Source organism: Arvicanthis niloticus, chromosome 2 (assembly GCF_011762505.2).
Source record: "Arvicanthis niloticus isolate mArvNil1 chromosome 2, mArvNil1.pat.X, whole genome shotgun sequence".
Lineage (NCBI taxonomy): Eukaryota > Metazoa > Chordata > Mammalia > Rodentia > Muridae > Arvicanthis > Arvicanthis niloticus.
The window spans coordinates 85955870-86244227 of NC_047659.1; the positions used below are offsets into that span (position 1 = coordinate 85955870).

The window sequence follows — 288358 nt, forward strand, 5'->3', positions numbered from 1 at the left end:
CAAAACAGTTTGCACTATTGATATTGCCCTTGGTTGCCACATAGAACGTGAACATAAGACCCACTTGCTTAAGACACCACATAATTTGGACATAGGACTTAGAAGAACATGGCTGGAAGTGACTTGCAAACCTCTTTCCTGAGGGCTGTCACTCAGTTGTAAAGCCTATGAATAATAACAATAACTGGACTGATAAGATGTCATTAGTGTTGGAACAGTGGCCCTTTTGTGTACCAACAGCTGTCTTGAGGTCCACACAATTAGGGGAAATGCATGCTTGATACTGTAAATGTAGTCAGCTACCAGTTGCTAGAGATATCATAGAGATGCTGTAGATCCAGTGAAGATTCTACTAGTGCCAGTTTTTTCTAAACCAAACGGAACTTCTGACTGTATTTTAAATGTTCATCCTGATACAAACAAATAAGTGTAGCTCTCACCCCTAATCAACCCTTTTTATTTTTTCAAATTGTATAGAAACTATAGAGGTCTATAAATTGTCAAGATGCAGAGTAAGTGAAGATGAGGTGCCTAACCTCAACTGATAATCTGCAATGTAACTTCTTCATCTGAAGCTCAGGTGAATTCATGGTAGAGGGGTCAGAAAGATTCTAAGAGCCAGAAATCCATAATGCCTGTTTGCTAGAAGATGTCTTCTAGGCATGACAGGAAAAATATACCCATAAACTCCCAACAATATAGTTGCCCCAATAAGATCAGTATATGCAAAAATTGTCAAGGAAAATGCCGTGGGGCCCAACAAATAGATGAAGAGGTATGGGTAATCAACAAAGGGGGAGAATTAGTTTCTTCCAGGGATGCGTTTCCATTCAAGATATATACTTTCAAGTGGTGGTCAGTCCTGAACACATGTACATTTTTTTTGAATAATAATCTATGGATTCGAGTGTGTGTGTGTGTGTGTGTGTGTGTGTGTGTGCTTGCATATGTATGTATACTAAATTGATTCAGTAGGCATACTGGCTGTTTTTGTGTCATCTTGACACAAGATGGAGTTATCACAGAGAAAGGAGCTTCAGTTGAGGAAATGCCTCCATGAGATCCAGCTGTAGGCATTTTTTCAATTAGTGATCAAGGTGGGAGGGCCCATTGTGGATGGTGCCATCCCTGGGCTAGTAGGCTTGAGTTTTACAAGAAAGAAAGCTGAGCAAGCCAGGGGAAGCAAGCCAGTAAGTAACATCCCTCCATGGCCTCTGCATCAGCTCCTGCTTCCTGACCTGCTTGAGTTTCAGTTCTGACTTCCTTTGGTGATCAACAGCAATGTGGAAGTGTAAGCTGAATAAACCCTTTCCTCCCCAACTTGCTTATGATGTTTGTGCAGGAATAGAAACCCTGATTCAGACGGTAACACACACACACACACACACACACACACACATACACACACACACACACACACACATGTGTGTTATGTTAAACATGCTACAATAGTAATCAAAGATGATAATTAGTATGGAAAAAAGGAACAGTATAGAAATTTGAGAGGGAGGGACAACTGAGAGTGATACAAAGACAGAGGGACAAAGTGCTGAGAACATTCTACTAAATTAATGCACTGGTTATCAAAATTTCAATTATATTTTTCAAGGAAAAAATTCTAAAATTCATACAGAATCAGCAAAAGACCCCAAATCCTCGGCAAAAGACCCAATGCTTTGGAACTACTAGAGGAAAATATAAAGAGAAATATATCAATAGATGCAGGTGATAATTTTCTAAATAGGACTCTAATATTTTCTTGAATCAGAAGAGTTGGGATTGCATGGAATTAAAATGCTTTTGCACAGCAAAGAAGAAAACCACCTGAGTGAAGTGACAACCTATAGACTGAGACAAAAATCTTTAATAGACATTAATAGAATAAAAAGAATAATCCAAGTTAATGGTACAATCATCTCAACTTTTTATTTTATTTATTTATATTCCAAATGTTGCCCCCTTCCTGTTCCCCTCCATGAGTTCTTTCCCCTTTTGCTTCTGAGACGGTGCCCCCCCCACTCACCCACTCCCATTTCACCACCTACTATTCCCCTTCTCTGGGGCATCACATGTCTACAGGATTAAGTGTATCCTTTTCCACTGAGGCCAGACGAGGCAGCCCTCTGCTACATATGTGCCACCATGGACCAGCTCATTTATGCTTTTTAGTTGAAGGTTTAGCCTCTGGGAACTCTGAGGGGTCCGAGTTAGTTGATACTGTTGTTCTTCCGATGGGGTTGCAATCCCCTTTAGCTCCTTCAGTCCTTCCCCTAACTTTTTTATAGGGGTCCCTGACTTTTGTCCAATGTTTGGCTGTAAGTATCAGCATCCATCTCAGTCAGCTGTTGGTAGAGCCCCTCAGAGGACTGCCGTGCTAGGCTCCTGTCTGCAAGCACAACTTGGCATTTTTTCAATGGAAGGATAAACGAGTAATAAGGGCTTTAAAAGTTGTCCATCAGTGCAATTCAAGTCAAATCTAAATTGAGATTCCTTATTGCCTCATTCACAAGGTCATAGTTCATCAAGGAAACAATAAGACCAGAAAAGCTGATAAAGAAGTGGTGGGAAAGGAACTCTTATTTACTGTTGTTGACAGTATGTGATGGTGCAAGTGCTGTGGAAAAGGAGGTTTCTCAAAAGCTGAAAGCTGTTCAGCCAAATGGTGCAGGTACACTACTCCTGAGTCAGTGCTCCAAGGACTCTATTTCAGCAAACAATAGAGGTGATTCCAGATGCACATTTACTGCAGGGATGTTCACAAAGGCCAAGCTATGGACTCAGCCTAGGTTCCCATCAATGGATGAAGAGACAAAAAAAAAAAAAAAAAAATGTATGAACAACAGTTTTAGTCACAAAGCAGGACAAGGTCATGTGATATGTAGGGAAAATGGCTGGAACTAGATCATTCTGTTAAATCACATATTGCCTTGCTTGTTCTTTGTCTATCTGTGGTTATTGTCTTGAATGTTCCTTGGGTATTTGCATCTATTGTATTGCTAGTTCCTCAATCTAGAACTGACCTTAATACTTGCATGCAATTAAAATGGTATAAAAGGAGATTGGGAAAAAAAAGACACACCTATGAAGATAAATGTTACAGTTTTCCTTCTACATGATGTTCTAGTTTAAAATTAGAAAAAAACCCATCAAGTGCAGTAATGTAGAAGTAATACATTTTAGAAAGAGTAAGGGATCAGCAGAAGGGTAAGTGGAGACAGGAAAGTGACATGGTGTGAAAACAATCACACTGCATTTGAAATGTATGGAGAACATCATTGCAAAGCTCCTTGCTGTGAAGGAGCATCAAGGAGTATATGAGAGAACTCAAAGGGAGGAAAGGGAAAGGAGAAATATTGAATTATATTATAATCTTAATTTTAAAAGCAATAGAAAACATAGTACTTCACCATTTTACATTTAGGATATCTTATAGTTACAATAACAAGAAGCTATGTTCCACTTACCACAATGTTAAAAGAAAAGATAATAATAATATATAGTTTGAATTAAGTTTCTGTGGGTGAGGGAAAATTAAATGCTTATACACATTTTAATATTATACAAAACTGGTTTAATCTTTTTGAGGGAGAAATTTTTAAGGAAATTTTCACAGTTCATATTTAGGATTAAAAAAAAAAACAAAAACAAAAAAGAACCCCGAGACAATATAGAAGATAGTATGGCTTCATACCCTTGATCTAAAGAAAGGTTTTGCTTAAATTGAATGTGGAAAGTATTAACTTTAAAAGACAAATGATGCAATAACTTATCAAAAATTATTAAAGAGAGAAATGGAAACCACTGTATAGATATCATTATAAGACACATATCTGACAGCACGTTCACACTTAAAATAGTACTGATTTTATTGGTATTATAAGTAAATCAAGTCTTAATTAAATTAGTATGTATTCAATATTAATTATAATAGCTTTAATTAATAATAAACTCTTACCAATCATCTAAAAACAATGGCACACAATTATATAAATGCTTGTATAAGAATCTTGAGAATGCAGTTTTTTACAGAGAATTCTCAATAATCAAAAAAATTGTGTGTTCACAGAACTACAGATAAAATATTAAGATAACTTGGCTCACACTCGCTTGTGACTGGAAGAACAGCTCAGCAGAGGGTAGGCACCTACTACTAAGCCTGTCTACTTGAGTTTGACCTTGGAACTTGCATGGAAGAGGAAGAAAACTGATTCTTGCAAATTGTTCTCCCATCCCCACATGAGCTTGTACGTTATGAGTGCCTACACCCTCTCTCTCATACACAAACCCATGGCAGATTCTTTCAATAGCAGTAGTAACATGGCAAACATTAACAATTAGACAATACAATATGTTAGTGAATGAACGGGGCAGCAGGACCTCTAAGCTACTGTGCTAATAGTGTAAGTTGTTTAAACATTTTTACAATGGTCAATAATTCTAAACTGAAAAAAATGCGTACTCCATTGTCTGAAAGATCTGAGTTTAACATTCACTGTGACATTTTAAATGTTATTCTCAGGAAAAATAATGAAAAATGAATATTCATATAACAACATAAATGAGTACACAACTACAAGCAAAACTCGGAGTAAGAAGATTTGCAAGGATATGAACTACGTTGTGAATCTAGAATAAAACCCAATGAAACTGTGAAGTCCGTGCTTCTATTTATCTGGAGAATGGGAAGCATGGTAAACAGCAAGGGTGCAATGCAGGTGTAGAGTTACACAGTCTTGATGCTTTCTCTCCCCCGGAAGCTGTTAACGTGTTAACTGTCAACAGAGTTTGTCAGGGGAGGGGGCTCATGAGTCCCTTTCATTTCCATGCTAGACTGTTTTAGTGGCTTTATCTTAGGAAAGTTTTGTACAGACAACCACAGTGGCTATAAGAATCATACCTTTTAAAAACAAATCGAGTATTCTTCTATTTTCAAAAATTGTATCAACAGTACTTAGTTGGTATCACCTTTTTATTTGGAAGTAGGAAATGCTGCATCTTTCCTATCTTTCAGATTTACTCTCAGGCTATACATCTGATCAATATTCTTTGATACACCTTGGGTTCATATGAAATTATCTGAGTCTCTCCACTCTTCCTTACAGTTCGAGCTCTATCATATGGCCTCGAGACAGCAAAATCATAAGCACCTTTGCAATCTTAGATCATACCTACCTGATGGCAGGTTTACAAACACATCTTAAAATTACAGATTTCAGGATGAGTTTATCAATGTTTTTGAACCATTTGACTGCTTACTAAATTTTAACTGGTTTTAGTCAAATACTGCACATTTAAACAAGTGAAAAACAAAATCAAAATAATAAATGCAATGTTCCTGGATAAGTTTGAGAAGGATTTGAAATATTCCCTTCTCAAGTACCTAACTTTTTTTTTTTTTTAACGATGAATGTCAAGTCCTGAAGTCTGCATTTTAAAGTCTATTGAATGACAGCCACAGTGTCCTATGAGAGGCTGTGGACATACCATTTCCCGAAAATGGTGTTGAAGCAGATTCCTTTGAAGAGGATCTTAGTTTTAGGTCTGTCTTTAAGCACATTTTTGGTTTTGTTTCAAAGAAACATATTTGTGGGATGGTAGCCAAGAGAATGCTCCACTTAGGAAAGGAGGGGGACTGTTTTGTTTCCGTTTTTGTTCTGAGGCTATTCTTGCTTAGAAAGAGCACAGGATGTTATCAGATGTCCATGTCTGAACAGTAGAGATGTCTTTGACAGCATCATTTTGCTCCCAAAATCAGTAGTTTTCCAACAGCACAGCTGCCAGTGACCTCCTTAGTTACTGCCCTATTTAGATGCTTTAATAGAAGGCTATGGTTCACCCAAAGCTATATCATCTTATCTTTGTGAATTGCCCTCCAAAGGTGAATTTACTTACAACTAAGGATTAACGTTCTAAAGATACTCCATCATCAAAATGTTTTAACATCGTTGGGGAAGTCTTTTTAGTTTCTTATAAACTGAACGCAGAATCAGAATCCAGACAAAGATCCTGATGAGTGGCGGTACTGAGAAACTACTGTTATCAAAATTATATTGGATCTTTTTTTTTTTTTTTGGTAAGTTTATTACTTAACACTTCATAGCTATGGTGCATGAAAAAGGCCTGTGCAACCTCACTCCACCCTTCAGCATCAACCTGAGGGGCTGTTCCCTTGCTGTTGATAAGGTAGTTCATCTCTCAGAAGTCATAGCACCAGTAGTGGAGCCAGTATTTGCTCTAGTTATGGACCTGCAGCCTTGCCAACTTTCATGCGCCCCAGTTTTATCCTCCATAAAAGGGGCAGGAACATAATACATAACATGTTGGTAAAGTTAAATGAGTTAAAAGGATGCCTGCCATGTACACATGAGACAGATTTAGCCAGTGTGTCTCCCTTTATTGTGAGATTACAGAGGCTGTCCAAAAATGAGAAATTAGTGTAGATACTTGTATATTGTATAAATTATGAGGCACCTTTTAGAAGAGCTATAAATGTGGTAATTGTTTTTAAACTATAGGAGGGGGAAGAATAGGAGTGATGGTAGATCCAGTTTTCCCAAATCAGAGAAAAATAGTAATAATAATAAAGATAAGCATTTCAGTTATTAATGTCATTTTTCTTCACGTTTTCCATAAAAATGAAACAAGGAATGTAATAATTCGTATGTAGTATATAGCAAGAGCATGAGTTAGAAGTTTCCAAATTATCTATATTCTAGATGATATTTCTAAGTAGTTTACAAATTTAATGTTTTCCTCACACAAATTTCTCCTCTTTGGTTGAAACTGAAATATTAATTGTAAAATTTTCTTAGAAACAGAAAGAGTTAAAATGAACCAAGGTACTTTTGAAGAACAAAGCTGGATGATTATTTTGCTGAATATCAAAACCTATATAAAAGCTATGGCAATTCAAATACTGTAGTACTGGACTAAATATCAACTAACAGAACAGATCAAACTGTAGAAATCGTCACAGTTTTGCAATATAAAATGTATGAGAGAAATAACTGTAGAATACTGGAATTCTGAAGAATACTTTTCATAAAAGGTTGACTTTAGTAGTATGTCCACATGAAAACATAAAGCCTGAAATATAAAGAAAATCTTCTAAAAGATTTAACGTTGCTTTCTGGATTAGGCCTAGAAATGGTTTAAGTAGGACACTGACATCAGTAAGCATAAACATGGGGTAAGTTGTACCTCAATAAATTCATAAATTCCATTCTTAAAACATATCATTAGTAGCGTGACAGAAAAATAGGTCATGGAATAGGATAGGTTTTTGCAATATATCTTTGGCAATGTTTCTTATCTAGATTTTATTAATCAATTAAAAACTCAAGTAACATAAGAGAAAAATAGTCAACATTTAAATAGTAATTTTTTTACCAAAAATATTACTAATAAACTCATGGAAAAATATTACCTTGCATTAGTTACTAGAGAAATGTAACTTGGAGTCAAAGTGAGACACCAGAGCAACCAGTTGGAATAAAAAAATTAAAACAAAAGCCATTACCAAGTGTCAGCATGGACACAGAGCTCACGTACTCCCCGCTCCTGCCTGCAAACATACAAATCCACACTACCTTTCAGCCTTGCTTTTTATTGTCTACCCTTCTGAGATAGTAAATCTTTTTTATGTTGATATATAAAATTATGACAAAAGAATATATTTAGGCTTTTAATTGAGATATTTATTTATTCTAAGCATGTTATTATTTTCCTTGGGAATAATTATATATAGCTGCTATTTGTCAGATATAAACTATAACCATTTATCAAAGTTACTCAGCATTTGCAAATTTTGCAGAAAGTTACAGAAATAACTTTCTAGGCATTCCTTTTTAATTTTCATTGACACTGGCAAACTGCGCTACAAATGTATTTGTGGGTTGTTTTTTTTTTTTTTTTTTTTTTTTGGGTAGAACTCAGCACTTCAATGAGTCCCTTCAGTATGGGAGTGGGAGACTCTTTCATGTCACCTCCACACCCCTCAAATATCTACATTTTAGTTAAGGGGTAAAGAAAATGAACCAATAAATACCAGTAAAATATGCCCCATGTTCAATAGCCATGGAAGCTAAATAAATATTGCAAGGAAGAAAAGGAAGAACCGACATCAGTGTGTGGATTTCATGGGTACTGTGGCCAGAGGAGAACTCCTCAGCTAGGAAACAGCTCAGGTGGGGGCAAGAAGAGAGACATGCTGTTGAGAGAATATTACAAGTAGTAAAACTACAGCAAGGATACTAAACTAGGTCTGAAAACTTCATATGAGTGGGCCAGTTGTCTTACTACCTTAAAATTCATTCAGGCCTTGGTTCTCTCTCAGCAGTAAAGCCTTTGCATTTCCATTCTAGAATCTGTCCTGAGCTCAGCAATTAAACACCAGAAGGTAAAAGCTATGTGTAATTGACTTTCTGAAATAATATAATCTTGTTCTTCAGAAGCACAGGTTGGGATGAGTGGAGAAGCTTCTGCAAACAACGTTGAGAGTCAAAGAACGGGTTCTCGATTCATCTATGTGTCCATCACATTTACTGTGAGGCACTGATCTCTAACGTTGTCAGACCTTGAATTTCCTATACTGGAGATGGGACAGATGGGTTGACTCAAGGGTCCTCAGTTCATGCTTCTTTGGCAAACAGGGTATTTCAGTAACTTTAGACAGAGCCTTTACTCCTCTACTCTCTGATTATCCCTAGTTTGGCTCACCAAAATCTGTCTGCTTCTAGTGGGACTATTGCCCTCCTTACTTATCTTCTCAACTCCTGGTGAAATGAACTCTGAAGGATTCACAGTCCTGCAGCACAAAGCTGTGGCCATGCCCTGTCTAGTTAAATTCTCTTCCATTTAAAGAGGCTGCTCTCCACTCCCTTCCCGTCCCTTGTCCTGGAAAGCATCATGGCCTTCATGTACTTAGATGAAGTCAGGCAAACATACATGAAAAGCAGTAATGCATTTCAAATTTTCTCAGTGTCCAAAAGTAGAGGCTATTACATCTGGGTTTAAACATACACGGAACAACGCATTTGTCTTTTTGTAAGCATTTGCCTTTTTGATCGATAGCCAAGGCAGGTAACATGGCTGAGAGATCTCATGGAGTCAAAATATAGTTCCCAGAGCTTATTATTTTTTTTCTCTAACCATAATCTAGTTCAGTCCTTAAACACAAATTTCAGGCACATTTGCCAGTAGATTTCAAGTTCTCTGGGGGTGTACCCCGTTCTTCAGTCATTTCATTAGCCTAGTAGCAGAACATTGAGGCAAAATGAGCTCAGTGCTTCCTTGTAGGTTGACTTACATAACTGATTTTCTGCCTTCATTTTTTCTCTCAAGTCACTTGTGTTATCATACTATTCAGTGTTTAGGCCTTACAATGGCATTTATTGTCTCTGACCACTTATTATCAGATAGGTATTATTTCTCTCCTCGTTTCTACCATCTTTAACTAACTACATGACACTTGTAATCAAGTCCAGCATGCACCCTTCTCTTTGTCCACTCTCAGTCAGTCTGGATGTGAACTTTTCCACATCTTACCTACTTATTATAATTATATACCTTTATCCCACTAGACTCTAAATCACGTGAGTGCAAAAAGATTAAGAATATTTTAGTTACTAAAACTAACATGTAGCTTGTAGGGTGGGACACAGAGTAGGCAGCCAAAAGATTGCTACATGTGTGTCATGAAAAGGGGGTAGCCCAAGGTATGGGTAGCCAAGGAATAAAAGGTGATGAGACAAATATAAAAACAAAACCAAAAAATGAACCAAATGCTTAAACATATTATTCAAGAAGATAATTTGCAGTAAACTGTTAAAACCTAGATCTAAGTTAGAGTGAGAAAGTGTAAGAAGTAAACATAAACCATCCTTAGGGACCCCAGGCCTTAAGACTAAGATTGTTATTCCTATGGTGTGTTATGAATTGGTTGAAAAATAATGTAACTAACAACAACAACAAAACACTCATGGTTTAGTAAAAACAATTAGATAATTTAAACTGGTGCTTACTGAGGAATATCTAAGTACTGTAGACAAAGGTCTATCATGGGTGCAGTGCTTACATATTACCACAAATATTCAAACTGTGGTATTTGCTGGGATGTACAAACGCTGCCAGGAAGTATGTATAGAATATAAAAATACAGAGGTAAAAGTGATGAGATTAGCGCCCGTTCTCCAGAAGTCAGTGAAAGACAAGTGCAACACCACACCCTGTTTACATTATGAAGAAACCTGGTGTTAGTTTTATTTAAGCTCAGTTATGAACTTCTAAATTCATAAATTTAGACTCCTAAGTCCCTGTGGCAAAACATATCTTCCTTGGGGGTTATTAAATCCATTAACCTTGCAAAGGGAAGGTTAAAAGGACATGTGCATGCTATATTCTCACAGCATGAAAGAGAACAGGCAGCAGCCTGTGTGAACTGCTGGTAGGGTTCAGTGAAAGGCTTGTACGAGCAGATGATCAGCTCTGGTCTTGCTAAAATTTGGCAAAGAAATATATTGTGGTTTCTTCAGATGACAGCACCATAATTCATTTAGCTCCCCCCACCTTTTTACAAAAAGGCCAAAACCCCACAGGAAATGTGAGCACTGACATTTTCTACCAAGGATCAAAACGTGACTATTCTGCCAGAAATTGAAAACAATATACCTAAAACAGTAAATACACAGTAATGCGTTGAAAGAAACAGGCTGTTGGACTGGCCAGTGACACAATCAATCATTTCTATTTTAACTTCTGATGGATAGAAAGGTAAAAAAAAAATATGTGTTTGGATTGGCACACATCCATGCAAATATAATGAAAACCAAATGAATGTGAAAGAAGCCCTTTGCATTAATTTGCAGATTATGTCCCAAAGATTTATGGTGCACACTGTGCCTTTAATGGCAAGTTTGATTATACATTTCTAGCTGATTTCCAGGCAGTTAAAAGCTAGCTTAAGGGCCATCTAGAAGGCATGATTTCTTTGCTTTCTACAAAATGCTAAGACTTCTTTATCATTCTGTATTCAGTCATGAACTCAGCTGCACAAGCCTAACGTAAAGATTTTATGGGCCAATCTATCATGTGAATTCGTGAACAAGAATACAAGCCTACTCATGCAGACACTAAGGGTGATTTCCATTTTTATGAATGAAAAAGAACCCTGCATAAACATTCTTTATTTAAAGTTTTAAACGAAGAGAGATGCAAAGCAAAATGGGAGCATTTTGTTTTATATGTCAATATCTTGTAAGAGGGGCAAAGCAAGGAATCTGGCTCCACAGTTCCCAAGGCAGCTGTATCTCCTTTGCATTAAGTACATAAATGAGATTTATGGCTACTGACCTAATCTTAGATGCCACAATGTACAGCAGGAACAGCTTTCTGGAAAACTTAATTTAAAATTATGGTGTTAACAAAAGCACTTTAGGACGCAGACATTCACACATGCATCCAAGAGGCCTGACCATAGAAAGGAGCCATGGCGATTTGCATGAAGCTATAGAATACATTGCAGAGAAAATTCAAACCTGTAATATTTTTCCCTCTATAACCTTCATGTTTATGAGTTTTCAAATAAACACATCACCAGACAGTCTATTTTAATCATTAAAGGTCATTTTATACCAAATATTCATCAATTTAGGTTTGGTGGATGATAAAATGTATTTGAACCTGTTAACTTTCTCTCTCTCTCTCTCTCTCTCTCTCTCTCTCTCTCTCTCTCTCTCTCTCTCTCTCTGTCTCTCTCTCTCTCTCTCTTTTTGTATTCTAAAAGTTTCTTCCTCCCTAAACATGAAGCACATTAGAGAGAATGAAAGTGTTAGGAAGTTATTGTCTTCATTCAATAGGAGAAGAGGGTTGTGGCTCTGCTAATCTACTAGAAATCACTAGATGCTTTTCCTGAACATTATATATATTTTTAAACCTTGAAACAAAAATCAAATATTAAAATCAATTAAATGAAATTTATAATGATGTGAATCAAATCAATGATTTTATTATTCAGCCCTACTATAGTCTGATACCCAAATAAAATAAAAACCCTGCAGTGGAGGGGGTGTACCTACCAAAACATGGATTTAAAAAGTACACTGTGTATATGTAGAGGTGATAATTATACAATAGCAAATGTTTATAAGTTTCATCTAAAATATAGATTTGAACACTGAAATAATCATATAAAGTAAACATAAACCTATCGTTTCCTGAGGCAGATGAGTAATACTATTATTATGTAACATGTACATGGGTTGAATGAGTTTCTTTGGATCTCTGAAATTAAAATGCAACATCCAAAAGGACTGCAATCTCTCTAAGGTAACTGAAGATTCTCTTCTAAATTTCTGTCTTGGTTTGGGTTTTTCCAGAGTACCCCAAACTAGATCCTGGACATGGGTGATTATTTCTTTGGGAGATAACCCCAGGGCAGTGCACTGAGGAACCATAGGGTGTGAGATAGAGAAGAAAAATGCTTATAAAAAACCCTACAAAATGATTATGGGGGACTTACCAACTATGCACTTCAAACACTCATCAAAAGGATACTACAATGGAAAGAAAGATATGTTAATTCCAAATTTCTGTTCCATCTCCCATTGTTGAGGATGAATGAAGGTATTAGTAATTTCCCCACTTCCCCAACATAGGGAGAAGCTGAGTAGTTTCTCTGGCTACAGAGAAAGGCCTGGGGCAGAGGAAAAGAGGAAAGAATAGCTTAAATCTACAGCAGGAAACTATTACTTGGCAAAGAACTGGGGTCCAAGATGGGTAACAGCATCAGATGACACACAGAATTTTGTGCTCAGATGCCAAGGTAGTTTTGAAAACTTTGACTGTCCTTCTTGAAATAAGTCCCTAGGATGGAGACTAATTGAACTCTTCATGAAACTAATGTTTTAAATGTCCTAAAATACTTAGAAAATGATCACATTTGTAACAATAACAATAATTCACATATCTGTATAGATCAATCTGATATTTTGCAATCAATATATTTTGGTAATTTCAGAAGAAATGAATGTTAGAGCCGAGAAAACAGGGTGAGAAGTGGAGCTGGGTCCCCAGCATCTACACAGATAACTGGGTGGTGGGAAGACTAACTGCCATCCAAGGACAGGGTAGGCAAGGACTGGAGACCTCCAGAGCAAGATGGCTAGAGGGAAAGCTCTGGGTTAAAGGGAGAGATTCTGCCTTGATATATAAAGGTGTAGACCGATGGAGAAAAACAGACAACGTCAAATCCTGGCCTCTACATGAAATTACATCACATGCACTTGCACAAACACATGCTACATACACAGCACACACATATATATACTAAGGGCACATGAATGTATACATGCAAAACAAGAAATTAAATACTAGACAGCATGACAAATAAGACAAGTTTAAAGATACAAAGGAGTCAATGGATGGTCTAGCCTGGAATACTTGCATAAATCTCAGCTGCATTATTGTCATGAATGCATTATCTTGTTTTCTACATAACTTTTTTCATACCCATATTTTGATAATATTCTTTCATTTCCCAAACTCCTCCTAGATCCTTCCTACATCCCTACCCATCAAATTTTATGTTTTATCTTCCCTACTGTCTCAAACAAAATCCCTCTGAAATCAAAAGAAACACAAAGAAACAAAACTACCATAAAAATGAACAGAACCACAAAACAAATCAAAACCCCAATTTAAGCAAAAATTAAAAACCATGAAATCCATTTTGGTTTGGTCAAATACTCCTGATTGTAGGGCAAATGGAGTATAGTTGATACACCCAGTGTCAGTCCATTGGAGAACACTTAGTTTTCCTCTCTTAGTAGGTACCAAATGTAAATAGCTTCTTGTTTAGGGGCATTGTGCTTGCTTCCTCTTTCCATGCTGGGATTGTGTCTGCTTTGAACTTGTGCAGATCTTGTGCATTCTGTCATCATCTCTTTGAGTTCATATGTGCACAGGCCTATTTTGTTTCTCTGAAGTCACACCACTTCTGGTCTTAGAGTCTATTTCCTCTCCTACAGAGATCCCTGAACCCCAAGGATGAGGAGTTTGATAAAGACATCCCATTTAGGGTCAAGTGCTCCAAAATCTCTCACTCTCTGCACATTGGTGAGTTGTGAGTCTCTGTTAATTATAATGTACAGTCTGAGGATACACGAGTGATATACTGATCTAAGGTATAGCAGCACATCCTTTGTACTCATTCTACTGTGTTCTCTAGGGCAGTGCTTTACAACCTTCCAAATGCCATGACCTTTAATACAGTTCCTCATGTTGTGATGACCCTAATCCATCACATGATTTTTGTTGCTACTTCACAACTGTAATTTTGCTACTTTTATGAATTGTAATGTAAATATTTGATATGTGGTATATCTGCTGTGTGACCCCTGTACAAGGGGTGGGGACCCAAGGTTGAGAACCACTGCTTGAGCAGAAAAAGAATAGTAGGTTTTTCCCCTTGGCCCATTACCTATCTGGTTTCCAGTTCTTGGCAATTTTAGCAGTGTCAGGTATTGGTTACATTTCATTGAGTGAACCTATATTACAACTAAAAATATGTTTTTTTTTTTTTTTTACTCCCATAAGGTCTTCCCTTAACTATTGTACCAGGGTATCTAGCAGGAAAGTCACTTGTGTAGGTTATTGGTCTTGAAGTTGTGTGATACTGCTGCCTATTTTTCTCATACAGTAGTATGACTAGTTCCTTCTAGCAACAGGAATGCTATTCAGTTCAAATTGGGTCCATAATCACACTATCTTGATGTATCTTTTAAAAGTACATTCCCAGGGCCAGCAAGATGTCTCAGTGAGTAAAAGGGCTCGCTTCCAGGCTTGATGACTTGAGTTCAATTCATGGAATAAAAAAAAAAATACTCTGTTGGGTGGTCCTCTGACTTCTTCCACATGCATGGCCACACATACATTCACACAATCAAATAAATAACTGGAAAAAAGTGAAAAGCCCATATAGCACAATGATTAAAACTCTTCAGCTCTAGGTCTCATGCTTGTGTTTGAGTTCCCAGTTTACATCATATAAGGTGTGTAAAACAGTGATTATGGCAGTGCTTAATAATATATTCAAAATCTTACATTTAAGATTGAAATATCTAGTGCATCTGAATTCCTCAGACAACTGTGTATTTCATAGTAAATGCTGAGCATTGTTAGTCATGATGATCCTGACTGTCAATGTTCTGCAAGAGTTAGGAAGTAAAAACAGCAATTTTAACATAATATTGTAGCATAAAGAGATAAATAAAATAAAAGGGGGGCAGAGATGGCTCAAAGTTACCCTGGTTGTTCATTCAGAGGAACAGGATTTGATTTCTAGAACCCACATGGAGACTAACAACTATATGTAACCCAAGTTCCAGTGTAACTGATGCCTTTTTTGGGGGGGGGGTCACTGGGGGCACCAGGCATGCTCATGGTTCACAGACCTGTAAGCAAAACACTCATACACATAATAAATATGTAAGTAAAATATTATTTTTTCAAAGGCAGTCCATAATTTCCATATCAAAGGTTACAATTTCTTTGTGGTGCTCTTTCTCTATTAAATGTGTTGTTCTCAATACAGTTCACTTCATCTGAGCAGTTCCTCATGGACGGCTTGTGTGAGTATGCTAAGAACCAAGAAAAAGCTAGTGAGCATGAAAACAAATGATGAATTAGGAAACGTAAGGAACCTGACAGGTAAGGGCGATTTGCATCCACTCAAAGTAAAACGTAGAGCGGAAGTGAGAGGTTTATCTGCTCGTAGTAAAATGCAATATCCGATAATGGCAAAGAAGTAAATACTGACAATGCAAATAAGTGGTCAATGACCGATGTGAATGGTAGAAGTCACACTGTAGTCACACACACTCTCAGCATGTTGTTGTCATGCAAAGATCAAAAGCGTACTCTAACAGCAAGGACTTACACTCTACCTAACTCAAAGAAGAGGAGGAGATATCATAGCTATTAAAGGCATAAGAGACAAACAGCAAGCACATCAGTTAAATAATTCCATAGGAAAAATGTTGATCATGCAGATGTGGCTCACCATATGGCAGACGTGGTGGAGCACGCAATACGATCACAGCACTTAGGGGACTAAGGCAGGGAGGTGGGTTATGGATTTGTGGACAATTTATGCTACAGAGTTGGTCCAGTGTCAGTTTGAGGTACACAGTGAGACCTTGAGGTAAAATTATTATGAGGTAAAATTATTATTAATAAATGAGTCTAACTGTATAAATTAACTAATATATACACTAATCAGATTGTCAGTTGTAGGTAAATAAAAGACAAATGAACAAACTTAAAGCACATCTTAAGAAATTAAGTTCAATCATTATAAATTGGCAGTTGCATATCAATACAGTAGATAGTAGGATAACATTAGGATCAAATAGGCACCAAAAAGTTAAGACATATCAATTTTTAATACATTAGATTAATTTTATATTTAAAAGTGAAATGGGGTATATCGATACATACCTTTCTTTTAACTCCAGCACTGTGACTAATTTTTAAAAGAAAACTAGTTTGCCTTATAGAGCAACTTTCTCAATTACTCTAACAGACTCTTCCTTTTCCATTAAAACATTATATGCATGTTGCCATGAAGGTACGTTTATGAGCACATATGCACAAGGGAGGCCACAGACGCCAGAAGGCTGCATTGCACGCTCTGGAACTGGAGTCTGACCCATTTGTGAGCTGCTTTGTGGATAAGAATGGAACTCTAGTCCTGTCTGTAAGAGCAGTAAGGCCCCTTCTCTTAATCAGTGAGCCATGGTTCCAGACCCCTAAACTTCAAACACAGTTGGGTTTCAAATAGTTTTGAAAATAAGTATTGTATAACTGTTAAACAAAGTAGAATTTCTCCATCATTAAAAGAAATTTCTAAGTAAACTTTAACCTGAATTTTTTTCTATAAAAATAATATTTTTATTATATAAGTTTTCATAACATGAATGTCAGTGAAAATGTTAATCATTTTCTATAAAACTAGTTGATAATTTAGAGATTTTAGAAAAGTCAAGATTAATTCATCAGGATTTCCTCTGTCATTTTAAGTTGAATTAAGTAATTTATTAAACACTTGAATTTTTTTTTCATACCTGGGCACAGATGAATGTGAATTGCCCTCAGTATACCCTTGTTGCCAGCTATCTGTACTCTCGCCCATTCCTTTATTCATGCAGTAACTTGCACAGATGGAAATCCAAGACTCCTGGAAATCCAAGACTTCCTAGTAACCATCTGCATTCATATCAATAAGAAAAGATGGAGAACTCCATTTTGTTCTTTTTATATAAAACCTGAAGACTAGTATCATACCTAAAATATTTATTAAATGTTAATGTCAAAATGGAGTGCAATGCAATATGTAAGGCATACTGGTCACCTGCCAAATTCAAATACTCAGCAAAATCCTAGCTCATCTGTATGTGTGCCTTAATGCTTAAGATATGTTTAGTAATTGTTTGAATGTTTTTTCCATTATAATCAGATAAATTCAGTAAACGAAACCAAAATAACCTAGTAAATAGGGGAAAGACACTTAGTTTCTATTTAGAAATCAGAAGAATTTTGATATTATGATTTTATATTTACAAATGAACTAGCTGTATTGGATTCTTTGCTTTCTGTGAATAACCACCATTTGCCTGTATTTATGCACTCATGTACATCTACAAAATGGAATATTATTCAACTATTAAAAACAAAGACACGATGAATTCTTCAGCCAAATAGCTGGAACTTGAGAATATCATACTGAGTGAGATCACCCTGTGCCAAAAAGACACATATGGTATGTTCTCACTTATAAGTGGACATTAGCTATAAAATACAGGATAACCATGCTGCAATCTACAGACCAAAAATAACTAGGTAATAAGGAGGTCTAAAGGGAGGATGCACTAATCTCACTCAGAAGGGAAACCTAAATAGACTTCGGAGGTGGATGAGGAGAGGGAACTGGGTAGGAGAGGACATGAGGAGGGGAACTGTAATGGCAGTCCGGGGGTGACCCTAGGTGAGACTCCTACTAGAGGGGTATATAGAGATTGAATTGACCACAGATCCTGGGCTACCAACCAGAGAGTGTGCAGGAGCTGGACTTCGACCTCTGTCACATTTGTAGCAAATGTGTAGTTAGGTGTTCATGTGGCCCCCTAACAAGTAGCTGTCTCAGTCTGTTCCCTGCCATTGGAACCCTTCTCTCTACCTGGACTGCTTGGTTGAGCCCCAGTGGGAGAGGATGTGCATAGTCCTGCTGGGACTAGATATCTAAAGATGGTAGTTAGTACCCAAGGGGAGGATCCTCTTTTCTGAGGTAAAGAGAGGGGGCAAAGTGGGAAGAGATTTGTAAGGGTGGGACTGGGAGGAGAGGAAGGAAGGGTGTTGTGATCAGGATGTAAAGTGAATAAAAAAATTTTAAAAATAGAAAAAAAAGAAAAGAAAAGAAAAGAAAAGAAAAGAAAAGAAAAGAAAAGAAAAGAGAAAAGTTGATGCTGGCTTTGGCTCTAAGTACACCACACACAAGTCTATGGTATCTTTCTAGTAAACATGACTGCCTCACTTTTTATTATGTTGTTCTGCTAACTACTCATCTATGGTAGTGATGAATGGGTAGAATGCTAAACTACTTTCAGGGACGGATCATAGATAAATCATTTATCCTTTGACAAACTTAAAGGCTAAGTCAATTCAACTTAATATAGTAAACCTCTATTGACTGCCTACTAAATGCTCAATTCTGTAATGACATATATACTGTTGACATCAGCAGTCAATAAGAAAAATAATCTCTGTTTATCAAGCTTTTAACTTAGTCTGATAGGAGAACTCCAAGAATATGCCAAGACTAGATACACATAAATACAATTCTAAAATTTTAAAAATGTTTAATATAAAAATATGTAACTTTCATTTCACATGTGAAAAATATGATTTTTCTTAGATAAGAAATAGGGAATGGCAGAGTCAATTAAATAACACCAGTGGAATGAAATTCATGAACCTAGCTTTTTTCCTGGATAGGCAATCATTACTCTTCATCTTTAAAAAAGTTAACTGTATTTAAGGAAGGTTAAACAACTTAATTTGATAACCTGGTGTAGTAGATTAAGTGTGAAGTATCAAGTCTCCCGTTGAATTATGAGATTGGTTAGATTACGAGACTCTTCTGATTAATTGGGCCAAGAGAATTTCAATCTCGTTTATCTTCTCAGGTAAAAAACATCACTTCTTTGAGATTCACTGATTCTTTGCTTGCATTGTTTTATTTTTAATTAATTTCTGCTTTGATTTTTCTTATTTATTACTGCCTATTAAATTTGGGTTTGATTTGGCCTTGTTTTTACAAATTTTTAAGTTGCATTTTTAAGTTGTTTATTTGTGTTCTGATTTATTTTCCCTCCTAAGTGTAGTCACCTAGGGCTATAAATTCCCTCCTATATATGTTTTTTATATTTCCCAGGTATTGTGTTCTGTTTTCAGGAAGTTTGCTTGCTTGCTTCCTTCCTTTCTTCCTTCTTATCTTTTCTTTAAATTTTATTTAAACTTTTATTTTTCACTCCAGATTTTATCCCCCTCCTGGTTTACCTTCTGACTGTTCCGCATCTCATACCTCCTCCTTCTCCATGAGGATGTCCCCAGCTCTACCTCCCCATCCTCCACCCTACCAGACCTTTCCACTTCAAGGGGCCTCTAGTCTCTCAAGGGTTAGGTCCATCTTCTTTGACTGAACCTAGACTCAAGACCTCTTCTGTATATGTGTTGGGGGCCTCATATCAGCTTGGTGTATGCTCCCTGGTTGGAGATCCAGTGTCTGAGAGATCTCGGGGTCCAGGTTAATTGAGATTGCTGTTCCTCCTAAAGGGTCGCCCTCTTCCTCAGCTTCTTCCAGCTTTTCCCTAATTCAACCACAGGGGTCAGCAGCTTCTGTCTATTTGTTGGGTGGGGAGGGACCTTAGATGAAATGCCCTACAATGGGGAGAGGGTACTTGTAGAGCCCATCTCCAGCAGAAAGACAGGGCATCAAATGAGAGATGGATGGGGTTGCCATCCCAGAGTCAAAAACTGACCCATAATTGTTCCTTTCTGTAAGAACTGCAGGGACAAAACTGGAGAAGAGCCTGAGGAAAAGAAGGTCTAGCGACAGGCCCAAAGTGGGGTCCAGCTCAAGGGGAGGCCCCAAGGCCTGACATTATTACTGGGGCTATGGAGTGCTCACAAAAAAGGACTTATCAAGACTCCTTCAAAAGACCCAACAAGCAGCTGAAAGTCAGATGCTTTTTCTTTCTTGATTTCTTCTTTGACCCATTCATTATCAGCTAGTAATAATCAGCTGTGTAATTTTCATGAGGTGGCGAACTCATCACAGATTTGCTTGCTAATGATTTTAAGTTTTATTGCATAATGATCAGATGGGGTGCATACATGGAACTATTTTAATTTTTCTGCATTTGTTAAAGTTTGTTTTGTGGTGTAGGATATGGATGTGTTCATTTTTAGAAGCTTCTAGGGACTGTTGAATAGATACTGGGTAGGGTATCTACAGTTTCTATTGTTGTAAAGAGACACCATGACCCCAGCAAACTCTAATAAAGGAAAATATTTAATTGGGGATGCCTTACAGTTTCAGAAGTTTAGTACATTGCCATCATGGTGGGAAGCATGGTGGCATGAAGGCAGACATGGTGCTGGAGAGGTAACTGAGAGCTACATCTGGATCTGCAGACAACAGGAAGAGACGGAGACACTATTAGGCCTGGCTTCAGCTTCTGCGATCTCATAGGCAGCACCCAATGACTCATTTCCTCCAATAAGGCCACACCTCCTCATAGTGATACTCCATATGGGCTTATGGAGACCATTTTTATTCAAACCGCCACATCTATGGATGTTGTCTCTTTTCCCCAGCAGGTTTTATAGTGATAAACCTTGGTCACATTAATCAAAACATATTTTATTCTTCGGAATGCTCCTGGAAATCAGTGTTCTCTGCTCCTTTTCATTTTAGATTATGCATTGTTGATGCACAGCAATACAGGAGGTTTTCATGTGTTGTTTTTGTATCCTGGGACTCTGCTAAGTAGTCTACAATGTGTGTCTGTGTCTGTATGTGCATGTGGAGACAGAGGACAATCTTGGGTGTCAGTTTTCAGTTTTTTGAAGTTTTTCACCTTGTATTTTGAAACAGCAGCCTGAAACTCATCAAAGGGATCTGCCTGTCATGCTTCCCCAGGGCTGGGATTATAAGTGTGTGAGGTCACAACTGGCCTTTTGATGGAGAACCTGGGACTGACCCAATATGAAGACTGATATTTATGTTTCTCACCCTCGTTTAAATCTGGTACCATAACCAGCTTAGGATCCTCAGATCATGTTCACTTCCTCTAATGATCATCACACCCATTCTGTCTGTAATCACTGGACACATTGCTTTGAGTCTCAGAAGCTCAAGCTAGGCCTAATTGTGTCTTAGTCTCTTCCTAAGGGTAAATTCTGTAGCATCACACCCAACTCATATACTTGAATTAATTGCCTCGTTTATTTCAAAGAATTCAAGGTCCCTGAAGGCAATAACTTTTGGCTGTTTAATTCTGTACTGTATTTCCAACTTTTAAAAAGTGTCTGGGATTGTCTAGGTATTCAATATATACATAAGAATGGTTTAAGTAGTATCCTGCTTCTCATTGATGAGAAGACATAGAATTGAAACTTGAAAAAGATATCAATAAGAAGCCAATTTCTTAAAAATAACAAAGTAATATGTAATAGCATAGCCAGGGTAAAGAAAAAAGAAAAAAAAAAAAGGAAGGACAACAGAAAAAAAAACCAACCCTTTCCCTTTCTTATTTCCCTTCCTTGGTTAGAAACCTTCCATATACCCAGGGCATAAGAAATGTTTATGAGCTTTCTAGCCTTTCTAACTCTGGTATTTCATGGCTCTTCACTGATTGGGGACATAATGTGTGAAGCAGCTCCATGCCTGGGAGACTTCAATGCCTGAGTGATCAACTCCAACAAGCAAGTTGGTTCATTTAGTTTTATAAGTTCAGGTTTTAAGTACTCTAACTAAGTACCTTGCTCAACTGATACCTTAATATTCAGCCTGAGCTGACACTGGGAGAAACTGTCCCTCTGTGAAAGGCATCTTTGATAGTATATTGGTTTCTGTGAGTGGCAAAAAGAAATTCCATTGCAATCAAGAGGCCTCTTATCCCCAGATGTTCATCATCTTTTTTATGTGACAATTTCTCCCCAGAAGTTTCTCCTTAGACTCTACTTCAGAGTCAGTGAGATTTCAACTCTACTGGGGACTGTTTTCACTCGAGTTCTGGTTAAAGTTTAAAGTGTGTATTATGAAGTAGAATATACTATGCTACTTTATTCCCAGGTAATTTTCTTAACTCTACTCCAATTGCTATTTTAAAAAAATCCACAATTTAAATGTTACTCTTCTTCTTGAAACATCAGTATACCAAGGCCATGTTTGTTCAGATTAACAAATCTAGTAGTGCCATTCATTTTAATGAGCAATGGGTATAATAATTACAGACAGTAACTTCAATAGAATATTAGGCTAAAATTAGTTTGTAATTTGACCATATTCACAGTAATTGTCATACAGACATAATAATTTTGCATAGCAATAGATGTATGTTAAGAAAAATTAAAGCAGAGGCGGTCTAATGTTATTTTGAGATATATATGATATAGTTGATCTAATGCCAAACATTAAAATGAAAACAGACAAACAAACAAAATTAGGCTGAGAATAATGATGTTTTTAAAAGTTACAAGTTGTTGGAATAGCTCTTAAAACAAATCATTTCCATGAGAACTTTTCAGCAAAAGATAAAGCTAAGCATTAAGGGACAACATATGTATTAGTACTAAAAGGCTATTTTCAAAGAAAGCAAAATGAAGGATGAGCTGCTGTGTGGGGAACTAATGAAACTGGATTAAATTTCTGTGACCACTTAAAATTCTATCAATTTAAGTGTATGAGTATTTTCCTTGAATGCATGTTTGTATACCAGGTGTATGCACAGTACTAGTAGAGGCCAGAAGAGGGCGTCAGATCCTCTGGAACTGAACATAAATGATGGTTGTGAGCTGCCATGTAAGTGCTGGGAACTGAACCCAGGCCTTCTGGAAGACAAGTGCTCTTAACTGCTAAACCATGTCTCCAGCCCCCAATCCTTTTTATTTTTTTGTTTAAAGTACATTTTTTTTTTTCCAAAAATGAATTTGGATACTGTTTTCCATTAAGCTGAAATGGCGAGATGGGTGTTTGAATAGTTACAAGTAAGAGCCTGATACTTCTGTTAAATTTTAGGCATTTTGATGTGATCTTTTAGTTGATTTATGTTAGGCTTTGTACTTTTCATTTTCTCAAGCTTGTCATTGTGTGATGTATGGCACATTTTACCATCAAATTTGCCATAAGCAATAAAGATTGGAACCCAAAGAAACTTTAATACTGATTTCCCAAATTTTAACCCAGGTCTTTCAATTATTCAGATTTAATTGTTTGAGACTTCATATCTAATTGGTATTATTTTAATATTTAAATCAATAACTTATGATATAACAATATAAAATTTGAGAAAATTGTTTAAATTTATCATTTTATAAGTTGAGTATCTAAATGATATCTTTAAAATGTCCATTACCAATCTCTATAGTTTGTATTTTGCACTAAAGTTTTCTTACACATTTTTGTACAATAATAACAGAAGAAAGTGATGTAAACTTGTTTGCAATATGTAATGGAAAAACATCTTTAAAACTCTTCATGAAGAAAAAAATGAGGTTTGAAAAACGACAGTTCATTTAAAAAGTTATTTTTAAAGTTTTATCTGGTATTTTTAGATCTCATAGTGACTAAGATGAAAAAGGACTGGTCCACAAAAATTTGCAAAGCAAAAGAAATGATAAATGCTTAAACAACTGAATAAAGTTGCTACAGAAAGCAAAGAAAGCATTGGAGGCAATTTAACTTGTGTGGTTATATCTGAATTCAATAATGGTCCATGGGTGGGATGCAAACAGTTTAAAAAGGTCAAGAGAGGCAGAACGTGTGGCAAAATAAGGGAGCATCAATTTGTTCTAAGCAAGGATGCTCTATGGAACTCTGAGACCAAGAGTAATGAGAGACTTTAGAGCATTATAATATGTGGTTTCTGGTTATAGATAATGATCTTATTAATATAGAAAACATTGCATAACTACTGTGGGATTTTGTGCAGGGATCTGAACACTAGAAAGCAGTGGTTTTCAACTTGTGGGTTTTGACCCCTTTGGGGGCTAATGATTCTTTCACAGGGTAGGCCTTAGTGTATTAGAAAACAAAGATATTTACATTATTATTCCAAACAGTAGCAAAATTACAGTTATAAGGTTAACAACAAAAATGATTGTATGGTTGCAAGTCAGCACAACAAGAACTGTATTAAAGGTTGCACTGTTAGAAAGGTTGAGAACCACTGCTATAAATGGAAAATGAAGGAGTTTGGGAAGGTACCACTTTAAAAGAGGAGATGGATAGGACTATGAGATATGTAAGAGATATATGGAAGTGAAATATGAAGGAGACCATTGCTCTTTACTGTGAATATAATGGGATTAGCTGCTTGAGTTCTAGCCCATTTGCCCTAAATGACAGATGCTAATCCAGAATTGTAATCTAAATAACCCTTCCTCTACTAGATTAATTTTTTGTCAGAATATTTATCATAGCAATGGAAATAAGCCTAGAACACTGATGTTCAGGTATTTATTCTCTTTGGTAGTTATACAAATGAATTGACATTTAGATGAAACTGGTATATGACTATTGATAGCAGCTTTATTCATACTTGCCAAAAAGTAGAAACAACCATAACAAGAAATGAGAGAATCTCTGCTCCACACTTTGTCTACATATTTCATGTCATGAGTATTTTGTTCCCCTTTCTAAGAAGGATGGAGCAGAGACTGAAGGAAAGGTCATCCAAACACTGACCCACCTGAGGATCCATCCCATATACAGTCATCAAAACCAGACACTAAAGTGGACGCCAAGAAGTGCACGCTGACAGGAGCCTGATATAGATGTTTCATGAGAGGCTCTGTCAAAGCCTGACAAATACAGAGGGAATGCTCACAGCCAACTATTGGACTGAGCACAGGGTCCTCAATGGGCTTCACAATGGAGGAGTTAGAGAAAGGACTGAAGGAGCTGAAGGGGTTTGCAACTCCATAGGAAGAACAATGATATCAACCTACCAGAGCCTCCAGAGCTCCCAGGGACTAAATCACCAACCAAAAAGTACACATGGAGGGAGCCATGGCTCCAGCTGCATATGTAGCAGAGGATGGTCTTGTTTGGCATCAGTAGGAGGAGAGGCCCTTGATCCTGTGAAGGCTCAATGCCCCAGTGTAGAGGAATTCGAGGGTGGGGAGGCAGGAGTGGGTGGTTGGGTGGGGGAACACCCTCATAGAAGCAGGGGAGGGGGAATGGGATAGGAGGTTTCGGAGGGGTGGGACTGGGAAAGGGGATAATATTTGAAATGTAAATAAAAAAATCCAATTTAAAAAATTTAAAAAAATGAAATGAGGGAATCAAAACATATATTAATAAGTGAAAGATTGCTACCACCACATGATATTCTGAAAAATACAAAACTAGAGGGCACAGAGACCAGTAGTTGCCAGGGGCTAGAGCAGACAGAAGGATGAATAGATAGAGCACACAGGATTCTTAAGACAGTAAAACTATTGTGTCACAGGACTGTAATGATGCATATTCATCTTTGAACATTTGTTAAATTCCATGGAATGCAATGACTTTTTTTTTTGTCTGTTTTGGAGACAAAATAATCCAGGCCTCACAACACTGATCCTCAAGTTCTGGAATTATAGGGGAACCACCACTTCTGATTAAAGATGGATCTTTGATAAGGGTCTAAAAACATGGGTTTATCAGTTACAAATACCTCTCTGGCATAGTATGCTGATATGAGGCAGACAGTGTTCCAATGGAACAGAAAATACGCATGAATACTTTGTGCTTTTCCATTCAGTTTTATAGTGAACATAAAATTATTCTAGAAAAATAGTCTGTTTTTCAAAAATTGTATAAGATATATACATAAATGATATTTAAAATAAAAAAATCAATCATAAAATAACCATCCATTTATAATAACATTTCTGATTATCCAATGATGTTGAACAATTTGAATAATAAATACATAAAAACACAAAAAAGGTAAATCACTGTGGTGACACCCAACTACAATGAGCTTGATTGTCTAGATCAAAGTCTTCTTCATTTTCTGATACCTCTTCTTTATGACATGGGGTGTAGAAGACAGAGAAGGAAAAAGTGTGACAAGGAAATGTTAGACAAAGAGGGCTGGAGAGAAATAAAAGGGTAATACAGGGGCATGCCAGACAAAGGCCATGAGACTCGTTATAGCATGAAAGTAAAGTGGAACCAGAGGATGGTGAGAGCCAGAGGTGAGGAAGAGAGTTAGGTCTTCCCTGGAGTCTCAGGAGCTGCACCCATGAAGTCTCATCAACATGGCTCCCTAAACATGAGCTGAACAAGGAGGGTATCGACAGATATGCTAAAGTGGACGGGAAAGCTAATGGGGAAGAGCACACCAATTGGGTATCCAGCTGTCTGTGTGTGTGTGTGTGTGTGTGTGTGTAGAGAAAGAGGAGGGCAGAGACAGAGAGACACAGAAAGAGAGAGAGGTATATAAAATTACTAATAAAAATGGTGTCCATAAATTGGAAAAGGAGCAAGGAGGGGTATATTGTAGGGTTGTGGAAAGTGGGGGTGGTATAATAATAATCTAATAGGAATTAAAAAAAATTATTTTTTAAAAGGAAGTAAGTTGAAGAAATTGGCAATACTGGAGAAAAGTTCACTGAAATTCTCCCAGTTATTTAATGGTTCCAATATATATTTTTTTGAAGAAGTAAAAAAATGTAATAAAAAAGTAAATCATAATAATTTAAAAATGCAGCATAAATGTTAAGAATTGTGTATATAATTAGTTGTTTCATCATCCACAGGTACTGAAGACACCTACAAGGAAACAAAGGAAAATGTGAGGTATTTGTTAGTGTCAATACTATCATATCACAAAGACACAATAGTTACCTACAGTGGGCTAATGGCCTGTGAAGGCCAATGAAGTACCAAGAGAACCCAGAGGAGCTACTTGGGTGAAGCTAAATTTGGAATGAAGGAATGCATAAGCAAGAGATTAGTGTCCTAACTTCTTATCTGTGCTCCTGGCACCAAAAAGAGAAGCAGGCTAAGGTGAGGTGCCCTTCTTGTGTTTTAGAAGGTGCTTAGATGGGATAATACCTTCTTTGATGTCACCAATTTTTGGTAAAAGGTCACCAATGTTTACTTTTAGCCCAGTCTAATGATATAGCAGTATCCAGTCTTGTTCATCATTAACTTTGGTGGGAAGTGGCATGCATAATTATTGTTTGTTTGTGTTTGTTTGTGTGTGTATTCCTTAGGGTTTCATGACAAACATTTTCTCTTTTAATTGTCATCTTGCTGGATCTAGTCATTACTCTCTATTACTGACTACCCCTGAGGTTTGGGGACCAGTTTCCATTCTATTTTTAGAGAGGCTGCATACTCTGAGAATGTCACTGTGCTTCCCTGTAATGCACATGCAGCTGCGGATGTGCCTCAGGAAGTGGGGAAGAAAGCAGGACAGAAGACCTTTCCCAATTATTTTTGTTTTCTATCATGACTCTTCTTCACACACCATCACTTGAAAACAGAGGGTAACCTCTAGGTCTTTCATGCAAAGATCTAACACAGATCTTCACCTACCTCCAAGGACAGACTGACAGGCATGGGCTCTGTCCTGTTCACCCACTCTGTACTTCACTTAAAGCTCTGGTTTGACTTTACTGTACCTCGTCTAACTTGCCATCTTTTTTAACCCTGTCACTTAGAGCTTCCTTATACAGTTTCAGAAAAACTTTTCTCTCCTTCTTTTCCCTCCTGAGCCCTGTATAATAAAAATTCAATCAACTATCAAGTCTCCCCAAATGCTTATGCACTACAACCAAATTGCTATCCTAGATGCCTTACTATTGGTTTTATATTGTCTTGTTTTCTTAGAATTTATCCATCTTTTTTTTTTTTTTTTAAAAAAAACCAACCTTCAATCTCTTCAGAAATGTTTTGTGTTACAGAGCACTCTTAGTACTGATAAGCATTTTTAAAAGTATTAGTTATTGACTGAGTAAATTTATTTATTTATTTTTGTTCCATTGCCTACTGTTGTGGTGACCCCAACCATACAATTATTTTGTTGTTACTTCATAACTTCAATTTTGCCACTTTTATGAATCGTACTTTAATATCTGATATGCAGGATATCTGACATGTGTCGTGTGTGTGTGTGTGTGTGTGCGTGTGTGTGTAAGGGGTCAGAATCCACAGGTTGAGCACTGCTGTGTTAGAGTATCATACAACAGAACTAATGTATATCTCTCCCTTGCCTTGAAATCACTGCAATCGGAGATTTACTTACCTTCTCTTCCAAGTGCAGCCCTGAGAGCCGCAGATAAGCCACAGGTGCGAATGCATCAGCTGAGTGGATGACTGCTTCTGAAGAGTCCCTGCAACACAGAGTTTAGGGTACTTAGCAAACACATACCCTGTAGCTAGTCATTCCTACTGCTGAGAGAAGAGATTGGAATCTTCCAATACTAAGAAACACTGTCACTTTTCCTGTGTAAAGGGGCACACTGCTCATATTCAAAGTTTCCACAAAACTCTGAATGATTTGGAGACTTCAGCTGTTCAATTGCACTCCACAAATTTGCACAGGCTAAGCATTAAACTTCACAGTGTGGTCTTCATTGTGCCTCTGTTTCTAGGAGGCAACTGACTCAGTGACTCGTGCATTGCCTAAGCCTTCCGTCGTCCCTCCCTCACAAAGGAGAGCTGTTGCTGCTGCTGTTGAGCTCTGGCTGAACTCTTCACATGGTCCACCCACTGCTACCAACACAGATCATAAGAGGATACTTAGCACCTTCAGGTAATACGGTGTGAACTGCTTGCTGCCACCATAAGATACATGTAACTTAACTCATTTTTATAAAGACGCCCCCCTGTAGAGAACTTATAAATAACTAAGATTATAGGTAAAATTATATTAAACAAAGATTTTTGTTAAGATAGAGATAATGCTCTGCATTTCAACTGAAAATGTAAAGACAGATATTCCTCATATCTAATTTCTTATGAATTACTTCTACTTATATAATATATACTTCCGGCCGGGCAGTGGTGGTGCACGCCTTTAATCCCAGCACTTGGGAGGCAGAGGCAGGCAGATTTCTGAGTTCGAGGCCAGCCTGGTTTACAGAGTGAGTTCCAGGACAGCCAGGGCTACACAGAGAAACCCTGTCTCGAAAAAACCAAATATATATATATTTCCATTGTATATATTAATCTCAGCACCTGACCATTGCAGAATTGCAAAGTTAATCTTTAACTCCTTTTTTGAAAAAAAATCATTTATATTCATTTTATGTGTATGAGTGTTTAGTCTGCACATATGTACCATGTACATGCCTGGTGAACGTAGAGCCCAGAAAAAGACATAAGATCGTGTATAATTGGAGTCACAGATGGTTTTGTGCCACCATGTGGATTCTGGGAATAAAACCTGGGTCCTCTGCTAGAGCAGCAAGTGCTCTTAACTGCTGAACTGTCTCTCCAGATCTATTACTTTGACTCTAATTTTTAAATTAAAATTCTTTTTATGCTATTATTTTATTTTAAAATTGTGGGTATTTTTGTGTGTCTGTGTGTAGGTTTGTGCAGGCGACTGCAATGCCTGTGGAGGTCTGGGATTACAGGCAGCTATAAGCTGCCAGTTCCCAGATGTTATTGCTAGGAACTGAACTTGGATCCTCTGAAAGAGCTGCACATGTTCTTAACAGTGGAACGGAACCAGCTCTCTACACACTTTCTTCAACTCCTTGAGATCAGTGAAAAACATACTTGAATCTGGTTTTTCGGATTAGAACAGTATGTAATGCCAATAGACAAAGCCACAAAATACTTGAGCACAAAATACTAAGATTTGACGGGAAAATATAGTTACATTTCACCTACAAGATATATAAAACAGTATATATGATGATTAAAAACTCAATATATATTCATGATTCATTACTACGAATCTTCATATTTTAAAATGACATTAAAAAGACAACATTAAAAGAAAAGCAACACATTGATTCTTTAAAGAACCAAGTTTTTGATGAAAAGGTAATGAGCTTGTATTGATTAATCAACGCAAATATGTTGTCAGATAAAATGGGAAGGAGAAACAACACAGATAGGGATAGCATGCAGGTGGAAGGAGAGTCCACTGACTCTGGCGTGTACATGCATCCTGTGTCATGCTTGCCTACCCCCTTTACATCTCTCCTTCTCTCCCCCCCCCCTTATATACAAACGCACTGAGAGGGGGGAGGGACACAGAAACAGAGAAATAGGAGGGGGAACTTGTCAGGAAGAAGGGCTCCCGTTAAATACACCTTCTCTGACACTTCCCTTAAAGGCAAAACCAATATTCCTTGTATCATCATCTGCATCAGGCTTGAGTTTCTATAGCTACAAAATGAAGGCATTGAACTTTACTGCTGAAGTACCATGATGCTGAGATCATTTGGTGAGAAAGTGAAAAAGTAGTACTTCTTACACTTAGGTGTCTCAGAAGACCTCTGGGTACTCCAGCCCATCGACATATCAGAAGGGTGACTGGAGCATCCTTAAGAGAGCATTTTTTGCTCTGTTGTTCTTTCCTCTTGTACATAATTTTGTGGTAATAAGTATGTATATTCACATTTTCTCATTATACTCTAAGTTTACCCAAACATGCAAATGTATTTCTTTAATAATAAACAGCATTGTTTCATGGAAGTACCTTCCTGTTTACAAAATCTCTTTACCGTCATCATGGCCATTAAAAATCTCTCCCATCTATGAGCTTCTATGTAATAACTCTATTATCTTGTACCATAGTTAATACAAAGATAATTTTCCCCTCAAGCTTATAAAGGTAGAAACAATGGGCATCAAGTGACCTGCAGAATTTGATGGACACATTAAGTGCTCCATTAAAAAAATGCCAAATCAGTGGTATGTTAATTATTAATGCCAAAGATGGTGGATGAACATGAAGGCAAGAGTGAGGAATGCTGGAATTAGGAATGAAACCTTTTTAATCTTAATGTTCCCAGATTATTCCCTTATTCATTATTAATTGAATAGAATTCAAGTCTTAATGTTGAAAACTATCAAAGCTGCTCATTTAATCAAGCATAATTTTAACAATTTTTTTCCAAGAAGCTTGAGCTTAGGAGAAAAAACAAAACCAAGAACAACAATCAGAAGAAATGTTTTTCCAGCAGACAAGATGTGCAGCATGATAAAGAGACAGCTAATCAAGTGACGAAGGAGATAAAGGTCCTGGTCCTCATTATACTAATTCTTAAATTCACTGTGGAGGAACCACCATACTCATCATAAACGGAGTCAGCTTCAAAACTAAGTTTACATGTAAAATAATCCCATCAACTGAAAACAAGTGCCTCGTGTCATCATTCTAACATGTTAAAGCCAAGAAAGAGGAAAAAGAGGACAGAGTTAATGGAACCCACAGGCTACTGCTGTGGCAGTTTATCAAACGTAGCTGTAATGAAAGATAAATAATACAGGGAATTCGCACTTCATGAAAGGATAAAAGTGTCAGTGTGTAGGCACTAGTTTTACTGCAGGCCGTAATCAGCAAGTAAACGAAAGTGCAATGTCTAAAAAGTTTACAGCCTTCTATGAAGGCCTCCTCTTGTCAGGTATTGATTTAAGTATTCACACAACTTCCTTGGGATTAAACAAATTGAGTGTTTGTGAACTTAGAGGACATGTTCTATTTCTTACAGCCAAAGCTGACTCAAGCTAAGGGCTGAGTTGCTTCTATCACGTATACTTAAGAAACGGGGAGATGGCGAGATGGTCTCTTACACAACGATCCTCTTCTTGAACAGAGGGCAGTCCAATGTGAATGTCTCATACTCCCCACCTTCTCCACACATGTGGACACCGTACTTCTTGGAAAGCTGAGAATCAGGAGAAGCAAAGAAAAAAAAATTAAATGACAACCTCAAAACACTCATTTATCAGGCTATTCTCACCTGAATACCAGTGCAGGATACCAGTCTGAAAACATCTGAAACAAGGCAAAATGTTTCATTACAATGATAAAACTTAAAGTAAGGATAAATTTCAGCATGGAAGCTCGCTTTAGATTTAAAGGCAGGTTAGGTTACTATGAGAAAAGACAGAGCCTAACTATACATCTCCTGCCTTTTGACATGGAAGAAAAAATGTTGTTACAAGAGATTTTACCAGACAAAGAAATTCAAAATCTTTTCTTAGGCCTATGATCACATACAGCTAATGAAGCCCTGAGCTAATTGCTCAGGGCTGTTATCTTTAGGAATATTATAGGTTACTAAAAAACAATGAACTTCTAAAGGCATAGAAAGTCTCTAAAAGGTCTTAAATCTTAGTGAGGTTCAGTTTACAAAGTTATCTAATAAAATCTGAAGTTAAAAAAAAAAAAAGCAAGCAAGCAACCAACCAAAACAAAACAACCCAAAAAACAAAAACAAAGAAAGAAAGAAACAAAAAGCTTCCTAAGTCTTCAGCTTTACCTCTGGTTATAAGCTTAACTTGGTAATTTTTGTACTTGTGCTACTATTCTGGCTTAAGAATGGATCTATGAACACTCTACTTCTCCCACTGAGAGTCAGAAATATGTGAATGACAGTGTAAAGCCAAACAGCGAGGGACAGTGTGGAAAGGAGAGCTGGGTAATGTTTTAGTAACAGCTACAATGGGCGAAATAGATAAACTTTGGCCTGAATTATAAAGCAGAGTCTTGGCAAGTCCAAATAATGAGAGGTGGTCCCTATGGGGCCAAATAATGGGACAAGACTGCTTTGCCATACTAAACTAAATTAAATTAATATCTTCTCTGCAATAAAAACTACACAGCAACAACAATAGGATATGGATTTCAGGTTTTTTTTTTTTTTTGCACTTAAGTGTTCTACTGATTTTCCAACAACTTTCTACCATGGGCCTTCTAATTTCATCTTTCTGACTCACTGGCCAGTCTCTGTGGAGTGTGTATGTGATCAATATTTAACTTTTCTGTTTTGGCAAATGTCTCCCTGGAACTCTTGTGTTGTTTTTGTGATACAAAGCATAACTGGAGTGTTCCAGTCTAGGGCTATTACATCCTATAGATGTGGTTCTGTTTGTCCCTCATAAAGGTAATGCAAGTGGCTACATCAATTCAACATTTGCTTTAAAGAGGTGCACACTGGTATCTGTATGTGCTCTGAAATATCTTTAGCTTATACACAATATAATTAATATTTGTTTAGTTCATCAATCACTGTTCAACAGGTATTTATGGAACACCTTGGAGACATGAAAAAGCCAAAAATTAAGAGAATATCTTTAGTTCTTAAAATTCACTAAACATAATTCATTTGACATTGTAGTACCACAAAATAACGATGAAGCAGTGGTGCGCGCACATCAACCACGATTTAGAATATCCTTTCCTCCTCTATTACTAATTTACCAGTATGGAAATATAGGTTTCCAGCCAATAAATTTGGTTAAAGGCTCCCATGGTTTCTAGGATTGAGATATCAGTAAGTATTCTTATTGAATCCTGATATCTCTGTTGTTTTTAAAGCTCAGTTAGCTTCATGCTATAACATATTTAAGTGACCCCCAAATGTCAGTTCTAAGGTTCTTGACAACATCATGGGATCTTCTTCAGAGGTGAAAGTTCATCATATCTGCTTTGTTTAGTGAATTAGCAGTCTACACAAACACAAGACTCTTATAGTATGAAAGCAAGAAATATGCACAGGATAGACAATGTTGCTTTTCTAAAAGTTTTGGACTGAGAAGTATATAACTTCCACAAAAATATCCATAGTGCATACTCTTTTTTTTTTTTTTTTTTTTGTTTGTTTGTTTTTCGAGACAGGATTTCTCTGTGTATCCCTGGCTGTCCTGGAACTTACTCTGTAGACCAGGCTCAGCTTGAACTCACAAACCCGCCTGTCTCTGCTTCCCAAGTGGTGGGATTAAAGGCATGCGCCACCACCGCCTGGCTCATAGTGCATACTTTTAATTTATTTTTTAGGACTTGTAAAACAACATTAGCAATGTTTATACTGTTCCCACTAAGCAGCAAGAGGTCTCACACATACATCTCTATTTCATGTCTGGCTGTGTTTTAAAACTGGGACTTTTATATGTTATACTTAATTTCTCCTTGATAAGATTCTGTCAGCATTATTTTAAGGAAAGCACTGAAAATATATATATATATTTTAGCTTAGATTCATGCTGAAATTATATTATTCTTTTTCATATTTTAAAAGATTTACTTTTTTTCCTTTCCTTTATATTCTTTCCAATTCAATGTGAATAAAACAATGTTCTTAGCCCCCTCACCCCAATTCTCTGAATACAACAATGCACAAAGGCTCGGAATTCTGGCCTAGAGTATAACTCTGTGCTTTTGTTCTACCTATGCTTAACTTTCTAAAATACAGTAATTCCTTATTGACTCAACATCTCAGATGTTTGTTGTTTCCTCAGAACTTTCTAGTTGCAGATTCCATTATGTCCAGAAGACCATGAGGTTTATACAAAGCACCACAATTTCATTTTATAAATGGTATTTTACTATATAATTTAATGCTGCATAGATTGATTCAGAAGATTTACTTATTTGTTGGGTATCTACTACTGCTACTGTTTAGATACTGAGGTTAGTAATGTGGGCAGACAAACGCATCCTGCAAAGATCAGCATACTGTCTCTGTCTGTTCAGGTTCTTTCCTGTGCTTGTATATGATGTTCCCTTCCTCCAGGTATAGTGAGGGCACATCTGCAATGGAAGTCTCATACTTACATTAGAGGAAGGTCAAAGTACTCCTTCATTGTCTGCTCCAGGGAGAGTACCAAAGGTCAGAGTGACCTTCCTGCTTTAGCTCTGCTCAAATGTCAAAGTACCTTGCTTTGAGACATCAATTTTGAATGCCATCAACATGGATGATTAATGGAATGGATACCTAGGAAGGAAAGTTCCTGCCTTTCTACATTAGGAAACTGGGTGGGTTTCTACTCACTGCTCACAATTTGTTGCCAGGACTCAACTCATCTGTAGTTTTCTAATTTATGTGGCCTGTAACACTGTTCACCTCTCATGTCTCTCTCATAGCCTTCCATGGGCTTCCACATTACTATATTTGTGAAGACATTCCTTCTCTACTGCTGTTCATAGGCATAGATACCCAATCATGGCTCTTTGTAGTATACTCTTTTGTCATATGCATGAATCTCCTGGCTTCTGCCATCACCGAAGGATGGTGTTCTCCTGCTAATACTGCTGCTTATACTACTTGTTCTATTGCTGAGATGATGCTATTCTTATTTAGTTATACCTCAAAATGACTCATGAGCAGAATGCATTGCATGCTCTGAAATCAGTGAGACTTAGAAGTAACTTCTATTGCTGATATTTCCAGTCATGCGACCTTGAAAAAGCCCTCCTCAGAAGTGAATCTTCACCTGAAAATGAAACACTAACACTACCATCCTCATAGGTTTGTCAGATAATTAACTAGTCACGCATAAAGACTACTTAGCACATGGTATGCAGTCAGTATGGAGTTAACTTAACTCACAGCTCAACTGGCAGAGAAAACAGAGCCCATGTAGTGGCCAGAGGGAAAGCAGCATTCCACAACTGCTTCATACAGAGAACATTGTCTGACCCTGTGAGGTATGCTGATAAAAAATCATAGCCCTTTGACTGACCATCTCGACTGAGCTACAATCTCATTGGTTACAAACATCTGCATTCAGGTTATATGTTATGACATAAAACCCAGTCTGTTTAAAAACTAAGCTTGTCTTGTTTTTCTTTAAACCCCTCTGCCTTCTACAGTAACAAGTGCTTCTGATTTCCTTCATTGTGTGTGAGTGATTGTTGATTTTTCCCAGCCTGTGGAAAGTTTGATGCCAATGTCATTTTCATCTTCCCATCACAATATTTCCATGTAGTTCCATCTCACATCTGTTTCCTGTAACACTTTCATGAGCTTGACTTCCATTTTTTTCGCTCCTAATCTATGAATACTGCTGCTAGACTATATTTCTTCAGCTTTCTCTAATAGCATGGATTGCAGCTGAAGAGCCCTCTAAATCTTATTATTTCTTATCCTAAATTGCCTGGCCTATCCCTACAGGCCCTTCAAGACTGGGCCCTCCTTTCCCAGTTCACCTTTTCCTTACTGATCTATCAACACACATTTAATTTCATTTAGATCAAGTTTCTTCTTGTCTCTGCACATGCTAATGAATCTTCATTCATATTGATTTACTTTGTGGCCACTGCCCAGGTAAATTTGCCCCATCATTCAAATTTGTTTAAGATGTCTCAGCAGCTATGCTGGACCGGTGCCCTACTCCATCCAGCATCTCCTAACTGTGCCTGCACTAGGAATCCCCCCCCCCCCGAAACCCCCCTCCCTCTGCTTTATTCCATGCAGGTTAATTAGGGCTTTTCTTCCCTTATTTACCCAATTTCTCCCCTTTTCTTTCTCAAAGTAAACATTAAAATGCCAAGCATTCAATTTATTTTCTTCCTATTTCAGAAGTTTGCACAGAACTGGGAACATGGATGAATTCTGAAAATACTTAATATTCAATTCTACAAGTATCATATGACAATGAAGATCAAGAGTTCATCTGCATAAACATTCAGAAAATTGTGAGAGCTACAAATTGGGATACTTTGGAACTAACATGAAACAAGTTTATTATTGCTTCTCTTTAAATACAGCAATCAGGTACTTTTTCCCCCTCCCCCCACTGGATATTTTCTTTATTTACATTTAAAATGTTATCCCTTTTCCTGGTTTCCCCCAGAAACCCCCCTATCCCCTCCCCCCACCCCCTGCTTCTATGAGGGTGTTCCCCCACCCAACCATCCACTCCTGCTTCTCCACCCTCAAATTCCCCTACACTGGGGAACTGAGCCTTCACAGGACCAAGGGCCTCCCCACCCTTTGATGCCTGACAAGGCCATCCTCTACTACATATGAAGCTGGAGCCATGGGTCCCTCCATGTGTAATCTTTAGTTGGTGGTTTGGTCCCTGGGAGCTCTGGGGAAGATCTAGTTGGTTGATATTGTTGTTCTTCCTATGGGGTTGCAATCCCTTTAACTCCTTCAGTCCTTTCTCTAACTCCTCCATTGGGGACCCAGTGCTCAGTCCAATGGTTGGCTGCGAGCAACCGCCTCAATCAGGTACTTCTGCTACTGACAAACTACTACTAATAATAGTTTTATCTTTCTCAAAGTCTTCATTTATATCTCATTGTTTAGGTAATTATTCCTCAATTCTGTATTTGAAACTTTTTAATATCTGGTTTTAATCTCCCCAAAAGCTTTTGGGAAGACAAACACTAAAGGAAGGAGAGTAATGTCTGGAAATCTGTTTTGTCTGCCTTATGTCTTTGTATAAACTGAATATCTGAAAGTGTTTCATATTTCAGATTTTGAACATACATAATAGCATATTCTAGAGAAAGCCCTAAATTTTATATAAAATCTACAAAGTTTCATATACATATTTGTATAATAAATACACATAGCCTATATGACATTTTTGTGTTTGAGTATTATACAAACCCGACTATTCTATAGACCTGAGTTTTGTTTAAGATCTCTCAGCAGCTACTCCAGGACTGGTGGCCCTATTCGATCTAGCAGTGTCTACCTGTGCTTACATTAGGAACCTAGTTGCTTTATCTGATGTAGGTTATTAGGGCCTTTCTTTCCCCATTTCCTCTCTTATTTTAATTCTAACTAAAATGCCAAGCAATACTCAGGTTTATCTATAATCAACATCTTGACATTTCCTAAAACTTTATGTGCATTTTATTTTATTTTTTATAGAATCAAAATCACCTTTTAAAATAGAAGCACACAATTAGACATATTAAAGTGGTATGGTAATGTTTTAAAATAATATATATCATATAATAATTTTAATTATGGTAAACATTCATTTCTTTTCAATTAGTTACATTTTTACGTAAAGCACTCAAATTCCTTCCTTTCAGGCTCATGAACTAACAGCACAGTACTATTATCTATAGCCATCCTATTTAATTGGTTTTTCTTAAGTCCTTCAACTTATAATATCAAAATTTAGAGAGAACTTGTAAGAAGTTCTTTTGTCAAACCCACAGTCTCTGATTTCTTTTCTTTCACTTTCTAGAAGTGACTTCATTATATATCAGTATTGCCTTGGGAGAGATGGAAGCTAATTTCAATCTGGTGGCAGTGACTAGATATGACTGCAAAACCAACCATGGCCATCACCGGTTGGAAGAAGATGCCAACTGAACACAGAAAGCAACCAGATGTAAACTCAAATGACATCAATTTCTCTATAAACCAAACATAATTTGTCATAACTCTATAGTCATTTCCTTTCCCTTTTAATATTTATTATCTGATTGTCACATAACAAGTGCTTAGTTTTGTTAATCAGAAGGAATTAATATTTTAGGGACTTTTATGCATTTGGTATATTTTGATAAACCACAAAACAATCAACTACAAACAGTTCCAAAACTAGTATGAAACCCATAAAGCTATTGTGGAGTGTAGCAGCTCATGGCACAGTGCTGTCCCTGAAAACACCCAGAGAAAGAAAAGGAACTGAGCTATATATAAGACAGGATACTTAGTGGAGCTCTGCTCTTCGCAGAAACAGTCACTGTCTATCTACATCTTGACTTTGGGTTTAATACCTTCTCACATTCTAACAATCACACTGCTTCAGTTATTGATGCTGTAGCAAACACAGCATCTGCTGCCATTCTCCAATACAAGTCAATAGAATGAACAGAAGGGAATGATGAAGACAAATATTTTAGTATGTAGAAGACATATAGGACTCGATAGTGGTAGGATGACAGAGGCTATTTGAAATGTTGGGATAATTAATCCCTTTCCTTTTCTGTTCATTGTTGTAACAAAGACTAGACTCAACAGCCTCCAGAAGTTTCCACTCCCGAGTCTGTGTCTAAGGTAGACAGGCTGTGGGTGCTTCAGATCTGTGGCACCTGTGGCGCATGCGGTACATGCAGCACACACTGTCCGTGATAACAGGAACACAGGTCCTCAGAGACCTTCCCTGTGATCTCACTCACTCTTGCAACTACAAACTCATTCCAGTTTGGGTTATTTTATTTTAAACACACTTATATATAAACTATAAAGTTTTAACCTTTCACCGGTAATAAAAGGAATGTATCTAAATTTTTCTGAAACACAAATCACTCTTTGAGTCATTATATCATGGTACTACTTTCTTCATTTAGATGCTGATATTTTAAAGAGCAACATGAATTCTTACCTCTAAAAGATAAGGCTCCATTTCAACCAGGGTTTTCCCAAGATGCTTATCAGGATCTAAGCCTGTCAAGAAAGGTGAATTTTTTCTAGGTAAGTGTCAGCTTAGAGCTCTAAAGGCATATTTTCTTCCCTTGACCCCTCCTCATCCAGGAAAGCAATGTATATATATTGTAAGTTGTTTTGATGTTAAAGTAAAAATTTACTTTGTCAGAATTTGCTTCCCTATTTCTCAGGGATGATTGCTTTCTTGCCCCTAAAAATCAGCTTTACTTTATTACAGTTGTGTCAGTAGGCAGATCCTTCCTTCAATTTGGCTTTTTCAATTAGGGAATTGTAAAGAAGATTAAAACAGTACAATCTGACAGAAAGGAAATACAATGCAATGCTATGGTGTGCTTACAGACAGGAGCCTAGCATGGCTGCCCTCCCAGAGGCCCAACAAGCAACTGACTGAGACAGACACTGATACTAGCACTTAACCAAAGAAATGAATGTGGGGATCCCTGTGGTTGAATTAGGGAAAGGCTGAAAAAGCCAAGAAGGAGGGCAACCCCATAGGAAGACCAGCAGTCTCAACTAACCTGGACCTCTGAGATCTCAGACACTGAGCCACTAACCAGGCAGCATACACCAGCTGATGCAAGGCCTCCGACATATACCACAGAGGACTGCCTGGTCTGGCCATAGTGAGAGAAGATGTACCTAACACTTGAGAGACTTGAGGCCCTGCCCCTGGGAAGGTGGGCAATGACTGGATTGTAAAAAACTAAAAGTAATTAAAATAAAAGGAAATATAAAACCTCAGCATTTTACTTGTGATTTATTTTATTTAAAGACAATAGTGTGATTTTCCTTTCTTATACTTATTTTATTTTAACTTTAAATGCAATTATAAAATAAGAATACAAAAGAGAATAAACTGCCACATTTATAAAATTAATTCAGTTAATAGTTCAATATGGATATACTTATGAAATTAAGTTATAGCTGATCTCAAAACAATGTGTCTATTTCAATAGAGTTTAATTCTTTACCAAAATATCCCAATTTTAGTAGTTAAAGTGTATCAATTCAATATGGCAGTCTAGGTATTTTTCTGCATAGATCTTTCTACATTAAACACTGGATTTAGTCATCCTTATGTCAGGCCAATATGTTGCTCTCAGTAATGCCCCCTAGGTTGCTCCTGCAGCCTGGAAGAGAACCATCTGAGTGCATTCTGCATTTACTTCACTTTTTCTGTTCATTAGAAAGTGACAAGTCATTAGAGACCGCATGATTACTACCTAGATGAGATGTATTTCAGGTTGTTTTTAAAAAACATTTCTTGGATAACAGCCAGAGACCTCTAGGGATTGAAGATATTGTCCTTGAGAAGGCAATGGCCTAAGCCACTCTCATTATTTATGTCTTTAAATCAGCCTAGGCTTTCCTACAGAAGTACCATTAGTTGTGAATGTGGTAGGAAGACCACCTGTCCTATTAACCATAATATTCCGATACAAAAGCGTTCCCAATAAAGTCTTAATTCTTAGAGCATCAATGACTCCATAATTAATAACATGCAAATGAAAACCCAATATGATTGAATTCCTAATTTTCTTAAATTTTTCTATTTTTGAAGCATTTTATTATTGCATGAACAATCTGCATATAGTTTACTTTTGATCATTAAGAATGGGTTTAAAAACAAATGTTTGGTAAAATGGATCCCCTTAAATGTATAAAGTTATGTTCTAATTTTCTAATTTTCTAATTTTTTTTTTGTTTTTTATTTTAATTTTGGCTTTAAAACTGGTTTAAATTTTGGGTTTAAGATTTTCTTTTATTGAAAATAGATTATTTTCTTACATAATATATTCTGATTATGGTTTCCTCTCTTCTACTCCTTCTAGGAATTTATAACTGGATGTTATACACAGAGAATTCTGATATTCAAGAACATTTATAATTGAGAATTGAAGTGCAGGATCAGATTAGTATCAATAAATTAATTTATCACTGGACTTTTTTAAGAAGTTTTTAAAATAATCAAGTCAATGTTTGAGTTGAAATTAAACACAAATCTTGGGAAGGTCGGATTCATTTCTTAATTTAACTTCTTTGCTTTACTGAAAGAAGAATCTATTTACACTTCTAGTGGCAACTAAAGAGCAGTCCTGAAATACAGATTTATTTATGCTGAAATGATTCTATTATGTGGAACTATTTGAAAGTATATGAATAACAAGAATTTGGTAATGTTCACGTCCATATCATACAATTATTTAAGAATTTAAGTAATTATTTAACTACTAATGCACTTGGTCTAAAAGGTACAATATTCTCTTTCTTAAAACAGAACAGAACAAAGCCAAACAAAACAGTACCTATATTCAACACAGTGTCAGTGCAATTTGAAACATCTTTGTGATTACATGTCTTTTGCTTTTCTCTGTAAAGCTACATTACATTAAACACCTTGGGAGCATTGTGAAGAAACCAGAAGTGCTCATGGGCTCTTTTAATGCAAACTTTATTCAAAAGCTTCAATTCATCATACTCCGACTGAGAGACATCTCTTCTTCAGATTCATTCCACTTAGTGACTGTTATCTAGTGAAGTCTAGGTCATGAATATATGCTAACTGTGCCTCTCTTTAATCTCACAGAATCTTTTTAGTTTATCTTCTTAAATAGCCAGTTATGGAATGCCATCTCAATGTATTCATGTCTCCTAAGAATTTTATTCATTGAGCCATTTATTAATGTTGATATAAATAGTGGTATAAAGAAATAAAATATTAACAAAGAAGATGACAGTCCAGAGGATGTAGGATGTCATTTCATTTCAAGAATGCTTTAATTTACAGGCATGAGATTTTAAGTTACTAACAAGATTTTCTTCAAAGTACAGGAAAAGATTGACTATAAATTCTGACATCTAACCATTTAATCACATTGTGCAGACATTCCTTGATGGAAGATGGGTGGGTGGATAAACCCACAACAAGACCTAGGCACTGGAGAGCTCCATGCAGAATTAAGAAATTAATTAGGAGGAAGAACTATAATTTGCAGAGCTGACATCCATTTTACTTTAGTTGCATGTATCAATGGGAAACGATTACAATTCAATTAAAATATTCAATTTTATTACTTTACTGACTGACCTTGAAGTTAATGCCTGCTTTATTTAATTGCATCATCTATGAATAAATGTTAACCCTAAAATGTTATGCCCCATTATTTTCAATGCAGTTTTCAACATCTCAACTGAATTATATCAGCTAATTTATTATATCCTGTCATGAAAGCAAGTGGAGGTTTATTTCTTCAGGACAGCCCTATATACGATGAGGGAAACATCACAAAATAGTTGATAATGCTGTTTTTTACGGAGTCCAGTGAGATGAATTGTATTCCCATCTTAACTTCAGCAGTGTACACTTTTACTGTAAAATCACTATCGATATTAGAAAAGACATAATCAGTTTGAGAAGCAATTTTTGGCCAGCCTATAATTTTTTTTAATCTACTGCAGGCAGGAACTGAGAATCTATTATAATTTAACAACACACACACACACACACACACACACACACACACACACACAAGCACAATCACACATATACATACATGCACAGACACATAGACACAAAGATACACATGCACACACACATATACACACATACACAGGCAAACACACACAGATCTACATATATATACACAGGTACACACATGCACACACAGACACAGGCACATAGAATCACTTGGTGCATGTACCACATAATCTCTCGCTATCTCTGTCATACTCACTAGTTACTGGAACAAGTAATCCTATATTGCAAAGTTTATTTGTTTTTAAATAAATGAAGCATTTAGTTGTTCTCAGACCCAAACCCTATACCATTATAAAATATTTGCACATTGAAATAGACGAGTTTTGTTAAGAACGACAGATAGGAAGAAAGGCTGGTTCTATGAGTTCTAAGATGAGAAGGAGCTGACATGTAAAATCCTAGAGACAGGCAAGGACCTCACTTCAACCTTTTACTTTCCATTCTTCTAATTAGGCCACCAAATGCTTAACTATCTCATTCACTGTGTCGAGCTTGTCTCGATACCGGCCTTCTTTCTTAAATCTATAACCTGAGATTTTATATCATAAAGTAGACTCATTCTTATGAAATCACTTTAAAATTTATGACATATATAAAATGAATGGCTAGTAAATTATACATTGAGTATAATTGTACAGTTATAATAATCAATACTTACTAGCAATGGACCAAAATTTTTTCTTTTCTACTTTAAAAGTATTGTGCAATTCTTTCCATGAAAAGAACAAATAAAAAGAGAAATATACGTGTATAAAACAAAGAGGGATAGTAGAAATATTTCTTTAAGAAACACCTGCCTAAGTGTTCTCATTAGCTTTAAGCGTGGGACTACTAAAACCTGCAAGCCTGGTAAATTTAGAGACATGAGAAACAAAAGAGCTAAGAATAAAGATGCAAAAAGAAGGGATTCTTATGAGTTTAGTTTTTTTAATTAATTTTTTAATTGGATATTTTATTTGCATTTCAGATGTTATCCCCTTTCCCCATTTCCCCCCAACCCAGAAACCCCCTATCCCACCCTCCCTCCTCCTGCTTCTCTGAGGATGTGCCCCCACCCACCTACCCACTTCCACCTCCCTGCCCTCAAATTCCCCCATACTGGAGCATCCAGCCTTCATGGGACCAAGGACCTCCTCTCCCACCTATGCCCATCAAGGCCATCCTCCCCTACATTTACAGTTGGGGCCATGGGTCCCTCCCTATGTGCTCCCAGACTGGGAGCTCTGGTTGGTATCGTTGCTCAACCCATGGGGCCTCAAACCCTCTCAGCTCCCTCAGTCTTCTTTCTCACTCCTCCATTGGGAACCCCTTGATCAGATCGATGGTTAGCTGTGAGCATCTGCCTCTGTATATGTCAGGCTCTGGCAGAGCCTCTAAGAAGACAGCTATATCAGGCTCCTGTTAGCATGCACATCCTGACATCCATATCACTGCTCCACCTGGGTATCCATCCCATGTGCAGTTACCAAAGGCAGACGCTGATAAGTTTAGTTTTGACTGAGAGTTTATAGCTATAGAAGCCTAATGGATTTTTACAGAGCTGTGGTGTGTTCCAGTCCGCCCTTGGATCCAGTTTGAGATTTAGAAAGGTCTCTCTCCTTCACTGGACACATGATTGGAGGTGGCACGGCAAACGAGTATATAGCCAGCACATGGGTATAAGGAAGAGAGGCTGTACTAGAACAAAAGCTATAGTAAGAAAGGAAAGGAACAGATTGGAGAGCAAGGTATGCTAGGTGTGATACAGACAGTACTTATAAAACTAGGAATGTACTAGAAAAAAGGTCCAGATGATTCTCAGCTTTATAGTTTGGGACAAATTAATGATAATAGTGCTCGCTACCATTATTTCAGGTGCAAAACAACAAAATATATGCAAAATTTGGAAGGAAAATAAACGGTAACTATCATTCTAGAAGTGTGTTGCATTTCCAGAGAAGAGACTCTAATTGGCAGCGTGGAAAATGGGGTCAGAGCCCAGCAGAGAGGTCTGGACGGCAGATACGGAAATAGAAACAGAAGCTGTGAGATGAACTGACTGTAGGACAACACTCAATGTGAGTCAAAAATACAGCACAGAGCCCGAGGAACAGACATTTTAATGACAGGAAGACTGAACTGTATAAAATGCAAATCTGATTGAGTTATTTTCTCCTCCCTCCTTGCCAAATTTATTGAAGTATATTTGACAGCTTAATATCATGTATACTTAAAGTATTCAACTTAGTAGTTTCACATATGTATACATTTCAAAGTATTCATCATATTAAAGCTAATTAACTTTCTATCACCTTACGTAACTACTATTTATTCTGTGGATGGGCACTGAGGACTGAAATAAGGCTTTCCTGCTGCCAGGCAAGTGCTCTACCATTGTCCTACATATTCTGAGCTTCACTCACTGTTTTCCAAAATGGTAAAAACTACTTCTGAACAAGGGATGCTGGTCCATGTCTGCAATCCTGTACTCCAGTGGCTGAAGCAGAAAGCATAACACAATCTGAGGCTAGTCTAGGCCAAATTCTGAGTTTTGGACCAGCCTGAGTAACAAGGTGAGACACTTTCAAACTGCCCCTCTGAAAAGTAAAAACTTACCCTCTGTAGTCTATAAATCTACATAATATTTATAGGCCAGTTGAATATAATATAAAAAAACCCATTACCCAAATAAAAATTGAAGTTAATAAAATGCAAAAGCTCTCAGGAAAGTTCACGTACACAATGAAGTCTGATTAGCTACAGTGACAGTCCTACACACAGGATCTCCAGAATTCCTCATTACCCATAACCTCCTCCTCCTCAACTGCTCTGTACTCTTTGCTGATTTTCACACTTTCAGATTCCATAAATGAGGTCATGTAGTATTTGTCCAGCACTGTTCATTGATTATCCATTCTCTTGTGTTATAGGTACACTTGCAAAAGAGCAGCATAGAGAACTGGATTTACTTCAGGGTTCTTGGTTTCCTATTTTGTTCTATTGGTCTATATGATTTTTTTTTTAAATGATGACATCAGATTGAAAAATAATGCATCATGAGAGGGCACCACAGCTTGAAATTTATATATTAGTATACAAATATCCTTATATACACATATATTACTAAGATAGATGTTCACATATATTATATATTTGAAGAAATAAGTGCAAAGTGCTTTGGGAATGGAATATCAATTTATTTTAAAAAAATAATAAAATTTTATCCATATCAGAATCAGACATTCCAGGGCTAACTTTTGTTATGACACTCTGCCTTACAATATGCTAGCATTAAAATAAACCAGATAAGCATTCTTTTTCTCTACTGTTATAATCTACAACTCTACTTACAAAATGGGAAAATGATGCTTCTATTCAGGAATGTACAGTTGTATTACTAGTTGCATTTGTATTTCAAACTGAAGATTATATTAAAATATGCTTAAAAGTTCTGATATAATCCTTGATATTATTTCATAAGTAGAAAATGGTAAATAATTCATGAAACAATTGGGTATGGTAAAACTTTGAAGCTTAAAAAATCTGTACTAAATTATTCTAAGCAAAGACAGAATATATTTAAATCAAAATTAACTATAAATTATATTAAGCAATCTTTTTAACGAAATAATTATTTGAACCAAGTTCAGGTATAAAAATTGTTAACTATAGAATATAAAAGAATAACATAAATTACTTTTAACCTTTGCTGTTCAGCATTCTTTCTAGGAAGGCTATTACAATGCATGATTTTAATTATGTCCATTATTATCCAAATGAATGACACAAGAGTACAATGAGAGAGAGCAATAATTAACATGCCTTGGCGTGGCTTATCTGGGCAGTTAGAAGCAGAATCAGATGAAGGTAATGTATAGAACACCACAGTGTGCTTGCGTGGGAGTGGAAGCTAACAATTGGGAAGGCTAGACAGCTAAAGCACATGTTCTAATTAGTATGGGCATCTCTATTGTGAATCCACACGGTGAGACTTTAAAAAGTATGCATTAAATTTAGAAAGAAAATCCTAGTTAGCAGCCTTCTGAGAGAAGTAAAGGGTTTAAAAGCATCTCAAGTTACTTGAAAGAAAGAGGACAGTAACTACAAGATAGGCACCATGACATTATCTGAAAAGTCAAAAGAGAAATCTGTGCATAGCCAAAAGAAAAACTGAAAAGAGCTTCATAGAACTGTTCATGAATTTGTTGAAAGTGTCTAAATCATCCTATAATATGGTATTTAAAAAATAAAATACCAGAGATGTACTGTTGGGAAGTGAAGAATCTGAGGTAGAAAAGGGACAAAGTAGCAGGAGGACGAGCAGGTAGCATGAGTGGAGGTGTTGGGCTCCTCAGCTAGGAAGGCTCAAGCCAGAGGTGCTCAGGGCAGGGCACTTGGCTGGGTCCTGTGTTGCACAGAGCAGCATCCACAGCCCTGGGGAAAGGACTACTCCAAGGGCACTTTGAGAATAACCAGTGGTGCAGTGGCAAAAAGCAATCTCCTAGGGGGAACGAAGAGAGCAACTTTAGAAATTCCGTGGTAATAAATCACCCTAGCCAGATGGTGTTCAGCTGAGAGTTCCTGAAGGAAATAAAGTGTGACATGCCTGAGCATCCGAAAACCAGCAAGCGTTTCTAAGCAGTGCTGCTTTGCTAATCTGAAGCCTTTCTTTAGGAAAGAACAACAATGAAATTAAGATTTATAGAGGTATATATGAGAAGCTCTAGGGTTGATAATGGAGAAGCTGATAGAGTCTAATTAAGAATAGCTTCCTTCTACATCAGGATAAGGTTAACTGGATGAGGTCAAATCGCCCACTGAGTCTATAAAGAGAACACTGTTTCTCTCCATCCTATTAGACTTATCAGGAAATGTCAATAAAATACTAGATAGAAGCAAAACAGTAAATGTAATTTATTTGGGAATTACATGAAGCCTTTAACAAGGTCACATGAGACTGTTGGGGGATATAAATAAGCACAATCTTCAGGAAGCACGGCCACAGGAGAAACTTCTGCCGTTAATTGTCAAACTTGCTAAGTAAGGAAAGAAAGTATCAGGGACAATTTCTCTTTTGTTTCCTAGCAGTGGGTCATGGACATCTTTTAATGATGGCCAAAAGAGTGAGAGACTGAAGAAAGTGTATGTTCAAAGTCTGAAGAAAGACAATGGAGGTCAACAGTAGCATAGATTCCTTCGAGTAGGATATGAAGATTCACACCAGGGACAAGAGGCATGGTGAGAGTGGGGAAGGAAGCAGAGTTCCCAAATCAAGAAAGTAAACCAAAGTCCAACAGGCAAATGAGGGATAGAAACATATAACAAAGTTAATATTCATGAAATGGAACTCTGAAAGCTGCAATTCACAGTAAGTTTCTCACAAGTATGTTGAGTCTAAGCAACGGATTTAAAAGAGAACTAAGAAGAGCTGCTGTTAGCACTGCTGGACTGATCTGCCATATCAAATTAGGACTGTTGTTCTCAGTGGGCTCAGTTTATTTACCATGTAGTACATACTTACTTGCCCAATACCAGGTTATTTAAGAAAGTCTTCTGCAGAACAAACTATTTGGGTAGCCAGTAGTGTGTTACTCCAAAGTTACAAAAGGGAAGCCAATCTCCATCCTTCAATTTCCAACCTCTTATTACCCTGTCTGTCTCAACGCAGAGCCCAATTTATATAAGGAAAGAGCAAGGGCCAGAAATGGAAATTTGAAATTCATGCAAAGATCTGGGCACCCTCCCATGCCATTATACGACAGCACTAAATGGTAGCCCCCAGACTACACTAGACTCCTTTCACCTGTAACTTTTCTTGCTGTTAAGCACCGTCCTGTGAAGCCAGAAGTACTTACAGTCTTTCAAATATTGCAGATTGCTATTAAAAATACCCATTTTCTTTGGTTCAATAACCTGAGGCCTTCATCGCAGACTCAACAGCTGACTCCTTAAATAGTGCCCACACCACTGCTGGCCCTCTGTTGTTCTGTTCACTCTGCTCACTGACTTATGGTTGTTTCTTTGGGCCATGTTCAAAGTATTCATACTTCCTGAAGAAGTAATTTCAAGTCATGGTAGGAAATACAAAAAAAGTATGAAAAAATACTTTAACCTTTTTTATGTTAACACATTCTGGAAATTTCTATCTATTGTTAAAGCATTGTTATCTCTGTGTTTTATATTAATATTTTCTGCAAATACTTAACTGTTTATGCCATCTTGCCCCTACATTACTAGAACAGTAATTGTAAAGGAAACTACTACTTACAAACACAATATTCAGTATTAACTTATTAATTCCACCCTGCCAATCTGCTTAGCTGCTCTGCCACCTCAAAGTGCAACCAGCACAAATTAAATATAATGTAAAAACTTGATAAGAATGTTTTTCAAGGGTTAGCAGTTAACAGTATCTGTTTCATACTATATAACAATCCCTGCTGCCTTTTCCCTGGTCAGATGCAGTAGCTAGATTTATCCAGTTAGTATGAATCAGTACTGATTCTATTATCAAAAGTATTAGCAATTTAAATAACCTTTAAACCACCAGCAAATGTAAAAAGCACGAGATTCAAGCACACATTAAAATACTGGCTAAAAATGTAAGGAGGGTTAGGTAAACAAAGAACGATGTTAATATCACGGGGCCTTCCTTCTAACAAGTTGATGCTGACTTATTATTAGTTCATATCACGTACATTTACTTAAGTAACTGTGGTCCTTTGTTTTGTATCTTTTAGGTATACAGTCTGCCATCACATAAGAGATATGTCCCTGAAAAGTCTAAGCACATTACATCACATTTTAAGTAGCAATGGAATAAACTCTGAGGGCTGAAGAGATGGCTTGACCATTAAAGGCTAGGCTCACAACCAAAAATATAAGAATGGAATCTGAAATGTTTTCTTGAATATATTTTGATGTGTTACAACCATAAAATCAAAATAATCACTTAACAAGAGTTTGAGACTATTAAACAAAACAAAACAAAACAAAACAAAACAAAACAAACAAAATAACCCAAAGCCTCATCTCCATGGGGAAAGGGTTAGGGATTAAAATTTTATTTTGGAGCAGAGCCTCAGAGTAACTTAGCCTTTTTAATTTGGAAATGAAAATGATCACAAATGATATTTCAAGTATGTTCAAAAAATTCCAAAGTTGTTCAAATACGTTGTTGTTCAAGTGAAGCTGGAACTTTCTCAGTGGAATAAAATTAAGTAGGAAAGGACCGAAGTCGTTTGGAGTAGTGGTGGTGCTGATGATGCAGAGAAAGCTCTGAACAGTCCTTATTGTTAGCAGTGCTCACTTCTTCCTGTCTGCAGTCTGTTAGGTGGTGATGCAAATTGCTGTGTGTTGTGGTAATTTACCTAAAGATAAACAAGGACTCTTCAGCTTTTTAATTTAATTTTTTTTTTTGCCACTTGATATGTTAGACAACCTTCACACTTAAAAAAAATGCAATTATGAAGCACAGCTGAATGGCCCCGGAGCACACTGGCTCCATTAAGTTTGCTTGTATCTAATTACACCTGCCCAAGGTAGGTGAGAAATGCATGCTGATAAGATCTTTTTTATACTGGAGCCAAAAAAGAAATAAAATAAAATCAGTGATTTCCAATATAATTAGTCTAAAACTTTTGTTTTATTTGTTCCTTAAGACCTTTATAAAGTTGGGCATTATGAAACACTATTATAATTACGTTTTTAAGTGTCTGATGCAAGCATTTCCTTCTAGAAAACCTACCCTAAGTCATCAATGTAAGCCATCACCAATGTCAATCACAGATGTGTTTCTTACATCTTTCTAGTTTAACATTTTAAAACTAGTTTAAAATGTTATCATTTAGAAATGACAACACTGCTGAAAGTTTTCTAAACATATAACTGTAGTTTATCTGAAATATCCTTTGCAAAGCATGTAAGAATGTTAGGCTGGCAAAAGCTCCACCGATTTAATCACAGTTTACATAATGACTTGTTATAGATCATGTATGTCAAATAAATAAGTAAATAATATAGAACAGAAAAAAAACAAAGAAGAAGAAAAACCTATGTGTACTTGTCTTGAGCAGCCTCTGTAGGAGACATCAATAGGCAGGTCGGAGACCTCAGTCAAAAGTAAGATCTGGAATGCTACAAGAAATGATGTGCAGTGTCATCACTAAGCCTTTAGGAGACCTAAATACTATCTGCAAAAACAGGTAGCAAAATAAAAAATAACAATGGACCACTAGTGAGATTAAAAACAAAGTCATGTGGTATGCACCTTTAATCCCAGGACCAGAGAGGATGACTATGAATTCAAATTCTGCCTGATCCAGTTAGTAACTTTGTCACAAACAAGCAAGCTAACTAACATGTAAACAAACACACAAGTATATGACAATTCACTTCCCCACATAAGACATATATAAACACATAACTAAAATATAAACAATTAAAAAATATAGCATATAAATCATGAGGCAGATGAGTCAAAATATTTCAAGGCTTGTGTTAGGTAAAATATAGTGACAATGATGATAAATGCTGTGTTCTTCATAGTATCATGAAAATGGATTTCAAGTGAAAGAAAAATTAGTTAGAGTGAAGAAAAAATTTATCACCAGCAAAGCTAAATTGATGCATATTAAATTGAGTTATTGAGGCAGTAGTAAGTTATCCCAGAGTTAAACAAGTACATTAAAAGAGAATAAAGTACAGTGAGAGAGAGAATGGAGGCAATATACATAGATGGTATATAAACAAAACAATACACTATAAAGATAGATACATGTGTAGATTAGAATACAAGGTAATACAACATGTCCAGGAAGGAAATATAGTTAATGTACAGTAACTACTAGGCAACACTGAAAGAAAGTAACATTTATCTAGTTAATTAACAAATATAAAAATGGAAGCTGATTAATAAACAAGTCAATAAAGACGAAAAATATATCAAATAACTTTTATAATTTAGATAAATAGTAAGCTGACTATATAAATTTGAGTCCAATAAATCAATAAACAAAAGCTCAACTGTAGAATTGTTCCAAGATTGATGCAGAGCAGAAGCCACGCTGAAGATGGAATAAAGCATGAAACCTATCAGAGCGCCTGTTTAGTCAACAACGCCAGAGAGCTTACACTGGAAGGCAAACGCATTTGAAAACAAAGAGCTAGTTTATAAAAAACCAAGAGATTTCTACAGGAAAAGCGAGGACAACATAAGCACACATTTCACACAGGAGGTCACTATGTAGTCCTGGCTGGGCTGCAACTCTCTAGACACCAGGCTTATCCCTGTAATCTTCAACATTTAAAAATTTTTTAAAAAGACAATTTTAGAGGAAAACTCAGTTTATCTAAGTGAAATAAGATTTGATGAAGCTGAAATCTAATCTAGAGGAGCAAAACAATCTCTCCTAAAAGTTTTCCCCAAAGAGATATCCATGTTCAGATGGCTTAAGTAATAAACATTTCAAAACATTAAGAATTAATACTAATTGCACAGAATATCTTTTGGACAATTAGAAAAAGAGGAAACACTTCAAAGCTTGTGTTATGAAGTCACATTATCCACACCTGTCACTTCTCTAAAAGAAAATTCTAGACTGGTCATCTTATAAACTTGCATGCGAAAATACTGAACAGGGTCAGGACAATGAGTCAAGCAATGCTTAGAGAAGATGACTTGTCACAGACATGTGACACATCCCAGCAGTGTAGGCAAGATCTTAACAGATTTACCAAAATTACAATTCTATAACCACTCTTATTTCCTAAGTGCTGTCTGAAGATCATCTTAGTTTAGTATAGATTTATAACAAGTATGGCCACAAATTGTGTGAATAACAAAATAAGAATTTGGATTTAACATTCTTTGAAAACAAGTTACTCAGTGGTTGCTTTGATCAACACAGTTTGACAAGTGAGAATATGTGTCTAAGAACAACACCACCACCACCAACAACAACAATGATGTAGTTTCTTGGTGCTGTGAGCTGACACGTACCAGACACAACTCTCTTAAGGACACCTTGCTGTTATGAAATCCTGAGCATCTAGAACAGGTGTAGTCTCCCCATTCATAAAGCACAGCATTAATGCTTTTTGTTTCACAGCATTCAGTTCCCCACACTTTATTTTTGTAAAAGGCAATTAAACACAATGGATTTATAGTACATATTAGTAGTATACATCATAGTAAGACTTATTAAAATCTTTCACATGCATTTTGCCCATTACTATGATTTATTCAATAGTGATGAATAAATTCAGGCCATGCCTCTGTACTGGCAAGGATCTCTGTAGCGAAACAACAGAGATAAAGAGAAGTTCAGATAAAAGTGGGTAAGGAAAAGGATCACAAAGTCACAGATGTGATTATAAAGGCTAAAGGTATGAAGTTCTTAAAGGGAATGATAGACTACATAACTACATAAACTATCAAAGGATGAATCTACAAAAGTTAATGCATTCAACTATACCAAACGAACATGCTTTCTCTTTTAAAGGGTAACATTAGAGAGTGGAGGGAAAAAAAAACACAGTGGCATATGAGAAAATAGTTGCGAACCATGTATTTTATAAGGGGATTGTATTCAGAATTTATAAAACAGCATATACAATTCCAAAATGGCAGGAAAAGGCTCTGTGGTAGAATGTTTGCGTAGCATGGCTTAGACCCTGGGCTTGAGCCTACACATCGACGCATATACACTCAAATGATTGGCACTCTCATCGTTCACTAAGTATATGAGATAAACATCATTAGTCACTAGAAATGTATAAAATAATAATGGCATGAAATGCAATTATTTTCACAGGAGAGCTAGAAAAGAAAGAGAGGAAACATCACATGTTGATAGTATCTAAAAAACAGAAGCCACCCTGAAAGTTAGTAGGAAACTAAAATGGTAAAAATTACTCTGGAAGTCAATTTGGCAGTTCCTCAAAATTAGATATATAAGGCATCATGGTACAGAAATTCTACTCCTAAGCATATATTCAAGGGAAATGCAAACACATGGTAAAAGAAAACTTGCATAAATGTTCACAGGAAGAGTCTTCACAGTCACCCTCAAGTAGGAAGAACACAATGTTCATGGACTGAAGAAGAGCTTAATAATATGCAGTATAAAATATTTCTGTAATGGAATTTATATAGATACACAAACACCCAGAAACGATGGGTAAAACGTGGAAACATTATTCTAAAGATGCCAGTCCTAGTAGGTCTTATATTCTAGAATTCCACTAGTAAGAAGTCGAGATATGAAAATCTATAAAGATAAAAATAACTTTTCCTTCTGGGCCTGGGAAGAAAAAGAAGAATTTGAAGGAATTAGATATTGATAGTAAGCGGGCAAGAAGTTTTGTTGGGGAGGGGAATAAAAATGTTCTAAATTTAGATGTGGTAATGACTGAATTTGTACATTTACTTAAAATTACGTTTTGAACTTTAGACATACATAGAATAAAATAGCTGGATGTCTGGGAAACCGAGTTAAAATTCTTAGAAATAAGGGAGATGGGGCTGAGGGTTCAGCTGGGTACTAGAGGGTATGCCCACCATGTACAAGGTATTTATAGGTTCAATCTGTACAATCACAAAGGCAGGTGGAGGAGTGTCTTCTCAGATATTACATAGGTAAAGGCAGTATTAACATTGTCAACCTAAGATGATTATTGTTATCTTAAAATTATTTTAGTGTGTGTGTGAGTGTGTGTGTGTGTGTGTGTGTATACTACTATCAAAAGCCCCTAAGTATCATTAAAAAACATTATGGTGGGATGCAAGGTAGCATTCAGGCAGACACGGTACTTGAGAAGGAACTAAGAGTTCTACATTTGATCTGCAGGCCTCAGAAAAACACCTGAGAGCCACTAGGCATAGCTTGAGCTTCTGAGACCTCAAAGCCCACACCTAGTGACATACTTCGTCTAACAAGGGTACACCTAATAATAATAAGGACACACTTCCTAATAGTGCCACTCCCTATGGGCCTTTAGTGGTCATTTTATTCAAAGGCCACAAGCTGCTCAGTAGATTTTTCTCATAAACGAGATTACACTTTGTCAATCATTTTCATTTTAAGCTGCACATTCACCAAACAAGAGTTCTATTACAGAGTATTCGGCAAATAGAGCAGAGTGGTGTTTACCAAGTACTGTTAAGTGCTGCTTGTGCCTCACCTTTTCTTATATGCTATTTGAAAATACAACTTTAGTAATAAAATCACTTCAGAGACTGGAGGGGTGAACACTCTGAAGGGATGTTCACAGGTAGGCCTTGCCACCTGAACCTTCAGAGCATTCTTTGTGAAGGGTTTATGGATTAAATGCATCGGCCTCAAACACATATCAAAATGAGTACAATGATACACATTTAAAACCGCAATTTTCCTTTGCTCACACATATAAAATAACACTCTCTCTGGTTTGACTTTTCTTGATAAAAAATTGCTCTTTTAAAAATAATACCAAGAAAAGCACTCTGTTTTAGTATTATTAACAATGTTAAAATACAAGGTAAATATTTGGTGGAAAACATGTAATTTAAGAGGTTTCCAAAAAAAGAAAGAAAGAAACACAAAAACCAAACACCAAAAGAATCACCCCAACAATTCCTGTATTTTCTGTTTACATTAACCTTAACTCCAAATTAGACAGGAATTTAGAAAACCATATTATCAGTTTTAATCATTAAGCATATACTTCATATGAGATGCTCACTATTTTTCTCTTCAGCAAACATGTAAACAGTTATTTCAAAATATTCTCTCTCTCTCTCTCTCTCTCTCTCTCTCTCTCTCTCTCTCTCTCTCTCTCTCTCACACACACACACACACACACACACACACATACACACACGCACACACACAGTACTTACTTCATTTGTGACTCCACATGTTTATGTCTAAATCACTGGCTCTTCTTTAGTGCATATCTCTCAGGTAGTAAACAACTGTTCTGAAAATTTGCTTACATACCCAAAGCTGCTACTTTGATGATAATGGCCTTGATATTAGATGCTATCATCTCTCGGAGCAAATCTTCCTGGTTTCTCTGCCAAAGGTAAGCTAAAGGCTGGAGACTTAGTCGTTTACATCTGCAAAGTAAAAAGAAAAAAATATCAAATGATATGTTTTTGTTTCATATTAGCATATTAGGGTCCCCAGCAACATGATTTTAAATATATTTCTGTCAAGGATTTTAAGCATTTAAAATGTTCCCTCTTTCTTTCTTTCCTTCTTTCCTTTTTTCCTTCCTTCCTTTTTCCCTCCCTCCTTCCTTCCTTTCTTCTTCTTTCTTCTCTTTTTTTCTTCTTTTCTTTCCTCCCTTTCTCCCTTCCTTCTTCTTTTCCCATCCTCCCTTTCTCTCCTTCTCCCTCTCTCTCTTTTAAAATGCCTTGTGGTGCCAGAGAGATACCTCACATAGTAAAGGCACTTGGCTTGCTGTCTAAATTCAATTCTGGAAATCTCATGGTGGAAGGACAGAAATAACTCCCATAAGTTGTTCACTGAACTCCACATGTGCATCATGGAATGTGCATATCCACACATTCACACACACATACATAAACACAAATGGCTAAAAAGGAAAAATCATAAAAATGTCTTGCATATTTAATTTTTAAGTACTATGTGCAAACATAAAAAAAATAAATTTCCAGGTAACTAAAAATATCAACTTTAGTAAGTCTTTAAATTTAGAAATCAATGCCAAACAGCATATAACTGCCAATTAATAATTATTCTCATTTTTAATACGTCCATAGGTTGGAAACTAGAGAAAGGTATAGTTACTTGGACAGATGTGGTAATCTCATACTTTACAAGTTTATCAGAATCTCCATTCTCTAAAAGTCCAGGGAAAGGAAGGGAAAGATTCTTAACTGTTTTGAGATAGTTTGACAAGGTGTTAGAACAGCTGACTTGCTGATAGAGTAGTATTACTTAGCCCTTAGGCCAAAAACTGAATGTATTATATATTTATATATTGAATTTAATCAAAATTTATAAGAAATACTTGGTTTATCTATGGGGCATGGTTGCTGAAAAGCTGCACATGTTCCAATGGACGAGCATGATCACGTGCATATAGACAGCACTTTTCAGACTCAGTGTGCTACCAAGAACAGAAAAGGAGGGGCAGGAGGAGGGCATGGCGTCAAGAGGAAGACTTGCAGGGTTCTGAGAGGAGGTAGGAGAAAATAGCAGGGTTATGGCAATACTTAATTGTATACACATATGGATTTCTCAAAGAAAAATAAAAAATAGAAAACAAATACGGATTTTTGTTAATTGGGTAAGCATATGTGTAGCACTGGAGAGCATGTATAACATATATATTTACTTATGTTTTAGGTACAATTACTGATTTTTTATTCATTAATGGTGCTTTTTATTTTTGGAGGAGTTTGGGATTACAATTCTAGCCCTGTACATTCTAAGCACATACTCTGACACTAGGCTTAGTGTTAATTTTTTATTAAATTAGTTTCTAATCTATCCCAATTTTTAAATTAGTTATTTAGACAAATTGGTGTTCTCTTACACATTTTCTACTCGCACACGTTGATAGTCAGAAAGTATAGCACCTACTGATACCCCTTCTATTTCTTCTTTTTCCTGAAAATAAGAGAACATATAAATTAAAACATATACATCTGGTTTGTATCATACTCCTAAAATTACACATGAACTGCATATTATTTAAGAAGCTACCTTTGAATAAAAGCTATTGCGTGAAAATACACATTTAGAAAAACTATCTGTTCATACTGTTTAATCATCAATCCAGTGGCAACAAAAGTAATTATTCCTTTACTTAAATTTTAATGACAGACCTACTTTCATTGAAAAAGAAAAGACTGAGAAGCAGTTCCAAAATGTTTTTACATTCATATATTTAATGACACTGAAATTCAACAGAGATTCATAAGAAAATTTTACCAAGGACAATATTTTCCCAGAATGAATAATTTCTAAAATGTGCACAATAGTGGTAAAGAACTATTATAATAATTTTAAATAATATAATATCATAATATTATATATGGTAAAAAAGAACTAATAAAATAGTAATACAGTTTTGAAAACAGAAGAGCAGAACAGAGTTATCTAATATGCAGAAAAGGTTAAGGCACTGCCTAGTATCATATACAGAATTCTAACAAAGAAAGAAGGAATAGATTCTCCTCAATATAGTCTGAAGTAAAAACACTAGTATGATCACCATAGCTCAAGGTCTTTGTCCAACATACTCATGAATGAACTGAAGGAGAATGTAAATTCACATATGATCATGTCTGTATATAGCCTGAAGCTAGGGTGGATCTAAAGAGCAAATAGGAATCAAATATAAAGACAATATAGGAATTTAAAAGCATAGGTTGAAAATGAGATACTATAAAGAAGTACAATATAGTTAATCAAGGGCAGTATAATACACAGCATAAATATGAACCAGAAAAATGCCATCTATAATACAGATATGAAGGGAGTGACTAGGGGTAATTACTAATAATATTCTGAGTAAAAATTCTCTGATACGTGTAAGAGAAAGTCCATCTTAGCATAAGAATGACAGAAGAAATCAGTGAAGATAGAAGTCTTCATTGGTACCACATTTGTTTTACTAAGCATTGCAACTTGACAAAAGAAGTAATAGTGTTTCACAGATGGTTGCAGTTGTGTGTATGTATGGTGTGCACGCATATCTCTGCTGTTGGTTTTAATGATGTGGAATTATTTATTTCTAGTGTTTTCTTGAGTGTATTTAACCTTATTGGGTTGGTATTTTCCTTCTAGTATCATATCCTCTGTAAGGCTGAGTAAGTGGAAAGGTACTGTTTGAATTTGATTTTGTTATGGAATATATTGGTTTCTCCTGTGGTGATTGGAAGGTTTGCTGAATATTGTAGTGGGATATTTTCTTGCTACATTTACAATAAGACTCGGTGATTGGGCTGTATGAAAGGTAGATGGAGTGAGGAGTGGGGAGGAGAGAAGGAGAGGAAAGCGAGGAGACGAGTGGAGGAGGCTAGCAGCCATGGAGAACTGCGGATGGTTCGAGAGCAGTCCTGGCAACTTATTAAAAGGTTAGTTTTGGGTAACAATTCTAATTGTGTAGGCATCTTGTTATTTGAGCATTTCCAAATACATAAATCTATTGGATAATCTTTAAGCTTTAAGAATTTTCATTCTACCAGGTACCGCAAGGATGGCGGATACTGTCTGTGGTTCAGCCGAGCATTGTGGACAGAATAGTTGATTACCAGAGCCAGCCACCATGCTGGCGTCTCGTCTCGTGGGTGCCAGGGCCTGCACTTCTAGCTAGCCAGAGACCAGGTCAGAGATGAAGAGCAGTGGGAACATGGTGGCTGCCTGGGAACAAGCAGGACCGGCCGTTTTCTAAATATTACCTGGTACAGGTATAGTAGTCTGGGCTGACATTTGCAGTCTCTTAGGGTCCACAAGAACTTTGCCCAGTCCTTTCTAGGTTTTTGAGTCTCAGATGAGAAACTGGGTGCAATTCTGATAGGTTTGTCTTTATGTGTTATTTGGCCCCTTTTCCTTGATGCTTTAAAAATTCTCTCTTTGCTCTATATATTTAGTTTTTGATTATTATGTGGCAGGACGATTTTCTTTTCTGATCTAATCTGATTGGTGTTCTATAAGCTTTTTGTACATCTCTTTCTTTACGGCCAGAAAAATTTTCTTCTATAATTATGTTGAAGATGTTTTCTGGGTCTTTCAGCTAGTAATCTTCTATTTCTATTATTCTTAGGTTTGGTCTTTTCATAGTGTTCCAAACTTCCTGGATGTTTTGTGTCATAAACATATTAGATTTTGTATTTTCTTGAACTGATACATTGATTCTTCAATATACTTGAGATTGTCTCTACTGTCTCTTGTATTTTGTTGGTAAGGCTTATGTCTGTTGTTCCTGTTCTTTTTTCCTAGGTTTTCCATCTATATGATTGATTGCCTTAGTTTTCTTTATTGGTTCCATTTCCATTTTCAGGTCTTGGACAGCTTTATTCATAACCTTGACCTGTTTGATTATGTTTTCCTGTATTTCTTTATATTTATTTGCCACCTATACTTACTTGGTTGAATATATTTTCTTAAATTTCCTTAAGGGATTTATTCATGTTCTCAATTATCTTTATAAGATTGGAATTAAGAGCCTCTTCTCTTGTTTCAGTTTCATTAGGATATCCAGGGTTTGTAATAGGAGGATAGCTGAGCTCTAGTGGTGCCATATTGCCCTGAGTCTTGTTGATTGTGTCCTTATGCTGTCCTTTAGGCATCTGATTTTCCCTGGTGTTATCTGGATGACCCTGATGGCAACAGGACTCCTTGGGAAGGTGAGAGGAGCTCTGGGCCAGATAAGCACTCTGGAAACCAACTTGGTGGCTTCTCAGAAGATTGGGAATAATTCTACCTCGAGATCCAGCTAAACCATTTATGTGTATATGTGTGTTTATGGGTGCAAGGCTAGAAAGAAAAGGATGAAGAAGAGAAAAGGCCTTATGGAGATGGAGAGAAGAGGGTAACAGAAATCAAAAGAAAGACTTGTGAGACTAGAAGAGGAGAGGATGTAGGGAAGGGGTGATGAGAGGAGCATCAGTGAAAACAAAGTCACTACAACTGCGTTCTGAACATCACTGCTTTGTATGCTAATCATAAAAGGTATTAAAATGTTTTGCAATTAAAAAAAATCCCACTGGTATTTCCCCAAATTATCTACTGCTACAATAATGATTGACACCTACTACCCAATAATATCCTTGAAAGCACCATAATTCTCATTTAATATTCACTCAAACCTTAAAGCAACTATTTGTTATATATCCTGTTAATATTATAGTTTATACCCAACCAACCAGCTGCAGTATATATCTAGTAGAATGACTACTCTTAAGTATTAATCACATATAAATGTCATTAGCTGTTTTTAACATTCATAATTACTACTGCTCAGTAGAAATTCACTTAGTTAGGACAGATGACAGAGGTTCTGGTTAGTCAACAAAATGATGGACTGGGTATTAGGACTATCTTGTACCTCACTGGTACAATTAGGAATAACTATGCTCTAATTGCATTTTGAGAGAAAAGTTTTATTTTAACAGGAAGGGTGAAGCTAGGTGATGAGAGAGAGAGAAAGAGAGAGAAAGGGGGTGGGCATGGAGGCAGATGTTCACGTGTCTCCACCAGTCAAAGATAGTTTATATATTAAGGTTGGGTATTGGGTTACACTTCTGATTGAGCAATTACAAACTTATAAAGCCTTTGATTAACATTTTAAAAAAATGTATAAAAGCAAAAAGGAGGAGGGGGAATGGGATAGGGCTTTCTAGAGAGGGGAAATGGGGAAAGGGGATGGCATCTGAAGTGTGAATAAAATATAAAATAAATTTAAAAAAAAAAACAGAAATTCACTTGTGTACCTAGCTCCAATTGTGAATAAATTACTGAATTTCTGTTTTCTCATGCATAAAGTGAGGATCATAATCCCTATTTTGTCTGTCATTGTGAAAGTTCCAATAATCTGGGGCACTTATTGCATACTAAGTCCTGTTTCCATCTTGTACCATTACAGTTGTCATCAATGCTACTACTTAAGGCACTCGGAGACTATTTCTGTCTGTCAAGAACAGCTTTTTTTCCTCTCTTCTCCCCACATATCTCAAAAGTCTTAACTCAACTGGACTGGAATAATCCAGCTTCCTGGGCTTAAGCACTATTGCTCATTGTCATTTCTCCACAGTGTTCTAGAATCCTGCACAATCCATTCCATAGCCTAGTTATAAGAAAGTTTTACAACAGAGTTCTGAAACATCTAGGGATAATTACAAGTTCTACTGGATCCTTATACATTCTGAATGTAACTTTAAACTAGAGAAAACAGAGCTTAAGAGAGAAAAACTCTCAGTGACTGTGGTCTGGAACAAACAGTAACTGGACTCAGTCTCTAATCCATGACTGCTCTTATCTAGGGATAAAAAGCCCAAGATATAATAAGTCAACAATGAAGACAAAACCATGGAAAACATATTTCCCAAGGATATAAAGATGTGAAACTATTTATGATAGAAAATTAGGTGAAGGAAATGTATCTCGAATGAAAAAACACATGTTAAAAAAATCTATAGCCACAGAAAAAAACCCAGATATATCATAAGGTGATCATAATTATATTTCCCAATAAAAGCATTTTGTTTTTGTTGTTTTTATTTCAAATTTTATACTTCCTTAACATCATATTATTGTTTTATTAATCAATAGGGAAATTACTCAAAATTCACACACACACACACACACACACACACACACACACACACACATGCGCGCGTGCACATACACATTTATGTCCTGGCAACTTGGGAAGCAAAATTATTCATTGTTCACTAAATACCAATTGAAAAAGTTCTAGTGTGTCTTATAATGTATTTAAAAAGAAGAAACATTTAAAAACATCACAGTGGGTATCCTTGGGAAATTAAAATTTTGTGGTGATAAATATAGGTGACTCTAATAGACTGTGACATGTTTATGTAGAGCAGAGTGGAGTACACAGAAGGGCAATAGTGATGGAGAGTAACATGATGAACTACTCATTTATCTAATTCTGCTTTCTTGAGCAAGGGGTCATGCATCTCAGGCTGTCCTTGAACTCCTCCTGATCCCCCAGCTCCAAGGTGCTGGGACTATAGGCATGTACAACCTTATCTAACTCAGGAACTTATATTTTTAAAGATAAAAAATTATACTCCAAATCTAAACATTCAGAATTTTCTGGTTTTCTGTCTTCCTTCACACACACACAGACACACACACACATACGCACACACACACACAGAGCGAGGGCGAGAGAGAGAGAGAGAGAGAGAGAGAGAGAGAGAGAGAGAGAGAGAGAGAGAGATTTTATTTAACATGGACTGTAAAAGTATGAATGACTAATCTGCTAACAAATCTGAACAGGTCCAATTGTTAGAATTCATTGGTAGCTGCTGCTAAGCTTTCCTTCTATACTAAGCAAATGATAGACTCTGAAATGCTATTGTAGGATGGAGAGAAGTATAAACATGGATGTATTCCTTCGAGTTTATGACCTAGTCCTCAAGAATTGTTAAATAGTCTTAAAAAGAGTGCACCAGGAAGATTTACATTTGAGAGCAGAAGTGGGTTCTTGTGTGATACGTAGCTAGTACTGTGTGTCCTTATTTATACACAAAGCTCTAGGCAGAGAGTATAGTGATGAAGGCAGGTGATCATACAGAAGTGGTGATAATCTTATTCTGAGATCCTCCTCGGCAGGTTTAACGGTAGACCTAGAACCAAGTTAAGATTTTGGTCATTAATAATCACTTGTCTCAACGTTGAATATTTGGCTCATGAAACCCCAAGATTGGAAACAAGCTGTCTTTGTTATAAATGAAAATGAGGCCTACTTATTTTACTGATGAGAAGAAATGCATCTTGCATTTATCAGAGATAATTTTTTTGAAAAATGCCTGTTACCAGTATTATTCTGTTAATGAGTTCTTTACTGTTGAAAAAAAAATGATCTTCTGAATTTAAAGTGTTTTTCATCTGAGAGGCACTCTAACATTTTTAATATGAATCATTCCTTAAAGATATACTCTTGCATTAGCCTCTAAGTGGCAATATTTGGAATTCTTGCAGCATAGCATTATTAAGCAAGAAACCCTTATGAATGTCAACGATGTTCTGTGGCCTGGATAACTAGATATCAATATGGTTGAGTAAGTACCACATACTTTTTTACTGCTAATTCTTTATTTAGTCTAGACAAATAAAGATAACCATAGAAAAATACCATTTAAATGAAATACTTCTGAACGTGACACTTAGAATTCTCAAATAAAGTTCACTAAAAATTTTATTAAGTTAAAAATTATTATTATATTGCATGATCAATAGCAACATATAGAAAGTGATCACCATCTGTCTTATCCCATTAAAACTGATCTCAAGACAAAATATTAGGTCACTAATTTCCAGTATTATCATCTTTTGTGAGATTTCACAATTAAATAAGGGAAAATGTTATAGCTGAAAATTAAATAAGAAATTGCAGAATATAAAAATGATTTTTCAGTTACTTCCATCTAAAAACCAACAATGCATTATTTTACTTTTGCTTCCCCATCTTCTTTGTGATAGTGGGACATCAACATAACCCAAACTCTCTTTTCATTATCTGACTGAAAAGAAGGGTAGAGCTGTATAGGCATTTTTCCTCTTTAATGTCAAGGCATTTATGTTTACAGGTTAAGGTAGTTTATTGTAAATGTTTTGAGGAACCGCCTATTTAACTTCCATGGTGGCTGTAGTAATTTCCATCTTTACCATCAGTGTATAAGGAGTCCTTTTTGTGTGTAGTCTCACCAACAGTTTTAATTTCCTGGATGAAAGTTATTCTGACTGAGGTGAGACATTTTGAACATTTCATTGAAGATGATGAAGCTTCCCTGAAGTAATGCTGGAATGACTGGATGCTCTTACTGAGAAACACAGTACTTGCAAATAGTGTGATAAATTCAAGGTGAGTTTATAAACACTGCAACATGTAAGCTTTAGTTTTATCTTCTTCATATTTTTCCTTTTATTAAAAGTGGATATTTTTCTTACATAAAGAGATTACATTTCTCCCTCTTTCTACTCCTTCTAGATTCTCTCCAACTTCCCTCCTTTTTGGATCCACTCCCTTTCTATATAATTCCCATCAAAACTCTAATGCAACATTTTACACACACACACACACACACACACACACACACACACACACACACACACCTCTTAAAATTTATATGGAAATGCAAAAGACTCAGCATAGCCTGTACAACTCTAAACAATAAAACATGGCTAGAGCTATTACTATTCCTGATTTGGAGTTATAGGAGAGAATCATGGTAAGAAAGCAGCCTGGTCTTGGCATAAAACCAGATTCATTGATCAGTGGAATATAATTGAAGACCCAGGAGCTCATGCTCCTACAGCCAGCAGGTTTTTGTTTTTTGACACAGAGGCATGAAATACACAGTGAAGAAAAGACAGCATCTTCAAGAAATAGTGCTGGAAAACCATATGTAGAATCATGCACAGGCTGGCACAGGTCTAAGCTGGATGGGGTCCCATAGCAGAGAGTGTAAGCAGCAACAAGCTCCCATCCTTAACCCAGAAGCTATCTCCAAATGATAACTATTCACATGGAATTTTAGGTTTTTCCAGCAGTCCCATTGATTCTACAAATCACACTCAAAGGCCGGCCTCAAGCCCAGAGGTAGATGGCCAATGGAAAATAAACTAGGTAGTATTTGTGGAAGTTTTGTCTCACAGTAATTCGTCTGGGCATTTTTTTTAACCTTACAGATATTTTGCTTAAATATTATGATTTAAGATTTCTTTTTTATTTTTATTTTGTGTGTATGTGTATGTGTATGTGTGTGTATATGAATATATGTGTTCCAGCCCTGGAATGTTTCTTCTGCTTTTTCTCTGGATCATTTGTTTGTTTTGTCCTATTCTGGTTTGATTTTTATTTTATCTTATTTTATTTAGTGTTATTATTATTATTATTATTATTATTATTATTATTATAGACATCTGTACTTTAATAAGAGAGAGAGAAAGAATGTGGATTTGTGTGAGTACGGAAGTAGGAAGGATATGGGAGGATTTGAGGAAGGGGAAACAAGAATTATAATCTGTATGAAAAGAAATCTACTTTCAACTTTAAAAAGGGGAAAAAGTCATGAAACTGAATCCTATTGCTCACCTTGCAGGAAACTCACCTTCCAATGGATCAGGAGTCTTAATATAATACCAGATGCCCTGAGTCTGATGGAGGAGAAATAGTGGGCAATATGGTTGAACTTACAGGCACATGAGAGTTTTTAAATGGGATCCAATGTAGTGTAGTCATTTGATCAATAACTGTTAAATAGGGCCTCTTAAAATTAAGCAAGTTTGTGAAGAGCCAAAGACATCATCATTCGAGAGAATGAGAAAACAAGTTTACACAGTCATTATCCAGAGGGTTAATGTCTAGAATAAAAAAAAAAGAGCTAAAACAACAACAACAACAAAAAAAACCAAAGTTAAACCAACCAACCAAACAACCAAACAACCACACAAACAAAAATTGAAAAAAATATATCAGAACACCAAGGAAATTAGGTTCCCAGTTGGCGATGTCATCTTGTTGGAGAAGTTGTGTTGCTTTGGTAATAGTGTGTCATCACTACAGTATCAAAGTAACTTAGATAATATGACATGGAACCAAAGAAAGAGTCCTAAAAAGAAGAAATTCAGTGGTTGAGAAACATTTTAAAAATATAGGTGAGGAAAAACTGGAAGTAGAGAAAGGGGAACCATAATCAGGATCTATTATGTATGAATAGACAATAAAAATGCGGTACCCAATGGAATGCTAATCAGTTGTTAAAACGAAATTTGTAGGAAAATTGATGGAACTGAAAATAATCATTCTGAATGTGATAATCCAGAAAAAGACTACATGTTCTCTCTTATATGTGGATGATAGCATCAAATCTTAGATATGTAGGCTTAAATTGAACTATCTTTAGAAGTCAGGAAAGTGGTAAGAACCATGGGAGGGAGTCTTTCAAGGGAGAGGAGTTAGACTTTAGGTGACATGAAGGGGTAGTGGTAATAACATAGCAAGGAGAATTTAGTGAGGAGGCACATGGGATTATGTATAAAATCATAAGCTTTCACATTATAAATGCAAAAGATTCTTTAAAACACTTTAAGAATAAAGTCATAAATGCCATCAAACCTAGCTTATCTTCTTGAAAGAAATTTAAAATGGATATGAAATGCACACTGGAACACTTCTCAACAAGGGTTGACTTCAGATTATGATGGAATCTTCTAACATGATAAACTTATTCCTTTAGACATCATATTCTAAGAGTCATTAATGTGATAAACCTTGTGATCCTGTATGAAATGAAGACCAGTATGGATTAAGAATTTAATAAAGTATGGAAATCAAGAGACTTGCTAAAGTAGGGTTTTGTGCTTATTTCAACATCATATATCAGCTATAGAGAAGATACAGAAATATGTCCAGGGGTCAAATATATTTGGAAAGCTGTATTTGTTACTTTTCTATTGCTGTGACAAATATCATGACCAAAGCAACTTATAAAAGAAAGAGTTTACTGAAGCTTACAGCTCCAAAGGTTTGTAGTCTGTGACCATCATGCTTGGGTTCTTAGTAGGAGGCAGGCAGATATTATGTTGGAACAGTTAATGAGGGCTTTCATCTTTATCCACGAGCAGGAGGCAGAAAAAGAGAGTAAGGATGACTGAAATAGCTTGGACTTTTGAAACCTCAAAGCCTACCCCCGCTGATACACATTCTCCCACAGGGACATACTTCCTAATCTTTCCCAAACAGTTTAACCAACTGGGGACCAATATATGAGGACATTTTCATTCAAACTACCACAGAAGCTGTGTATGTTAAGTTCCTGTGAACTGTCAAAATTATTTTTCCCAAATTCTTGATGAAGTTTCCCAACTTCTTCCAAGAACAAGCATTGACTAAAACAACCAGCCAATCAGCCTATGCCACATAAAGAGACTTCAATGATACTGTGAACATATAAGTTGAATTGTGCAGTATTTTGGGGGAGGAAGCTTTAATATTGTGTTGTCAATTATAGAAAACCCCAGACATTCTGCTGCAATTACTACAGAAATGGAATTTCGGTGCTGTGTTGAAGGACTCTGTATGTGCTAGTTACATCAAAATGTCACCATTATTACTTTTTATACGTGGATTTTTTTTTTGAAGAACCAAAAATTAGCATAGAAATTCCTGGATGAAAAGAATAAGAAAGCCAACAACTGAGATTAAAAATGGCAGATAAAAAGTAACTGTACATATCAATAATATATCAATAACAATTTTAACAGGAGGCTGGGGCATGGCTCACTCAGTAAATTGCTTGCCCTGAAAGTGTGAAGACCTCAGCTTAAATCCCTAGAACCAATGTAAAAATCCTGGTGTGGTGGTAGTCTACGGTTGTAATTCCTAATAATGAGATGGGAGGCCAAGACAGATTCCTGGAGCTCTCTAGGCAGGAAGCCTGGCCTACTTCTTGATGTTCCTGGTTGATAAGACACCTTTTCAAACAAAATTGGAAGGCCTCTGATGAATAACATCCCAGGTTGTCCTCAGACTTCCACATGCATGTATATACTTAAGTACACACATGCACTCACCCACAAGTGCAAGTAGACAGACACAAGAAAATTAAGATGGGAAGAATGTTAAAAAGCAATGTAAGTCATGTCCCCTAGTCTCAAGTAGTTGGATTAAAATAAATGAATATATCTCTAATAATGAATAGTAGTAAAAGTAAGCAAATATTTCTGCAAGTGGCTACAAACTAAGTACAACAAAACAAAATATGTGCATAAATTAAAGCCTACTAATTTTTAATTAAATGTTTAAAAATATACAGGTAAATTTAAATTATGAAACATTATACAATTTATAAATGCAATAAACTGTTTTGACTGATCCAGGTCCCTTGGTAGAAAGAAAATCCTTGCTACATAAACATTTTTGATAATGACTAGCCATTATGTGTAACTTCTCCAGACTTCAGTGCACTCAAAATAAGGGGCTTACGGTTCTGTCACTTTATAATATTCTAATATTGAATATTTTTCTCTCCACAGAAAATATTAAACTCAGTCCTAAGAATTTTGAGTATTGCATGAGACTTTCAATAAATAAAATAAGAGAATTGCATTTTGTGATTTGTGGTAAAAGGCATTTAGCAAGCAGCCTAATACTTATTATATCCATGTAGATAAGACTTCTCAATTATGGGTTTTATTTTTCACACAGAAAAAAATGATTATATTATTTTAAATTGTATTATACCCTATGCATATCATTAATGAAAGTAGGGGAAACCCTGGAGGCTTACTGCTAGATTAAAATGTACAATTATATATAACCATACATCAAAGTATAACATTTATTGTTTGAATTATATAAAACTTGAAATACACCCATTTTTAGATTATTTGTTACTGTTTTGCTATGAAATCTTTGAGGGAGATTGGTTTTTCTCTTAAATATTAATTTGGATACTATGCTTTGTTATGTAGCATGAGGCTTTCAAGTAGAAAATGAATTATGTTGCACTGTTAAGAGCCATATAAAAACTATGGGTACGGCGAAGGCTCCAAGCCTCTGTGTACTCCATCAGGGAGGCACAGTCACCCATTAGAGTGGTGTCATTATCCTCACCAAAGGCAGTGACGCATCAACTCCTGGTAGACGCATGACTGTTACAGGTCAGACCAGTATAATATTTTATATTCCTACAGTACATAGTGATTTCATTCATTTAGAAATCTCATTTCCTTGCCACAGCCCAACATGAATTCTCCTAAAGATGTGTAGTGCTTCATTTTCTATGTCTACAAATATTTTATCTGTCCAGCTATCCAACTGTTTAAATTGGTGTGACTACATAGGCTTTCTTCAATTTCACATTCTCACTTCTTATCCAGCTATCTTAGGGTTCAGCAAAAAGAAAATTAGTGATAATGCTTTCAATTTAATTAGTATATTACATACACTGTAATTATTAGCGGGAAATGTTATATTAATGAATGTAAAAGTTAGCAGTAAATTACCTTGTAGCCATTATCAATTTCCCAAGCTACTGCTCCTTAAGATAACCCTCTCCCTATGGTCCTTCCGGTAATTTCTCTTTGCCTGATAAACATGATGATTAAATAGCACACAGAGTAAACCTTTGATACTTTTTAAATTAAATCCATGCCCAGCCTAAGGCCTGTGTCTGATTTCAACTAAATGTGTCAGTTAATCAGATAAAAAATTATCAGTAACTCAAAGAAACAGCAGCCTTAGGCTTCATCAGAGCCAGGGAAGGCTGAACAAAGTAAGACATTCAGACAGTATCACATTCTGTGCAAAGGTTACTGATAAGGCTAGACCTAAACTGAGCTGTCTACCAATGAAGCAATGTCTGAAAAGAATGTTATGCTCAACATCTAAATTACCTTTTCCATTTTTAAGAAAATCTGTAATGTCGAGAAAGACTTTTTATCCGTAGCCATATAAACATACATATAGCACAGGTATGTAAACAATTCAATATAAAGATGCTAAAAGTACAGAGCAGATTTAGAATGAGGGATTCTTAAAAGGATCTTCACAGTGTGAATTCCCTGAAAAAGAACTTCAGACCAATGCATCTTACACTAGGCACAATGAAGACTGGTACTTTGTAGTTTGTTGAAGAAAAATACATATGAATTCAAGGTCCTGAATCTGTAAAGTTCTGCCTAGTACCTCAAATGAGTCACACATAATTCCATCAGTTTTCTTTCATATCTTGAATAGACAATAATTACAGCATAATATGTAACAATGAAAAATGAATTTTTTGCAGTATTATCAGCTAAAACAATTTATGTTATACAAGTCCAGCCTGTTTTCCTAAGAGGGTTGAAAAGGCCCTACTCTAATTCCATATTCTGAAAAACCCATAAACTTTCAGAGAATATTACAATTTTCAAAGCATTCTCAGATTCCTAATTAAGATTACTGTAACTATAAAAGACAGCTATTTTATAAACTGATATATCAGTTTCCACTGCAAGGAACTAACTAGATCTGAAAAAGAATAGTTAATTATCTTTGAAAGACATAACGGGCAGAAGCTATGAACCACTCATTTATAAAGCAGAACAGAAATCTTAAGTCCCCTGACAAAGAGAATTTCAAATTAATACCCCACCATCTTTACTTTGCTCTTCTATTAGATAACATTTCAGCTGTGACAAGATTCTCCTTCCTTTTCACCAAGTGCAAATTGCAGGAAGTAGACCAATTCCAGAGGAGAATCTTGCACACTGAATCATACATCAACATGCCCCTAAATACCAGGTATTCACAGTAACTAATTTCCATATGTGAATATGAAATGACTGAATCTTAAAGCTTTGATCCTCCCCATACTGACAGCATTAGCACAAACCCACTGAGTTAACTTTCTAGGCAAGAGGTTTTTGCAGTGCAGAGACGGTGATGCTCCATTCTTTTTTAAATTAATTAATTAATTAATTAATTCACTTTTTATTGGATATTTTATTTACATTTCAGATGCCATCCCCTTTCCCTATTTCCTCTCCCTATAAAACTCCTATCCCATGCCCCCTTTTCCCTTTTGCTTTTATACAATTTTTTAAAAATGTTAATCAAAGCTTTATAAGTTTAGTAATGCTCAATCAGAAGTGTAACCCAATACCCAACCTAGATATATCAACTATCTTTGACTAATGGAGACACGAGAACATCTGTCTCGATATCCCCCCTCTCTTTCTCTCTCTCATCACCTAGCTTCTCCTCTCCTTCTCCTCCTCTCTTTACTCCTTTTCTTCCTCTCAGTACTCCTCCCACTTTAGCTCCTCCTACATATCACCCTTCCTGTTAAAATAAAACTTTTCTCTCAAAATACAATTAGAGCATAATTATACCAATTTGTACCAATGAGGTACAAGATATTCCTAATACCCAGTCCATCATTTTGTTGACTAACCAGAACCTCTGTCATCTTTCCTAACTAAAACGCTTAGTTCTGAATCTGGCTTTTTTCTTGGCTTTAGAATGAATGTCAGCTGAAAACCATCCACTCAAATCTTTTCTTTCAAAGTACATAGCCAGGATTGGCTATGAGACTATAAGTTTTCAACCCCATCAGAAATCCAGAATGACTGAGTTAACTGAAATTACGGGAAGCACAAAGCATAGCTTCTAAAACTTAGCCAATTTATAGAGACTGCTGAACACCTGGACAGTCCCTATACTACAGAACATTTGGAGCATCTGCTCTTCAGCTTTCTGGCCCAGGATCATCTGACAGACCTTAGTGCTGCAGAATTATTAAGGGCTGATTACTCTGTCTAGGCAGATATAATCAGTCGACTACTCTGCAAGTGTGTCCTTTTCTGGACAGTAATTTGTCTGTAGATGAAAAGAGGTAACTCTTGCTTAGTGGCTGTCTCACCACAACTGGAGTAACTCCAAAGATGCTCAATTTCTTCTTAGAATCCAAGACAGGAAGCTGTCAGGAGCAGACATGTCTCTAATCAAAATGAACATTAATACAGAAATGTTTGTAATGTCAAGAACTTCAAGCCTCTGAAGAAAGAAATAGAAGAAGATCTCAGAAGATTGAAAAGATCTCCCATGCTCCTGGATTGGCAGGGTTAACTTAGTAAAAATGGCCATCTTGCCAAAAGCAATCTACAGATTCAACGTAATCCCCATCGAAATTCCAAATCAATTTTTCACAGAGACAGAAAGAGCAATTTGCAAATACATTTGGAATAACAAAAAACCCAGGATAGTGAGAACTATTCTCAACAATAAGGGAACTTCTGTGGGAAACCATCATCCATGACCTCAAGCTGTACTACAGAGCAGGAGTGATAAAAGCTGCATGGTATTGGTACAGAGACAGACAGAAAGATCAGTGGAATAGAATTGAAGATCCAGAAATGAACCCGCACACCTATGGTCACTTGATCTTTTACAAAGGAGCTAAAACCATCCAGTGGAAAAAGGACAGCATTTTCAACAAATGGTGCTGCTGGCTCAACTGGAAGTCAGCATGTAGAAGAATGCAAATTAATCTATTCTTATCCCCTTGTACAAAGCTCAAGTCCAAGTGGATAAAGGACCTTCACATAACACCAGATACACTGAAACTAATAGAAGAGAAGGTGGGGAAGACCCTCAAATACCTAGGCACAGAGGAAAAGTTTCTGAACAGAACACCAATGGCTTATGCTCTAAGATCAAGAATCGACAAATGGGACCTCATCAAATTCCAAAGCTTCTGTAAGGCAAAGGACACTGTCAATAGGACAAAATGGCAACAAACAGATTGGAAAAGATCATTACCTCTATCTACATCTGATAGAGGGCTAATATCGAATATATACAAAGAACTCAAGAAATTAGATGCCAGACAAAAAAATAACTCCATTAAAAATGAGATACAGAGCTAAACAAAGAATTCTCAACTGAGGAAACTCGAATGGCTGAGAAGCACCTTAAGAAATGCTCAACATCCTTAGTCATCAGGGAAATGCAAATCAAAACAACCCTGAGATACCACCTCACACCAGTCAGAATGGCTAAGATCAAAAACTCAGGTGATAGATGCTGGCAAGGATGTGGAGAAAAAGGAACACTCTTCCATTGTTGGTGGGGTTGCAAGCTGGTACAACCACTCTGGAAATCAGTCTGGTGGTTCGTCAGAAAATTGGACATAGCATTACATGAGGACCCAGCTATACCACTCCTGGGCATATACCCAGAAATGCTCCAACATATAACAAGGACATATGCTCCACTATGTTCATAGCAGCCTTATTTATAATAGCCAGAAGCTGGAAAGAACCCAGATGTCCTTCAACAGAGGAATGGATACAAAAAATGTGGTACATTTACACAATGGAATATTACTCAGCTATTAAAAATAATGAATTCGAGAAATTCTTAGGTAAATGGATGGAACTAGAAAATATCATCCTGAGTGTGGTAACCCAATCACAAAAAACACACATGGTATTTACTCACTGATAAGTGAATATTAGCCCAAAAGTTTGAAACAACAAAGATTCAACTAACAGACCACATGAAGCTCATGAAGAAGGAAGACCAAGTGTGGATGCCTAGGTCTTACTTAGAAGGAGTAACAAAATACCCAAGGGAGCAAATATGGAGACAAAGTGTGGGACAGAAACTGAAGGAGAGGTTGTCTGGAGACCATTCCACCTGGGTATTCATCCCATGTGCAGTCACTAAAAATAGAAGCTGATATGGATGACAGGAAGTGCATGCTGACAGCAGCCTGATATGGCTGTCTCCATAGAGGTCCCCCAGAGTCTGACATACCCACAGGCAGATACTCACAGCTAACCATTGATCTGATCAAGGGTTCCCAATGGAGAAGTTAGAGAGAAGACTGAAGGAGCTGAAATGGTTGGTGGCCCCATGAGGAGAGCAACAATACCAACCAACCAGAGCTCCCCAAGGTCTAAACGACCAGCCTTGGAGCACATAGGGAGGAACTCGTGACTCCAGCTGTATATGTAGGGGAGGATGGCCTTTTTGGGTATGGGGGGGAGAGGAGATCTTTGGTCCCATGAAGGCTGAACACTGAGTGTAGGGGGAATCTGAGGGTGGGGAGGTGGGAGTGGGGGGGTAGGTGGGGGCACACCCTCATAGAAGCAGGAGGAGGGGGATGGGATAAGGGGTTCCTGGGTGGTTGGGGGAATGGGGAAAGGGGATAAAATTTGAAATGTAAATATAATATCCAATAAAAAAAGGAAAATAAAAAGAAAAGTTGCTAGAACCAACATCTTTAATAAAATGTCAGCTCTCTAAACAAATTATCTTGATACTAAAATTTGTTCTGAGAATTGTATATTGCAGAATACACAGCCTTGGTGTATGTACTCATCAAGCAAGCTGAACAGACCTGCTCAAACCTCCAATGTCCTGGAATTCCATCTGGATTCAGTGAAGACACAGTGTCAGAGGCTTATCAATTTACTCTTCCCACCACCCCTCTTCTAATATATCAACGCCCTTAATCAGCTTGAAGATGTTAAAGAAGAGTCAGAGCCCCTATTCCCTGGGCTTGGGGACTAAGGTGGTTAATATTGGGCTGTCTTTCTAGGGAAAAGTAGTGGTTTTGTTGGAACAGGGAGGATTAGCTAGGACTCATTGCATAGCCATAACCTATTGGTAGAAATCTGTATAATTGTTATCAAGATGAAGTTATAATTTCTTAAATGGTACAAATTTACTTTGAGTTCAAATTTAAGGTTTTCATTGATACAAGCTTCTTGATATAAAAGTGAGATGAATATTGTTACTCTCATAGGCATTGTGCCTGTATAACACATTTAAGAATACAAGGCTTAGACCCAGTCCTTCTTTAACTTTTTTAACTGATTTGAGATGGTTAGCCTGTGAGTTAAGGGCTTATAGCAAATTCATGGCTTTGAGTTTATTGTTAGGGTGTTTTCTATATTTTATTTAGAGATAGCTGAGAGGAGTTAACAGACAACAGTCCAGATTACCTTATATTGATAGTTGGTTTTCGATACGTGATGCTCCATTCTTAGCAATCTTCTACACTTAGCAGTGTTCTAAGCTGTCTTCTTTTTAGGAAACACTTTGGGAAATAGTGATTTATTAAGGACTAATCTTGATTAATGCTAGATTAGTACTTCAGTAGGACTTTATAAACTGAGCTCATTAAACAGTAACTTAGCAACTGACTTTAGGTTATGAAATGAAAATCAAACTGGTCAAGAAGTAGTAGTTCCGGAAGCCCCTAAAAACTCCACAGCTTTCTGGTTCTCTTACAAAATGAGTTTTAATGATTAGTGGTCCCCTAGACACCTGCATCCCTCACAGTAACAATCACAAGGCTGTCTGTTTACAAACCACCATTTTAAAGGTATGCTTATGTGAACAGATTGCCTAAATAAAAAGCACAGTGATTTCTCAGTTTTACAAATATGACTAGAAGAAACATTTGAATATTTCCTTTAAATAGCTACCTAAAGTATTTCAATGGTAATTAGTCAAGGGACAGAAGAAATGATTTCATGATTAAGAGCACTTGCTGCTTTTGCTGTAGACTGGAGTTTGGTTCACATCAGGTGGTTTACAACTACTTGAAACTTCAGTTTCAGGGATTTGATGCCCTCTTCCTGGTGCATGCAGACAGATACAGACATAGACACACACACACACACACACACACACACACACACACACACACACACACACACACACTATAGCACATGAAAAAATATTAGGCCAAAGAAAATTGAGGTCATTTATTTAAATAATATACTTACTATTGGATTTTACCTACTATATCTTCCCAAACTCATCTCCCTAAACAGTTGGTATGTTTTTTTAATTTAACTAACTAAAATTAACTGAAAGGTATTGGGAAGCCATTGCTGTGGGCATCGTATAAAAGCAGGCAGTTGCAGTTTCCTGGACATTTTCTTCCTCTTTCACACTCTTTCTAAGAGTAAGGCCCATTCTTCACACAGAATGGCAGACCTTACTAGATGCATACACATTGATATTCAGTATGATATCCTCTAGTGAGCTTTCCTTTCTTTGTAACTTACTGAGTCCCAAGTACTTTGCTTTGAAGTACAAAATAGGTTAAGTCAATTGAGTATATGTTACTTTTTTAAAGGACTAAGATGGCAGTTTCAAGGACTAAGGACAAATTTAATTTGGCATTCAATGATTGAAACAAATCAGTATTGAACTTTGATTAAAAACAAACTTTAATTTTAAAAGAAAATGAAAATTTAAATATGGGGGAGTTAATGAGAAAAAGTTAATCCTGGATTTTAAAAATTTTATCTACAGGCCATATTCAAGATACCAGTTTTTTTTGTTTTTTTGTTTTTATAGCCACATTAGGGAAAATAATGTTCCACCTAAATCAGATGTTTATCTGAAGATATTTTGATATTTCTGTGGATTCTATTTTTAAAATAATAGTATTTACAGAACATTGGTTATAGAAAATTCTTTAAGGAAATTCTACGTCAGAAAGTCACTCTGAGAGTAAATCATGACTTATATTTGAAATTCAATTTGGAGGCTGGTGTGGATGGTTGCATATATAAGGTTTACATTAAATCTCCATCATCACAAAAATAAAATAAAGTAAATGAAGGAGTTATCAAGCCATAAGTGAATACACAAAAATCAAATAAATTGAGCTTGGCATAGGAAGGCTTCCCAAGATCCTATGAACTTACGTTGTTCTTAAGTAAAGAGCTGCAGTGGAAACCCACAGTAACCACTGCTCAGTAATATCTTACACCAGCCACATGCCAATAAGTATGTTTGGAAGATTTCAAATAGGAAGCCTTTGAAATCTATAGTTTAATTTTAATCTATTAGCTGGATGTTTTTTGATAAAAACACTCTAATATTAACATAAAGTAGAAATAGATATTTATGGATTAGAAAAATTAAATATAAATCATAATTCACAGAAAAAGCAAAAGGAAGCAAGAAATTACATTTCATCAAAAGTTTTAAAAATACATTTCTATAAACATTATAAAGAAAATGAAAACATAAGGTATAGAGAAAGGGAAAAAATCCTATTTCTGATAAAAAAACTTTCTATCCAGACAATCCTCATCTTACTATTTCCCTCAGTATTGCTGATTTACTGATGGTACAAATGTCACACACACATCCCCTGACAGCATCAGCTGAATTTCGATCTTTACCCAGGGGAGTGATACATTCGGGGAGGGGGGCAGGATGGGTGCTCTCTTGTGATATCAGGCAGTGTCAGAAAGCCTCATCTCTCTGTCAGTCACATGGCTATAAGGGTAAACGATTAGTTATCCAAATGCACTGTGTACTTTGTAATTAGTATTTTAAGTACGTTCTTTCAGAATATCTTCAACTTAATGGGCATATCTGGTTGTAACCCTACAAGTCAATATCTACATAAAGAACTTTTTGGACAGAATCAAAGAATACTAGTGATACAAAATTAAGCAAATTTATCAACAGACAGTCCACTAAAGACCAGAATGGGTAATATGTACATGAATATATACTCAGCAAGTTTAGCAAATTGAAGCTATAAAAATATAAATATTTAGCCTCATAGAAATGAACAACATGTGCTGCTGACTGGGAAAACTTTATGTATCATCCATTGAAGGTTAAGAATTTAAAATGGGAGTGGGTAGAGAGATAGCTTCGTGGTTAAGAGCAAGTGCTGGTTTTGCAGAGGACTCACATTAAATTTCCAGCATCAACATAGTGGATCACAACTATCTCTATCTTCAGTTCCAGGGGATACAATGCCCTCTTCTGATTGCCATTGGGACAAGGCAGGCATAAGGCGCACAACATACATTCAGGCAAAACACTTCCTACACATTAAATAAAACCAAATCTTACAAAAAATGTATTAAAAGAAATTTTAAATAGTAAGTCATATTTTTAAAGTCTGGCAATTTTTTAAAGAATTGAAGCATAGATTTACCACAGCATAATCAATAATTTCATATATTACCTACTTGGAACCAAAAAATAATCCCACATACTTAAAACATGATTATTCAGAGAATTATTTAAAGAAAGCAAAACCAAAACTAATTTTATCCACTAACTGGTGAATTGATAGAGAATATATCTGTGTAACAATAGAATGTAGCAGTAGGAAGGAACAGAATATTGTGTGTACATCAAACATGAACTTCAAAAACACTATGTTTAAAGATGTCAGGTAAAGTACTCTGTAGTGATAGAGTTCATTTACCAAAAATCTTTAGAAAAGTCAAATCTACACATAAGAAAGCAAACTGATGGTTTCCTAATGTGAGGTACAGACCAAGACTGACGACCTATAGATACAGGACACCTTTAGGTCAAAAAATTTGAGGTGCTCACATCTTTTATATAGCTTAATATTTCTATATAAATTGCCCATATTCTCCTATATATGTAAAGTACCTCTTGGGTATTTATATACCTAATTCTAGGTAAGCACTCGGTAAGTAGATTGTTTCTGAAAGAATAAACAATACAGTGTTTATTGTTTCAGAAACGACAAGAGAAAGTCTAGAAACCTTCAGGATAGATCTTATTTTATTCCTTATTTTTTTCTTTGGGTATTGGTTAATTATGCAGACACAGAGGATGCTCACACTGCCACGCAGGCAGTGGTGTCTCAGCTGGACAGGTCTGCTTCTGACCTCAGGTAACCTGGTAAAACTTAATTCCTTATGGACTTCTTGGAGAGTGACTGAAATGTATCTTCTTGGAGTTCTTCAGGCTAATCTGAGATCACTTTGTTGGCAGTACTGATTTCTACCAAGACCCCTTGTCTTGGTTTTAGATTACTAGCTTCAGTTCTCCTTTTCCTTATCAATTGCCATTTAATCCCCCCTTTCCCCATTTTTGCCATTCAATTCTTAAAACATAACTCTATGCTGGATATGACAATTATTTTAGTCATAAAGATGCACTAACTAAAGCAGAGAAAAATCCATCAGCTTGTTTAAAGTCACAAGGTACAGTCATGAAGTTCAATGGGTAGTAGAGAGCGATGAGGTGATGGAAAGGCCTATGGAAAGACTTGAAACCTATTAAATCTTTATAATTTAGAGATTCTTGGTGAAGTCGATTGGATTTCTGTATTACTATTATATTATCTTATTAATGTTTAAACTACTACTATAGATTTTTATACCAGAATATAGTATTGTTTCAAATTAATAAACTGTTTTACTTCTCTTTGACAGGATAGGAAAACTAAAACTATCAGCTGATTCCTGTTAATGGATCATTATGGATTATCTATGGACATCAGCCATCTTCAACAACAAATCTAACTTTCTCAATTATACACATCACCAATGAAGCCAGATCTATTTTAATCACCAGTTTTTCTTCCACCAAATCACATGCCTTCACCAGTCTCCAAGCAGGACATAAAATGGAGTGTCTATTTCTACATTTCTCTCCCACCTATTGAATAAACTTCCTCACCTGATCTGCTAAGAAGGAGCCTTTTACTGCATCATCATATTTGGACAGTGGGGACATGAGCAGGTGACTTTGAAGCAAATTTCTGTTCCTCAGTTCAGAGCTCTTCCATTCCCGCCATCACTATATTCCAAATAAGTTGTAACTACATGCACTACTGGGAATTACTAACGAGCTTAAGCATTAAGGTGTCATTTCTTGTTTGTTTGTTTGCTTTATTTTGTTTTAAAGAATGAATTGTTCATTATGTAAAACAAAGTTATGTAATAAAGGACATCAAAGTGATGAGGAAAGGTAATTACAATCAGGAAAACAGAATTGAGAAGTCTAGTTGAGGACTGTAACACTGCAATTCCAAAATAGAAAAGTTTCAGTTTTGCTAAATTTCCTAAAAATATAAGCTTCTAAGCTCAATGCTACACCTTCCGCATGAATGCACGGACATATGTATGTATGTATGTATGTATGTATGTATGTATGTATGTATATATATATATATATACTTATGTATGCATGCGAAGTTACCTAGAACTTAGCACTTTAGACAAGAACTGTAGTGAATGCCTGCTGAGTTATCTACTTATCATCTTTACCCCCATACACTCAACTACTGTTTATGTGTTAACCATAACTATTTTTGTAAGCTAACCCCTAAAAATAAATTGTCTAAACAGTGGTCACTCCATACCAGGCAGTCTAGTCTATCTTACAGGTATCTGAAACTGGAACTAAGGACCTTCAGAGAGACTTTTAAAAGATGCAAAGGCTTGGAAAGTAAAGAACAGCTAGCTGTGTTTCCTCCCAGTTCATCCAAAGACCTGAGAAAGCTAGACTATTCAAAAAAATGGATGGGGGAGCAGCAAAAAGAAGCATAGTTGAAAAACAGTTTTCCGATGTCAGATCTCACATTAATAAAATTATGTCTTGTTTTTGAAAATGTTTTTAAAGCTAGGTTTGGTGGGAAGTACCTATAATGCCAGTACTTGGAAGATGGAGGAAGGAGAATCAGGAGTTCAAAGCAATCCTCTGCTACATGGGAAGTTGAGGGCTGTTTGTAATAAATGAGATCTGGTTTCATAAAATACAAATACTAATACTACTAATGATGATAATAATAATTCTCCCTCTTCCTCCTTTTCCTCCTTCCTCATCATCATCACCACCTAAAGTTTTGAACTAGACTGTTTGTCATGACACTTAATATATTACTTAAAGAAATAATTTTGTAACTATAAAATATTTACTAGAATGTTAGCCAAGTTTATTATTTTCCAGAAGTTTGCTGAGAAGGAAATTTCATCTCAATCATATTGAAAATTTAAGTAGTCAGAAAAATATTTACCCAGAAACAAGTATTTGCATGTAACCTAAACATAACATAGAAATGAAAAACGTGTGTGAGCACGCATGCACTCAATGCACTCATGTGTCCATGTGTATAGATACACACACACAAAATCTTTTTTATTTAAAAAGGCTAATAATGACTATCACAGAAAAAAAGTAGCAGAGGTGAGGTATTTTTGGAAAATAAACTTAAGAAAACTGCTGAAAATACCTAAGCCCAGAAGGAAAGCCCTTTATGCAGAAGGGGCACCCAAACTTAAAGAAAAGAGCCCACGGCTAAAAGAAGACTATTTGAGTAATTATCTCCTTACTCAGCCTAAGTCTATACCAGGCTCAGTGGTGCTTTTTCAAGTGCATGTCAGTCTTTGTCCTAATTTGCACTTCATTTAGCAGCAAAGTCTGAGAATCCTGTGGCTTCTTCTACTCCACTGGGGTAGAGAGTGGAATATAAGAGTAGTGGATTTGTTAGTTATAAAGAGAGAGGTTTGTCTTAGATTCAATAAATAAGGATACAAGAGACACAAATGTGCTATATTCTCTCAGTGTAACACAAAATCCCTTACTCTATCTGACCAAAAAAGGAACAATTATGAACTACGATGTTTGCAAGCCATATGTGACCACACAGAGCCACAGAGTGATAGCAATCTGTTGTAGCAACATCTCATTTTCTTTACATCTAGGATTATACAAAAGAATATATTCTTGTAATAAATTCATGTGAGCTCTCTTCATTCATGCTATTTTATTCAGAATTTCTCTTCTCTGAGATAGCCTCCTGAGACACGCATCTCATTTTCCTGAAGGTCCCAGAGAGACTTAAGCATACAGTATTTACTTTAGTATGATATCAACAACATATTGCAGAACATTTCATCTAAAATAATAATAGAAAACGTTGAGCCATCTTTCCATTTGGAAAAATATATCTGGAAGAATGCGATGTCTGACGAAAGTCACATTGCCTAAACACGCTGAGCTATCTCCACTTGCCTAGGGAATTTAAAATATATCTCTCTCTCTCTCTCTCTCTCTCTCTCTCTCTCTCTCTCTCTCTCTCTCTCTCTCTCTCTCTCTCTCTCTCTGTTCAAGAGGGTAAAAATGAAGAGTTACAAGGCGATATGACAATAGGCCAGAGAAAGCTAATGCATATTCAATACATAGCATAAAGAGAATGAGATTGGTTGGTTCCATAGGCTGATCAACGGGGTAGTGACTAGACCAGCAGTGTTTACCATGTGGGTTGGAACTATTTTGGAGGTCAAATGACATTTTTCACTGTGGTCCCTTAAGACCATCAGAAAACATAGATATTTACATTATGATTCCTAACAGTGGCAAAATTACAATTACAATAATGAAGCAATGAAAATACGTGTATGGTTGGGGGGTCACCAGAACATGAGGAACTGCATTAAAGAGTCAGCCTTAGGAAATCAGTGGACTAGATAAAGAAACAAAGTAGATCACAGTGTTTAGGTTTTCAAAGCAAATTCAACTACTTCATTGTAATCTTCTATTAGTCATATGACTTGTCATATGACTTGTCACAACCGACATCAAATATTAAGATCAGACCATTAAAGTTTTTCTAGAAAAATGGAATATCTGCATATCTGTATATATACATGTATAAGTTTCTATAAATATATGTATATGCACACACACATATATGACATGGCTTTCATGATTAAATGGACTTTATTATTTAATTTGTCATAAATAATCATAATTATTGATTTCAAATACAGGAACCAAAGAAGACAAGGAAGCAGTCTGAAAGACTGACAGCCAGATAGGCTTCCTTCTCACTGGAGAGCCAATACAGATTTTCATCAAAGTATAAAGAGTAAAGAATGAGGAGCTAAGAGGTTAGGACAAAGATGATGTCCAGCTAAAAGTTGGCATGGGGATGGGACATGGGCAAATTCTTGGTTCCCTCTTGTATTATATTCAGGTTTTCAAGGAATTAGATACTGTCCACTCACAGAGGCGAGGGTAATGTTCTACATAGTTTGTCTTATTAAATGCTAACACTTTGTATAACTGCCCCCCAAAGACATGAAACTTGCCCAGAACACAGATATCTGTGTGCCAGATTTCTGTATAAAAACAATTTGGCATATAAAATTAAGTTTTCTAGTTTGCTTTCTCTTGCAAGAATAAACACCAATATGGAAAGCAACTTGGGGAGAAAAATGTTTATTTGGCTTACAGGTTGCAGTCCATTGAGGGAAACCAAGGCAGGAACTCAAGGCAGGAGCAGAGGCAGGGGCCTGAGAAGAATGCTGCTTACTGGCTTGCTCTCCCTGGCTTATTTAACTTCCTTTCTTATACGGTTCAGGCCAAACACCCAGAGGTGATACTGGACTGAAACCTCTAACATAAATTAGCATTCAAGAAAATGCCCAAAAAACCATGGCTACAGGCCAACCTGATGGACATTATTCACTTGAGGCTCCCTCTTCCCGGTGTGACAAAGTGAAGTGACAATTACACTTTCTAGGACAACTGGCTATCATGAAAGCATGAAAGACAATGATTTACTTTTTTCTTCTTCAAGTTTTTAATATACACATTAGACTATCTACCAGCTAATAAATAAAACTTATCTACCACATAGTAGAATTGAATTCTCTGATGTTCCTTTCTTCTTTGTTGGCTATAGTGATATATATATATATATATATATATATATATATATATATATATATATATCCAATATTGAGTAGGTACTAATAGGATTTCCTAAGAACAAAAAAATATCTTCTTTTCAAAAGGATGATTTCTACTACTCTTAACAGGTCATTCTAGGTTTGAAAAGATTGCTAGAAATCATCAGGTTGTTAATGACCAAGTCTATAAAGAATTTTACATATATGAAGTATATTATTTTACTTTTGATTAACAAATCAGAAATTTGAAGCAGATGCTTGAAATAACTTTTTAAAGAAGATTCAATTTTAAGTACCATATGGTACTGGGATCTGAACTTTGGCAGGTGGCTCCCAAGTCATCTTGGAACTACAGTACAACATCAGAGCAGAGTCATGCAAAGGAATAAAATTTTCTATTTTGGCTTTCTGTGCATAAGATAGAACCTTACAAATATAAAACCAAATGTACAAATTACTTTAATCTGATTTTTACTGTTATATTTTACATAAGAGGTGGTATGGTTCTATTTTCTATCAGGAAAAAATTACTATCCTTTTTTATTATTATTAATCTTTTTTTTTTTTTTTTTTTTTTTGCTTACATTTCAAATGTCATCCCCTTTCCTGGTCTACCCTTCACAAACCTTGCACTCCATTCCCCTCCTTTTTGCCTCTAAGAGGGTGCTCCCCAACCCACTCATCCACTCCTACCTCACTCCTTTAGCACCTCCCCTTCTCTGGGGCATCAAGTTTCCACAGGGTCAAGCGCTTCCCTCCCACTTATGCCAGATAAGGCGATCTTCTGCTATCTATGTAGTGGGAGCCATGGACCTATCCATGTATGCTCTTTGGTTGGTGGTTTAGTCCCTGGGAGCTCTGAGGGGTCCAGTTAGTTGATACTGTTGTTTTTCCTATGGGGTTGCAATCCCCTTCAGCTCTTTCAGCCCTTCCCCTAATTCTTCCATTGAGGTTCCTGGACTCAGTTTAATGGTTGGCTGTGAGTATCTGCATCTGTTATTAGTCAGGTGCTAGCAGAACCTCTCAGAGGACAGCCACACCAGGCTCCTGTCTAGAAGCACATCTTGGCATCAGCAATAGTGTTGGGCTTTGGTGTCTGTAGATGGAATGGATCACACAGTTCCTCCAACAAGGCCACATCTACTCTAAAAAGGTCATACTTCCTAATAGTGCTACTCTCTATGGCCACACATTCAAATACATCAGTCTATGAGGGCCATCCCTATCAAACCACCACAAGCTTTTACCTCATTTATTGATACAATTAATTAAGGAAACAATTTTACAGAAAAGAATCTACAGAAGTAGAATGGAATATTGTCAGATACCAGGAAAGTCATTTCATGTATTGCTAGGACTTACAACAGTTAAGTTTATCTATTCAAGAATTTTATGAATAATAAATTTGATTCTCAAATGCTAGTTTTACTACTTGGGGTTTAGGCCGTGCAATGCAACATGACTGTTTGATCTCAAGTACCAACGTACTCTCACAGTGGATCTGATCATCTGGATAGCTGCTTGTAGCTAAAGACAGGCTGAATATACACCGTTGGAATATTAGACAAAGAGACAATTCAGGATGTTGGTGAGCTAGAGCAGGACTCACACAAGATTCCACCACATTACCCAGAATGAAAGCAATTTGAAACCAATACATATCTTATTTGAAGGAATTCTCTACTTCTGATTAGCCATGCAAGGTTGAAATTCTGCACAGTGAAACGTAAATTAATGGGGGTGGGGTAAGGCAGGGATGAGGACTACAAATATAGAGATGAGGAGGCTTTCAAGTAGATAATGGAGGGAAATAAGGACTAGGGTGTGAACTTGTAACTCAATAGGAGTAGAGCACTTAGAATTTGGTGACATGCTCACAAACACAGAAGACCTCATAAAAACAAAGGAGCTCTGGCTCTCCTACTCTCAGGAGTTTCTTTTCACTAATCTTAACAAATCTATGTTTACTCTTGATAAGGCACTTTCCCAGGAGATAGGCAGACAGGAAAGTTAACAGTATCACCAGAGAAATGCAAACTAAAACCTAAATGCATACAATCATACCAGATGATTAATTGGCAATGTTAAGTGCTGACAAGGTCATGGAAGAACTGAAATTCTGTTGGTGACAATGAATAGTGTTCTATTTTAGAAAACTATATAACAATACCTACATCTCTTCATATACATGGACTCTGACCCAGACTCCTGTGCATCTTCCTTGCAGAAACAAGAGCATACCGATATGTCATCTTATCTATAAAAGTAGTCCTAGGCATGGTTTCTATAATAGCTTCAAATTGGAAAAGCCCAAATAAATATCAGTGTGTTATTTCAATGTATTCACACACTGGAATACTATATGGCAATAAAAGTGGACAGATTATTTTTACATGCTAAGACACAATAACCACATATACATAAAAGAAACAAACATGAATTTATAAGCATTATGAGTCTGACTGCATAAAGTCTAGAATCATGTTAAAATAAATGATGGGAGTTAAAATCAGGAGAGTAGGTCTCCTTGGAGAAGGGACAGTAGTTACTGAAAGCTGGTATGGGAAAATACACAATGCTGTCTATGAGATACAATTAGGAGACATATTTTCCATGAAGTTCAATCCAAAGTTTTTAATGAATTAACTCATTTATAGCAAATAATGTCTGTGTGGTTACTTGGTAAATACCTTCACATAAAACCATCATTTTAGCTGCCATCAAGTGTTATCCATCTCTGCAGCTTGCTCACATATCACCCTCAACTTCACTACGTATCACAATCACACTATTTTTTTTTTCCTTGATCTGTAACTACTCACACTAGGTGTTCTCCTTTCTGTTAGACACCTGGGTTCAAACCTATCTCTCAAACAGAGAGAACTTGCTGGTAGCTACTAGGATATTACCAGGTTGGAGTAACCTCACATGGTGCAAGCCTCACTTCCAGCAGTGTTTGTAATCTTTGAGCTGTTTAACTCATTCTCATGACTTCTACTTTTTTGTAGCATCAATTCTCTTAACTGCAATTTTATGTTAGATAGTTTATTTGATTAATGTCTGTAGACACTCATGGTTAATTATGTAATTGATTGGTAATTAACACAGACATTAATTACTAGACTCTAAGCAGATGCTCATAAACATTGCATCTCTTTACCATACACACCTAGTAATGAGCACAGGGGTTATTATATAGTAAGTCCTCAACAAACATTTCTCAAACAAATAAAGTAAAAGATAATGAAGTCAACCCCAAAATTATTATAATAGCATTAGTGAGCTTCCTTTTACCTTATAGGTTTAATTTTTACAGGATCTCAATAGAGAATTTACAACTATTTACACATTTTGTAAACTGTCATTGATATTAAAATACAGTATCATTCAGCAGGATTAATCAGCTCTATTCTCTAAAGCATGGTCTTTTGCACCAACTAAGTCTTCTTGTCTCCTGGGGTTTCCCTAAGTATTTTGTTTGGGTTTGTTTTAAAATAGCCATATGAGCACTGGAAACTGAGAAAACAAAATTCTGTATCATGGCTAATTAAGTGCTGCTTAACAAACAAACAAACAAACAAACAAAACAAAGCGGTTTTCCAAATTTCAATCAAATGCTAATAAGATAGAAACTGGAATGTCTTGTTTCATGTCTAGCTCTCAGCTGTCTTTGTCATCAGAAGGACATACTATTGTGGTATGACTATAAAGTCATCTTATAGGCTCACTTGTTTCAGTACTTAGTTTCTAGCTGATGGTGCTGTTTGGGAAGGTCCAGTAACCACTGGAAGGTGGAGCCCTGATGAAGGACATCACTGGGGTTGGGCTTTGTGGCTCTGTGGCCTGGTTTCTTTCTCTTCAGTCTCTCTGGCTCCTGCTTAAGAGAGGAAATGTGAACACTGTGCTTGTGATGGGTAGGCATGCTCAGCATTTGGTAGCCTTCCCCACCATGGAGGACTACACTGCTTTTGGAATTGTAATCCAGAATAGACTGTTTTTCCCCAAAGTTGCTATTTTTAAGGAATTTTTAATCATAGAAACAGGAAATTAAGTAATATTGGCATAAACCTAAAGCAAATATTTCAGTATGTTAAGTTTTAGCTGATACTGCAGGTCATTCTGACACAGTTTTTTATCAAAAACTGGTACACAGTCTGACACTAAACAATAAAGAGAGACAAACTGAAAAAAAAATAACATAACCAAAGGCACAAACTGATATAATTCAAAGTATAGGTCACTAGTTCCATTCATTCTAAAACTGTTCTGCTAAAAATAAACAATTTAAACAATTTCTAGCATCCTAACATTACAAGAGTTTAGAAACAATAGCTAATACATGGTTGATGATACTTCCATCTGTCAAATAATGTCTGTTACTGAGCTATGACCACCCTTGTCCAATTTTAGATGTAAGCCTCCACACATGACTACAAATTGAGCAGACCAAGATCTTTAAGAGCATCTTCAGTGTGTTAATGACTGGTTCCTCCCATCTGAAGGACAGTGTCCTGTGCCAGGACCAGGATAAAATGTCAGCACTCTTAATATTACTCAAATCTTTCCCCAAGCCATGTCCGAGGGCCTAAGGACTTTCATGTTCGGAAACAGAGCTTATAAAATGTTCAACAACAGTGACAAGACCTCTACATTGTGGATCATTTGTTTTTAACAGACAGTGCATTCTGGTCCTGGTTTCTTCTTACCATGTCTCTTCATCCCTTTCTCTCTATTCTTAGTTACAAAAATCAAATCACCTCTTGGGAAGAAATATTAAATTTACTTATTCCTTCATTATCATAAGAAACAGCTTTGAAATGGTTATCAACACACCCATGAAGCATGAGTTGGAGGCTATATTTGACTCTTGTATCCCTCCCTTTCCACATTTTACATCTCCCCACCTCCCAGAAAGCACCACTACGGAATGGCAGCCAGCAGAAAATGCCTGTTTCTTCCTTTATGGGACAAATAGCTCTAAAATGGGAGTATATACAAGGGCATCCTTTAGCATTCCTTTATAATTCCAAATAATGGATACTTCTCACATATTTTAACTAGTTTTAATACTACCAAGTCTATTGGTTAACTTCCTGTTACGGTTATAAATACCTATAAGTCAGCTTTAAAACACATAAGGATTATTTTGCCTCACACATTTAGCCATTTCAGCCCATGATTAGGAAGCCTCATTGTGTATCTACTGTGGTGAGGCAGCAAACTGACTGTTGTGTGGTGTGTGCAGTGGGGTGGAACCCATTCACTTCCTAGGATCCATGAAGGGATAAAGCAAAAAAAAAAAAAAAAAAAAAAAAAAGAGAAACCAACTTCCTACAATCCTCTTTAAGAACATGGCCCTGAGAAACCTGGACCTCACTCTAAAGCTGCACTTCTTAAAGGTGCTACTGCCTCCCAGAAGTCCAGAGCACTGACTTTCAATGTTGACTTCAGCAGAGGAGTTACACTCAACCACACCATCAAAGCTCACACTACATTTTAACACAGACGCCTGCAGCCCAGGTTACCTGGCCACATTTTCATTTAGTCTGTTTTCCTTCAACTACATAGATGTTCTCAAAGCACAATGGGTAATTTTGTGTCATATATGTGCTTACATACTGACTCTAGTAACTTAATTTAAGGTTGAGACAAAACTGTTTTAATGGGATAGCCATTTCTAACTATTTCTCTTATCACAGGAAGTTCTAAAAGTTGCAATTTTGTGAGAAAGGCAGCCAATAATGTTCTTTTGCTCTACATTTCTCTTTTTGTTCAGTTATGTAATAGAATAGTACACACTACGTACATTTCTGTGCAGTTCCTGTTGCCTCATCAATTTCACTTGAAATGCTGTCAGTAGAAGCCAGTGGAATAGTCTTGGAGCAAGGATTTCAGAACTTAGACAAAAGGAGGACTGATCCTTCCTGCTTTCTCCACACCAAGTTCTGGTTGAGAAACTATTTGGTTACAAATAGATATGAGTCTGATGTTTGTCATTTCCACCCAAATAAGGTACACGTTCACCCAATGCTCAAACAAGTCCTCTCTTTTCTATACTTCCAGGATAATGAATATGCAAGATGCTACAAATAACAAGTATCAGTATCACTCCCCAGTATGCTTAATGGATTTTTTTCCAGGATGCTGATAGGCTCTCCACTGATCAGGAACTAGTTTTTGTTTGTTTGATCAGCCACGAGTCTTATCCTTTCTGTGAGCATATACAATCAATGAATGGATCACCGATAACTAACTGTTCTTACCTTGCCAATGTTGTCAGTAGACTAACAAGGTGTTCATCATAATCCAAGTGAATTTAACTGTCATTCCCTCGTTTTCTTGAGAACTGTATTTGCTAGCAATGCAATCCAGTGATCAAGAAAAAGGAGAAGGTTAAGTTTGCTATTAGAAGCATGTCTGTATTACCTCAAGAAGTTTTTTGCTATTTAAATAATAACTCAATAGATTAATGTACAAACTATGTGGGATATGCCTCTGTGTACTTGTTCACTCAATGACTACATTTTCATTGCTTTGTTCCCTGGAATTATTTATTCATTTGATAATAACTAGATTGCCCAAAACCCACCATGCCTATTTAAATATGCTGTATCTTATACAGATTTTTCCTATTAGAAGTAAGCTGCAAACCAAGTTCTAATATAGACTTGTTCTGTGATGTGTAAAATATTAAGTGAGACACAACTTGGTTTGATTAATCCTTGTGTTACTTTCTCATTTCAGGAATGTCCTTTATTCCTTTCCCCTTTCCCTTCTGATTTGTTCCTATATGTAACTTCTCCTAATATTGTAGCGGCAACTGGCAATAGAAACATGACAAAATATTTAATAATTTCTTTCATACTTATAACATTTTCTGCTGAAAAAAATATTTCTTAATACTCTACTCCTTGTCTTTGCATCAAAACAACCCACCAGAGGTCCTGAAGCCCTCTTGTTTGCACATGTGTTTAGTCTCAGCCATTTAGTTCTGTCCTCCAAATTACTATCATGGGATCAACTGATGTTATATGTAAATTCTCCTATAAATCTTCCATTATATACAAACCTCACAAAAAATTTGAGTATTACAACCTTCAATTTTCTACTAAAAACTAACGCTGTAGAAGTAATTAAGTTCCTCTGAAGACTGTAGAGTTAAGTTCAGATTTTGGTGTGGTTTTGTTTTTGAAAACAGAGCAAATATATTTCTCTGTTTTAAAATCAAAATATAAATTTTGATTGTATTTTTTGTTTTTTCATTAATAAACATCGAATTCATTAAGTTGTTATCTAGATAATTATCATCTTTATGAAAAGAGTAGAAAGCCATTCTGATTTTAATTTCATTCACATGTGACTATACTTTAATAAGAGTTTTCTAAGCAGAGTAAAAAGACTACTCAGTTTATTAGAGCCACCCTCAACCCTGACCTTCCCTCTCTAATCTTAGATCAGATCCTGGACTCTCCAAATGCACTCCACCTCTAATCATCTAGCTGGAAGATGTTTATAATGTGACTCAATCTTTTTACTAACTGACCTACAATCATGATGTTTTCATTTGTAACTGAAAAAAAAATTTTTCAAAACAAGAGTTTAGAAATGCTCAAAAGCATGGATGGGTGACTAATTGAATGTTTATTTATGTGAGTTAATACTCAATTTTAAATGTTGCTCTGAGCTTCTCTGTGATTCTAATTAAGATATGACCATGACTGGGGAGATGATTTGAACAGACATATCTCTGACATACAGAAACAATCAACAAGTCTATGAGAAAAAGATCAGTGTCACTAGTTACTGGAGAAAAGAAACTCTCACCTCAATTAGAATGGCTATATCTAAAAAGACTAAAATCTGCACCAAGGAATTGGTGTGAATGTAAATTAGTACAGTGAATATGAAAAAGAGCACGAGGGAGCTTTAAGAACACAATCCAATCTATTATATAACCTGCCAATGCTACTCCAAGGCATGTATCCAGGGTTGTCTAGCACCATGAATTACACCATTATATAACTATGACTATACCTGTGAACATATGCATATATATGATAATATATATAGATAATAACTTAGATAACAGTGGCATATTAGTGGAAAATTATTTAACCATAAAAAGAATGGAGATTTTTCATTTGTGGCATGGAACAGTTAAGGGGGAAAGGATGATCTAGACACAGGAAGATGAAGTGCATGTTCTTGGTCAGACACTGGAGCAGGTTAAGCAATTATATAGAAGGAGAAAGCAGAATAATGGCCACTAGAGGCTAGGAAAGGTGTTAAACTGGGAATTAAACTGGAAAGAATTAGGCGTCATGCTCTATCACACAGAAGGATAACTATAGTTTATAACAATCCACTATATATTTATAAAGAAACAGAAGAGAACATATAAATTTCATATACATACACAATACATACATACATACACACCACACCCCCACATATATTTCAAGGAAAGAAAATTGATAAGCATTATCATATATATATATATGTATATCTATATCTATACATATATATATATATATATATATATATATATATATATATATATAAAACCAGGCAGTGGTGACACATGCCTTTAATCCCAGCACTTGGGAGGCAGAGGCAGGCAGATTTCTGAGTTCAAGGCCAGCCTGGTCTACAGAGTGAGTTCCAGGACAGCCAGTGCTACACAGAGAAACCCTGTCTCAAAAAACAAAAACAACAACTATATATATATATATATATATATATATATATATATATATATATATATATACATATATATATCTGAATTTTGACTGTATTCCATAAATATGTACAGTCAAAATATATCAATTAACTAAATAGATAAAGGCAGTATCATCTCAAAACCAATATGTCACACAAGTTCATACATCTCAAATTTAAGCATTCCTAAGGTCAATAATTTTGAATTTACAAGATGATATGAAGATTGAGTTCTATTTCCTAAATGATAAATCCTTCTTCAGTCAAAAGTTAAAACAGTAAGAAAGGAAAGAAAAGAAGTATTTAATGAAACCCTGCTTTGTTACCAGAAGCAAGAGAAAACAGAGTGAACCTCAGCCATAATCTCTGAAGTACCACTGCTTCACCACTGATCCCTTAGGCAAGCAAACCCTTCTGCTCAGAATTGTGTTGACTGCACTGAGAAGCCTATACCATGAGGACTCCATTTATCAATGAGCTGAATAGTCAATAAATAACTCTTATATATTGCTTGATAAACTAAGAAAAGATTAAGTAAAGATTAAGCAAGAAAGATTAAGTAAAACAGTATTTGAAAAATATTTGTATAAATGTTTTCTTTTAATGCATTAAACATGAATCTAGGTACCTCTTTCTATTTAATGCTATTATTAATATAGAAGTAGGAAGTGTCATTCATTTGATTCTGAACATTACGGTAGTCTTTGATCACTGATTTTATGAAACTATAATAAGATGACTGTATCATGTTTTGCTTGTTGCTATGATGAAATACCCAGATCAAGGCAAATAGATTCAGAAAGACTTCACTTCAGACCACAGTTCCAGGTTCCAGTCCGTTGTGGCAGGGAAGCCATGGTAGCAGTTGCTCACTTTGAATCAGTCAGGGAGCAGAGGGAAAGGTTTCTGCACACTTCTCTTTCTCCTTTTTTATTCAATCTTGGACCTCAAGCCAAAAGATTGTGCCAGCCACAGTTGGCATGACTCAATTAACTGCATCATTAAGATAATTTCCCATATTCATGCCCAAAGGCTACTCTAACTTCCTCAATAATTCCTCATGGGCATGCCCAGAGGCTTGTTTCCCAGGCAGTCTCAATCCTGTTTTACCTGGAAAATTAACTCAGACAGTTGCCCTCGCAGAAACTTCACTTAGTTCATCATGGCTCCTGGAAATTGTTACTTGTGTCTTCACTGAAACACATCATTGTATATACACAATGTGTTCTTAAAAAGTGGCCTTACCTACAGACCTTATAAGCTTTCCTTTAGTGTAACTGAAATTACAATGTTAAATTGTCCTTTGTCCAAGCAAACCTTGGACTCTGGGTAGTTTAGCAACTTCAATCTTCCTTCCTCTCCTCATCTTTACTCATCTGCAGTAAATCATCTTGCCTCCAGGGAGAGAGGAAAATTGCAGGTGTCACATGGTCATGCCTTTATTTTTCTGTCTCTTGTCTCTAAATTCAGCACATTCTTCCTAAAGCCAGCTTACTAACTACACATCCACTTTATTATTTCCAAAATTCTGCATTGTGTTCAATCAGCTTTCTCATTTCTGATCAATACCTTCAATAACTCCTTCACTTCCACTGCTTATAACCATATGTAAAGCTCTGTTGTCTTACAAAATTGGTTTGGCCCTCTCCTCCTCATCATCAAGACTCCATGGGGACATTCTCTTTACCATCACAGCACTGTACTAACACAGCAGCTCTGAGAAATACAGAGTCTTTTCTGTTTTCTAGATGAGTAAGCTGAGGCACAGGGAGGTAAATTCTCCAAAATCACACAGCAGCTACATGACCAAGTCCAAAGATCACTGTGTGTTAGCTTTCCTGCTCATGAACCCTGGCTTTACCACTTATTGATGATTTCCACAGTCAATTTACACCGTTCTGACTTCAGCCTTTTGACTGTTACTGTTGGCTATCTTTCTGTCCCTATGGATGAGCTGGATTACTGCAAAGTCCAAATCCATCAACTCTGCTTCACTTTCAAACTTTCACTGACACTATGTCACATATAATGATGATCTGCATACTCCTTAGAAGGCATTCATGGCTTTCCACAACTGCTGTCAACCTCACTCTCACTCTTACTCTGCCTGTTCTTTTTTTTTTTTTTTTTTTTTTTTAGTATAACTTTTTTATTGGATATTTTATTTATTTACAATACAGATGTCACCCCCTTTCCCCATTTCCCCTCCTTAGAGCCCCCTATCCTATACCCCCTCTTCCTTTATGCTTTTATACCATTTTGATTACATGCGTGTATTAAGGTCAGTTCTAGGTTGAGGGTCTACCAATACAATAGATGCAAATAGTCAAGGAACAAGCAAGATAATAAACACAAATAGTCAAAGAAAAAGCAAAGCATTAAACCCAATTACGTGAACACTCCCGTGATCACTGTTTCTTAAGGGCTTATCAGGATAACCAAAGTATCTGAGCCTACTTCCCTGTCCTAGCCCAAAGTCATTTTCATGTCTGAAGCCTACTTCCTTGTTCTAGCCTAAGATTTAGATTTCTGTCTGAAATTACTTCTTTGTTCTAGTCTAATATTTAGGTTCCTGCCTGAGATTATATCTTTGTTCTAGCCTATAATTTAGTCTAGTCACAACACAGTTGAGCGGCACCTGCCATACTTTGAAACATTTATGTCCCATGAAGAATGCAATTCTGGTCAGAGAAGTCATTCTTCATTTCTTGAGAAGTCATTTCTCATCTGCTTCCCCAATGCCCACCAAGTGCTTTCTTACAGTCAAAACTAATCTCTCACTCTTGTATATTCCCACTGCATTGTTTTGATAAGAATAACTCTACCATACAATGCAGTGTTATACTGTCATCTGTCACCTACACTGTGAGTTCCAGCAGAGCTGGCCATTCCTGCACTGATACTGAAGATGACAACCACTGAACACAGCTGCTGAGAGAAAGGTCAGACCTCTTCCTTAACAGTCAAAAGCAACATATTCTTGGGTATAAACTGATGTATTAACATGGCAAATATGGTAGTATAACCCTAATCAGTTTGCCTAAAATGTAGCCATATAAGAAGATATTCTACTTAACTGTGAATAAAAATATACGTCTTTCTTTTTTGAGGTTCTAGTGAATAAACCATTTTATCTTCTACAAGAAATCTATGCTTAAATAATTAACCACACCAAAGTAAAGAAAGCAAATATATATAGAGATAAAGAGATAGATAGATAGATGAGAGAGAGAGAGAGAGAGAGAGAGAGAGAGAGAGAGAGAGAGAGAGATAGTCAGGCTTGTCTTCAAGGCACAAGGTTTGTGCACAAATAACCACAGTATTATAAATATTATAAAATAAGATCATGAATCAAATAGCAAAATTTTAGAATTAACATCCCCTGAGCTTTACCACTTTTCTCATGTCTACAGTGCAGGCACTGGTATCAAGAATGGCCCTTGTTTATTGCAGGCATAAATCCCATGGTGCTATGCTCAAGGGTTCATAAGTCTGAGGTTCTTGGGTCTTCCTCCTTCCCGTAGCCTCCTAGCTAGCAGGCATTACTCAGTCTTGTGGAAGAGTACCAAGGTAAACCGCAGAAGCAGATATGAACAGCAAGAGAAGATACGAACTAGAAAGCAAATGTGAATTCTACAATACTACATTTGATTCCTTTGCAGGTATTTCTTATTTATTCTACTGAGAGAAAAACAGACAAAACAAACAAATAACCCCCCCCCAAAACCTCCCAAATGGTTTGTTCAAAGGTTCAAAATAAGGTGTGGAGAGGATGCAAGGCAGCAGAAGGCTCAGTGGTACTGAAGCAGTGGCTACTTTATGCTACAAGTGAGAGAACACTCAGTTAAATTACAACAATACAAAACAAAACAAAGCCTAACTGCTGAGTACCCTAATTTATATTAAGCTCATTTTGTGTGTGTTCATGTCTCAGACTGGCCTCAAACACCGTATCCTCCTGCCTCAGCTTCTTGATAATATTGTCTGACAGAATGTCACCATCTTGCCTGCACTCTATAGTTGCACAATCTGTGGCCTAAAGTTCAGAGTTCAAAAGAATTCAACATTTAATACAGGTAATGAAAAATTACTGCAGAGCCAGTCACCAAACACCAAAGCAACACTGATACTGCTGCTGTAGACTAAACAAAAGCAGCAGTCGCTGGGTCTTTTAAACTTTTACTGTTTTTCTAGCCTCAAACAGGAAAAGCATTTTGGAAATATAGGGCTCATTAAAGAAGTTCTTTCAACCATTGTTAGAACTCCTGGTTCTGCCTTATATGTAGAATTCTAAGAGATTTAGTGGCCATTTTCATTATACTTTTTATTAGTTTATAATCTTATACTGTAAAGGGAACAGCTAACATCTGACATTGCAAAGTTTACATAATATGTCACATCACTGGCAAGCCTAAAACACAAAGCTAGAAATAAGACTTGAATTAGATAAAGGAAAAGTGAAACACATACAGTTCACTTTTCTTTCTGCATTTATATTTTATCTTGCTTTGGACTCATGGTTTAAAATAAATCAAAATTATTTAATTTAAAATAATGCCAGTATAAAGTCCCCAAAATATGTAAACAAAAATAAATCTCTAATAATGTTTTAAAAAAATAATTCTCAGTTAAAAAAAAAAAAAAAAACAGTATCTCCATGCTTTCCCACATTAACAAGAGGCAGGTAATAATGACTGCTCACATGACAATATTGTCTTTGTTAGCTCTGCCTCAACAGAACTAAAGATTTCCTGATTACAACTTTGTAATTTAAGTCAACTGAAAAGATATCTAGGGAAGGGAAACAAAGAGGAGACTGACTGCCAGCATGTAAGAGGACTGTATTACCTAAGTTTACTCTACAGCCTGGGACACTGTAAATAAGAAGGGCTCTGACTGCGGGGGCCCATGCTCTAGGTCATGACCTGCTCCCACCGTACTGTAAAAGAGAAAGTGGGGCTGGAGCCTCAGACTCACAGGCTTCTGCTTCACCTTCAGGCTCCTGTGATCACAGAGGGCCTCACAATGAAGTGTTCTCTCTGTACTGTAGCTCATTGTCACCATTTTTAAACAGTTGCTTTTTTATTGTAATGAGCCAATTATGAGCTAGTCACTCAAGCAGTCATTAACAATAGATTTTTTAATTGCATTTTTAATGAATTTTATTTTGGATAAAAGCCCTTAAAAGTACCTATGGCAAAGGGTAATCATACATTGAATTAACTGCAAAATCTGTTTAATAATGACTTGTCTTTTATTTACTACAACAAAATAAATTCCACTGAGAGTGCTAAAAAACTGACAGTGTCAGAGAGAAGAGGTTGGGGGTGGGAAAGACAACTGTATTCTGCACTCTTAAAATTTTAAACAATAACATGCTTTTATTACATTGTGCTAAATCCTTGTTTGTTTCAATTTTAAGGTTCAAATTCTTTTTTACTGATTATATACCTTGACCGTATTTAGAAAATAAGATTTATAACATTACCCATAAATTATTAATACCTCACAGAATTATAAAAAACTTGATATACAGAAAAGTAAATTTAATGTACTCAACCTAAAGATGAATTTATTGAAAGCCATGTTAAATTTATTTTTAAAACAAAATCCTATCATATAAAAATTTTCATCTTAAGGTCTTTTTATGTACATATAAATAAAAATGTTTTATGCTGAAGATAAAAAGTGATCTTAATAAAAATCTAAATAAGCATAGTAATCAACATAGCAGGTAATTGTATATGTAAAGTTGGTTGTTGAAATCACCTAAGTTTGTAGACAGAGGTCTGATTTCCAGAGCATGTGACTATTTGTAGGAACAACGATGGAAAGATTAGGATAAAAAAAGTTTCAGAAGCATTTTTTAACTAAAAATTTCAAAAAAGTACAAAGTAATTTAAAACACTATTCTAATCATGCTATATAGTTTTGAATTACTGACATTAATTTATTACCATTAAGCCATAATTAAGAGCTGTCTACACAACATGATTCAGTAAATCATTAATTAGAATTTTTAAAAAATATATAGTATTAGAAATTCCTCCCTGGAGGTTATGAACATCATACATACACTGGTTGGGATTTAAAGTTCTTAATCTGTTAAAATCATTTGTGTGTACAATGAGAAAAAATAAGACACCGAGTGTGGGGGAATTCAAGGGTGGGAAGGTAAGAGTTGGGGGATAGGTGGGGGCACATCCTCACAGAAGCAGAAGGAGGTGGGATGGGATAGGGGGTTCCTGGGCGAGGGGGGGAATGGGTAAGGGAATAACATCTGAAAAGTAAATATAATATCCAATAAAAAGAAAGAACATAAAGTACATAAACACAGAGTTGTATGTAAAAAGCTATGCCTAAAAGAAATAAGCACTCTTATTTTGTTTTAAAAGCTACAACAACAACAAAACGTGTGTGTGTGTGTGTGTGTTTAAAATGCTTTCTTGACTGTTCAAGGTCTTTAAAACCTTGCATTTCTGACTCAAGAATGGGCGAGACTGAAAGCAGCAGGCTCTGAGGAGAACTGTTCAGCCTCTGGTTAATTAATCTTCAGGCTGAATGACAGCATGCCTAGGGGCATAGGGCTGGCATCCCACACAGGGTCCCAGTGTGCTTCAGCCTTGGACAGCTACATTCTACAAGCCAGTACTTTGCCCAACAAATAGCAGCAAGGCCTTTAGAGCCTTCCTTCTTCTACCTGAGACAAGCAATTTAATTAAGGTAATTTCTCTCTATCTTAAGTTTAATAATTTTGAAGCTGAGGAGAAATCAGCACATCTATGCCCTCAGAGGAGTAACTGGTTGCTCCAGCACCTTCTTCACCCAAAAGCCTTTCTTGCAGGACACAATAAAAATGAAAGAAAGAAGTGCCATACCATGCTCAGAAATCTCTAGACATGTCCCTTGTTTATTTAAAACAAAACAAAGCAAAACAAGACTGTAAAACTCAATTTTTAAGAATGCAATTTAATGAATCTAGTGGTTTCCATTTCACTAGGCTTACAGTTTTTATATGATAAAATATGAATCAAACATGTACCTCAAACCACTTTGTAAATTACTAGTACCTGATCTTAAGCCATGTAAGGCTATGTTTTAGCAATAGGATACAAACAATGTTCTCCTAATCCTTTTTACTGTCAGAATGAAACATCTTTCAAATCATGATAAAATCACCACATTATGAATGTTAATATCATTCTGAGAAATAGAATTCCTTGTGACTAGAAAAGACCATCCCTTTAGGGAGAAATGTTGTGTTAAAGTGGATTACACTCTTAGTAGTATAATGGAATGGCTCCTACCTAGTCCCAGATGGAAAATCAAAATCTGCATTTAAATGGAAATATTTTAAAACAGATAGGACAAAGAAATGCCTATTTCTTTATATTCTAGAAATCCAGAACGACAATAAGAACTTCTGGGGAAGGCTTTAGCTCATTGATTTTGCTTCTGTGTCCCCTCATTTCTATGACAAGCATGCAGCATAACATAATTTCACAGCATTGTGATTAACACACACTATATGTGCCTATTATATCAAATTTGCAAATTGGATCAAGAAACTGGGCTATACAATTACCAGAAACAGATATGTGGTTTAGGCTTAGGTAGAGTTAAGAATGAGCCTTTTATTTTCTTCCTATTTTTAACCATGGTGTTTTATAAGTAATTCTTACAAGGCAATAGCAGTTTGTTGAAATCAAATAAAATCTGAGTTTCTTCAGCATTGACTCAAATCACCACTATCGTTAGAGAAAAAAAGAAGCAAATGCCAGGCAGTATTGTAACAACTGCTCTCTGCGACCTAAGAAGATTATTTTCAGTTCTTCAACAGTTAGGGCAATTTTCTTAAATCCTCAAGGAGCCTGACAGCACTGCACATTTCTTAATGCCTGCATTTACTTTTACATTATAAAACAATAAAACAGCAGGATAATGTTCATGCCGTTTAGAGACTTGTAACATTACCACAAATAATTCTACTGTATTATGGCAAAACATGAGCTTTTTAAGTGTGGGCTGACTAAAGAAAAGGTAATCTATATTCATTGAAATCACAGAGACAAATAAGGTTGAAAATATAACTTAAATGTTATACCTAGTTTGAAAAGGAGGTTTGAAAAGGAAAAAAAAGAGAAATGTTGGATAATTTTTTTGTTCTAAATTAAAATATAATTAATTTTGAAGCATAGCACTTGAGGGTAAGGGAAAAGCGTCCAACTCTTTCTCCTCTGAGCTTACAACAGGAACATGTGCCTTCATCAGTCATATCTGGTGGATCAATCAATTTTTCTCATGAATACTGTAAACCAGAGCTTTACTTCAAAGACAAAGGTGTTTTGTTGATGGTTACGTCTGACCCTTAGACTGCTCTGAGCAGTCTAACCTGTAGAATTTGGTCAAATAGTCTCATTCTGTAATGACTGCATCTTCTCATAATGCTGTAGGTTCTGATACACTAATTCATTAATGCAAGTTCTGTCCAAGTTTGGTTAAGGGAAGTCTGTGGCTCTGTTCATTTAAGAGACACAAACCACTCTGTACTGAAAAGCAGAGCAGGGCCAACTGATCCAGCAGGTGTACTGGGTGACTGCCTCACTTTCAGCAAACAACTAATCTCAGTATGACTGAACATGATTCTTCTGGTAAGAAGCATAGGAATGACAAAGAGTACTAGCCATGCCATGAATGAGCTTAGTTCTCAGATGTACCCCAGGACCTCCATCTCTGATCCCAATTACCCATCTTACCTTTCACCTTCCCCTTCCCCTTCCCCTTAAACTCCTAGAAAATATTTCAACCTTCAGGTGGTGTTTAGTTCATACATCTAACTATAAAAGCAATTTCTAATTCATGTTATCTGCATCAGTAGCCTACACTGGAGAACAAATTTGAGAAGTCCTGTGTGGGAAAACAATAGAAGATCAAAGAATCATAATTTCTTTTTAAATCCCTATGGTTAAATACTATCCAAAGTGTAGAAAACTGAGGAGATGTGAAAATTGGGTTTTAAATCTTGGGATTCATAGCTAATATGTAAATGAACTTCCTCTTAAACTCAAACATTTGTATGCTAAATGAATGAGATTCTGAATTACCAGGGAGTCAGAGTTTCAAACTTGACTACTCAACAAACAGATTCAGACAAACAGCATCACTGGGGCACATGTCAAAATTTCCCCACATATACCAGCTAAATCAGAACCTGACATTTTAATAAAATTCCAGATGATGTATCTGAGAAAGTTGAAGATTGCAGTCTAGGAGTGTAACTGGCTCCCCATTATTCTTCACAGCGAGTTACAAAACAACCAGAAGCAGAACAATCTGTACTCATAAAACCACAAACCTCGGAGAAAGCTGCATCTTAAGTGGTAAAAGAAAACACTTCAACACTGAAACTAAACACCCTGCATTCTCTATATTTAATTCTTGAGTCATTAATATGTGTATATGTGCATATACATGCTCATGTGGAAGAGGAGAGAAAAAGACAGAAAGGACATAATGAACCAGAAGAAGAGGAATAAGTTAAGAGCACATGGAGGCTGGCACAGTACACATTTAAGTGTACTCTCTCTAGAGTAGAACACTAGAGAAAGAAATGGAGGCAACCAGCTTGAGAAGACTTGTAACATTCCTTCTCAGCAGCACCTCCTCACACACATAAACCCACTCACAGACCAAAACACATGCATGAACACATGCCTACTCATATGTATGCATGTTCACATGCACACAGATTCATACTCAGTCAAGTCATGCAGTAATAGAACCTCTTATCACATGCAAGAAACTGCTCAGAATACCATTATTAAAAAAGTGCTTTGGAAGCAGGTGTTTTCTAGTTGCCTAACACAAGAAAACATGGAAAGAACTGGTTCTGAGAAGGTAGTTATACCAACAAGAGTGTGACACATTAGTGTGTTCCAAACCTAAATGATTTAGTAATAATTATCTAAAGTAAGATTTTTTTGTTTTGTTCTCATGAAAAGGATTACTTGGCTATGTCTAGGAATTGAATTAAAAGGGCACCATCACTTTGTTTCATTGTTTTTAATGTCAAGGTAGAATCACCAACACTAATAATAAAAGTTAACAAGAAAATAAGAAAAGCGAAAATGTTCTATGATAGTCAGTAGGCATAAAATGATGGTTGAAACATACAGTAATAATTTGTATAATTTTACATTTGACACAAAACTCACACTCAAAATGACTACTTTGACTAGCTCATTATTATATTCTAATTTATTTACTGAGGTTAACATTAGAAATCATGTCTAAATGTTCTTGAAGTTAATGATGCTAATAGAAAACAGGTCAGATGACGTAACTATAGCCAGATTGGGGAAAACCTGATGTAAAAATAAGTAACAACTAACATAACACGTGCTTAAAAACTACTATTCATAGGTGTATATATTTGTATCTGTCTACAGGGCACGTTACAGTGCATAGCACATTAAAACTCATCCCACACTGTAGATGGTTATTTCTCAGAGGTGGTTTTCTATCAAATTACCAGAACCTGACTTTTCCAAAGTGGGAGAGATTTTTTGAGGTTTTGAATCACAGGACTGAACAACTCTAACACACATCTCTCTAGTTTTGTTCCAAGAATAAAATACAGGCAAACAGGAGCAGAATGTTATTCTTAGCTTATACTCTCCAAATCCTAGGGACTACAAAAACAGAATTCCAAGGTAAGTGAACAAAGATTTAGAATTTTAAAATATAAACAATGAACATATAAATGGGCCTAATATGTATACAAAACAGCTATGCAGTATCAGTGAGCTTAGAAGTTATCAAAGATTTTAATTCATTAATTTTGTCTAGAAATACATCCTAGAGAATTAATTTTTAAATGGCAATAATTTATGCATCCATATCAATGTGCTATTATTTATAGTAAAAATTACATCCAACCTAATTTACAAAATTAGGGAATCATTAAGGAAATTATTATACAGCCATGTGATAGAATATTAAGTAGCCATTAAATTATATTCATGAAGATTTTAATGGCATAAAAAAAGAGCCTTTATATTTTGGTTAAAAAGACAAAGTACAAAGTTCTACACATGAACACATGCATATATATATATATATATATATATATATGTGTGTGTGTGTGTGTGTGTGTGTGTGTGTGTGTTATGCTTAATATATATGAAAATATGTCAAAATATTAACTCCTAATGGTTAAGTTTGAACATATATCCATATGTTTTACATATTTATTTATTTTCTTTAATATAGAAAACAAAATTGTGCTAAATGCCAAGGAAAAGTGGGCAAAAATTTAGACAATAAGAGTCATGAAGACTGCAGATGAAGACTGGAAAAAGTTACAGTCAAACTACTCCACTCAACAAGGAAGTATGGGTCTGGGCACTGTGACACACTCTGTGATCTTAGAATCAGGAGGTAGAAGCTTCAGGATCAGAAGTTCAAAGCTAGCCTCAATATACCACATTGGAGGACACTGTAAACTACATGAAGCCTTGTCTCCCCAAACCAAAAAGACCCAGTGGTTGTAGACAACACAATCAAAGATTAAAATAATAGAGAAACATAATATATATAGAAATTCTCTCTATATAACTAGACAAAGAAACCCCAAAATTATCATTAAATGGTAACATCACTTTGTTTAAAACTATCATCTACAGTGAGGAATTTAAGAAAATCAATAATACAAACCTATTTTTAAGGCAGCTTACTCTTAATCTGAAGTGATTACAAGAAGATGAAATAGTTACTATTCATAAATTACATATTCTAATCCTGTTTACTATGAAGGACCTGGAGTATTTTTCTCTTTTTACAATTACAGTTAAACAGATCTTTAGTTTGCTAAGATAGTGAGCATTACACACTTAAATGTGAATGTAACTAAACTGGCTTTTGACCAAAAAATATTCCAGCCACTTTGCTAATGAGTCAAATTCTTTTGTAACATAACTTCTTCCTCTCTGCTTTACTGAGAAGCTTGTTGTTTAGTTGCTTTATAAGCACTTCCATTTCAGATAGCTTAATTAATGAGTTGATCCCAAGCTGATCAGGAATGGAGGAAAGGGGATGGAACTTGACAGTCATTCTAAATCTGTTAGGTCAAACAGAGAATTTAGTGAATAAGTACTGATAAGTTAGTTTTTATTTACTTATTTTACATAGCAGTGACTCATTACAATCAATTTAGCATAAAGCTGAAAGTATGTTTGGTATTTTTATCACTATGCCAAATTCCCAGAAACTAGAATTGCTTGCTATTAGTCTTTCTTTTTCTAAGACTCTATACACATAATTGTCTAGAAAAAAAAAAAAACATGTGAAAAGCATGAAGAAAAAAAATCAAAGCCAAAATCTCACTGTAAGTATAAAAGTTCAAGAATTCCATCTGAAAGCAAAGTTCTTTAATATAAATTTAAAATTGAAATTTACATCATGGTACTTAACACCTTAATGGATTGTTATCCACAACAATTCTAAAATATACAAGATAATAAGATTAATTTGATGATACTATCTATCATAAATAGAGGTATCTGTTATTACAAGGCAACTAATGTAAAAGATGGACATAAAAACAATAAATTAATAAAAGATACAGACAAATGCAATTAGTTTTTATCTATGACTTTAGGATACAGAGAACTAATATCTCATGAAAATTTAGCTCTGAATCATGTGGCTTAACTTTGGTAAACACCCTTTTCATATTCTTATGAAAGTCCTTCAGTATCATGTAAATACCTAACTATGTGGTTTGAGATATAACTCAAATTATAAAATAATTTAAAAACAAACAAAACAAAACAACAACAACAACCCCCCCCCCCCATAATTCCTAAACAGCACAGCCAGAGTCACACAGAGCCTTCTAGAATGCCAGTATGTAGTGATGCTGGCCAGTATGACAAGACAGACAAGCCCCGGAGTGAGCAAATCAGGACATGCAAGGGATGCCCATCATTCCAAAGAGCTAACCAAATTTTCATCCCTGGTCAGAGGTAATAGGTTCACAGCTGGAACTTTCTGACTTAAAGCTCTGCTACATCTTTGGGACAGGTAATGTATGTTAATCAGATAAACCTCTAGCACTTAGAGAAATGCCCAGATCATATGGAAGTAAAAAAGTATATGCAGCTGGAAGTATGTGCCTTTCCAGTACTGAGGAGGTTGAGGCAGGAGGATCTTGAACTCAATCCAGACTAGGCTATATACTAAAATGTTATAAACACTAGACAAGAACAACAGTGAAAAGGGATCCTACGCACACAAGTAAACACTAAATAGTAGATATACAGTATGTGGCAATGTCAAATGGCATCCTTGCATTTTATTGAACCTCAAGGAGGAAAATATATACAGAATAAAATCTCTTTAAAAATTCTTTTCTTATATGTTCTTTTTTCCCATGTCTCCTCAAAGTCTTAGTAATGTGTTCATTTTTGGCCCCTAAGTCTTTTTTGTATTGTTTGTAGGTAGGTAGGTAGGTAGGTAATAGGTTTTTGAGACAGGGTTTCTCTGTATAGCCCTGGCTATCCCAGAACTTACTCTGTAGATAAAGCTAACCTCAAATTCACAGAGACCTGCTGCTTCTACCTCCTGAGTGTTGGGGATTAAGGATGTGAGCCACTACTGTACACACAGCTCTAAAGTCTTTCTTGGTTAAGAATATTTTAGTAGATGGCCATCTGAAAGATCATTTAAAAAAAAAAAAAAGAAAAAAAACCTGACCACTGCAGAATATTCAATTCATTCCTATAAATTGAATAAAGCTAGCACAAGTCAAAGCTGAAAGCACAGGCTAGAGATCACACTCATCAGTGCCCAGGTACTAGACCTGCGGTGAATCCTAAACAGAAAATGACTATGGAAATAAAAAGCATGTTGTAAACAGCATACGACCCAAGGAAACAGATGTAGGGCTAGCTAATCTAGATAGACTAAAACACATACAAAGGAGAGCAATGGCACCACAAAGTTAGGTCCTGTGAGCGCCACTCTATTGCCTCAATTCAAATCGACGAGATTTTGTTCAGTGACGAAGAGTGTAGCAGCTAGTCTTTCCTGACAATTCCTACATGATGTACCTGACATAGATCATCTCATCAAATACAGGAATTTTTAAACTGGAGTAATATCAGTGTTATAAACGTGAAAACAAAGCCAATGAACTGTTAAATAAATCAGACCACATGGTGGCTCCTAAAACACAGGAAAGATTAACCCTGAGGGGTTTCCCTACATAACCTTTAAACTGAAGAACAAAAGTAAAACATATAGACAAAACCGACAAACATTTCTTGTTAAGAAGAAGGCTAATTTTCACAAATATATAGAATTTCAAAGGTTTCACAGGTCACAATTCGAGGAAGTAAACAGGTTCTCAACCATTTTTACAACTGCAGACAGTGCTTCAGTCTCTGTCACCTGAGTGTCCCTCATCACAACCTAGGTCTTCAACAGAGGGAGACCAGCACTTGCCTGACCTTGATGGTTCTTAGGATATGCCCCACCCTGAAAAATCCCAGCATGCATACCTTTTATTTGTAATACTACACAAGGCTATACCTAAATCTTGCTTATGTGCCATAATACTTTTAACTAAAATAATATAGTCAAAGATTATGCTACATTTCTCTCATGTAACACTTATGTGAAAAACAATCACATAATTCAATACTAGCTTATAATAATAAAAACTGAATTAATAAAAAGAATAATTGCATGCTACTTTTTCCTTAGGTTTAATCTGTTTCCTTTGTAGCAGTAAAGATCTCATTTCATTTCTCCCACCTTGAAAAAATTTAAGATGGATTTGTTTTGAAGACTGCTATAAAATTATCACTGACATTTTAATTAAAAAAAGAAATGTATGTAGAATAAACACAACGTTTCTTCCAACAGTCTGCAGTGGCTGCTCCATTGCTTCTTTGTACACTCTTGGTAAATTATGCAGGATCTCACCAAGGAGAGCAGCTGTATTTCACTGTCCTCAGTAATGTAATCTACATTTATCACTATTTTAATTAAGCACATTCTTAATTTGGTACTCTCACAGCAAAGAAAGAACTCTCTCCCTCCCTCTCTCTCTCTCTCTCTTTTTCTCTCTCTCTGTCTCTCTGTCTCTCTCCCCCCCAACCCTGCTTGTTTCTCTAGCAGACAGAATCTTGTTAGTCTTGTAAGCTACTCTTTAATTTTAAACATGCGTCTTAATGTAACTGGTCATTATTTAAAAAAAAAACTATTATACTGTATTAACTTCATCATTTGCATTTTTGCATATAACATTTTTATGATAATGAAGAAACGGGTAAGCTCAAGGTTCTCAAGTTAACCCCATCAACTCACTAAGTATGACATACTTATTATAATGCTAAATTTAAAATGAACGAAAATCATCAGAAAACATGAAAAAACACTGACTGAACACTGAGAAGAGTCAATTCAGAAGTTCTCTGTAAGACTATTTTGTTACTGGGTCATCTATAATGTCTAAAACTTCAAGTAAACCCACCTATATAAAACTGGCAGCTGCTAACCAACAACATTTAAACACTGAATATCTGCTATTCATTTTCTATTATTGCTTGTGGGTCAAATAATTCATCAGAAAACAAATTTCTCACTATAATGCACGTGTTCTTGTTTTACATGTTTTGAAATGAAATAATTGTGAAGTGTTACCTTGCCATGTTACATCGCACATTTTATACACATGAAATTTCAAATTATACATGCGTAAGAAAGACTGATGTTCAAAAATTCTGTATGCTGTATCCTTTAACTGATCATCTTTTAAGTGCCTGGTGTAATATTAGCTGGGAGAAATTGAAAGACTTATATAAAACAAAAAGCGTGTTAGCCATTCAAAGACACAAAGGAACAGGGCCTGTGCTTTCTAACTCAGTTCTTTCAATGAGGAGGGGCACTAGGCACTCATCTTCACTTTAACCAGACAATACTTTCATCTATTTTACCTAGAGTATTTTTTTTGTGGTTACTGGTAAACAAATGTTGTTTATTGAGTGAAAGGTATCCTCAGTATTATCTCCTGAAGTTAACTTATCATCGGCATTCACATATTGCTAAGTCTGTGAATAGCTATAAGATTTAGTTGATAAAGATGCTAGCCTAAGATGTTTGAAAATGGCATTTGTAGGGAGTTGAAAGTCAATGCACATGTAATTTTGCCACTCCACATTTTCAAGGAATTCTGTGCCAAGTTTCAGATTCACATAAGTCACCAGAAGTTTCAAGAGAGGAGTGTTAAAACAGTGTGCATTAAGTGTGTTCTAGATTTCATACTAAAATGTCTTCCTATTAAACAAAGTAATTTACTTTTGCTCTGTGAAATTTGAAAATTACTATCTGAAAAAGTGAAAGTACCTGTACAATTTATACACAGTTTCTCTAATCCTTTACAAAAAAAAAAAAAAAAAAAACCCTCAAAGGATAAGCTATTCCCATTTTACAGATTAAAAAACAAAACAAAAACAAAAAACAAGCAAAAAAACAAAACAAAACAGGTCCAGATATTTGGATTTCTGTTTAACATACTGTTTAGTGAAAAATTACAGAATATAGGATGTAGATTGATTTGTTTTTATTAAAGAACCTTTGGAAGTATAATAAATTCAATCTATGAAATATTTACATTCTAATAATGTTAAACATGATCTCTATTTTTATAATCAATTATAAAATTTACATATTTAGTTCTGTTTCACAATGAAAGACTTGGCTATCCACTCAGACAAGAACAATCAAATACCAAATATGTAACCAAAGGGAAGAAAGAAAATCTACAATTTAAATAAATGCTAATGAATGAAAAATACTTTAGTCATTATGTAACTACTTTGGTTTGAATTTAAATAATCTCATGTATAAAGCTTTGGTTATCCAATTCCAGAACAAGTAAAAGTTAAGTTCTAGGCAGCCCACTAAGATTCTAATTAAGAAGGAAGTACAAAAGAATCAAATTATTTTTAAATACTCTTATTGGAGTTCAACCTCTAAAAGGTATTTCATGAAGAGGCCGTGCAGCTTGTAAGATGCCTTCTATCTCAAATTACTCTGATTAATGTCTAATAAAACTGGGTCAGCAACAAGAGGTAGCCAATAATTCTACATGAAAACTCAGAATGGTCTTTTGTTCCCTTTGTCTAATGTAAAACCAGTAGTGAAAAACAAGAATGTCTCCTTAGGAAAAAGGGATCTCTTGGTTGTTATGGGTTTTTTTCTGTTGTTGTGGTTGGTGGTGTTTTTTTTTTTTTTTTTTTTTGGTGTGTGTGTGGGGGGGAGTTAAATTTAAATATCTTCCTCTTTACCTGACATTGCAAATACATTCACATCTATCTTTGAGCCTTAAAAGACTATAGAGGGCACTGTTGCATCAGCTTTGAAGCTTTACAATAGAAGCCTTAAGAAAAAACACTGTAATTTCTCTAAAGGGTCAAATGGAATGGAAATCTACTAAGCTTAATATAAAGAGAAAAAACAAAAAGTATATTTTTTTCTAAGAGACTGGACTTTAATGAGCGGACAAACTTAACAAACACAACTGTCAGACAGAACAGAGCAGGCTCTGTTTCATTTTCCTTTGTGGTGCTTTCCCAAGAAAGGTAAGTAATCATATCACCTCCTTATCCACTGCAAACAGCACCCCACTGCAGAATCCTCCTCACAATCAATACCAAAAGGAGTGTGGCAGCTCTTGCAAACCTTCCATAATTCTATCAGGAGAAAGAATGCAGCCTGTTTGCATACTTTTGTCTAAAAGGCCAATTGCATTTGTCCCCTTTTTGGGTAAAATGACAGCTACAGATCAATCTTTCTCAGGTGAAAGTAAACCCTGAAAAAAGCAAAAACTGAAAACTGAAATCCTTACCTTTTAAAGCATTTTATTACACAGGAACAAACAAATTCAAAACATAATTTTAAAATGCAAGATTTTCTCAAAAACATCTACTGGACAATAGTTCCATGATCTAAAACAAATGTTACCCACAGTACTTACAAACCTAGCAATTACATATGGATACTATTCAATAAAAATTCACATCATTCCTGTCACAATTTTTTGACACTAAATTCAATTACAAGCAGTACCAATCTTTTGATACCTATGCTTTCAATATATACAGTAAAACTAGTACACATGATATAATGCTTCATATTTTATTTCACCATTCAAAATTTTTTACACTTCCTTATTTAGCCAAATTTAATTTTTTGATATTACCAATAATATAAAAATTATTTCATTTGGGTAATTAAAGACTAATTTCTTGAAATACTGAACCTCTGTAAATAGATATTCACTAGTTATGAGAATAGTAATGTCATGATCCCAGAAACTAGAGACAATATGCAAAAGGCAACAAGAAGTTAATCCTTTAATACACATCAAACATACCACCATCACATCCATGGTACACACATCACCATCTACACAGGTACTACCATAAAGCTTGGACCCCTACTATAAAATCGAAATTTCCCTAGAAAAGCCACTGTATAACACACTTTTGTTACTCTCCAACTTCCAGGGAGATTAACACCTTCTCTGAAATCAAAGCACAGAACTGTAAAACTGTTAAGAATTCTACAATAATAAGTCAACCTGCTTGTAAATCAAAAAGAGGGGAAGGGGATTTAGCCTGTATGAAGATCTCATTTTAGTACAAAAGCCCCAGTTTAACAGGTTATTTTCAGCCAATAAAAGTCAAAAGTAAAGCATTGTTAAAGTTGCTGGTACTGACTCTGAGGCTTTAACTTATTAGCTTAACCAAAATGCTACTTGAGTACTACTCCCTTAAATTATTAATTTATGAGTTTTACTTAGTCTTCTCCTGAGGCAAGGCAGTTTGTAGGTATGTTGAATGTGTGTAAATAAACAGAAAGCTTTTATAGGGGTCTAAACACAACAAAGCAACCCCTTTTAATGAATGCGGAATGTACAATCACATGAATCAAGGTTATATAAATGGACTATATCACTTTAAATATCTGAGAGATCCTCTAGGAAGTCAATAGACAAATTTAGAAATATTAAACATTAGCCTACTGTTTTTTTCATTGATCTGATAAAATAAATGCTTTCAACAAAATCAAAGTGCTGTCGTGACTGTAAGCACATATGTTTTCAAAGAAACCTAGAACAGACTATCTCAGACTGTGGACAGTGTGCCTGGAAAGGTGTTCTCCATCCACAAGGAAAACTGCAGAAACAAGCTAACAATCGCCTTTCAACAGCCAGAATTTTAACAAGATATTTCAGTTTTCTGTTTTACAAACATAGCATATTAAAATAAATTTTCGTTAACTCTAATTTATGCAGGGCTTGATTGTGAGCAATAGCTGCTAGGGGGATGCAGCAGTGTTGATTCACATACAACCATTTTACTTAACTACGTGGGATAATAGCAGCGCTCCTGAAGGAGTATAAAAAGCAAAGTGATTAGCAGTCATTACCGTTAATTAGTGCTCACATTACATTACTTGGGATGAATCTCCTTTAAGCTGAATACAGGGAAAGTTTATTTTTGCAAGTTTTCCAAACTATGCCTAGGTAAGTATCGGGAGAAACCGTCAACTACCAGTAAGAAGAATGAAAAACAGGGACAGATCAGCATGCAATTAGTACGTCTATATTTTTAAACAGGAAGGGGGCTGAGAGGAATGGGTAAAACTGGAAACTCATACTTCACATTCTGCAATCTCACTGATAAAAGGAGGAAATGTGTGTTTATCAAACTTGCTGTGAGTGCACAGTTCATTTGGAGTCCTGTAAACAATCCCTGGCTGCCCATTTCCAAATGCATGTGAAAGTCTTGGGGATTCAGGGTAACATATTGAGCAAGCAAGGTCACTCTAGCGATGCCCTGGAAATGGGAAATTAGGAAACCGTGGCAATCAGAGGGTTAGGACTGACCAGAAAAAGCCCTGAGGCTGGCTTACCGTCTTTCACCACCAGTCAGGCTGTCTCTGCTTATTCAGTATTAACACAACAGGGCTGGGAGCAAATGAAAATAACTCCACACACCTAACTAGGACACTGGCTCTCTTGTTTAGAAAATGACAGACATTTGTCACAGAAAACAAAACAAAAATCTCCCAAACATAGCTTCCATAGACCAGCTCCAAAAGGAAAACAGTCTCCTCATGGACTTTCAGAGGACATGAGAATGGCTGACATCCTGTTCATTATTATGGTTTCTTTCCCCCACATCATTCTGGACATTTAAAGACACCAGTCAAATGTTCAACAAAGAAGTCCCACAGCAAATAATGCCTGTTAGAGGACAAAAATACAGGTTCAACATGCAAAAACAAACATTGTTAATACTGTCCATTTAGATACTTCAATGACATGGTTCAGGTATTATTCTCTATATGCACTATACAAATTAACCCCACACCAAGTATTGATGATGTGCTTCCTTACTCTGGTATTATAAATGGTTTTTTGTAACTTCAATCTTGATGCCATACAGCATTCCACCGTATGGATCATACGTATCATAATTTTTTGATAGCCAGTTATTTATCAATTGTTATATACATCTTATGTCTTTAGGTTAAATCTCCTAATTGGAACCACATTTTTGTGTCTGATGAGTTCTGCCAAATTATCCTCCAGAAAACCTGATTCTATGAAACCAATAATAGCATCTATTTCTCAAGACCAACATCTTGGTAGTTCTATACTTTTTTCCATTGTGAAATTCTCTCTTTGTAAAATGCCTATTTATATTCTTAGTCCATATCACTATTTAGATGCATGCTGCAACATAGCAAAACAAACAAACTAAGGGATTCTCTATCAAAAGCTCATCTCACCAATGAGGCATTTACTATAAGCATTTAAAGACCTTGTTAAGGTTGATAATATGAACACATCTTAATACACATATGTGTATATTTGTGTTATATACACATATATACATTTGTATTACAGATGTATATTTTTTACCTCATGTAAAAATTTAAAAATTCTTTTGGAATTTCAAACATTATCTCACTAAACTACTTCTCTTTTCTCTAAGTAGAAAAAATCTCTAGCTGGTATCAAAAGCAATGTTTTCTTGTTTCTTTGAATAGTTTCTTATTGCACAATGATGTGAACATGTTTTAATATGTTAATTGTCATATTAGAAATATCAATGAAATAAAGGAAGAAAACTAGAACTATCAGTGATGGATAAGATCTTCATGCTTTTTATCATGAATCAAAGTCTTAGTAAAATGCACCATTCTTGTAAGACATATTAAGTATAAGAAAAACAAGTTAATTAAATATACAGGATGCCAACTAAACCCAAGGCTGCAGGCATCCTAAGCAAATCTCTGCCTCTGAGCCATGTTCCCAGTTCCAAAGGTGTAGCCCAGGCTACCCTGCCCCTCTTGACCTTCCTTCCTCAGTGTTTCTAGCATATCCTACTGGTGAGCACCACCGTAACTGACACAGTTTTGTAAAATGTAAAAGTCAGAAATATCAGGGTGTGTCGTTAGACAAACTGGACTTCTGGCAGATCTGACAAGCTGGGTTTGATCCATGGACCCACATGGTAGAGGTAAAGCACTATCTGCCATCCATGGCCCTCTGACCTGAACAAATATAATGCAGAGCACAATAAACGTAAACACTTAAAAATATAGTTTTCTCTGTAAAATATATTAAAAAACAAATCATACAAATAAAATTATTGGCAACACAATGCAGAAAACTAAATTTTATTAATAGATTCAATAAATATATAATATAAAATTATTTATTGGAGCTACTGTAAATTTCTATGTACTTATCCTCAAATTCTCTATATATCTTATAGTGAACCAGCACACCAATACCCAATCAGTCCCTACAAAATCCTTTGAGGAGTCATGATTCAAAATTCCTCTGAAAGCCTAGGAGAGCAACACACACAAATTATCTCAGTAACTGAATTAAGGACCTCGTGTACCTGTTACCAAGTTACATGACTGCTTTCTTCCTAGTCAATCTATATAGCATATTGGATTACATTGTAATGCATTGCTGTAACTATACTGCAACACGAGTACAGATGCACATCCTATCACTTTTTAGCTGTATAATTGGACAAGTTCCTTAACTTGTATCTCAGTTTACTTATCTTCAAACTGAAGATAATAAACCCCATTGAGATAATGTGGGGATTGTATGGATAATACTGTGGATCTTTCAATACCCAATAAAAAGAGGAAGAGATCTGCATGATTGACAGAGTTAATATAATAGAAAATAAACAACAGTTATAGTAAGGCAAAATGTTTACAAACACTAAGTTCTAAGAGAAAATTTTCCCTTAATTTCTGATAGAATTGACTATGTGACTGATGAAAATCATTAAGAACATTCCTAGAGCAAATAGAATATTACAATGAATGCTGAGGAAGACCAGAAGAGGAAAAACAGGCATTTCTAGTTCAAAGTTATGGGTGGATAGAAAGAATATGCTATTCATGTAAATAATGAAGCATGGTATAATAAGATAGCTACTCACAAAAGGGAAAGACTTGGGGACATCAGGAGTGATGTCTTTTATATCACTGTCCCTCACCCTCCAATATATAAAAGCCACAGGTCTATTTCCTGACAGCCACTCCCTACACCAGTAGCTCCTTCCATGACCCTCAGCTCCTTCACTTCTTCTTCTTTTTTTCTTTTCTTTTTTTTTTCTTTTTCTTTTCTTTTTTTTTTTTTTTTGTTTTTGTTTTTGTTCTTTTGAGCCTCATGTTCACCTCATGGTGATCCTCCGGCCATAGCCTCCCAAAACTGGGACTAGAGGTCCAAGCCAACATCCTGTTCACTAGTCCCTATTACCCCATCTTAAAATACTGTTCTCACAGAAAATACTGTTAACATTTTCTGTGAGATCATAAGCTTGTCTAGACATTTCCATGGCACCCTCATTTGTTCTAGCCACACAATGAATCTTCACTTTCCACAAGGTCCACAAACACCTGTGCTCATCATTAGATACACAATATATCATGTGATACAAAACCAGAGAATTTCCAACCACTGATTTCCAATTAAAGGTCATATTCCTGGGCTCTAAGGTTTTCTGAAACTAATGGTTACAAGCACAGTTTAAATTATAAAAAATAGTGATTACTATTAGACATAAAATGAAAACATAGAACTCCCCACAAATTTACTAGTAAAAAAGTCTGCATAAAAATTCACTCTTAACTTTCAGATTGAGAAACACCATTTTAAAGAATCATATTTTTTTTTCCTCCACAGAAAGCCACAAATCTAATTCCTACTATGATCAAGCTTGGGTTTTATGACCTTTCAAAGGCATTTGGATAAGGCCTAAGAAAATTTCAAAAATTGCTAGAGACCAAGAAAAAAAATGTGTAAAGCAGCTAAGTTATGAGTGGCTCAAAATAATTTTTATTCTTTGAAATGATGAAAGTCGCCTTCGTTCCAACCCTTAGAAACTGTTTTCTTCTGCTTTTTAATAGTAAATCCTGCCTTTATTTTGAAAGGCTACACAGGCTAGAAAAGAGCATAAATGGAAAGAGCTATTTAAAAATACTTAGTATCTTTTCCTTCAAAATGGTATAAATGGTATTTAGAGGTAAAAACAAAAGTTGCCAAACATTTTGGTTTAGAGGAGAGGAGAAGGTAATAATTATTCCTTTTGGTTGTGGTTCAAGTCTCATTTAAAGGTATTCCTGCAAAATATTGAAAAAAAATCTTTTATGACTCTAATGGGGAGAATGTTAGGCACTAAAATTTGTCATGTATTTCTGAAAAAAATGTAACCTTTCATTCGAAAGTGCAACTTAATAGAACTATCCACAGTGGTTTTCGGGATGGGAGACACTGCTAAATAATTAGCAGAAGGGTCTTTTATGGAAATTGCTTTCTTGGGAAAAGACTGCAAGGAAGCCGGTCCTAAAACAATGTCCAGAGGCCATTTCTATGGTTTCTGAACCAATAGTGAGCTAGGCAGCAAAAGAGACTTCATGAGGAAATTAAAAAAATGGATGTTTGATAGTTTCTTTTTCATCTGTCAACATCCTTTTATTGACATCTAAGGAGATGGCTTTGGAATGACTTTTGTTCAAAATTAGATCATTAGACAGGCTCATCCATTCAGCAACTTAAACCTTCAAAACTATGAACAGAGCAGCAATTCATCCAAATGCATCATGGACACTGCAAAGAGTTTCAAAGTTCTGTTACTGCTCAGTGATCTCTGCATAACGAGCATGCCATGGTTTCTTTATAAGACTTTTCACTTTTTATAATCTTGATATTCTCTTAGAAAAATTAAGTCCTCTAAACTCAGTTCATCTAATTTTCAAAAGGAATTCCTTGCTTAATTCTTTACAAATAAATTAATGGAAATATTCTCCTTCAATATTACAGATAATATAGTTAATGCCTAAAGATAATAATGTAGTTAAATTCTAAAAGAATATGGAAAATAAAGTTCAGTGGAAAAAAATCAAATTATGACATCTGGCATCTTTGGGTTCACCTCTCTCTAATCTCCCATGAGAATAGGCCAAGCATCAGAACACTCATGTTGGACACTTGAGAAGAAAGATTAATGTCATGTGTCTTAGAAAGGTAAGGGACTAGAGCAAATTCATGGCTTTGAGTTTGTTGTCAGGGTGTTTTCCATATTTTATTTAGAAATAGCTGAGAGGAGTTAACAGACAACAGTCCAGGTTACCTTACATGGATAGTTGGTTTTCAAAACGTCAGAAGTTCATAGAATTGACGTTACAAATATTTCTATATTAATGTTCATTTTGATTAGAGACCTGTCTGCTCCTGACAGCTTCCTGTCATGGATTCTAAGAAGAAATTGAGCATCCTTGGAGTTACCCCAGTTGTGCGGTGACAGCCAATAGGCAAGAATTGCCTCTTTCCATCTACAGACAAATTACTGTCCAGAAAAGGACACACTTGCAGAATAGTTGACTGATTATATCTGCCTAGACAGAGTAATCAGCCCTTAATAATTCTACATCACTAATGTCTGTCAGATGATTCTGGGCCAGAAGGCTGAAGATATGATGCTCCAATGTTCGGTAGTATAGGGGCTTTCCAGGTGTTTAGCGGTCTCTATAAATTGGCTAAGTTTTAGAAGCTATGCTTAGTGCTTCCCATAATTTCAGTTAACTCAGTCATTCTGGATTTCTGACAGGGTGAAGACCTATAGTCTCATAGCCAATCCTGGCTATTTACTTTGAGAGAACAGATCTGAGTGGACGGTTTTCAGCTGACATTCATTCTAAAGCCAAGAAAAAAGCCAGGATCAAAACTAAGTGCTTTAGTTAGGACAGATGATAGAGGTTCTGGTTAGTCAACAAAATGATGAACTGGGTATTAGGACTATCTTGTACCTCACCTGTACAATTAGGAATAACTATGCTCTAATTGCATTTTGAGAGAAAAGTTTTATTTTAACAGGAAGGGTGAAGCTAGGTGATGAGAGAGACAAAGAGAGTGGTGGGGGATGGAGGCAGATGTTCACATGTCTCCACCAGTCAAAGATAGTTTATATATCTAGGTTGGGTATTGGGTTACACTTCTGATTGAGCATTACCAAACTTATAAAGCCTTTGATTAACATTTTTAAAAAGTGTATAAAAGCAAAAAGGAGGAGGGCGAATGGGATAGGGTTTTCTAGGGAGGGGAAATGGGGAAAGGGGATGGCATCTGAAATGTAAATAAAATATAAAATTTAAAAAAAAAAAGAAAGCTGAATTACACACTGAAGGAGTCTAAAGGAGACTCCAGAGGGACAAAACCCATAGGTGATGAATGAATCAAGATAAACTCAACCCAATCTACAGTATGTGATGCCATCATTAAATGTTCTTCCACAACTTGGAAAACTATCATTCTTTTTTCTTCTGCATAACTTATTACTAAAGGTAATAATTCTTATGGTTTTCTTGGTGTTCACTTACAACAGCTATTTACTGTTTTACAACAGTTCTGAGTGTATGGAATAAAATAACTCCACAGAACTTCAATGCATTATTTTGAGAGTAAAGGAGAAAAAGGGCCCGAGACTGACATGGAGGTGAGAAAAATGGAAAACTAAAGCCTAACTAATTGACTGTCTTTGATTTAGAGACCATAAGAGGCATCCTAGGGCTCAGCGGTTAAGTGGTCTGGCTGATTTCCCAAATGACTGGTATTTCCCATCACCTACATGGCATCTCACTTCATCTGTGACTCTAGTTCTAGAGGATCCAACACTGTCTTCTGGCCTCCACAGGTATTTCACATGCATGTTCTAGAAGGATATATATGCAGGCAAAATAGCCATAGAAATAAAATAACAAAAAATTCTAAAGAGGCATTTACACATGTTCTTGAAGGAAAGCTGGATTGACATTTTGCATACAATGACTGACTTCGAGATGAACAGAGTTCAATATAATGCCCCTTCTAATCCACAACGTCTGCTGAGTCTCATAAGGAAAACAAAAGTGACAAATCCAACCTTTCAAGTTACTTATGGCGTTAAATAAACAGGGAATATTGCAAAGGATGAAAGATAATTTGAAGTTGTTTTGCAGGAGTCCTAACCATTACAGTAGCAAAGATAATTTTTACTGAAGAGAGAAATGTGACTAGACACTTTTAAGAAAAATGAACTTCATCTGAAACGTAAATAAAATATCCAATAAAAAATTTAAAAAAAGAAAAATGAACTTTACCAGAATTTATACAATAAAGTGTAGGCAGTAAACTATGGGAGAGACACCACGAATAGAGCACAAAGGCAGCAATTCCCTTAAGGCCTAAAGCATGGTTCTATCTGTTATGATGCCCCAAGGGCTATCAACCCTATTGACTCCTTATTTTGCATGATTTAACCATGAATAACTTTTATATGTAATTACAACTGTAGTTTGAATAAGGTATTTACATGGAATGTCATTATAAGAGAATACACTACTATCAAGCACTTTGTATCTTTTTGAGAATTTACACAATTTATTTTTAAAAAACAAAGACAAAACATTTTAGGTGATATATATTTCATATATTCTTAATAAGAGATTGTTAAATATTCAATTAAAAGAACTACCAAGATAAAAATTTATTACCATTAACTTCAGTAAATGAATCCAGAATCACATGAAGCAGACTGTAAACCATCCTGCCTGAGATTAAGGAGAAAACAGAATGCCATAAAATTTAAGAGTACAATATTTATAATATATGGCTATATAATTGACTTTGATTATGAATATTATCCAGTAAAAGCTGTGCAAGTTAGCTATGAGACTGTGCATTTAAGATGTACCTTATATAGACTTCTTGTCACCACTGAATCACCTTCAAAGAGCTTTCTAAATTCCCTTCAATGCACACCCATCATTTCTGTGATTGTCTGGTTATTGCCCATGTAACTTTCCAGCTAGCTTCATGTCTTCACATGTAACTTGAATTTACCTACAGAACTGCATTTCTTTAATCTCTTATTTGCATTATTATTAGCTTGGCCAGAAAAACTCTGAAGTTAACATGCAACTCTATAACTGTCTGTCACTCCTTAGGTAATCTCTTCTCAGTTGTCCTTTTAACCTTGACTATAAGAATTTATTAACAATAAGAAAGACATGTATGTGAATATACACAATGCAGCTGCATATCGGCAAATAACGTAGTATTATACGCATGCATATATAAAATATAGTGTTCAAAGAGTTAGCTAGATCAAGTAAGAAAGAGAAAGAAATAAGAAACTGAAGACATACAAATGGAAAAGGAGACGTAAAATTATTCCTATCTGCAAATGGCACAGTATTACATACTGAAACTCTGAAGTTTCTACCATTAAACTCTGCAGAACTGATAAATTCATCATGTTACAAGACACAAAAATCAATATATAAAATAGTACCATTTATATACAATAATTTTTCCAAGAAAGAAATAATTAAAGAAATGTATTTGCAAAAGTTATAACAAATACAAATCTGTAAATTTAATTAAGGAAGCAAAAGACCTCTAAAATGAAAACTACAGAATCTGCAAGAAGGAATTAAGCATCACACATATAAGGAAAGGAACTCGCATATAAAGGAATTATAAAAAAAATAATAAGTAAAGCAAATGTATAAAATAAATGAAATTCTCACAAAATACCAATGGTTTTCTTCACATAACTGGGAAAAAATCGTCAACTTAATATGACAACAATAATCACCTTGGACAACCAGGAAAATCTAGCAAAAAAGGTCAAAGCTGGGCACATGATACCACTTGATTTCAAGACACAAGACACAACCATGGTAGCCCAGAAACTTTGGTGGTGTTATTAAAACACACCAGCCCTATAGAGAAGAACACAGGAACTTAGAACTAAGGCCATTCATTTATATAGCATTGATTCTTATCTAAGGCACCACAAACATATACTGAAGAAAGAACAAACAGCTTCCCCAATAAATGGTGCTGGGAAAACAGAAAAGCCAAGTGCAGATTAAACCTGACCCTTATCTCTCACCATGGACAATAAATAACTCAGAATGAATCCAGCAGCTAAGTGTAAGTAAAAGCAACCATGAACTTTTAGACAAGAACAGGAAAGAACATTTGAGACATTATTAAGGCTATTTTGTTGTGCTTTTCTAAAACAAAGACAAAAGCAGACTAATGTAATTACATCAAAGTGTAAGGCTTCGCCACAGCAATGTCAACAACAAAGAAGAACAATGTCCAGAAGGAGGGGAATCCTCAGTAGCAGATCACCTGACCAAGGCTACATAGTCACCTAGTATACATAGGAAACTCAAAATGCACCATCCAAATAATCAAACTTTAAAACAAACTATTCTAGATACTTTTCAAAAGAAATAAAAATGCCAAAAAGTGTGTGAAAAACATGTTCAGTATCATTGACTATCAGGAAAATGTTAAACAAAACTACGATGACATATCATACCGAAGTTACTAAAAACTGATATGAGGACACAAAAAAATTAAATATATATTGTTAGTAAAATAGAAATAAGTATAGCTTTTGTGGAAAAAAAAAGTTACTCTAAAAATTTAAATTAGTTAGGCCTAGTAGTACAGGCCTATATAATTCTAGACACTTGGGAGACAAAGGCAATTGAGTTGCAAATTCAAAGCTTGCTTAGGCCATAAAATAAAGGCTAGCCTAGACAACTTGGGAAAACCATGTTTTAAAATAAAAATTGAAAGAGAACTGAGGATGTACTAGCACACATAAAGCTCAAAAGATGCATTGTTGATGTATTGTGGCCATGTAGGAGGAAGGACACATGGCTTTAGAACTCATGGAATCTGGCCTGACAGATTAGCACAGCCAGAATAGGTGTGCCTCAGTGAAAGCATGACCTGAGGACTGTGTCCAGAGGACTTCATGCTGTTACGGAGTTCTCTGCTTGCTGCCCTCACTTCCCCCTTAATCTAAGAATTGTATGAAAACTCTAAGGGGGCTTCCAGCCCTGCACCAGGCAGTACCTCTGGCACTCACAACAACAGAGCCTGATCTCTTTCAGACATTGCTGATGGAGCAGATTAATAATTCAGTCACCACCCTAGAGAAGAACTTTAGAGATGTGGATTGTCAGCTATGACCACCACCCTTAGAAAGCATTTGGAAAAATAAATTATTAGTGAAGCTAGGTTGAAATGTTTTTGCCCCTGACTCTGATGTAGAAAATCTTAGGGAACAATTTGAAGTTAAGAAGGCACACTCTTAACTACTGTGCTAGGGACCTTTTATGGTCAGGGAACAAGAACAATGTCAGCACTGGCTGACATGTCTCACTGAGGCTGCACTGGTGATGATTAGTTCCTTGTACTCATTTTTCCCCTCAGCTTCCTGATATGATTTAATAACAATTGCTGATGAGTATATATGCATTCTGAGGATTTAAAGTAGAAATGACTGATTTTTTTATGAAAGTTTAGATTTGTGATTCTTTTAAGATTCTTAAGGTTACTTTTAAAGATAGATAACAAAATAATTAATCCTTTCTTTGTAACTCTAAATTGCTGCCAGCCCATAAAAAGAACTGGTTGAGAAAACTTCTTGCTCACACTTTGTGAGTCTATAACAAGATGCTTAGTTATGAATGCACATGGGTTCTTGGAAATAATTTGTTTTCTTTACTGGTACTCTGTGATGTTATTTCTTGTAAAGGTACTGGGGATCATACTGGTTTTTTCATAGACATTCACTAGAAAAAAGCTAGAACATAATCACACTATAATTTTATATTGCTTGAAAGATTTTGCTGTGCTATATAAGTCATGGGAGAAAGAACAAAGTTCCTTCCATCCATCAACATGTATATATATATATATATATATATATATATATATATATATATATATATACACATGTATGTGTATGCGTGTATTTGTGTAAAGTTTGTGTGAGAGTGTCTTGGAACTTTGTTCCAGGCATCAAATCTGTATGCATGTATATATGTAAAGCTTGTCTTGGTTTATGTTGGGGCTTCCATCCACCAACTGTGTCTGTATGTAAGCATGTATGTATGTATGTATGTATGTATGTATGTATGTGTATATGTGAAATGCTAGGAGCCTGCTTGCTGAAGCTTTGTTCTAGCCATTCATGTGTGAATATGTCTGTCTGTCTGTCTGTCTGTCTGTATGCATGTACGTTTGTATTTGTATGGATAAAGTTATTGGAGTCTGTCTTTTGCTTCACTCACTCAGTGTGTATGTAAATATATGTGTGTGCATACATTTTTTTTCTCTTTTGTTTCTTGCTGGTCCTGAGGAGTTAGCAGAGTTCACAGGTTTTTTGTTTGTTTGTTTGGGGTTTTTTTGTTTGTTTTTGTTTCTTTTGTTTTGTTTGTTTTATTTTGTTTTGCCACAGGAGTTGCCAGCCCAGGTAAAAAAAATCACTGGCTACTACAGGCAGCTGCCCCAGTCAGTATCTGGGCTGACCCCCATCAGCAGTGCTAGGCACTGCCCTACTGGCTGCTTGCCTCAGTTTACCCACTCTATGATGCCAAAGATGGCAATGTATATAGAGCTATCTTATGATCTAGCTATCTCACACCAAATGACAGGATAAATTTCTTGTGGAAAAAAAGGAAAAGACTAGAACCATAAATCTAGCATCTTAGGTGATACAATTCCAGAAGCCAAGAACCACAAAATGTTTTGTCATTAAATAAATGCTTACACATTCAGGAAAGGGGCAAGAGAGTCAATAGGACAGACCTCTCAGGAGGGTGGAGAACATAAAGAAAAAATACAAGGAATAAGGTCAATTGGTAAAATCTGAGGTCACTGAATAAAGAAAGGATTGAAATAATATATAGGAAGGGTTCACAAAAAATATAGATAGACAGTGTCAGCAATACCAAGTAGAGACAGTTCACAGTGGAAGAGACATAATAACCTTCTCAAAATAAAGGAGTCTTATTTTGTAGATTTAGGAAAAATATATAAAGTCGGGGCCAGGTGAGGTAGTAGTGGCCCACATCTTTAATTCCAACATTTGGGAAGCAGAGGCAGGAGGATCTCTGAGTTCTGGGCCAGTGTAGAGAGTGGATAGGCAGGGCTACACAGAGAGTCTCAAAATATAAAATAACAAAAAGCCAACAACAACAACAAAAGCAAAACAAAACAGAAAAAAAAGAAAGAAAGAAAGAAAGAAGGAAGGAAGGAAGGAAGGAAGGAAGGAAGGAAGGAAGGAAGGAAACAAGGAAGGAAAATCAGTTTGGACCAGTGATAAGGTGAGGAAGCAGTAACAACTGAAAATATCATTCAACGTCTATTTCCCAAGCAGTTCCCCCATTGTGTGTTTGCTCACACATGTCTGACATTATCCTCTGAAAAGGCTGAATATTGTATAGCCTTAATAACCTGGGAGGGAAGTGACACTGGCCAGCTAGAATGCCAGCGCTTCCTGTTTAGAGTCCAGAGTCAACACCAGAAACACATTTACTGTTCCAATGGACCAGGCTTACTGGCCAATACCTTGGAGATTGACAGGGCTTGAGACAAGCTGTACAGTCCTGAGGAGCCAGGGGCAATCTGCACAGGGCTATGTGCCTATTTAATTAGCACTATATCTAGGTCCTCCCTATGGATCTTGAAGCCTTATTACATGTTTCTTCTATTTCAAACATTCTGGATTTACCTCAAAGCCACTTACATTTCTAGACCCTTTCCCCCAGGGTCTGAAGTGAAAGGACTCACACAGTAGTTTTTAACTATAAGTAAGTTTCCTAACAGAGATATTCTGAAAAGTTGTCTGCTCAGCATTTGTACAAGATATTCTGCAGCGGAACTCATTCTCAGTGCAGTCACTAACTACACTGCAAATGCAAGGACATCTTCATTAACAAAGCTTTACTATAATGCCCAGGCCTCTTAAGTCTCTGGACAAAAACAAAACCAAAAAAGCTAAAATGTCTCACTGGATTTACATCACATAAATAAAATACTACTGTGGTCTTCCTGAGTTAGATAAATCATGAAATTAAAAAAACTGATAGTTTTTGACTAATGTACCCTTTCAACAATCCTTTATGGGCCTGTGTACGCCAAACCTTTCCTAGGCACTTAAGGCTACAAAAATGGAAGAGCGAGCACTACACATGGAGCTGAAGTCCAGCAGCAAGTACAGTCATATAAATGATCACAGTAACAAGCTCGGGGCCACAGATAGACAAGTTGCCATGAGAGACAGGACTAAGGAAAATTACAGAAGATTTCACAAAGGATGAAGTTCTTCAGGAACTTAAACTTCCAGGAAAATAAAGAAATATCAAACAAACAAACAAAACTAGTACAACACAACAAAAAACCCAACAGGTTATAAATATAGAAATTTTTTTAAAAATCTAAATTTAAGGGGCTACTAATTATAGTTTGTCAGAATGGTTTATATGGGAGTGACAGGATCAGACTAGTGGGACTGCAGCTATGGGTAGCATAAGCTTGCATGCAGTGTACCTGACAGCAATGTGATAGATGAGCTGGGTGGGCACAGGTAAATGACACACTAGGAGACTGCTGAATAATACAGGTGGACAAGCAGCCATGGCAAGAATGGAGTATTAGTAACTGAGGTATTAGCAACAGGTTAGCACAGATCTAATGGTAGTGGCCGAGGTAAAAAGGAGAGCTAAGAAAAAGTTCAAGTGCTGGGTGGTGGTGGCGCACGCCTTTAATCCCAGCACTTGGGAGGCAGAGGCAGAGGCAGGTGGATTTCTGAGTTCAAAGCCAGCCTGGTTTACAGATTGAGTTCCAGGACAGCCAGAGATACACAGAGAAACCCTGTCTCAAGAAACAAAAAAAAAGAAAGAAAGAAATATAAAAATATAAAAGGTTTTTACAGAGGTTTTGCATGTTTTCAACTTGCTACGCTCACCGTACTTTCAGGAAATCATGAATATCTAAATTATGAAAATCTCAGATGGCAAACTCAGAGCGGCTGAGCCAATGGTTAATATTTCAATTACATACATAAGAAAGAAGGAAGATGAAGGAAGAAGGAAAAGAAGAGGGCAGTGGGGAGAGCAACCATAAAAGCAGGGAATAAGTCAAGGAAGAATCACTCAGCATGGCTCCCAACATGCCCACATCTGGAACCTACTAGATTCTGGAAACCTGCTGCTCGTTGTGCCCTGAACACAGTCCATCCTTATACCAGCAAGAACCTGATTTAAATGGAAGATCCATCACTTCCTCATGCCTTGAAAATATTAACAGAATTCAATAATCATTTCTTTACCTTGTACTTAGAACTGGCTTGTCCAGGCCACTCAGTCAAATGAAATAGATTTCTAGAAATAGTAACTTGGCTTGAGGATGCTATGTCAGGTCAATGAAACAAAACTGGATTTTTTTTCCTTTAAGTCATGTAAGATGATTACAAATTTTCCTAGAAGAATTGAACCAATGAAAATAGGAATGAACCTCTAACAGCAAGGAGTCCTGACTGAATGAATAGTTGGCAGATTAGAGAAACAAGAAAAAACAACAACAACAAAACCCAGAAACACTGTATTTGATTAACTCATTAAGTACCATATTTTGTTGTTAAACTTATCTTTACACTATTTTCAATAGATTATAATTTTTGAGCATGGTTAAACAGAAAAGACAGCCACAACTAAACATCTCTCATCACCAAATGAAGCTTCCAGGGCAGGGAATGGGTAACATCTAATTGAGTTGTTGGCCAAGGGTTTCATGGACCCCCCCCCCCCCGCCCCAACAACCCGGGCTATTGCTAAAACTATTGGTTACTCTCTAAAACCAACAGTAAAGCCCTACTGTTAAAGATACGACTTATTTAACACAACAAAGTTAAGTCAGTGCCAAGCTAGACCCTTCATCCCTGTGAACTAGTAGTGTATATGGTACTGGAAAGCACTCTGGAAGCTAGGAGAAAGGTAAATACCAACCCCAAACCAAACTCTCCCATCTACAATGACTACAAGCTAAGCTAGTACAACAGTGGCACAAAGCTTATGGGAGTAACCAACCAATACCTGACTGGATATAAGACCCACTCCATGAGATGGACCCCATTCTGATACTGCTCAACAGGCCAAGAACCTGAAACCATAGAGGCTAAGGATCTAAGCAAAGCAAAGACTACTGTTCTGCTGAAGGAATGTAGCCATACACTGACTACTACTGACATCCTAATAAACCATGGATCAGTCCCTTGCTCAACTATCATTCATTAGAAGAACTCCCTCTTCCGGGTTGAAGAGATGGCTCAGCAGTTGAGAACACTGGCTACTCTTCCAAAACACTGGTGTTCAACTCACAGCACCCAAATGGCAGCTCATGGCTCTTTATGACTCCAGTTCCAGAGGATATGACACCTTCACACAGACATGCATGCGGACAAAACACCAATGCATATAGAATAAAAATAAATAAATCATTAAAACATTTAAAAGTAGATGGGAACTAACTAGGGACCCACAGATAGATGCCATGCAGAGTGAGATCCTAAAACATTCAGTTATCCTAAATGGGATATCTCCATCAAGTCCCTCCTTCTCAGGGCTCAGGAAGCCCTGTTAAAGAAGAGAGGAAGGATCAGGACATAAGATACAGAGATTACAGAGTATGTCAAAGAAACAAACAAGGCCTTCTAAACACAGCAGGACCAATGCATATATGAACTCACAACTACGGCAGCATTCACAGCCTGTGCAAGGATGGGATCCCAGAACCAAGAGAAGAAACAGACACATGTTCATCCTCATCCCTAATCCAAAAGCCATCTTCAATTAATTATTACTCACTAATGAAAAAGTAGTTCTCTCCAACAGAGTCTCACTGTAGATACAAGCCATTCTTAAAGGCAGACCCCATGCTCAGTAGTAGATGGCCAACACAAAACAAACTCAATGGCAAATTGCATCACTTGTGGTTGTCAAGGCATTTATTTATTTATTTATTTATTTATTTATTTTTGTCTTTCCCTTATAGGTTCTTTTTGTATATATTAGGGCTTCCAGTTTTGCATTTTTATAGGATTTCTGTGTGTGCTAACGTGTATTTCTCTCTGTTTATATGTGTTTCCCATGCTTTTTCTTTTTTCTTTGGCTTTTTTTCTTGTTTGGTTTGATCTTATCTTATCTTATTTTATTACTATTCTCTACATACCTGTTTGTTTTATAATGAGAGACAGAAAGGATGTGGGATAGAATGTAAAGGGAGGTAAGGAAGATCTCAGCAGAGTTAGGGGAAGGGAAACCATAATCAGAATATATTGTGATAAAATTTTTTTCAATAAAAAGTAATAAATAAAAATAAAAGTGATTGTTTCAGTTATCCTTCTTTCAACAGTAAATATTCTATTTTAAGGAAAAAGGCAATTAATTAGCATATTTAAGTTATACCTGTACATTGAGGAATTTAAGGTTAGTACCGAGTTGACTTCAGATGCCTATGAGAAAACAGATAAAGGGAAGTATCAATGGTTCAGAGAGCTGAAACTGAACACTGAAGCTACTGAAGCATGCTAAATATATTCTATTAGAAAGAAGTTCACACAGGTTACTGGAACTTGAAATTCATTAAAATGAAGCAAAGGTACAATCTCTCATCTAAAAAAAAAGGATGGAGCTATGAGCGCTAGACTAGATGAGTCAGAAAGCAGATGACAGAATAATAACTGCTGAATCAGCAGAGAAAGGGTGATCTATTGTTGCCTGGAAGAAAATGGGGCTAAGGAGCCAAGTGAGGCCTCCCTAACCTTAACTCCAGGATTACAAGTTTCAAACATTGAGTCTGGAAAAACTAAAACTAACATATTCCCAGTCAGCTTTTCTTGTTCTTATTCTTATTCAACACGAAAAATAGACACAAAGGAGACAGTAACAGTTGAGAGAGAGCAACAGATAATATTTAAAATCTCTTCCTTATGTTTTAAGAACCATGTAGGGAATGTGTCTACTACAGAAAAATAAAATCATCTTTATGAAAAGAGAAAAACTAATGAATAAAGTTCTTAGCTACTGGAGACACATGACTTAAAATTAAAAGTTCAACACAAAAATAAAAGAGATTCCAGAAGCACTCCCAAAAACATACAACAAAAAGACACAAAGGAGCTGGGGACATCACTCAGTGGGTATGGTGTTTTGTGGGGATAACACAGACACAAGCACTGCCTGAGTTCAGATGTCCAGCATGGAGGTAAAAAGCCAGATACAGCAGCTTGCCTGTATTCCCAGTGCTGGGGATGTAGAAAAGGGCGATTGTTGGAGCTTGCTAGTCAGGTATTCTGTATTATGTCCAATCAGTGAGCTTCAGGCAAAGTCAAAATAAGGTAGAGAAGCCATTGAGGAAGACATCTAATATCAACTTCTGCCCCCTACCACCCACACAAACAGAGCATACACATGACAGAGAGATATTATTAGGAGTTCAAGCCCTTTCTTTACTGTCTTTACTGTCTTTACAAATGACACAGAAAGTTACTTGGGAAAATAGAATTTAGATAAAGATTCACTTTACAAGGTGTAATTTCTGTACAAGTGGTTTCAGGAGGGGGAAAGGCATGATGTAATTTAAAAAGGAGAAAATTGAATACCCAACCACAAAAGAACACACATGGTATTCACTCAATGATAATTGGATATTAGCCCAGAAGCTCGCAATACCCAAGATTCAACTCACAGACAACATGAAGCTCATAAAGAAGGAAGACCACGTATGGGTGTTTTGGTCCTTCTTAGAAGGAGTAACAAAATACTCGAGGGAGCAAATATGGAGTCAAAGTGTGGGACAGAAACTTAAGGAGGTGACCATTCCACTTGGGTATTTATCTCATGTGCAGCCATCAAAGGTAGACGCTGATGTGGATGCCAGGAAGTGCATGCTGATGGAAGCCAGGTATAGCGGTCTCCTTAGAGGTCTGCCAGAGTCTGACATACTCAAAGGCGGATGCTCACAGCTAACCACTGAACTGATCAAAGGGTTCCCAATGGAGGAGTTAGAGAACAGAAGCTGAAGGAGCTGAAAGGGTTTGCAGCCCCATAAGGAAAGCAACAATACCAACAAACCAGAGTTCCCAGGGTCTAAACCACCAGCCTGGGAGCACATAGGGAAGGACTGACCCATGGCTCCAGCTGTATATATAGGGAAGGATGTCCTTGTTGGGCATAGGTGGGAGAGGAGATCCTTGGTCTGCTGAAGGCTGGATGGCGAGTGTGGGGGAATTCAAGGGTGGGGAGGTGGAAGGAGTGGGGGCACATCCTCATAGAAGCAGGAGGAGGGGGGATGAGATGGGGGGGTTCCTGGGGGAGGGATGGGTTAAGGGGATAACATCTGAAATGTAAATAAAATATCCAATAAAAATGAAAACAGAGAAAAATGATCACATATAATAAAAGAGGACTCTCAGATCCATCCTTACACTGGAAGTCTAAAAGCTCTGCTATTTTGCTCTGACATGTCTGACATTAAGTATTTCTCTTTCAAAAAAGAAAATAAGGCAAAAGGCAAAAGGCTATTAAATTTCTAGATTCTAGTCATACATTTCTCCAGGCAAGTGGAAGAGCTTACGTTCTGCCAATCACCAGTGGCTCTGTTCTGTTAGGACAAGACCATTCCTGATCCAGTCACTACAGCCAGAGGACCGCTCTATTATAAATGGTTTTCACTTAGACTGTAAGATTGTCATCAACCAAGGAAAAGCTTTCAAAGAGATGTTTTATCACAAAATAATTATGGAAGAGTCACAGGAAACACATTTAATGTTCAGTAAAATATGTGGAGCAAAATAGAAACATTTCAAAGTGTAAGAATTTGAAAGGATTCACCATTAGAAAATTTCTAAAAAGAAAGGTTCCATTGAAATGGGGAGAGTGGGCAGAAAGCACAGATGTAGAGAGAAGACAGCACCACTCAATAGAGAAAGAGAAAAATATATTGATCCTTAAATATGACTCTATAAAAAATGGTGCTAACTTGTATCCTTTAATAACTATTATATTGTTTACGCTTTAAACAAAAACTTACATATGATTTGTAAATCATTTTAGAAAAGATAGGCTATACCATATTAAACTGGAAAAGAGTTAAAGTTACATTTTAATACTAGAGGACAAAAGACAAGACATAAAACCAAATATGTTACAAACAGCTTCAGATATGTATTTCAGATCCAGTTACCTAGCAACTGAAGAGATAGGATGGATCACTACATTCCTGTTAGTTTTCCTGACTTCAACAAAACAGAAAACTTGTAACTCTAAACTTCCTGAGGTTTATAATTCTAAGACTTTCTTATGGAGACAAATAAGTTATATGCAAAATAAAGTACACCCTAGACAAAATATCTATAAAAACAAAAGGCAGATATAAAACTTAAAAAAGTATAGCCTGTTAGGAAAAACAATGAAAACAAACTCCAGAGGCTTCCACTACTTCATTAATACTCAAAAGATTAAAATATGTTTCTTAGTCTTACAGCAAGTTGAAACAAACTTGGAAATTATAGCCTTTCTACGTTAGTTTTTTTTCATAATTACTCAGTTATTCATTAGAATATATGAGGCCTCTACTGGAATTTTTGCACCATAGTTTTACAAATGAATTTAACTCTAAAAGCCTATCTATACAATTTCTTTCATAAAAGTAATATATTTCTGATATTGATGTCTTTAAAATATCCTATAGTAAAATTAATATTTTTACACAGGAAAAGAAGGAACTATTTAGTCCCAGACAACTTGATAACATCTCTTTCAACTATAGTTATAATTATCATGTATGAAATTCCAAAGCAGAACTTGTCAAGATTTAACATTAGCATTAATTTATGTCATAATTGACGGTTACTATGAAGATAATGGCAAAGCATCCATTTCTCCAAAGACAGCATGGAGAGAAAGGGGATTTCTCTTAATTACTACTAATCTGCTCACTTTTAATTAAACTGATTAGTAATTTATTATCATTCCCTTTCCTGGATGGATGTTATTATCACAGGATTTCTCCAAAGTTACCACATTTGTGATTTTTAAGCAACCCAATTATTTTTAGTGCAAGTTCTACCATTTTGTAATATTGATCTATACTGAAATGTTAATATTCAGTTTCAATGTATTTTGAAAAATAAATGTGAAAATACAAGTCCTGTATTCAGTTTCTACATCTCCAAGTGAACAATGTTAACTGCAGCGTTCTGTGGAGTCACTGGGATCAAGTCTTCTTCTTCCCCTAGCTTAGTAATCCCAATACTTACAATGAACATGCAGCTTCCACAAAACGGAATCTGCAAAGTATCCACTTCTTATGCTATCTAACTAAAAAGCACATTACAAAACAATAGTTCTCTGTGCTTCTTTTTAAGATAAAAATGTTCTGACATGCAAAATAGAAACTGTTTTAATTAAGCAGCTTTAAGCATACTTAGTATCTAGTATTTTACTTAATCTAAGTTATTAATCAGTATAAAATTCTGACTAACATCAATTATTTGAGATTATGAAATGTTTATTACAGCCAGGCGGTGGTGGCACACGCCTTTAATTCTAGCACTTGGGAGGCAGAGGCAGGCGGATTTCTGAGTTCGAGGCCAGCCTGGTCTATAGAGTGAGTTCCAGGACAGCCAGGGCTACACAGAGAAACCCTGTCTCGAAAAACCAAAAAAAAAAAAAAAAAAAAAAGAAAGAAAGAAAGAAAGAAATGTTCATTACAAAACTCTCTAAAGAGTAAGGAGATACAATAGTACAGGAAAAAATGAAACTTTCTCTTCTGTAAAAATATTAAAAGTTGGAGCACAACTAGACTTAAGATCATCATTGATATGTGTTATATGAACTATGTATAGCTGTTGAATAAACACTTATATTTAGAGGATATCAAACTGTCCTCAAGCAGTTGATTATTAATGAGAAGGCAAGAATGATTATTCAGTATCATTTCTGCTAACACTTCCTGAGTGTAGTATCTACTAGAGAGATGAGCCCACATTTCTCTCTGTGATTTTATGTGCTGAAATTACTCATGAATGAATGATGAACAACAAAAGAATACATACAGTAGCATATTTGATTCATAAGACTGGTCTCCAGTCTGCCTAACCTTAACCATATGACCATCACATGACTATCACATGACCATCCCTGACTATCACATGAATACATTCCCTCCTGCTATCAGGCATTATCAACTTGGCAAAACTTCATTCCTTCTCACAGTACTCTTCAATATCAGCCAGGCTGTTAGTCTGGTCCTTGTCTTACTCTTACACGAGAAAGTGTAATGTAGTAAGGAAACAGGGTGCATCAATTTGTTTAGTAGTAATTCAAAACAAAATATGCTGATGAAAAACTATCAAATGCTATTGTTTCCACTATCCTGAAAATGAAGAACTATTACTTGATAAGGGGAGTAAGCAGTCAAGAGCACTGGTACCTAGCACTCACATGGTAGTTTAAACCATCTACAACTCTAATTTAAGGGAATCTAATTCCTTTTTTTGTAGGTACCAGATATGCATATGGTGTACATACATACATGCAGGTGAAGCACATACATATAAAATTAAAAAAAAATGAAGAAAAGCATGTGACAGGCCTAGACATAAATCTATACCCAATGTCTTACTTTTCTGTAGTCTAATATAAAGACATATTAAGAAATCTTTTGTTACTTCCACCCAAAAGATAAAATATTTTCTCAAAGAATAGTTGTGCTATGAAAATTTTCAAGTTATTTAATATTAATAACTCAATAAGTGAAAATTACAAAGTTCAAAAAGGATAATTCTGCATACCTTAACGAGTTTCAATAGTTCATAGAGATCTTCCACCTCATCACCTTCACATTTGGTATACATTCTCCCTGTTTCCAGGCTCTTTCCTCTGATGGTTCTGCGGTACAGGGGCAGAGCCATTGCTTCAGCATACAAGTCAATGGCATGGTGACCCACTGTCTGATACATGTAGCTATCCAGTTCATCTGACTCCACTGTAACAGTTAAAGGAAAAATAATTATTAAGACAGAGTAAAACAAACAGAAGTAGCTTTTACTACTTGAAGAATAGTTAACACCAAGCTTAAGAATTTAACCATATCCTCCTGCTTTTGTAAGTGAAATAATATATAAGCATTACACATTTCACCATGGATAAATTTACTTCAGTTCTAATAATCTGTTTCTAATTATCAATATATTTATATTTTTAAAATTATATACAACATTTAAAAATAAGTATAATATATCCCATACAATTTAGTTTATTCAGTTAGAAATTGTATTACATATCATTTAGGTTATTCAAAATCATATAGACTTTTAATAAAAAATTTTCTTAAATATTTTCTTAGTAAGTGATAAGCATTTGCCAGAAAAAATTAGATGTAATTGGTATGTTTTATAATCAATACATCAACAAAGCATATATATATATATATATAACTTCAATATTTGTTAGAACAGTTACAAATACGTTTGAAAACATGATAACTGAATCTAATAAATGATACAATCATCAGTTACCTCAAGATTCCACACATATTATTATAGGTAAAGCATTCATTACAGAATTATTTGTTAAAAAAAAAGAACTATATTACAGTCATATAATAAAATAGCATGCATTTTACAGTGTGCTCTCCAGAATACAAATTCTATAAGATATTAATATTTAAAAGAGGGAGTAAAAGATCATGTGTCAAATAAGTTTTAAAAGTATATACATAAATAATTTTAAGTAGATGATTCTGTTGAAATTTTTCAGACTTATGTGCTTTCAGTTCCTCCAATAAGGACAGATAGGAATTACCTCTCTAAATGATCTTTAGTCCACTTACATTTCATACAGAGAAGATGTAGGACAAATTATAAGGAGACTACTATTTAGTGCCATTGAGCCTGTTGACAGTATGTTAAGTTACAAAATAACAGACTATAAAATGTATGTTTTCAAATGTGGAAACATTTAATCAAAGGGAATAAATAACAGTGTAAATGTCTTTCAACAATCAGTGACATCATCATATGCCACCTCATTTGGGCTCATCACATTTCTGACCCCCACAACTGCCTGGTTTTCTATCAAACAATACTCCCATCATTATTGTAAGTCGACTCCTTATGCCAATATGAAACAGATATTTAGTTAAACCACCCTAAAAACTTTTCACTCTTCCTTCCTACCAAGTTAAAGTGAGTATTTAATGTACTTTCACTAAAAGATATTGGTCAAATAAATTTATTTAAAGAAACTTGAGCTTCATAGCGAGAAACATCCTGAAATTAATACAACTACGAAACAGTATAATGGCTTTAAAACCTGATATATTTTCATTAGGGCTCCATGGAGTCCTTACCACAATATAACTTCATTAGTGGAAGCTACACAGCAGCAACTGGTGTAAGAGCAAACAAAACCAAAAGGCTCCACTGTTGCCTAAAGCACTTCAATTAACATACCACAAAGCTCCTACTACAGACTTAAAGGGATGGTTCTGTACAGTTTATGACAACTGTACATTATCTCATTGATGGGAATAAATTCTTTCCCAGAGTACCTACTGAAAACCCATATTGTGAAAATCATGATTTGCTGTGAATACATTATACTCAGCCTTGCTCGTCAATGGAGCCATGCATTCCTCAGTGAGGTTCCTTTCAGTGCATTTAAAGGGGGAAAAAATCATTCAGTAACTCATTCTACAGTTCCAACATCCTGCAGACTTTAAATCACTATTAACCAGCCCTGTCCATCTACTGATCCACATAATCTATTGTCTTCTACACCAATTACACAGTGTCAGATGATAGTCCTAGATTTTTCATTCATAATATTCTAGTTGCATTTACTATTGAATTTTTCACACTAATAATATTTTAATAAATGCTCTCATTCTATTAATAAGCATAATTTAAAAGATGTACTTGCTTTTTATTTCACTGTTCTGCCAGCAAAATGAATACATTGGAGATTATATAATAATGATATTGTCATAATAAACTAATACTGAAATTGAAAGCTGGACTCAAGAGAGGAAAATAACTTTACATATGCATTACATATCCTGAGAACATAAGTTTTTTGTTAGTTTGTTTATTTTGTTTCATTTTCAGTACTGAGAATTCTCAAGGCAGATGACAACTCACTTGCCCAACTTGATATAAGGGATGGACGGGGTCTCACCATTACAGCACAATCTGTAACTGTGCTCCTTTACATTAAAAGCAGCAGTAGTCCTACGTATTTCAAGTTAGGACTAGAGTCCTTCTTAGAAAACTCTGACTTCTAAACCCTAGCTCATCATCACCAGAGCCCAGCATAAAATCCTAAAGTATAAATTTAACCCCATGTTTTTTTTTTAAGCCCATTGCCTTTCTTCCTATTAAATACTCCCAATTTCCATCTTTCCACATCACTTTCAGAATTGTTAACTTATCCAACAGAAGTACACTGGCTAACTCAAATGAGTTCAGTACTCATGGTCTGTCAGTAAAGCTCTCCACCTACCACAGGTTCAGAGCTTAAAGAGCTGAGAAGCACCCACAGTAAAGTCTAAAGTACTACATCTCTTCTCAAGAGGCTCATAATCCATAAGACGGCAGAAGCCTTGCATGCTTCACTACATCTAAGAGAGCTAAGGATATATATATTTTAATAGTGACATTCATATACTGTAAACCAAGAACCAACGAAGCAGACTGTTTCTTACCAACCTGAAATAATGAAGTTGAGTCGCAACTATTCAGAGAATGATCAAAAAAAAAAAAAAAAAAAAAAAGTCATACATGTACCTTGGTTTTCATCTGGTCTTAGGTTTGCTAAGGCAACAATCTGATGTCCCTCAGCAATGCACTGCATCATGTTGTAACAGCTGTCCTTCCCACCACTGTAAAACAAGTCAGGGGAGAAAAGGGATGAATGTCAGGCCGCTGATCACCATTACACACAGAACTACTGGACATCAAAATCAAACACAATCTTACTCTGCTTTTCAGAATCCATCAGGGAATATTTCATAATTACAGTGCAGGAAGACACACATTTTTAAATGGGAGAACACTGAGCATATGAATCTGAATGTCTAAGGTTGCTACTTCTAGGAATTTATGAAATTACATGCATTTATAATACAGAAGTTCTAAATGAAGTATATAATGTTAACAGTGGTTTTATATAAGGTAAAAGTGGTGTGCACATACTTAGTTATTCAGAATGATATCCTAAACACACATTTCATATATTCCTTAGATAAAAGTCTTTAAGAAAAAAAAAAAAAAAACAACTAGGGGCTACAGAGATGTTTCAGTAGGTAAGATCACTGTCTGTTCTTCTGAGGACCAGTCTTCGGTCCCAAGCACTCACATGGCAACTTACAACCACTTCCAGGGGATCCAATATCTTCTTATGGATTCCATAAGCAAGTAAGTGGTGTGCAGATATACATGCATAATATAACGTAAAACATTTCTGAAACTGTTCTAACTACATGAAACCTGTTAGCTACCAATATCCATTAAAGGTTAATATTCAGATATAAAAATCTGAGTCCAAACTGTATAATAGACTGTCATATACTTGACTCTAAATTCTATACAATAAAAATCCAAATGCTGATAAACATCAATAGTCAAGCCTTGGTATACTCAGTACTTCAGCCATTGCTGCCTAGACAACTACACTGCAGAATTCCTTACGAGAAAGAGAATGGAAAGGGCAAAGACGTATACTATAAAGCCCAGGACTCCTCTTTTCAGATATGTGCCTAAGTAGGTCTTCATAACTTTCTCTTTTGGATCCTATTACTATGTTTCCCTCCAAAAACACACAAACAAACAAACAATGTTTTATAATATATTAAAGATTCTAGGGTGAACATTCATAATTACCTCTTATCCTTATGATTTAAAATATATCAACTCTTTAAATATGGTTTCAAAGTATTTCCCAAGCTATGTTCTATAGAACACAGAGTACTGAAAGAACAAAAAGCATTCAAGAGCAAAGAATCTTTTATTATTAATTATCATTATTATAATTATTGATTTACTTTACCTCCTGATGTCAGATTCCCCTCCCTCCTCTCGTCTGAGTCCCTCTCTCTGATACCCTCCCAACCCACCACTCCACCCCTTCTTTTCAGAAATGGGGAGGCCTCCTATGGATATCAACCAGCCTTGGCTTATCAAGTTTCAATAAAATTAGGTGCATCTTCTTCTTTGAGACTAGACAAGGCAGCCCAGTTAACGCAGAGAGCTCCAAAAGCAGACAATGTAATCACAATATATTTGGGGTTATATGCTTCAGTATAAATTTAAAATAGCTTGCTTAAATAATCTTCAAGCTTTTATTCAACAGTGTAATTTTTGAGGTACTTTAGCCTTTGACTTAATGATATATAAGAATGTGTTTCATTCTGTCCTGGAAATACACTCATATCCTATCAATTGTACATACAAATTCAAATACATGCATATGTGTACAAATGCACACAGATTTATCATACTGAAGCTTAAATATAGAGCCATGTTCTACACAGTACACCTAAGTATGTGTATTTGTTCTGTGCATTCTTATTTCCTAATATACAGTTCTTAGAAACTGTGACATTTCCCACACAGCACCTCTTTATTCCTACCCACTGAGTATTTTGAGGAACACCTCCCATTGATCCTTTCTCCTCTCTAGTTTCACATGTTTTACTCCACTGCTGAGTTTTGGTAAACTAAATCTCATCACTACCTTCCTGGCCTACTTTTCATTTTCTCTCTCTCTTCACCAAATAATCATGATAGTTAAAACTCCATTATTCCCTTTATGCATAAAATTTATTGAATTATGGTGGCTTTTCATTTCCTTAAAATGCCACAGAATCAACAGACCTGGCATTTTCCTGTCACTACAGAGAAACTGAAATATGGCTTACCTAGAGTTTAATAAAATACTGTCAACTAGCGTCAGGTTACCTAGGGCATTAACAAAACATGTTTATGTATGCTTCACTGGGCTAACAAAAAGAGACTGTAGCAATGTAGTGGAACACACGCTTTTCTGAAGTCTAAATCTCAATTAACAGTATGTTTACAGGATTTAAACTATTATTGCTGTCCCTTATTACTTTCAGGCATGAAATCAGGGATAGCTCTGCTTATCAGCTACAGTATGTGGACTTCTAAGTAAGTTACAATAGATTTCAAACTACTTTTGGAATATGGCTTGGGTTGCCCAAGGTCAGTACGGCAAATTCTTGTATCCAAAGCAACTTCAATCCAAATCATCTAGCATACACCTAGCATATTGTCATCTTAACCTGGCACAGTTCCAACTCAAAAGGGAATACATCTGTCAGTAGCCGGAGTTCCAATGGAGGTGTTTAACACAAATGAGCAAAGCAATCTCAAACCATCTAGGGGCCCTATGGACATCGCTACAAACTAGGGAGTGAGTTTGCATTCCTCATTCCTAGGAGGGATCAAGTCAGGGATAGACTAGGAATGATCTGTATGACTGAAGGGAACTATAGAGGACAAAAACTGCAAACAAGTAAGTGAAGTTAACAGCGGCACTCAAGGTTCAGGGCGAATAAAAGTCCAACAGGCGTGGTGACCGACCGTGCGACCACGGCGGAGGAATACCCGTGTGTTAGATGCTGTTTAGCTTTGCCAAGACGCCAGTGTGGAGGCGCGCACCAGGGACAGTGGACCCGAGCAGCAGATCGCCCCGCCTCTTCCGGCGGCCCGGGCACCAACCCGCCAACCCGGCGCCCCAAGAAGTGGCTCCGGACGTTCCTACAGTCGCTGCGTCAGGATATAGCCTTGCCTGGGAGTAAAGAGGTGGCCCTGCTCCTCATTACCTGATCAGGGCCGCGACCCTCATTCTGTGCTCAGTGCGGGTGCGTGCGGTAACCACAGACGCCAGGCCCCGAACCTTGTGGTGGCTGGACCTACACGCGCGGTCCTCAAGCAGGTGTCTGCTGCGCTGCCTGCCTGCGACCATGCCTAATGCCCTCTCAGCACTTTGTTGAACACCCGGGTGTAGAGGATAGTCAGTCTTAACACCTATTTCCTGTTATATGGATATACGGCTCAGGATTATTAAAACGAAAACAATTTAGGCATAGCCTAACCACCTTAGTAAGGGCAGTGAAGCTTCCCAGGGGAAGGGCATGGTCCTTGTTAAGCCGCTTGAGGGTGCTGGGATTGTCTGGGTAGTAAATTCAAGTTCATAAGTTCCAGGATTTGAAACACTGCCCTGAAAGGGGAATTTAGCCTCTCTCCTTTCTTCGTCAACTCCAAGAAAATATTACACCCCCCTCCCGAAAGAAAATCGTTAACACCCAAACACTTTTAACTTTGAGGTTTGCATTTTTCCACATTGAATCAGTGAGGCTACATGACCTCTGCCTCCTGTACTGTTTTTTAAGCATTTTTCCAGTACAGAAACCGAAAAACTACACTCCAGAAAGCAGAAAGAAAATAATTTAAAATACATTTGCCAGTATTTACTCAGTTATTTAAATGTACTAAGCACTGTTTGGAGCTCCTGGGATCAACTGGCATACTATATACACCACCATGCCTACCTACATTCATGAACAGGAAGTTTGTGTAGGGGTATAGGAAGAAAGCAGGTGAGACGCTACACAGTTTAAAAGACAATTGTATGTTAAAAAGTGGAAAACTATACTCCCCCATGGGGAATTATCACAGTTAGAAAAAAATGCAGAAATAGAGTGTTCAGATAGGCTTTATTGGTGAGTTAAGCTGCCTTTAGCATATATATCTTTGAATATATTATATATTCAGATATATAAAATTTTCAATATATTATGTGTGCATATACACATATACATATATGTATACATATACAAATATACATATATAATACATAAATATACATATAAATACATATATATTCAAAGAGAACTTTATATATATATTCAGTGAACTTTCAAAATCCATCTTCCTAATTTATTCAGGTCGACTAAATCTCCCTTTCTGATTTCTGCTTTTTAGCTGGGTCTTTAAATTGGATTTTAATTAAAGATTGCTGGCAGGACATGAATTGGGCACAGGTTGTGAACCCCAAGTTTGATGACAAAAGAACAGGACAGATTACTGTAATTTGATGACAAAAGAACAGGGCAGATTACTGTAACTGAAAAAGAGTAACCAGAATGAGTGATGGAAGATGAGGTCTGAGTGGTGGAGAGGAAAGATCTTACAAGGTGTTGTAGCCCATTTCAGATGTTATAGCACAGGCATGGTTGGTTGAAGGTTTTATAAGGACTACAGGTTTTTATAACTCTGCAGTGTTGAGAACATATCTATTAGGCAAGAAATCTATTTTAATGTTCTAGGAGAGATTATGTAATCTAAAAACAAAATGATGGGTTTGGAGAATTATGAAAAGAATACTATTTAAAAAAAAACAACCAATATAATCAAATAGACAGATGTGGGTTACTAAAGAAAACCATGAGAAATGATAACAATGTCATGAACTAAAGTTAGTATGTGTAAGACACCTCACATTGTGTCAGATACACATAAGCAAACAGTTTTGCCACACTACAAACGCTTTCATTGGCTCTAAATATGGGTCACCATGGCATTGATAATTTGCTATTAGTATCAGTATTATAACCATGTGCATTAAAATCCTGAAATTATAATTATTTACCAAATCAATTAAGTATTTGAGATGTTGGTGTCTGGTTAGAGATAAAACATTCATATTAAACATTCATAGTAGAACATATTAAAATTTGAAAGTAACAATTTATGTAATACATATGGCAAGATCACTGGGAGTTGAGTCCATTGAACTGAAGGGTAGTTAGAATAGGGTAGAACTTGAAGTTAAGGACAGGAGAAACAGATACATCTTCAAACAAAGATATGAAGAGGTTAGCGTTACCAGTGGAGAGGTTATATTGGTCAGAGAAGAAAACAAATTGGATAGTCAGGATGATCCCCAGTTATCTAGGGTCAGGAAAAGCCACTAAAAATAATAGCAATACCAGGAAGGTTAGTCTGACTGTTTATCACTAATTTTAGAAAGTTGTGTGAATTATCAGTAATTAACATGTTGACTATTTTGATAAAATAAATATCAAGTGCCTCAAAGACTCATTTTTAAATTTTCTACCATTTAAAATTATTTTTCCTTACTACTTTTCAAGAAGGGGTGAGAAAATAACTTGTTCTCCCTAAAGCTGCATATTAACAATTATGTTTTGTTTCTCTGTCTTTAGCCTTGAGCTAGGATAGCCTCATCCAACATATTTATTATAGTGTATATATACTGAGGCTTCTCTATAAGTGAGGGAATAAGATGCTGAGGCTGTTTACCAAGGTCAACCAGTTTTCAGAGGGTTTTCTGGCTTCTCCCTGCAATCCTTATATTATCCTTGGTATTGTGTATTTCACCCCTTGGGGAAAATATTCTCAAAACTTTCAACCAAAGTTCTTTCAACTCACGGAATTTTCTGGATGACCTAGTATAACAATCTCAAATGTCTTCTCTCTTCTCTCTTCTCTCTTCTCTCTTCTCTCTTCTCTCTTCTCTCTTCTCTCTTCTCTCTTCTCTCTCTTCTCTCTCTTCTCTCTTCTCTCTCTCCTCTCTCTCCCCTCTCCCCTCTCCTCTCTCTCCCCTCTCCCCTCTCCTCTCTCTCCCCTCTCCCCTCTCCTCTCTCTCCCCTCTCCCCTCTCCCCTCGCCCCTCTCTCCTCTCCCCTCTCCCCTCTCCCCTCTCCCCTCCCCTCTCCCCTCCCCTCCCCCTCCCCCTCCCCTCTCCCCTCTCCCCTCTCCCCTCTCCCCTCTCCCCTCTCCCCTCTCCCCTCTCCCCTCTCCCCTCTCCCCTCTCCCCTCTCCCCTCTCCCCTCTCCCCTCCCCTCTCCCCTCTCCCCTCTCCCCTCTCCCCTCTCCCCTCCCCTCCCCTCTCCTCCCCTCTCCCCTCCCCCCTCCCCCTCCCCACCCCCCTCTCCCCTCTCCCCTCTCCCCTCTCCCCTCTCCCCTCTCCCCTCTCCCCTCTCCCCTCTCCTCCCCTCTCCTCTCTCTCTCCTCTCTCTCTCCTCTCTCTCTCTCTCTCTCTCTCTCTCTCTCTCTCTCTCTCTCTCCCCCTAAGCCAAACCTTTACCCTAAACCAAAGTTGTCCATTGAAAACTGAAATTGAGTTTCCAATGGCATAGTTCTTATATCTCATTTGTACTCACTCTATCTGAGAACAGTACAGGAAAAGTCTGGCCTGGTGTGGCCTTGGTAGTGAATCTAAAAGCATTAAGAATCTAAAACAGTTGCTAAATATGGTGGTCATCTAGCTGCTCCATGATGTCTGTAATCCCTTCTATCTAAGACTGACCTGGGAAAATGAAGGTTATTTGGAGTAGTGGCAGCATTTGTTATTGCAGTTCCTCTCAATCCTCACCTGTCCATGTGGTACATCAGTTTCTATCCACTCTGCATTCCCCTCAACCTCAGCAATCACTTAAGCCTATTGTTCTAATTGGTATAACCGCCATTCCTAATGGGTCTCAGCCATTGTGCGATAGATTCTTTTCAGTCTTGGTCTGCTACATGTGTCATTTCACAGGCTCAATTGAAAAAGGGCATCAGTGGATCATCTGGTTCCAAATTGGGTGACTTTATCCCTGGTGTATTGAGAATCCTTACTCCTCCTCATAACCAATTACTCCAGCTTGAAGGTCCATGCACGCAGAGTACTTAAAGTAACTCTGTATTCTGAAGTTCAATGAATGCTTGGTCAGCCCTCTTTGAAAACCAAGACCTAGAAATATTTTGATAAAATTTGTGAGAGGCAAAGAAGAGGTTTCCTTAGTAGGTCCTTGGCCACTGTAACTTTCAGCCTTTCACTCTCAGATCCGTGTTTTCCTCCTAATATGTGTCATTTATACCTATATCCTGAGGTATGACCACCCACCCTTGCCGAATCTCTTCTGAGCTACTGATTTACATATGACTTTGATTGGCTAGCTTCATTTAAATAACACGATATACACCACTTAGATACTGTGCACCTGGCCCAATTCTGTATTTCCTTTTCTGGGAAAAGTTTCTTTGTGGACACTCTTCTCAGTGGAATTCCATGTCTACAATGGAATTCTGCCAATGATAACACGTGGAGTGACACAGACAGGACACCAAGTTTTAGGATATTTATTGTGCCCATGCAAAGGGTAAGAGAAGCTTGAAAGTATGGCCTCAATGAACTCTGTGAGGAATCTAAGGATCATCATCTGGTGCCTTTTACCTGTGGTTTTAATAACTAATGTTGTTGGAAATAGCTCTGAGTTATAATTTAATCTCCTCCATGCCTGCCACAATGAAGCAGAATGACTCCAAACCACATGAGAATGAGCAGGAAATTTAGACTCTCACATTGTGCTCTGCTCCAGCAAGAAACATACAGAGAAGAGTTTATTCAAACCAAGAATAGTATTTGAAGGAGGGCCAGCCTAAATTTGTGAATGTCTAACTTAAAAACAACAGTATTTTCAAGGAAATGCTTTAGTTTACTTCCAAACACATGTACTAATGTTGATCAAACTAACATACTAATAGTGGATCCTGGCAAAGTGTTTTTTTAAAACTCTCACAAGTTAATAGGAAAAAGCTTATTTTTAACTACTATCCATTTGCCGATACATAATTTGCTCAGATTTTAAGAACACTTGATTTAGTAAAAACCCTATATACATAGTTTTCTACACAGATGTCATAAAGATAACTTCAACCCAGTAAATGTCAACAAGTTTAAAGGTTTCCTTTCAGTATAGCAATTTTTATTTTGTAATTCAGTGAATTGTTTTCCCCAAGATCCACTTTTCAAGCACATTGCCTGCTCATGTTCTATAGTCTAAAACCATTACATACAAATGAATACTGCTTAGCTCATAGGGCCAACAAAACAGGTGAACAGAAAACTTGTCTCAAAAAACCTCAGTCCTTTGCCAGTTTACTTAAGGAAACTCTCCACAGCCAAACACTGTTGCCTGTAATAAAAGCTTACAAGCTGTCACTGAATTCTGCTTCCTTGGCAGTATATCTCACTGATGTACTGATTGATAAAGACTTAGATAATCAAATCAAGAAACACTACAGGTAGTAACTCCATAGCATCCCAGAAAAGAGCTAAATGTGTCTTCCCTAAAATATTAGACAGGAAGTCATCAGAATGATGTTTCATGAGTACTTACTTTTGAAAAGACATTACTGGTTTTAGAATCTTTGCTGTATAAGCCTTACTTTGCTGTATAACACTTAGTTGAATATTTATAAATTTTGGACCCTTCAGAATATGAGAATACTTGTACCCAAAGGATTAATATCTTCACCAGAGGGCCATGCATTGTTTTGGCTACCGCATCCTTTCTTAATCTAGATTTAGGATTGAATATCATTGTATTAGAGTTCTCTAGAATAATGGAACCAGCAGAGTGGATATATATTAAAATGGGGGTTATTAGATTGGTATACATGACATGGTCTGAGTAGGCCAACAGTGGCTGTCTTTACAGGGGAGATCATAAGAGCCTATACCTACAAAGTCCACCAAGCTGGATCCTACACAAATTCCATTCTGACAATGAAAACCTAGAGAATTCCTAGGGAACTCCTGGTCATTGGCCCATACTGAGAAGCCAAAGGAGCAGCTGAGTTCTGATGTCAGTGAAGGTTGGAGACAGCAGCAGCACAGACAGCAACAGTACATGAAATTGCCAGCGAAAAGTAAAAGCAAGCAGGAAAAAGTTAAGAGCTTTCCCTTTGGACTGCCTCATATTTGGGTTGCCACTGGAAGGTACCACTCATATTTCATAGAGGCCTTCTCACACCAGTTAACCAGAGCAAGGACATTCTTCATAGGTGCACACAGAGGCTTGTTTCCTGGTTGATTCTAGATATAATCCTGTTGACAATGAAGATTAGCCATGATACAGAAGATCCACCCTTGTGTGACCCACAGAGACAATGGATCCTTCTTATTTTATACAGTATGTACTATATTCAGCCCTGTACCTCCTGGAATCAGCGTCAAAGAAGCATGGGGAGATTATATTACAGCCAAAAGCCATGAATAAGCTAACATAACCTGGCATGTCTTTAAGAGAAAGCTGCTTCCTAAGAATGTTATCCCATAAAAGTTTTAGACATGTCCATTATGTCATACATGCAATTCCCAATGTAAGAACACAAGAACATTAAAAATAATGTAACACTTCCTACAGACCAGAACTCCAGTAACAGATTTCAAAGCTATCAAAGTGGTTTGCATAACTGACAGGGAACTCAAAAGAAAGATTTTTTTTCCAAACAACTCCACAAGATCCAAAAGAAATAAAAAAATGAAATTGGGATATGGATTAAAAGTTCAGCAAAGACATTTTTTAAAGAGCTGATCAGAATTCTTAGAACTGAAAGACTTTGTATATCAGATGAGATGGCACATTTGAAAGCCTCACCATTATACTGGATCAAAGGGAATAAAGGAGGGTATAGGCCATATCTTTTGATATTATGTTACAATATGAAGAAAAGAGGAAAATATAACAATAATATTTAAATGATTAAATGATCACTAAAGAATCAAACTCCTTCATCACTGGCATATATGAAGGGGGATAAATTAAGATTAAAGACATATTCTTGATCATGGGAAAGAAATAGATGCCCATGACTTTATAATTTATGATTGACATAAGCAGAAAATATCTGACCATCTATAATCAAATTCTTAAAAGAAGAAAGAATACTTCCATCTAGAAAAACATACTAAGTTAACTTTAAGGCAAAGCTTATTAGATGAATATATATTTTAGAAGAAAATCTATAGGCTTAGCATAGCATGAAAGGATGTATTTTAAATCATAAAAAAATAAATCCGAAAATCATTATCAGTATACCTAACAAGGTGATTATTTGGAATTGAAGTATATGCTCACATGCACGCACACACGCACACACACAAATTCTCTCTCTCTCTCTCTCTCTGTCTCTCTGTCTCTCTCTCTCTCTCTCTCTCTCTCTCTCTCACACACACACACACACACACGCGGAGGGATGGAGAGAGGGACAGAGGGATGGAAGGAGGAAAGAGAATCTTACAAAATATAAGAAAAAAAGAAAAAAAGAAAGGAAATCCATGACCACCATATAACTTCTACAAAAGATACTTAAGGAAATCCTTTACCTAGAAGTTGAAGAAAGATTATTACCACCAGGATGACACGTGAAAATGTTGAGTTTGAATAGCGTCTGAGCTTATCTCACCTTATTCACATGCATAACCAATATTCATAGGTATAAGATGATAAATAGGGAAATTTCTCAAAAACTTCACTGGGGAATGATATTTTACCTTATGGTGTTTATACCCAATACTTCCAAAGTCCAGCTTCCGTGTGGGGAGGATCCTGAACAAGGCAAGAATGGGGACAGCACTGATTCAATAGTGGCTCAGGCAGTAGTGGATGCAAGCTGTCAGTTCAAGTGCTCTCTCCTTACCGGAGGATTCTCATCATTCCTCCTCCTTTCTTCCTTCTCCCTTCTCATTCTTTTGCTCTTTCCCTTCTTGTGCTTTTGCCTTACTCCCCTCTCATTCTTTTTTCCTTCCAGTATTATTTCTAGATCATATATAAGCCTTTCTCCTATAAAATAAACCCATCTATCATTTGTTTGTACTTTATAGATTCCTTCCTTCCCTAGCCATACCTTTTCTTCTTGAGACCACTTTAACTGTCTATCCTTGATATCCCCAAGTTCATCTTAGCTATTTAATGTAGCACTCATTCTATCAGAGAGTACATGTATTTCCTAGTATTTCCAAGTTCAAGGCCAAGTCTCATAGTGAACAATTTCTACAAAGGACCATGTAGGCTTTTATGGCCTCTGTGGTTATATTTTCTATCTCCTTTTTTGTGGCCCTAAAGGCCAAGTGGAAGGACTGCTTATTGACCTCCACAGCCTCATGTCCACTTCCACTCCTCAATCCAAAGAACCGCATCTGTTGATTATGGCATAGTTAGCTCTGAGAAATAGGGGAAATGTATTCCCCAGAAAGAAAGATTGAAAGTAAAATAGAAGAGACAGCAGATCAGCTTCAGGCCAGCGCCAGTCATGTGGGGATCATAGGGATCAATGATTTGGCAATGCTCCATGGGCAGGAACTGTACCACACTTTGCATTACACAGCCATGCCAGAGCCGACACAATGCCAGTCTAGCACATGAACCCATAGTCATAATTTCTATACTGTTCCTGCGTTGTTTTTTTTTTTTTTTTTTTTTTTTTTTTTTTTTTTTTTTTTTTTTTTTTGAGTAAAAGGGAGACTTCATTAAGGGGGGCTTGATTCCTAAAGGGAGCAATCTAGTTCCATTGTTTAAGGAAGGTAAATATATATGTGTTTTTTAAAGTAGTAGTAAATGACTTTGTCTTGTTTTTCATCTTAGAAGAGATACTTTTATTTTTCTTGTTCAGCATGCTGTTGGCTTTGGATTTGTGAAGTTAATTAACATATTTCTATCTCTGTAGAGAGGATGATATAATCCTTATCCTTCATTCTATTTGTGCAATGTATTGTGTTTGTAATTTTGCACATGTCAAACTATTCTTGCATGCCTGAAACTAAACCAACTTGATTATTGCACATAATCAAGTTGAATGATCATTAATAAATGATTGAATTTATTTTGTAATATTCAGTACAGAAATCTTTTCTTTCACCCTTGGATAGAATGTTTTAGGAATGTCTCTAAGGCCCACTTGATATTTAGTTCTTGATGTCATCTTGTTTTATTTTATTTTATTGGTCTTGATGTGTGCTTAGTCTATCCATTGGCAAGAATAAGATTTTGAATTCCACCAATTTTATTATATTTGGCCCCAAGAATGTTTATTTTATTAAATGAAAGTGTACTCTTGTGTTTGTTTAGATTTATAATTTTATCTGTTTTGATGAATTGTCCTGATCTTTTCTTTATTTTCAACTCTGTTTATAAGAAAGTATAGATACTTTTATACTTCTTTAGATTCTACTTGTTTAGAATATAATTTTCTATCCTTTCCCTTTCAGTTTGTGTGTAAATCTGTTGTATAGCTATCGTTATAGGGATTGAGCCAAGGGCTTTGGACACTCAAGACAAGTAGTCTACCACTGAACTGCCTTCCCAGTTTAGTATGTTTATCCTGAAGGAGATACAGACAAACATACACATAAAAGAAAAGCACATATGAATATTTTTAGGTGACCATATTGCCCAAAGTGATCTATAAATTCAAAGAAATCCTCATCAAAGTATCAATGACATTCTACAAAGAACTAGGGCGGAAATCTTTAAACTCATATGAAGCCAAAAATGTTCCTAAATAACTAAAATGAATTAAAAAATTTGAGCCAAAAAAACCCCAAGCTTTAAGAATCTGACATAATCTCAAGACATGCTATTTATTCATAGCAGTCCAAGCACAGTAGAATAAAAGCAGACACCAAGAAAATGAAACTTAATAGAGACCTCAGGGGAAAAAGCCTACCCATTGAAAGCTAACTGATTCATCAAGGTGGCCAAAACATTCATTGAAGAGAGTACAACCCCCTTGATAAATGGTTCTGGGATATTCTATCTAGATAATTTAAACTTCACCCATCTCTCACTGCATGGAAAAATCAACTGAAAATGGATCAAAACTTTAAGGTAAGACTTGAAACCCCTAGAAAGAAATAAAAGGAACACATGTCAAGATATCGGTACAGGCAAAGATTCACTCTTTCTGGGAATGCAAATTAGTGAAATGTCTATGAAAATTATGGAACTTCTTCAGAAAAGTAAAAATAGGATTACAATCTGCCCCAGCTGTCCTACTCTTGGGCATATATGTGAAGAAAAAGAAGTCAACATACAAAAGAGATGTCTGCATGTTCATGTTTGTTGTGACATTGTTCACAATATCTAAAATACATAATTAGCCTAAAATGTGTGGCTGAAGCAAATATGGTAGATATACATAGTGGAATATTTGGCACTAAAGAAAAATGAAATCCTGCCACTTTCAGTAAAATTAAAGGAACTAGTGAACATCATGTTAAGCAAAATTACCAAGAGAAAGACAACTGCCATATGTTCTCTCTCATAGGTGGAAACTTAAAGTAAGTTGGGATTGCTAGGTACTGGGAAGGATGCCATGGGTTGGCAATGGAAGGTAGATAGATATGATAAAGACACACTATATGTAGTATATCCTGTTATTTTCAGAACTTTTCAAAGCTATGATTTAATCCAATCTAGTACTGCAAAGGCCTTCCATATTCATGGAAGACTCATTAATAAAACAGAATGTACTATGTAAGTCAGTCCATTCTTTTGCCAATAAGAAAAGCTGAAATTGGAAGTATAGCTTCTTCTTTCATCAAACCTTTGCTGGATAAGTTAGAATGAAAAGGATATGTATGTGCATCCACGAGAAATGCAATGCCTTGTCGGCAAGGATATTCACCAGAAGAAACTGTGATCTATTATTAATAGAAATGCATAAATGATGCAGTCTTTTTAACACACAGTATGACCTCACCATATATAGGGTAAACACATTGTTCTCTATAACTCAGTAATTCTTCTCACAGATATTCATTCTAGAGAAATGAACACACTTGTCCTTGCAAAACATATGTGTGAATGATATAGCATCATTGTTGAAATTTCTATCACTTGAGGACTAAATAAACAATTATGTAACTATATGCATAAACATATCAATATTATGCACAGCAACATTCATGAAGTTTAAAATTATGCTAAAAAATACAATCAAATACAGCATTTGCTTTAAATGATTATGTTTACTTAACGTTTAGAGAAGGCAAAATTACCATGTTACAAAGCAGAACAGCATGCTTAAGGTCAAGATAGAGATGTCAAAAGACAAGGTCGGTCTGTGCAAAGGCAAATGTCTTTGAGAAACCTTTCCTTATGAAGAACTTTTATAGTAGTGGTGGTACTATGTTTTTGGATTGACAAAATTCATTAAACTGTATGTTTGAAAGTAGAGACTTTTATTAAAATGCTATTAACATCACAGTAACAAAATAATAATTTCACGATGATAAAATCAGGATCAATTGTCTAATCAAGAGTACAACTTCATTAATTCTATTTTCAGTACATGCATAGATTATGTTAGACTTTGAAGGAGCCCAGTATACCTACACAAATTTGAAGAGCATCATTTCCCTCTAATTATTTGCCCCAACCAAGGGGAGTTCTAGGATTTCTTTATTGATGATGCTTTAGAAGTGGAGGGAATGATACCTGTTCCAGAATGCATTCTTATATTCAGCTCACTTTTACTTAAGTGTGAGAGTTTTTTGAAGGAGTTTTGGAGATTATTGGGGATCTATAAAGTATAAAGCTTCCCAATCTATCTTTAATGACAATTTTCAAGCACTGCATTGATTCAGTTCAATCAGATGCTCATCAGTTATAAACCATTGAAAGGAAATTTGCATCTGATAACATCATCATTAACAGAGTGTAAAACACTGTCTCAATCTTTTGATCATTTTTCTGATATTTTCTCTCAGAAAGGGTGATATGAAGTATCATATTTTTTAGTTTGTTCCCTAATTCTGGCAACCTATTATATTTAATGATTTTACCTACCCATAATATCTATATGTATATCCAATCACTTAAACTACATTTAACTTTTGTTTCATATATTGCCCCCCTTCAGAGATAGTTGATTGTATCAAAGGCTGAAAGATTTTCCAATATTTATCTAAGCTTACAAAGCACAATTGGGAATTAGGCAAATACAGGTTTGAATTCTAATTCTGTAAAACTATTTTGGAATTTCAATGTGTTTTCTTTCCTTTGTAAAATCAGTATATTTATGCCTAGTGAATGAGGCAAGGAATAAATTCTATTGGTGTACTTGACACATGCAAGCCTTAAAGCAAACACTTAAAAAAAAACCTCTATAAAACAGAAACTCATGGTCAATAATCAATCACACAATAATCATTTTTGAAATAATATGAAAGATTTCAAAACAGACAGAAGAAATATGTGATAGAAAAATACACCATTGTTGATTAAACCCAGCAATATCAGTCATTGAGTATAAATTATATAATGATCTAAAATGGAGATAGACTGAACAAAAAGATACACACCTGTATTTGATCTACAAAACACTCACTTTGAATATGAAAACACAGGCATATTAAAAGCAAAAAGATGAAGAAAGAAACAGTATGAAAACAGTACTTAAAGTAAAGTGGAATGGCTGTGTGTGTGTGTTAGACAATGTAGATTTCAGAGCAAAAAAATACAATTATTTTCTTCCCACCTCATGTTGCACATTTTTCTGTATCTCTCCATAGTGAGCTTATGAATGTGTTTGCATATATTACTTTTACACTGCTCCAGGGGAACAGGCTATATTCACTGTTCTGTACTTTGTTTCTTCAGCTATATCTATGACATTATTTTCTATCACTCCATGTATATTTATCCCATTCTTTTAACTTCCATATAGTAAAAAGGAAAGGACTTTTAAGGTCCTCATCAAGGCTGTCACCTTCCCAAATTCAACCTAACAAGGCTAAGTGAATCCCATTTGGGCTCTAATTGGTGATCTGAATACTATTTAAAGAATGCTGGACCCTGCATCTTCAGTAAAACATTTAGTAGTTTTGTGACTTTTAAGGATATCTTTTACCAATCTAGCATCTCAGATAATTGATATCATTTCCCCCACTGTATCTGTTTTCAGTTAATAACTAAAGTCTCATTTATACTATGATCAAGTTATCTCAAAAACTTAGAGATGGATAACAGTTTATAGTTCATTGTCATCTGTCTGAGATACTGAAATGCTGTACATCGACCTCAAAGCTAACGCCCACTACAGGCTTTGCTTCCCTACAATGATATGTGGAAGAATTAAAATGATTCAAATGATAAAGTGATATCTTTATTTACTTTTATCTAGTCCGAAGTTTCCATTTTTTTTTCTCAACAACTATAGTCACTGTTCTTAGGATTTAGGAAGGTATTTCATGTCTGGTGGAATACATAGTAGTGTTGGATAATAACACATTAATTTGTGGGGTTTTTCTTTGGTCAAGCTACAAGTATTTAATAGAATTTAGCTTATGTGCCCTAATGAGTTTCTTGTGAAATACATTGAAGAAAATATGGTTATTTCAAGTTAAAAATGATAGATTAGTAAAAATATTTGTATATATGGTAATTGAATTTTGGCTTTACAGATTTTTAATGTTGGCATTGTGACTGGAACACAGGTTCTCTCATTTTTAAGCTGAATTATAAACTTCAGAATCACATCTATTATTTATTATTTTATTTTAAAACAATGAAATGCACTCTTATACATGCTATACTTACTGAGCTGGGATACTTATTAAAAATTATTTCTCAATAGTCTCACTTGGAAATAATATTATGCTTGAAGATGGAAAATACAACCAGATTTAACTACTTATTATCTTCATCAAGAAAGCCTGCACAGGGACTAACCAACATGATGGTTCAGTAGGTTAAAGCATGTGATTCCTAGGCCCCACATCCTTGATGATCCTCAAGTTGTTCTCTGACTGTCTCAAAGTGCTGTAACACACACACACACACACACACACACACACACACACACACACTTGAATAAATGAATCAATGAATGAAAAATAAATAAGATTAAGGCTTTGTAAAATAAGTGTAAAACATAGTTGGGCTCAATTTAAATAAAACTTTCATCGTTCAAATATTGTCTAAACATATAATGGTCTAGACTTTCAAACAATCACGTCAAATTGATAGACTATAGCTTTGAAAACAATATCCAAAGCATTTTGAATGCCATGACTTCCTACTATCCTCTTCTTCATGCAAAATGCAAACCTTGCAATTATTCACAGCAATATCTTCTGGCTTTTATAAAAACTTGCCAACATTTTCTATTCTTCAACTACATGTCTCTGAGAAATGACATCATCTCAAAAGTCCATCAAAATAAAATTTAGAAGACAATTCAGTGGAAATGGGCATATTTGAATAAATTAATTTAAATAGAAAAACTTATTTTTATTCAAAGTAGAGCAATTTTGAGTAAAAACTGGAAAAACTAATGAGAAGAGGATTTATACTGGGACTTTTTTCATTGTGGTTATTTTAATATGTTAATGACTAACATTATACTTATAGTCCCTTCCTCTATGTTTTTATAACATCAGTAAGATTTCCCTACATTAGCTTTGCATTTTCTTTAGAACCAGATAGATTAAAATTCTATTTTGTTTGCACTGCTAATTTTGGATCCTTTGTGTATAAGATTCTAATAATAGCTTTTCATTTTCCTCTTATGTGTCTGATCATGTGCACATGCACACAACATAAAGAGAATTTGAGAAATAATCATGTGATAGAAAAGAAGATATCTAGTTTGTAGTAATAAACTGATTTTAAAGACATGAATCTGTCATTGTGTTATAAGCAATAATCCCTGAACTTTGGAGGCTGAGGCAAGACAGTTGACATGAGTTCAAGACCGCCCTGAGTTACAGAGTGAGACCCTATCTACACTCTTCCCCATATATCATACGTTATAAGCAATAACTAACTTGAACTGAAAGCATGCAAAGTTTGGCACATAAAATTTACTATATAAAAATTAATAAAATCAAAATAATAGAATATTTAGGTTATAGAATATTTAAACTGTTACTTCACAATTGATATGTTATAGGAAGTAAAAAGACCGTCTTCGCGGCCAGGGCTGTAGCTTGGTATAAGAACAACTGCCTAAGCATGGCCCTGTGCTTAATCTTCAGTATCACAAAATAAAAATTTTCTTCCATGGATCCTTATAAACACTGCTTAAACATTTCCACATTCCATTATGCACACAGAATGTTATCTGGATTATTATGTAGGCTGATTTCATTTTGCTTTCTGACTTACAAATAATAAACAGTGTTTATTGATAAAATTAATTTATAAAATTTAAGTGGACATTAATTGGATATTATGAATTGTCTCAAATATTCAGAGTAAATAATTAAGAAGCTCATTATTATAAAATACCCTTACATCTCTTTTAAAATAAAAAGCTGTAGTAGAATTTAATAAAGAAGAGACAAATCTAATTCATTTTTCAAGTTTCTCAAGTACTTTTTAGTTACAGTTTTTGTTACAAACACATAGAGGATTCTATTTACCAAAATATGAATACACATACAATTGCTTCACTACTCCTGGTTACTTGGCCTTTAACACTGAAAAAAAAAATCTTTCCTGGACACTATAGTGTAGGTCTGATGCCTTGCTGTACTACTCAATTACGACATATTAAATATCTGCATATCCCACTATACCATCAATTTTGTGGACACAAAGAACGTCTTTTACAACTATATTAGTTAAACTGGTTGAACATGGTGTGACTCGAAGGCTACCAAGTAAAGAGATTTTTATACTATTGCAGAATAAATTTAAAGAAACATCAGAAATATTAGGATACTCAGAAGCTATCAATACTAGGAAGACTATAGATAGCTTCATAGGTTCAAAGAGGCAAGGGAAAATGTTATCTTTAGATATATTTTGAGGTTGGAGTAATGAAAGCAGGGCATTTGATAGCAGCTATATTCATAGAAGGTCACAGCCATTATCATAAGAATGCATCAAGACATGGAAGTTGCAGGGAAAGAAATACCCTGATACCTTTTCTGTCTGCCATGCTGCCTCTTGCCAGGGCCTAGTAAGTGGTTGAAGGAACTAGGTGGTTGGACTCACAGAGATCTAGCTGTTTGGAGCATAGAGCAAGGAAGAGGATGAAGGATTATTCTCTGGATAGTATAAGAAACCATACATGCCTCGTATTCAGTTAATCTTTGTTTTCCTGGTTTAATGGGAGGTACTAGAAGATGCTTACTGGGTGAAAGAATATGTATGTGCATTAAAGTAAACTAACCCGGAAGCTTAGCTCAGACTGTACTTGTTTCCATGAGAAAAGTAAATCACTTTAACAAGATGTCTTATTACCAAATATGGTTCTTAAGAGCCTTTTACTATTTGCATTAAGTAGTTCAGAATTCACTTTCTGAATTCCTATGAAGAACATTAAGAACTGAGGTAATTTCATAACAGTGTGGGAGGGATCATATTTGTACACAACAATGTGAACAAACTCCTTTCGAAGTTGGTTGGAAAGATAAGATGAGTCATAATGTTTGTCCTGGCAGGCCAGAAGCAAGAGTTAGACAGGCTATAGCTGGAATAGCAATGGTTAATGTCAAGTGGAGCAAGCCACTGGAAGATGATGAAGATTACAAAGATTGCTGGAGGGTGCTTATGATCAGCATGTCTTTATTAACATAGAGTCTCAACTTGGGCCCTTAAACAAAATCTTTTATGCAAATCTTAAGCAAGACTTTTTACTGCAAAGTCTATAATTAGATTCTACCTTTCTTATGTTAAGTGTGAGTATTTTCTTGTAAAAAGGAGACGGAGATTTGGGTTACAGACAGTTGAACAGGCACAGGCACATTAGTTGAGAATAATCACCCAAAAGCTTAGAGATATAGCTCCTGCCTTCTGGCCTCATTTCCACAGTTTCAGAGTTCACTGGGTTCTGGTGAGTCTTGGTGTCACCATTTCCTCACACTCCATGTCCAGGAGTAAGAATGGTGCAAGATTCTAGAGTTTCCACTGCTTGGATGCATTAGCATCTTATGATGGTTTGAATGAGAATGTCCTTCATAGGCTTGGGTATTTGAACACTTGGTCTGAAATGGTGGCGCTATTTGAGAAGGTTGCAGAGTTGAGGCCTTGCTGTAGGAAGCATGGGAATTGGGAAACCTTAGAAAGTTTATAGCCCTTGTTTCAATTCCAGTTTTATCTCCTTCCTGTACTAGTACAGAAAGATGATCTCTCTGTTTTCTCTTCTGCCACCTACTTCCACGATCTTTACCCCCCTGTTTTTAACTCTCTTTTGGAACTACAAGCAAAAATAGGCTTTCTTCCTTGAATTGCTTTTGGTCATGATAGTTTATAAAAAAAAAAACAACGTTAATTAAGACACATCTTTTCCTATTTTAACTCTATCTATACCTCTATAAATGTTCTTTTCACTAATTCCGTTTTTTTTCTGTGATAAAACCTTGAATAGCATGTATCTTATAGGGGAAGAGTTTTTTAACACACACACACACACACACACACACACACACACACACACACACAAATTCTCAGCATGGCTAAGTAAGGGAAGGTGTGAGACACAGTTCCTGCCTCTGGAGCATTGCCAGGTCTTTGATCCCCACAATGATGACTGCTGTTGGCTTGAAACTGATTTGCTGTCTCTACTACTTTACTTTCAGTCTTCTGTTCTGGATAATATACTCTCCCCATTAATCAGAGCTAATCACAGCATAATAAAACAGATGCGGTTTTCAGGAATGAGGAATGGAGGTGGTCATGAGTCTGTGGAGGATGAGGAACAAAGCTTACGATGGGCCATGAGAAAGGATCTAGACAACATAACCACAAAAGCCATAAAAGCCTACATGATCCTTTGTAGAACTAGTTCATTGCCACAACTGGCCTTGAATTTGGAATTATGAGAAGATACATGCAATGGTCCAATGACTATTGTATTAATTAGCTAGGGTGAACGTGGAGACATCAAGGATAGAGAGTTAAAGTGGTCTTGAGAAGAAAAGTCATGCCTAGGAAAAGAAGGAATCTATAAAATACATGCAAATGATAGATGGGTTTACGTTGTAGGAGAAAGACATATTTATAATCTATAAATAAATAGTATTAGAAGGAAAGTATATGAGGCCATGGAGTTTCAAGGATGAGGAAACAAAAATTAGAGAATTAACAGATGATATATAAGCATACAAAAAGTTAATATTTCATTCTTTTAGTTACTTGAAATATTAGAGATGACAATGACTAGAGAGACATTAAAGAGAGCTAGCTGCTTTACTTGCATAAATTTTAAAACTTTGTAAGAAATCCTTTTAACCTTAGTAGTCTGTCACCTTTCTGTTCTTACATGAAAGTAGTCACTAAAGACTGGTGTCTGCTGTACCTGGAAATCACAAGAGCTGTGACCAGCTACTCATGAGAAACAGGGTGTGTAAAAAGTATAAAGAACTGTACTCTTGCTTTGTGTTTAGTTTCTGATTTAAGGAAGCAAGGGTTGGAACTAATGATCCAGGATTCATAGAATTTTTGTAAATTTAAGTATTTCTAAAAATATTATTAATAATGATCAAAGTCTTGATGATGTAATTTTAGTAAATAAATGACTGGTTTCAGGCTCTCTGGTTGGGGGAAGGCAAAAGACTTATGAGAGAAGAGAAGCCAAAAACGTAGGAAGGAAGAAGGCAAAGGAATGAGAAGGGAGAATGAAGAAAGGGGAAGAGGAATGATGAGAATCCTCGGGAACAGAAAGAGTACCTGAACTGACAGCTTACATCCACTACTGACTGAGTCATTATTGAATTAGAACCCCTCCCATTCCTGCCTTTCTTGGACACTCCCCACAGTGAGGCTGGACCTTGGCATGTGTACATAACACACACACACACACACACACACACACACACACACACACACACACACACACCCCTTATTGGTTGACATAATTGCTACAATTCAAAAGGGTGTGAGTATATTAGAGTAAAACTTGTTTGAATAACATGGAAGATTTTCAGTTATATGAGAAAATCTTCATGGATGCTAAAATGTTCATTTTATGCTTTGTCTAAGACCTTAGAGAAAAAAAACTATCTAAACTATCTCTATGAAAAAGTGATAAATTTAAATCAGTAATTGTTCTTCTAGGAGGGAAGAAAGGAGAAATTTGCTTAAATCAGAACAGTAAGAATCCATCAGTTTGCTGGACTTACTTTTACAGGGGATTACTAAGTTTGTTCAAGCAAAAATACAAAATAATAAATTGACTTAGCAGTATAATCACAGTGTGTTTTATACCATTAGTACAACCGAGTTTATTCTAACTGCATGCACTGTGAAAAAAAAATTAACCTATGAATTTTTAAATTGTGTTAATAATTGGGGGAAACTAAACTGAGATTTAAAATCGTTTAAGAGTTTTACTCATAAAATACTTAAATATTTTGTGATTTAAAAACTTATGTACAGTAAGTTAGAAACTGCAACCCACTGAAAAAGGACAGTCAAATATTTACTAAGTTAGATTATCTTACTTTGCAAGATATAATATTGTGGAAATTTGGCATTTTCATATTTTACTTTATCAGGGCAAAGTACCATATTTTCTATGCTGCTGGCTTGAGTCCTTTTGCAACCATAGTAAAAAAATTCCCCTTAATGTTCTGGGTTATAATTTTCTTGTCAGTATGATGCAAATCCTAAAGACCATCTGTTTTCAGTCAAAAAAAAATGTGTTACACAGCCTCGCGAGTGATTTTTCCAAAAATTGAGTTGCTCAATATTTTTTGTACCTGTCCTTTGCCTCAAAATGTGTTATTTGAACAATAAATTTCTAGTTTTTATTCCTTCTGACACTTGTATGCTTACTTCCATGGGTAAGTGAGTATGGAAACATTTGGAAAGACATGGTAGGTGGAGTCTGGTCCATTCAAAAACATTGCATCCCTGGAAAATTTATTGTAAATGTATTTTTAGATAGACCAATTACACAGCTAATTTATGTTTGTGTTTCTTTTGTATTTTACTTTCTTTTTAATGTCTAGGAGTACCTTTTCTTGTCTTCATTGGCAATTTTAGTGCTATAGCATTAGTGCCAAAATCTCTCATTAATACAGCCTAAGATGGTTTGCCATAAGGCATAAAAATATCTGAAATAATAGGCCATCTTCATGAGGCTTGTAATCAAGAAGACAAATTTTAAAAAATGTGAGTTAGGTGACCCAAATTAAAACTGTTCAATAAGAATCTCCAATACTAATATCTGTGGTGTTTACTTATGTCCACTCTTCCATGATGAACATACATGACATGTGTCTTCCTAACTGCACAATCTAAGCTGTACTCACTGACAAACTGAAACTTACAGAGCCCCATAGAACCTAAACATCTAGTGAAATGTTTATTTAATAATGAAAATAACATTAACGTATCTTATTCAATATTCTACAAAGGTATTTTTTCAAAAACATGATAGTTGTGGAACAGTATAAAGAAAAACCCACAAATCCATCTATTTCTCTAAAGTCAAAATATTGTATTGGAAAATCTGTTACTCATTCACCTGCCAAGTTCTAACATTAGAAATCTTTGTTTGCACTGTAATAGATGATGCAACTGAAAGCTGCTAAGTCATTTAAGGAACCTGTTCCCTATTCCATTTCAGATGTTTCTTCTATAATTATTTTTCAAATTAAGAACCATTATAAATCACCCAAGCTTACAGCACTAGAAACAATGCTTTGTAAATATTTTCTCTTTTCATTTTTTTGTGTACGTGCATGCCCAACTCCTCATTAGATAGTGACTATATGGTGCATGCTTTCAGTATTGTTCACAGCTTTAAAAATATACAAACATATTCTTGTATATAAAACAAGTATATGTAATCCATGAGCTACTGACCAGGTTTTTCTAATGAGAGAAACTGTGTTTTCTTCCTGTACAACCCTATCCCACCCTTGTGATTTGAGAAAAAAAGAAGTGTGGTAAGGAATTAAGGCGGCCAATACTGACAGGAGGATGAAGTTCTATGCTTTTATTATTTGTTCTTCATCTGAGCAAGATTACTGGAGTAAGGAAACTGAACTTTGAAAACTACTTTGATTTGAAGCACACGCTATTGCTTCAAGCCTACAAATGACATGTTGTTGGAAGAATAATTACATGGACAAAATAAAATGATATTCAAGGACTTTGATACTTCATGAGAATACTCAATTTAGATAATTAAAAAATGCATGACCTTGAATGCTTAAAATTGTCTTATGTGTGTGTGTTGCATGAAATATATATGTGGGCCATATGCAGGCAGTGCCTACAGAAGCTGGAAGAGGGCATCAAACCTGGAGCTGGAATTAAGTTGTGAACCTCTGTTTATATGCTAGGAATGTACCCTGGGCCTCTCCAGAACAGCAACGCTCTTCTGAGTCATCTCTCCAAATCCAATCGACAGTATTTTAAATATGGGCCAAATCTGATTAATCGTATGTTGTATTCCTTGGTTTTCCAATTCAAAAATATAGAACTAGCAAGGAAACCACGTGACACAATTTGTTTTGTTGCCCTTATCTTAACATAATTTGTATAAAAACCTTTGTATCTGTGCCCACCACAAAGTGATCATTCAATAAATATTCTTACTAAATTCTCAATAGCACAGGGGCATTTGTTTAAAATACTGAAATATTTAGGGGGAAATATCTATTGCGAAGGAAAAGTTTTGCCCATTGAATAACTGGCTCCGATGTATTTACCTTTCTTTGTGTTCTGCTCAATGAAGAGATGAATCAAAGCTGTGTAAGTGCAAAATTTCTGTTATCCTTTTTATTGAAAATACATTTTCACATAATATATTCTGATTATAGTTTCACCTTCCCCAGCTCTTTCCAGTTCTTACTCATCTCCCCTCCCCTCCAGATCCACACCCTTTCTGTTGAAATTATCTTCATGCATTTGATTTATACATAATGTTTGGCTGCCTAGGGTGTGGGGATATTCTGCTTGCAAAGAGAAAATGAAAAAGGGCCCACTCATTTCAGCATGTACATCTGAAGATCCTGACTCTGCTTATACTGGCTCTCACTCAAATGCTGGAGTGGCGGAGGGTAGTCACCACAGTGAAGATGTGGCAGCAGTCAGCTGAGTTCCATCCTGAATTCCATAAGACATGTAGAAAATGGACATTGATTCAAGTTGAGGACAAAAATGTCAACACTTGAAATAAATGGGAACAATCAAACAAAAAATGGATTAGGAATTTCAAAAGATAATTAACCCAAGGGTATACCCAAGGGTATTAAGATCCCTGCTCACAGCCCACTTATGATCATGTGGGAAAGGATGGGTTTTGTAAACAGCAGCTGCATTTCCATGAATGTGGCATAACCAAGGAGCTAACCATGTTCAATATTCTTCTTTTGAAGGGATTATTTATCATCTAGTTACATTTATTTTTGAAGAACTGATTGTAGACACTTTCTTTGCACATGATGGCTGAAGGTGGTTTTCTTTTTTTCTTACATGTAAATGTTCCCAGATGCCAGTTTTCCAATGAGCTCCCACCAGAATCTGGCTATTTCTTACCCTTGGTGTTTACAGTTACTTTCGTACTGTGTCTTACTTGTTAATTGTTTTCTTCAAAGAAAGACCAACTGGTATAATCATGGTCTATCCTTCCAGGAATATGGACTTGATTATTCATCATTATTCTATCAGGTTTCCTAGACAACATCAGCAAAAAAAAGTAACAATTTGGATAACACAATTTTTTATTGTCTTCTGACTCTGAATACTGAATAATAACACTTGGAACCAAATATTTTCCACTGAACAGTTAATCATCTATTTACCATATTTATGTTTTCTTTTATTATAAAGCTTTTCTAGGTGGTGGAAACTATGCTTTTGTGTCCTAAATAAAAACTGAACATTTTGTAAAACTTGGAAATGATGTTGTCCAAACTTGGTCAATTAAATTACTAAAATCCTCAAAAAAAAATCTGAATTGTTGTTACAAATTTTCAGGATACCATCATAATAAAAGATTCCACACTTGGAGGAGTATAGAAAATACTATAGTGAAGATACTCAGTTATGCCTTAAATCATAGATTCTGTGAAAATAACTTATTTGGCCAACATAATTAGACTAATATCACTAAACAGGGTTCTGTGACAGAGCATCTTTGAGAGAGAGAGAGAGAGAGAGAGAGAGAGAGAGAGAGAGAGAGAGAGAGAGAGAGAACTGAAGAAAAGAGCAGAGCAGACATCTATATTTGATGGTTTGTATATGAGGTGTGGCCCTGTTGGAGATATTTCACTGTGGATGTGGGTCACTTTAAGACCCTCATCCTAGCTGCCTGGAAGCCAGTCTTCTCCTAGCAGCTTTCAGATGAAGATGTATAACTCTCAGCTCAGCCCTCTGCAGCACTCTAGGCTCTCATTGACACCACTCTACTGCTGCTGCTATTCTTGGTGATCATCCCATGGTGATGGAATGGTACCAATACACTGTGGTCTCCACTGCAACTAAACATCATCAATAGCCTCACACAGGCTCTCTTTATGGTTCCAAGCCTCAAGTTCTTTGCATGACCCTTTCAGTCCTGGGCCAACAACTGCAACTGAGGCTACACATTCACCAATGGCCTTCCCTGGATGCTCACGGTGCCAAGCCTCAGTTGCTCTCCATGACCCCTTCATATCTTCAAAACTCGTACCACCTGGGTGGCTCTTACGCATTACCAAGTACAGGTGCAGCACAGGTACAACCTCAGGGAACTTTGGAACACAGTTTCTTTGTGCTCTCAGAAAACATTACCCAGAAGATTTCACTGTTGCAGAAAATATTAAAAACTACACCTCCTGCGCTATCTCCAGCTACTCTTGGGCCCCCAGCAACTCCACTGCCTCCATGGCTATCCGCAAGCAGCAACTGCCCATCTCATGGTTCTCTTGCTGTGGTTTCTGCTCACATTTCCAGCCGTCCACCCCTTGTTGTCAGTGGTCCCAAATCCCAATAACCTGGTAAAATCAAAACTCTAGAGGCTTGTAATTTATAAGTCAGAGTTATATCAGTAAATTCTCACCCCACAAAATGCCCACACAATAAACTCAGAGCCAATTGACATTGATATAAATTGCCTACCTAGATAAGACAAATTGTCCTGTAATTATCCATCTCTTCTAAGATATTCATAGCTATCTCTGGCTATTTAAAGCCAGGCAGAATCTAAATTGTCTTTCTCTTTCTCCATTTTCCTTCTTTCTCCTCTCTGTCCTCTCTCTCCTGTCTCTGTCTCCTGCCTTCCTTTCCCACTGCCCAATCACAGGCTCTCATCTTATCTTGTGCCTTCCCTCACCTGCATATAAACATCAATCCACATTTCACCTTAGTGATGCTGGTGCCTTCTTAATCACTGCTATTTTTTTTTAAGCTCCAGCTAACCAGTATCAGTTGTCCCAGTAGTCCCTTATATTTTTGACTCTAAATCCAGAGCCATGGTTGAAGCTGCCAAGTTCTGCTGCTTGCTGGGGCTGGAACATGCTACTCCCTTCATTCTATTACAAGATTTCTGTTTTCCAACTCCCTCACTGCCTAAGCTTGGCTGTCCTGAAACTTGCTCTGTAGATTGACCTTGAACTCAGAGATCTATAATGGCTTTCTCCTGAATGCTGGGATTAAAGTCATGTCCCACCACAGCTGAATTTAGGCTTTTCTTCACCTAGAACTTGCTCTGTCCCAGGGTGGCCTTGAACTCAGAGATTTGCTTGGCTTTGTCTCCTGGGATTAAAGGTGTGTACTACCATGCCTGGACTTAAATTTAGCTGGGTGAGATTTTGCCCCAAAGTCACACTCCTTTAATCTGTTATCTCTTAGAACATAGGATCCAGTTCCACTCTACTTCCTGGTGGCCCTTTAATACTTGAACTATATATTCTGTATATTTCCTTCCTTAGCTTGTTTTTTTTTCACTAAAACACTCTTTATAAGAGTGAACGTCAGTAACCATACAAAAGAATTTATACCAGATTGTTTTGAGACTTCTTTTTTCAAAGCAATTAATGTAAATCTCTTCATCTTCGCCCCAGGCAGACTCTTCAGATAATGGCAAAAAGCAGCCACATTTTTCACTAACATACCACAAAAACAGTCTCCATGACGCATACTGAAATTCTTCACTAGTGAAGCTTTTGGGCCAGGTCTGCACAATTCAATTCAATCTCAGCAACAAAGTCTTGCGTATTCCTTATAGAACAGGCCATTAAGCCCCACTTAAAGGATTCCATTGCTTTCCAAATACAAAGTTCCCAATCTACATTCTTCCAAACAAAAACATGGTCAGGCCTATCACAGCAATACCTCAGTCTCTGGTACCAACTTCTGTCTTAGGATTTTACTGCTGTGAACAGACACCATGACCAAGGCAACTCTTAGACGGACAACAGTTAACTGGGGCTAGTTTACAGGTTCAGAGTTTCAGTCCATTTTCATCAAGGTGGAAGGGAGCATGGCAGTGTCTAGACACGCATGGTACAGGCAAAGCTGAGAGTTCTATATCTTCATCTGAATGCTGCTAGGAGAATATTGGCTTCCAGCTCACACCCACAGTGACACACCTACCCCAAGAGGGCCACATCTCCTAATAGTACCATTCCCTGGGCCAAGCATATACAAACCATCACACAATGCAAGGACCCAAACAAGATATAGCAGCATTGGACAATAGAAACCAGCAGCAAATGGCTGTAAGAAGTGTAGCTATAGAAGGGAAAAGCTAGAAGTTCTTGTGGGGCCTCCTGTGAGGGTGCAGTCCAGCTAGCATCTTGTTTTGGTTTCTAGAAATTAAAGAGCGTGTTTCTTGCTTTATGTCACTGAGTTTGTGGTAATTTGTTATAGCAGCCACAGAAAAGTAACATATTGTCACATATTCTCTTTAATTAATTAGATGTAAGTAGACCATGTGGAGTGAAAAACATATAAGAATGATTATCTGGTTTATAACTATTTGTTTGAATTTTATAAGTTGATGATTGCCTCTCTCTGCTTATCATCACTACAACTATTTTACCTATTAAAGGAGAGCTATGATTATTTAGTGTGAAGACACTTTTAACTTCGTGCCTGTTTTTATCACCCCAAGTTCTTTAATTCACTAGTCAAGATATGATTTTATCACTATTCCTGTGGCTATTTTACATATAAAGCAAGACCTGCCAAACATTTCACAGAAGCAGTAGGGTCAGATAAGGAACACTTGGTATTGGGAAAAAGCAGTGGATTTGGAGTCTGGTACATCCAAATTTGAATTCTTGGTCTATTATGAGGTTTGAGACCTTTATCATCTCTGGGTTGTAGCTTCCTCCTGTGTGAAATAGGAATTTATAAACAGTGCCATATGTGATAAAAAATTAAGTCTCATTTATATTTATAACTAGATTATAATGCTCCAAATCCACTTTCCCTTCAGTAGCAGGATTTTTTTTTCACTTAAGATCATCAAAATTCTTTAAGAGTTTAGGCTTTCTTCCTTACCTGATAAGGGAGCAGCAACCAACTGATCCGGACTGCAGAACTGCCAACTACATAAAAGACTTTAATATCATCTGGGAATTGCTGGTTGTATCTGCTGTTTCCTCCTCCTCTAGGGAGGATGAATTTGAGTTTCATGTCCTCATTTCAGAACTAGTTTCAAGCATCTAAGACTATAGTTAAAATAATATCTTGACTTAGGTGTCCAGAGGGTAGAGGATGTCCTTCCACATTATACTTTACTTGCGGTACATTGGGTAGTAGGTGCCAAGCACCAAAGACACAGGACAGATTTCACCCCTTGCTCTTCGATGATCCTAAACATATATATTCTCCCCTGGGCACAGTCCCCAGTACTGAATTGGATGAATGGAGAATGAAGATGGCAAGAAAATTTTAGATAAACTCACAGCGGGCAAATCCGTTATGTTAGTTGGAAGCTGCCAGCTTTATTTAGGACAGCTTCTTAACCTTTGTAGATGCTATCAAGCAAGAGCTGTGATCTTGTATAAACCATTCCAAAACACAGCACTTGGTCCAAATTGAAATTTAATCTCAGGCTCTTTTTTCTTATAGAGTAGAATGTACCAAGTTTCTTAATGTTTTTCTTAGACCCCATGATACTGCAAATTCTTCAGATTAGATGTGATCTATGTGCCTGGAAGACACAGATCAGTAAACAGTCTTGGAAACATGTCGTTAACAGGAAAAGAAGATGATTTGTCTTCTGAAAATATTTTTGTTTCAAAAGAAGGTAGCAGAAGCCTGGACTTCTTAAAACGACAAGGGAAGATAATTGTAAGGCCACTATAGCTGGGCAAGATGGTGAAATACAACTTTTCACACAGATTTCAACCCACTCGGTAGCTTCAGAAGGAAGACTCAGATCTAGCAAAGTTGGTGGTTGAACAATGAAATCAGCTATCATGGTTTCTAAATTTAATGGCATTAAAAATCAACTGAAAGTAAGTGGAGTTAGTGAGTTTGTTTAGATTTTTTATTGGAAACACAATGACACGCCTTTCTCTTTCCACTATAATGAATATACTCAAGGCCAGAAAACACAACCGATAATATATCAGAGTGGACTTCAGTTTTTGAGCAATTTTTGAGATCCCATCCAAAGGACACATGGAACAGCACAAGTTTTGCACAGTCATGTTATAGTTAAGTTGATATTACAAACAGATTTCTTTTTGTTAAATATTGGTTGGTTGGGCTACCATAACCCATAACAGAATACAGATTAGTACATTTAAACAACAGATGTTAATTTGCTCCTGTTACAGAGGGTAGAAATTCAAGATCAAAGGGCTGTCAGGTTTTATTGTCTCTAAGGCTTGTCTTCCTGCCTTGCAGATGGCCACTTACCTGTTATGTCATCCCGTGAAACGTCCTTTGGGCCATGCAGTCCTGACTCTATTTTTGTGTGTGTCCAGAAGCCAGATAATATTCTGACCTACCCACATGACTTCATTTAAGCTGAATAGCTGGTTTAAGGATCCTGTTCTTAATTGTGATCTCATTCTGTGGGATTGGAGTCTAGTACTTTTAAATATTAATTATAGGAGACTAACAGAAAGAACACATAGTATCTGAATTGAGTTGCTTTTATCTTCCTCTGAACAGTATACTTTCCTGAACAAATTTTTATAGTTGAGTAATGCCACAGGCTCAACACTTTGTGTAGGAACTCCATCTTAGGTTAACTTGATGCCAGTAAAACTAATGATGGGATGCTGTGTCCCAAACAAACAGCACAAAAGTCTTGATAATATAGAATAGAATTTGAAGAGCTTTTTTCTCAATTTTAAATGTCATCATGGAGTAAGTAATAGAAATATTGAACATATGACTTTGAAAAGATTCATAATATTTACTTAATTGCATTTTCCTTTTAAGGAGAAAAATTGGTATCTAGGTTGTTCTTGCGAACGAAGAATTATACAAATGATATTTTAATCCTTAGCACAGCTACTGATTTGCTATGTTACAAACACATCATAATATATTTACAAATCTGCCAGCTAAGTATAGAAATTGCAAGAAAAAAAGCACTGGGTTTATGTTATAATAGGCTAAAAGAGCAAACATTACACATTTATTTAGAAATAGCACATTTATTGTTAACTTCCACTATTAAACTAACCGTCTCAAATAAAACATCTTATATTGGTGTCTGTGTGGGAATGGCAGAAGGTGGATACAAAGGGAGAGCTGAAGCATGGGCACAGAACTACAGCAAACAAAATTAATATTAGATATTAAGATGGTAAATATTTAGACAATAAATCTTGGAATATGAAGGTTATCTGAAGGTCAACTCCCATGTTTGTGCAAAAGGTATGTGAAAGAGATCAGTGCTGTTCATCTTCATTCCTTACCAAAAATTTCTTTGTAAGAAAGTCAAGTAATTTGTGAAGGATCTGGTTATTTTCATTTTCTTTTACTCAACCAGTATTGAGCAGAATTAAAGACACTTAAATCCAGAAAATATGCAGAGTACCCACCAAATTTTAACCCTATTGCACAATGTGTCAGAGGAACAACGGAAATAATTGCTGTCAGTTTGTACTATTTTGACCAATAATTCTCTGCATTTCCTGCTAGTAACTTGAGTGATGCAAATGACCTTATTTTTACAGCATGCTTTTATTAAATAGTTTATTATTTTGGCAGACTAATAAAGATTTTGGTATTTGCTTTTATTTGCAATAATATTACCACCACATAAAAAAGGATTTTATGTTCTTTTTGAGGAACAAGGAGGATAAAAGTGGTGATGGATGGTGCAACGGAGGCATCAGCAATGAGCTGGAAATGAGACACATAAATATGAAAGCAGAGCTAAGAAAATAGAACTGCACCCTTGGCCTTTCTTAAAAGAACACGCACACTTCATGGCTCATTCACACGGTTACAGAAACTCCTTTTGTTTCCAGTGAGTCAGAGACTGCACGCAAAGTCTGAAAATGCTATTTTCTACTCATTCAAAACGGACGGATTTCTTCTCTTTTAATTAGACTTATTCTGGGAAAATTCTTCCAAGATTTATGAGGAAGTTTTGATTTGGAGGAAAAAAAAAATTGGTGGACACGGTGACTGAAGGGGAATCTTTTCCTGAGTATTTAATGCAGATCACAGTAATGAAAGCTCCAACACTTAGAGTCTATGTACAGTCAATTGCAATCACAGAGTAAAGGTTTTAAAGTAGATGACCAAGCAAACAATATAATATTAGTAGATAATAGTTAGAGGATAATACGATATTACATCTACTCTTGGGAGATTATAGTGTTATATCTTGCCCATCGCTGCATGGGTTTAATTTTTAAAAAATGTGATTGCTTACATGTAACATCTTTTTTGACGACTGTTCATATATAAATTACGGATGTCAAATATTAGATTTATTGTCAGAAGAACATGTCTGGTATTGATTTTATCTTTTCATTGTTAACTCTTTCCTTTATTGTACAGTTTACTTGTTATCAGAAATGGAAACAGACTGTGCCCAATAAACTAAAGGGAAAGGTAAGTGTCCTATTAATGACCAGAACCTGGACTAGCACACAATGGCTTTTTCAGTTCAGTAATATTCAGATGTGGAACTCATTTTCTTTACACACTGAACAACAGCCAATTAGATGGAAAGAAGAAAAAAAGTAATATACTATGAGCTGAGAAAGCCACTGCTTCGTTATCGACAAGATTCGAATCTTACAGAGGGAGAAAGTTCTACCATTTGGACCCTTTTCGCATAGGCTTACAATAGACATGCTTCTGACAAGAGGTTGGTGGTAGCAGAACAGACTTAACAATTAATGGTATGCCAAGGCTGAGTTCAGAGAATTGCTTTACCCAATGCCAATCATTCATTCCTGGCAGTAGCTCTTCACATCTTTCCTGGGATGCCATCCAACCACAGTGGCATCTAAAATATATCGAGCAGTGTTGTTACAGTTGGAGGTGAAATTGAAATTTGCGCCAAACAGAAGTGACAAATTCACATGGCTGAGTGTTGCCTAGCAATCAGGTCCAAGGGGGAATGTGGCAATTCTGCCTTTACCCATGAGTGTGTGGGAGCGGGGAAAAGAAACATTTACATTAGGGTTTGGGTGATTTCACAAGTGAAGCCAGGTATATGAGAGACTTTCTTTTATTACCAGGGCATGCAGAGAAGTCAGGGAAAGGGGGCAGCAGGCTGGGCTTGGTGGCATAAGCAGCTTTAGAGGCTGAGGCTCTTAGCAGTTAACCTGGGGGAGGGGGAGAGCAGCGGGATGCCAAGATGCCAGACTTGATGCTCAAATTGATGGCAATTGGCCATCCTACGGCCTTTTGACTGCAGGCCTCTTGATGCACCTCTGTTCAGCTCTCACTTGGCAGCTGGGGGACCCCAGGGTACAGTGAACAAATGGTGAATTTCTCATCTCAGAAATCCACCTAAAAGCAAAGCTCCCAAACGGACAGGCAGACTTTGGAAACTTTGGAAGTAAAGGGATACTGAGGCTGAAGTTCTTACTGTATGTACCTATTTATTTGGATGTCTTTTTGTTGTTGTTGTTTTGAGGGAATTTCCTCATTTTACCTGTTTTGTATTTGTTCCTGGGAAATAAAACAGACATACTTGACCCTACCCTCAAGTGTATGAAATGAGCATAAACTCAATCCTTGATGAATGAAGGTACATGTGGATAAATCAAAATGGCAGCCCTAAATTGAAGAGGCTTCAGTGTAGTGTTTGGCACGTGTTTACAGAGATAATTTGAACAGGGGCTTCTACGTTCCTTATTTAGAAGAGAAAGAGTTCGATAAATTTGGAAATAGACTGCTCTGTTAATGAAAATGCTTGTGATGTATGGGCAGCTGGCATTGAGCCTTTCCCCATGGCCAACATTGGTTGTTCTTTTTGTTTTTGAACTGTTAGACCTCATCAATATCCTAAACCTACTCTTCCCATCTAGATACAAAATAAAAGTTTTCTGCTTTGAGACGTCTCATCCCACAAACCAATTTTTATGAGTCAAGTTTGAGTGAGTTCTTATCCTCAGTTCTACAAACTTTCAGCACCATGTTTATGGTAGTTGATTAAACTTACCTAGAATCTATTATGTTCTCAAGGAGATCTCTAATATAGGAATGGTTTCTCCAAGTAACATCAGACAAATGTAAAGTGCTATGCAAATCCAATATACTTTTGTTGTCCCTCTTTGTCTAATGCACTGTTCATTTTACAGTCGATGTTTAATAAATGCCAGTAAACAAATGGATGTACTGAAATGAGTTGAATGGTGATGACTAATAAACACATAAAACACCATATATGATTTAAAATGTTAGGGTTTAGGACTTAGGATAAAACACCTGCCGTACAGGCACAAGAATTGGAGTTTTAATTGTTTAGCACTCGAGTTAAACCAAGGTGGACAGGCCCATGCTTGTAACCCCACCATAATAAGGTGTTGAGTCTGATTTGAAGAGCTCATTGGCTTGCCAGTCTAGCTCAAATGACAAACTTCATTTCCAATGGGATCATGCCTAAAAACACGTTAAATATGTGATAGAGGAAGGTACTTGATGTTGACTTCTGGCCTCTAAACATGTCTGCTTGTATAATGACACCTACACATATACATAACACACATGTGTATAAGGTACACAAATAAATAATTAAGAGACTATTGCATCATAAATTTAACAAATAATTGTAGTCACCAGACAATATTGACTCCTATTTTGTTATGCTAAATTCTTTTAAAGTGTATTATTTTGGAACTATGTAAGGGGGCATATGCCATTAATTTTATCATCCAGGAGACAGGGGCAGACAAATTTATGTGAGTTTGAGGCCAGCCTGGTTTACATAGTTAATTACAGGTCAGCCAGGGAGGGTTGTGCACGATGAGACCCTGTCTCAAATAGTGGTAATTGCACATGAGATTTTCCCTCTAAGTTTTTAAGATGTATATAGAACATTGTATAATAAGCACCATGATATAAATCAAAGCTCGAGAATTCTTTTGTCTTGTGTGATTTAAGCTTTACAGTTCTTGATTTATTTTATCCTGTCCTACATTTGCATTTAGGAGTTTGACTGAACTGAGATGTCCCATGTAAGTGTATGCATGCTGTAGTATCTTGTGATACTTAATACAATGTCTCTCAAGCATTTCCATGTTGAATCATGTGCCAGGATGTCCATCTTTTTTAGCCTGAATGATGTTCCAGAATATGCATTCATTGTAATTACTCTGCTCATCTTTTATGGGCATTTATATTGTTTCTGCATCTTAGCTGCTGAACATAAAGTACTGAATTTCAGAGTGCAAATACTCTTCCAGATGCTGACTTCTATACTTTTTAATATCTCAGAAAAGGGAAGACAAGATCATACAGTAATCAATAGCTGTTGACCAGTTTGCATTGCCATTAGGAGTGTGCATGTGTTCTGGATTTTCCACATCCCACCAGCACTATGCTGTTTGGTTTTATTTATAATAATTGACCATCCTATTGGGTATGGAATGATAGTTCATTATGATGTTGTTTTGTATTTCCTTTATGATTGGTAATGTTGAATTTTAGCATGCTGCTATCCATCTTTATATCTACTTGGAAAATGTGGTTTCATGTCCTTGTCCCATTTCTAATTTATATTTTTAGTGGTTTTTTTTTTTTTTGTTGTTGTTGTTGAATTGTAGGAGTTGCCTTGTATTCCAGATATGGATGTCAATAACATGATTTGAAAATTCATCCTCCCATTTCATAGTGTCTCCTCCATCTTCTGTTTGCTCTCCCCTGTGTGTGTGTGTGTGCCTACTTCTTGGATGTTTTTCTGACTTTTTTATTTTTTGTAGGTTAAACCTATGCTTTTGGTATCAACATACTTCAATTTTCTTCATATATTAATGACAAGTTTTGCTATATTGTTCAGGACAGATTCAAACTTATGGGTTCACGAGAATCTCCTGATCCCAGAATCCTGTGCATTTAGATCTAAAGGCATGTTTCACAGTCCCCAAATCCCTTTCAACTCTTACATGTATGCTTTTAAATTGATTTCTGAATTGATACTTAAGTATGGTGCATGATTAGGATTTCACATCATTTGACTCAAATAAAATGTCTGGCTTTTCTCTGTATTGGTTATTGAAGGCTGACCTTTAATGTTGTCTAATTTTGGTTACCCTTATTAAAATTCATTTGATTCTGTGTGTGCCTCTGCTCTTTTTTGTTAGGCTCCATTGACTTTTATGTCTGTCTATATATCAACATTTTCCTGTTTGTTATGATCTCTACAGATTTAGAAAAAGTTTTGAAATTGACAGGTATGATCTTTTCATGGGATTTAAAAAATTTCTAAGTTGTTATGTTATGTGAATCTTGGTGTTATTTTTCTGTTTTTAAGTAAAATTATTAGTGTGTGTGTGTGTGTGTGTGTGTGTGTGTAGGCAAATATGAGCAATGGCAGGTGTATAGATGTCAGAGGATAACTTTACTGAGTCAATAATCTTCTTTCTAACTTTCTGTGGATCCCAGAGGTAGAATTCAGGTCACCATGCTTGGGCAACAAGTAAATTCTGTAGATAACTTGGAATACATTTTCATTAGTAATATTGTCTTCAAATTTATGAAACAAGATAGATTTTCTTTGATGCTTTTGTAAATTGGATATGTAGCTTTAATTTTCTTTCAGGATTACTTGCTGTGAGTGTATAGAAACTCAATGCATATCGATTTGGTATCCCACTTTTCTGTATTCATGTATTAGTTGATCAGTTTTTAGGAATTAGGTGGAATCTTTAGGGCTTTCCTAGGTATAATGATATTTAATGTCATTTTTAAGCAGTGGTAACTATATTGTCTTTTTGTTTTGTACCTTCCTAAATAATGTGTGTGGTCGAGTTTTTCTTATCTTTGTCTTTCCACTATTTCTTGGCTTCTGTCCATCTGTTGAGTTACTCAAAAAATAATGTCACCAAACAATGCTTTTCTGGAAAAATATACATATATTTCTGATCCCTCTCTTTTCCTCTTTAATAACAATTATAATAGAGGAAGCAAGTTAAGAACAATATTATTATAAATGTTTCATATGCTAAATTCCTTACTCTTGAACCCCAAGGTAAATGATGTTATTGTTGTTTTCTGATTATTACATACAGGCATCAAGAGGGTCGATCTAAATTGTTTCATTCAAAAATGTGAGAGACTTGAATTCAAACCCAGAGCTCAGCCCTACTCCAATGAGTGGTCTCAGGTTACAATCTGCTGCCTCATTTACTTTATGCTGTTACTCTGTCACACTTCCTGAGTGGTAGAAAATGCCTAAGGTGATAGCCTCACCCATAGCAGCCTTCAGAAAATGAGTGTATGTGTCAGGAGTGGTTAAAAACTCACACAAATACTCTGAGATGTGGCATCTGATTAAAAGTTCTGAAATCTCAGAAATGAAGTTCTGAGGATGTTAAGCAAATTCCCTCAGCTTGTTTTTTTGGTTTCTTTTTTTGTTTTTGTTTTTGTTTTTTTAATACTTTTAGATATAGCAAGCTCAGAGCCCAGTAATTTCAACTCAGGTTTATTAGGCTATTGGGAAACACTAAGATGTAAGATGAGTAATTCATGAATTTTAAAGTTAATATTTTAAGATGTCAAAGGAAAGTATTTATCTTCAATAATAAGTCGATAGAGTGCCTGAAAAGATGCTTTAAAACTGTTGGTTAGCATTCTTCTGGGTCAATGAGATTGCAAACAGGTTGCTCAAGATACCTAGAAACCTCTTTGACCGACAGATAAATCTGTGAAACAAAATGGGAAACCAAATATTACTTAAATGCATTTAATATTTAAAGTATTTCTGACATAGATGTTATGAAGTATTATAAACCATAAAAGCTGTGCTTGCCACTGAAAGAATGTCTGTTTTATATCAAGGAAGATTACTTTTCTAAGAAAAAGGTGAATATATTTAGTATCTTTGGGCTGGAAGTGTACCTGCAATAGAAAGTACTATACATAGGGTGATTGCCAAATTAAGAGACAGAATAAAAAGCCTGCAAATTCTACCAGGGAATACTTCTTTATGTGAGTAATAACTACAATGTATTTACAATAACTGCAATGTATTCACAATTTTGTGCAGAAAATAATATGGCTTATACTATTTCTGGTTTTACTGTAGCATTCAACAGGGTTCTGAACCTGTGGTAGTCACTCTAAAATCTTTCAGCTGACTGTGGAAATGCAAAATAACCATCAATTTGGAGAACATCTCACAGAATTAACATTCCCATTGTTCTGCAACTTTGTGAGCTGCTTGAACTAGTTACATACTGAAAATTATTTTCTCAATACACACCACTTACAATATTATGTAAATGCTTCTGCTGATGATTACACACAAAAGTATTGACTATAAATGCAACAGGTTGCTCAGTAGATGCAGGTAGATGCAAGCCCATACCAGTGTGTTCCATTGAAACCAGGTACTGTGGACTTTAGTATTCACATCTACAGAATGAAGTCAACGTTTAAGTGATTAATGGAGTCCACTGAAATTTTACTATCTCTGTTCCTAAGACATGAGAGATCAGTGACGTCTGTAATAAAATACTTTTTAGGCTTCAATACACTAATACAATAGTGAATTAAACAGAAAACAATTAAAAGGAGACCATGAGCAAAAATGACTCTGGTCATAGTGGATATATACATTTACAACATGACTGATATTGGCTGACATCAGTCAGGGGTGATGTTCATATTGAACTGCAAATATTAAAAAAACTGTAGTGAACATTTTATTAATCCATATTTATGGGATTTAGTAAGGTGCTAAAATTTCCTTAGTGATTATCTTCTACTTTGGTGTCAACTTGCATTTTCATAGCACAAAGTTAATAAAATATAGTAATTATTTATTCAAATTACTTATGTGGGAAATGATGAAAAGGAATATTTAAAGCTAACATCTATGTATATTTCCAAATCTTTTTTCTTCCATTAGTTTTCATGCCTGTGAAAGTTGAAAGTGTGAAACATCACTGACCTACAGAAGCCACCATTAAGTAGTTTGTATTTTACCATCAGCTTCAATATTAGCACTAACAGCATTGACACTGGACTTTCTAGAATGAAAAGTGCCAAGTTTGAAAGCCTAGCTAGCTTTTTTTTTTTTTTTTCATCAGAGGAGAGATTACAGAACAAAACTTCTCTTGGTGCTCTGAGAAGGGGAGGATGGGAATGAATAAAGGAGTCAGAGTCCATCCCCACCCTCACTTTTGTGGAATTTTGAGTGAAATCTTTACAAGTTCTGAAATGGTGCTAGGAGCCCCTTACTTCTGGAGAAGTGGAGTTTGCAGCCTTTAACAAAATCTTTTGGCTTCCACCAACTTGAAGCAGGTACTGCCAGGCCCATCCAGGAGAAGTGAGACGAAGAAGATGAAACACCAGCCGCTTTGTTTCTGAGTTACTATTTCAATTCCAAATTCCTGGGTGAAAAATACATTCAGGTTCAGGGGGATTTCTCAAAAAAAAAAAAAAATCTAACAACTGTATTAGAAATACTAAGAAAAATAATATAACAATTTTAATTGTCATACATACATAAAATAGATTTTAATGTCCCCCCAAAACCTCAACTTTGACAATGTCTTTGAATTTGGAAATATTCCATTTGTCAATTAACACAGAGTTTTATACTGAAGGCATTTTGTGACTTTGCCATTAAATCTGCAATCAGTTTATATTTTTTTCAGTTGGGAAAGGTTTATTTTTTTTTATCAGTTCTTTTATTTATCAGATACATTTATAAATTATAATAATCTATGTAGTTTTACTTGAAGAATTCTTATTTGCATATGTCAATTTGGGGTATTATTGTATATTAGCTGAGAGCTGTTATTTATAAAAGTTGATGCAGAGTGAAAAATGTAAACAAAGGGATCTGAATTACCTACTCAGTGCTCAGCATTGTCATCTGTGGTCCCAACTAAGATGTTTATTATAAGTTTCATTTACTTATGCTAACTATATAAGCCCAGTTGATAATCCTATCTGCTTCCATGGTCTGAACATCAGTCCATATATAAGATAACATGCAAATCAATCTCAATCAATGACTGAGGTGATTGAAATCAATGAATGGCTTAACACTAGTGTTATTACACACATGGACATCCTCCAGAGGAGTAGTTCTCAACCTTTCTAGTGTTGCAACCCTTTAATACAGTTTTTCATGTGGTGACCCCTCAACCATAAAATTATTTTCTTTACTACTTTATAACTATAATTTTGCTACCTTTGTTAGTTGCAATATAAATAATTTTGGAGATATTTTCCAAAGGCCTTGTGATCCATATTTTGAGAACTGCTGCTCAGACAGGAGGGATGGCTCAGGAGTTAAGAACACTGGTTGATCTTCAAGAAGTCCTGAGTCCTATTCCCAGCAACCATACGATGATTCACTAACGTCTTTAATGGGATCTGATCCCCACTTCTAGCATGCAGGTGGGCATGCATACACAGTACTCATATACATTATTTAAAAATATGAGGACTGCTTCTCTAGAGAAAGAATATCTTCTGCAGTATAGTGCCATTGTTTGATGTTCTTCCATGATTTACTATTGTATTATTCACATATTTATATACTTTATCTATTCTTCTGAGTTCAGAATTATCAATTCCTTATGTGTAACTGCTTTATCGAGTCCAACTTATTTGGTAACAATGCGTCTTAGTTATGGTTTTATTTTTGTGAAGAGAATAATGACTTTGGCAACTCTTATAAAGGAAACTATTTAATTGGAGCTGGCTTATAAATCATTTAATCCATTATTGTCATGGCAGAAAACATGGCAGCATGCAGATAGACAGAATACTGGAGAGACAGCTAAGAGTTCTACATCCAGATTGGCAGGCGCCATGCTAGTGGACCACAGTTGAGCTTCTGAAACCCCAAACTCACCCCCACTGATATACTTTTTCCAACAATGCCATGCTTACTCCAAAAAGGCCTCAGTTCCCAATAATGCTACTCTCCATGGTAGTCATTTTCATTTAAAGCACCACAATAGGAAAGAAAGAAAAGTGTTTCAACTTTTTTTGTTGTATGTATTATTCATAAACACATTAAAGTCATTAGCACTTATTTCATAGTATCGTGAATACGTGTACCATTTCATATTATTCAGGTTTATTGTGAAAAATACGTATGTGTATGTACATTTAGTGATGTCACAGGGAAAAACAAAGTATAGGCGTATATTTTAACTAAACATCGTGAAAAGGCAAATTAATTTTTTTTTCAATAAGAGTTTGCTGTATAGTTCAGGCTAGCCTCAAACTTATACTGCTTCTCTTCCTAACTTTTGTGTTGGAGTTACAAACACTTTCAGTAGTTATGTTGTTTTATGGGTCTGTTTTTAAACAGAATGAAGCTATTAGGAAACTGAATTGTTTTATCTACATAGTCTTATTTTCCCTTCCTTTTGCAGTTTTTCTTTGAAAAATACTTCCTAGATTCTTTGTCCATCTTCATATACCTGTAATTTTAAAGGTGTTTCCCTATTAAAAGTGAATCTATATGTGAACAGTAGGGAACAGAGTCACATGCTGCCTTTAGAATTCTCAAATATCCTCTAAAGGATATAATATTATGTTTTCATTTCATCACCAATAATTTTATCAGTAGATGTTTTATACTCGTTTTGAAGTTAGAACTTCAGTCCTCAACCTAGCTCAAAAATACAGAGCAGACACAGGTTGCAAATATACTTTTCTTGCCAAATCATCTAGGGTGTACTTTTTTCTTCTAGAATTCTAGACCACATGCTTTCTTTAGCCAAAAAATTAGATTGGTTTTGTATAATAGAACATTAGGTGCAGATTAAGATGTTAAGTGTTAGTGTCAACAACAGCAGAAACAATATAATAAGAAATTTCATTTTCAGTTGGTTGTACTTTATTAAGAAAATATGCTATAACCAAAATTCAATTTCTTGAATGTTTCTCTTTGTTTTGGCCTTAACTTTGTTCTTAATTTTCTATATCTTCATCACCATTTCCTCATAGAAATTCCCTTTATGAACCTCAGGGTGTCAACAGTTTATATTTCTTTTGTCTCCAAAGGAACTTCTTTTATGGATAGCATATGCTCCTTTGAAGAAAGTGAGAACATAAATAGTACATATTATTGTGAAGTATATGGACCACTCTATAGGTAAATGCACGATACAAATGTGTATGTGTACATAAATGTTATACATGAATACATTGTATGTTAACATTTATGTTTAATTATTTAATCAAAAATACCCCACAGGTCTGCAAATATATGTGCATACATTCGTATTTTATGCTGAAACAAAATTCTGACACCATTGGTGTTTTGTATTTGGATGGAACAAGCTGGTGCCACCAAGCAGGAACATTAATTCAGTGGCTCCTTAGTATGTTCCTAGAAGCAATACAATTTATTATAAGCATATTGCCAATACAAAGACAAACAAATAACATGTGTATCCTATTAGCTCTAAATCACAGCAGGGAGCTGAGCTCATAGAAAATACAGTGCATCCAGCCGTGTGCATACTAAGCTTTACTCATGGATGACTTACTGTGTGCCTGGGTTCCACTCTAGTTCCCTATAATTTACATAGGGTTATTGCACACTGTGCTTCTTCCTAAGCCAGCTGCCTCTGTAAGAGGCCATCCATTATGGAGTCAGGGGACTATTCAGGAGCAGTCTAAGTATACTGAGTCCACAGGTGTAAAAGCAAATACACAAACTATCCTGGTCTCAAAAACAGGTCTGAAAACTGTTTACCTGTGAAGAGCCCTTGGAAGCATTGACAGTTTGGAGGATAATTCAAGCTGTCATGAAGGTGGGGAGCTAGGTAGTTAAATCTGTTGCAAGCTTGTTTCTTCTCTGAATGCTCTTCACATACCCACATGGGCACAAATACACTGTGAGTGAAGCATGAGAAATGTCTATCTCCTATTAACCTGTACCAGTTATTCAGGCAAATAGCAGGATTAAATCAATACAGAGGAAAAGCAGCAAGGCTCTAGATGTCCAAAAATGTTGCTTATAGAAAGATATATTTTTAAATTGGCTACTGCAGCACTCATTCTCAGATCCCCACGTTTCAATATCAGTATGCCTTTAGTGATACCGTTCGCTTTCTTATTTTTACTTTTGCAGTATTATTGATTGAACTCTGAGCCCTGTGCACACAAGCAAAGCACTCTACCTCCAAGGCTGCTTCCACAGACTCATAATTTCTACTTTAGAAACTCTATTTTAAAAAAATATTGCTATCGCTGGCTTATTATGAGGAGTGCAACTGAAGAATAGCCATAAAAGAAAGGGATGGGCAAGTCCTAGTGTGGAGGTGGGCAGGGGAGGGAGGGGTTAGGTGTGTAGTCCCTGTCCTCTGGCAGCATCAATTTAATTGTCTGCATGTTGGCTCCATTGCCCCACTGGGAGCTTTCTGGACATGTTGTTTAAGGCATTTCATCGAAGAGAAACCATATTCTTGAATTTATATAGAAGAGGTTCTCCGAAACCCAGGTTATACAGGCTCACCAGCTAAAGCACAATATTCACTCAACATCACTGTAATCAATAAACATACATATTCTCTTTTAGGAAACAGCTTTATTATTTTTTTGTAGCAAAAAGATATAGGCTCCAATAATGGATAGATTTTTATAGTTTGGTAGCTAGAATATGGGTATTGATAAACACTTTTCTGTCATGTCAGTGAGAGAACAGTGCTGAACAATTGGTGAATTTGCATTTCACCACAGCAGGGGTTCCTCCTTTGTATGTGTCTGCACAGAAATCCATGGGCTAAAACTCAACACGCATTTTAGAAAAGGCATTATAAGGTCTTTTCTGATTTGATGTTTCCTTAGGGCCAGAAAGATGACCTGTTACAGGGGTGTTCAGCTGAAAGGAACCTAAAGCGTCCACAGGCAGAGCTGTCCCAGCAATCTGAAGTTTGTGAGTAGGTAGCATAGGGTAGGTGTGCAGCTCAATCACACTGTCAAGAACCTAAATGCTTTGAATGGTTCTGTACTTCTACACACAGTTAGTAGGCTTTTGCCCTCAATCTTGGCATCTTACGATTTCCAAGAAAGTTGCTTGCCCACCATGTCTTATGCTAATAGTTCAGCAGACATAAAGGAAAGATGAAGGAGTGAAGAGGGAGCAGGAATGGGTGGTGACTATATCTGGAAAGCAACAGCTTTCCCATCAATCCTAGCAGATGTCTGCTTGCATTTCATAGAGCAGGACTGTGCCACCTGATTAGGATGCAAGGGAGTCTGGGAAAACAAGTATTTTTAGCTGGACAGATTGTTGCCTCTCCAAAAAGCTAGGGTCCTATTGACAAGGCAAAAGTGAGGGAAGATATTGTGCAGGCAACTCTGTGTATGTGAGATCTAGGGTGTGTGTGTGTGTGTGTGTGTGTGTGTGTGTGTGTGTGTGTGTGTAAGAGAGAGAGAGAGAGAGAGAGAGAGAGAGAGAGAGAGAGAGAGAGAGAATTTAATTTGTAGGTTATAAAATCTGAGTTAGCACTCCTTTGATCGCACTCTTCTTAAAAATAATTTCTATAGGGTAGAACTTTTATTCATGGTGGAATTAAAGCAGAGCTTACAGGTTTTACAAGCTTAACGGGGCTGGAGCCACCACTAGTGTTTAGGAGCACGCACTGTGCTTTCAGAGGTCCTGAATTTAAGTCCTCGCACCTCCACCCAGAAGCTCACAAATGCCTGTAACTACAATTACCAGTGATCTGATACTGCTGTCCTCCATGAGAACCTGGACACACACACACACACACACACACACACACACACACACACACACACAAAATAAATAAATAAAAGTTGATAGTTTTAAAAGAAGTTTAAAAATAGTTTGATTGGTTTCCATCCTATGTTCTCTTTACTGGGCCAATTTCTATTCACCTCTTCTCAAAACTACTTTTTCTTTTCTTTTTTCTTTTTCTTTTTCCTTTCCCTTTTCTTTTCTATTTTTTTAAAAAAAATCACTGTTGAACTATCATAATAAAAAGTTATTGTAATAAAAAGTTATTACCAAATTGCACATATTTGACAGAGGACTTTCTGAATTGCTCCATTTGGGGCCCCCTTTTACCTTTTAATAAGATAATTGGCAAGAAGCCAGTTTCTGATTTCAAGAAGTATAGAATGCTTAAAAAGAGATAATTTTGAGCAAGAAAGTGTTTTGTTTGAGTCTTTAACCTAGGCTGCCTTTGAATTTGCAACCTGTCTGTCTCTAATTTCCAAAGGTTCAAATTAAAGGTATGGGATCCCACACCCAGAAAGCAAAAGAATCTTCACCTTGGCTTTTAAAACACTCATGTGGTCAGTTGTCTTTCTTACACAAATAACCTTATTTTTATTTTGCTTACCAGGTGTGGATTAGTGGGGAAGTCTTTGGTTCTGACAACGTACTTGTGCAACCATGATCACTTTAACAGCTGACCTGTAAGAATTACAAGTGCAGCACTCTTCCTAGAAATATAAGCAATTAAACAGTGGTTAAGAGTTGGAAATACTTCAACCTTTAATAAGCTTCTGGACTTTCCCCCGGATTCATCATTTCTTCATTTTGACAAAGCTTTCATAAATAGAATGTTGGGAGATGTTTGGCAGAAAGGTATAATGAAACAAACCCTTTGTAAACTAAGAACCTAGAAGAGAGGAGGGACTGAGGTCTTTCTGAAGAGAACAATACAGGCTGTTGTAGATGTTCACAGATGCTGTATGTGTACTAGAAGGCCTTTATATTCTCCAAAACAATTTGTCTTCCCCTACAAACTACATGTTTTAGTTTGACTACCCTGCTTTCTTCTATGCTTTTCCATCACTGCCTGCAGGCTTAAGATTCTTGGCAGAGTAGAAAGCTCCTGGGCAATGTTTGTTAACTCTCCCTCTCTTCTATGATGTTTCTATACAGGAACGAGCTAGGGAGTGCAGCTCAGATCCCAGGCCAAGGTCCTTGATTTTCAGAAGGACTCTGAAAGCCCTTGTCCCTCATCAACAGGCACAGAAGCTGCTGGTCTGGGGTTTTACACACACACACACACACACACACACACACACACACACACACATACACACACACACAATCTGAGACTCCTTTTCCTCACATTGCTTTAAAACATTCTAACTCTTGAGAAGCCAACCTGGGTACTGTGCATCTCTTGATTAGGGATGTCAGAAAAGGAATTGTCTCACCTATTTTTCATAGAGTAACCACTTATGTCCATCCTATTATTTCACATAGGAATACCAGTGGGTAGGAGGAATGACTATATATAACTATAAGTAAATGCAGGAAGGGGGATATGCAGTTACAAAGGCGTCTCCTGCAGGAAATTGTAGCTTGCCTGAGAGAGCAAGGATTGCTGTCATTGACAATGCTAGTCAATCAGGAACTGCTGTTTAGAAGAGATGCTTTCTTGGGACCAATGGGGCATGGGTGGAGGATATTAAAGAAGTTTCCAGCATCATTCAGATGAGCTTGCTGTGGTGTTTCTCACCTGCTCCTGGAGTCTGTGCCGTTGACTCTGTGACACCTCATTGCCAGCTCCCAAGGGCAAATAGGGTCAGGCAGTGGGTGGTCCAGGGCATAGACAGCACCAGTGCTTTTTTTCAAACCATGTAACAGCCCCCAACTTTCCCCCCTAAGATGCTGTAGGAATGCATATAATACATATAAATAAGTCTTTTCCAATAATTCTTAAGGGATGAGGAATGTTACAGAAAGAGTTCTTTGCACACATATGGAGCACATTGTCCTTAACTGCTTCCAAATACGCCTCTCAGTCCTAAAGAATCCTACAGGAATGTCACAGTAATAGCCCCAATTAACAGAATGTAATTGCTTGTTTAAGAATCATGTACTAGATAATGGACCTCTTCTCCCAAATGATATGAGCTCTTGAATTGCTTATTTAAATAATTATTTTTCTGTGTATCCGTGCTTTGCTTGTATGTATGTCTGTGCAGCATGTGCATGACTAGTGCATGTGTGTGGAGGCTAAAATAGAGAGTCAGTTATCCTGGGACAGTAGTTATATATGACTGTGAGCGGTCATGTGAATAGTGCTTGAAATTGAACCTATGTTCTCTAAAAAAGCGACAAGTGCTCTTAAATGCTGAGATATCTCCCCAGTCCTTGAATAATTTAGGAGGCCAAAGTAATTAAACACAAGTAATTAAAGAGTAATTAAATACAGTAATATGTTGGTGCCTATGCTTTTGTGCATGCACGTTATAAGGTTGAGCTACAAGTAGAAGACTAGAGCTAGCTTTAAGGTAGAAGAGTTAATAGTCACAACCTATAAAAAGTTCATTAAGTATGCACAATGCTATGATAATCTCATATAGAGGAAAGAGTAAGAGGAAGAAATTTACCAAGAGAAAACACAATTCCTGATGATGAAGAATCCAAAATGTGTGGATTCCAATGATAGGGGCCTATTTTATATCTCTAAACTATAAAACATTAAAATGACATCATGGGATTCTGATGAAATTGTGGAGAAGGTAGTATCTGTGTTTATTGTTTGCAGTCATAAAAAGGTTGGTTGGGAACAAATTCCATGAATTTATTTCATCCAAAGTCTTGAAATGTCTTACATGCAGCTGAGAAGCTACTGTAATTGGCAGCTGCCAGAGGAGGTGAAGTCCTTGACTTTGGTGGTGTATCCAGTGTCTTTAGTGGATAACTTCCTGGCAGTATTCATGCAAGTATTAAACATAGTGAGTCATTTCTCAAAGAACCTGAAAGGAAGAGGGAAACTTATTGAGAAGTGGGGTTTCAGAGGGAGAAGGAGGGGAAAAAATGTGGTAATGAGCCATGGATAGTATCAAAATATCTTAAATACACGTGTGAAATTGTCACAGAATAAATAAAGAAGGATTTTTATAAAAGCCTTGAAACTGCTTATAAATAAAAATTCTAAGAAATGGCTCAAGTCGAAAATAAAACACGAGGAAAAGATTGATCTATATATAATTTACAATGCAGATGCACAAGAACATGAAGATAAAAATATTTATAAAAAGAATGACTTTAATTATAAAACAAGAAGCCTATGAAATATGACATACCCTTTGTAAGAGATGAGTCTACTATGCTAGTGTGAGATACAGGGGCACAAATACATATTCTAGTTTGGAAATGACTTGTAAATATAGAGTTTTATATGTCCTCAAATTCTGGTAAGAACTTTATAAAGATGGCCTTCATATATTAGTGTGGTACACATTTTTAGGGATTTATTTATTTTAAAATTCTTTTTGATGTGATTAAAACTTAAAATTGGGACTGGAGAGATGGTTCAGTGTCTGGATCACAGAACCAATGTGGGCATAGGTTACAAGTCTGCCTCCCCAGTTCTGAGGTAGACAGAAGCAGGAGGATCGCTGAGGCTTTTGGGCTTCCAGCCTAGCCTAGAAAGAGTGGGCTCCAGGTTCAGGAGAAAACAAGCTTAGAAAGACAAGGCAAAGTATATTAGTGGTGAACACCCAGCAGCCTTCCCTGGCCTCTACCTTTGTATATAGATACACACAGAAACACATACAGAAACACACACACACACACACACACACACACAGAATTCCACACCCAGAAACACACACATGAATATGCATACACAGAGAAATACACATACACAAAAATGTAAACACATATAAACAGATATATGAACACAGAAACACACATCTGTACACACACATACACACACACACACACAAGTTAAATTCTATTAAACTTATTGAGTAGCTTTGACTCACTGAGGGGTAACCTCAATGAGATTTACTTTTCTGTTCACTCTGTTGCATATTGACCACTCATTTTTCCTGGTGTACCATCTTAAATTCCATGACTTTACAGCCACTCAAATTACCAGAACAGTGTCTAGTTGGTTAAGAGTCTTTAATTTCACATTCTTTTGGAAGCCTTCTCTTTCTCCTCTAGTTTCAGCTGGACTTATGGTTCATCTTCCTCTCCTCTTCTTTCCTCTTCTCTGGTGGGCATAGTGTACTCTCTTGTTTGTCTTCAGTAGGCCATGTTCCATCTAAGCCTGATTGGTGATGAGTCTATTCTGTTTTCACAGGACACATGAATGTAGTACCTCTTATTCTCTGAAACTGGAAATAAGTTTGATTTTTACAATTTCTCTGTAGTCTCAACCCATCTTATGAGACAGCCTGTTAGATCTCTACAGGTTATAGATTGCATATCATTAAGATTGCTCAAACCCAACTTTTCTACTTACATGGAAAATTATATTATATAAATTATATAATTATATTATATAAATATATATAAATTATGTATATTACATGGGAAATTATAAAGTGCAGACCATATGTAATAACAGAATACAATTTTCCCATGGTCTCTCTTTACATACCATCTTTTCCTTGTCCTTTATTAATACTCAGCATTAGCTGAGTCGTTTTTGTAGGCTTTTGACAAATTATCAACAGTTGCTGGGTTACTAAGGCTTGAGCCACTCAGACAACCATTGTCAGTAATTTTAGAATAGTCCTCTGCCAACAAATATAGCATTGCTCTTCCTTTAGAAAGCAGTCACTTTGGATTTTGGATTTTAGTTTTCCATCCATTGCACCCATGGCTCATTTCCTGTATGCAGTCAAATAACTTGAACCGGTAAAGCTGAGTGTGTACACTTTTGTGTTTTGAAGTATACCTTTGTGTGTGTGTGTGTGTGTGTGTGTGTGTGTGCACTTTGAGGAAAACTATCACTGTCTTAAACCTCAAGAGGAATACCTTGACACTAATTCTGACGCTGTTTTGAGTTTAGAATGTGGGGTACACAGATTCCCCATTCTCACACTTTTCTTACTGTATAGAAACAGAGAAATATAGTTCTAGTCTAGCTGAGATGCGTTTAATGTATAGAAGAAGAATAAATAAGACATATTCATAGATTTAACTGTGCTAAGTGTCATTTCTGTTTGTTATCTGTAATAATAGATATTGTTTCAAAATAATACAACTGTTCAAAATCTTTTGGAAAGCATCTCAGAAGCATTTAACAGTCATGTATTTTATTTTCAAGGTCACTATGAATGAGTCTTAGCTCATAAAACAAACCTTTTCCTGTCTCTAAAGCAACTGTCTTCCTTGAATACCTCATTTTCTAGCTGAGCTGAGATTGTCACTATTAAAGGTGGAGGGTATACTTGGGGCAAAGACAGTATACATGATGGAGCAGATACGTAGATAGTCTTTGTAACACAAACTTGGTATATTCCAGGATCCATGTCATTATGTGTGTTATGATCAGAAATTGTATCCTTTTCAAAACTGTTAATGAGTACTTACTACATATTATATAACAGGCAATTAATGCCCAAGTGAAAAAAATCCTCTTTATCTTCATTAAAATATTCTGGTTTTACATAGTAACTTATAATGCTACCATTTTCAATTTTAACCATATATAAGTAATACTAGTAAGGGAAAGACTGGCTTAGAAAGAAGAGAAGGATATGTAAGGAAGGAGGGGGAGTTTCTTTTTATTATCCCTGCTTAATGATTTCTAAACGTTAAGAAAAATTCCATTTAAACCTTATATTTTAGTTCAAAATGTTATTCTAGTGGTTTTGTTTATCTGGATTCCAACAAATACTGTCTATTTTTTCTCTTAGACTTTGCTTCAGATGTGCATTCTAGGTAGATCTATTTTTAAATTGATCAATTTGACTTAGTAGCTTAAAATACAACATTTCCCTTAAGACTCAGTGTCTTTGAAAATAGGAATCTTGAGTGTGGAATAGCTTAAGGCTGAGTTAGAAAAATGACCTATGTTAATATCAGAAAGCTTGTTTTTCTTTTGATCCTGTGCAGACAGAAAGGCACGTCTCAGAGGTGAAACTATACTATCAACTTGCCTGTCTATTGTTTCTTCCATTCTCAAATAAAAGCCACTAATGAGGATCTTTTACTATTTTTCTGGTTATCTTTAAAAACACATAATTGAATAAAATATGCTCAGTAAAATATAAAAATTTAAACTATAAAAATGCAAACTAGATAAATGTATAGTAGTTGCTTTTGTAAATAGATTCTGGAAAGACAGGAGCTCAGAGGTCTATTGACCAAAATTTTGATCTGTATGTAATAACAACCTCCCAAGACACAATAGCCAAACAATATAATTTAATATAAGCATCAGATAGACCCCAAGAACAAACATTTGCTCTTTCTTGAGAATGATATTGGTTCAGTTCTGAATCTTGAGTCTTTTGATTTAGTATTTAACTGCATAGTGCCCTGGTTGCTATTATACATTTATACCAATGCTTTTAATTTGTACTGTATTTCTCTCTGTGTCTGCCTACAGTTACATAAGTCATGACAGGAAGTAGAAGTGTGAAATCAACAAGACCCCTAAAAAGTGAGAACAGTCTGTCCTGTGGTCTCTGACACATGTGTGTTGGACCATAACTCTATGCTTGTTTTGTTCGTTTGTTTTTTACTCTTAATTTTCTCTTCTTTAGCCACATCATTTCTTCTTAAAACCTTGCTGAAATTCTGGTGTGTTGGCATGATTTCTCTTCTGGTCTCTGTTGGTCACTTTATACCTTGGAACATCAAATAGAAAAGCAGTCACTTGTCACCTAAAGCTGGCTTTATTGGATAAGTAGGGAGATGCTAAAATGAGTCTATTTTTTTTTGAGATGTTATTAAGTAAACAAAGGAAAAGTAAAATCTGATATTTGCTGTCTTCCTATATAGGTAAGAATTTTGATCCTCAATAATTTAACAGTGTTAAATTTAAATTATAAGCACAAGCCAAAACCACATTATGATTCTAAAGACAATGATTAATTACATAGGTACTTGACATTCTATTTCTATTCTGTTTTTTTTTTTTTTAAGAACATCATTTGATGGAAAGATGAATTAAGGTCTGCACAAATTATTTTTTTTCTACTTCAGGATAGCAGTTCAGAAGTTCCAAACTTTTGTAAGTCATGTCCTTTTTAAAAATCATATCTCCCAAGTGTTTTACATTGTCAAACCATGGGTTCTCTGTTCCTTTGATACGTTCAATAATTGATTACTTTTTTGCATTTTTCTTGTGACACAGGCCACAGAACTAAAGGAAATCTACCATTGTGTTTCACATAATTTGAGCTTAAAATATAAGAGAAAAGTGAAATAGTCATAACATCTAATTATATAACAAAAGGTGTTCTGTGTGACAAACCTTATTTCTTTCAATGGGCGTCTATTTGAAGGAATGGTCTTATAGTAATCTCTATGTGAATTTTATGTGCTGAAGTTATTTTACCTTTCCTTATCACTAAGTAACAAATAGATGTATTTGTTGCTTAATATAATGAGTTACAGATGAATTCACAGTAATTGCTATAGCCCTATACAAAGTTGTACACACACACACACACACACACACACTAACAAGGAAACAAAAAAAACCTAACACTACTAAAGAGTTGTCTCGCTGTCCTCTGCCCAAGCAAGATGTCCAAAGGAAAGAAGGAAAAGGGGAAGAAGATGGCTCTGCTCCTGATATCCTGAAAAAACAGGAGACCATAAAGGTGGTCAATACTTTGAGAAAAGGCCCAAGAATTTCAGCATTGAGCAGGACATCCAGCCCCAAAGAGATCTAACACGCATCAAATGGCCCCCGCTACAGCGGCAAAGAGCCATCCTCTATATTGGCTCAAAGTACTTCCTGCCATTAACCAGTTCCCTCAGGCCATGGACAGGCAAACAGTTACACAGCCATTTAAGCTTGCCCACAAGTCCAGGCCAGTGACAAAGCAGAAGCAAAGGCTACTGGCTGGTGCTGAGAAGAAAGCTGATGGCAAAGGAGATGTTTCAACTAAGAGACCACCTGTCCTCTGAGCAGGAGTCAATGCAGTTACCACCTTGGTGGAGAACAAGAAGGCTCAGCTGGTGATGACTGCCCATAGGGTAGATACCATTGAGCCGGTGGTTTACCTGCCTGCCCTGCATCAAAAAGTTGGGGTCCTATACTGCATCATTAAGGAAAAGGCCAGGCTGGGGCTCCTGGTCCACAGGAAGACATGCATGACGGTTGCCTTCACACAGGTTAACTTGGAAGACACGGGTGTTCTGGCTAAGTAAGCTGTTGGAAGAGATTAGAACCAAGTACCACAACAGGTATGATGTGAATCTATGCAACTGGGGAGGCAACGATCTGGGTCCTAAGTCTGTGGCTCACATCGCCAAGCTGGAAAAGACAAAGGCTAAAGAGCTCAGCACTAAACAGGGTTAAATGTGCACCACTAAGCTTTATGTACATAAATATAATTACAAAATTACAAAAAGAGTTTTATCTTTAATCCCCACTAGCACCTCCATCCCCTTCCCAGATACACACACAATGTGGTACTCATCCTAGAAACTATGGAAACTAAAGCTTTTCATGAATTGAATGTATCAAACAGCAGCCCACACCTTTTCTGACCACAGCACACGCCTTTTCCCTTTAGAAGATAAATCAGAAAAGGAATTCTCTTAGATTATTTTTTTTATCATTACCATTTATGATAGAAGAGTCAAATTTGAGTAAGATACCTACCAAGCATGCCTCAGGCATTCTGTGTAAGAACTTTAATCTATAGCAGACTGGCAGCATAGGGAAAGTTTATAAGTGTGTGTGTATGTGTGTGTGTGTGTCTGTGCGCGCGCGTGCGCGGGTGTGCGCATGTGTGTTTCCGAGGCAAACTAGGCAATGAAACTATGTTTTTCTCCTTACCAAAAGAAGTACAGCAGCTATATGTGATCTAAAAACTATGTTTTATATTTTTGGTGAATAAATAAAATATAAATGATTATCCAGATTAATAGTAAACATTTAAAATGATTTCAATAGTATAAAGCAGATCATACTTTTCTTCTTTCAACTTTTGGAAAACAAATTGCATAGAGGGAATATATCAAAGCAAATGTAAAAACATTTTATGAAAGTTAAACAGACTCACTCCTTGGTCCTACATATAAGACTATCATTCCTATCTCATTCATCTACTACTATTATGTATATTATATATACATGTATATGTATAAACATGCACACATCACACACACACACACACACACACACACACACACACACACATGCTATTCTATTCTGGTTCTATACAATGCTATCTAGTACTATTCTACATCCAAGCCCTACCTTCTAATATTCTATAATACTGAAATCTCACGGTATCAATTAGAAATCATAGTAAACAATATTCTATGCTTTATTCTATACTTTAAATGCTCTTTATCTGTCTTTTTTATTTGTTAGGGCATTCAAACTTTATTTTGTTTAAAGCATAAGATATTAGTTATTCTTACTTTTATATGATAAATAGTTATTTTCCTTATTAAAATTTTATTATTTTTTCACACATTTTGTGGCTCAGTTACCTTTTTGAGCTGAACATTATCCCTTAATAGTTTTTCATAAGTGGGGTGTGTTTGCAGATATTCTAATTTCTAGACTTTTTTTAATTTCTAGACTTATAATGTGTATATTTATACTCATTCTTTTTTAAAATATCTTTTTTTTTTTTGTCAGTTCAGCAATGGTTTTAGTGTGGGTTCACTTGTATTAACATGGGGTTTAAAACAATGTTTCATATCTTCTTTCAATTCTACAAAATTCTTAGGAAATATCCCTCCTTATAAGTGTTCAATAAGTGTTTCTCTTCTGTTCCCTCTAGTTTGTTTGCATTGGGGTATAAGTAGGTTTTCAATATGGTTTACTTTATGAAAAATTGCTCTACTTATTAAAATAAACTTGTTGTTTCTGGACTACTAAGTGGACCTTTATCCCTTTCCTACTTTCACCAATCCTCTCCTCGACCCTGTCCTCTGTTCTGAGGGACATTCTTTAGAACACTGTTATTTTCATTTTAATGGGTCTTATTGCTCATGTTTATATACAATTTTTATTTCTTCCTTCTTGGCATTTAAAATTAATCTGTTATGGAGCAAATCGATGTTTTGATCATTGTTGTATTGTTTTCCTTACCAGATTACTTTCCTCTGGTCTGCAAGCTTATTTCTAAATGGAAGTGGTTTGGTGTCTTGGTAATTTGAGGATTTACCAATTAGCATGCTGCTCAGCAAATATTCATAGACTTTCTTTTTTAAAAATATTATATTGTTTTGTCAACAGGGGGTTGGACAAAGACAGCATGCATGTGTATGTCATGGACCAAACAGAAGAATTTGATTCTCTCCTCCAACCTTATGGGTGTTACTGAATTGAACTCAGGGTCGGTGGGGTTAGGGGCAAGCATTTTATGCCCACTGAACCTTTTTTTAACAGCTCTATTATGCTTTCTGGTGTTATTTATCCTCATGCTTCTTTTGAGATTATGTGCTCTCTCTCCTCCTCTTAATTCTATCTATATAATATCTATTGGTCTTCTATCTATCTATCTATCTATCTATCTATCTATCTATCATCTATCTATCTATCATCTATCTATCTTTACATACACACACTCACACACCCTTAACCCCCAAATCAAATAAGGACCAAGAATAGAAACCATGTTTTCTGACTTATCATTGAATATGGGGCACACTAAACTAAGGAAGTACTGAAATCATCTTAGATTTCAAATTACAGATGGACAACAGTTGCCAAGGAGAACTACATAACCTATCTTGGCTTGTGATGTGAACGTAAAATAAAACTTTGTTGAGTATATTTGCTGATATTTTTGAGTTTTTTGTTAGTGTGGCTTTCCTGCCCTAAAATACTGATAATGTTGACCATCTCCTGCCATATTGACCCATTTCTAAAGGATGGTTCAAAGGTAGTACCCTAACAGTGTTTTGTAATATTGAAGATTAAACCATCCAGATAAATGTCAGTTTCTTCAGGTATTATAAGACTATTTTCCTCCTAATTTTTTGTTGTTGTTTTTTTGTTTATTTCAAGACAGGGTTACTCTGTGGAACAATACCCGTCCTGGAATTTTCCCTAGACCAGGCTGGCCTGGAACTCAGATATCCACCTATGTTTGTATCCTGAGTGCTAGTATTAAAGGTGTGCACCACCACACCCAGCACTAATTCTTATACTTATGACCTTCTTTAGTTTAAGTATCTATCACTGTTTATTCTCTTAATTTCGGGAACAGTTTGTGAAGGTGGTTCTGGGTTTTCACGTCAAGTAGATATGCTTCTAAAATTAAAGTGACTATTAATAGTATACTCCTAATCTGATATTTGGCAACCTGAAGGTCTTAGTGCTCTCTAATGAATTTTGCATCAACAGAAATTATCTTCTTTCTTACTTTGGATATTGAAAAAATAAACTTGTGCTGTATCTCCCCACTTCTTCTTGCACATGCACTGTATCTAAAGGGTAGTGCTTTGTCTAGTTATTACTTTATTTCAGCAACTTCCATGAATTTTTTTTGCACATGGACACACATTTATTTCATGATGTGCTAATTTCAAGCAGGTTTTAATGGGGCAGTTGTGGTGGGATACATGTGTCTTCCCAGCACATGGAAGAGGGAGATAGGAGGATCCTCCTGCCCAAGACCAACCAGCCTGGACCTTTATTTAAGTCATCCCCCTTCATTGCATCTCTTCTCAGATCTTTGTAGACAGCATATTGGATATCATCAGAGAAAGTACATGGTCAATACTGCTCAGGTTAGTGTTCTTGTCCTATGTGGGTCCTGACTCATTCTGTTCTCAACAGAGCCTACACATAGGAGAGCCTAGGTGTAGCCAGTTATGGTTGCCATGGTAAAGGTGGGAAGCCTAATGTGTAAATACATTAAATATGTTCCCTAAAGCCACATGAGATGAATGGAAGTTCTGAAATTAGAGACAAATGGCATCTCCAAAATACAAGACAGGGCTGGATAAAAGTAGCCTTGAAGGAGGTGTGATAACTGGGGTAGGGGATCAATTTTCACCTTGATTCTTTTCACATCTAAGTTAGCCCTAACACAAAGGTATCAAAAACTAAGCTTTCAACTACAACATAATGAGGAAACAGTAATAGGACACTGTTGTGAACAGCCAAGAGGCTCTGACCATGCTGACCATTGAACAGCTGTCCTACCAACTCAAGTTTGCCATTCAGAAAATGAAGCAGCCAGGGACGGATGCATTCCAGAAACCTGTTCCATTGGAGCAGTACCCCGACTATGAAGAATATATTTTCCACCCCATGGACCTTTGTACATTGGAAATGAATGTGAAAGAGAAGACGTTTGGCTCTACAGAAAGCTTCCTGGCTGATGCCAAGTAGCTCTTGCACAACGGTATTATTTATAATGAAGGAAACTACAAGTTGATGCAAATAGCAAAAGTCATCATCAAAATCTGTGAGCATGAGATGAATGAAATTAAAGTATGTCCAGAATGTTATCTTGCAGATTGCCAAAAATGAGACAACGTGTTCTGTAAGGCCTGTAGCATTCCACACCCTTTGGTCTGGGCAAAACTGAGTTTTCATTCTGGCCAGTGAATTCTCTGAGAGACAAAGACTGGGTGGTTTGAACAATATGACAGAGCTTGGGTTCCAGTCAATAATTGCTACCTCATGTCTAGAGAAAAAGACTAAAACAGCTCCATAAAAGACATGGGAAGTTTACACATGGAGAACATACAGAGAAAGTTTGGGGTTTTTAATTACTCCCCATTCAGGAAGCCCTACACTCCCAATAGCCAGTACCAAATACTTCTTGATCCTAGCAACCCCAGCAGTGGCACTGCCAAGACAAACAGAAGAAGGTGAAGCTAAATTTTGACATGACAGCATCCCCCAAGATCATTCTGAGCAAGCCCCTTCTGAGCTGGGGTGCAGGCTGCAGGATCTCCCTGTCCGACATGCTTAGCTCCCCCACCAGTATGAACTCTTCTGTGCACAAGGGCTCCAATGTGGAGCAGGACCCTGAGAAGAAGGCCCCATCCAGCCACTTCAACTCAAGCGAGGAGTCCATGAACTTCCTTGATGAGAGGTCAGACCCAGTTGGGAGAGTTGGATAGGAGGCCACTTGGTGCATTCTGGCATCCTCGCCCATAGGTGCAGGCAGGTACCACCAGATCCCACAGATGAGGAAGTATCCCCAAAGGCCAGCTGGGTCCATTCTTAGAAGCAGGTGGAAATGGCCACAAACTTTGCAGGGCTCAAGGCTAATGTCAGAGCCTCTTGGCTGTTCCGTGAACATTTTTAGGTGCATCTGTACCATCTAGATTTTGATGACAAACACTTAAGAAAACCTACAGTGACTCACAGAGACATGAGTTACCCCTCTGTTAGCGGAGTGTGTGCAACTGTCCCCATTATGACTTCTGGAGTTGTAATAGATTTTTAAAAGTTCTTGGTGTTTGATATGCATTAACCATTAATTGTTCATTTCACACACTGACAGCTTTTATAAATGGTTTTATGATATATTTGGAAGCCATTTTAGAAGCAACATACTCAACTGATGATGCTCAAACTTGAATAATAATCACTTTATTTTGAAAGTGTCATTATTAAAGACCCTCTTAACATTAAATGTAATTGTAATCATTATTAATTATTATTTATTTATTTAAATCAGAAAAGCATAAAGATAGTTATAATTGTCTTATGAGCACACCACTGGTATAGATATGGATATATAATTTTTCAAAATTCTACAGTGACTACAAATAAAATTATAAAACCAATAAGATTAATAATAGCACATTTATTTTACATGAAAAATGAGGTTGCTTTTTACAACCAAATATGAGCATAGTAATGGCTGTTGAGTTTCATCATATTAGATGGATCAAACAAAAAGATTAATGGCTTTTAAGAATTATGTGGCAAGTATTTCACAAAGTAAATATGTGGCAAGGTGTAAACCAGCCTAGAAGATATCAAATTGGAGTAACTGTAACAGTGAAGAATGATCAGGGAATTGTTATCATATGGGAATGTAGAGGCAGGTGAACTAAGGTTCAGAATTTAGAAAATATGGCTTTAGTTGTAAGACAGTTTTTGTTGTTATAGAAAAACTATAGGTTTGTTAAAGGCACATAATTAACTTGCAGGAATCTTTCTGCGAGCAAGCCAGCAAAATAACCTGCCAACTCACATTTGGTGAATGTAGCCAGAAACCAACAGGCCAAAAGCATTAGGTCTGGAGCACAAAGCAAAAGGGGCAGAGGAGGGCTGTGGGGAAAGATAAAGGGCAGAACTTATTTGGACTTTTAGTCTAAATACTCTGAGATATATTGTGTTACTATGATCTCTCACCACTTAAAATATTCAAATAAATACACAAATGTTTACCCTTACTTTACCATTAACACATACTTACGTTTGAAAGTCTTCCAGGTTGTCATCAGCAGTTCACAAAAGGGTAAATTGTTATTAGTTCCAAACAGTGATAAGTAGAAATAAGGGCCATTCCCTGAAAACTTTAGTAATATTCAATTATGATGTAGCTATTTAGCTTATCCTGAACATGCATTTACAAATTGTGAGCAGGATGAATTTAAAGCAGTTCTTAAAATAGCAGTAGCAAAAAGAGTCCTGCTGGAGAACTTTAAACTAGCCTAGCAGATCTATCTGAGGGCATGGATCATTTGAGAATTCTTGTGATAAACTGTTTTCTGCTTCAGTAAGTGAAGTTCTTTGCACTTCCAAGCCACCTTGGCAGAGCTGTTGGAGCAATCTACCCATGGCTCCACTGTGATGCTACAGTTTTCTTCATGAATATTCACTGATGGTTGCTTATCACGTAAGAATTTAAGAATAATGTCTGTGGTGGTTTGAATGAGAATGGTCCCCTCATGTAGTAGGCTCATGTATTACAGTGCTTGGTCCCTAGTTGGTAAAATTGTATTGAAAAGATTCGGTGGTATGGCATTGTTGGAGGAGGAGATGTGTCACTGGAGATGACTGAGGTTTCATAAGCCTATGCCAGGTCCAGACTCAATCTCTCTCTCTCTCTCTCTCTCTCTCTCTCTCTCTCTCTCTCTCTCTCTCTCTCTCTCTCTCTCTCTCCCCTTCCTAGAAATGAATGTGTAATCTCTCAACTACTGCTCCAGTGACATGACTGTCTGCTTGATCCCATGCTTCTTACCATAATGATCATGGACTCACCCTCTGAAAGTTTAAGCGAGCACACAGTCAAATGCGTTCTTTTATAAATTTTCTTGCTTATAATGTCTCTTCACAACAAAAGAATAATAACTAAGAAAAGGACTAAGCCTGAAATTAAAGGCTTACCTCTTGAGATTATTATTATTGTTCTTTGGGATGCATGTGATATAAAAAAAAAAAAAAAAAAAAAAAAAAAAAAAAGATGAACTTTAAATCGAGCATATCTCTGCGTTTCTACTTTGTTATCTCTATTACTTTTCTTCTCTACTTGGCATATATACTATCTTCAGATAGATTGACTTGTCAGCAACTTAAAGATTCTCAGGTCAGTTCCCACAAATCATACACTTTATCCAGTATCAGGTTTCCAACTAATTTGAAGGCTACCAATTTTCAATAGATATAGGCTAGGCATAGAAAGTGTTTCTCACACTCCAGTTGTAGTAGTCATGTATCCTCTATGTAAACTTACTGGTAGTGAGGATTGAAAATCACCTCCAATAGTTGAGGAAATTTAAGTTAGAAAAGATCTCCATTTCATGCTTGATTAACTGATTCAAAATTCTTTTAAAAATATGATATAAACTGAGAAAAAATTAGGGCGACAACACACTTCACAATAGCCACACATAATGCATAACATCAGGGTGTGACTCTAAACAAGCAGGTGAAAGGTCTGTATGACAAGAAGGGAAGGGGGGATTGGGGAAAGGACTCTGTGACAGAGACCGGGTGGGAGGAAACATTTTGGGTGTAAATAAAATAATGAATTAATAAAAAAAGAATAGCAAAGAACTATGGCAGACCCATCTACTATTGTATTACCTAACTTAAGGAAATCTAGAATTATCATTGGTTTATCTACTCAGAAGTCTAATTATCTTATTTGAAGAATGTTAGACTGAATCACTTCCTTCTTTGTTTTTCTAGATGTATCTTTGTGGTTTTGAAGATGGACTGGGTCATAGGAAATGTTTCAATTCCTTTCCCAACACTTTCACTGATTACTCTAGCCAGTAATTTCTCTCTTTTCATTTTTAACATTTAATTGTATTTTCTCACATATAGTAGACCTATTTATCTGATATTTCTCCCTGGAATGTAGCAAAACTGACATACAGTACTTTTCAAAATATTTTCCATAATAGTTATTTTTACATAAACTTTGAAATAAATTATGAGACAGTAAGAATGTTTTGTTTTAATTCTTTTCCATAGATATCACTGTTGAGTTTATGGAGAGAAACAAGACACCATAAATTCAAATGTGTGCTTGGATAAGTGGTAGGACCAATACAGAGTTATATAACATTATAAATTAAATGGAATTATCTACTCCAATTTTCTTTTTTTTTTCTGAATACTATTTCCATCTTGGAGCTTATATTTGTAGTGATGAGCTTGACCCTATGAGATGTTCACTGAAAACCTTCACTGTCCTCAGGACAAGTCCTAAATGTATAGCTCGTCATCTCAGAAATATCAAAATCAACACTAGTATAGAGTGATAATGGGGCCTGACTGAGCTAAGGATAAAGATTTAAAAGGACAATCCTCACCCAACTAACAGGGTTTTACACTCCTCCTCACTCTTCTTATAGAATTTTATTTTTGATATGTAAACATGTTAGCAATAGTTTAAATGGCCTGTCTTTTGAGGAATATTGGTATATGTCCAGAAATCAGAATATTAGGCTAAAGTGAAAGAGGTTGATATCCATGATTGTTTTGAGGAGAAACAGGGGAATAAGAATCTTTACTGAATCACTTAAATTATCCACTTGGATGATCCAGTGTAAAGAATTAATACAAACTAATGTACCTAAGTTTTGTAACTGTTAAAAATTAAATGTTTCTTTCTATTACCTTTTCCATGCAAAGAGAATTTTAAAAGCCAGTGGATACTTATAATTAAAGTCTATCTTATTTCAATAACTATGTTGTTTTTCTTGTCTGTTTGAAAAAGTAGGCTTCTTGGAAGGTGTGTTACTTTTACAATAGTAAATAAAAATGTCCCAAAGACTTAACCACACTTCTTGTCTAATTTCTGCAGAGTCTGAGTGTGGCTAAACTGGGTCAATTAGGTTCTCACAGGGTTGGATTTGAAGTGTGGGTGTGGATGGTTTCTCATCAAAGTGTTGGTTGGAAAACAACCTGCTTTCATATCTCCAGAGGGTTGTTTACCAGATGGTTAGGAATCTGTCACTGTCATGACAGGGAGCATGACAGCAAGCAGGCAATCATGGTGCTGTTAGAGTATCAGCTGAGAGTTCATATCCCAACTCACAAGTTAAGAGAGCACTCTAGGGATGGTGGCCAGAGGCTTTTTAAACCTTAAAGCCCACTCAGTGGTACACCTTCTCCAACAGGGCCACACCTCATACTTCTCCTCCCACAGCTATTAAATGTGAACCCAGTCTTCAAATGCCCGAGACTTATGGGGAACATCTTATTCAAACCACTACAAAGACAAAAAAAAAAGATATTTAGTATACATACTACCCAACACAATATACACATTCAATGAAATCTTTGCTAAAGTTCCCTTATTTTCATAAAATAAAAATAATTCTATGAAACTGTGAAGGATGACAAGTAATCAAAAAAATCCTGAAAAGAAAAAAAGTTAATGTCATCACATCTTTCATTTCAAATTATATTGACACACATTTAAACCTACATTTTTGTGAGTTCTATATTGGAGAATTTAACCAACAACAATTTTGAACCTATGAACAAAGTGTTGGCACTGATTATGTGTATTGTTTAGTTCTCATAGATCTCTAATAAATGCTGTATGAAAATATGTATATATTATTTACATTTTTCAGGTATTATAAATAATTTAGAGATGATTACACTACAATATATGATTAAGATAGATACATAGATGGAAGATGGACGGATGATAGATAGATAGATAGATAGATAGATAGATAGATAGATAGATAGATAAGGGATTTTATGGCAACCCATTCATATAATTATAGAGGCTAAAAAGTTCATGGTATAATATTTGCAAACTGTAAATCAGAGATCTGGTGATATGTTGTGGTTTGAATTCATTATTTCAAAAATCATGGAATTTGATGATAGTCATAATTTTGTCAACTTGACACATACCTAGACATACCTGGAAAGAAAGAACCTCAGATGAAAAATTGTATCTACCCAATTGCCTTGTGAAAATGTTTGTTGGGGTTCTCGGTTGCTGATTGATGTGGGCCGTGCCATCCGTGGGTAGGGAGACTGAAGCTTAGAAAAAGTAGCTGAGCCAGGAGAAGAAAGCAAGTAACATTTCTTCATGGTGTCTCTTCAGTTCTGCTATGAGTTCCTGCCTTGGCTTCCCTGGATGACTATAATTCCTTAAAGACTGTAATCTTTAAGCCCCCAAATGCTTTCACTACTCAGAGAAGCAAGTTTGGACAGTGTTGAAACATTCAGCTCAAGATTCTAAATCCCTGGGACCTTACTTATAAATTTCAAAGGTCCAACGCCTAAGACCTGGTATTCTGTTTAAGGGCAGAAGGTGGATGCCTCAGCCCCATGAAAATAACTAGCTTTCATGTGCCTTTTGTTTTGTACTCAAACTGTCAATGTGTTAGGTGACATTATCGGCAAGAACCCAATTCAAGTACTGATTTCTCTTGCAAACATACTTATAACAAGGTTGTTTTGTTTTGTCCTGTTCTGATTTTTTTTTTTTTTTTTTTTTGTTACCAGAATTTCCTTTAAGTTTGTCAGGCTGGTATTTGAATTAACCATCTCACTGGTAAACCTATCTACTTACATAACTTTGTCATATAAAAGATAATGAGCTTCCACACACACACACCAAAATGTTTCTATTAAACTCAAATACTCATATCAAGCACTACACCAAGGACATATCTTTCTATGTTCCATTATGTTCTTTTAAAAAAATTTAACACATAAAATCCTGAGTTCACTTTCTAGACATTCCCTTACCTGTTTCTCTCTCACATTTTTCATCCCATTGAATGAGAGCATCTGATACCCTAAATAAGTAAAAGGTTCACTTCTTCTTCTTCAGGGTGTATCTTGCATTTTCTTTTGATCGTATTTTATTCTAACATTTGTAATATTCCTGGAGATAATCTGTTTCACTTTATTCCACATCTTCATGAAGCTACTTTATTCCACACTGTGATCAACAATTCATCATTCATTTAATACATAATTGTGGTTTTTACTCTGTATCATGCCCTGGGAGTATAGCATGAAAACAACGTTCAACCGGGGAGCCTATTTTGCGGAAATCATTTTGAAATTCTTGAGCTTTTTAGGCCTTAAAGCATGGGCTGATATGATTTATTTCCAAATAATAAGAAGTTTGAAAAAATCGCTGTGCTTGGTTGATGCAATATGTATTTTAGTAATTTACAATGGAAATCTTTTGGTTTTCAGAGATGTATAGTGAGTGAGTGAGTGACTTATGCTTTGCAAAGAATATATAATTTATTTTCTACATTTGGAATATAGCCTAAGGAAATTCCCTTAACCTCTATTCTGGTTTCTCATTTCAAAAGGAATGGTTATATAGGAGGCTACAGGAAGTTATTTGGTTGCTATGCACCAAGACTTCTATGAATGAAAATTAAAACACACATTTTTGTTTATTCATCTTAAAAGCCTTGAGTATAAATTAAGTGACCTAAATATAGTGGATTACTAGTGCATATAAAATATATATTTTAATATCAGTCTTTATTCTCTTACAAATCAAAGGAAAACCAAAGCAAGAAACCAAGGCTAAAGTATTTGACCCTAGTAGTATATCAGGGCCATGAAACAACTGGGAACAGACTCTACATATTTTGTCTTGTGGCTTAAATCAAAGAACATTGGAATATGCTGCTTCTTCAAGGTAGGCTTAGGGGAAATTAGAGGTCCAGCCTCAGGGAAGTTTCAGTATCCCAAAAGAAAAGAAGAAACTTCTGGCTTTAATCCAAGAAGGCAGAAGAGAGGCAAGAGACCCGACTTTCTAGAGTAGATGTTTGAAACATCTGCTTTTGCACTTATACCTTGGGTAGTGTCCAGTACTTGATGTCTTAAGAGAAAAAAAGCCCAACTTTTATATTTTCATTTGCTAAATCATTAAAATCTGGAAACTACCCTCCTTACTACCTTTTACTCTGGCACAATTCCTCCCTTTGAAACCTGGTCCGTTCAATTTTATTAAGTTAAGTAGAGCTTGAAAAAATAATAAAATTATTTCTTCCTCTAAGGTCTATGATACATGAGAATTGAAAGCTTGCAAAATTTCAGTTCTGGTAGAGTGTGCCAAGAGGACCTAGAAGTGTTTTCTGAAAGATGAGAAGAAATTTCATATATTCTAATGGTTCTGAGTTGTAATGATGGAATTCCTATGTTTAGTAGTAGACTGACTTTTTAAACTATTTATTTTTCAATGCTAACATTCAAATCCACAATACGTTGACTTTCATTAGCTCTTCTAATTTTATCTGGCTAAGAAATGTCAGATGATGGACATGGTAAATCAAGAAGAGGAGCAAAATGTGGAAACCTTTCATTTATAACACTTCACTCTTACAGTGGGTGCCAGGGAGCTTACCACCATGAGAGTAACCAGTTACACACACCAAAAGCTGCCCTCAGTGTTTAGAGTCACCAAGGATAAGTTTTGTTTCTGAAATGGTAGTTTGGGTCAGAGTGTTCTTTACACTGTTCTCCAATTGGGATGAAAATGCAGACTCTATGGTAAGTAATAGAACGTTTTCTAGTATTTTCCTTCATATGCTTGGGGCACATTATGGAATCTTAACACCTCTATAATGAACGGGGCTAAAGTAATCATACCATTATAGTTTAAACCTTGAATTTTCCACAAAGCTCATGTGTTGGCTTTGTTGGAAACTTTAGGAGGTGACGCCCACTTGGGGGAGGAGGGTCATTTGTAGCACACCCTTGAATTCCATAATGTTCTTACCCCTTCTCTTGCATTATCTGCTTCGTGACCCCATCAAGTGAGTACCTTTTCTCCACCATACTGTGATTTTTGCAGAAACAGCAGAGCCAAACTATAAGCCAAGCTCTCTGAAACTGAGAACTAAAAGATAGCTTTCCTCTTTTTAAGCTGTTTATGTAACAGTGATGGATAGTAGATTAACACACAAATCAAACATTTTCAATTTTAACTCCGATCTTTTCTCAGAAATTTCATATCTATTTCCCTGTTACTAAGTTGTACATGTGACTAGCACTCTTCAGTCACTGATCTTTCCTTTTGTTTGATACCATTCTCAGTTTTAGTTTTTTCAGAACCTCCCTTGAGCAAAATGAGCAAAAAAATTCAGAATAGGTACTTCCTAAGCATATCCACATATAAACGTTTTTATTTACTTATCTTTGTTAAATATATATATATATATATATATATATATATATATATATATATATATATATATATTTAGTATAATAGTATTTTCCATGGAGAAAATCATAATATTATGGATGGAAATGATATGTACTTTAGAAATACAGATATCGAAACATCCACAGCCAACTTGTTTGAGGACACAGGGAGGGTAACCCAGGTGTAAATCACTATGTTGGTGAGTTGGAGGATGTTTGCAGAGAGCCTCACTGCCTGAATCACCTTCTTTTCAGAGTCATGTTTCTACTCCGTGTATGGATGGATATTAAGTAACACTAAAGCCTTAAGAACATATTTTATGAGACACAATTAATGAAGTAGGGTTTTTTTGAAAATGTAAAAAGAAAACTACAAAATTATAAGAATGAGGTTGAAGAACAAAAAAACTCTCACTATTTAAATGGGGAACTTGAAATCTAAGAGCTAACAGAGACTGATTTGTTATTTTGAACGTTGATGGGATAGGTAGCAATACCGTTACATGTTGGTAATTCCAGCACTCAGGAAGCTGAGTAGGAGGATTATAAGTTTGAGGCTACCCTGGACCATAAACAAACAAAGAAACAAACTTAAAAGGGCTGGATGCCACCTCAGTGGGAGAGTGCATCTGAGAAGCAACTCTCCTTTTTAAAAAAGCACCATAATACTAAAAGAAAGAAAGAAGGCTGGAAGGCAGGAAGGCAGGAAGAAAGAAACAAAGAAAGAAAAAGAGAGAGAGGGAGGGAGGAAGGAAAGGAGAGAGATAGACAGAGTCAGAGATAGACAGAGGACCATAGAGAGAGACAGAGATAACTATTTCATAAAAATTCATCACAAATTAGAAACTTTCCTCTTGTTAGAAACAGCAGCCCACATTTTCCTTGTAGAAACACAAAGCTGCCAGCCTGTCCTAAGGCTTCAAGCCATTGGTTCTTGGTCTCTGTCTTTACGAACCATATTTTGAAAATGAACTTTGAAAAACCTTTCAGAGTTAGAGATTTCATTTACCGTGCATTTTCTGGATATTCATATACACAGGGGAAGGAAGAGAACCCTGAAGAAAAACATTAGCAAAAGCTTTTTTTAAAAAGATAAGTAATGCTATGAAAAGAGCAAACCCCGAGAATTATGTTTAATAACATCAACGATGAGTTTCCTGGCAGTCTGTACCAAGCAGTTAAAGACCAAGCAGCATGTTATAGAGGCTGGATTAGTAAAATTGGTCTACAGCAGCCTAATAACGAGCCAGAAGATTTAATATTTCAAACAGAGAATTCTGAGATATGAATGATTTTATATTTAAGAAGTATGCTGCAGCCACCACACTGATTTTTTACTAAGACATTCGAGCTTGACTCAAAGCAGGGTCTGAAAAATAAAGAATAATGCTCTAAACCACCACATTAGTGCCCTGCAGAATATTTTAAAATTATTTAACACACAGCATCTCAGTGTCAACAACTCATCAAAGATAAACTATCTAATTAACAGAACCCTTCGTAGTATTTGATAACTGAGTCTTGGCTCCGTTTTTATGCCAGAAGGGCAATCCTTGATAAGCAGGAATTATGAAAGCAGATTTTAAAAAGCATTAATTCAGAAATAGAATAAAATTAGTTTACAGTTAACCCCCTGATGGTATTTAAATATATTTAAAACCACTTTGCTTAAAGATAACACCCAGAGATTGCCCTTGCCCACTGTCAGCCTTTGTCCAGACTATCAGCCTGTGTTTTGAGTCCCTTGTTTTGGACCAGCCTCCTCTATGCTCAGGGTAATTGACATGGGTCCTGTGCTAGGGACAGATGAGTTTATCCTGCCATTGAATCCCTTCACAAGATGCCTTAATTATTAGGGCTAATTCCAGGGTTTGTGCTCAGTGCTCTACTTAGAAAGCCCCATTGTTTTCTCTTTCCAGTTCCATGTTGGCAACACTTTCAATGGCAGATCCAATAAAGAATTAGCAATTAGTAATTCTTTGGATGTCTGCAGACATGGAAAAGGGACTGCAAGAGGGAGCCGTAATAGTAGGTGTTTTGTCCCAAGCAATTGAGTTATTGCAAGAATTTCAGACAAAATGAGAAATCTGAATAACTTACATATTCATTTGTGACCCCTTACGTCCATGCCACTTATTAATAACTTCCTTTGCAAGTAAATGGAAATTCTGAATTTAGAGTGGAAGTAATGTCAAGATATTTTATTAAAGATGGTGTCTCCCCATTTAGATGTGATGTCAATAAGAAAAAACAGGGATGATAATTGTTGCAGCCACATAGATCAGGTTTCCAAAATTTCATATTGGTGTATGTGAAATATTTTCCAGCCAGGAATCTACAGTTGCGTTGCTTAGGGTCTACACATTTACTTTTGCCTTTTGAGTCTTGGTCTTCATCATATCTGGACTAGCAATGGTAGGCATATATTAAGAATTTATTTACTTCTCAGAAACAAAGATGCTACTCTTTTCATTTTAGCATTGCTGTTTCTTAGTGCAAAAATTGTTAGTATCTTAATACTAATTATAATTAACTTCTTCGGCTATAGAATTAAGAATACTTAAATGTTTAGTTCATCTTTCAAAGATAAGAAAACTTCACTGTTGCAATAATAAAATAATTTTTTCTGTTATTTCCCTGTTTTGTGTTATTCCTTCAGACATACAAATTGTAGTTTCCTATATTTAGTTAGAGTTTAGGATACAGGATAGAGGATAGAAATTAGTCTTTTACTACAGTGATTTCAAGGGATGGTTATCATTCTGGCTTAATGTCTGAATGTCATCCTTCAACCTAGAGAAGCATGGAACATATTTTAGGATATGGTCAGAGACATGGATTCCTGTCTGTTACTCTTGGGTTGTAAATACTCTGTCAAAAAGGAAACCATGTTGCTACAGTTTTTCAAAATTGAGCAACTTTACCAGGAATTGAAAGATTATTTTTATCCAGGGACTTTTTTTTTATCTAACCTGTTACTACTAACAAATACTTTCTTAAGAGATGGACTTTGAAGTGACTACTCGAGGGTCAATCTCTAAAAGAGTAATTTAACTTGCCAGAGTTGTCCTCTTGTGTTTGATGTCTTTGTTTTACAAGCTAAGTCTTTAGATACTGCACATTTGTAGGGCCTTTCTTGGAAACCTGATGTGAATGCTTTTCAGATTTCATTTTGCTATTTTCTTGGTGACCTGTGCTTTGAACCTGTCATTGCATGGAGATCAGTTGTGTCCACACAGGTCAGCAGTCAGCATGAATCTCTGATTAATCGTCTGTTTGTTGGTTTTATAGAAAATAATTGTCTTTTCTTTCTGGCTCTGACTATATTTTAATCCTAGTAAATAGCTGCTTTAGGAGCAATGGCACTCTCAAGTTCTCTTGGGAACTTAAGGTGGTGAATTACACTGGTTACAATTTAAAATGTCATGTGAATTCCATCTCTGGAGATTGTGTTTTGTAAGTCTGGCATAAGGTGTGGTTTGTCCATATGCTGTCTAATAGTGTCTTCTGAAGACAAAATAACAAAATATAATTTATGAAGTTCTTTCCAGTCAGGAAATTTTGAGTCTTGTTTAGAAAAATTTGTCTGAGTTACAGTTAATAGAGTAGTCTGTTTTGTATTCTTCTAGAAACTTCAGAATTAGTTTTAAACCTGATTAGTTCATCTATTACTAGCTAATTCTGTCTATAAAGAAAACATTCTTGTGATTCTCCTATATATGGTGACATTTGGTTAACAACTGCCACAGTTGTTCATTTTAGGTCCTATGTCCATATGTAGGTTAGAATAAATTTGTCAATAAATTAAAATATTTTGTTCTTCTTGTTGAACAATAACTAACCCACTTTCTCTCATTTTATGTTAATTTATCAGCTGTAAAATTTTATGCGCATATGAACATAGGGTCATACTCTATGTTCAGATTAATTTGAACTTAATTGACATCTTAGTGATACTGATTCTTAACATGCTTGAGCCCAGAATATTAGTATACTATAATTTTAAATTAGTACTTTATTTAAAGTGATACTTTAATTTTAAAATGATATTTTATCATTTTTAATATAAGGCTATTAAAATAGCTTGGTTAAATATATCCCCAAATATTTCATGCTTCAAATGTTATTTTATTTGGGGTAGTCTGTTTATTTAATTTCGGCTGGTTTTAGTTTCTAACTAGTAAAAGCTGTCTATTGCAAAATATTTCTAATGTTTGTGCTAAACGGTGGGGACTTGGCTTTGTTCTCACATGTCTGGTGAGAAATCTCAGGGATGGACCCAAATCTGAACAGGAAATTTACATGTGTTTCATACTTGCCTGATACACTTTGCCTGAAATTTTCTTTAGACACTAGTGTTAGTGTTAGTGCATTTTTGCTGCAACCAGTAAAAATTCCAGGGAGAATTTTACATTTTTCTCTTTTCTTGTCATAACATTTTTATTGCTAATTTTGAAACAATTCTTTTCTGAGCTAGGAAAATAGCTTAGTCAGCAAAATACCTGCAGTACAACACAAGAGCCTGAGTTTGTATCCCCAGAACCCAGCAATGGAGCAGACAGTTGAGATCTCAGAAGCTCACTGGCCAGATACTAGGATCAGTGAGACAGTGATTCAAAAAAAAAACAAAAAAATGGCAGGTGATAGAAGGTGGTACCCTACCTTGAACTTTGTTGTTTGCCCCCTTGTGCATACTCAGCCAAACACACACACACACACACACACACACACACACACACACACACACACTAGTGCATGCACACACCGACGCTTAATTTCTTCTACATTTTGGATAAATTTATTTAGAATTGATTTTATTTTATTTTATTTTATTTTTGTATTTTTGGTAGAATTCACCAATAAAGACATCTGGAACTGATATTTTATTTCTATGATTCTTTTAAACTGGAAATTAATTTCTTTAATAGCAAAACATTCAGTCATTCAGCTTAATCATTTTTATTTGAGAAGGCTAAGTCACTTAAAGCAATTTCCCATATTACCTTGATTTTCAATATTATTGACATAGAGCTAATTAAACTTTTTTCTAAGATTTTAAATCTGTATAGAATTTGTAATGATGTCATTCATTCATGATACTGGATATTTATTTATGACCTTTTCCCTCATCATCTTATTTACAATGCTAGGAGTCTAACTGAGGTCCTTGCTTATGTTTCAGTGGTTGACAAGCATGCCAACTTTCAGCTAGATCCTCAGTCTAAGAAGTATCTTTTAATATTTTTGATGTTCTATACTGGTTTTTAATGTTTGCTTTAGTGGTTTTTCTGTTGTATATTGCTTTTATATCTTTATCATCCCATTTCTTCTGCATAATTCAGTTTAATATTTTTCTTTTGTGGAAATTTTGAAAAATCACAAATTCTTTATAATGTCCATTTTAATACTACATTTTCTCTAAGCATTGTTTCTTCTACATTTTATAAATATTTGCATGCTTCCATATCTGTGTAGCAGAATATTTTCTGATTTATTTTGTATTTTCTATACCTTCATTTTCTATAATTATTGAACAATTTGAACTATACATTTTTCATATATCACAGTCTAACTTCAAATAATTCATCACTTCACTTATAATTGTGTATTTTTATTTTGCTCCTTCAAGGCTTTTAACTAAATTTGTAGTAAATTTTGCTTCGAAATCCACAAGCCACATATTAATTTAAAAGATATGATTGTAGAAAATGAGGTTTTACATTTTTGACTGTTCTATTCTTGTTGTCATTTGTTTGGATTTCTAATTTTCCTTCTACATTAAGTCTTATATTTATTATAAGTGTGGTCTCACAGAGATGATTTCTTTCATAATTTGTAAGTCTGAATAAGTCTTTATGTTACTTTCTTTGGTAAGAGATATCCTCGTTGGGTATAAAATTTGTGGTTGGCTGGTTTGTTTTGCATTTTAAAGGAGTTTTTTTCTATCTTCTACTTATTTGTTATTTGTTATATGTTATACAAATAACAAATAACAAATAAGTATTATTTGTTATACAAAGCCTTCTTTTGCTTTTTATATTTGTGCATAATTTATCTTCTTTACTGTGGATATCGTTAAGATCCTTGCTCAAGATTACATTGGGTTTATTAACATATGCCTTGGTATAATCTAATTCTTTCCACTTTCAGTTTTGTAGCTTTTTCATTTTTTGATTTATGTCCTTTATCAAATTTTAATTTTTCAGCCATTATTCTAGAAGACATAATTTATGCCCCACTTCTTTTAGGGGAGTTAAGTTATCCATATAGTGGAATCTGTGATATTGTCTCACAAGATACTAATGAATTGTACCCATTTTATTTTCAGTTTACTTCTTTGTATTTTACTTTCCATAATGCTGTACTTTCAAATTTACTAATCTTTTCATCAGAAATATTTTTTCCTTAATTTCATTTCATATATTTAATTTTTCTCCTTGTAACTTACTGTCTTATTATCTTCAACTATTTTTCTACTATTCACATCCTTTAACATGGGAAATGTTTATTTTAGTCACAGTATACTTTAAAATTAATTCTTTATCATGTAATTTAAACTGTTTTCCATAATTTATTTTACTGTCTATATGATGTTCTACTTTATTGGCTCCCTCTTGTATAGAGCAGTACACAGTCATGGAATAAGGAGGATGTTTCAATAGCTCTCTTGCATTCATTATTTTGGAAGTAATACACTCTTCTCTCTTCTACTTTATTTTCAAAGTTGTAACTATTTTTATCTCTCAAATAAATTCTCTATTAAACTCATAAAGAATCAAGTCTAGATTAGTTTCTCTCCCTTTCCTGAAAATGTCTACTCAGTGATGTTCCTGTGGATCAAAGCTTCTGTTTCTTTCACTTCAGGATCATTATTGTCTGTTGTTTCTTGTGGTCCAACAACTATTTCATTTCTTCTAACTTTCTGATGCTTGTGGCAGCATTACTTTTTCACACCAGGAATTTGAACTATTTAATCATTTTAATTAATTAATTAATTTTGTTGGATTATTTATTTATTTACATTTCAGATACCATCCCCTTTCCCCATTTCCCCTCCTTAGAAAACCCCTATCCCATGCCCCCTTTTCCTTTTTGCTTTTATACAATTTTTTAAAAATGTTAATCAAAGGCTTTATAAGTTTGGTAATGCTCAATCAGAAGTGTAGCCCAATACCCAACATAGATATATCAACTATCTTTGACTGGTGGAGACATGTGAACATCTGCCTCGAATTCCCCACTTTCTCTCTCTCTCTCTCTCTCTCTCTCTCTCTCTCTCTCTCTCTCTCTCATCACCTAGCTTCTTCTCTTCTTCTCTTCCTCTTCTTACTCCTTCTCTTCCTCTTGGTACTCCTCCCACCTTAGCTCCTCCTACATATCACCCTTCCTGTTAAAATAAAACTTTTCTCTCAAAATACAATTAGAGCATAATTATACCAATTTGTACAGGTGAGGTACAAGATAGTCCTAATACCCAGTCCATCATTTTGTTGACTAACCAAAACCTCTGTCATCTCTCCTAACTAAAACACTTAGCTCTGAACTTGGATTTTTTCTTGGCTTTAGAATGAATGTCAGCTGAAAACCATCCACTCAAATCTTTTCTCTCAAAGTAAATAGCCAGGATTGGCTATGAGACTATAAGTTTTCAACCCCATCAGAAATCCAGAATGACTGAGTTAAATGAAATTATGGGAAGCACAAAGCATAGCTTCTGAAACTTAGCCAATTTATAAAGACTGCTGAACACATGGACAGTCCCTATACTACAAAACGTTGGAACATCTGATCTTCAGCCTTCTGGCCCAGGATCATCTGACAAACCTTAGTGCTGCAGAATTATTAAGGGCTGATTACTCTGTCTAGGCAGATATAATCAGTCGACTATTCTGCAAGTGTGTCCTTTTCTGGACAGTGATTTCTCTGTAGATGGAAAGAGGCAATTATTGCCTAGTGGCTGTCTCACCACAACTCGAGTAACTACGAAGATGCCCAATTTCTTCTTAGAATCCAAGACAGGAAGCTGTCAGGAGCAGACAAGTCTCTAATCAAAATGAACATTAATACAGAAATGTTTGTAATGTCAATTCTGTGGATTTCTGACGTTACGAAAACCAACTATCCATGTAAGGTAATCTGGACTGTTGTCTGTTAACTCCTCTCAGCTATTTATAAATAAAATATAGAAAACACCCTAACAATAAACTCAAAACCATGAATTTGCTATAGGCCTTTAACTCACAGGCTAACCATCTCAAATAAGTTAAAAAAGTTAAAGAAGGACTGGGTCTAAGCCTTGTATTCCTAAATGTGTTATACAGGCACAATGCATATGAGAGTAACAATATTCATCTCACTTTTATATCAATAAGAAGCTCGTACCAATGAAAACCTTAAATTTGAAATCAAAGTAAATTTCGTACCATTTAAGAAATTACAACTTCATCTTGATAATAATTATACAGATTTCTACCAATAGGTTATGTCTATGAAATAAATTCTAGCTAATCCTCCCTGTTCCAACAAAACCACTACTTTTTCCTAAGAAGACAGCCCAATATTAACCACCTTAGTCCCCAAGCCCAGGGATTAGGTGTGCTGACTCTTCATTAACTTATTCAAGCTGATTACGGGCGTTGAGATATTAGAAGAGGTGTGGGGGGGAAGAGTAAATTGATAAGCCTCTGATGCTGTGTCTTCACTGCATCCAGATGGAATTCCAGGACATCAGAGGTTTGAGCAGGTGTGCTCAGCTTACTTGATGAGCAGATACACCAAGGCTGTGTATTCTGCAATATACAATTCTCAAAACAAATTTTAGTAGCAAGATAATTTTTTAGAGGGCTGACATTTTATTTAAGATGTTGGTTCTAACAATGTTCCTTTTTTTCCTTTTTTTATTGGATATTATATTTACATTTCAAATTTTATCCTCTTTCCCCATTCCCCCCACCACCCAGGAACCCCTTATCCCACCTCCCTCTTCCTGCTTCTATGAGGGTGTGGCCCCACCTACCCCCCACTCCCACCTCCCCACCCTCAGATTCCCCCCCACACACTCAGTGTTCAGCCTTCATGGGACCGAAGATCTCCTCTCCCTCCTATGCCCAACAAAGCCATCCTCCCCTACATATACAGCTGGAGTCATAGGTCCCTCCCTATGTGCTCCTAGGCTGGTGGTTTAGACCCTGGGGAGCTCTGGTTTGTTGGTATTGTTGCTCTCCTCATGGGGCCACCAACCCTTTCAGTTCCTTCAGTCTTCTCTCTAACTTCTCCATTGGGAACCCTTGATCAGATCAATGGTTAGCTGTGAGTATCTGCCTCTGGGTATGTCAGACTCTGGGGGACCTCTAAGGAGACAGCCATATCAGGCTGCTGTTAGCATGCACTTCCTGTTATCCATATTAGTGTCTATTTTAGTGACTGCACATGGGATGAATACCCGGGTGGAATGGTCCCCAGACAACCTCTCCTTCAGTTTCTGTCCCACACTTTGTCTCCATATTTGCTCCCTTGGGTATTTTGTTACTCCTTCTAAGTAAGACCTAGGCATCCACACTTGCTCTTCCTTCTTCATGAGCTTCATGTTTTCATACCATTTTAATTACATGCAAGTATTAAGGTCAGTTTTAGGTCGAGGAACTAGCAATACAATAAATGCAAATAGTCAAGGAACAAGCAAGACAATAAACAGAAATAGTCAAAGAAAAACAAGGCAATAAACAAAATTCTGTGAACACTCCCATGATCACTGTTTCTAAGGACTTATCAGGTTGACCAAAATATCTGAGCCAACTTTTCTGTCCTAGCCCAAAGTCGTTTTTATGTCTGAAGCCTTACTTCTTTGTTCTAGCCTAAGATTAAGATTCCTGCCTGAAATTACTTCTTTGTTCTAGCCTAATATTTAGGTTCCTGCCTGAGATTACTTCTTTGTTCTAGCCTAAGATTTAGATTCTTACCTGAAATTACTTCTTTGTTCTAGCCTAATATCAGATTCCTGCCTGAAGCCTACTCCCTTGTCCTTGGCCAATGTCACGTTCCTGCCAAACAGCCTATTTCCTTATCCTTGGTCCATGTCAGATTCTTGCCAAGCAGCCCCAAAAGCTCTCTGCCTCTCCCCTTTTTTATTTTATTAATGAGACTGAGCCTGTTTTAGGCCATGCTGACAAGAATGCCTTCCTTACCCATCATGGAATATGCATTTCCAAAATTCATTTCTGTCCTAGGTTGGTAAAACTCTGTGTAGAATCTTACCTGTCCTTGGCTTGGCAGCCTATTAATTTAATAACTCTGTCTGGGGGTCCATTTTCAGTTTTAAGCCATGTACTTTGGCTGCCAACATGTTGATGTTGTTAAAGACAAGCTTCAACAGAATGGACAGGAAGAAAAATATTCCCAGGACAAAAAGGGCTAGCATGATCAAGCTATATATGCCATTCTTGAAGGTTGACCAAAATAGAAATACTAACTGCAGGCCATGGGTAGTTTATCAGCAATTTCTGCAGCATCGATGCTCAGCAGAGCAGTATTCTTTAAATTCATATGCTCACTATGCAAAGTTAAAACATCCAGAGAGATGTTAGAATTATGCCAAATACACTGTGAGTGTCTTTAAACTTTTTCCTAATTATAATGACTGCCACTGTAAAATTTAAAACTAACACAAATGCAATGGTATTTGACATGTTACTCAAGAAGGAATAAAAAAATGACCAAGTTATTTACTATAAAGATAGAAAGACATATCATAAACTCAAAATCAGAAAAATGTTAGGAATAAGAAATTTATAATATGCAACTACTCCTGAAATACTTTCTTCTTTCTTACCTCTACATTTCTTTGTCAGTGTTCACAGATGGGTTTCTTCTAGTGTACAATCTTGAGTGTATACACTTAATAACTGTAATGTTTTAGTTACCTGGACATCCTTCTTGGTATATTTTTCTTTATAGAAATATCATACACAAATAGTTGGAGACTTCCAGTGGGCATTAAATACAATTTTAACAAAGGTCTTTTAACTACTTTAATTAATACATTTATTATTATTTAATATTAATGAAATCAGATATTTTTATAGGTAATGCCAGTTTTATTTCAGTATTTACTGTGGCAATTTAGTTAATAGCAAAACATTTCCTCAGTAGTCTATTACTATTGCATAGCCAATGGATGGCTCACCTTTAAGAACAGTTCAGATTTGTAGTTCTATTCATTATAATGTCTCTCATTGTTCTTGACTGATTACAACTAATTTAAGATCCATACACATCTACTTCCTGCCACCACATATTACTTTATATTCATCTGTACTCAATTTTATGTCTCATTCCACTGCCCAATTATATTACCTAGTATTATTAGGATTTGTCTGGAAGTCATTATTCTTCTCAATTTTGTCTCTATTAAATTGTTTGGTGTTGTCAATAATTTCTTCATTAGCAAGGTTTGTTAAATACATAGCATATGGATTTTTCTGTTTATTTATTTAGTTGATTTATTTTCATTCCAATTGTGTCCTCCATCCTGCTACCCCCTCCCAGAATTTTTTTTACCTCCTCCCCCTTCCCTTTATCTCTGAGAGGGTATTATTTTTCCCCCAACCTTACCTCACCCCTCCTCCCCCAGATATCCCCCTTCCCTGAGGCATCAATTCTCTATAGGATTAGGTACAGACTTTCCCACTGAGGCCAGACAAGGCATTCCTCTGCTACATATGTGCTATGGGCCATGGACCAGCTCCTGTATGTTCTTTGGTTGGTAGCTTAGTCTCTGGAAGCTTCCACGGGTCTGGGTTATTTATATTTATTATACTGTTGTTCTTCCTGTGGGGTTGCCACCCCCTTCAGTTCCTTCAATCCTTCCCCAACTCTTTCACAGGGGTCTATGACTTCAGTCCAGTGGTTCATTGTATCTGAATCTGTCTCAGTCAGCTGCTGGTAGAGCCTGTCAGAGGACTTTTCTTGCTGTAAATAATTTCATCATTTGACACTTAGCACTAACTATTTTATAATACTATATAATAATATATACTGTAACCTATTTGCTGTTCTCTAATCAAGTTTGTTACTTTAGGTCTTTTTGTGGGGGTGGGGGAATATAGTCAATATAGTATTAATACCACTGGCCCGCAGGTTTGGGATTAAGGTGAATGAGAAGTTTGCTAGGAATCAGTGACACTTCAAATGTTAGTCGAGGAAATAAACAAATTTAAAGTGTGCAATATAAGCTATTCTCATTTTTAAATAGACTATGTATTTCTTTAAATTGAGAGGAAATCAATAATAAATAAATATTCTACAATAAAATATTTACTTATGTTTACTTTTGTATCCTGGCTCCTTTTTTGCTAATGTTTCCTAACTTACAAAGTAAAGCTAGACGTTTTTTAACTTAAAAATAACTTATGAATGCTCCTTAATCCAAGACTGAATTTATTTTTGTCATAAATTTGTCCTTTTCTAAGAATTAAAATTATTCTAGAAATGAAAGTATATTGAACTTATTACTAAATTATACTTAGAACAAAAAGTATAATTTATATTAAAGAAACTGATAAATTTGTCCTTATAAAAATTTAAAATCTTTGTCTTGTCAAAGGCTCACTTGAAAATGAACATGTAAGTTATCAAGTTAGAGAAGATACGTAGAAGCCACAGATTTGACAAAGACCTTATGTGTAGAATCCACAAAGGATTTCTAAAACCCAATTTTAGCAGACCAAATGATCTAATTGGAAATGGGCAAATTACAAACAAAAATCAAAACAATTCAAGCATTTTGCCAGACCACAAATATAATTGTCAATGAAAAGGTGCACATGAAAAGGGGCTCAGCACAATTAGCGGTCAGGGAAGAACAGGCCATAACAATGACCTATCATGTATCCCTATCCAAGGTTTTAACATGGGATGGAGATGTGATTTAATGGTTAAGAGCACTGGCTGCTCTTTCAGAAGATATGAGTTCGATTCTCAGAACCCACCTGGTGATTCTCAATCATCCATAACTCTAGTTTCAGGCCTTTAATGCTCTCTTCTGGCTTCTCTGGTACAAATGCATCCATGCAGGTGAAACATCTGTACAAAAAATAAAACAAAATAAAATAAATAAAATTTTTAAAAATGCTTAGCTAATCAAAATGATGTAATAAAATTGAATCTTGATGATGGTGTGGAAAATCTGATATCTTGAATATTGCTGATGTAGAATGATAGAATCATTTTCATTTTATTTTTACAAAGCTAAGCATGGACTTATCATATAACCCATATAACTCTTGGCCATTCGCACAGGAAAACATGTGCTCACATTTTTTTTTTAAATCAAGTTTGTCTTAGCTGCCCTAATGCAGAAGAAGACTAAATGTCCTCCAGTGGGTGGGTGAGAAGTATGAAATAACTCTCAGGGTGCTTGTACTGAGTGAACAAATACTCTCAAGAGGTTATATCATAGTATCTCCATAGCAGCCCCCGAATAATGAAACCATAGAAATGCTGGCCCGATTACAGTGTTAAGGGATCCAGTAGGGGAGCTGGAATCACTGCTGTATTGCTCTGTCCTATAGCTCAGGAGTCTTTCCCTTGTAACTGTTCTGTATCTCTGCTTTTGATATAGTCACATGACTCAACACTAGGAATAAAATTGCATAGTATTATCTATACATACAAACACAGCTGAACAAATGTAAAGCTAAAGAAATAGCACTAAGATCTATGAACTGTATTGTCATTTCCTAGTTGTAAAATATTACAGTACTGCAGTACAACATTCATTAAACAGTATAGTTATGTAAGATGTTTATTATTGAGGGATATATGGGATACCTCTGGTGATCTCTGGTGGCAGCATTAAAACTCTTATTTTCTCAGAGGTGGGAAAAAAGGTTTAAAAGTAATTACTGTGGTAATGAATTGGCTACTAGAATCTGTATTTACCACTTTTGTGAAAATTTATGAAAAGATTTATATAAAAGTTGAATGCCTCAAGTCTGAATTGAGGAGACAGAGACTCTCTGGAAAGGAGTGACTTGCCATGAGTCTTGAAGGGCAGGCTAAGATCAGGACTAGGTTTTTTTGGTTAACTGGAGGGTGTGGTTAAATATGAGCTTTCATGTTATGGTTCAGGTGTATGGAAACCACTGAGTGAGGTTTGTGGGTAAGAGAAGATTCTGGAAGTAAACATGGGATGGAATTTAAGGGTGCTAACGAGGAATATACTCTATCAAGAGAGGTGGGTTCTTGAGTAGAATGGAGCATTGAGAGTTTACTCCTGCTTGGTGTCATGCAGTGCTGTCCTCAGTGGCCTTCCTCAAGGATTCCTGTAGCTGAGGGAGACCTCTAAAGTACTCACTACTTTTGACTGCCTACTAACTTCACTCCCCACAGCGGGGCAGCAATCCTGACTAGAAGTGGCATGAAGACCTTGCATTTCCATACTTGCCAACGACTGGGCTGATACTGGACTCAAGCAAATGGGCAAAAACAGAACTTGAAAGTCCAGGATCAAATGTGCAGGTCTTGCTCACAAAACACCCCACAAAACTGGGATAGAAGAGTAGCTAGAAGGCTATGAAGTGGAGGTTGATGAAGATAAGAAATTAGTTCAGCAGGTACTGTGAAATTCTCAGGGCTCCCCCTCAATGACTTTTACTAACTCATTCTAGATAGTCATATTGCCATATACAGTATTCCAGTATTTGAATTACTAAGCAATACCAGTTAAACTGCTGCAGAGGCTCGTATTAGAATGAGCGGCTTGGCCTCGCTGCAGTCTCAGTCTATTTGCTCCCTGATCCACGGGGCAGCCTGCTACTTGCTTGTCAGTTGCGAAAATGTTGACAAAGTCTCACTTACTGAACTGATTTCACCCTCCATTTGAGTAATGTGATATTTTACAGATATGGGAAGCTGTTTATCCTCCACTTAGGCTCTCCCAGTGCATTCATAAGGAGATGGTTAGACTTGGCACACAACACAGGAAAGCTCTTCAAAGCAGCATGTTAACACTTCCTTATTCCTGCTGAGTGGAACCTGCAAAAGCTATTGTTACATTTCTTATGGAGTTCCCTCATGCCTCTTATAAATGAGCCATATTTAGTTTTAAACAAATTTCCTGAAGTAAACAGTATATATGCCTGATTTTCATCTCTCTTGGTGAGCTTCCAAAAAACTTGGAAGTGAATTAGTGTGCAATTTGCATCCAAATCTTAGCCAAGGGGATGTGGTTTATTATAATACATGGTCCTCCTAATTATTGAACAGCCCAAGAAAATTCGGCCCAGTGTGCATCTGTTCTTGCTTGACCACATTGCCAAACATAATTTGGCAAGCACAGAAGTGTACATTGAACAGACCTACAGTCTAATTTGCATTAGGGTTTGCGGTAATTATATGAAAGCTCTAACTGAACTAGCTTGTCCTCCTTTTAGATCACTTCATTTCTAAAAAATAAACAAGCTACAAACCCTCAAAGAATTTCCCTTTTTATGTGTCTTTGAGGTTTCTCAATATGATTTAATCATTGCCCAAGTGTTAGCTCTGCTTTCATGTGAAGAAAAGCCTCTTTCCCACATCTCATGTGAACTTTATTATCCTTGATATCTGTACATTGATGTTGCATGCCTCAGTGTGTATCTGATATCATTGTTCTAAGGAGTGAACAAGTTGGAAAGTTGTATTCAGCAGTAGATAAACAGATTTCTCCTCTATATTTTTGCAGGGTAATACACCATCAAATTGAGACCTATAAGTTAATAACCACAGAAATTCCACTGGACTCATATCTTCATTGGGCAACCCCGAGTAAGTCACCAACTTTTATTGAATCTTAGACTCTTTATCTATACAGTGTGGTTCTTGCTGTCTTTCTACACTATACCTGAAATAATTTTGGTGGGTGCCAATTTGGAAAAAGAAGCAATGAAGTTTTGTAAGTGTTAAAGCAGAGAAGGTGCAAATAGCCAAGTTTTTCAAACTGATAAAAGGAGATACACGTAACTGAGTATAAAGTACCTCTAGCAAAAAATGTTTTGAGCAGCTGATGCTCCAGGCAGTGTTAGAATTCTGGGAGCTAGCTAGGAGGGGTGATGGGTAAAGGTTGTGGAGCTACGCTATTAACCAAGAGCACTTAAACTACAATTCACCCAAAGTAGCTATACTTCAAATATAAAATACAGAAAAGATTACACATTACTATAAAATAAGGCATCTTAATATTGTTCTGATCCTTATTTTCAGCATATTAACTTAAAAGCATTGTGGTACTAAATATGTTGTTTGTATCCTTTTACTATTAATGTGACCACTAGATATAACATGTATAATTTATATTCTGTTTATCAGATAGTACTAATGTATAAAGCTTGAGAAATCTGAATTATAACAGTACTGAAATAAGAGTATAGGAATGAGTGGAACAGGTCATTGGAGCACAATGCAGGCACAAAGTAACAGAGTAGTGATTGGGGGACCCAAGGCAGAGCTAACAAATTTGGTATGGTAGATGGTGAATACCACTTTGAGAAATTTTCTGGAATGGGTATCAGATTTGCAGTTACAGAAAGCCCTCAGCTTTGCTTGTGAGTGAAGAGGGAGCTGTTAAGGGCGTGAGCCAGTTCATTTGTGCCAGTATTGTTCTTCAAAAACAATTATATTTAATAAGCCTACTATAGTCTGGAGCCTTGAGGGAGTGTCTAACTCTTTGTGTTTGAGCTTACTGGTGATTTTGTTGCTTATTTCTTAAATATCAAAACTAAAACACAATTTTAAGTATTTCATGCATAAACATTCCTTTATATTAAAAACAAAGTTGCCTTCTTATTCAGAACATATTCTACATATTTTGGGCCATTGTTTTTTAAGCACTGTAACCATCATTGGTGTAGATTATAGTTCATCAGTGATGACCACATGATCCATGCCCTATTGCAGAGCTTGACTCATGAGTGGTTTGTTTGGTCCAACACTAAAGAGCCTCACGTGGAACTGTGAATCAGGCTCTGTGTGCTTTCCTATTTCCTTACCTTTTAGTTCCCTCAATTCTTCGGATAATATACCAGTCATCAGCTATCACTTTGTTGAATCGAATCTACTACAAAATTAGAAAAAAAGAAACCATGATCTTTAGAGAAAAAGCAAGTATAAATATATTCTGTCTCCCTTCCTGTGGGTAAGTTACAATGGCATATATGGTTTTCAGTGCAGGGGATGCCTAAGCAAGCCCTGTACCACTGATTTATATCCCCAACCTGTAGGTTTTGTTTTGAGATAGGATCTTACTAAAGAAACTGACTACAACCATAAAAATCTTCCTGCCTTCAATTGCTGAGATTACAGGTATATAAAACACATGCAAATTTTGTTTTTTGGTCTTCGTGTTGTAAAATGTGTAATCTAAAATTGTTTACTGGAGAAATAAGTTTCAAATGATTTGAATGTAACTTACTTCAGTTTCCAATCTGCTTGCTCAGAAGGGATGGGTCTTCTTGGGCTTGCTGAAGAGGAATGATGCATCTGGGAGGTCTATAGACCTCTCAGCTGATTCAACTCAACTTTCTCTTTTACCTCTCTCTGGAATGTTGCTCCATGGCATTATGAACAGTACTAGAAACAAAGTTAAGGATATAAATGATGACAAAAGAACTTTTCCAAACACCTAGCTGTATTAGTTTATCATCTTGTTTAGAAGGGTCAGGGTTACAGCTCCCTTATAGAAGCTTTGTACTCAATTTCCAGACTGAAATGTCACAACAAATGACCAAATTCATTGACATTGTCAAAGTAAGTTCCATATGTGAAAGTATTTTGAAAAGAAAACACTGTAGACATCTCATTACAATTTACTATTTGGATTCTTTAATGCCTTGGCTACATGACCAATAGATTAAATCGTGGAATTTTAAGCTAAAGATTTCTGTACCTTCCCTCTTAGGTTCCTTGAATCTTTAGTTCTATCAGAAACCTACTAAGGATATTCTAATCATTGAGACAAGGAGTGATCCCACCACTTAGTGTGGGAGCAGATGATAGTGTTAGGGCATCACATTCCAAAGGACTGAGATGCCCTTGCTTGAATGCTGTAACTGAAGGTTCTTAAGTGTAAGCACTATCCTTGCTTATGAAGGTGGAGCCATTGTAAGTGGAATAAATATTTTCAGAATTGGTTATTGATGAGTTCATTGTGGTGGTAGCAAGGAAAGGAAGAAATAATGTATCAAACATAATGCTCCATTCGGTCTGACACCGGGTTCTTGTATCTTGCATAGGGTACAGAGGCAAGACATTCTCTTCCTGTTCAGAGCAAGGGTCTCTGTTCCATTCAATATACTACAGAGAGTATGCAAGCTAGTATTTGAATACAGGGTATAGGCTTCATTAAAATTTCCCCTCAGCACCATGTGGAATAAAAACATTAAAATGTGTTGAAAAGACCCAGCAATACTCAGTTAAGATTTTATAATTATATAAAATAAATATAAATAATAAGTTTTAATTTATTCAATTATTACTATTAAAATAGTTTTTGCATTTGTATTTATGAATTTAATTGAACTTGTATATTCTTGGATTCATAAGATACCTGTCAATCATTATGCATTGATATGTTGCATGTTGGTATTTATTCTGCCTTTTTTTGTTCATATAACATTTGCAGTGAAAAGAGAAAGATCTACATTATTTAAACTTAAATTCTGTCACTTGGCTTATGGATATTTAGAAAATTAAAATGAAAGAAGGTAAATTTTGAACATATTATACAGTAATCGCCAATGGGATCAACTTTCCTTTATAAAATCCAAAGAAAACACTAAAATCTGAATTTTATACAGACTCTAAAATCAAAAGAATATTTGGGTTTGGCTTGAGGCTGGAGGGTAAGGAGGGGGAGAAATTCCTCCTCACTAACCTGCAAAATTCCAGAGTTTTACATATTTCTAGGAAGACTTATTTAATCCATCTTGTCATGTGCTGACATTTAATAAACACCTCATTTTGTTCCAGGTATTTTAAACAGTGAGCTGCAGGAATAGTAAATCCCTGGCCAGTTAATGTTATTGAAATGCCTAAACATTTATACAGTTCCTCTCTTGAAAAATAAGTTTAATGGAAAATTTTCCCATTTTAATATGACTTTCTTCATCTCTGCACTGTGAGCGTGAGCACACCTGCAATGTGTGCAGCTCACTGTGGAAGAGCCATCCTTTATTCATGATGGCAATGCCTTCATAACATCATGCATGTGGTTCCATTTGAATGACATATAATTTACTATACTCTTTTATGGGCTAATATTTTTATGAAGATTATTCTCCCAGACCAACACGAAATATGTCTTCCTATGCACAGCACACATGCTCAAAGAATGCTAACGCGTTGTGAATTTGCTGGCTAATGTGTAATCTGCAGGGAGTATTTGACTCATCTGACAAATATCTCAGCTCAGGGGGCTGTGTACAATCCGTCTATCAGATCTGACATTAGTGGTATCTACACAGCCCTTCCCAGCACACGCCCTGCCTTTAAAGGTCTTCCCATCCCTGTTATTGGTCTCACAGATGATAGAGTATGACACTCCATAAACAATGAGCTAGGCCTTTTGTAGGCTGCTCTGCTTTTCTTGGCTTCAAACTGCCACTGAATGTCAAATCAATTTGGCTCTCATTAGAACAGCTTTATATGTGCAAATGTATTTGGGTCTGGTTGCCACTTTTCCCTCCTATTTTTTCCTTCCTTCCCATTCTTCCTCTCCTCTTTGAGATGATGTAATTTTTCTCTAATCCATGCCAACACCTGTTTCTTTAAAGGAGGGAGAGAGGAGAGAAAAAAAGAGAATAGAAAAAGGAGAGAAAATGCTTGAGTGTGCTGCTCTTTATCACAATCAGCGCGAACACCAGTCTGGCACATTATGGCTCAAGCTTCCTCAGAACAAAGAGAAAACGTGTTGTTGCTGTGATATTGTACATCACGGTGTCCAGATAAAGTCAGGAGTTTATGTAAACCTTGGTTGCTGACGTCTGGAGAGACGGCTGTCGAGATAGAGCAAGGTGTGTAAGCCGGTTTTATTGATAAGTGACAAAGCCAGCAATAAATCTGATGCCGTGTTTAAGGAAATCTGAGCTAGGGCACCATGTTTGATGGAAGACTGTTTTCCTTTTGAGTAGGAGAGATAGAACACTGCATCTTAAAGAAAAGGCATTGACTCAAAGAGGCAGGAATCTCAGCCGTGACTGGAGACAGACTGAGAAAAGACAAAGCTTGCCTATAGTTTTGTGTTGACCTGTTTACAGTTCTCAGTTTAACTGAAAATATTTTTTTTCCTGATATATGGGCCTTGAGGTCTCTCATTTAAATAAGTCATTTTACTACCAAAACCAGGATATATAAGGTTCTAGAATGCATTTTGGGGAAAAAAAGATATGTGTGGCTCAATTTTTTACTATATTGACAGGTATTCTCATTGAGTTATTTTTTTCAAAAGAAATATGTAGAGTAGAACAGGTTGAACTCAGATCCATAAACTATATAATTACTATAATTTTAAATCCTGTTTTATGCCTTATGGAATTCTAGAAGTTAAGAGTACACAGTGTATGACATGAGCATACATTCACCGAGTAGCTATCTAGCTACACTGTTCCAAGTCCTAGCCAAGTGCAAGCTGGAAAACAATCTTTATTTTGAGAAGTTTATATTCTAGTAGGGCTCACAGACAATAAATAACAAACCTAAACATTCAAATTTAAAATCTATAATAAAACGATGCTGGGGCTGGAGAGATTGATTTTACAGGAGACTAGAGTTCAATCCTTTGTATCCACGCCATACTGCTTACAGTCTACTGTAACTCTAGCTTGAGGGGAATCCACAAAGTTCTTCTTGCTTTGGGGAACACTCTTATGCACACACACACACACACACACACACACACACACACACACACACACACACACACATACTCACTCACACACAGTTAATTAAAAATAAAAATAAGGAACCTGGGGCATGGTGGGACCTCTCCCTCTCCTCCCTCTCCCTCTCCCTCTCCCTCTCCCTCTCCCTCTCCCTCTCCCTCTCCCTCTCCCTCTCCCTCTCCCTCTCCCTCTCCCTCTCCCTCTCCCTCTCCCTCTCCCTCTCCCTCTCCCTCTCCCTCTCCCTCTCCCTCCTCCCTCCTCCCTCCTCCCTCCTCCCTCCTCCCTCCTCCCTCCTCCCTCTTCCCTCTTTCCATTCATCCTTTTGTCCCTCCTGCTCTTTCATTTGTTCTTTTTTTAAGGAATAGAAATAAAACCTAGGCACTTAAGCAAGCTAGGTAAACTGCTTTATAAACTAAAAAGCTTCACAGGGCAAAGATGAATAGTTCTCACTCATGTTTGGTTACTATTTAAAATAAAGGTACAAGAATAAGGAGACATGATCGAGGAGGGTGTTGATTACACACCTGTAATATATCTGGCAGGAGTATAGCAGCACAAAGTTGTCATGCAAAAACACTCTGTGTGTGTGTTGGGGGGGCAGGTCAGTGTGGCCAGAGGAACATAGCTCAAAGAGAAATTGTAGAAGGGGTGTCAGCAATGTAACAGAGTTGAGCCCCCAAAGTACAGTATATTGAAAGCCAAGAACTTGTTCTCCCAGCCAAGAGGGAATTCTCAGAAGGCTATTAATAGAGGAATAATGTGAGGCTTATAATAATTTGCTGCTGTGAGCATTTGGAGCCAGTTTGAGATTTAGAAAGTTTCCCAAGAAACTTGACATGTGAAGAGTTAGATTAGGATATGGTGGACCTTTTGTGAACTGCTATACAGCACTGAGAGTTATGGGGTGGGTTGGAGGGTACCTGCATCTAAGGAGCTGTCTTAAAATGTCAGAGGAAAAAAAACTTTGCTGAGAAACTTTCCAGAGAAGTAATAGAATTTTGCAGAATGATTTATTTATGATCATAAAAACAAGAACTCAGATTTGGTGTAAACTCAAGCAAGCCAGGGTAAAAACAGTATTCCTGTGCAAACTACATTGCTTCTGCCCTACCCTAGCTATTTGAATCTGCATGGATCAGGCAGCTAATACACCTGAATCTTGGCTTCCTCACTTTGAAATGGGATTAATAATAACATCTCCCAGGCACAGGGGTTCAAGAGTTAAAATATATGCTATATTTCTTCTTGGCATAAAGTACACACATTTTTCCCTCTCTAGCCCCTACTAAGTTCATACTCAACAATGTTTTTTTGAGTTATTTGATTAAGAGATTTCTGCACAAGGAAGAAGGTACAGTGCAATAAAAGATATCTGGAGAGTTGAGGTGAAGCAGTTCACTTTACCATTCTAGACCACACAAACTATACAAGAAACAACACAGAACAAGTCAACTAAGAACATAGAAACACAAAGGCAAGTTTTGAGAGTAGATTGATCTGTTTAATTTGAAGAGACTTATCTCAGCCAGTATTTGTAGGAAGGCACTGTGGGTATTCAAGTAGACTGAAGGTTGTAGGAGGAGCTAAGGTGGGAGGAGTAAGAAGAGGAAGAGGAGGAAGAAGGAGAGGAAGAGGAGAAGGAAGAGGAGGAGCTAAAGGAGAGAGGAGGGAGAATGAGAGGGGGGCATGGAGGATGATGTTTGCTTGTTTGTAGCAATCAAAGATAGTTGGTATATCTAGGTTGGGTATTGGGTTACACCTCTGTAAGGGCATCTTGTTATTGATCATTACTAATAATAATATTATATATTTAGTAATGATCTTTGGATAATCTAAACATTAGAGTCTCATTTGCACTGAGCCCACGTGGTTGGCAGGGTGGTTTGGGCAATGACCAGCCAGCCTTGCAGAGACAGTGTGGAAGATTGGCAGAGCCATCTCCCATGCTCGACTCTCATGGACAGCAGGGCTGGTGTTTCTGGCTGGCCGTTTCTAGCTGTGGCGTGCACGTGGCCTCTGGCCATGCAACATGGCAGCTGAGCTAGGCATGAGCAGAGGCTGTTTGAAATATTTACTACAACAGAAGGTGTCCTCCCTGACTCTCAGGACCTTCTTGACTGGTGGACATGTTCTCAGTCAGATATGATTATCTGATTCTTTCCCTATATAGACTTTGAACCCATCATTTTTTTTTTTTGTTGGCATCCTGCTTAATAATTCTACCAGCTATTCTTTCTAAAACTCACTTCTTTGTTAGCTGATAACACCGTTAGGTAAATGATCAGGTTTGAAGGGACAGGGAAAATGTTTTCTGCTACTGCCTTAACTGCACATTTTCAAATCTCCTCATCCTCCAAATTACTTTCCCAAGGCCAGAGTAGCCCTACTTGATAATGGTGTTTGCATGTTGAGGGGCAAGAGTGGAAAAACATATTATGTCACTGTTAGTAAAGAGCAAACTACCTTAATTCACTATTTTTCTCACATATGCAAGCCAAGACCTTCCTAAGATTGCATTAATAGCACTGAAGATGAAAAATGAAGTAAAACTTTAAAGCTTTGAAGATTCTTAAAAATAGCCTGTAAAGGAAAGGGGGAAAAAAAAGAACAGAAAATTCCTTTAAATTCCTGGGTCCCACAAATGAGATTTTTAGTAGTGGCAAGTAAAACATATTGATTGGCACCAAAGTATAAGATCTTTGTCACCATCTGTTTCCTGATTGTGTCAGCAAGTATTTTTTCCCTATGAGAGTGTGAGAATACACCATAGCCTAAAAGTATCAAAGTGTCAATTATGCACCACATTTAAAAGTTGGAAGCCCAGTTCATGAAAGTCAGTGACAAAAGTCCCCGTTCCTGTTTCTTCTCGAAGTGAAATCCTCGCACTTCATTTATTTTGCTACCTATGAAAAGACCGATGGCTCCGTGGCTCAGTGGGGTGAAGATCTGGGAGCAAATGGAGACAGGGAAAAGTCAACTCCGATGAATATTTATCAAAAGCCTCCCCAGGCAAGTCACTTTGCTAGAATATGAAGTTATTATGAATGCTATATGCAAATGACAATTTTAACAAGTGTGGTGTGACAGGGGGGAAAAAGAAGCGCAGGGGAGGAGGATGCAGAGTATAGATGGAAGAGAGAGAGAGAGAGAGAGAGAGAGAGAGAGAGAGAGAGAGAGAGAGAGAGAGAGAGAGAGAGGATAAATAGGGAAGCACTTGGGTCTTTGCACTCAAAACAGTGAAGACCAGAAACAGTGCTGGAACCAGTTGAAAAATGAGGTCAGAACATTTGGAAACTGGGATGGATGGAATGCTTCAAAGAGTCCAAGTTGAACATTTTCAGAATAAGGTCAAGGTGTTTCTTCCCTGTTCTCTAGTTGCTTTCCTGTTGCTTAATCATGTCTTGTGAGGCTCCTTTTCTGTTTTTATTCCTGGCCATTGTTAAACCCTACTGACTTTTTTCCCCTGTTGTCTTCTAAGTTCCTGCTTGTGTCACCCTGGGTCTGAGTAGAGAGGAGCATCACCTTCATATTTCTAGATAACAGTCTTTGGGACTGCCAGTTTTGAGACATTTTCTGTTGACTAAAAATGTTATAATAATGTGTCACAGGCTGTCCAGTATGATGAGAGAATGACCTATGCTTAGCTCAGTTGGCACAGATACCATTTGTCCTTACAAAAGTTTCTTTCTTCTATGGAAAACCTCAGGACGGTGTTCTCTAGGTTGACTCAGATCCTTTATTTTAGAGATAGGGCACACAGTCCCCCATGCACACTCAGGGTCTAGCATTAAACATTAGTATGACAATCACAAACATTTGTTTATTACATAAGAGTGTATGGACTTACAGCTACAAAAGCCTGACTATAGCAGTCAAGAGCATGGTAGTACCAGAAGAATCCTGCTCTGCTTCCTCCTTCACTTGAGGTAGAAGGGTCAACTCTGTATCCAACAGCCACGGCCTGGACTAAAGCTTTTAAGCCTGGGTCTCTAGATAAGCAGAGAAATTTAATAGCCAAGCTCTCTGTCTTGCTTGATTGGTGTATTGGAGCCAATTATTCATGTCTCTTGTATACCCTTAAGTCATATATAATCACAATTAAAGTCATATTTGTTTGTATGGCTCAGGAAGCTGTGCAGCATTATAGCGCTTATGGGTTTCTGTTTGCACTTGACTACATTGCATGAAAGGAGAAGAAAATTAAATGTGCCTCATTATGTCAGAGAAATACCAAACAGAGGATCTGAGCCATGTGAAAACAGGATCATGCCTTCATTTATTCAGCAGACCTAAATCAAATACAAACTCTTCTGCTGACACTATTTACAAGGCTCTGGCTATGAAATATTGAATAGATCACCTGAAAGTTGATGTCACTGAGGGAGAAAAAACCTAAATACAGAAATTAATAAAAACATTATTTCAAAATGTTTTAATTAGGATTTCTATTGCTGTGACAAAAAACATAATACGACAAAAAAAAAAAGAACAGGATGTGGAGGAAATGGGGTTATTTGGATTATGCTTCTATACTACAGCCCATCATTAAGGGGAACCAAGACAGGAACTCATATGGGACAGGAACATGGGGGCAGGCACTGATGCAGAAATGATGGAGGTGTGCTCCTTAGTGGCTTGCTCATTCTGACTTGATGACCCTGCTTTCTTATAGAACCTATGACCACCAACCTAGGGATATCACTCTCCACTATAGGCTGAGGCCTTCTCTTCTATTTTTGGTTGTGGCTGAGCCATCTCTCCAGCTCTCTATCAACACTAATTAAGAAAATGCCCTAAAGCATCTTTTGGAGTTACTTTTTTAAATCAAGGTATTCTCATTTCACATGACTGTAGCTTGTGTCATGTTGACACAAAACTATCCAGAACCCAAAATAATGCCTAAAATAAACAAAGAGAGTAGCAAAGAAATGTGGGTTTGACAAGACATTGGGTCATGAAACACAATATCTTTCTCTTTTCTCCATAATGTTTTCAAATATATGGCCTAAATTTCACAACAAATTACATAGACTGAAAAGCCATTGGTCTGACAATAGCCTATCTTTCATCTTTATCTTTCACTACAATATGCATTGTACCTGTAAACAATTTTTTTATTTTATTCAGCTATCTTTATGTATATGAGTGTTTTACATATGTATAATATATATATATATATATATATATATATATATATATATATATATGTATATGTATGTCTGTAAACTAGATGCTGAAGAAAGTCAGAAGAGGATGTCAGATTCCCTGCAATGGAGTTACTGTTGGTTGTGAGCCACTATGTGGGTGCTGGCAATTGAATCCTAGTTCTCTGGAAAAATATCGAGTGTTCTTAAACACTTAGCCATCTCTCCAGCCTCAATATTATCCTTTGAACAGATAGAATTTGATTGCTTTTTATAGAGCCTGTTTTCTCAATTTATCCTCAATTATTATTCTCTTCACTTAGCATGTACTTCCTCGGATTTTAGAACACTTTGCCCTGTAACACTTCAGAGTTGCTTCCTTCAACACTATCCTTATACTCTTGACTTCCTTTTTCAGATGAGGGATAAGGAGAGCTACCCATCCACAAAAATCTTTGACCAGAAATGTGTCCTGCCTACAAGATGTGCAGGGATTAAGATGGAGCAGAGATGAAGGGAATGGCCAACGAGTGACTGGACCAAATTTAGATTCATCCCATCGGCAAGAAGCAATCCCTGACACTATTAATATTACTTAGTAATATTACTCTGTTATTCTTGCAGACAGGATCCTAGTATCACTGTCCTCTGAGAGGCCTCACCCAGGAGCCAATAGGAAACAGATGCAGAGATCAACAACCAAACATTAGATGAAGCTCAGGGAGTCTTATGGAAGAGTTGGAGGAAGGATTGATGGACTTGAAGAGGATAGGGACTCCACAGGAAGATGGACAGTCAATTAAACTGGGCCCTTGGGTTTCAAAGACTAAGCCACCAACTAAAGAGTGAGCATGGGCTGGAACTAAGCCTCCTGCACATATGCAGCAGATAGGCATCTTGGTTTTCATGTGGGTCTGCAACATCTGGAGCAGGGGCTATCCCTGAATCTGTCTCCTGTCAATGGATTTGACTAATTGGGCCACCTTGACTTCCCTCAGTAGAAGAGAATGTTCCTTGTCCTGCAGTTATTTGATGTGCCAGGATAGGGTGATAGATACTCAGGGGGCTCCCCAGGTCAGAGGAGAAGGGGAGGAGGGTGTGGGGGGAGGATCCCTGTGATGGAAAGAACTGTGAAGAGAGGGGATGCTGATACTGGGATGTAAAGTGAATAAATGAATTAATGAAAAAATACATTCATAGCATTTATTCAAATATATAAAAAATTAATCAGCTTTTATTTCTCTTTCTAGTTTAAGAATTTCATGAATGCAATGGCTGCTGCCATCATCATCATCATCATCATCATCATCATCATCATCATCGGCCTTGTTTATAATAGGCAACCAGTATATAATCTTTACATATTACTCAAATGTGTGTAGCTAGCAGAAAACCTGACAGGTTGAAATAATAAAATTGTGAGTGCTACACAAACAATGTTACTTCAGGCTCTCTTCAAACAGTCTATCACAAGGACTGAGTATAAGCAGTCTATTTGTGTTATCCCAGGAAGTGATACAATGGAGACCAGAAGTAAAAGATGGAAGAGGAGATGTCAATGAGTAAACAAATGGCTTTCCACTACAAGCAGCTGGGGAATCCCCAAAGCCTGACTTCTTCTGAACTGACCCTACAAAAGCTGTGGATGAGAGTTCCCCAGGAGATATTGGGAGACCAGCATTGCTAACCATCTGCCAAAGTCTGTAATGGATGTGCCTAGAGATGGCTAAGTTACCCTTCCTCAGCTGTCACAGACCTGATGAAAAAGGTAGTTTGGGGACAGTGTCCATATGTGCATATAGCAATAATAATTGGTAGAAGAAAGCAATATTGATATATTGGACCTCTTTGGTACTTTTTAATACCATGATTGCCATGTCCAAAGCCCTGGAGCAAGGCATTCCGCAAGCCTTAGCTCTTCTCTGATTGAACGCCTTTTCTATACACATGCATTATGTTTTGTTCCCAGAAAGGAAGCATTTGAAGCTTAAATAACATTCTTGAGTGACATGCTTGTGGAGGAATACGCACCTTTCACATAATATCTGAGGTGTTCCAAAGAAAGCCTTTGGACATTATATTAGATGTTATATAAATTCTTATTCTTATCCAGCCTTCCCCAAGGAGAAGTGCTTCAAGCCTCTAAAGAGATCACTGGGGCACTCAGTGTGCCAAAGCTATTATAGTGCTGATTACATTTCAAAAGGAAAATATCCAGCTGTGCTCAGCAATAGAAGACTCTGCTGCAGATAACTTTAGCAAAGGGGGCTGCTTTTGCCTTTAAGATATTCCCATCAAGCCCAGGGTTAGAAGAGTTCCACCTAACAAAAAGTATACCTTCTAGAAGGCCTGGTCCCTGAAGCGCTAACTTTTGATTGACAAAAATTATAAGAGACTAGAACAAGACTTCTGAAGATGAAGACTTTTTGGTAAAACTCAGCCAGAGCCAGGCAATTAGCCTTGGATGTAACATCATAAAGAAGTCACAGAAGATACATTTCCCATAGACTCCATACCATCAGAACTTAAATTGCAGAAGGAAACAATTAGAACTCAGAAACAGGACAAGGTGTCAAGTAGTGCCTACCAGTCACTTTAACTGTGAAGCAAACTATTGCTTAACTTGTTCTGTGGCAGTGTAGAAATATCACAATCGTTTCTAGCAAGCTAAGAAATAAAAGCACAGGAAAACTACAGAATCTGAACTTAAGAGTCTTGATAGTTTAATCACACTCAAAGTTGACAATTTGTATCGTTCTCTTAGTCCTGAAATTATGACTGGAATATTAGTGTACAGCCATCAGAAGGTTTTATCGGAGGTTTGACTTTTGCCTACTTGCTAAATTGGCTAAATAGCATGTAATGTAGCATTCAGACTCATTTCATGGTTCTTATATGCTCATTACCTCATGGAACCATGGAATACCCATTAGATAAATGCTGTTTTTTTTTTTTTTTAAAAAAAAAAAAACAATGGAGATCAACTCTGCTATGCTAATACCTTTGGTTTCAAAGTATTTTAAAAAATAATAGTATAATTAAATCATTACCTTTAACTTTTATTGTTATGCCAACATAGCACAAGATCATTATATGCATGAAAGCTTGTTTATTTTAACACATGGATTAATTTGTCTAATGACACCTATAGTAGGGACACAGAACAGTTATAATAACCCTGTATGCCCTCTATGTTGTGCTTTTATAGCATATTACATGACAGATACTGATCTGACAGTTTTGCCTATGTGAAAAGGTTGTAAGAGTATAACCATACAGGTAGTTATTTCTGGAGGAAGATAATCTATGTAAGCAATAGGTCCTAAATGTACATTCTAGATTGTAGGACACAGAAAAGTTGCAGAAAGTTTTGTTGTTCACGAATTAGACAGACTGTATTTCATGGAACAGGTCATGTGTACAAGAAATACAACCTCCTAAGTTCATATAAAAATAATACAAAATAATGCATTGAATAGTTAAGGAAATGAGAACATAGTGATTAGAAGAGGACTATTCAGACAGCTTTTATGGTTTGTAAGCTAAGACCATGATCAGTGGTTTCTACAGATTAATTATGGTGGCAAATGCAATGTGTTCTCTTGCATACAGTATTTTGGAGATGGAGGTGGTATTTATAACTGAAGAACAGATGAACTCTGTTAAGAATAAAAGGCAGAAGGCAATTCACAGAGTCAAAGACTAACCCATGAGTGACATCTGGGGATTATGAATGCAAAGGCATCTTGAAGCTTCACACAAGGAACAGAAAAGGCAATTGTAGACGTTAGATAAGATCCAGCTTTCAACAGTGAGAAAAGTGAACATAACAATACATGCCATAAAGATTTTCCAAATTGTGGCATGGAGGAAGTGAACAGTAAACTTAGAGAACTTTGGTTACTGTGGAATAATGGAGGCAAAGGGGAATCATAGTTGTTCTGCAGATAAAGATGAAGTCAAAGCAAGCTTTGACTTCCCTTTCCCTAGGGTCTGGTTCTCATAGTACAAGAAGGTGCTATCTAAGCTTCAGATGCAGGAAAAGAGTTAATTTTCTAACTCATCTGTGACTCAGCACATCAAGAGAGCCTCAGTGGTGCAATAGTGGTCTTTCTGACTTGTCTGTAACCAGCAGTGCCTAATTGTACTTAGGCCACCTCTGTAAGAGGGAATCTGTGCCATGGAACCTGGAAGAAAACCTGCTATTGACACATTCCTAAGCCAGTATAAATTCTAACTACACTCTTCATTCTTATGGTCACATTCACAGGAAATCTAGTTCTCATTCATCATTGAAGAAGTTTTTTGGTTTTTTTTTGTTTTTTTTTTTTGTTTTTTTTGTACCAGATAGAATCTCTTCTCCATTACAAAAAGCTACAACTGATAAAAATGCAAATGTAAAGAACAACTGACCACAGAGTCACATGGAGGGATGCCCCTCCCAGTGGATACATCTACAATTCAACTGTCATACCTAAGGTTCAGGGAATATTACAAAAAAAGGATACAGAAAATTTCTAAGAACCTGGAGACAAGGACATCTTCTGTGAGACTGTTGTCTATATATGATAGAAAGATGTATCCATGAAATCTCAACAATACTTCTGTCTATGCAAGACTTGAACAATGATACCACCACTTGATATGTTAACATGAATAGGAGAAAATCTCACAAGGCCCTGACCTTAGACAAGGAGTTAAAGACAGTTAATGACTACGGTGAATTAGAGAATCTGTTTGCCTCAGGGATGTGTCCTCTAGTAGACTATCCAATACTAATACTTAGGACTTAGTAGTCCTTAGTAGACTATCCAATACCAAGTGATCAGCCTTAAAAATACATAGCTGAGTAAGATTATGCGCAATCAATCATTAGGTTATGTATGTGTACATGCATATATATGTATATATTAATCTTATATAATAAGATAAGAGGCCATGAATTTCAGAGGTGATACAGGAAGCATCGGAAATAGGTAAAGAAGAGGATTAAATGTAGTTTACATATGTAAAACTTTTAAAAATGACAAAAGAGAAAATAATTGAAATTCAAGTTTTCTGTGGGAGATAGAATGGAGCCACAATATTTTTCCAGAGACTTTGAGAGTTTTGAATTTGTGGTGTGTGTGTGTGTGTGTGTGTGTGTGTGTGTGTGTGTGTGTGTAATGAGGATCATGGATCAAATAGAACTCCAATAGGATCTATCTGCTTCTCTTACCACCTCAAACAGAAGTATTGCAATTGTTGCTTTAGTGTAGTTTTTCAGTTGTCACAGAAAATATTCTCAATATGTCACAAGCTCTGATTTACTAAAATGATTACAACTCTAAGTTCTGAGAGAATTAGTTGATATTATAGCAGATATTGTGCTACTTGTAAGATAAATGCTTCAAAGTTTCTTTAAAAACTTTCATAATTTCTACTTTGCCTAAGAACAATGATCTTGAAAGTGATAGCAAAAATCTATAGTGTGGCAGTATAAGGAAATTTTCTCCATCTCCTTATGAAGACACCACATTAGTTTCCTGGAAATGAATCATGTCGTTCACACAATACTACTGCTAAGAATTTGTCTCTGATTTTCTAAAATCAAAGAATCTCTCATAGTTCAGCATATAGCATGCTGAAATTTTAAACAAGGCTTTGCTTGCAACCAAAATTGATCTCATAGCTATTCCTAGATTATTCAGTGTTTGTGCTTAGCTCCTGTTGCTTTTGCAACTTTAATTCTTGCCTCTAAGCTGCAGCCTGGCTCCTCTGCCAATCATGACTGGAAGCATCCTCCATGTTACAGACCTTTTTCATCATCTGGGCTCTACCAATCAGTACTATCGACCCTCTAGTCCTCATAAAATAAAAGGAGAGATTTTTGAGAGCTTCTTGACATTTTGCTCTGGTTCCCTGAAGACCCATGTAGGACACCCCCATGGATATACTTTACTCTGTAAGGATGATCTATTTCACCAAGACTCTATCATAATTCAAAGTAATCTTTAAAATAAACCTCGCAGGACAAGCTAGGGCATATTGATGATTTCTCCTCCACATTCTTGACCTGGATAGAAGCCAACCAGACTCCTGTGAATTCTGGATGATGCTTAAAACCTTCTATTAAAGAGGAATGGCAGTATGGTGCAGCTAGCATCTGTGATACAACAAGAATTGAAAAACTATTAATCTCAGGTGCCCTTTCAGATGTTATTCTGGCATAAACTGAATGGCATATGTATTAGTCAGTGTTCTCTGGAGAACACTGTGTGTATATATTATACACACAAAGACACACAGACATAATTTATTAAATCTACTTAAATAGTAACAATGACTAAACTACACCTAAGAATCTGAGATCCCACTAGCTTCTCAAAAAGCCTGGAGGTTCCCAGAGAGGTGCTGGTCCTCAGTCTATGGTAGATGCTTAGAAACACTGGTTGTTGCATAAGTGAAGATGCAGCAGCAGCAGAAGCAGCAACAACAGCAATAGGATAAATTTATTTCATGGTAATAGGGAAGGTCAAGTGAGCAAGAAGTGACCAAGCTTCTTTTTGCCACAACCCTTTTCAATCTTGACTACTGGAGGGTACTATCCACCTTTGACGTGATTGTCCCACAACAAATAAGGCAATTTGGACAATTCCTCAACAAGGACTCCCTACTCAGATGATTCTAATCTGTGATAAATTGACATACAAAGCAACCATTACAGAATGTAAATTCAGTTCTTCATTTCTTAAAGTGTATTTTAAATTATTTTAAATAAATTCACAGATCAGTAAAATTATGTCTTAATTGTTCAAGTTACATGGACCTTGCAAAACCCTACAAACCTTTGGTGCTTTCTTTCTATGTGAAATTCATGTCTTTTTCTCTTTTTGTATCTTATAACAGGGTTTTTGAACCATTAAACATGACAAAATTAATAATTAGGATACATGATAGTAAATTCTTACAGATAATTGTCCATATTCCATTAAGTCTAAGGTATAGATTGAGTGCTAATCTTTGATTTTTATAGAGAGCTAAGTTGTAATAGGAAATAGGATACTCATGTCTAATAAGAAATGCAGACTTTAGAATATGGATCTCTCTGCAGAGGCAAGTGAATGAAGACTTTTGCAGCTTGGGCTCTTGATCATATCTCCGTGATCATACACATCGTTATTTGCCTCATGCACTGAAAGTCTTCTTTGCTTCTATTACCTGTACTGATCTATTTCTTGGCTTTCCCTGTGAGAGTAAATCATTTGAATTAAATATTGTCTTTGTTTCCTATAAACACCTCTTGAGAGATAACAGTTTGAGGCCATTAACACATCTGTAACCAATAAGCTACCAGGTTGGTCTTTCCCAGGTCAATACTGATCTAAGTCAGATGAGAGGGTTACTTTTAAGAAAACAGCATACAGACAGGGGATAAATACATATAGAGAGGAGGAAACTATGGTTAACAATTTGATAATTTGAAAATTCTTTCTCTTGTTTTTGCTGGCTTTGAGTCTTTTCTGAGTGTCATGGCCGCCTTTGTAGACAGGACACTATAGTACTCTATGGCATGTCCCAGAAAGAAATGAAAAAACAGCCAAAGCCTATTCAGTGAGAGCCAAGAAAACAAACAGAATGTCCAAGTTACTAGTATTATTTGCCTTTCATAAATTAAAAAATTTTTGAATGGCAAAATGAATAATAATAAATAATATTTAACTGGATTAAATAATAGTATAATTCATTACTATAGTATGAGAGTCATACTTATTACACAGTACTCTCTTCCTTGCTCAGTACTTTGTTAAAAAGTGAAGTGACTGCAAGGAAAGTAGCTAATATTTCAAGAAATAACAAAAGAAAAGCTGTCTTAATAAAAAGCATGCTTAAACTGGGTCACTATTTTTTGGCAGCAGAGAGGTCGTTAGAGAATAATGTCGAGAGAAAAAGTGTATACTTTGCTAAAATCTGAAGGGACTTATGACGGGGGATAGCTACAGGGCTCTCAGGCTCATGTTGAAGAGTCAAGAATCATGCAGATATGCCAAAGACAAAGGGCAAGTGAAGCAAGAGAACATGAAGGATTTACCTAAAGCCCAAGGGTATCCTTGAAAACTAAGAGGGAATGGACACTAGATAGAATGAATTAGACCAGAGGTCAGTGACAACTGAATCAGGGTAGTGTCATTAGAGAATAAGTTGGACTATAAACCAGGGGAATGGGAAGGTCAGGAAAGTTAGATTTAATACCTCTTAGTAAAAGAACCCTGGAAGACATGACTACAGCTAACAGTAACTGTCTCCTTGTGTGAAACTGTGAATGACAGAGAAGCAGGAAGGTGGCAGATAACTAATTTACTACTTCTACACATACCTTAAATGAAAACATATCTCTCACAATCATTAGTGAAAATTCAGAAAAGAGTTCTAGGACACAGGAGCAAAGCAGAGTGGACAGAGTTATTTAGAACAAGACAAGGAAAGTTAAGGTCAAGAGACTAGCCAGTTGAGAATAGCAATGTCCCAAAGAACCTAGTTTCAATTGTACTCCATGCAAGAAGAATAAAAAAAAACATCTTTCTTCTAGTAGGAAAAACATAAAGTAATGATAACAAATAAAGTGAAACTCACCCCAAATTTGCATGTTCTGTCATGAAGGGGTAGATAGATTTAGGAGAGTTTAGAGAGAAATTTAATTCTGTGCATATGGATTCACTTCATGTCCTGCCAATAGAGGCCAGAAGAAAGCATTAGGTCCCACAGTAGCAGAATTATACAACATCGTTAGCTACCATGTAGGTGCTGGGCATCAAACAATGTGCCTCTGAATAACAGTACTCTTAACTACTGAACCATGCCCCCAGCTCCAACAAATGGTTATAGAATATAGGTTTTCAAATTCCACCCATCATGTTTAAGAAGAAATGTGGCCTTCAATCTACCTCAGGGGGTAAAAAGACTTGCCAAATATGATCTGATTTCCACCTCCAGGACACACATGGTGAAAGAAGAGAACCAACACTCCATAACTTTTCCTTCCTAATGTCATGGTTTTATTTTTGTTGTTGTGTTGTTTGTATTTAATTGTTATTACCTAGCCAGTCTACTTAGCACTGCTGGTACATGTATGGGTACAGGACCTTGACTGGATCGTGGACAGAATCTTGTGAAGAATATTGAACTCCCTCTCCCAGTGGCCGTTAGTTGCTGATAGCTTCTCTGCTAGAAGTGGATCTTTGTTACCATCCTCCACATCCATGATGGGTTTTTGTCTGATTTAATTTTGCTCAGATCTTATGCTTGCTGTCAGACTCCTTTTATTTGTCTAAGTCTTTACTCATTCTTCAGTAAGCTCCCATAAATTTCATATGTTCAACTGCCTTGCTTTTAGTGCACAGCTTTTTCTGCTTTAAGTGTACTTAGAATCAAAGTTTGTTGAAGGAAAAGCCTTAGGTATGAGGATTATATTTAGACCAGGCTTGACAAGTATAGGAGCTAAAATACCCTGTAATTTCTAGTTTGGAATTCTTGTAGTCCAAATGTTTGTGTAGCAGAAAGTCATTTACCTGTAGATTTTAGAATCTCTTTTAATACACTTTCTTTATAGTGATGTCACAACCATGAGGCTTGACATACTCGTTGTCACATAGACCTCAGCCTACTCATTCTCAGAAGACTTTCTGTTGCTTTGGCTTCTTTGCTCATAAAGTTCTCCAGTGGACATCATCTCTTGTTTTTGTCTAAATTTTGACTTTTCAACTTCCTCCTTTCATTTTAAACAGATCATAGAATTTTTTCTATGCCAGTCCTAGCTGATAGTTTCTATCTTTTAAATATCTGTTGTCTATACAACTTGCTTGTAGAGTAAGAAAGCTATGACATAATGTTTGTTTTTGTTATATTTTGTGACATTTCATTTATATGTATCATGGATATTTGTATAAAATAGTCTACTGGCATCATTTATTGTTATATTCTAAAAAAAAAACTGTTTAGTTTCACATATGCCATATATTATGTCATAAGTTAGTTTGTACATGGAAATTAATATTTAAATATGTTGCAAAATATAAAGTAAGATAATATCTAGGAACCATCCATAAATTTCCTAGAAGATTGAATCAAAAAATGTTAATATTCCCAGATCTTTACATGATCCCCAGTAGTTTCCAGGCCCCGTGCATCGGAGTGGATAATGTGATATATGTCTAATTCACACTAACAGAATATGAGAAAGAACCATCCTTCATCTGCTTGGAAGCAAGCAAGAGATTATAGCTCTGTGGCTTGAATGAAGGACTGTAAGATGGAGCAGTTAAATCACAAGAATCCTGTGTCTTAGTATGCACTTCATGGGATTAGCATCAAAGACGATGAAACCTGCCTGTATCATATTGTGTCATAAATAGCCATTTTCACTGTGTTAAAGTCACTATGATTTCTAGCTTTGCCAACTCCTGAAACACACTGTTATTGTGATTACTGCAGAATACTGATTTTATTTGTATATGTTGATAAGAAGATAGATCATTAAAGCTGTTTGAACCACATTAACCCAGACTTAATTGTTAAATCTTTAAGAGTAAGGATTTTGAATTCATGTATATTTATCTCAGTGTCCAGACCAGTGTACTGATATATTATGGGCTCTTAGTAAACATTTACTGAGTGGATAAATGAGGGAAATCGAGATGGATATAAAAAGAACCAGTTAGGACAGAAGCAGGGCAAATAACTGGTAACACAATACAGAAATATATAAATACATACACCCAGAGTGAGAAGCTGACTTTATTAAAGAGAAGGAAATTAAAAGCTAACAATTAAAAGTTATGGAACAAGCAGAAATTCTACATTTTAAATGTTCTTATTAGAGACAGGTGTTAAATTGGTTTTTGTGGTTTATTAGAATCAGAAAATGTGTATGCAATATATATGTATGACAAACATGTATCTATTATGTATGGAATATAAATGTATGTATTATGTATGTAGGACAAATAAGAGTTTTTCAATGTCTTCTGATGAATGTACTAGGCTTCATCCACTAGAGAATCCCCAATCAAGTCAATGTTTTCGAGGTCTCATTTTTGGCTAAAACTTCTGGGCTATGATGGTATGGCATCCCTTCTATGGAGTTGGTAACATAATAATAATAAAGGGTACAAGGAGGAGACACCGTTTCATATTGGAAAAAATAAAAATCAGTTTTCCAATCAATCTTGCCTTTCACTTTCTTTCATGTCTAGGCCAATTCTTTCCATTCACACTAGGGAAACCCAGCATTGCAGATGGAGGGTGGAGGGTGCCATTTGTGCTCAGCAAATAGCAGTGACCTCAGATGTGGGTGGCAGGATATACTGATGAATTAGTTTCCTTTAATGCAAGTAAATCATCATCTTCCTTCAATCTTTTTATGATCATAGTTCTGTACTCTTGATCCTGATATTGTATGGCAGAATAATTGTGGATAATGCATCAAAATGATAAAATTCAAGCACACACACATACACACACACATACACACACACACATACAGAGAGAGAGAAAGAGAGAGAGAAAGAGAGAGAGAGAGAGAGAGAGAGAGAGAGAGAGAGAGAGAGAGAGAGAGAAATTTTCCTTCTTGTGTGACAAATACAGATACAAAATGTAATTTAATCTAGACAATAAATCCAGCCATGAACAACTGGATCTTCTGCTTTTTGAAAGTCTGATTATTATTATTCATAAAATGTTATCTTTCATAACCTTCTCAGGAGTTTCAGAAAGTCAGAGAAATGGTTGTGATTGTCTTTAGGTCAAAGATGAAACTTTACCCAAAAATATGATCCTGGGCTTATGCTATTGCATGGTTGTGCTGCCTGTGGCTCTGTTCTGCTGACTGCTAGTCTAGGGTACTTTCCAATCCATCACATACTAGGATGAATGAAGATCATTACTCTAGGGCCAGCCATAGGACAGCTCTGTGCTTGGAGGGGTGCAATGTCAGATGGTGTTATGTCTTTTACTGAGTGCTTGAGACACCTTGATATCTCATTTAGGACCAAAGACACTTGGGACACAAAGAAGCAAACTCAGCTCCAACCACTTGATTTCTTTGGGCAGATCACTCATAGATAATCAGGTCCAGCACCCTCCCTTGCACAGTTACTGGCCTTTCCTGAGGGCTATCAACATATCTGCTGAGACTGCACTACATAAAATGGCTGTCACCAAGCCATCTGGTACATATGAACTTTTTTTTTCCCCTCTAAGATGCAAGTTTTCAGTTTGCACAGCACTTCAAATTCTTAATACACTTGACTAAGTCATTAATATTTCACTTTCATTACCATGTATTAATAACAGGAATTTAGAATGATCTTGTTCATCTAACTCCTAGAAAACAAATAATTACATTCGTGCATATTGATTGCCAGATAACTAAAGATGTTTAGCCTGGAGCTATGAGAAATCTACCAGCAGGCCCAGTTTTGGTTCTTAGCCATGTTCAAAGTGTATCAAGCTGATGTCTATAAAACACTAGAGACAGAAGGAGAGAAGCCCCGGGAGTTAGGATAGATACCCTTTACTGGACCTCACATGAATCTCAATAAACCTTTAGGGTGTGGCTTCCTGTCAGGGTCTTGAAAATCCCCAAAGATAATCACAACAAAGACTAAAAAGCTGAAAATATGTCCTCAGAAGTTTATTTGGTCACAGTTTGGTTTCTGTCATTGGGAATGAAATCTCATTTTCTCTTTCCTCTGTCTCTGTCTCTCGGTCTGTCTCTGTCTCTGTCTCTGTCTCTCTCCCTTCCTGTCCTCTCTCTTTTTTATCATAGGTGTTAGGGTACAGTAGTTGGAAAGTGCCTAATATACTGTCCAGGAATCAATATTTATTCAAAGAGCAGGTCTGTACCCACTAAGATCTAAGTGCCAGACTTGATCACTGACAACTTAGCATGGGTATAACAGGGTGTTCTTCTTACTAGTAAGGATGGAACACAACATGAAAGTGAGTGTTATTTCTCAAGTACTGAAAAAGGAATCTTCTCTGATGAGGGCTGAGCAATGCAGAGATCTATGGGTTTCGCACTATGTCATTAGGAGCCATTTTATTGCTGAACTCCTTTAGCAAAATAATAATAATAAGCTTTTCTCTAAGCCTATGACCTACTTTGTCTCAGGTTTTTGGGTTCCATCACATGGAGTGGTCCTAAAATCTAATCAAAATGTTAGTTATTCCTATAACACTTGTGCCAGTATTGTACCTCTATATCTTTGGGGATCTCTTGTAATCACAGAGTTTGTAGCTGGGTGGTATTAATGATTATTTTTCTCCTCTGTCAGCATGCATAGTACAATGAGAGCTAGTCCGTAGGGTGAATATTTCTTTTGGGGAATAGCTCAATTTGTTCATATTTAATGGCATAAGTAAGTGATATCCTTAGGTTTTAGAGAGTAATAAGTAGTCTTAGCAATACCCTGTGCTGGTTTTGTTTTGTTTTGTTTTTGTTTGTTTGTTTTGTTTTGTTTTGTTTTTTTTGAGACAGGGCTTCTCTGTAGCCCTGGCTGTCCTGAAACTCACTCTGTAGACCAGGCTGGCCTCGAACTCAGAAATCCACCTGCCTCTGCCTCCCAAGTGCTGGGATTAAAGGCGTGCGCCACCACCGCCCGGCTACCCTGTGCTGTTTTGAGAGGTGGTTTATGAGACCTCTTTGGCCATTGACTCAATAAGATGCAACCCATTTATGGCACTATAGATTTTGCTTGGTGACATAAGAGGTTTAGTTGGGTCATTGTCACCCTCATTATATAGTGACTCCATTTAAATTCCTCTCATATATGTGTATATTTTAGGAAGCTTCTACAATAGCAGATTTCCAAGTACTTTTTCAAAAGACCTTTCATGTTGTCCCTCTACATATTCCTAAATAGACATTTATAAATAGGGGTTTGAATTTTCAGATTTTAAGGATATTCACTGAGAGAAGAGCACTGAGAGTTTATCATCTAAGGATGGAAACCTACGCTTCTAGAGGGTAGAGAGAGGGGGCTTTTAGTTAAAAACCACTGGATGTCTTTGCAGAAAATTGGAGTTTAGTTCCTGGTACCCACATAGTAGCTCACAGAGGTCTATAACTCCAAAGAATCCAGTGTCTTCTTCTGGCCTCCAAGTCACCAAGCACACATGTGGTGCACATGCAGACATGCATGAAAGTCCTCACATACATGAAACAAAAATGAATGTATTCTAAAAATAAACAAGGAAAGAAATTTTGCTTCTAGATTGAACCACTGGAAGACAGTGCTATTGCCCACTTCATTAGAGAAAGCAGAGAAACAGGAGAGAGACAAGTGAAGACATCAGCTATGAGACTAGCTCTTGTAAATTCAAATGGCTTTCAGAGGAGTGGCCATTTGCTCTTGTGAAGCTGGCATTGACTTATACATCTTCTCATTATCTCCCAGTTTTAACTAATGATTGTTTTCACCATCACAAACACCACTTTGGGTAATGGAGCCATGTTCACCACCAGCCCTTCAGATCCCTCTTAGCTACACTGTATCCTTGGCTCAAGTCATTGAGCTCCCTCATCCTAACAGCTTGCAGTGTCGTGTTCTCACACAGCTTTCTCCTTCTAGAGTGGCACATGCAAGGTAAAAGTTTTGCTCATCGGAAGGCGTGACTCTCTTTCTTAACATCTTCAGCAGCACACGGGCTGCCCGTTTCCCATTTCTAATTTCTTATGAAGTAATGAAGTTCCTTTCAACTGCTGGTGAGCATGGCCTTCCCATAGAGAAAGCTCACTATACTACACTATGAAACTTTCTGTCTCAGTCCATGCTTTCAGATAGAGAGGAGGAAGGGTGTAGACAGCATCTGCAGCAGAGGTGGGTGAGGACACTCTAGCTGATAAGAGTTGAGGTTTGCCAGAATTCCTGTGCTCTTGGACACACAAGTCTGAAAAGGACGTTGTGCCAAGGTTATTCTCCTGGGTGCGTCTCCAAATCAAGGCAGATACTATAGCTACCTTGTCCTTTCTTTGTATCTGAACTGAAAAAATGTCCTTTCAACTCACCAGTGTTAATATTTACCCCAAAATGTTAAATATCTATGAGGTCTTTTATATGTCTTCACTGGGTCTCTCAGTCATTTGCTTCTTGCTTCTTTAAAGCCTACTTTAAAAATATCAAGGAAAAATAACAAGTTGTTCATGCGCATGCAAGATTAAACTCAGGGTCTCACGTGTTCTCTCTCTCTCTCTCTCTCTCTCTCTCTCTCTCTCTCTCTCTCTCTCTCTCTCTCTGTGTGTGTGTGTGTGCGTGTATTCTGTGTCTCTCTGTGTGTCTCCCTCTGTCTCTGTTTCTGTCTCTGTCTGTCTGTGTATGTGTATTCTGTGTATCTCTCTCTGTCTCTCTCATTCTTTCTCTTACACACACACACACACACACACACACACACACACACACACATACACACACACGAAAGTAGAAAGGAGACTAGATGAGAAGAAGAGGGGTCTCATGGGGAGGAGAAAATAGACAACTGATGATAATGTAGTAAATAAGTGCAAAACACACCATATTCTTATATGAAATAGAGAGTAGTTTTCACTATGAACTTCTGAAGGTCACATACTATTTCATAGAGTTTTCTATGCCTGTGATTTTTGCAGGCCTCACAAATTCCTGTTTATCTTCCAAATCTGCGGACATTGTTTGCAATAAGATCTGCATCTTGTTACCACAAAGCCTATATTTGATGTAAGTTAATATACAGTACCAAGCTAATAAGTTAATATTTCAGCACCAAGAAATGATACTTAGACTTGCAGGATTATGTGAGATGATGCAGATACACGAGGTCATCAAGATCTGTTTCCTGGTTACAGGAGGAACAGGTAAAATACAACTTCAGATACTTAGCACACAAGGTGTGTCTTTCTCAAGTCATAGAACTTTTTTTCATTTCTACGACCTGTCCCACCTGTCTTAGTCTTCTCTCTCCCCTGAATGCTTAGACTGTGGAATTGCCAGAGAGGATGGAGCCTCCATGTGAAAAGCTGGCTTAGAAGGGATAAGAACACTTGTTTTAATAAGCAGATGGTCTCTGTAGATGGGGGAGTGTTAACGTTAAAACATATGCTTCGGGAGGGAGGGAGGAAAGAAGGAGAGGAGGGAGAGAGGAGAAAGAGGGAGAGAGGGAAAGAGGCGGAGGAGGATTATGAAGCACGTGTGGTCTGTAAATAGTGTTCTTTCAAGAAGTTTCCCACGTGAGGGAAACAGCTTTCCAGAGTGGCATGAAGAAACCTGCCCAATTATTTCTGATTTCATCTCAAAGACTGTTTACCTGACATGAATTATAATAACACAGTACCAAGAAATGACATCTGCAGAAATGATAGCGAGATGAGCTTGTGTTTACATGTTTGGTTTTGTTTTTCAATCCATTTGAGAAAATAAAAACAGTAGGACATCATCGTGGTGATTTTGCACCGAGTCTCTGTGTTTGTAGCAGAGAAATAGAACAGTTTTTTTTTGCTGTTGTCTTTAGCTGAGATATTTGGTGTGCTATATATAACCCACAGATATCAAAAATAGGTATAAAGGTGGTTCTGACTTGTTACTATTCAAATGATGTGTTCTCTAATTGATGCACTACTTTGATTGTAGAACAAAGATTATGATTATTTATCAGAGCTAAAATGAAATGAAGGGGTACAGAACACTCCATGTCAAAACCACACACTTCCCATTTATTCAATTCAACTTGGTTTAACCCTACTATTATTTTATTGGATAAGGGTTGGTGTGGAAGCATAGCATATTAGGATCAGGTTGATGTTGCTTTTAAACATAAAGAAGATACACAGAAATGAGGAGATACACAAGGGAGACAAACCTACAGCATTGCAAATTGAATCATAGATTAAGGGTTAAAAGAGCGGTTCTATTACTATGTAACTGGGTGACATTGGTTAAGGTTGTGTTATTACTGTTAGCATCATTTTCTTGGCTATATATCAAAGAGGTTAATATTACATCACAACCTGAGATCCTTGCATGTTCAGGTGCCCAAGTGCCAAGGTTGTATGTCCAAGTATAAAACCCTAGTAGGTGTCTAGACTTACAGTTAGCTGGAGAAAGCATGCTTCCTTTAAATTAGCAGATGTGGTTAGCCCTAGTCAAATATATCAAGGGAAAAGAGGAACATGTGTTTTCCGGAGCTTCCAGTGGTTCAGCTTTTCAAGAAAGAAACAGATCTGTGTGTGTGTGTGTGTGTGTGTGTGTGTGTGTGTGTGTGTGTGTGTGCTAGCTCCCTTTGTTTTCAAGGTGTGGGAATATATTTAAATCCAAAATTTTAAAGTCAAGACAAAATGCAGTGTCAAATAATCATGTCAACAGACTTTATGAACTGAAAGTGAAGGAGGTCCTAAGTTAAGTAATATCCTGAGCCATCTTAAATTTTAAAATTCTGGTATATTAGGGTAGGACCTGCAGTGAGAAAAAAGTCATACTTTCTTCAAACAAATCATGTGGTTTTGGTTATTTTTTTGTTTTGTTTTTTTTTGTTTTGTTTTGCAGATGAGAAATGCTGACAGACCTTTGAGGTGATAAAGGAATAGCAGGGTTTTAAGTCTGGTTGCTAGCCTTTGCTATGGATGCATACAGATCTCTCTGGGATGTGTGTGAATGTGCTTGCATGCGTGTGTGTGTGTGTGTGTGTGTGTGTGTGTGTGTGTGTGTGTGTGTGTGTGTGATGAAAATATACTTTGTGAGTGTGTATATGTGGATGGCTGTCAATGTGACCTGGCTGCCTGTTTTCTGACTCTGAGTTGATTTTGACTCTTTATTCATCTTCACTCCCCCCAAACCTCGGATCTTTTGTTCTTCAGTTCTTGCACTTATTCTTAGTCATCTCACTGTGAATATTTTCAAAGTAATCAATCTGGATATTTAAATGTCTAGATAGGAATTAAAGACTTGGTAATGGGTTTGAAGAAAGGTGTAAGGAGGAACGGGGATCAAGTAAAGGGAGTTGAATTACCTGCAGCTACTATAGTTAGGCAAGTCTGTTATTTCAAGCTTGACTTATCTTTACTGTGGACATAAAATATGATCTGGGAGTATGATGTCAGCGCATCCACTCTCAATAATTGATATGATGAATAATCTCAACCTTCCAATACCTTCTGTATCTCCCCACATCTCAAGAAACTTCATTCATCAGCCACGTTTGAAATGTTTAAGTAATCTCAGTGATGTATGGAACCCTGACACTCCCTTGTTAGAAATTCGCGCTACTAACATTCTATCAAATTAAAAAGCCACTGAGCTCTTGTGCATAAAATTACCATAAATTACCTTCTGAAGGTTCATTGCTGTTTGGAATGTTTAATTGCTCACTCAGCTGAACTTTAACAGCTCAGTATTATTAATCAACTTGTCAAAAGGTTTTTCATTATGTAGTCTTTAGATGGAATTGGGCAGGGTACAAACTTGTACTTAAGTTGGTTTGATTCTAGTAAATTGCTAACCAATCGTGGTGCAGTTTGGCATCTTTTGTTCTCTAATGATGATATTTTTACAAAGGATTCTTGGGAAAACTGGGTTCTTCTACATGTCTCTAAAAAGTTAGTGAACTCCTCCACAAAGGGGAGACTTGTAATGACCTTATAAAGGAGAAAGAAAACAGGTGGACACATGATGACTCAATGCTGATAAATGATTCCATACGTACACCTATTAAACCATCAGAAAAGTGAGATAAGCTTTCAAATGTTGCTTATATTTTAAGGATGGTTTATAATGTGATTTTTCTATAGTATTTTTTAAAAGTAATGCTTCGTGGAGTGGCATTTTTAAGTGAGTGACTTGTGTTTTGTGAATCCTATACTAAAGCCAGTTTGACTCGTTTTCCAAAGGAGGGGTTTCCTTTACCTACCTTAGCAAAGCCATACCATGACTGGCTGCATGTTCTCAAAGAATTAGTTCTAATCCGTAAAAGTAACTATTTAAATTTTAGTGGACATGGCTCCTACTTTTACAGGCTTAGGGATATGAAATGATTTCAGTAAATCTTAAAAGGATCCAGATCCAGCATTTTACACTATGTATAATTTTACCCCTGCCAATTTCTAACCTACTTTTCTTGTTCCCTTTTCTCTCAGTAATTTCCTTTCTTTCTTTCTTTCTTTCTTTCTTTCTTTCTTTCTTTCTTTCTTTCTTTCTTTCTTTCTTTCTTTCTTTCTTTCCTTCCTTCCTTCCTTCTTTCTTTCTTTCTTTTTTTCTTTCTTTTCTTTCTTTTTGTTTTTTTTTGAATTGTGAAAATACCTGAAAGAAATCAGTATGGAAAAATCATGTTTTACATTTTAAAGTAAGTTCCTTTACAGAAAGTTAAGCAATGAGGAACTTCCATCAAAGGAAGGTGCTATAGCTGTCAGTGCTAATGGTGATACTATGTTATAGTTGTGCTGAGAAGGCTACCATTCCAAACACACACGCCATTAGCATAGTGAGATTGAGCCAATGCCTGCCTTTTGTGGATACAAAGTAGAAATCAGATTCTGAATAGATCACCAATGTGACTGAAGTCATATATAAGAAGTCATGAAGGACTAACCATGAGAGAAAGACCTGGAGTCTTGAAACCTGATTTTATTAGAAATTATTTTCTAAGAAAAAATAACTTGCATGATGTTTTAATTTATTGGTCTCACTTCTTTTCATGGACAAATGAATAGAAACAAGATCCTGAAAACTAAATTGCAGATGCAGCTTGAGACTGATGTGACTGGAAATTCTTTCCTCAGCCACAGTCCTCTTCTCACATCAGTGAGCCATCATTTCATTCAAATCTCTTGAAACAACATACGGTAATGCCAGAAGCAAACTCTATCATCCACCCTGCACCTTAGCACTTCCTGTTACTGCGTTCAATGGTTCCTGTTAAACTTTCATCCCCAAAGGGATGGCACAGATACGGATGGAAAACAACTAACTTAAATATATTTAACATGCTGGATGAACACGTAGGAAATAAGACCTAATGGTAAATTTTAAAAAATTCACTGGAGACAAGTTCAGCCTGGTGAGATAGCTGGACAGATAAATGTCTTTGCTGCCAAGCCTGATGCCATGAGTTTGGTCCCCAGAACCAACAGAGTAGAATGAGACAACCTACTCATGTAAGCTGTTTTCTAATGTCCAAACTCACACTGTGGCATGCATGTTCCTTTTCCACAGCATACACAAAAATAAATAAATGTAATTACAAAATTAAAGACAAACTGCAGCAATCTTTTGCCTTTTCCGGACACAGGAAAGGTGATTAGGAAGATGTTGTCCAGCTGCTTTTTCAGCTCAATAGAAATGAACAAGAAAAAAAAAAATACCATTATTCCATGTGGAAGAATTTATTCTCGGTGAGGATTTTGGAATTCCAGAACTAGTAACTTTGGAAAGCTATAAGAATGTTTTAGAAATGAATGCATTTGAAAGAATTCAGGCGAACCTCTGAGTCAGAGAGCATGAACTAGCCTCTTGAGGTCCCATTCAATTTAAAGTCTCTCTAGTTCTATGATACTAAATTTTGGTATGATTGACTAGACTGCCTTAGGACTAAATTCCACTCATTGATTCTGGTATCTTCTAAGGAAAAAAAACCTAGAAACTGCCACTTTATGCATCAATTGTAGCAGCTGGCATTCCCCCTAGCACTGTAGTCATGCATACTTGAGAACAGAGCAGAGCTCATTGTGTAAATTTTCTTTAGTGCATGGATTATTGATTTAATAGATCATGACAATCTATTTTGTCAGACTGCTGCCACACAGGTTCTGAGTCAGCAGGCAGACAAGCCTTATAAAATATTTGTTGTGAAAATAAAAAGCTGCTGCATAAGATGAAATTGAAGCTGAATAATGATAAAGTCAGTTTTCTAATAAGTAAGATGATCATAATCCAGGAGCTGAAATCATTAGAGAGAAAAGAGCTAGTCATTTTATTTCATGCTTTTGCTTCTGGGGTAGGAATGAAAATTTTTAACCCAGAAGAAGTCAAACAAACTCTGCATCTTTTAAGGTTGTATGATATGAAGGATGAGGGGTTATCTTGTAGGTTTCCTGGCTGTCGAAGGTAGGAATGTCAGACTATGGAAGGCAGACTGATTGGACTGTTTTCTTGCAGCAAGCTTATTGACTGACAGAAAAAAACAGAGCTGTGCAAAAGCAAGAGTAAAAGTGTGATGTGGTCACAACAGTGGTTCTTATGGCGTGATTATTTACAGATGTCCCAAATTGGGGAAACAGGATTAAATCTTTGTGTCATTATATTGATAAATTGTTAGATTCACTCCATATGCACATATCTACATAGAGGCTACATACGTATAGACAACATGCACAGAAAGTTATAAAGACTTTGTTTCAAATATCTCTTGATCATTTCAGGTTCTGTGGAACAAGTAAGGGAAGGACTGGGCATGCCAGCAGATAACAGATCTTAGTAGTTAGGAGAAAGATGGACCATTTTTATGCAGAAAGAAAAAAGAAGGATGCACTGGGCATCTAGGTGATGCATTGGTGAGGCCCTCATGAAGGGGTATAAAATTAGACAAGTCCCAGTAGTCAGACAAAATTCTTGAGGAAGGTTAAAGTAGAATAGATAAATGAGTTCTACAGGAGATCTTCGGTAGGGTTGGGTGGGCACCATGGCATGTAGGACAATGTATACTGCCCCTCAAACTCATTGTTCATGCATTCAACTCACTTTCTTTTGTTGGTTTCCTTTTTGGGCCACTTCAAAGAGAAAGATTACAGAACAATTCATCCTAGTCATGAGAGATAAACTCAAAGCCATGCCTGACACTCACCAGCTATGCATCTAGACTTTCTCTTGCCATGAGTTAGCAACTCTGTTAGGCTGATCAGGTTACCACAAGTAGTGACCAGATTCAGTTAGAAACCTATGAGCTCCATGCTTTTCTAAGGCTATTACTGAAGTGCTTGGCAATTGTCATTGAATTACATAATCACTGGAAAATCAACGTATCACCTAGATGGCAAATGCATTTGTCCTGCTTTCTGCTTCTTCCTCTTGATTACTAAGGTCCAGTGCCCATTAGTATGCCCACTTCTTCCCTTATCTTTTACTCCAAGGAATGTGAAATGGTCAAGAGATACTTGAAACTTTAAGCTTTTATAGTTAATGGTGTATGGTATATGTATTTATGCTCAATGTATATACATACATTTGTGTGCACCTGTCAGTGGGTGCCAGGGTGTCTTTCTCTACTGTTCTTGTCTTATTTTTTTCTTTATTTGAGACAAGGCCTCTCAGTGACCCCAGAACTCACTGATTGACTATACTGGACGTACCCAATGAATCCTCCTGTCTCTGACTTAAGCACTGGAATTATAGTGAGTATGTCTGCCCCCTTGGTCAAATATAAAAAAGAAAACTGCACTTTATTGTGTCAACACAGAGGGGAAAGAATGAATATAAACACAATTCTGACTAGATTAAGTAGTTCAAGTAACTATCAAATCATCTGACTTTTCTAACTTTCAACCTTTTCATGAAAAGTGGCTTTATTTTATACTACCAAATCCTAATTTATTGTTCTCTTGGAATATTAATTGGCACTAATTATAGACTAATATGAAAGAATAAAATTAAAATTCATCCCTCACTCTGTGCATTAAAATGTAGCCTGCATTTCCAAAGCCAGTTTCCACAAAGACTGAGCAGCTGGAGACAGAGAAGACGGGGCATTGCTTTTTATTCTGGGTATACAGACAATTTTTGTGGAGATTACCTTATGCTCTAGACAAAAGTATGCTGTTTTGCCTTTTTTTTTCCTAGCTAAGTTTGACAGTGACAGGCTCTCTATAATTCAGAGAGTAGTTTGGTTTTTAACTCATCTTTCCTGATATGGGTTTTGTCTGTGCCCTGTTACTGAGACTATTTTCCATTCCTCAAAGCTGGGGTTGGTAACAGCAACCACACTGCCAGGTCCATTCTCACCACATAAAAAACAAAATGATTCATGGCCTCTTTTCTGTTCTTTATATTTTTCAGAGTTTGAAAAAAAAATGGTTTCAGAGGTGGCGAGAAATGAGTTTGCTCACAGACAAACATAAAGCTGGTCCTGAGTGCATCACCCTCAGAGGAGCAGGCAATATTCAATTCTTGTCTGTAAGTAAGCCTTGCACAAGTCAAAAAACAATAAGGCAAAACCCCAGAAGCAATGTCTTGGCACCAATGCCATTCATATTCTCCAGTACTTTTTTTGTGAAGTTGTTTTGTGCCATCTACTAAGTTGACAAGGAGCAGATTTTGTTTAATCAGACCAAAAAATATCCCTAGGTATTTCAGCATCAAGTGTGTATTACAGAATTAAATAGCTTTAAATGAGCTACTAGAAGACAATGTAGAATACCTGGTGGACAGATAAATCAATATGTAAAGATGTATAAGGAATATTAACCATTTTCTCTTCTAATCAAATAGATAAAACCAAGAACCCAAGGACATAATTCTCACTTATTTTATGGGATGTGGTAATAAGCATACTTAATTTCTGAAACAAGGGTGATATCTATAGAACTAAGTATTGGCTGTGGTTCTCTGGAGCTCTATATGACTTACCATCTTTAAATAAGGGTCTTTATACTCTGAAATGCTTGTCACACAAAAAAGAAGTCAGCTTATATTTAGAAAACCATACTTATTTTTTTTAACAAATACTGTTTGAATGTTTTCTTTGTTGGAGGCACCCTGCTTGTCCAATCAAGTACTTCAAAAGATAGGATATAATAAAGTTGATCTTCCAGAGGTATATTTACAAGACAAGTGCAATGAGTTATTTTCCAGAGGTAAAATTATACAAAACTTTGTGTTGGAGGAAGCAATAGCATTTGACAAATAAATCAGTGTGAGCAGAGAATGCTCCTAGCTAAAAGGATAATGGTAATCAAAGAGGAATTCATGTGGTGGGAAGTTAGAAGAACATTTGGAACATCAGAAATAGGCAAGTTTTGCTTGCTATATAGAACACTTGTATGGAGATAGAAGGTTTGTTTGAAAGGGTGGTTGGTGGAACATTTTAAAGAATGAAATGTTCTCATAACCCTCAGCACTGAAATATTTTGAAGCAGATATCTCAGTTGAGAGAAGCAGTTTTGTGTCCACCCCTGACTTATTACTAGTGTTCTTTCCCTCTCTGTGCCAACCAAAATGCTTCCATGAATTTTCTATAAAATGTACCGTGTCCTCAGACACCAAAACAATCTTCAGTTGAAAGTTTAGTGCTATAGGCAGTAAAAGTTGGGGATGTTTGATAAATCACAGACATGTTTTTTTTTCTGATCTTCTACATAGAATCCATTAATAAGTACTCCACAATCTTCTAATTATTTCTTATTCCTTTCTGGGATCATTATTACTGGGCCTGCCATTAGCCAGAATCCCATTGTTATATCCTTGTCCACACTACTTACCTAGAAACTATGATTCAAAATGATCATCTCACTATTTTACATAAAGTGCTATGGTGACATTCCATGGATTTCATATGGAACATTGTACTTAATGTGGCATTATCAACCTCCACAAACCCAAGTTGCTGCCTTATATTCTTATATTTCAGATGTACAGGGTTTGGAAGTGTAATTTTATATCAGTTTATGGTTGTATATAGTATGTCTTTCTGTCTGAAACTTCAGTTACCCTGATTGATGATAATGGCTACTAAATATACAACCACTTTAAGTTATTTCTTCTAGACACTAGGAATTATTCCATCTCTCCCCAACATACACACACACAGTTACCCACATGGTAACATACTGTAGATCATGCCATTCTGTCTTGAGCCAATTCAGTTCTCTATAATTTTTTTTCATTCTCCAGTGTGTGTATTTTTTCTGAGGACAGAAAGTGACTGAACTAGTTTTTGTATATTCATTGTAGAAGCTCAGTGAGTAAGAAAGAAGATGATTGGGGCCAGGATATGAATGTACTGTTTCTGGTTTTATGTGAGGTCTTTGATCCACTTGGACTTGAGCTTTGTACACGGAGATAAGAATTTGCATTCTTCTACATGCTGACCTCCAGTTGAAACAGCACCATTTGTTGGATATGCTGTCTTTTTTTCCACTGGATGGTTTTGGCTTCTTTGTCAAAGAGCAAGTGACCATAGGTGTGTGGATTTAACTCTGGTTCTTCAATTCTATTCCATTGATTTACCTGTCTGTCTTTGTACAAATACCATGCAGTTTTTATCATTATTGTTCTGTAGTACAGCTTGAGGTCAGGGATGGTGATTCCCCCAGACGTTTTTATTCTTGAGAATAGTTTTTGCTATCCTGGGTATTTTTGTTATTCCAGATGAATTTGAGAATTACTCTTTCTACCTCTGTAAAACATTGAGGGATGGGGCTCTCCACCCATCTCAAAAATATTAACACAGAATTGTTCCTGCTTAAAGGAAATGCAGTGACAAATAGTGAAGCAAAGACTGAAGGAAAGGCCATCCAGAGACTGCCCCACTAAGGGATCCATCTGCAGACATCAAACCCAGACACTATTGCTGATGCCAAGAAGTACTTGCTGACAGGAGCCTGATATAGCTGTTCCTTGAGAGACTCTGCCAGAACCTGACCAAAACAGATGCGGATAGTCTCAGCCAGCCATTGGACTGAACACAGTCTCCCCAGTGGAGGAGTTAGCGGAAGGACTGAAGGAGCTGAAGGAATTTGCAACCCCATAAGAAGAACAACAATATCAACGAACAAGAACCCCCCAAAGCTCTCCGGGACTAAACCACCAACCAAAGAGTACACATGGAGGGACTCATGGCTCCAGATGCATATGTAGCAGAGAATTGCCTTATTTGACATCAATGGGAGGGTGGTCCTTCGTCCTGTGGAGGCTTGATTCTCCAGCATAAGGGAATGCTAGGTTGGTAAGACAGAAGTGAGTGGGTGGGGAAGTACCCTCATAGAAGCAAGGGGGAGAAAAAATGGGATAGGAGGTTTTCAGAGGGGAAACTGGGAAAGGGGATAACATTTGAAATGTAAATAAATAAAATAACCAATAAAATTAATAAAAAATACACTGTGTTGTCAAGGAACTACAGGGAAATGAATTTAAGGCTAACACAAGAATACAGAAAATAAAATAAGAGGTTCTGAACTTTAGTAAAAAGAAAGGAAAATAAAGATATACACTATCTTGGAAAACAGAAATGATGTTGATTTTAGTTAACCAGTTAGTTTTGGATGGTGAAATAAAAAAGAAAAGCAGCAGAAGTGGTTGATGGTAGGCTCACATTGAAATTAGAAAGCTAATTTCTGACATAAGGCATAGTATAAAATGGAAAAAGCAATCCAGACTCAGAAAAAAAATAACAACATGGATTTGAGGGTTATTAGTGTGAATTTGTTGTGATGAATTGATGAAAAGTACAAAGATTTTAAAATGTATAAGAATAAGATAGGCAAATACATAAGTTTCTCAGGCTGAGAAAGAAAAATAAATGGGTTAATAATGAATCAGAATCAGATAATTAGGGGGGAAATGTCCAAATGTCCAAATTATCACACTTTGCCTTGCCTCTCCTATTAACAACTCAAGAGTTCAGTGAAATGGTGTTGTGCAATCTTGTAGTGATTAACCCTTCTTATTGTTGACACAGTTTTAGAAAACAGGACTCTATATCAGGAGCAATGGTGTTCTGACTGGCTAATTACTGGATCATTACAAAGTTGTCTCAGTTTAAATGAGTAATGTTTAGTTTAAGCATTGCCTATTGAATATTCGAGACATATTTATCCTGAAAACTGTTTACCAGTTGCTGAGTCTGTTAACTATTTTTTCTGGATAACACTACAGCTGAGAGCTGTAGTCATTATCGTCTTGACGAGGAAGAGCAACTCAGTTTTGACTAATGGTCCTAATGTACTCTACCATGAGTACTTTCTTCTATTTAGAACCCTGGCATAAGATTTGGCTGGCATGTGGGATAATTTCTAATAATTTTTGTATATTTTTAGATTATGAAAAATCAATCAAGTCCTGATAGTTGTCTAAATTACATGTGGTCATCAGTATTTATGTTTTGGGCAAAGGTCCTATATTCACTTATGAATAAAATTTCAACCTATTATCTGTGTTTATTACTATTTCCTTTTAATATTTATGTATCATCATAATTATCTTCATCATCACCATCACCATAATCAGTAGTAATAGCATTTTTTACTTAAGACAAGAGTCCTTAACTCAAAGCCCTTTGACATGTAATTGTTCCTGATAGCATTTTTTATTTCATGCAGTTAGTTTCTAAGAAATTACAGTTTTGATAGGTTTTTCAACTAACTCAGCATCCTATAAATAATGTTAGGGAAATTTTTCTTAAAAATATCTTAACAAATAACACAAGACCTCAAACAAAAATCAAAACCTTTTTCTTTTATTGAGTCCAATGGTAAATATTAGAAGAATTCTTTCACTACAAACAACAGAAACAACTGGATAAGGCAGAAGAAACTCAGCATCAGACATGATTAAAGCCCTTGTTTAAAATAAGTCAGCACAAAAAGCTGTGGATTCTTTTCTAACTTATAAAAAATGCCAAGGAACAAGAAGATAAGAGGGATGCTGAACTTTCTGGAAACAATTTCAGCATGTGTAAAAGGGCTATGCTGTCCCTCCTTAGTGCTGGCTACTCCTGCCTCTGACACGTGCTGCCTTAATCAACACTTTGTTGTGAGCATAATGAAAAACATGTTCTCTCTGCCATAACTCTACTGTAAGCTTCTGACATCAGCCAAGTGGGACAGACAATCTGAGTTCTGTGATAGACAGCCCTTCTGACAGCAAAATAGAGGACACCCTCCTCAGGACAGATAGCCTTTATAGAGACTGCAGCTTCCATGTGAAAGCCATCTCTTGGAATAGCAAAAATTGGCGGAGCTTTTCCCATGAATTCTGCCAAAAAGGCAGATCTCTTAGTCAAAAAATTCTATTGGTTGACCTACTGACACAGCCGCTTGGTGCTTTTCCATCTAATCAGACTTGAGTGTGGAAACAGCCCAAGGTTTTCTCGGGTGTTTATGTTATTTCAATGGCACTTCCTTTGATTTACCTAGAGGATGTTTTGTTTTAATTAAAGTTTATGACCAAAGATGAGCTGAAAAAGTATTGAAGTAGATGTACATTGTTTATGGGTTTTGAATACAATTATTTCAACCATAAAAATAGACCAAACAATTTTGCTTCTCTGCCAGAAATCAATTCACAATCACAGAGTTTCGGGTTTTCATTTTGTTTTCATTTAAAGTAATGAAAGGTGCTTGCTGATCGTTAACTGGAGAAAACTGTAAAGTCAGTAAGTCTGGAAACTAACATTTATTAACTTTCAATAGGGAATGCAATAAGATCTGATGTTGGTTAAATCATGGACTCTTTCCAATTTGTTGGCTCCCTCTTTAAAGCAAATGTACTAAAAATAACATGACTTCCCTTTTGATGTCAATTATAACGTGTGTACTTTAAAAAAATCTTTTTGTCTTTTAGATTTTGATAAGATTTGGCAAGATAGTAGCTATGAACCTCTCTGACACCAGCCTCAGAAATTATGCCAAGTGTCAGAGGGTCGTGATACATTTCCTTCACACTCTATATCCTTTTAGATATCAAATTATTAAATTAGAAACAAGAGAAATGGCATACAGAGTAATCCATCTATACTGAAGAGTTTTATCAAAACCAAACAAGCTCTTCTGAGGTGAAACATTAGATTAAAGTGACATCCAAAACATATCCATCAACTTGTTAGCAGGTACTGCTTAGTCCCTTGATACAGAACTTTGAGTCTCAGAACATTTCCAAACACCAATGTTTTCCCTTGCATTTGAGAAGGTGTTGAGCGCAGCTACCAGAGCCCCTGCTTTGATATTCCCCAAATGCATGTGGACTTGGGTCTAACATTTTTTTTATGCCTTTCCAGCAGTCAGCAGAAGGAACCGGGAGTTGAGGGCCCCCAATCTCCAGTCTTTCCTTGGATATATGTGTTTCACAGAAGAAAGTAGTGCTCTTTAATCTATTTCACCTGTCTGGAGACAGTTCCATGCTAATAATGAATTTTCAAGTAGAGATTGAAACAAGGGTATTATTTGATAATATATAAAGATTTAGTTTTAATAAAGTATCAAGGATCTGATGCCATCCAAAGTTTAAGATGTTGCTAACATCTTTTTTAAGTTTTCAGTTTTATAGCTAAAGTTCTTAGCTAAGACACTGAAAGTTATAAGGCAGGGAAACTAATGTCTTTTTTTTCCTTTTTTTTTTTTTTTAATGTGGGAAAACTCTGAGCTTCCTAAATTAATGTCCCTAAAAATGATTTGATGTGCTAACGGCTGTGTGGAGTTAAAGACTGGTGCACACATTAATGAGATTTTAAAAAATGACCTTCGCTTATGCCTGATAAGTTCTCTTTAAGGAACTGTGTTTTCTTAATGGCATAAAACTCTCCTAGTTAGGGTGACTTGAAGGGGTTCCTTAGGTTTCCTACGATGTAGGCAACTCTTTGCTTTGAAATTTCTACAACTTTTCTCAATTTTGAATTGTTCTTTTCTTTCACTAGAATGGAAAAAGTTGATGGCCAGGGCCAGGTTAGAATAGCAAAAGGTGATATAAGTTACTTCTTTGGCCTTTTTGAACTTAAACCTGCTTTGTTAGGCCAAGCAATGTCTTTCACAGAGATACCAGTCTGGCTTTGGCCTAGGCCCAGGTCCTAATTAATTATTTTTTGCCCTCTTGGACATTTTGTTTGAAATTTAGAAAAATTGTGGAGGGATGAGTGATCTAGGGAAGGATTTAGGCATTTAGAATCTTATTTCTTGGTCATTTATCTCTTCACAGATAAGTATCTACTGGCATTCCATTTTGACATGATTTATATTTATCTTACAAGGTGGTTTAAAAGATTAGTTGAAATATTTGTCAAAATGCATACTTCAGGAACTATAAATAATTCCACAAATATTTTTGTTCATTATTATTTATTGTAGGCATATTGTTCAGGTGTATTTCTGTCTCTTATTATTTATTATAGTATGTTATACTAGCAGTTGATAATTATTTATTAGTCACAGGTTACTGTGGAGCTACCTCCTCCTTCTTACTGTGTTCATGTTCTCCGTCTTACTTGTTTCTGCCCCCCCCCCCTTTCTACACATACACATCTATACACACATAAATAAACTTCATGCACACACACACATATCTTTAGAAAGGTTTATTTTTTAATATAAACTAACTCAGTGACTAGTTGTATTTCAAGGTTGTTGCGTTTTCAAATACAAATGGCCTCTAAACAGTAACTTTTGCTCTTCTCTGAAGTACTATTGTGCCTTTTCTCACTATTTTTAACTTTCTTGGTTTTTTTCATATCGTAGCATGGTATGTCAAGTCTGTCTCTGTCATTAATCTTGGAGCTCCCAACACTTCCTGCTTTAAGAGATGGAAAGAAGTTGTGAACAATTCACTGAGCATAGCCCTCTTCTAGCTAGTCTCTTTCTGTTGCTAACTCTACACCTTAGCTTTTAGTAGCTTTTGCTGATTCTCCTAACTGAGGTCTGACTCACATTCAGAGAAAGAAAGGAGCCTGGAGGTTGTAGAAACTTTCACCTGCTGGATGAATGCCTCCCTTCCCACTGAGTGGAGAGTTCAGCACATTTTGAAGGTCTAGTTCAAAGATTTATCACTATCAATGTTAATTTCTCTTTTATCTTCCCTGGTCTCATTGTTTTACCTCTCTTTAAGTCATTTACTCCATTTTCTTTCTAATTATGTACAGGTCCTGGGTCCTCTCTCACAAGGGTCAGTAGAGTGTGGGTTTCTAAAAGGAAAGCATAACCCTACTCAGATTTGTATAATTCAGAATACTTGAATATGAGTGGGCTGTGGAGTAGATACATAAAATTGGAGCACATAAAAATATTCCTATATTTCTTCACATGCTTACATGGGATGGCCTTTGAAAAGTACCTATGTTCTTTTTATCTTTTATCTTACTACTGAACTGTTACATTTGTGATGAATTGTGATGTTACATTTGCTCAGTACATTTGTGATGAATGTAAAGAACTCAGATATTGCCTAAGTTAAAGGTCCTCATGATGTGTTTTTTTTTTTTTTTTTTTTTGTTGGTGGTGGTGGGTTGGGAGGATTTTGCTAGTCAAATTTTCCATTGCTGTGACAAATGCCACTGAAAAATCAGTTTAAAGGAGGAAGCTTTGTTCTGGCCCATGATTTCAGTTTGCAGTAGAAGGGACCAGGAAGCAAAGAGAAAAGAAGAGGCAGAGGACAAAACTCATTTTCATATCCTTGGAGATTTACTTTCTTCAATTAAGTCTTACCAATAATGTCATCATATTTTATAAATTCAGGAAGGGTTTGATCCATTCATTAGATGATCAGAACTATCATTATCCAATCAGTCTGTAATCAAGCACATAGTAAATGACTTACTGAGGGACATTTCATATATAAACCAAGTCAGGTATTGCTGAACATGCTTAACACTGAAGAAGATTCAGCACACTTAAAAATTTTCAACTTCAAAATCTACTGTCTCTCCTAGACAGGAAACTCTATGTTCAGAGATAAGATAGCTTTGGATGCTCTCTTTTACCTACTTAGCATGGCTCAACTATCTTTTGGTTTATAAATAAAAGAAATTTACTGTTTCATTCTTTTGTGTGGAGAGGGAAGGAATGTGGGTCAGAACTGATTTCCAACATTCAAAGCATGGAGCCAAATCATAAGGGGTTCTATCACAGCCTTGTCACATGTAAATTACACTTAACATCCTGGGGTAAAATTCCTGAAGAATTCCTCAAATTCCTAATTTTTAAGATTAGAATTATAACCATAGCTACATGGATATGTGGTAAGATTTGGGAAGGATAATGTGAATCTCATAGAAAGTTTCACATTAAAAGATCACCTAGTAAGCATTAATAATTGTCATTATCCAGTCATCTTATAGATATGGGAAAAGAGAAAGTTCATGTGTGAAACTACAAATGGTCTCTTCCCTGGCTCTGAAGATTACTGCATTTTATCAAGTTTTGAGTCTTCAGAGGACTATATGCATTTGTTTCTTGGACTCTTTTGGGGTATCCTGATGGTTCCCATAACTGTCTTTGTGGGTCTGGGGCCTTGTGTTTGAGTGTGTTCAAGAGCCTTCCTAGGATCTAGGTCTGGGGACACTGTGTGCCTCTGCTCCAACAATTTTTCTTTTTCTTCAAACCTCCCTCAGGCAACCTTGAAGTGAATTTGGCCAATCAGTGCCTCCCTGCTTCCAAAGATAATATTAGACCTGGTATAACAGCACCTTTAAGCAAATAGCTTTCTTTCAAGCAATATTGAGTCATTTTGTAGCTATAGCCAACACCAATACCTTTCTCTTGCCATTCTATCCAATCAGCTGGGAAGTGAGCTGCTCTTTGGTTTTAGAATGGCATAATTTCCTTTTATTTGAACATGCTTGTGAAAACATCAGAAATTATTAAAGGATGTAAAAACAAAAAGCCATAGGACCAACCAAAGTGCCTTTTATGTTTAATTGACATGCAGCTTCTTATTTGGTCCTAGGAAACTGTGTACCTTAAGGGTAAAGGAAATTCCATGCTAATTACTCATGGATCTCCCATTTACTCTGGATGATGTCCCTGTGATCACGTAGGAAGGCACACTGAGTTTCAGACTAGTGTTCGAAATGAGAAACCAGAAGCCCAGATTCTAGGTCAAAGGCTAAAAAATGTAGTGATTTCAGTCTACTTTCCCTATTTCCAGGTCCTGCCCCACTACCTTCTAGTTCTATCACCACAATCATATCTTGTGTCTCAGTTTCCTATTCTGTAAAAGTAGGCATAATACTTTCATCACTAGAGTTTTGCTAGGATTAACTCAGTAGATTTTCTAAAAAGCTGTTATACATAGGAAATGCTTATGAAATATCAGCTATTAATACAATATTTGCATTTTAGGGTAATAGTGGCTTTTAAATGAGATAATCTACACAAGACTCAAATTTTTGGACCAAAACAAATGCTAAAAAAGGGAAGCTCACCAGCTGGACAAATTGGTGAAAATAATGGTTTTCCATGTAAACAATTACCCTAAGTAAGTAGCAGTGCTTTCTCTTATCTTGCCTTTGTTAGTGACTTAGCTCTGTTTCTTGTGTGTTTTCAAGAAAGGATCTTAAACTGTAATCCAAACTGGCCTCAGATGCTTGGTAATTTTCTTGCACACCCAACCCCAAGTGCTTGGATTTCATTTTATTATAATTTTTGTGGAGGTGTTGACGAGCACTGGAGGCTCTACAGCACAGCAAAAGTCTATACTGGGGGAATGACAGACCCCAGTGCTTCACAGCACTCTCGCTAGTGGGTAGCCTTCTCCTTGTCCCCCTCAGCTACCTCGTAGCCTCAGTTGTGGAGGCATTCCCTGGCACTAGGGTTGACAAGGAATTAAGACTTTCTAAACCAACTTGGAATATTGACAACAATATTTAATGAGTTTTTAAGCCTTTTTCTTTATAAATCACCAAAGTCTAAGGACTTGCTTTTACAGAGGATGCTAATGTTTCTTAGAAACGTTTTGTTTCTTTTCCTTTTCCTCTAGATTCATGCTAAATAACAAGAAGTTAAAGAGCCAGACAGCTTTTACTATGTAGCTCAGATAGAGTGATTGTTAATGTCTCTGGCCATCCTAATTTGCTTGGTTGATCAAAGTGTACTCGTCTTATATTTTGAATGTGTGGTGCTAAGATCTTCTGTCTTTTCCCTTCTAGACTGAAATGTCTGTATTTTGACATCCCAAGATTTGTGGACCACCTCAGAATAATATCTAGTTTTGCCATATAGTTAGAGTAGCCTTTCCAGCTAATGGTAGACTTTTTAAAATTTTAGATTGTGTAAAACGTTGAGTGTATTTGTCCCTATGTGCGTGCCTCTCGTGTGGTGAGTGAGCAGTTTTGAGTCTAATGATGCCATGAGCAGACGACAGCTTCAACCTCTTCACCCACGTTCTATGCCAAAATTTGGGCTAAAAAATCCAGATGTTGGGTGGAAGTTTACATTGGTCCGAGGGTTTTCAGAGTAGTCAGTATAAAGTCCGGAAAAAAAAAGTGAAGGGTAGATTGTTCTTAGCATGCAGGAAGGATGTCAGACGGAAAGAGGATATGGCTCTGTTTGCATGCAAGGGCTGGTATTTGCTTGCTAGATATTTCCGCTGTGTCCACACGACAAGAAAATCCTTGGTTTCCTGTGCTGGACAAACGGCAGGAAAGGGCGTAAGCGTTATTGAATGACATTATCATGTTATAGCCTCATGGGCGAGGAAAGGCTGCTTATCAAAGCCGAGAGCTCACAAGAATGGCGAGGAGGAGTCCCAGGTGCCGAGTCTCTTGATTGCAAGTGGGTGCTTTAGATCCTTTGGCATTCACAGACCTGCCATTTTTCCCCTGAGAAAGAAGTGATTGCTCTTACTCACTGGAAAGTTACTCAGTTCCAGCATTTGCCATCTCTTATTTGGCAAGCAGTTTACATGGAAAAGAACTAGAAACAGCTTGCTAGGTAAGCAGGCAATGTCTGGGCCTGGACGGTCCAGCCCTCCCCCACATCACTTAGGCTCAGCTTTGTGCATTCATACCAGACACCCAACCTTATTCATCCAAGCTTAGATTCTGTTCATTGCAAAGCCCATTTCCAATTGTAAATGGAGTAAAAAATGTAATTCATTCTACCAGTTTTAAATTTCAAGTGTAAAAGCTGTTTTGTAGCTTTTTAACTTTGATTGGAGGAATACACGGGCAATGCCTATACTCTTGACCTGTATATCTATTTGAATATCAATAATATTGTGAAGTGTAACTGGGCATTTATTTATTTGTTCTGAAATTAATTTGTGTCTACTACTTCTAGCAATGACTTTAACCCTGAATCAAACAATCTGATAAATGGTGAACCAATGAGAGTATACTCATACCAGCCACATGTTGTTGATAATAAGCACTTTAAGATTAACTTTAAGGAAATTTTCAAAATTGGAAAACACCGTGAACAAAACAAATTGGTTAAGGTGCTGGAACCTACATTTAACAAAGGCATGTTTTCCTATTTAAATTCTAGTGAAACCTCTCTTATTTTCAGCTAACAATATGTAAGTTCAATAAAGGACAAGATCTAAGTCTGTTCTCAAGGAGAATTCTTCTTCTTTTAAAGGTACGTAATGGGAACAATTAATCTTCTAAGGAACACATCAAAGAGAACTGAATTAAATCTTTAAAGGCAATAATAAAATGACTAAAAGAAAACATCACAGAATACTAAATAAGAATAGAAGATACTTTCACAAATATTCTTTGGAAAATTTATCAAATCTCTAGTGGCACCCTGGGGAGGAGGGGCATAGTTTATCTTGAAGTCGGAAAATCATTTATTTATTCTCTTATGCTAATTTGGAGGTATCTTTTCCTCACATAGATTTATCAAGTAAAATATTCTCCCAGGGACATAAGTAGTTCTAATAAATTTACAACCAAGTTACATGGCTTTAGAAAAATTATGGCACAAAGAACAAATCATGATCATAAGTAGGTTTTTAAAGATAGTTACCAAAACTACCTCCAGTGGAAACAATATTTTTTGTTATTATACATCACTGACATAATAAAACAAAGCATAGCATTTTTATAAGTAACCTTAGTTAGCTATAAATGCAAGTAATAATCAACATATAAACTTAACAATTTATAAAATTAATCAGTTAAGTAATCAAGTCAAATGTCTTGGCTTACTTTTAGTCAAGTGAAAAAACCTTGCAGGAAGTCAAATGAGCATATTGCTGCTCCTAAGTTGATTGACATAAACATGGTGCAGAGGAGACTTAAGATGCTATGAGGAGGGCTTCTGCTGCCCTGAGTGACACCCAGTAACAGGCTCCAGCAGCTCTTCATGGCACTTTCCATTCAGAGTTAGTGCTGTCACTGCCCCTCACCCCCTTGACTTGGCCTGATTCCCAACCTCCCATGCTTTCTCTACGTCAAGCATTTTCTACACTCTTTTAAAATTATTTTGCTTCCAGAGAGCTCTGACCATGCCAGTGCTACCCAGGGCCCCCAGAGCCTCCCCCCTCACTCTTCAGCTCTGTTGCCTGACTGCTGCCTTCAAAACTGGAACATGGTTCCCTTGTGACCCCTCTGTCCTTCCTCCTCCAAAGTCACAGCAGTCTGTTGTGTGAAAGGCTAAAAGGACAGAGGAAGAAGGCGCTTGCTGCATGTTTCTTTGTTAACCTGGAGGTGTTGGTCCAGCTTGTTATCTATCCCCCAGGTAGTTTACAAAGTAAACAAGGAGCTGTGAATTAATGCTTGTTCCAGCTAGAGGCCTGAGTGTGAAGCAAACCATTGTATACAAGTGGTAGGAATATATACGTTCAATAGACATTTTCATAAGCAATTTTTCTCTTTTTTAACTTTAATGTCTTTCCATATTGCATTCATCTGCATAACAGTAAACACATGCCCCAACAGAAAGTTGCAGGCAAGGATATTTATTTATAACAGATGGCACAAAGCAGGAGCATGATGAATTAGTGTGTGGCTCCTGAACTAGCAGGCCCATAAATAAAGTATCCTCAAAGCTACTTTGGGGATCTTGCTTGCTCAGAAGGAAGAAAGGAACGATGATGCTCACAATTTTGTTGCCTTATATAAAATAATTCCAAACATGTGCAATTTAACCACATCCAACCCTAATTTTGTAACTGAATTTTTCATCCAAAAATGTGCTTATAGGTAGCTTTTTAGACCCATGAAAACAATTGTGGCAATTGTAATTGTCTTTCGCTACTTCTTTTTGTGTATTGACCTAATGGCTCAAAACGTTTTTAAAAAGGATGGAATTGCGAACTGGTAATGGTCAGAATGGAACAAAGACCAATGTCATTTGCATAACCACTTGGGTGAAATTGAATATATTGATAGCTAGAATAGAGATCATTCCCAAGCATACAGTAATTAAAGATACACATGCTCAGTTGAAAACACTGGATAATTTTGCTGCTGTCCCAGTGTAAAAGAATACTTGATTAGTAAACATTTGAGGCCAACTTTGGTGGTCCTTATGAATGCAGCTCTTTACTTTCAGAAACACTGTTGTATTTTTTTTTAAATCAATTTTGGGGATTCATTAACCTTCTTACTATTTTTAAGAAGTGCTGGGTTACAGTTTTAACAATTTCATTAATCCTTGAATAGATATAGCAATCTGAATGCTAGCATAAAAATATGTGAATATGTAGGTGAGTATGCTTGAATGTGTAAATAATTTTGACCTTTCAATATTTTGATGTTTGAACAGACAACTGACATAAAGAAGTCTTAGTTGGTGAGGAAATATTTCCATGTTTTAGACATAATATTACCTTAACTTATACTGGGTTGGGCTGCACGAACAGGTAAAATAATATTACCTAGACTTAAACTGGGATGCATGAACAAATAAAATTTACCCTGTGTTTGAGCTGCCAATTCCTTATGTGAAACACGAAATTTCATGCAATATCAAATATGTTCTTCGGGTTCTATTTGTTCAGTGAGAGAAAAGAGCACCAGAGGCTCAGCATCCTTGCACACTTACAAAGAAAGGCTTCTTTAGTTCAACAGCGCTCAGGATCACAAAGTGCAATGTGGCCTTCCATGTCTTTTCCAAAGTTCTTTTAGAGGCAGAACCATAGATGAGAACAGAACCTGGAGACATATTTGAAAGAGGGTCACACATACACAAGACATGGATTTTGATGAACTTGAGGAGTGGTCCACAAGGAGTGGGGAGTGGGTAGAAGAGAGCAATGAGAGTGAGGATGCTTGAAGTGCATTATAAACATGTATGAAATTATAAAAGAATAAAGTCTATTTTTCAGAAGAAAATTAAAGCAACTTTTAAAGGTTTTTTTTTTTTTTTTTTTTTTTTTTTTTTTTTTTTTTTTTTTTGCTGAAGACATTACAATGTGATTTGAAATCGGATAGGTTCAGTCATGACAAAGAAGCATGAGTAAGTCTTCTGGGCTCATAGACAGTTTACAGAACTCAGCACTGTGTGGGGCAATTACTAGAGCCTGAAGCCCCCTAGCCCACTTTGTGAGCTTAGTGAAAGAGAGAATGTCTTCTCTTTTGACTATACAGAACGAAAGTGTGCTTGAATAAACTCTTCTTGGTCATGTTTCTTGAGAAAAAAAATGACTTTTAAAATGGTTAGGGATTATTTGTATTTGAATTTGCTAAATGTGTAAGAATGATTTGTCATGCTTTTTTGAAACTTGAAATTAACACACTCCAGAATGTGCTGTAGACCAGGTACTTTTCCTAGTTAGCTTTACCTGTCAATGTGCCATAGCCTTCAGTGGCCTGATAAAGGAGTCTCAGTTGGGGTATGTGAGGGATTATCTTGGTCCATGGGCATGTCTGTGGGGCATTGTCTTGAATATTAATTGGTAGAGGAGGGCTCACCCTTCTGTGGGTGGAGCTATTACCTGAGTGGAAGGTCTTGGCAATATAAACATGAACCTGTGAGAGGACCAGACAGAGAGCAAACAGCATTCTTCTATAGTTCCTGTTTCCCGTTCTTGCTTGCATTAGTTCTCTGACTTTCCTCAATATATAGCCTTATCACACCAACAGGAAGGAAACTGGAACAGCACTTTCCAGTTAGTTCTGTTGTGAACTTGAAACACCTGGGAAGAGGGCATCTTAATAGGTAAGTAAGTTCCTTGATCATATTGATCTGTAGGCATGTCTGTGGGACATTTTCATGCTTGCTAATTGATCCTAAAGGTCCCACACCACTGTGGGTAGTACCAGGCAAATGGGCTGAGCAAGCCAGTAGGCAGCATTCCTCTGTGGGTTTTGTCCAGTTTCTGCTTCCAGGTTAATTCCTGCCTTGTCTTCTCTTAATGATTGACTGTAACCTATAAACCAAATAAATCTTTTACTTTCCATGTAGGATTAGATTTTCTAAACCTACCTTATTTAGGATTCTAGAACACTTCAACCTTCCTTCTAGCCCACCAAGCAGAGGTAGGGGGAAAAGAGTGTTTATAGGGAAGGGGGATTGTGGATCTGCTTAGAAGTAATTCTCTGGAACAATTCCACTCTTGATTGATAGGATACCAGCAGTCTAGTCCAATAGCATCACCAAATACGAATCCGTAACGGCAGCATGATCCAGGAGAAACCACAAGACTCCAAAGAATCAGCACAAGTCAGTGGAAGCGGCCAGAATCAGCCAGAATACCATGAGACGTTCTTTACTGCATTTCTCTCTATGAAGTGAAGACCAGCAAAGAAGCGAGACCAGCTAAGCTGGCATGGCCAGCAAAGAACAGAAAAGTGGTGTGCAGCCACACAGGGTAGCAATGCAAGAACGACCTCTCACTGTTTGTGGGCTTCCACTTATGTTTGTCAAACTTCACAACCCCTCTCAAGCATCTGCCACAGGATGTCCTCTCATATATCCTCTCATGTGTCTGTTTCAGCAAACATACTCTCACAAGATACCTTCCAGAAAAACATCTCCAGACACCAGTGAGTTTTCAAAGAATCCAGAAATTTTCACTTCATCTCCCAAGTTTTTCTTTTTTTCTTTCTTTCTTTCTTTTTTTTTTTGTCAGCATTTTATCATAGCAGCAAAAGCCAAATAGGAACAAGTACTTAATTTTTATAAAACCTTTACACACGAGCAGGGATAGTCATTGTTAACTTCAGTTGTTGCTGTTATTTTCACCCTATTCTTTTCTTTCCTTTTTCAATCATTGTCACTACTCTGCGACTCATGCTACTTAGCCACTCTGCAGGTTTGTGTTTAGGAACATTAAGAGATTAGTAATTAATAACCTAATTAAGTTATATGAAAATAGAAGATACTTTTTTTTTAATTAATTAGGGGTATGTTTAGCTCCAAGATACTAAAAGATTGTAAAAGCCAGATAGTCAGGGAGTTTGCTATGAGGCTTACCTCCTAGGAATATTAGATGCTACATCCATAAATTCCCACCATCATGACTGCCTAAACAGGAGTTTAAAAAAGGATGACACCAACAGACACGCCAAAGTAGATGGCAAGCCCAAGAGGCTTCAACCCCACACATAGGACTATAGGCAACTAAGGAACACGGAGACTGTGAGAAATGATCTTCTCCAGGGAAGAACATGCTAAGTCACTACCCAATGTCAAATGATCAGCCTTTAAAACACACATAAGAGTAACATTACACAGATTGAGCAGGTTATCTTTAGAAATATATACTAATACATATGCATGTAACAACACTTAATTAAAAAGAGGGAATGAATTTGGAAAGTAGCAAGGAGGGGTACATAGGAGGGCTTAGAGGGAGCAAAGAGACAGGAAAAATGACTTCCCTCTTTTCTGAATGCCTTCTGCTATTTATTGTCTCACAATATTCAACTCAAGGCTAGCTTAACACAGAAACAGCAAATAGAAAAGTGGTAATGTCCCAGGATAGCCTCTCTGGAAAAAGCAAACTAGTGTCCTGCTTTTACCCAACCCATACCTCAAATGCAAATACTCTTGTGTATCTCTCACTAGAAAACAGCAGGATTTATACAGATATTTTCAATTCATAATTGTGTCCCATTTTATATTTGTAGTAAGAGGGGTCATTGAGGTGATTAACTATTAACAATAAACTAGCCCCAGTTATGATTTATTGCCAACAATTCAAATCAATGTGCAGACACTCTTTTTTGGCTCTTCAGTATATATTTTTATTGGGGCCTTAGAAAAAGCATTCTCTACTAAATGCTGTCTTTTAAATAATATGCTATTTTGTCTTGGCTATATTTACTGCCAGTGCTGAAAAATAAAAACTATTAATTTTAAGAAAATATTTTAAAAATCCAATATTTAGATAACTAGCTTTCCTTTTCTGTGTTATCTAAGAAGACCCTGGGCTTCAGGTGTTTCTCATACTTTGATAATTCAGCCATCAAATTTAGAACTTAGAGAAGACCCAAAGTGATGAAATTAAACCTGTATATCTATAAATTGATCCAAGAGGTAGGAGAAGAGCTCCGTTGGTTTGTTTTTACTTGATAACAGAGGCATTAATTCATAAAAAGCAAGTGACCTTGATCGAGTCACTATTGATCTCTTTAGTACCAACCTGTAGTATTTGTATTTCATTCCCATTCCAAGAATCTATTAGAAAATGCAAGTAGGGGATTTTTCTTGAAAGTCGACTCTATCAAAGGCACTGCTGCTATAGTTGGGCTTCTGCAATGCTTTGTGTAATTTCCTTCTTTAATATTCACCCTTATCTCCCCTATTCCTAGTGTTTGTCTAAGTGGATCATATGAGTTTTAGATTTATTTCATTTAAATTATGTGTATATGTATGTGTTTCTGAATGAAGGTATTTGCCCATGAATGATGATGCTCTAAGAGGCCAGAGGCAGCAGCTAACCCTGAAGCCGGAGTTATAGCTTGGTTGAGGGCAGCCTGACAGAGATGCTAGGGACTGAACTGGATCCTCTTCAATAGTATAACATGGTCTTAACTGTGGAATCATCTCTTCAGCCCCTGAATCATACAGGATTTTGCATATTAATAAAAATGACTTTCTCTTGGCGGTCTACATATTATTCTTTTATACCTCAGTGAGTTAAATACCTGGAAAATTCAATCTAATAAGTTCCGCTATTTTGACCTGTTTCCCAGCCAATGCTCTGGTTGTCTGTAAGGATGTTAATTTTATATGGATGGACCCTCCTAAGCATAGTTATCTGTAGAATTTGCTTGCTTTTTTCTTTGTCATGGTCAGCCTAGGTGGAAATATTAAATTCAAAGACCACAAAAATATGATAACAATTTTGGAACATATTGTACCACTGGACATTCAAACTTATTTTACTGGAGAGGGACACATGAGAGCTCTGAAAAGATGCATTTACCAAGCCTCTTCCATGGGATATAAGGCAAAAAGGACCAGAGATGTTTTTTCAGAATGGGTATTTTCCAGGTAAATGAGATTGTGTGAGGGCAGTGGAACAAGGACCCTCTACAGATGGTCACATGAAATCCTTTCAGAAAGGAGCATGTCTCCCTATCCTACCAACCACATATATGCTATAGTTGTATTTTATAAAGCTGCTGTGGTTTATCCAAGGCTGGACAGGACCAATGCTGAGACAAAATGCCTGAGAAAAATCAATTGAAAGCAGGATTTCAGTCGTGGCTACTACTGTTTTGGGCCATGGTAACAGAACATCATGTGAACAAAGAAAGCTGTGAAAAGATAGAGAAGAATTAGGATCCTCAGACACATGGTCTTTCGTCTAAGAGGGACTGTGCTTGACTCCTATCCCTGATGGATAGGTAGCCTGAGAAAACTAATGATGTTTGAAGATTTAGTTTCCTTGTCTGTTAAACAAAGATAATGATATTAGTTAGCGTAATCAATTGTTCTGTGATTAAATGAAATTATACAGAGCACTAATATTGAGCTAACATTAACTACTATTATTTTTCTCATTCTTTTATTACTAGTTGATATTCCAGAATCCATACATTTCCTTTAAATATGGCTTTAGCTATATCATTAAATGTAGCATATCCATTGCTCCTTGGGTCTAAATAGTTTCCTAACTTTCATTACTTTGTCAGATTTTATTTGTTGCACCATTTATTTTTATGCTGATAAACTCAGGGATCTTTGTAAAAGCTGGGTGCTATACTGAGAAAATAAGTGTTTGTGTACATATTTATATGTCTCCAAACCTGTGAAATATAAAATCAGAGATATAATACGGGTAGCATAATGTAAAATGCATGTTATTCATCAAAAATGCTTTGAATAAAATACATGGTCAGTTTAAAATTGTTTAAATTTTAGCTCAAAAGAAACATGTATACTTTAGTGTTTAGGGCTCCACATAAGTTAACTAGATAATTGGTAACAACGGTGATTTATTATTTATATCTTAAACATCGCTATTTGTTCATAGTTTTCTTTAGCTTGTATAGTACTTAACATTGGTTATTATAACTGTGAATTAACAATATTTCTAAAGTAATTCAGAGAGATTTTTAACATTGTTTTGTTAAATACAGGCTTGATTACTTTAGCTCCAGATGACCTGTTCATTTTTCATATTTCCCATTGACTCTGACTGCTCAACTGTGTTTTTAACCTTAAGGATCTATTTATCAGACACTAAAGCAGCATTATTTTCATGTTTGTTAGAACTTACTATGCTGTGAGAGTTCGATTACATTGATTACTCCAATTAGTATCTATGAGGATATTCATGCACTTGGACATGACTTTGCGGTTGCTTGTTGAAAGGCAGAATCCAACTAACCATCCTTTGAATATAGGTTGTTCCTATGACTTGTTTTTGGCCAATTTAGTGAACAGAATGACAGAGTGCCTCTTTAAGCCTTGGCCTGGAAAAATATTCTGTTTCTTTTCTCACTTAGCTTTCTCTAACAGCTCAGGATAGCCTGCTCGAAGATGAGAAACATGTGACCAAGTTGCAAACTCCTCCCTGCCAGCTAAAGGCTAACATGCCAATCAAGTCATCCTAGACCCATAACCTGACAACATCTTTAACAGCAGGTGCATGAGGGAGCCCAGTGTGTTGATAATGAGCCAAACCTATACAAGTTCCCACTTGACCTGAAGCTTGTGATACTTATATTTTTTGCCACTGAATGTTAGATTACTTTATTATTAGCACTAACTACTTGGTATGAACAATGGGATTCTCTAACTTTCCAATAATCTCTTTTTAAAATCACGGATAACATATTTACAATATGCCATGTTACTGCTGGCATTTCAGTCACTCGCATGTACTATCATTTTTAGCATATTTCAAATGTAATAATTAGATTTTGAAAGTTTGACCTGCAAGGTGTCTCTGAAGTATGCAGTTCTATTGTGGTTATAGATGTATGGGTATGTGTATGTAGCAGCTTTTATGGTATTTGTTCTTCATTTTTATTTCTTTGGTTTATATACTAGATTGGTGAAGGTTTCTTTCTTTTTTATTTTACTTTTCTATTTCTCTTACTAGTTTCAAAGGAATACTTTCCAACTTTATTAGTAGTTATAGCTAAATGTTTATTCAAGGATTTATGACATATTTATCACCTTAGTTGTTGTTTCCTGTCCCCTTTTCTCTTTTTCTTTAATGTCTTACTCTCTGAAAGCTAACTTTGTTGTTCTTCTGTAAAGATATGGAATGGCTTTATTATCTTTATTCATCTAAGGTCTGTTGTGTTTTGACTTCACTCCTGAGTATAGACTAGGCGGGCATAGGGTTCACGGCTGGCAATTTTTCTCTGCTAATATTTCAGAAGATACACCACTTTCTCTCTTTTGTTCATGCTAAGAGGTGTCTGCAGTGCTTGAGCTGCATGATCCCACATTATTTAGTTGGCTTTCGGAATTTTATTTTTTTTACAACGTCATAAGGAATTTATGTCAACATTGATGTATTTTTATCTATGTTGCTCAGGGCCTAGGTTTCCTGAATTGAGTACTTTTTTCTTAAATCTGGGATTCTTTAGGCTGTTTCCATTTTTTGAATATTTTCACTATTTTATCCCCTTTCTGTGGCTGCTTGTATTCTTATGTTAATTTGTGTCCCCCAAAACTGTTTGCAGGAGACTGTCTGCATGCTGTGCATAGCTTCTGCGAATCTGGCCCCAGTTGATTCTGATTGTTAAATAAAAATGCTGACAGCCAATGTTTGGGCAGGGCAAACAAGAAATAGGATTTTTAAGATGCCCCAGGGCTAGGGACAGGGAGGAAGGAGAAGGTAAGGAGATCTGCCATGCAGGGAGAAGTGGAGGAACACAGACACCACACCTGAGAAGGTGTAGGACAAAGAGTGTAGCCACCATGTGGGAGCCAAGGAGAATGGCCCAAGACGGCTGCCAGACTTGGTCCAGGGCAGCCAAGATAGAATATAAAATTTAGTAAGCAATAACTTGGGATTATCAGAGGAAGGTGAGTTAGCCATGTGGAGTTTAGGAAGTGGCCCAGCCATTGAGGTGAGTAAGGCATATCAAAATATAAAAGCTGTGTGTGTGGCTTTCATTCGGGAACCTAGAACATTGGGGTGGGTAGCATGGAACCCAACACTGGGCTCTAATTAACCACTGCTACCTTCAAATCATCTTTAGAAGTCCATTTGCCTTCTTGGATTCCTCCCCTAACTTTTATTCTCCTCTTCACATTTTTTATGTCTTTTATTAAAAATGAATTTATAATATTAACTTTTCCCATAGTATACATGTACGGTCTTCAGTAAGATAGTTTTATGTTTGCATACAGCACTCTGATTGTATCCCCCACTCCTCCTTTTATGCCTGTTACTATTCTTGGTAATTTCCCAAGATTCATTCTTTTATTCCTTGACTCTTGGGTATTCTCATCTTTCACTCACACCATTTCTTAAGGAGGTCAATGACTGCAGGTTTTATTCTGCAGCCTTTCTTCATTTCTTCCCTGAATGACAACCTTTCTTCATTTCTTTTCTGAATGTGCTTCTTCTGCTGTTTACTTCCTTAGTAGAGTTTCTTTTCCATTCTCTAACACTTTAGATTTGTCCCACAATGAGATCCCACTACTGCAGGATTTGTTCTCAATGCCAGTGTCCTCAGATCAGCCTTAACAAGATTCTAGCCCTGTGTTGTTTGAGAGGCAAGGAAAAGATGTCAACCAATGTAGGACACAAGCTCCAGACTCATCATCACTGGTCCCCCCCCCCCACCCCCTTGTCAGGAGTGAAGGCCGTGGATGCACTGGTTGTTGCATGAGGCATGCTCTGGTGGAAATAGTTCCTTGTAACTGTGAAGTCTGCTATAGGCGAAACTTCTGCTGCTGCTTTAGAGGAAGCCCTCAGGCAAAGGTACAGATACCTGCCTTTGAGAGGAGACAGCAAACATGAAAGGGCAAAGTCTAAAGCCTAAGGCATAACAGGGGAACAATCATATCCTAGCAAGTTTTGTCACTTGCTCTTGTGTTTCACAAGATTTAACTGTGATTTCATCTTGTGTGGGAGTGGTCGTGGGTGCGTGTTTGGGTACATGTTCAACACTACTAGACCTAACAAAATATCAGTCTGAAGTGATTTTTCTTGTTCTTCGACCTTTCGGCTAAAGCAAAACTTAAAAATTCATTTCTCATTTGGTAGAACTCCCGAGCTGTGAAGGCAGTGTGGCTTTAGACTGGTACTAGGCTTGTGCACGTTGCTGGCTTACAGTTTTGATTAATCACTTTCTTCTCCCTGGTGGTCTGAGACATGCTTCCTCATCATATCCCCTGAGTAGTGGACTTTCATCTCTCGTCTCTTTTTCTCTGAGCCTGTGGCTTTGAAGCTCCTGACTTTATGTTCTAAGTCCTTGCATCACAAGACCCATGGTCTTGTCACCTGTTTTTAAGCATGCTTTGTAACCCTAAGCCCCTGGCTGCTGCCAGGTTTGAGGACCCTACCCCAAGGCTGCTGCAGAGTCAGCTCCTGCTCTCACAATTAAAGCATTTCAGTTTCCTCGTTTCTGTCACCTGGGACTTAAGTGTTTTTACTTTTCAAATTCTGATACACGGTAAATCTTAGGTATGTTTTCCCATTGTTTCTAAATGTGAATAGCAGAATGGTTTCAGCTTTACACCTGCTATTCAGGCTGGAATTGATCATAAAATAAATTGATCATTTATTTTCACCTAAGAGTTATTAAAAAATAATGCATTTGTATTCTTGGTACAGTGCTTTGTTGTTCAAGTAAAAAGATACTTGGATTTGTAGACTCTTCTGCACCTTAAGAGGGAACCATCCATAAATGGGTTGTGCCTTAGACAAGCTGCTTATACTTCGTGTCTGCTGGGAGGCCGTGCTCACCGACTTCTACACATGTAGAGGCAGAGAGAGTTGTTGGGTGTCTTTTATCCATCTCTAGCTTAATTTTTGTGATAGAGTCTCTCACCTGTGCTCAACCTATTGGATAGACCTCCTGGCAAGCAAGCTCCCTGGATTCACCCATATCTGCCCCCTCTCCCTCAAAACTACAGTTATAAATGTATGTAGGCTTTTACGTGGAGGCTGGGGATCTGAACTCACATACTCATTATTTGTGCACCAAATATTTTAACCCAGTGTGCCGTCTCCCTAGTCTCCTGCTTACAGTGTTTAAGATTCAATTTAATCACATGGAAAAGAGAACAGACATTTGATTAAAATCCCTTACAGGATTAAATGTTATCAACTAGTTTATAATTGAGTGCCCAATGCTGACACAGCCAACTCAATATGGCTAATATAATTAATAATTAAATAGGTCTATTTTTCTAGCCTCTTTACTAAATTTTTAGTCTTCCATGAGAAAGACAGGATGGAGTTTCCTATCCCTGTATCATCAGTGCATAGATGAGCTTCTAGCAAAGCATGTGGAAATTTTAGAAGTCTTCCACAGAAGAATTCTAGTGATGTGGAATCACCATTTCATTATCTTTTCTTTCTGTTACTTTCTCATTACAACTCAAACATCTTTTCTCTGTTCTGTAACCACACAGCTGTTGGAAAACTACATTCTCTTTTCTTTTATTGTCCTCTTTCTCCTCCCACAAATGCTTTGAAGTAATCCAGTTGCATCTCCTGCAGCCCCAAACTCTTCTTCAGTTTCATTGTAACCCTGAGCTCTTCTCCTCTTCCTTACTCTGGTTTCTCATAGTTAGTCCATTTTGTGGCTTCTCTATTAGTTCTGTACCAAAAATCTCCAAATTGTTTCTGCTCCTATTTCTTCTAATTCTACATTTTCTGCTTGAGTTGTACCACCTATTGCCAGAGCTTCAATTGCTATTTAAATGTTGGTAATTTTCACAACTGAAACAAAGTTTTACTGCATGAAATTTATTGATTTTGTCAGTCTGCTTCTCATCCCAAACATAAGACTCAGGAATTTCCCAATGTTGAAAATGGTAGAAAAGAACACACACACACACACACACACACACACACACACACACACACAGACAGACAGATAGATAGATAGATAGAGATGAAGGAGGAGGAGGAGGAAGAAGAGGAAGAAGAAGAAGAGAAGGAGGAAGGGAGAGGAAGGTCTGTAGATAAGCTTTTAGATAAAATTAGATGAGGAGAATTTCCACAGAGCTCGGAACAGAAAAGGACAATTTCTAAGATTCACCTGAAAGACTTTTTTCACTTTAAGAACAAAAATTTTGAAGGTCTCATGTCCTCATCACTATTCAAGTCTATATAACACTCTGCTGTTCAGATATTTAAGTAAGTCTACCCATTCACCTGTGGAAGGACATTTGAGTGATCCTAATCTGAGGTGATTATAAGTGGAGCTGTCATGAACATCCAGGACTACTTCATTGTGTGCACCCCCTGTTTCATGTCTCTTCAGTGAATACAACATGGAGTGGACCGATCATAGAGTAAGTGTTGATTTAACAAAATGCCAAGCTGCTTTCAAAAGCTGTGTTGTTTTGCATTCCCACCAGTTGTGCAAATTACTTCTTATCGAGTTTCATCTGCGGCAGACTTGCCATGGTAAATACTATCAATTTTAGTACTTCAATGGGTATGTCATGGTATCTCAAGGTTCTGAATTACATGTATAATGACTAATAGTAACAGCTTTTTTAAAAATGTGTGTTCATTTTTCATGTGAATCTTCTGTGCATCTTCCTCAGTTTGAGGCATTAAACACCCCCCTATGTGTGTATGTATGAATGTATGTATGTATGTTGCAAGCAGAAGTTATGGCAGGTTAGGTCAGCTAATGTTGGCAGAAGCATGCTGCAGGGTTTATTTATATCACAGTGGCCAGTTAGCAGAGTGGCAGAACTCAGGCCCAATGTAACCTTCAGAGTCTTCCCTAAAAGGACCTATTTCCACCATGCGAACTCAGGCCTTAACCTTCATAGTTTCCCTAAATAGCACTTCCTTAATAAAGGTCAGGGGTAAAAAGAATGAGATTCAGGTTTAGACCATAATACTATTAAAATAATATAAGAATAATCTGTGAAATTTTAAAAGCTATAGAAGGAGGTATGTTTTATAAAAACTCAGAAAACTAAGCACATGAAAATGGGCAGCGGAAAATGTATTGAATTATAGTTTAATAATCAGTGTAAGTAAGAAAAAGGGAGATTCGAAATTACTGTGAATTACCAGGAGAAAAACAGATGGAGGAAAAGAAGCCAAATTTTGTCTGTTATGATGACAAAGACCTTTTGCCCTATACAGTATAGATAATATCCTTTGTTATAGGATCAGAAAATAACACATATGACTTGAATTTCTACCATTCAATGTGTGTTTCTTTGCCATGATAACTTTAGCAGGCATACTGGTACCAATGACGATAACATTTTAATTTATTATGATCACTTCAATGATCAATAATTTGGTGTTTTGAAGATAGAACATGTAGATGAATGTCTGAAGGAAATGACTCACTCAACAGATGTTTTAGTAGTGCGAGAATATGAACAGCTATCACATGGCCGAGTCTTACAGTGTCTTATGGAGAGGGCGCTATGCCCTACTTACTGCTGGTATTGGGAGCAGCATAATCTGTGGGGTTTTTTTTGGTGACACTGGAAGGAAGGAATTCAATGAAAAGAGACCTACAATAATGCCTCATGACTGCACCACAGTTTTACTGTCTGAGTAGAAAGAAAGCTATGGGAAAGAAAGAAAGAAAGAAAGAAAGAAAGAAAGAAAGAAAGAAAGAAAGAAAGAAAGAAAGAAATCATCCCTAACAAAGGCTAGGAGTAGGGAGAAATTACTGTTAGAACAAGTGTATGACTGAAGGGGAAAAAATACCAGGAAGAAAACAGATGGAGAGATGGAAGCCAGAGAGCGGTGTATCTGTGGGAGGATAAAGGGGTGGTGAGAAAGAGAATGGGGAGGGGTGGGGGCACCACAGATGATTCAAACAATCTTTTAAAGGTTTGCTCCCTCTTTTTTGAAAATTTAAAAATATTTTCAGCAAACAATATTGCTCCTCTCCTGGTTCTGCTTTATTCAGCCTTCCTTTCTGCACTGCTGTCTGTTCTTTGTTTTGTATGCTAGCCTTCCATGGGGAATTCTGCCTAACCAGACACTAGGGGAACTGCCAGCTATGTCAATCAACTGTCATAACTAGGGCTAGAGACCAAAAAAGAGCAACATAAGCCAAAGAGTAGGGGGGAGGGAGGGAAGAGACAGAGATGGTGCGTGGGAGTGCATTGTGGGTGAAGCCGGTAGGGAGGGCTGGAGGAGCTGGTTCAGCTGGGAAAACACATTTACCCATTTCTCCTGAGTCACTTCAGCTAGACTTTTTTTTTCCTTCATCTCTGTGGGAAATCAAGAGCAAAGGCTTAGCTTATCAGTAGTTTCCCTGAGCCAGGAATCAGAAAGCTGAAGAGACATCCTGTATCAAGCTTTGAAATACTGACCTCAACAGAATCCCCACCCTGAAGACCAAACAGAAAAGAATTTGGTATAGATAGGCAGGCTAGGGCTGGCAATAGAAAAAAAAATGCAGGCCTAGAAAGTACACTTCACAAACTAGACAGCAACAGGGCCTCTTTCTTGGATGGTTTAAAATATGGAGGACTTTGAGAACTCCAGCCATTTCCTTCTCTTTGGATTCAATTGAAAGATCATTAGACATGCACTTCTGCTAAATACAACAAATAGGACTAAGACAGATCTTGAGCTCAGAGTTATGTCCACCATGGACCTGTCTAATTCAAAATGGACTTGCATGCCATGCTCTTTCTGGAGGTTACAAAATTACCAGAACACCTGCCATTGGCATATGAGTACATGGCAGACTTTAGCTAACACTATGTAAGCCTAAGCCCCCCATCCCCCAGCAGAATGAGTCATTTAGCTGAGATCTGATACATTATTTGACATGAATTCATGAAAAGGAAGAACAAACAAGCACCTCAAGCCCCTTGTTTTTGTTTGTTTGTTTTTATAGAAAATTCTGGTTATTCATGATGACTACGTTTATATTTGTTCTCTTCATCTGTTATTTATTGCAGTTAGTACCTATAACTTGACTCATCCCTTATGATCATGTGATAGCATATTAACCTAGATTTAAGTATGCCAAGGCTTGATGAAGAATAAAAATTACATATGAATTCCCAATTACATCATTTTTAATACTCCATACTGTATATTAAAAGATAATCCAATTTAGCTTAAGAAGAAATTGGACTGCATGCTCCTTTTATTATCACTCATAGATATAGGAACTATAATAATATACTTTGGGTAATCAATACATTAGAATCAATTATACATTAACACTTAGGAGGTTCATATTTTTAAGGGCCTCACCAATATGAATGATATTTCCGATGCCAAATTCATCTCTATAGATTTTGACTTACGTGAAATATAGACAATAAATTCAAATGGCCATCTGCCTATCTGTGTAGAGTTATCAAAGAGCACTCGTTTTAGCAGAGGTTGGCACTTATGCTCTTCAGTGTGTCTCCAGAGTCATTCCTCACTTGTTAGACCAGAATTTTTTTTTTTTTACCTATTTACCAAGCTACATCTGATCTAAATATTTTCTCTTTTTAAAATTGTGGTCCCTCAAGGAGAAATTCATATTTATTTATGATTATAAAGTTTGAGGCAGGGATTTTGTTTGTTTTCTTTTTAACAGCTACTTCTAGAGAACTCAAAAGTCAAACTTGAAGAGTTTAAAAGGCAAGATGTTTTTCTTAATAAGCAGTTCATCTTGAACAAACTTAAAATTGATATATGCACCATAACAGGAAATGGTGTACATGAAATAGTATTTTTTACAGTACGTAACATCTTGTCATTTGTCAACACATTTGCTTTTCATATCCCCCTGTAGCTAAATTTGGCACGAAAAAGCCTATATAAAAAGACATCTATGTATTCCTGTGTTTCTAGTGCTCATCTCTGAAAGGCCAAAGCACTTGACAAGCTGGCTATTTTAACACAGAATGATAGAAAGGGACAAAGAGCAGATACAGAAGGAGACTAGCAACAATTTTGGAAAATTCCAGGCTATTGTGACACTGTAAAATTTTCATCAGACTAGGTCATTATAAAAAACAGAGTTTGCTAAGACAAAGTGATAGCAAAGATCCATCTCCATTGAGAATTCTTAGTTCTGTTTCTTGAAGTAAAATTATTTCTATATGTATACATGTGTACAAGTATTTATTTATCTTGGTAGCATTAGGGGTTGAATTCAGACTATCAATCCATACAGATAAATTGTTCTACCAATAAGCTATAACCCCAGCTCTTGTGAATTTATTTTTTAAATAAACCAGATTCACTTTTACTGCAAGGATGCAACACAATTTATTTAAGATTTAGAATCTAGTAGTGCAAGTAGTGTACATTCAGTGTACACAAAATGATGCAACTTTTCAATGTTTTCAGGGCTCCCCTGGTCACATATGCACGCACACACGCACACACACACACACACACACACACACACACACACACACACACACACACACACATTGTTAACCTCCCTAAACCAGAAGCCTGTGCCTCAGTATTGCTGCTGTATGTTTCCAAGGGTTAAATCTTTACCTAAATTCCAGAAACTTGACTCTTCTTGTCATTTCATAATATTCTTGGAAAAAAATTTCCACTAGCCTTCTGAGAGACAGATCAAAACGTCCCTCCCTGTCTCTGCCCCATTTCCTGAACATGCTTTGCTCTTCAGCAGCTGCACTGAATGCAAGACTCATGTCCTGACTGAAAGAGTATGACTTACAAAGAGAAAAGTTTCCAACCAACAGATGCTTTTATTCACTTTCATAGAAAAGAAAATCCTTTCTCCTTGGAGCATTGAGCAAGAAACTGAAAGGTTAGCTTCAAGTCCAGAAGGAAGGGATATGAGTCACCCTAAATTCCCTTGCCTTTTGGACTAAGCACTTCGCAATGCATTTTTTTACAGAAATATATTAATTCAATGCAATAGGAAGTAGAAGAAAAATTAATATATTTTCTGATATTTAACAGTGACAACATTAATGAATTTTGAGAACATCCCTTTAAAATTTCTGGTATGTTTCCATAAAATGGTATTGATAAAGTGAATGGAACTTTAACATTTCAGCATTTCTACAGAGTACATTGCCACTTCCAGTTAAATATACTCAGTAGAGAGTAATTCTTGAAATAAGATAAACTTGCTACAACAATCAATCAATATCACTGTGTAGAAAGCCCTTCAACCTCATGTACCTTCTGCTGGCTTCAGAATGGATGTAGAGAATTCTGCCTGGAGCCATGAAAGGTTTCCAGCTCCTCTGGCTTAACTGTTATCTTCATTTCTCTTTAGCTGTCTCCTGGGCTTTGAAGTTCTGTGGTATATTGCCCCCTGAGTATATCCATCAGCACCCAAAGTTCATGCTTAATGTTAACAAGGTGAGCGCTGGCAATGATACACTCTACAGCAAATTCCTCAGGTCTGCAGAGACAAATGGCAGTCAACAGACAGGTCTGATGATACAAGGTCAACTTCTGCTCAGCAGCTTAATCAGACACAGGAGATGATTTTCATGCTTGCCAACAGTATTTGGGCCACACTGTTTTTATGGGTTGTGATGTTTTTCACAATGCCCCTTTCTTTTTTGAAAAATTCTAAAAGATAGGTAAAAATTGTGATTACTTTTTTTCCATAATAGTTGAGGAAATGTTACTGCTTATGCTATGATCTTACCATTAATAAAGTAAGTTAGATTCTAATTTTGTTCAGAAGGCTACATAGGTATTTTAAAGTCAGAAAATATTAGTTATGTTTGTATCTTCTATAATAGATAATACAATGTTTTGTTTTCAATAGACACGGAATAATTCTTTTAAAATGTGAATATTACACACTCTATTCTTTCTGAAAAATTTCCTGAAAATTTCCCAAAGTGCATTAACTTTGTTTAAGATCCCTTGTCAGATATAGTGGCTTTGCTGGTAATCCCAGAGCAGGAGAGATGAAGGTAGGAGTATTGAGATTCCAAGATAGCCTGGATTTCATAAGACTTTATCTAAAGTACAAACAACAAAACACCACCAACAAAAACACATGGAAAAGAAACAAACAGAGCTCACATGGTTACCAGTAAGGAGAAATAGCCCAGTTATGGCTCCATTGAACTGAGGAGGAAACCAAGATGGAGGATATCCAAATGCCTTCAATGAGACCTTAATGCATAAACAAGATAATAAAGTCTAGATATATAGATATCTAGGTAAGTCTTATCTGGAGCCAAATATAATTTAGCTCATGTGACCTCTTTTGGAGTATAAATATAGATATAGAAAAAAGAAGAGAGATGTATGGGAAGACATTGAGAAAGCAAGTATAACAAGTAGTACACTCAAACCCATTCTCTTCCAGAATTAAATTTATATTTAGCACCAACAAGAACCATTTTTTGCCTTTTTTAGTATAAGTAGAAGGTTAAAACAGATCTTTAGCTTTTTGTATCATAAACATTATTTCCAGAAGTCTCTTTAGTTTTGTGTTTTTGAAATTTCATCTTGCTGTGTAGCCAAGGCTGGCCTTGAATGGTGCTGGGATAACTAATTCAGGTCACCATGCCTAGCTATAGAAACTTCCTTAAAATGTAAATGTAATTATCTTGATTAATGTATTAAATTGATGCATTAGAACTAAGTAAATACTTATTTAATTGGCAAATGTCAGGTTAGGGGGACTTGAGAAGGCAAAAGACAATGGAAGAGAGTGGTGATGTTGAGCATGGTATTGGGCAAAAGTACAAAGGATGGGTGTGGAAAGAATGTACATTTGGAGAATATACAGAGAAATCAACTTCTTTTAAAATGGCATTTAAAAGAAATGACATTTCTTTGAACTGGTCCTGAACTCTTTCTTCTACAGTAATGGCAGCTTATTGGTGAGATTATGGGGAAGAGAGCAAGGAATAGATATGATACCTCAGACATTAAGTATCCTTTCGCAAGAAATAAAACACTGGTAATTCTTCAGAAAATATCATTGTATTTACAAGAACCAATATCTCTAAATGTGTTACCTCAACCCATGTCTGTGATTCTAACAATGGGAAGGCAAAGGCAGAAGGGTAAAGACCCCAGTCAGCCTGGGGTATATTTCAAAACTTCTGTACCAGGTTCAAAGGATAAGGAGATTGCCCAGAGATACAGCACTTGACTAGCTCATGCAAGGCTTGATTCCTAGCACTGAAAGAATAAAACATTTTTCTCAAGTGTTTCTTGGACTGCAGGGAATATACATTGCTGGACTAGGTTTTAACTAGTCCAGAAAACCATCCTGGGTTTACATAGTTTCTGAATGAACAAAATCAGCACTGACCTACCCAGTTCTTTCTGTGCTAGTATTTTCTTAGGAGTCCAACAAAATATTTTGTAAATATTTTTACTTTAAGTCATTATGCCTGGCTACATATGTAAGGACACATTTGTTTTGTTGATTTTAAAAATTAAAACCACCATAGTAAACCATATAAATGTCATGTGTAAACATATAGAGAAACACTGTTATTTCCTTTCTTATTTAAAGTGAGATGGTTCTGATAAGTCAATGTGCTAGAAGCTAAACTGCTGGAGACCCAGAAGGATACTCTCTAGAATCTGAATGATAGTTTAAAAACTGCTAGGGTAAATTTTATTTAGATAAATCTTCTTAAATTCTGTTTGAATTTGATCATGTTATTCATTTTACTGATCTGTAGGGTGAAAGAAGAAAATGGAGCTCTTAGGAACATGTGTTAATCCTCAGGGATCAGTGTTTCTAGAATTAGGTAGATGATCAGGAAGACATCTATACAGATAGAGACAGTAGAAAACATTCAGGTCTAGGATCTGACTTTTAATTATAATTCTGTTTTCCATTAATGGAAAATTATATCGACAACATAGATTTGAGGGATTTATTATGAAAATTCAGAGACACAATTAGCTATCTGAAAGCAAAGTACAGCCAGACCTTCCAAAAGGGTCAAACTCACCCTGGGATAAGATAGCTGTGGCTACTGGAGAGCACTGGGAAGCATTCCTGCCAGCTGAATATGGAGATGAGCTGAACTCCTTCATCACCTAATCCCAAATTCCTGGGACCAGCCATTGGATCCCAATTGTTTTAACCATCTCCACTCCTTTTGCAAATCTGGTCCTGCGAGTGAAAACATGAAGTAAGCAGGGTCAACCTGTTGAGAACCTATTCTGTAAGCAGTTCCTAAAGAGGCAGTCAATTGAGTAGGCCAGATGCCCAAAAGTAGTCTTTTAGAGGCTGAAGTGGGGCTGAATAGAGTAGGGGATATGAAAGAACAAAGTGGAAGAGAAAAAAAAATAAATGTCAGTAGCCATAAAAGTAATTTTTATTGACCTGGGCTGGGATCAGTCATTCTTAGACATCTGAGAGTATTTCCTCTGCTTTGTCAACATGAATGGGAGGTACCATGAGAACAGCCCACTCCAGAAAGCACTTCCTGGCTTCATTTCTCACGGATGCCTTTCACCTCTAAGTTCTATGTTGCTTGTAACTTGTATCTACCACACTGAGCCTTGGATTTTTGTTTGTTTGTGCTTGTTTGTTTGCTTTGCTTTTGTTTTGATTTTACCTGTATGCAGAGAAGTGACAAGAATATGTATGTGTAGGGAGAGAAGGAATCTTTAAGAGAAGGCTTCATCATTTTTGTTTATGACCCACCTGCTACTAAGAGGACCAAGGATAACAATCAATCTGAAGATCAAAAACTGGATCTTTTCTCCATTTTTCAATTTCTATTATTTTCTGCAAAATCAGAAAACTGTACTGGATGAGATCTCAGATATCCTCTTGCCCTTCATACTCTGTGAGTCCCTGCTAAACTGTAAGATGTAACCTTGTCCCCATGAATGAAGACTGTGACAGATCGCAACCACTTAGAATCTGTGATAATTTTGGTCTGCAGGTGTTGCTGTGACATAAGAATTAAGAGATGACAAGGAACACATCAAACAATGGGGATGAAAAGATGTTCTCAAAATTTTGTTTACAGCACAGATAGGAAAGTGAGTTTCCCCTGTTCCAGCATCTCTCTGTGAAAGGAATGGGGATGATTTCCCAAACAGGGCAAAAAGCAGAGGTTGTGTGTTCTCGCCAGCTGGACCTCCCTATCTGAAAGGATGTCCTGTTTACACTTGGCACCAGAGACTAATGATTGCATTGCCTGAGTGCCCAGAGAATAGAATGGAAGACAAAATGAATTTTCACACAAGTTTAAAAAATAGCACTCGCTGACCCTGTCATTGTTCCTCCTGGGACTGGCTCACCAAAGAGAATACTTACTGAGAAGGGCAAGGCAGTGGTACCCAGGGAATGCATGCTTTGTTAGCCAGGGCATTTTTCTCCATCCTTTCCTCTCACCTTCCTTTCTTCTTCCCCATCACATACTTTTTCCCCTCTTCATTTTTTTTCATAAAAAGAAGATGTGGGAGCTTGGCTGACAGCCAGATTCATTTCATGAAGTGAACTGTGTAGGTAGCCGAATGCTGCACAGTCTAATATTAGTATAGCTAAGCACTCAGTAAAGGGAAAATTAGCACAGCAAGTATATTTTAAGGTCATAAAAGTTCATTTCCCTTTTCAAAGCAATATTTTATCTTTAAAACAAGGTGTAAGAGGTTGTGGGATGCCAGAACAAAGAAGCAAAACAAATGAGAAGCAGGACAAAAATCTTCCCAGTGGCAGCTTTGTAATAGGTAAAAGTTAGTCTGTTTGTCCCCTGAAATTTTTTTGTTAAGAGAAGATGCTTCTTTAAGGACTTTTCAGAGAGATTTTTTTCTTCTAACAACTTATCTCTCTGACTCCCTGAACTAGTTTATAGTTAATACTAAATGCTGTCATGTTTTAGTGTAGGCTACCACTCTGCAATAAATCTTTTCTGGTATAAAATGGTAGGGGCATGTACTCATGAGTGTGTGTGTGTGTGTGTGTGCGTGTTGTCTGTGTACACACAGACAGAATGAGAGTAGGTATGTATGCATATTTTCTGAGTATGCATACATATATACATACACAGACCATTTCAGAGGCATAATTTTGTCTCATAATGAGATTATCAACTTCCTTAAAGTACAGTCCAACAAATTCCATTTTTAGGCATTACGATTCTAACACAGAAATTAGCCTAGGAAGATTAAGTTAAAAAAACCAAAACAAAACAAAA

At 36.4% G+C, this 288358-nt stretch overlaps 1 protein-coding gene and 2 pseudogenes across 1 annotated transcript; 2 read left to right on the forward strand and 1 right to left on the reverse strand.

The window, feature by feature from the left end:
* Positions 1-25996: 25996 nt before the first annotated feature.
* Dph6 (diphthamine biosynthesis 6) lies at positions 25997-140117 on the reverse strand. Its single transcript, XM_034495326.2, has 9 exons — positions 139985-140117; positions 136926-137020; positions 133932-134125; positions 57725-57798; positions 56158-56276; positions 39599-39660; positions 32090-32184; positions 28581-28668; positions 25997-27100 (listed from the first exon to the last, which is right to left on the reverse strand). The coding sequence occupies exons 1-9, from the start codon at positions 140005-140007 to the stop codon at positions 27047-27049; spliced, it is 804 nt and encodes a 267-aa protein (XP_034351217.1). The 5' UTR covers positions 140008-140117; the 3' UTR covers positions 25997-27046.
* A 26977-nt stretch (positions 140118-167094) lies between these two features.
* Positions 167095-190748, forward strand: LOC117704525 (large ribosomal subunit protein eL8 pseudogene; annotated as a pseudogene).
* Positions 190749-193285: 2537 nt separating this feature from the next.
* On the forward strand, positions 193286-195530 carry LOC117703208 (MYND-type zinc finger-containing chromatin reader ZMYND8 pseudogene; annotated as a pseudogene).
* The last annotated feature ends 92828 nt before the right edge of the window (positions 195531-288358 follow it).

Bases quoted from the DNA above. Each gene is read 5' to 3' on its own strand.
- Dph6 (XM_034495326.2), bottom strand. From the start codon at position 140,007: ATGAGGGTCGCGGCCCTGATCAG. The intron at 137,021-139,984 runs GTAATGAGGAGC...CTTGTTTTACAG, and splicing joins AGGGTCGCGGCCCTGATCAG to TGGTGGGAAGGACAGCTGTT. The intron at 134,126-136,925 runs GTACATGTATGA...TAACTGTTACAG, and splicing joins AAGACCAGATGAAAACCAAG to TGGAGTCAGATGAACTGGAT.